This window comes from Pinus tabuliformis, chromosome 3_2, assembly GCF_031772625.1.
Source record: "Pinus tabuliformis cultivar Carrire ecotype Pingquan chromosome 3_2, CPIR1, whole genome shotgun sequence".
Lineage (NCBI taxonomy): Eukaryota > Viridiplantae > Streptophyta > Pinopsida > Pinales > Pinaceae > Pinus > Pinus tabuliformis.
The window spans coordinates 1,023,413,037-1,023,701,394 of NC_142302.1; the positions used below are offsets into that span (position 1 = coordinate 1,023,413,037).

The 288,358-nt window shown below is 39.7% G+C and overlaps 1 protein-coding gene and 1 pseudogene across 1 annotated transcript; one reads left to right on the top strand and one right to left on the bottom strand.

Annotated features, from left to right (window-relative positions):
- Window positions 1–26,564: 26,564 nt before the first annotated feature.
- On the top strand, window positions 26,565–168,097 carry LOC149184069 (uncharacterized). The gene is made up of 6 exons (XM_089418834.1): window positions 26,565–27,162; window positions 50,492–50,637; window positions 166,465–166,633; window positions 167,095–167,193; window positions 167,520–167,602; window positions 167,686–168,097. Exons 1-6 carry the CDS (start codon window positions 26,794–26,796, stop codon window positions 167,804–167,806), a joined length of 987 nt encoding a protein of 328 aa, XP_089274960.1. The 5' UTR covers window positions 26,565–26,793; the 3' UTR covers window positions 167,807–168,097.
- Window positions 168,098–169,917: 1,820 nt separating this feature from the next.
- On the bottom strand, window positions 169,918–194,963 carry LOC149184070 (G2/mitotic-specific cyclin S13-7 pseudogene; annotated as a pseudogene).
- Window positions 194,964–288,358: the final 93,395 nt, after the last annotated feature.

Here is a 288,358-nt window from a genome sequence, read left to right on the forward strand (position 1 = left end):
GCTAAGACTGGGTGAGGAATCTGCTCTCAAGCCTCCACCACAACAGATCATGTACTTAATAAAATTTGAACCGCGGACTTTTGTTGAAATTTTTTTTATTAAATAGTTGGTGAAATATTTTTCCGTTTGTTCTTACGATCTTCTTCTATGTATTAATAGACGCTTCTAATAAATGACTGGCATGATAGATTATCACTCTTGACATAGGACTCTAATGAGCAGAGAGATTTGAGTACCCTTGTCAGATGCGATGAATTCTCCATTCAACGACTACTTTCTTTTTAGGGAATACTTCAATTGAAGCAAGTAGTTTCAAGGATGTTAGAGGAAAAATATATGAATATAAAAAAGCTGGAAATATTTTTTTTTTTATATAAATTAAAATGTATATAGATATTATATAAAAGTAATGCACATATCAACCAATAATGGGCATTGAAACAATCATACAAGTATTCGATTGTTTATTATTTTAAGAAATATCTATTTTAGCTTTAGTCACAAAGGAAAATGTATTTTTGTATTTGTTACTTGTTTATTGGTAAGTATAATAAAATTATTAGTTATTAATAGTTAATGCGAGTTAACTCTGTTAACTGACACAACTGACTCATCACTCTATACCGTTCATGTTTCGATAGGAAGGAGTTGAATAAATTATGTATGCTCTATAAATGGAAAAGAGTAATATGTGAAATAAGATTAATCCAATGTAATTAAAAAATTTGTCCAGAGCATAACTTTCCCTTAGCTGTAGCGAGTTAAATAAAACAAAGTAATCACACACTTGAGCAGTCCAGCAATGGCAATGCCAACGGTCCCTAAAAGTGGTGACTTTCTGATGTAGCGGCAGGCTTATCTATATTTTTAACACTTCTTCATTTTTGCTACTCTTATTTAAATCAATAACAATTTAAACTGTCATTAATTTGACTTTGTTTCAATCATCATGATTGAAATTTTGAATATAACATTTTTATCAATTATAATGTTTTATGATTGAAATTACGATTTAGTGTGGGGAAGATTTTATTCTATTTAAATTTTGTAATTTAGTATTTTAAATATAGTAAATTTTATTTTTTTTAATAAAATTAAACATAATAAAAAAATAATAAAGTTTAGAATACCTATTCAAATTATATTATAATATTATTATTTAATTATATTTATAATGGTTATATACAATTCTAATATGGACATGGTATAGTTTTAAAAAATCTTGTTGCATTCTAATTCTGTAATTTAACATCTTAATATAAAAAAAAAATTAGCTTTAAAATAATAGAAAAAAAAATAGCCTCAAGAGTTAGCTCAATCGGTCAAATCAAGTGCTCCCCCAATGGGAGGTCACAGGGTCGAATCCCGAAAGCTCTTGGGGTTAGGTCAGTAAATAGGCCGAGGGGTGTTGAGCCTAGGGGTGTTGATGCCTTCGGGTGCGTCCACTCAGTGTTGAAAAACCCTGGATGTAGTGGCTACCCATTGACCCTGAACCAGAAAGTATTAAGAGCAATGGATCTTGAAACAATTATACAAATATTTGGTTGTTTATTAAATTGTTTTTAAGTAATGATAATTTTATATTTAATCATAGAGGAAGATGTATTTAATATTTGTTAGTTGTTTATTGGTAGTTATCATTAATTGTTAATAGTTAACGTTAGTTGACTGTGTTAACTAATAGTTCATGTTCATTGATAAGAAGGAGTTGAATAAATTATGTATTAAGAGCAATGGATCTTGAAACAATTATACAAATATTTGGTTGTTTATTAAATTGTTTTTAAGTAATGATAATTTTATATTTAATCATAGAGGAAGATGTATTTAATATTTGTTAGTTGTTTATTGGTAGTTATCATTAATTGTTAATAGTTAACGTTAGTTGACTGTGTTAACTAATAGTTCATGTTCATTGATAAGAAGGAGTTGAATAAATTATGTATGCTGTGTAAATGGGAAAGAGTTACTCCACATATTAAATGTATAATAAAACATAAATTTATTTAATGTTAAATAAGGATATCCTTATGCTAGACTAAGAATCTAAACAACATAAAAGTTACACATGGATATCATAGTGGAAGACAAAAACCTTGGAAAAAACTAACAATTTTTATCTCCTCAAGTTGTGGTGGACTTGGCTTCTCCAGAAAAGGGGCAATGGTTGGTTTTGTAGCGAGTGTTGTTGTTGTTCTTAGGTGTGTGTTGGATTGTAATGATGAATAAATTTCATTGTTGTTGTTGTTTTTAGGTGTGTGTTGGATTGCGACAATGAATAAATTTATTTGATGCAACCTTCATGGGAAACTAAAGTAAGAAGGTGATAACGTCTTTATAATTTGATGAAACCTTTGTTGAAAACTAGAGTAAGAAGGTGTCATTGTCTTTGCTCTATTTTTATTAATATATATGCATTTATTAAGTATAAAAGCTAGATTTAATGGTGAAAAATGAGGAGCTTCTTTAGTATTGGACAACGTTAAATTATTATGAAGGTTGTTTATTCTAAAAGGTATGAGATTCATTAAGATAATGATTGAACGTGTGGTGACATCAAAAGAAATTATATTAATGGTCTTGTGACCCATATACACATAAGTGGATCAAATTCCATCATCATGTCATTTTAAAACATCAAGGGTTCATATCTCGGGTGGTAGGGTGGATGATTTGTTCTCCCCCACTCAAATTCAATTCCCACAAATTACATGTTGGCTTATTGTGATAAAGCTAGAAGGGTAGATACCCCTTGTGAGTGGGATCCCCCTTGTAGGTGTGTTTATAGATGTCTTAACTCTTGCTAAGTCATAAGTTCCCCACTACATGTTGACTTATGAACTATTGGTAGCAGTCTAAAAGTTATAGTTACAAATAGTTGGTTTTGAACCTAAACTTAGCTCAAATAACCTTAGTATATTACCAATTCCTTAGCTTCTATTCCTTCGATGTACCTTTACACCTTTAGGGGCAATTGCTAGTTATATGTTTAATATCTATAAAATATTTATAAAGAGTTTGGATGTTTTTAGGTGTAAATGAATATTTAATATTTTTAAAATATTTATATAAAATTTGGAATTTTGTTAAAAGTAATAATATTTATATAATTTGTTTATTGTTTTGATGCATGTGTTATTTATAAAATTGAATGTTTGTGGTTTATTATTGTAATATATAGTATCAAAATATATAAATCATTGTATAAGGGTTATTGTATAGTATTATTTTTTAAAATAATTAGCAGTTTTATTAATGAAAGTTTTACTAGTTGGGGACTTATATAATAATGACATTATCCTTAGAAGATTTAAAAAAAAAATTAACAATATTTTTTCTTTTATCTTTAATCAAAATGAGAGATTCAAGATTTTTAGCTTTCCATCAAAGATTCTTTGTTTATAATGACAAACTGAGTATATAATTACAAATTGGCTTGTGAGCCTTTTCAGTTTTGTTTCTAGTTATGTGAGTCCATTCCTTGGGTTTACCCTAAAATGAATTTGCTAGTGCATGTGAGGGGGATACTTTTTCTTCAATCCTTGTTGAAATGAACTTATTGAGGCCAAAGGATCCTTTTGCTAGTTCTACCTTCGCTACAACATTTTTTTTATCATTGTTTTCATCTCTATCAATAATAACATTGTCAAGGTTTCTGGGTTAGTAAGATAGGTGGGAGTGCATGTCTCCTCTACCACCTTTACTTTCTCTTCTCCTAAGCCAAGCATAGTGAATCTTAATGATTACTTCCTAAAATCCTACAATTGATCATAAAAAAGTGCTCTTTTGGCTCCATTCCCTTCATGCTTTGATGTCAAAGATTAATGTGATGGTGAAAGAGTTTCTTTCTTATGATGCTTGAATCACTAGTGCTCTTTAGAGAGATGTCCATTTATAGGTTAGGTATCTCTTTAAAAGGAATATCCATCTCTACAATGTGGTGTTGTTTCATGGTGTCATTCCTCCAAGTATGCCTTTTATTGCATTATTTTGTCCTAAGGACCATCAATGTTTCAAAGCTTAAGGCATTGTGATTTTGCATGCCATTCTTCAAAGCATATTTTGACCCAAAAGTTGCTTTACCCACACCCATGCTTTTGATTGCAAGTATAGCTCTTACATTTTAATATAATCTCTTTTGGTAGATCTTAAGATAAGTCTATATCTACACATATTTGAGTGTTTAAGAGTTATATGCATTTCAAGTGTTTCTAAGCATTGAAAGTGGAACTTGTTGTTATGAACCAGCTCACAAAAAGATAGAAAAGATAGATCAACGACTTCAAAATCAAAGTCTTCGAGGGGGAAACCTCCTTTACATTACAGAAATGAAAAATTCTTGGATGAGACAAATGACTAAACCTCCTTTCTATATATAGGAGTCTAAGGGCTCACAATATAATCAAAGTCCACCTAACAATAATAATATAAGGGCACAACAATAACAATAGTGGGCTTCTATGGGGCACACTAATAACAATATGGGGACAATAGGGGCACAATAATAACAATAAGGGCTACAATGACAATAGTAATGGGGGAATCACTAGTAGTATATGGACCTAACATGCCCATCTCCTTCAAAAAAGTGTTGTCCTCAACGCTTGAGTAGTTTTGGACGCTTCTGTATAAAATTCTCATCCTCCCATATGGAATCTTTAGCAGGTAAGTTCTTCCACTTGATGAGATACTCCAGAATTGATCGATTTCCTAGCTGTCGAGTTCTTGTTTTTGTGGCTACTTCAAGTTCCAATATGATTTTTCCTTCCTTGTCAAGTTTTGGCAATATTGTTTGAACTGGGATCTTGTCACCTATAACCTTCTTTAAACATGAAACATGGAAAACTAGGTGCACTCGAGAAGATGCAAGAAGCTCCAATTTGTATCCCATAGTACCAATCTTTTGCAACACCTTGTATGGACCATAATACTTGGTGATAATTTATTATCCTTCTTAGCTTGCTCGAGGGACATTTGTTTATATGGTTGTAGCCGTAGGAATACCTAATCACCTACATCAAAATTTCTTTCGTTGCGATGTTGATCTGCCTGTTGTTTCATTCTATTATGCGCTAAAGTGAGGTTATCCTTTAAGAGTTGGAGAAATTGTTGGTGATGCTCGATGTGATCTTCCACTGCTTGAACCTTAGAATTTTCTCTTAAATATGATGTGATGGATGGTGGATGATATCCATAAAGTGTCATAAATGGGTTCATTTTTTCTGCAGTATGGAAGGAAGTGTAAGACCACCATTCAGCCAGAGGTAACCATTTGACCCATTGTGTATGTTTAACAAAGACAAAACAACGGAGATATCCTTCCAAACATTTGTTTAGTATCTCAGTTTGCCCATCAGATTGAGGATGATAAGATGAGCTATGAGTTAACTGAGTACCAAGACAAGAAAATAATTTTGTCCAAAAATTTCTAGTGAAAATGGGATCTCTGTCGCTTACAATAATCTTTAGGTTCCCATGTAGCTTTTTAATTGTTTCCATAAATGCAGTAGAAACTATATTAGCTTTAAATGGATGAGATAATGCACAAAAGTGTGCATACTTGGTAAGTTTGTCAACTACCATCGTGATGACACTCTTTCCTTCGGACTTGGGTAAACCTTAGATAAAATCCATTGAAACCTCCTCCCAATGTTGGCTTGGAATGGATAAAGGTTGTAATAGACCTGGGGTCTTAATTGTTTCAACTTTATTTTGTTGGAAAACCTAACATTCTGCCACAAACTTTTGGATATCTGATTTAAGGCCATCCCAAAAAAAATTCCTTCTTAACCCTATGGTAAGTTTTTAAAAATCCTAAGTGCCCTCCTAAGGGAGAAGTGTGCAATTCCATAAGAATATTTTGTTTGAGTTGGGAATTCTTACATAGGTATAAGCAATCTGTGTACCATAACGAGTCATTTTTCCAGCTAAATGAATCAGATGTACTGGGATCTTGTTGTAACTTTTGAAAGAGTGCCCACATTTCTTCTTCATTCTTCCATTCATCCCTTGCTTTGTTTATCCAATCTGGTTGGATAATAGAAATGGCACAAAGAAATGCTTCCACATCCTCATCCTTTCTTGAGATTGCATCTGCCACAACATTTTGCTTCCCTTTTTTGTAGATGATTTCAAAGTCATAACCCAACATCATTGTGACCCATTTTTGCTGCTCTTCTGAAGATAATCTTTGTTCTAAAAAGTATTTAAGACTATCATTATCCCTTTTTACCTTGAAGTGTCTTCCCAATAGGTAGGGTCACCATTTCTTAAGTGCATGTAGTATTGACAACATTTCCTTCTCATAAATAGCTTTGTGTAAATACTTTCCTTTGATTGGGCGACTTTCGAAAGCAATGGGTCTTTCTTCTTGCATTAAAACAACACCAATTCCATTTCTGAGGCATCACATTCCACAATAAAGGTTTTTGTGAAGTCTAGCGTAGTTAAGACCGGTGCTTGGCACATTGCCTCTTTAAGATGTTCAAAGGCCTTTGTTGCTTCTGGAGTCCATGAAAATGCATCTCTCTTCAATAATGTTGTTAGAGGTGCTACTATTATCCCATAATTCTTAACAAATTGGTGATAATACCCAGTCAACCCGAGAAATCCTCGCAGATGCTTTATGGATGTGGGGATTTTCCATTCCTTAATGGCTTTAATTTTGCTAGGGTCTACCTTAACACCTTCATGAGATATAATATGACCAAGATATTCCACCTCTTATACTCCAAAGAAACATTTGGAGCTTTTTGCATATAACTGTTTCTCCTCCAATAGTTTGAGCACCCTGTCAACATGTTGAACATGATCCTTTCAATACTTGTTGTAAATTAGTATATCATCAAAAAATACTAACACAAATTTTCTAAGGATGGGTTTGAAAATGGAATTCATCAAACCTTGAAATGTAGAAGGTGCATTGGTAAGGCCAAAAGGCATGACCAAAAATTCATAATGACCCTCATTAGTTCTAAATGTTGTTTTCAGAATGTCTTCAGCCTTCATTCTGATTTGATGATATCCTGAACGAAGATCCAACTTGGTGAAGTAAATTGATCCAGGCAATTCATCCAATAATTCATCAATGACAGGAATGGGAAATTTATCTTTAATATTGAGCTTGTTGAGCTCCCTATAATCTGGACACATGCGCCATGATCCATCCTTCTTGTGCACCAATACTACTAGAGCAGAGAAATAAATTTTACTAGGTTGAATTATACCAACCTCTAGCATTTCTACTACCATATGTTCAATTTCACTCTTTTGGGCATAGGGATATCTATAAGGCCTGATGTTTGGAGGAACACTTCCTAGAATCAAATGAATAGCATGATCATGATCACGAATAGGTGGGAGGCCTTTGAGAGTCTCAAATATCTTGGAATGATTGCCCAAGACTATTTGGAGATCTAGAGAAATAGATGATTTCGATGTGGGAACCTATAGCAAACATAATTGTGCAATTACACCTCATTGTTCTTTCTTTAGAAGCTTTTTCATTCCGTTAGAGATGATTATCTTTCTTGGTTTGCTTGCGATACCCCTTAATTCAACTCCCTTTCCTTCCGAACAAAATTTCATGAAAAGTTCTTGAAAATTAAAAGCTAGTGTACCCAAGGATTGTAGCCATTGGACTCCTAGTACAACATGAGCACCACCCATTGGAATGGAAAGCATTGGGCTATTCAATAGATATTCTCCCATGGATAGCTTGATATTATGGCACTTTCCGGAAAAATTTATGGTTCCTCCACTTGCAACAATCACTTGACACTCTAGTGTTGGATATAGGAAGCAATTCAATTCCTTGGCTATCTTACAATGCATAAAATTATGGGTATTTCCATAATCAATCAATACTATTACCTTTTTCTTCTTGATATGTCCTTCTATCTTGATAGTTTGATGAGTGGTAATTCCAGCCGATGCATTACAAGATATGGTTGGATTCATTTCTTCTTTCTCTAGGGTTTGTTCCTGGTGTATATCCTCTTCTTTTGACGTTTCTTGTTCCTTTTCTTCCTCCTCTTCACAATCTATGTAAAATAATTTCTTCTTAGCACACTTATGACCTTTAGTGTATTTTCTATCACAACTGTAATTAAGCCCCTTTTCTCTTTTTTCTTCCAATTTTTGCGGTGTCAACCTTGTAGGTTGTGGAAGGCTAGGGGCAACAACACTTCCATCTTTATAGTTGTGAGTGGTAGGCTTCTTGCCATATTTTTCTTTCCATTTTTCTTGCCAACCTGAATGCCTTCTCCAATGAATCAGGTTCCCAAAGGCGAACCTCATGTTGGATGTTATCCTTTAAAGTCCTTATGAACACATTAATCCTATGCTCCTTTGGAATATCTTTTACCCTTATATTCAATATTTGGAAGTCATCAATGTGCTCCATCATTGAACTATTTTATTTGAGATTTATCGATTGGCTAAAAAAGGTGTTGCTTTTTGTATCCTCATAATGTGTTATCATTTCTTCCGTAAAAATTGCCCAATTGACAATTTGTTTATGAGAGAAAATTCATCGATACCATACAAACTGATTTGGTTCCAAATATAAAGTTGCAATGCATACCTTTTGTGTGTTTTTCACATTATGGAGATCGGAATATTGCTCCATCTGTAGTATCCATGTTACGGGATCTTTACCAACAAACTTCCTCATATCGATCTTTGGAACATGGTGGGTCTTCAAACCAATGTTAGAGTCTATGAAATCATGATTAACATTTCTTTTGTTCTCATCATGAGTTTCCTTTACTACCCTTTCACCATTAGTAAACATTTCTTGTAGCAACTTTGTCAAATCTGTCTTCAAATCTTCCATTTTGCCTTCCATCTTAGCTTCCATGTCATTCATATTAGCTTCCACACCTTTCTTTGAACCATCCATATTATCTTTCATGCCATCCATCTTAGCTTCCACGCCTTTATTTAAACCATCCTTCTTAGCTTATGTTACTTTTTGTGAGAGTGAAATTTGTTGCACTTGGTCTCGTAATTTTGATATATCATGTTGCATTTCTTCCTCTTCTTCATGAGTCATGCTAGAGATTTCAGGTTGCTTACTAGGTGTTTCCATTTTCTTTCTTCGAGGCATCAATTAATGATAATTATGCTTCACTATGCCCTTTTAATTCCTTCAAACTAATTTTTCAAACCAAACTTATGCAAAATTTTAAAAACACTACACACCTTTTTTCACTTTGTAGGAGCTCAATATTGAATCTGATGTATCTTTGAAATTTCGGATCTCCAAGGTCTAAAACGTGAAATGTGGTAACCCTCTGAGTCCTATTTCCAACTCCACCAGTTTGATCGAAATTGGATTCTCCAAGAAGGAGTTATGCCCAGTCTCCCAAGATGACCTGATTATACACTCTTTTAGTAGAGCGAAATTATACGAAGTTCCACGTGTCACTGTTTCAACCTTCAGACCTGAAAATGATGCACAAAAAACTACTGTCCATCCTCTTTCTATAAATTCTTATGAAATTTCAATATGATACTTAGAGATAAAGTTATGCCAATTTTCCCAAGGTCACCTGTTTGGGATGTAATTTGGCAGCCTGCAGAAACCCTAACTTCCTTAGATCATATCTCCTAAAATATAGAGAGACCAGATTTGAAATTTGGACCCAGGGATCATCGAGATTTCGGCTCAATTGGTTTTTTTTTTTAGATTCTGAAACATTGCAGAAAAAGTTACAACGAAAATGCCACGATGACCTGTTTGGAGCAGCGAAACCCTAAAATCCAAGCTCCGATACCAAACGTTATGAACCAGCTCACAAAAACATAGAAAAGATTGATCAACAACTTCAAAATCAGCCTCTTCGAGGTGGGAACCTCCTTTACATTAGACAAATGAACAATTCTTGGATGATACAAATGACTAAACCTCCTTTCTATATATAGGAGTCTAAGGGGTCACAATATAATCAAAGTCAACATAACAATAATAATATAAGGGCACAACAATAACAATAGTGGGCTTCTATGGTCACACTAATAACAATATGGGGACAATAGGGGCACAATAATAACAATAAGGGATACAATGACAATAGTAATGGGGGAACCACTAGTATTATAGGGACCTAGCACTTGTTGATTCCATTCCCAACAACAACAAGGGATTTGTAAGACCATAATTGGATAGGAAGATTAGGAATTCAAAATTGCATTGGAATTATATAGTGAGAATCTAATAAAGGATTGAAAATATAAAACCAAGGTATCATGAAAACCAACAAACTCTAGAATCAAGGACTAGAGTTTAGTATGATGTCCCAGTTGGAGGAAAAGTTAAACTCCACTACAGAGAAATCATTTACACATGGGTAGGTCAAAGATTTCTTTCTTGAGTTAATGTTTTAGTAAGAGATAAATCCACCAACGAAGATTTAAAACCCCATCACAATATCCATTGAAGCAAAACATTAGATTATGTTGGATCTAGCACTTCTTCCATTAAAGGGATTTCTTGTTTATGGGGATATAAGGGATGAAATTGACCTTTTCCATGTTGAAATGACCCTAAGGATGACACCCAAAATATAATTGATTTCTTGACATATTAGAAGAGGTGAAAGAATCCTTGAAAGATTTTGAAGGCCTTGTTGGAGTCCTTGTGTGAGCATAACCCAACTCTGGAACATGGTTCTTGAGGATTGTATTCAAGGTAGGGCCTAATTGAATCAAGAGAAATGGAGGAGAAACCACCAAGGAGCTAAATTTTTTAGTTGTGTAAGTCATAGTGGCCTTAAGAGAGTGCAAAATAATGAGGGAATCTCTACACCTTTGGACCATAATCTTAACAAATAAGGACATCACTAATGAATTGGAATGATGTATTGCAAGGCGAATGAACTTGTACCAATAGTAAGAATTGAATTTAAATATATTCATATATATGTAGATGAGCAAAAATACAAATCCATAAATATTTTTGCAATCTATTTTAATATTATATTTAAATAAATTGAAATGAAATTATTTTAATGTCAATTGCTAATTAACCAACGTAAAAAAATGTCTAGATCGTAAAGTAGCAAGATAAGAAAAGCATAATGCACCACAAAATCTAAGCAAATCCAATGAAATAATTAAATGAAAAAACAAAAATAAAAATCAATAAAAGAAAGGATATACAAAAAAAATATGTTTTTTTGTACTTGCTAACTTGAGAAAACAAATACTAGCTAAGTGACTATGACTGGGGAAATCTAAAATGCATAAATTTTCTATGGATTACACCTAGCCCTATCTACATAAGACAACCCCTTGTAAAGACAAATTGGCTTACAAAAGGAAAATATGTCTTAATAATTGATTCTAGGTAAGATGAATAAGAATACTCTACATTAACCACCCACTTAAACACATAGTGACAGATATTAATAAAGCATTAAAGAAAAATAAAAACATATCGAAAAATAAATATTTTGATCAATATGTAATGCCTTTGATCTAAATAAAGTTTTTGTTGATTGTGATTTTTTTTAATAAACAAAATTTTGTATTAAAAATTGGTTGTAATAGTGTTATACAACAAATTAATACAAAGTAGAGTTATCAAGTTTAGAGTTAGACCCTTAAGAAGTCACAAAAAGCCAAAAGTGTCATCCAATAGCTAAGCAATTGTTATCGTAAAAATATATACCTATTGATTGGTCTTATATATTGCTTAACAAATTGTGCTAGCAAAAAGAACTTTACAACAAATTGAAAATCTTGAAATTAATTGAAATCATGCCCATTGAGGGCTTTGTGTTTGATGTTGGCCTATAGATTGGATTCCAATTTTGTTATTGATACCTCCACATCATCCTATTCTTGTTGAGTAGTCTCATCCTCTTTTACTTCAAGCCAAACAAAAATAGTGGAGGCATTTGGAGGAGGAGCTAAGGAATGTGAGGATTCTCCATGAAAGCACAAACTCCTATCTTAGCATGAGACCAATTAATAAATAAAAGTGAGATTCACTTCTAGTTCCTCAATCCTTTTGCTTTGGTTGTCCATGTTCTCTAGCCCTCTAAGCTTCAATTTGATGGGATGTGCAAATGATGTGTTTGGTATGAACTCGTGATTCCACATTTCCCTATTTTCCAAGTCATCTTTCCACCCATTCAACTTTATATTGGAGACGGAATGAGCTTCTTGAGTTTCAATTACTTGATACTCACACCTACATTTACCTATTCACAAACCAATGTTATTCATATAAACAATATCAATTAGATTGGCAATGGTAGCCAACAATTATCTTACCACACAAAAATCCTCGCTCCCTTGTCAAAGCATCAACTCCTCCCAATTCAGAGTTAACCAAGACCTAAGTCAACAATGTTGATAATGGTGAAACTAAACCACCAAGATTCTAAGGAGGTTTCAAACGTTAGCCAAGGAAAAAATCACTAAAGATGACTCCCCTACTACTATCCTCAAGCATGTTTTAAAGAACGAACAACAAATCAATATAATCCATAACAAAATACAACAAATCAAACATCAATGCATCCAGAAGGAGGGAGTAATACAACTCAATGAAACTAATAATGAATATGGTGGTATCCCTACATGTGGAGGCCTTAATGTCATTATTTCACCCTTCTTGTGCACTACCAATGGTCCCTCATCCAGTATTGCATTGAATGCAATGTTTTAGTGTACTTGTCATGGGATGTGGGACAATATTAATCCCATTGAATTTTTTTCTAAGAATTTTAACCGATAGTCCATTTGTCTCATTTTCTTTTGCACCAACTTGGAATTGTAGAATTTCATTGATTTCAAAATTCTTCATTATTACCATTGTTCTTTGAACCATATGACCTAAATGAATGTGTTGCCTATTCAATTGATATACATTAATTCAATAATAATTGATGAATCACCTATAATCACATTTCTTATAATACCATTTTCTTTGAGTGAAAGAAATTTATGAATCCCTAATCCCTAAACAAAAATTCTCTCCTCATTTTTTTTCTCATTGTAATTTCTTAGTAAATTATATATCTAAAATTAACTTATTACAAGGAAACATTTTTCTCATCAAAATACTAGACCTAAAAAATAATATTAAAAATTGTAAATAGTTATGAAATTTCAAACTTAAAAGTATAATGGAAAATGTGCAAATATTTATCCTTTGATAAAGGACTAGCTTAAAAAAATTAACTAATAATGTAATGGATTTTGTAACGGAGTTAAATCACAAAAACTTCATGTATGAAACTGGTCTCAAATGAGGGAAAAAAAAAAACTTGTCTCAAATTTAATAATATCATTTAAATTTAAAAATATTTTCATAAACTTTTTTATATTAAGCTCATACCAAATTACATAATATTAAAATCCTTGTTCCATGATATGTAAAATTGGAAATCATATCAAAGACAAAAGTTAATGTCTATTGTCTCAAATGTCCATATATTAATTCGATACATAGAAGACTAATACTTTAATATGCAAGACATGATACTAAGTGAAATAGAAAATCTATAAATTAACTTAAACCATTTAGAGGACGTAGAAATATCAATCATGTCCAAAATGGTTGGTTCGACTCTGAGTCCAAAATTTGGATTGTTGCAGAGCTCCTCAATGCAAGTCATTTCTTCATGTTCTTCCACTCCAACAAAGTTATTCAATTATTATATTGAAAAATTTAAACATTTATATTTAAATAGGGATAATCGAATTTTCTAAAGTATAAAATTTTTATGTAGATAGAAAAATGGAGTAGTCTTTAGGTGTGACTTTTTGGAGTTTCCAGCGTATTTCTAGCTAGAACTCGATGAAAAAAATTGTGGCGAAATCTTGATTTGTGTTGTTTAAACTGGTTTTTTAACTACATATGTGGATTCAACACTCAAAAACCCCTGGGGCACTTCGATTGTGAAGAGTTCACCTGTCAAACTTGTGATTTCAATGAATCCATGCTGGATTCTAGACAAATTAGATCCGAAAATAAGTTGGAAAACCTTTCAAAAAGTCAAACTTAAAGACTACTAGTAAAAAAATTATGTTATTTAACTATTATATTTTCATTTTTCTAACATTATTTAAATAATGCTATAAATTTAAATAAATTAATTTTAAAGATAATTATATAAAATATTTATAAACATTAAAATATAATAATATAATAATTTATAATAATTAAACATTTGAAATTAAATAAATTAGTTATGATGAATTTACATGTTTTATTTTTACTATAATTGATTTCCTGACATATTAGAAGAGATGAAAGAATCTTTGAAATATTTTGAAGGCTTTGTTGGAGTACTTGTGTGAGCATAACTTAACTCTGGAACATGGTTCTTGAGGATTGTAGGCAAGGTAGGGCCTAATTGAATCAAGAGAAACAGAAATGGAGGAGAAATCACCACGTAATTCATTTTTTTAGTTGTGTAAGTCATAGTGGCCTTAAGAGAGTGCAAAATAATGAGGGAAACTCTACACGTTTTGGACAATAATCTTAACAAATAAGGACATCACTAATGAATTGGAATGATGTATTGCAAGGTGAATGAACTTGTATCAATAATAAGATTTGAATTTAAATATCTTCATATAAACGTAGATGAGCCAAAATACAAATTTATAAATACTTTTGCAATTTATTTTAATATTATATTTTAATGAATTGAAATACAATTAATGTCAACTATCAATTAATCAGTATAAAAAACGTCTAGTTCGTAAAGTAGCAAGATAAGAAATGCATAATGCACCAAGAAATCTAAGCAAATCCAATGAAATAATTAAATAAAAAAATAAAAAATAAAAATCAATAAAAAGAAGGATATACAAAAAAAAATATGTTTTTTTTGTACTTGCTAACTTGAGAAAACAAATTCTAGCTAAGTGACTATGATTGGGGAAATCTAATATGAATAATTTTTCAATGGATTACACATAGCCCTATCTACATAAGGCAACCCCTTGCAAAGACAAATTAGTTTACAAAATGAAAATATGTCATAAGTAATAATTAAGCCTAGGTAAGATGAATAAGAATACTCTATATTAACCACCCGCTTAAAACATAGTGACAAATATTAAAAAACATCAAAGAAATATGTAATGTCTTTGATCTAATTTTTTTTTGCTCATTGTAATTTTTTTTAATAAACAAAATTTTGTATTAAAAAATGGTTGTAGTAGTGTTATACAACAAATTAATACAAAGTAGATTTATCAAGTTTAGAGTTAGACCTTTAAGAAGTCACAAAAAGCCAAAAGTGTCATCCAATAGCTTAACTATTCCTATCGTACAAATATATACCTATTGATTGGACATGTATATTGCTTAACAAATTGTTCTAGGAAAAAGAACTTTACAATAAATTGAAAATCTTGAAATTAAGTGAAATCATGCCCACTGAGGGCTTCGTGTTTGATGTTAGCCTATAGGTTGGATTCCAATTTTGTTATTGCTACCTCCACGGCATCTTGTTGTTGTTGAGTAGTCTCATCCTCTTCTACTTCAAGCCAAACAAAACTAGTGGAGGCATGTGGAGGAGGAGCTAAGGAATGTGAGGACTCTCCATGAAAGAACAACTCCTTTCTAGCATGAGACCAATTCATTAATAAAATTGAGAATCACTTCAAGTTCCTCAATCCTTTTTCTTTGGATGTCCATGTTCTTTAGTCCTGTAAGCTTCAATTTGATGGGATATGCAATTGATGTGTTTGGTATGAACCTGCGATTCCACATTTGCCCTATTTTCCAAGTCCTCTTTCCACCCATTCAACTTTATATTGGAGAGGGAAAGAGATTCTTGAATTTCAATTACTTGATACTCACACTTGTATTTACATATTCACAAACCAATGCTATTCATATAAACAATATCAATTAGATTGGCAATGGTAGCCAACAATTGTCTTACCACACAAAAATCCTTGCTCCCTTGTCAAAGCATCAACTCGTCCTAATTCAGACTTAACTAGGTCCTAAGTCAACAAATTTGATCATGGTGAAGCTAAACCACCAATATTCTAAGGAGGTTTCAAATGTTAGCCAAGGAAAAATCACTAAAGATGACTCCTCTATTGCTATCCTCAAGCATGTTGTAAAGAACCAATTACAAATCGATAGAATCCATAACAAAATACAACAAATCCAACATCAATGCCGCCAAAAGGAGGGAGTAATATAACTGAATGAAACTAATAATGAATATGGTGGTATGCCTACATGTGGAGGCCTTAATGTCATCATTTCACCCTTCTTGTGCACTACCAATTCTCCCTCGTCCATTATTGCATTGAATTGCAAATTTTTAGAGTAATTTTCATGGAATGTGGGACAGTATTAATCCCATTGAATTTTTTTCTAAGAATTTCAACCAACACTCCATTTGTCTCATTTTCTTTTGCATCTACTCGGAATTATAGATTTTCAATGATTTCAAAATTCGTCATTATTACCATTGCTCTTTGAACCATATGACCTAAATGTCTGTCTTACATATTCAAATGCTATACATTAATTGAATAATTATTGATGAATCACCTATAATCACATTTCTTATAATCCCATTTTCTTTAAACAAAAGAAGTTTATGCTGCAAAATCAAAAACTTTGTAATAATCCCTAATCCCTAAATATAATTTTTCCCCTCATTTCTTTTCTCATTGTAATTTTTTAGTAAATTATATATCTAAAATTAACTTATTACAAGGAAACACTTTTCTCATCTTAAAGCTAGACCTATAAAATAATATTGAAAATTGTAAAATGTTAAAAAGTCAATAAAAACAATAGTTATGAAATTTCAAACTTAAAAGTATAATGGAAAATGTGAAAATATTTATTCTTTGATAAATGATAAAAAAATAATAATATAATGGATTTTGTAACATATTTCAAATCACAAAAACTTTATTTATGAAACTTGTCTCAAATTTAATAATATCATTTAAATTTAAAAATATTTAAAGCTCATACCAAATTACATAATATTAAAATCATTTTTCTATGATATGTAAGATTGGAAATCATATTAAAGACAAAAGTTAACGTCTTTTGTCTCAAATGTCCATATAAAAACTCGATGCATAGAAGAGCAATACTTTATTATGAAAGACATGATACTAGGTGAACTAGAAAATCCATAAATTAGCTGAAACCAATTAGAGAGGACGTGGAAATATCAATCATGTCCAAAATGGCATGTCCAAAATGGCTAGATGACTATAGGTGCAGGATTTGGATTGTTGCATAGCTCCTCAATGCAAGCCATTTCTTTATGTTCTTCCACTCCAATAAGGTTATTTAATTATTATATTGAAAAATATAAATATTTATATTTAAATAGGGATAATCAATTTTTCTAAAATATATATTTTTTATGTAAATGGAGTGGTCTTTAGGTGAGACTTTTTAGAGTTTCTAGTGGATTTCTAGCTAGAATCTGATGAATTTTTTGTGGCCAAATCTTGATTTTTGTTGTTTAAACTAGTTTTTTAATTGCATATATGGATTCAACACCCTCAAAAACCCCTGGGGCACTTTGATTGTGAATAGTTCACCTGTCAAACTTGTGAACTCAATGAATCCATGCAGGATTCTAGACAAATTAGATCATAAAATAAGCTAGAAAACTTTCCAAAAATAATCTATAATATTTAAACATTTGAAATTAAATAAATCAGTTATGACGAATATGAATATATATCTATATATATATAGATAGATAGATAGATAATGGTGTGAGTCTCAGATGATTGCATTCAAAATCATGTCAGGTTGTGAGCCTAGGCCACACCAACCCTTGATATGGCTATATTTTTGCCCATGGAGTTTCCAACAGGTGACCTTCACATCATGGAGTCCCTTAGCAATACACCATCACCATCTATTCTACATCTTGAAAGCTATTTTTTATATTATATATTTAATTTTTTAAATTAATAATTATAAATATTTTTAATAAATTCATTATAAAAATATATATTGCTTTATTATTGTTGTTATTTCCTATGATTTTTTATTTTTTTTTTAAATGTGTTAGAAAACTGGAAAGAAAAACATGAATTGAATTAACTAGCAGCTCACAAGTGAGCAAGCTGCACTTGGAGACTGCACAAAGTAGATCGTACACTCTCATATTCAATTAATCAAAGATGAGACAATAAATACATCTCAAAAGAATAGGGAGGTGAGAACAAACTCCTACAACCTAGGAACTAATCCTAACTTATGGAGTTACGTTACGACCATGTAACCATTTCTCCATTAATACAATATAGTATTAATTATTTTCAATATCCCCCCTTAACGGAGAAAGGATCATCCTGAAGTCCTAACACCCCCCTAAATAATTCAAACTTCACTTTCCCAAGAGGCTTTGTAAAAATACCAGCCATATTGTCACATGTTTTATAGTATTCAATAAAATTTTCTTTTGACTGGACTTTTTCTCTAACAAAGTGAAATTGAGTATCTATGTGTTTCGTGTTCTTATGAAACATTGAATTGTTCGTCAGCTTAATGGAACTTTAGTTGTCACAATTGATGATGGTCGCTTATTTCTGCTCTTCTCCTGCATCATGGAGAAGCCTCCTCAACCAGATAAATTCACATGTTGTTGCGCATACTGCTTGGTACTTGGCTTCAGCTGAAGATAAAGACACAGTGCTCTGCTTTTTACTGCTCCATGCTATTACCCCAGATCCAATACTGAATTCATAACCCATGATAGATCGTCGATCATCCAGGTTACCTGCCCAATCAGAGTCTGAAAAACCTGCTAAAGTAACATTAGATGTATTAGTGTATAAAATACCATAATCACAAGTACCATGAAGATACCTCAATACACTTTTTGCTGCAACCCAATGAATTTCAAGAGGTTTAGACATAAACTGACTCAGCAAACTAACAGAATATGCTAAGTCTGGTCTAGTTGTAGTCAAATATATCAGACTACCAATTAGTTGCCTATACAAAGTAGCAGGCACCTCCTTAGAGCCATTGTCTCTACACAATTTCAGGTTCTGTTGCAAAGGTACTGATGTTGTCTTACACTGTTCCATTCTGAACTTTTTGAGCAACCCTCTAACATACTTCCCTTGAGTAAGGAAAGTCTGCCTAGAGTCTCTCCACACTTCCAGACCTAGACAGTAATGTAAACTTCCAAGGTCTTTCATCTCAAAAACCCGTGACATCTGCAATTTGATTTCTTTGATTAATGCATCTGCATTACCTGTTATAATCATGTCATCCATATACAAGGAAATCAAAATTATATATTCGTGTTCATCATACATGGTATATAGATTTGGATCATTCTTACTCCTATGAAAACCATGTTGTAAGAAAAATGAATCAATCTTCTCGTACCAAGACCTGGGTGCCTGTTTTAAACCATAAAGGGCCTTTTTCAATCTACAAACCAAATGCTCTTGCCCTTGTTTAACAAACCCTTCAAGCTGCATTAAATAAACCTCTTCCTTTAAATCACCATTTAAAAATGTAGACTTAACATCTAACTGGTGTAGCTTCCACTGATGTTTTGTAGCTACAACAATTAACATTCTAATAGTATTCAGTTTGGCTACAAGAGCAAAGGTTTCTTCATAGTCAATTCCCTCTTTCTGTGAATAACCCTTTGCTACTAGTCTAGCTTTAAACTTTTCTATACTCCCATCTGCATTAAATTTAGGTTTGTAAAGCCATTTGCAACCTATGGGTATTTTTCCTTCAGGCAATTCAACTAGTTCCCAAGTATTATTTCTGATAATAGATTCAAATTCTTCATTCATTGCGACCCTCCACTCATGAGATTGACTAGATTCTTTATAATTTGTGGGTTCTATAACATCTAAAATGTTTGACATTAAAGCATAGTCTTTCAATCTGGCTGGTAGTTGAGTCTACCTACCTAATCTTCTCGGTAATGGACTCACCTCAAATCTGTCTGCTTCAGACCTTAGCGGGCTCGACTTACTGATTGCATCACCTGCCTCTTCCTCTTTCTGTTGCTGTTGTTGTTGCTGCTGCTACATGTCCTCACTGTTTTCTTCCATCAACAATGGACTGTGCCACTCTTCAAGGTTGTTCTCCTTATTTCCTTCCTCAGTCTGCTCATGAAATAACTGCTCATGAAATAACACATCTTGACTCTCAAAAACTTTATGAGTCAAAGGATTAAACAATTTATAAGTTTTAAACTCAGTGCAGTATCCTACAAAGATGCATTTCGTGGCCTTAGGATCTAACTTCTTCCTATCATCCTTAGGAATATGGGAAAAGGCTTTTGACCCAAAAACCCTTAAATGATTCACTGTAGGCTTATATCCATAAAGTGCTTTAAAAGGAGTTTTAAAATTGGGACATTTAGTTGGACTCCTATTTTTCAAGTATATTGTAGTGTTAATGGCTTCAACCCAAAAACCATTAGATAGAACCTTACCTTGAAGCATACTTCGTGCGCACTCCACAAGGGTTCCGTTCTTTTGTTCAACAACTCCATTCTGTTGCGGAGTGTGAGGTACTGTGTACTATTTCCCATGATTCCTGCAAAATTTCATGAACTCTCCCAGTTTGTATTCTCCCCCTTGATCAGAGCGGAGAATCTTAATGAATTTCCCTATCTGCTTTTCCACCATATTCTTGAATTCTTTAATGCATTGAAATGTCTGACTCTTCTTTCTAATAAAATATACCCAAGAGAATCTAGTGCAATCATCAGTAAAGAGTAGAAAATAATATGCACCACCTAGCGACTTAGTCTGCATATGTTTGCATATATCTCTATGCACAAGCTCCAGAATATCTCTTTTCTTCCTATCAACATTCAAAGGAAACTCTTCTCTATGCATTTTCCTTGATGCACATCCATCACAATCTAAATGAATATTCTGAAAAGTAAGTAATCCATCAACCATACATTTTATTTGTAGCAACATGAGATCTTATAGATTAAGATGACCGAATATTTAATGCTAGAGATTCTCGATTGTCAGTCCCGTTGAAGCTAGAGCTTGGTGTGGCATGCTCTTGATGTTCAACCTACACAGGCCTCCCACACGCACTCCTAATGCAACTAGTTCCTTCTTGCTGTCCTTTATGACACAATATGATTTGAAGAATTCGACTTGCAAGTCTTGATCTACCATCATTGAAACAGAGATCAAGTTCTTCTTGATCCCGGGTATATACATCACATTTTTAATATATCTGATATTACCATCAGGCAACATCACTGAAATATCACCATACCCCTTGATCTGATAACCTTTGTCATCACCTAAATATATGTTAGCTCCACAAGCAGTTTCTTCAAAATTTTCAAACCAATGTCTATTACCTGTCATATGTGAAGATGCGCTTGAATCTACAAACCATATTTCAGACTCATCCTCCTTAATAACTGAAAGAGCATAATCAGCTACAAATAATTGAAGATCATGACTGTGAGTTTCATCAGCAAAGTGCCCTGTGTGCTTTCTCTATTTATTTCTAGCCCCATCTTCCTATTTCTTAAAGCAAAACTTAGCTAAATGTTAGGTCCCTATACTACTAGTGTAACCCCTTATTTTTATTAGTACAACCCCCTTATTATATTGTTGTGCCCATGTAGTCCCCATATTGTTATTATTGTGCCCCATAGAAGCCCACTATTGTTATTATTGTGCCCTTACATTATTATTGTTATGTGGGCTCTGATTATATTATGACCCCTTAGACTCCTATTTATAGAAATGAGGTCTTATCATTTGTAATCATCGAATAATTGTTCATTTGTGTAATGTAAAGGAGGTTACCCCCCCAAAGAGGCTTATTTTGAAGCGTTTATCTATCTTTTCTATTTTTTTGTGAGCTAGTTTCATAACATTTGGTACCAGAGCTTTGGATTCTAGGGTTTCACTGCTCCAAACAGGTCATCATGGAATTTTCACTATAACTTTTTCACTACGAAGTTTCAGAAGCTAAAACAAAAACCCATTTGACCCAAAATCGTTCTGAACCTTGAGTCCAAATTTCAGATCTTCACTTGTTATGTTTTTGGAGATATGATCTAAGGAAGTTAAGGTTTTTGAAAATTCCAGAATTCCATCTCAAACAGGTGATCGTGGAATTTTTGCTATAAATGTTTTTCTGCGAAGTTTCAGACTCTGAAATTAAAACCCATTTGAGCCACAATTTTGATGAAGCTTAGGCCCGAATTTTAGATCTTGGTTCGCTATATTTTCGGCGATATAGTCCAAGACATTTAGGGTTTCTGTAGGCTCCCAAATTACATCCTAAACATGTGACCTTGGGAAAATCGTCATAACTTTCTCTCTAAGAATCAAATTGAAATTTCGTAAGAAGTTGCAGAGAGATGACAAACTATAGTTTTTTGTGTTTCAGTTTCAGGTCCTAAGGTTAACACAGTGACACGTGGCACTTCGTACAAGTTCTCTCTACTGAACTAGTGTATAATCAGGTCATCATGGGAGATTTAACATAACTCTTCCTTGCAGAATCCAATCTTGATCAGACTTGTGGGGTTAGAAAGAGGACTCAGAGGGCTACTGCAAGACGCAATTTCAGAACTTAGAGATCTGAAATTACAGAGTTACAATTGTTTCAAGATCGAGCTCCTAAAATCAAGAAAAGGCGATATGAGGAAGTTTGATGGCAAGGATCTGGTAAATTGGATACTATAGATGGAGCAATATTTTGATCTACATGAGGTGCAACTGTTACAAAAGGTACGTATTGCATCTTCATATTTAGAACTAGATCAATTTTTATGGTATAAAGGGCTTTGTTCTCGTAAACCACTTGTTACATGGTCAATTTTCATGGAGGAAATGGTAGCACATTATGAGGATACAAAGAGCAACACCTTCTTTAGCCAATTGATAAATCTAAAACAAAAGTGGTCAATGGCAGAGCCTATTGAGGACTTTCAAAAATTGAATATAAGGGAAAATGATATTCCAGAGAAGCAGAGGATTGATGTCTCCATAGGGACTTTAAAGGATAACATTCAACATGAGGTTCGTCTTTGGGAACCTAATTCATTGGAGAAGGCATTTAGGTTGGCAAGAATAGTAGAAAGCAAAATTATGGCAACAAGGAAGTCTACCTCTCACAACTATAAAGATGGAAGTGTTATTTCTCCTAGCCTTCCACAACCTACAAGGTTGACACCACAACAATTGGAAGAAAAAAGAGCAAAAGGGCTTTGTTACAATTGTGATAACAAATATATTAAAGGTCATAAGTGTGCTGAGAAGAAATTATTTTACATTGATTGTGGAGAGGAGGAAGAAAAGGATCAAGAAACATCAAAAGAAGAGGATATACACCAGGAACCAACCCTAGAGAAAGAAGAAATGAATCCAACCATATCTTGTAAAGCATTGGCAAGAATTACCACTCCTCAAACTCTCAAGATAGAAGGACATATCAAGAAGAAAAATGTTCAAGAAGTGAAAGATCACATCGAGCATCAAGAAATGAATCTGACCATATCTTGTAATGCATTGGCAGAAATTACCATTCCTCAAACTCTCAAGATAGAAGGACATATCAAGAAGAAAAATGTTCAAAAAGTGAAAGATCACATCGAGCATCAAGAAATGAATCCGACCATATCTTGTAATGCATTGGAAGAAATTACCACTCCTCAAACTCTCAATATAGAAGGACATATCAAGAAGAAAAATATTCAATCAATGAAAGATCACATCGAGCATCAATAACAAGTTCTCCAACTTTTAAAGGATAACGCCACTTTGGTGCAGAATCGAATGAAACAATAGGCAGATCAACATCGCAGTGAAAGAAGTTTTGATGTAGGTGATTGGGTATTTTTACGGCTACATCTCAAGCAAGCTATTTATGAGAATGAAATGTTGGCAATACTACATGCACTTAAGAAATAACGACCTTACCTAATGGGAAGACACTTCAAGGTAAAAATGGATCATGATAGTCTTAAATACTTTTTAGAACAAAGATTATCTTTAGAAGAACAGAAAAAATGGGTCACAAATATGTTGGGTTATGACTTTGAAACCATCTACAAAAAATGGAAGCAAAACGTTGTTGCAGATGCACTCTCAAGAAAGGATGAGGATGTGGAAGCATTGTTTTGTGCTATTTCTATTATCCAACTAGATTGGATAAACGAAGCAAGGGATGAATGGAAGAAGGATGAAGAAGTGTGGCCACTCATTCAAAAGTTGCAGAATATCCCAGTTCAAACAATATTGCCAGAACTTGACAAGGAAGGAAAAATCACATTGGAACCTGGAGCAGTGACAGAAACAAGAACCCGATAGCTACGAAATCAATCAATTTCAGAGCATCTCATCAAGTGGAAGAACTTACCTGCTGAAGATTCCACATGGGAGGGCAAGAATTTTATACAGAAGCATGAAGACTACTCAAGCGTTGAGGACAACACTTTTGAAGGAGAGGGGCATGTTAAGTCCCTATACTACTAGTGTAACCCCTTATTTTTATTAGTACAACCCCCTTATTATATTGTTGGGCCCATGTAGTCCCCATATTGTTATTGTTGTGCCCCATAGAAGCCCACTATTGTTATTATTGTGCCCTTACATTATTATTGTTATGTTGGCTCTGATTATATTATGACCCCTTAGACTCCTATATATAGAAATGAGGTCTTGTAATTTGTAATCATCGAAGAATTGTTCATTTGTGTAATGTAAAGGAGGTTTCCCCCTCGAAGAGGCTTATTTTGAAGGTGTTTAACTATCTTTTCTATCTTTTTGTGAGCTGGTTTCATAACACTAAATGACCGGTTTTCCCACAGTAAAAGCATTTAGTGACATATTTATTTGGAGACATACATCTAAATGGTCTCTTCTGAAAAATGGCACCACCTTTCTGTCCCTGTGGTTGTTTCCCTTTGTATGGCTTCTTCTTTGCCATCAGAGCAAGATCGAAACTCTGTGGTCTCAAATTTTGCCACCGCTCTTCTTCCTGTATCAAGATTCCTGTTAGCTCTTCAAATGCAGGGGTTTCCTTCCTTGCGGACAAGCCTGTGATGAACATATGATATTCATACATCATCTTGTTCAATGTAGTTGTGACAAGATCAGAATCAGACACCTTCTCCCTGATGTCTCCCAATCTGTCCTTCTAGTCCTTGACCCATGCAATGAATCCGACAACAGATTCATTCTCCTCCATCCTCATGGAAAACAACTTGCCTTTGAGCGACAAGATGTGATTGGTATTCTGTGTTTGGTAGTGGTTCTTGAGTGTAGTCCATATGTCCCCTTTATCTCAATTCTGCATTAGTGTTGCCATGCTTTGCTTCTGCTCATCGCCGCTAACGACTGACTAAGCACTTGATCCCTCAAGCACGTTTGTAGCTTGATTTTGCAATTGGTATAATTTGTCCCATCGAGTTTATTAGACTCGTTGAGATAAGCTTTTGTAAAATTGTTCATTTTCAACTGACCAAAATCTCAATCCCTCGATCTACAGTCGATTCTCAACAAGTGAACAATTACAAGCTACAAAAAAAATAATCTCAAAGCATACCAGAACCTCTGAATCGTTTGCAGATCTGCCACCAAACTGTCAATCTGCCACAAATCTACCATGATCTCTGTGCCTGCAACTCAAATTCGCCACCAAACTACCAGATCTAAAGCTCAGAACCATAAAAAACATGCCATCACTCTTTTAGATTGAAAAACAACGATGATTTAAAATCCCTCTAAGGAGAGGTCGATCATCGTGGGTTTGACCCTGAGATCCACGATGATCATCGCTTCTGTCAGGCCGAAAAGCGTGATGACCGCTTTGTGCTCAGTTGGAGATATGTTGAGACTTGTGAGAAAATAAATTTCTCCTATGAGTAAGGTACGTCACTCCTGACCACCTAGACTCCGAAAATGTGAGCACTGAGGCTCCTATGTTGCCACTGGGGCACTGTAGCCATGAAGGCTCTGTAGCCACTAGGGCTCTAATGTAACCAATAAGGCTCTGCAAGTAAATCAGGCTCACCAGATCTGAGCTCTAATACCATGTTAGAAAACTGGAAAGAAAAACATGAATCAAATTAACTAGCAGCTTACAAGTGAGCAAGCTGCACCTGGACACTGCACAAACTGGAGCGTACACTCTCATATTCAATTAATCAAAGATGAGACAATAAATACATCTCAAAAGAATAGGGAGGCGAGAACAAACTCCTACAACCTAAGAACTAATCATAACTTAAAGAGTTACATTACAACCATATAACTATTTCTCCATTAATACAATATAATATTAGCTATTTCAACTAAATAAATCGTAGATTTGTAAGCGATATCTCTAATAAATTTATTGAGATATATGATATATCTTTTATGAAAATTCAAGCCAATATCCATAATATAAAATGAATTAAATATAAAAAAACATTAACAATAACCTATTAATTTTAATATGATTAAAATATATTGAGTATCACAATAAAACATCTCTTGAAGTGAGTGTTTATTTATTTAAAACCATTAGCATTTACATCTTGGAACACAAATACGAAAACAATTAAACTTTGGAGGAGGGATTAACAATTCATGCAGGGATTAACAATTTAGTAGCAAATACTCCGATATCTGTAACATTTTTGGATTTGTGATTAGCTCAAGTCGATGGATTTGAACTTGCCAACGTCGTGATAAGCTTTGGGGACTCCGCAGCTTATCTTCATTAGTCACCTGTGCGTGTGTGCGTGCGAGATGAACCCAAGTAATCCAGTCGTATGATAGTATTACTGAAGCCCTTCTCCAATGGAATCCATAACATCTCGCTGCCTGCCCTCAAAGCCCATATCAGCTATCAGTAATCAATTTGGGCGTATCCACTCCAAATCTGCAATTTCGTATTGTAATAAACTTCTTTTGCACAAATATTCTTCAAGCGCATTCACCTTGGCCTTCAACCATTGCCTTCCAGTCCAGAGAAGTTTCAGGTCTCATCCTCTGACTGCTCTCACCACAGGGCGGAAACAACCTGTGAGTGTATGCCGAAGTGGTTCTGACGATCTCAATGTCAACAAAAATGGAAATGGGAGTGAATGGATAACCTCCATTCTTCTGTTCGGACTGTGGGCAGCTCTTCTTTACTACGTATTTGTGCTTTCACCCAATCAGACGCCGGCATGTTCCCTGAACCTTCTGCTTTGTAATGCATATTACTAGAATCAGCAGTAGACTTTTGCTAAGTTTAAAAGCATGTTTGCTTTATGGGATTGATGAATGGGCTTAGTTTTGACATTTATATGATTATAATGCCTGAAAATTTTAACAGTGAGCTATGGACCCAATACCAACTCTGGACTTTTTGTGCTGGCCCTGGCCCTTACTGATAGTCCCTAGACCAAGTAGCCTTTTTGTTACATAGTATTTATTTGTGGCTTGATACCAGTAGGTAAAGCACCGATAGGTACATTTACAACAGTGTTCGATAGCTGATAGTTGGTGCATAGGTATTGCAGCAAGAGCATAGTTGTCACTACATAATGAATTCTCCTTTTGCCATCAGACCACAAGCTCATGTGCCTCATTTAGACCAAGTAATTTAAGTAGGACGAGTATAGCACGCAGGAATGTGATTTAGTGGCTAACCTAACCTAGGTAGGATGGGTATAGCTCACAGGAGTGTTGTATAGTGGCAAGCAATGAGGTAATTGTGTTTGAATTAACGTGAAGGTCTGGGTTCATATCCCCTGGAATGAGTGTGCATGAAGCCAGGTGCAAGCCCTTGGTGACTTTGAAGTTTGGTCAGATTAATATGCCTCTCTTATCATATGAAAATTCCCTCACAAAGACAAGCCCAACAACTTCACATAAGATAAAGAGCAGCTACATCAGCTTCATGAATGAAAATATTCCATATACAATTTAATGAGACAGAAATTTCAAATAAGCATGAAAAGGTACTCAGAAGTATAGCGAAAATTATTCCAATCATCAAGATGCAAAGAAATCAAAGCTCCAAGACAAGAAATTAATCTTTTCCAAACTTCGAAATGCATTAGATCTCCAATTCATCCATCAAAGAGGCTAGCCGAAATTCTCAAGAAGAGATAGTCCAATCCAAAAATGTGATGAGAGAAATGAATGAGCCTCTCATCTATTTATATAATCCATAAGCGGGTTCAAATAGCCTATAGGCTATTAGCCTAATAATGCCCCTTTAATAATAAAATAATGTACGATAATGACATGACTTGGTGACAAGCCCACCAAGATAGCTTCATAACACAAAGATAAGCCTCTCAAGAGGAAAAAGTAGTAGATACAATGAGTTGTTGGGTCCTTGGAGAGGCCTAGTGGAGTCCAAAGTGTGTCAAGGTGAGAAAATAGGCTCCAAACATAGTGATCAAGGGGGTGGCCCCTCGATATCCAAGCAACTCAAATGTGGTGTCCCCAAGTGGGTGTGGGGGCACAATGACATCCTCATGGGTTTCCAAGTGGATCGATACCATCCGTAGGGCTAGAATGATGACATAAGACCTCCCTCCGTCTCCCATGGTGAGACACATCCTCATCTGGGACCTGGAACATCTGCCAAGTGTGTGGTGCAAGTGTGAAGCTGACTAGGCATGGTGGTCCAAGTGCATCATCCTCATCCAAAAGTTGGAACACGAGCAATCAATGAATGGTGTTGATGGATCCATGAAGTGGTAATCTGCGCTCTGTTACAGTGGAGGCCCATGGCTCTCAACGCTCACCCTACAAGTGCCAATGTGACCCTCTGGAGCGCTTGGACCCCATATAGGGAGACCAAACCTCAAATGGAGACCCACCTGCAATCTTGTATAAGATCCAATGCGTCCCCTTGTCTTCCAGTACAACAAATCATTAGAGTAATCGAGTAAAAGAGGTTACAAATCATAGAATCAAATGGACACTTAATAGTGGCATGCCCTTCCATAGTGGGCTTTAGCATGTACAGGTGTCTCCAAGTTCAATAAAGGGGGTTAACCAAGGACCCTATTAAGTGGTTTCTACCTTTAAAGGGGGTGACATGCCCATGGTACATCTAACAAGCGGTAGGTGGCATGTGATATAATGGTGGAATGGAATGGGGCATCAGGGGAAGACACCAAGCCACATGCCACAGTACAAGGGTAGCTACAATAGGGGAAGCCCACACTTGGGTATATGAATGTAGGAGGGAGAAACGTGGTACATGAATTACCTCGACCTTTGTTTTTCCACCCTTCTTCATATGCCTTTTGCCTTTGATTGATTTTTCTTCATAACTGCTCGGGGCTTCAGGGGATGAGAGCATGATGTGTAGGATATAGCAGTGATTACCCCCTTAAGGTGGGGCAGTTCATTTCCCACCAGGGGTTGGGACAATCATGGGTTCCTTAATGATGAAAGGGGTCAATATGAGGGACCCTAGGAACCAGGGTGATGGCCATAATGATAGGGGTAGAGCTCATGTTTAGCTTTTTCCCATGTGCTAAATGTGTATGTCTTGACCATCTTTTGCATTTTATGGTACATTTCCTGTTGAGAGTGGCCAAATTATGCTTTTTCCTTTTCTTTTAGCTACATCAACCTCCAGGGCATCGTTCCAGGCTCGACCCAGAGTGTGGACAAGGGGAGGGGGAAGCTAACTCCTTGTGGAACCAGATGGGAAAAGTGATGAATGGGGTTAAAATGAGCGGAGGGGAGTGATGTATATGGTGTCGGGAAGCGGGACCACACAACCAAAATCAGGATTTCCCATGTAGTGCCAGCCCTAAAGCTAGTAGCCAGTAAAGGAGATCCCATGGGACTAGGATACAAGGTTAACCATCAAATCAGGCAGAGGAGACAAGAGCATAGACCTAGCCCACTCTTTCCGCCGAATCCCCCCACTAATCCATGCCCAAAAGTGTCCATGATAAGTAACCAAAGTTACCCAACCACACAATAAAAAGCCATACCTTCGGGTTTGGGAGGCCCTCCTTCAAACATATGATCATAACAGATGGGACTCCCGTAGCAAGGAATCGATCCAAGAGGTGGACTCCTCAAGGATCCTTCCCACATGTAGTCCTCCCGACTATAGCTCAATATCGGTCCATCTCCCTCCTAGAGATGCATGGGCACTCATGGCAAACTCATCCTCGTTAATCTTTACTGAAGTAGCCTTAGGATCATGCTTCTCATCCTTGTCCTTTTTCTTTAAAAGACACTGGGATGCATAGTGGCCCAACTCGCCACAATTGAATCATCTCACCTTTGAAATGTCCTTCTTTCGCTTCGGCTTCTGCTGTCCCTTCGATGCCAGTGCTGAGTTTTCCTCCTCCTCCTTCGTCTTTGAGCCACTCCCACTATTGCCACTGAGGTTGACCTTCACTAGGTCCCTCCTTAACTCCTCCTGTTGAAGAGCCGCCCACATCTCCTCCCATGAAGGTAGTTTTTCTCTGCCCAATATGCTTTGGACGAAAACTTTCCATTCATCCGAGACTCCATTCAGGGCTATCCTCACCATCGCGGTTGGTTGAGGAGTGGACCCCACTGCAGCAAGCTAGTCTCTAGTGTCCTAAAGACGTTGAAGATAGAGGTTCACCCCTTCTCCTTTCTGCATCAAAGTCCGCTACAACTTCTGCTCCAAATACATCTTCCGCTGTTCGGAAGAGCCTTCATACAGAGAAGACAAGGCTTCCCACATCTCTCGGGCTGTATCCTTGCCCTGCAAGTGTGAGACCACATGATCTCAAACTCCATCGAGAATGAGCCTCTTTGCCTTCCCTTGCTCAGCCTTGTATTTCTTCTTTTGATTGTTGTCAACAGGAACAACTACAACACTATTGACGTAGGTCTCGAGATCATGTTCCTCCATAACAACTATGATTCTAGTCTTCAATATGACATAGTTGGAAGCTCCTTCCAACCTGTGCTGATCTTTGAGCCCATGCGATGCCATCTTACCCAACTATTGAACTAACTCCTCTAGTCACTGCTTAGCATTGCTCAACTGCTCAGCAAGTGAGAAATTCAAACTTTCTGGCGGAAAGTTCTATGAGGAGAAAATTCCCCTTCTACATGTCTTCGTTCTTTTCCAACAGATTTCTGTCCCGGTAGAAACTGCACCCTTCAAGCGCTGCGTTGAGGCTCTGCGTCACTCCCTCTGCCTCTGCAAACTCACGAACTGGAAATCGTACATCTTTGTCGTCTCACTCAGAGAGATATTTCCTCGGATCTGCTTCCGGGCAAGGACTACGCAATCCCTTCAAGGGGATTCAAATTTCTACCAAGTGCAGCTTTCAGCGTCACTGCTCAGTATTGGATCTGCTCTTTCTGTTTCAAAATCAATGCTCTGATACCATGTGAAAATTCCTAATCCTCAAGGAACCCCTACTGCAACAAATCTGAATCTACTTCACCTACTTGATTTTTTAACTAACCAAGTTATTCTTCTGAATACTGAAGCAAATTACTTCTACATCCTACACTAATTAAATATTTGATTTGCATGAAACAGGAAACAGAGCAAAGAACAAGATACATAGGACACACTTATTTTTGGACACAATAGTCTCCGGAAAAACCCAATGCGGGAAACCGGTGCAACAGTTCTAAGGGTTTATTATTATGCAGGAGAAATATCTGAATACAAATCTCGGATGCTCATCTAGCATCCTTTACAGAGAAAATACTGGCGGAAAATCTGAGTGAGTTTTACCTCACGTCACTCGGCAGAATTCCGGCTGATCCGACACAAGACTAGCTAACCCCGACTATTTTTGCGCTAGCCCTGCGTAGGCCTTGTGTCAGCCTTTCCGGCTCTGCGTTAGCCCTACATCACCTCTTCTGCCCTCTGCATCAGCTATCCCAGCTGTTCCGGCTGTTCCCGACAGTTTCGGTTGTTCCCGACAGTTCCATCTTCTGGGTGACAGACAATTTTTCTGCGCTACGTTGGACCTTCTGGCTCTGCGTTAGGACTGCGTGGGTCCAAACTGGCCCAGCATCAACCTTTCCCGGCTATTGCGCTGCCTCTCTGCAAGTTCTCTCCGCCTCTCTGTTAGTATTCTCCGGAAAGTCCTCCTCCTGGATTCCCACTGCCCCTCTGCTGCTGAATGATCACTTAGTTCTACTTTCTCAGCTTCGTAGCCCTAGAAATCGAACTCTAGATCAATTTGTTTTCTCCGTGTGTGTTTTCCAAATGAACCCCAAGCCTCCATTTTATACTTTTCCTGTTGAGTCTTCAACGACCGAGATTAAGTCTCTAATCAACGGCTAAGATTAAAACATGACTTGATCGACCTTCTAGATCATTCTCACCCATATTTTGATTAACACCCATGAATATTTTAATTTCCCTAAGTTTAGACTTAGGGACCCCATTAAAAATATTAATTATTTTAATAAAATACAATCCGGGTGGAATTTCACCAAATGGTTTCTGGGTTCTTTAGAACTCATGTGCCTTAGCCTCTCCACAAACTTTCAAGGCTAGAGCACTTCCGATGTTACCAAAAACTAACAATAACCACATTATCACATGCACTTTTTTTATTGATGGGTCTTCTTGTGACATGTCACTCCCCTTGGGGGATGGAAACACTTGATAGGGTTGTTGACCTAATTATTCCTAACATAAGTGGGGTAACTTGCTTACAAATGTTGAGCTTGAAAGACATTTGAAGGTAATTCTTGTGTGAAGTATTCTTGTGCCCCTAGCATTAGATATGACCCACTATGATGCTTTCATGGTTTTTGTCCCTAATGATGTTAATCTCACTTGATCTTGAGAGGGTTGTTTCATATGGTTTTCACATGTAGTAGAGATCCCTTGAGGGATGGGCTTGTCCCCCCTTCAACACATTCCAGAGGATGTTTTGCCCCATTTTGAGAGCAAATGCGACCTTGTGTCTTGAATGTTTCCCCTCCAGAGATGAGCATTGGGCCTTGAGAAACTTCTACACGATTCTACACCTTTTGGTGTACCTCTAGACGCTGAAATGTTGAGCTTGAGAGTTTGGGCATTGGTTTACCTGATGATGTGCCCAAATGGACGTAGGTCGCCTCCAAGCTGGCCTTTACCTTGTTTTATAGACTATGCCTTGTTTTGGATCCCAGATGAGGATCGGTGTCATCGAGATGACTTGGGAAGGCTAGCACATTCTCCCTTGGTGCCATCGCTTGCTTTAGATCGTGCCACGCCTTTCCTACATGGCCTGGAAGGGTGACATAGGCCTCTTTATGGATGATGTCATGGTTGGAGGAGGTGCCTTTTAGATATGTACCTGTTGAGCCTCGAATATGTCTATTTTTCCATCTCATAGTACCACTATTCATAACCTACATTCCAATATTTTTAACTCATTTCATACTATAATTTCTCAACTTGTTGCCAAATCACATCTTACACCTTGTGGTTGATTATCATTAGCTTTTGTTAAAATTGACAACTAGGGCCAAACTCCATGTGGGTCACCTTATTTATGGCTGTTGATATTTTTTCTAGATTCCTCTCGTCGAGAGGTGTAGGATTGATCTAAAGATCATCCGATTCCGATAAGTATTTACGGAGATATGAATTTATTTTGATTATGGACAAATTGTCTAAGGTCAGCCAGCAAACTTATGTAGGCTTAGAAGCCCAACAGCCACGTCTATTCATTCTCAACGTTTTCATATAAATACTAGGTGCCTCCTCCTCATTTGTACACTTCATTCACTCATCATCTCTCTCTCTCTCCTATGCGTAAAAGGAGCCTCTCTCTCTCTCACACGTGTGGCTGAAAGGAAGATGTCCTAGGGCAAGGAAGACGCAGAAAGAAGGACGCTAGGGCAGCAGGTCATCTCTTTGACCAACGTTGACCAAGCGTTGACCATCCAGAGGTGCGGATTGGGTGTCGCTGCCTCTCCTAGGCAGGCCGCAAATTTTGGCACGAGGTGATCTGACCTCTGGTTTGATCGGTGTTGATTGCCCTAGTTTAGGGCTGCAAGTTGACTTCAAAAATCTGCAAATTGACTGTACTTTTGGGGCTTTTCAAGGGCTGTTTCTTCAGGCTGTTCGAGGACAAGTTGACCGGAAATTGACCAAGCATTTTAGAGGTCAATTTCTACTAGTTTGACTTTGCTGATCTAGGGTTTCCTACTGCTGATATAAAATTACAGAATTCAGATTTTGTACTATTTCTCTCTGCTGAACTATTGAAGATAAAAGAAGATTTGATCAAAGGGTTTCCCCGCATTGGGGTTTGTCCCTGGCTAGCCGCCACATTTTGTGTCTCTTGTCTTGGCTTGTTTTCTGTTGATCATTTAATGTTCTATCTGCACTTTACTTAATGTATATGTGATTGCTAATCTGTGACTAATAAGAAGAAAAATAAGTAAACTGCTCTAAGCATAGAACATACCATAATTTAACATGGTATTGGAGTTGAGGTGAAGACAAAGCCCAAGCAAGAGCAAGAGCAAGAGCAATCACCGAAGAGAAGGATTGGCAGGCAATCTTAAAATCATGGGGTCCTCAACACACTTCCCTGCTGAAGACAAACTCCGTGAGAAGTCTGACTATCACGGATGGAAGATGTCTCTCGATCTAACATTAGAAGAGCAGGAAGTGTTGGACCATGTGAGAGGCGGAATTGTTGAGCCTCCATCAAATGCATCCGCTGCTGCTAAGAACAAATGGACCAAGGGAGAAGTCAAAGCAAGGAAGATCATCCGGACTCTATCGACAAGCGCTTGGTGGCCTATGTTTCCGAGCTGAACACCTCCAAGGAAATCTATGATACACTGGCGAGTTTATTTAAATTTAATGATGCAAATCAAGTCTTGTTTCTTAGAAATAAGCTGAAGGAAATTAAGAAGGGCAAAGATGAGAGTATGCAAGCATATTTCTTAAGGATCACCGAGATCAAGAACGATCTCCTATCTATTGGGGAAGTAATTCCTGACAGGGAAATGACACTCACAACTCTTGGAGGACTGCCATCTGAATGGTATATATTCAGGACTACTCTTCTCAACAATAACGTAATTCCTGGATTTGAGGAATTAATGGCTAGATGCATTCAAGAAGAAACAAGGATGGAAGAGCAAGAAATGCCCATACTTAAAGGTCATCCCTCTGCCTTTTCTTCTCATGCTAAAAGAAGAAACAATTCTGGGGCTAAATTCAAAGGAAACGCTGGACCAAAGGGTGGAAGAAAAGGACGATGTTACAATTGCAATAAAACAGGTCAATATGCAAGGGAGTGCCCTGATAAAAGGAACGCACACTGAGACGATAATCAAAATCCCTCTCAAGGCAATCAAAGGAATGACAGGTCAAATGGCAAAGGTAAAAGAAATGTCGGAAATCAAGGAAGAGGACAACCATTCAAGAAGGCAAGAAATTCCAGGTATGAATCTAACACTGTTAACAATAAGCAAGATGAATATTATCTACTAGCAGCTCTATCTACTACTACTCCCCCAGACTCACTGGAAAATTGGCTTATTGATAGTGGTGCCTCAAGGCACTTCACTGGTTACAAAGAAGCTCTCTATAATCTGATAGAGAAGGAAACCAACCTGGAAATTGTTCTTGGAGATAATTCAAAATATCCCGTGAAAGGCGTAGGAAATGTCACTCTTCAATTGAATCAGGGTAATACAATCCACTTACAAGATGTATTATATGTACTTGATCTCAAAAAGAACCTGGTGTCCATTTCGGCAATGGAAGACAAAGGCTACAAGGTGGCCTTCAACGATGGCAAGGTACGTGTATGGAAAAAGAACTTTAAAGATGCTTTTACTCTTGGGTTTCGAGTTGATTCATTATATCAGGTCGGAGGAAGTATGCTGGGTGTCATGTCTTGTGACACATCTCTGGGTGTCATGTCTTGTGACACATCTCTTCAGTCCGAACTATGGCATCGGAGGTTTGCTCACCTTCATTATAAAGCTCTACCTGATGTGAGAAAAATGGTGATCGGGATGCCCGAGTTCAGATTAGAGCAAGAAGGTGTATGTCTAGGATGTGTCGAAGGAAAGCTCAAAAGGGGACCATTCCCCTCAAGCCAAAGCAAGACCTCCGATATATTGCATTTGGTTCACTCAGACATATCTGGTATGATACCTGTGAACTCCTTGGGAGGATATTTATATTACCTCACTTTTACATATGATTATTCTCGCAAGACTTGGATATACTTCTTGAAAAAGAAGGATGAAGTGTTCTCCTGGTTTCGGCACTTCAAAGCCTTGATCGAGAATCAAACCGAAAAGAAGATCAAGATCTTAAGGATTGATAATGGGACTGAATATTAATCCAATGAGTTTCATGACTTTTGCAAAGTGGCTGGCATTAAGAGGGAGACTACTACACCATATACTCCTAAGCAGAATGGTGTGGTAGAAAGGAAGAATCGTACAATTGTGGAAGCTGTCTGTGCTATGCTCCATGATCAAAGACTTATGAAGTTTCTATGGGCCGAAGTTGCAAATATCGCCGTATATGTACAAAACCAATGCCCTCATCAAGCATTGGGTTCCAAGACTCCTGAATAAATGTTCACCGATAAGAAACTTGACGTATCTCATTTTAGAATTTTTGGAAGCCTTGTATGTTTTCATGTGCCAAAAGAGAAAAGGAATAAATTGGGTGCATCTAGAAAGAAAGGAATCTTCGTGGGCTATAGGGGAAATATTAAGGGCTATAGAATCTATGTAGCTGGTCAAAGGGAAGTCGAGATTAGTCATGATGTCACCTTTGACGAAGATATGGCTCTTAGCAAAGTAGACCATCTTCCTACTTTAAGGGGATCTAAAGAAGCTGACACCGGGGAATCGAAGGAAAAGGAAGATGAGACGATGCTCGATGTGGAAGAACCTATGGATCTTATTGATCCTCCTCCGCAAGAGCCTTCCTCTTCTAGGAAGAGGCCTTCATGGCTTAGGGGGACACTTGATGATGCTGAAGGACACATTACAGCCAGAGGAACCTTCCGTGAAAGTAAGAAGCCGAACAGGTATCAAGGATACCTGACCATCATGAGCACGATCATCCAAAATGAGCCTTCGTCATTCACAGATGTTGTCAATCATCAAGTATGGAAGGATGCTATGACCGAGGAATATGAGTCCATTATGAAAAACGATGTTTGGGATGTGGTCCCCAGACCCCAGGACAAAGCAGTTGCCACTTCAAAATGGCTTTACAAGATAAAGCATGCAATTGATGGAAGTGCGGAAAAATATAAGGCTCGTTTTGTTGCTCGTGGCTTTTCCCAAAAGGAAGGTATAGACTATGACGAGATATTTGCACCTGTTGCTTGATATACCACCATCCGCTCGATAATAGCCCTTGCTACTTCGCAAGGATGGAACATACATCAGATGGATGTCACGACTACGTTCTTACATGGTTCGATCAAAGAGGAGGTCTATGTGGAGCAACCCGAAGGATTTGAGATTTATGATCGAGAATCTCATGTGTGCAAGTTGAAAAAAACCCTCTATGGGGTAAAGCAAGCACCCCGAGTGTGGTATGAGAGGATCGATAGCTACTTGATGAAGCTGGGATTCACTAGGAGTGAAGCCGACCCTAACCTTTACTTTAAGGTTATAGATGACAAGCCTCTCATACTGGTGCTATATGTTGACGACCTCTTTCTAACAAGTGCAGACCCTCTCATTCACAAATGTAAGAGGGAGTTGGCTTCTGAGTTCGAGATGAAAGACCTAGGACTTATGCACTACTTCCTAGGACTGGAAGTCTGGCAGAAACCAGGGGAGATTTTCCTATCTCAAGGAAAATATGTGGTGAAGATATTGGAGAGATTCGGCATGGTGGACTGCAAGCCTGTAACTACCCCGATGGAGCTTGACTTCAAGAAGTTAAGCGGTAGTGCTGCCGGACCTGTTTTACAAAATGCTACCGAGTATCGTCAACTCGTCGGAGCATTGATGTTCTTGGTGAACTCCCGTTCGGATATATGCTTTGCAGTCAACACATTGAGTCAACATATGGTTGAGCCTCACCACTCACATTGGATTGGTGCCAAGAATCTGTTGAGATATCTTTGTGGCATAGTCACTCATGGCTTGAGATACACTGCCGGAGATGTGAGACTACTTGGGTCTACTAATGCTGATTGGGCAGGCAGTGTGGTGGACCAAAAGAGCACCTCCGAGTGCTGTTTCTCTTTGGGATCTGCCTCGATATCCTGGATGAGCAGGAAGCAGCAGTCGGTGGCTTTGAGCACCGCCGAGGCAGAGTACATTGCTGCTATCATGGCCTCCTGTGAGGCAGTCTGGTTGCGAAAGCTGTTCAATAAGCTATTTGATTTACATTGGATACCATCGTGATTCTGTGTGACAACCAGAGCGGGATCCGTTTATCATAGAATCTCGTATTTCATGATCGCTCCAAGCATATCGATATCAGGTACCACTATATTCGAGATATGGTGCAGCGAGGAGCAATAAGGCTCCAACGTATCGGTACAGATGAACAGGTCGCTGACATTTTGACAAAGCCCCTGGGAAAGGTTAAACTCCCGACTTTTCGAGAATGACTTGGTGTCGTTCAGAGACCCTCTTATGAGGGTCGAGTATGATGTATTGAGCTCTGGGAGCTCTAGGGGGGTGCGGGGTACTTCTTGGAGCGACATGTGACCACAGGGTGACTCACCATCCCCTGGTGGAGCACTATGTACAGGGTAAAAGGTTCAACCTTCCCCTATGACACCTCGTGGCAACTGTGGAACAGGATGATTAGTTCTCCTGTGGGCCAGGATGATTTGTTCTCTGTGGCGACTGTGGAACAGGATGATTAGTTCTCCTGTAGGCCAGGATGATTAGTTCTCTGTGGCATCCACTGGACAGGATGATTCGTTCTCTTGTGGATAGGATGATTAGTTCTCCTGTCGAGGCATCCTACCCATGCAGTCTGGGACTCATGGGAAGTACCTCTCATTTGATCAATGAGCAGGGAAATGAGGATAGGGACCATAGTAGTACTATCGATGGACGCATCGTTGTATCTACCGTACTCCCTATGCTAGGATGACCTCCATTGATCTGGGATCAATGACACTGATCTGGGATCAATGACACTGATCTGGGATCAGTGACAGTGGTACACACTCTGAGACTGACTTCGGGTTAGTGGAGGATGGCATGATACATCCTCGATCATTTCTTTTTCTTCATAGTTAGAACTTAGAACAGAGCAGCGCATAGCTTAGCAGGACAGAGCAGAGTGAGGTCAGGCTGTGCAGGACAGTGCATTTGATGGATGGATAGTAGCGACGGTCAGACAGATTGCAGATGGAGTTCTTCCTAGTTGAGAGGGAGTGTTAAAATTGACAACTAGGGCCAAACTCCATGTGGGTCACCTTATTTATGGCTGCTGATATTTTTCCTATATTCCTCTCGTCGAGAGGTGTAGGATTGATCTAAAGATCATCCGATTCCGATAAGTATTTATGGAGATATGAATTTATTTTGATTATGGACAAATTGTCAAGGTCGACTAGCAAACTTATGTAGGTTCAGAAGCCCAGCAATCATGTCTATTCATCCTCAACGTTTTCATATAAATACTAGGTGCCTCCTCCTCATTTGTACACTTCATTCACTCATCATCTCTCTCTCTCTCACACGTGTGGCTGAAAGGAAGACGTCCTAGGGCAAGGAAGACGCAGAAAGAAGGATGCTAGGGCAGTAGGTCAGTTATTTGACCAACATTGACCAAGCGTTGACCATCCAGAGGTGTGGATTGGGTGTGGCTGCCTCTCCTAGGCAGGCCGCAAATTTTGGCACAAAAACCGAGGTGATCTGACCTTTGGTTTGACCGGTGTTGACTGCCCTAGTTTAGGGCTGCAAGTTGACTTCAGAAATCTGCAAATTGACTATACTTTTGGCGCTGTTTAAGGGCTGTTTCTTCAGGCTGTTCGAGGACAAGTTGACCGGAAATCGACCAAGCATTTTAGAGGTCAATTTCAACTAGTTTGACCAAGTTTAACTTTGCAGATCTAGGGTTTGCTGCTGTTGATATAAAATTACAGAATTCAGATTTTGTACTATTTCTCTCTGCTAAACTATTGAAGATAAAAGAAGATTTGATCAAAGGGTTTCCCCCATTGGGGTTTGTCCCTGGCTAGCCGCCACATCTTGTGTCTCTTGTCTTGGCTTGTTTTCTGTTGACCATTTAATGTTCTATCTGCACTTTACTTAATGTACATGTGATTGCTAATCTGTGACTAATAAGAAGAAAAATAAGTAAACTACTCTAAGCATAGAACATACCATAATTTAACAGTTTTCTTAGCTTTTCTATGATTAGAGATGATTTAGTCATGATTTACTAATGACGTTATTTTGCTAAGTTCATTTGCCGCAAGGTTCCATTTCCAAAATTCTTCACAAGCCAATTAAACTAGTTGCTACAGGTTGAGTATGGAATAAATTCCTGTAGGTGAAAATATCCAATTTGGAGCTTCGACATCTTGGCACGCTTCTGGGGAAAACCGAGGAAGGTTATTGTCCAAAATGATGTTCTAACACCTTCCCATGAGTTGGATTGCACCCAGGTCGCACATGTGGGTCTCTAGAAGAAAATCAACAAATTTGCTCAAAATCCGCAGAATTTTCAAAATGCCAAGTTTGACCTCGATTTGCGTGCAACTGGAGGCGAATCTCGAAAATATGAGCAAATGGGGTTTTTTACCAATATAAAAAATTATCTATAACCAAAACCATTTCTCAATATTTGCTTTGGTTCAAAAGTTATACACGGGTCTTTGAGGCAGTTTTATAAAAAAAATGTTTTTCCAGAATTCTAGAATCTTGCCCAAATTTGCAAAAAGAGCCAAACATCCAACTTCGGGCACGCTTTCCGAGGAAATGGAGTTGAATGAGAAAAATCCAAGAGAGGTTTTTGTTGCAAATATGACAAATTAGGTTCCCTCCAAACAGTTTTCCAAAATTCGCCATGGTTAGGAAGATATGCAAATATCTTTGAGGCCAATTTGTTAAAAATATGCAATTTTCCAGAATTAAGGAAAATGACTGTTAGAGTCAAAATTCGCCTTGTAAATTTTATAAATGGCTTAGCCATGGCTTGTGTGGAGGAAGAAAAGGATAGATCAAAAGGATTGATGTAATAAGTTTTGCTTTGCCTCAGAAGGACTGAAAGAATGTATGCATATAAACTTATGTTTTGAATTTTAATACAACTCTGATTCTGCACTCAATTTGCTATAAGTATTAATGTGTTTTTGATTTTTAAAGAGAGTATTGCGTTAATTTAGACTTGCTCTGGGAGTGGCAAGGGCCCACCACCGCCTAGAAGCAAGTTTTGTAAAACATCATAGGATAGATCTAGACGTAGGGATTTTATTTTGAAAACATTTGTTAATTAGATCTCATAATTCCGATTTTGTACTGAAGGTTGTAATTTGTTTTCTTGAAATTAAATAGACATATCATCTCCAAGTCGTTGCAAGCTAATGAATGGCATTGATCAATGATTGGTTTGCATAAATAATCCCTTGTTACATGTTTACGATTGAAATACTCAAAGGTGCTTCTTAATTGGATAAACAAGAGATCGATAACTCTATTTCTTTTAAATATGAATTAAAATTGATTCCGTACCTTACTGATTCACTATAATTTCTTGTAACATTGTGTTTTGGCAATCAAGTATTTGAAATCAATGCAACGAGACCATTAAATCATTGTTTGGAGTTGTAGTTTAGTTTTGAGATGCATTATAATTGTAATTAGTTATTGATAGAATTGTTGGTTAATGCGCTTATGTTTGAATGATTTCTTGAGTTTGATTAAAGTAATCTAAGGATAAAATAGTTTCTTATTTTGTAGTCTTTTAAATATGAAAGCATGTCAATTAGAATCTTGGTTTACTTAGTTTCTTTTGAAGCAATTGCAGAGTGATGTTAGAGGTTAAAGTTTGAATGCTTATTGATTTGTGTGATCCCGGGAATTAGATTAGTTGAAGTCCTGTTTGACCATTGCCTTAGTTTAAGATTGTTTGAATGAGAGTGAATTTTATTGGAATTAAGATTTAGCATAAGTTTGGTATCATTTTAAATTAATCTTGATTGATTTAATATTCTTGTACTTAGATTAAATAGATCTTATTATTTAGATTGAGATTTCCATTTAGATTAAAATCATTTGAATAGTAATTTGTATTGCTTGGTTTATGATTAATTAGAGTTAGTTTCGTTTGCACAGTGATTAGAATTTCTTATTCGTATTGTTTGAGCATGTTTTCCTCAATTGATTAGTTTCAAACTATAAATAGCAATTATGTACTTAAACAGTAAATTGATTTCTCACTCTAGTTTAGGTTAGATGTTCTGATCCTGCGTTACCTGCGCTTGTGCCTCTAAGTCTTACGACCCCGGATTGATAATTTAATGTTGGAATTATAACACATATAATTTCCCCAACATTTTTGGCGCCGTTGTCGGGGAGGTGCAAAAAGGATTAGAGCATAGTTTCTTTCACAAGTTTTCTGTGTGATCTTAGTTGCAGGGCAACTAGAGGGCAGAGATGACGGTAAGACGTGAGTGAAGAGCCACGCATCTGCTTTGGTTTGGGGTCACTCCAAAGTCTAGCTGTCCAAGTAAGCGAGGAGTTCAAGTTTGGTAAGTTTTATTGCAATTAGCAATTTTAATTCATTTAGATTAAAAATTCAAGCTCTTTAAAGACAAAACATTTTTGGGGTGTTGTAATAACCCCTTTGTACTAATCCATGTTGCGAGACAAAGATCATCAACTAGTAGGAGAAATTTGAGAATGATTGAGAAGCTTAAAGAATGTCTCTCGAAGCACTTTCTCAAATCCTAGCAGTAGTTGGGGTATTTGCCTCTCAGGAAGAGTTCATCCTGACTGCATTCAGGAAATTATCTATCTCTCCACAACCAGAAAAGGATTTGGAAGTCTCCCTTGATTCCTCTTGCCTATCTACTAAGGAGATCGAGCAATCATGTACCAAATATGATGGGGAGCATCCAGCTGAACCTGAGTTCGAAGAACTTTCACCATGCCCTACAAGCCTTGTATGCATTCCGTAGACCAATTATTCAAGTTTGCCTGGCATGACCGAGGAGGGATTTCAGAGTGGTCCAAATGAAGAAATGAGCCAATACCACTAGGATTACATCGAGCATTGGTTCTAAATCACAATCCAGTCAAAGTACCACTCTCATCTTCAAATACTCTTTGTATCACATCTTTCAAAACTGTTGATTTTTCATGCTCATGTATATTCTAAATTTTATATGTTAAATCTGGGCATGAATATATCTTTGTACCTAATCCGCACATGGCTTCATTGGAAGTTCTCTTTCACTTGAAGGAGGACATATTTTCTCCAGTATAGTAGGAAAGTTAGTATTGTAAATAAATAAATGAAAATAGTAAAGAGAAAAATAAGTCCTTTTGTGAAAACCAGTTTGTTTGGTGCAACTGGGCAGGGACTTTCTTGAAAACCAGGTAATTGGCGGGCAAGGTTCCTAATAAAGTTTGTAAATTTGTATGAGTTCTTCAAATCATGTATCTTTCAAGTCATTATGTTTGTACTCGAGTTGGTTGATGTGGGATCCCTTAAGGCCCACCTGCCAACAAGCCTTGTCCCATCGACATCAACAAATTATCTGGGACCAAGGTTAGGGTTAGATAAGGTACCTGGGAGCCTGCATGCCTTAATGGCAGGTATCCTTGTCATCTACTAAGGAAATACATCAATGTTTCTTGGTGGATGAATTCTGCAGTCCATTCAACTTTGACAAATCCATTCATGGCTAGTAGAATGTACCTAGTGCCTTGATTCCCATTGACATCAAAGGTGGGATATCTCGCATTGGTTAACGACATCCTCAATGGTCGGTAATCCAATGATTCTTGCTTATGTTCGACATCAACACCATTTATTCACATATGCAAGATTGCACACGGGTGTGTAGCAGTTGAAGACTATATGGTTTTGAGATCTCAACACAAGTTTGCAGCAGTTTGGATTTTTGTATCAACATTCCCATTGTCATTTGCAACAGCAATCACCTTTCCTCAGTTGTTTGGGGACATAAGATATAGCAGTGAATACCCCCTTTTAAGGTAGGGCAGTTCATTACCCACCAGGGGTTGGGACAATCATGGGTTCCTATATGATGAAGGAGGCTCATAGAACCTGTAGGAACTAGGGCGATGGCCATGATGATGGGGTAGAGCTCATGTATTGGTTTTTGTTCACGTGCTAAATGTGTTTGTCCTGACCATTTTTTGCATTTTGTGGTACATTTTCCTATTGAATGTGGCCAAATATGCTTTTGTCTTTCTTTTTAGCTGCATCAACCTCCGGGTATCATTCCAGGCTTGACCCAAGGTGTGGGCAAGGGGAAGGGTCAAGCTAATCCTATGTGGAGCCAAGTGGGAGAAATGATGAATGGGGTAGTAATGAGTCGAAAGGGGGGAACAATGTTGCTTGGGAGCGGGAGCGACCATTTTCAGAAGCTCCCGGTTTGGGAGCGAATCCGGGAGCGATTTTTTAAAAATATATATATATATTTTTAATTTTTTAATTTTTGATACATATATGTCAACAAAAACATGTAGAATGATGAATTAAACATAAAAAACATAAAAAAACATAGATTGATCATTGAACCATATCACATCAATCATCTAGAAATTATAATCGTCATCAACCATGTCCACAAGTTAGTAAAATACATATTACAACTGCAACATATTGAGTCTCATGAATCATGATTCATCAAATTCAATCTTAAAGTTTCAACTTCAAGCTTTCAAAATTGAAAATTCAATAACATTTATCATCATTGATCACCAAAGTTGTACTTGTAAGCTAAGTTTAACCATTACAAGAAGTAATATCTAAGATATTTCTAAGTCCTAACTTCTAACTGTTAACATGATATGAAATGTTATAAATTTATAAAATGAAACATGAATAATGAAATGAAATGAAACAACTTTAGTCTTTCACGAAGCATCATATTCATAATTCACATCATTACCAATGAGTTATAATTGCCAAGGCCCAACTTCAAACTTCATATTTTCATTGTCACAGTGATATATTGTTTACAAAAAATATCATTATGATATGAAAGAGTCAAGTGTCAAGAGTCAAGGACTCAAAACTCAACAGTTATGAAAACTAAAGTCTAATAGAAACTAAAAAAGACAAGTAAACTGTAAATCTACATGTGGCCCTTGCCACGAGAGTCTCCAGGAGTATAAGCAGGTCGTGGTGGTCTTCTAGGAGTCTCCCGCATAGACCGACGACCAGAACTAGAACCTCCACGTGAGGGTGTAGATGGAGGTGGCGACAACAAAGGAACAAGACTTGGACCTCGAGCACTGCTACTGGATGGTGGAGGTGGAGGTGGAGGTGGCATGGCTGCTGCAGCTGCTTCATCTTCATCCCTTACAAGTTCCTTTTCCAGTTCTTCAATATGTACAATGCCATCCTCCAAATTGTCATCCTCTGGGTGATTGTCCCAAATTTTATATGTGGGATCCTCATAAGCCCGATCACAGCAATGACTCAACAACCTCAAGTTGTAGTGCACATAAACCAAGCTTTCTGCTCGGCTTTCATTGAGTCTGTTTCTTTTCACATTATGTATGTAGCTGTAGGTGCTCCAACACCTCTCTGCAGAAGAAGTATTTACAACCTGTGAAAGAACTTTTTTTGCCAATTTTGGCAAAAGTCTGTGGCCGCCATATGTTTCCCACCATGTGAGAGTATCAAACCTATCTTTGTCGTCCATTGCATGGAAGTTTCCATACAAACCAGTGCCACTGAAGTATCTGCCTATTTCAAAGCGCACAGCTGCACATTCCTCCCTGTCAGGTGTCAACTTTTCTAATGCTTCCAAATATCCTTTAGTTACCTCTGGATCTAAATGGGGTTTGGTCCTAACCCCACCCCCTGCTGCAGGTTGGCCCAACCAAGATGTAGAGTAGTATTTTGGCGTAAGGATATACGCCAAGCAATGTAGTGGAAGATTAAGTCTATTCCACCGTTCACACACACAATCATGAATCAGTTTGTACAAGTTGGGATCTCTGTTATGAACAATATCTTTTATTTCCCCCAACATGGTATCCATCTGCTCATACACCTCGCCAATCACTGGTTTGTCTGTATCTGCAAACCAAATCATGTGATAAATGGGCTTGGTGAAATCCAATACTTGCCTCACACTTGTCCAAAACTGACCATCAAGAGCGGCCTCCACCATTTCAAAACCTCCCATGTTAGCTGCATTTGTAGCCCTTTCCTTTAATACCTGCCAATGTGGACTTGATACCATGCTAGCCAATGCCTCTCTTACCTTCAAAAGGCGCCTGAAGGTGAGGTAATAGCTACCAAATCTGGTCTTCGCAATCTTCAACAACTCCAATCTCGAGTGACTGCGGAAAAGGCCATGGGTATTGCTATGATTTGTAATAAATTTTATCATTTGTTTGCCTTTCTTGTACAAATCACCAATCCATTGGTATTGTTCATTTTTGTTCTTGACAATATCATGCAATAGAAGGTTCAATGTGTGAACCAAACATCCAGACCAAAATATGTTGGGGTATTTATCCTCAATAATTGCTCCCGCTGCCTTACAATTAGGAGCATTATCAGTGATGACTTGGATGACATTGTATGGCCCAATACGCTCAATTGTTTCAAGTAATGCTTCTGCAATGTTGATGGCGGTCTTGAACTTGTCTGAGTAATCATGTGCAGTTAGAAAGATGGGACCACTAACAGACACAACAAGAACACTTATCAATGGCTTGCCTTTTACATTTGTCCATCCATCAGATACAATGGACACCCCGTGGTCAGTCCAAGAACTTGTCATTCTATTCAAAGAATGTGATATTTTTGCTTTTTCATGATCAAGGCCAATGGTTCTTGCCTTGTCATACCCAGGGCTCTTGTATCCTTTAGGGGCATCATTTATGGCAGAAACCATTTCATGCCAATAAGGTGAGCGAAGAACATTGAATGGTATCCCACATGCATAGAGAAACCTGTAAACCTTTGAATCCACATCATTCCTACACCCCTCATCAAGGAAATCTGATATGGTTCTACGCCTTAAAGATGATGACCCTGTGCCTCCATATCCACTGCCTTGGGAGGATGCTGAAGGAGTTCTTTGTGATTGTGAGCTTGGTTCAAAGAAACCCCTTGATTTTTTTGATTTGTATTGGGCTTCCTCCTCTTCCCTTATGTATTTGGCTCTATCCGCTGCTGACACCGCTGTACAAGTTTTGATTCCTATTTGTTTGTCTCCATCCCATGGCCTTTTCCCGCAGAGGTGTCTTCTAGCACGGGTGTATGAACTTGTGTAATCAATGTTGCAATGGGGGCAATGAAATTTAGTGGTTCCACCCCCTCTCCCTGTTTCAGCCCTGTTAACATATTTCCACAATGGAGTTTGGTCTTGTTTAGTTTTTTGAGGGTCATGTTCACCCTCCTCCAGCTCCTCCTCACCGGGGTTTTCACTAATTTGACTTTCTCCAGCTTCTTCATACCCCTCTTCAGTTTGGCCCCTCCGTTTCCTACTCTCCAGCACCATAATAACCATAAAAGGGACCAAGAAGAGGAAAATGCCAAGAAATATAGCCAGGTCCATGGTGTTTGATGTTTGTAGGGTTTTGATTCTTGAATCTGCAAATTAATTTAATTTATTGGGATTAATTAATTTAATTTATTAATTTAATTTAAATTCATGATTTTTAAACTCAATAAACTAAATTAAATTAACTAAATTACTACCTAACTAAATTAAACTAACTAAATTACTAAGTTACTTACCTCTGCAGGCTTGCTCCTCGCTCCTCGGCACTTGCTCCTCGCTCCTCAGCACTTGCTCTCCAACAAATTCAACTCAATGAAGTGATACTGAAGTTTTTTTAGGCCCATTGGGCTTTTAAAACAAAAGAAAAATTTTAAAATTGGATTTTTTTTTGGAGTCTGCGGATTTTTTTCCGCCGGATCGCTCTCGGCGCCCGTCGAATTGCTCCTGGAGCGATTTTTTAATGCCCGGGAGCGATCGGGAGCAATTGCTCCCTGATCGCTCCCGGGATTAAAAAATCGCTCCGAGAGCGACCGCTCCCTACAACGCTCCTGAAAAAGGTAGGGAGTGCAAATTTTTTTTCGGAAGCGCGCTCCCGCTCGGAGCGCGATTCGGGAGCGGGTTCGAGGGGGGGGCACTCCCCCACAACTATGGGGGGGAATATAAGTGGATAAGGGAGCAGGACCACGCAACCAAAATCGGAGTTTCCTGTGAAATACCATCCCTAAAGCCAAATGGTTAGTAAAAGAGATCCCACGAGACTAGAATCCAAGGTTAATATCCAAAAGGGGTCTAGGGGACAAGAGCACAGACCTAACCCATTCTTTCCGCCGAATCCCCCCATTAATCCATACCCAGAAGTGTCCATGATAAACAAACTACAATACTCAATTACCAAATGACAAGGCATACCTTTAGGTTTGGGAGGCCCATCTTCAAACATACGATCATAACAAATGGGCGAGGGACCACATGGCTGGCTCAGGCGACGGAGAAATGACACAATGAGCTAGCTAGTGGTTGCAAGGGGCTGCTGGCTGTCGGCTGAGGATCGTCTTGGAGAAAATAATCTCCTAGGGATATCACCCACAAAATGGTGGGTAATAAGAACTACTTAGGAGGAGATTCCTTTTCTTTTGGTTCTTCAGAGCTTGTTGAGGGGTTCTTATCATTCTTTCTCGAGTATTGGACCCCTTTGAATCTCCCACTATCATCAGCTTTGAGGATAGGCTCATCCTTTTCGTCTTTAAGTGTCACTTCACTAATTAGAGGATGAGTGAATGTGTCACCTAATATGATGTTGAAGGCACTGGTTTCAACTATATTCGTTTGCTCACCACCCTCCTCATCTTCACTTTCTTCATCATCACTTTGTTCATCTTCGGAAGATGATTCTTGTTCCACAACATTAGTTGGGGCTAAAGTGTTAGGAACTTGGGGTGGACCTTGCTTGCCTTCATCATTAGCTTTCTTGCCAAAAGGCTTGTTCTTGGGAATAAAACTTGATTTTTGAGCCTTTTCAAGAGCGGTGAACTTATTCATATAATTAATATCCCTAGATTTCATGTTGAATAATTTATCTAGTTTCTTGAGGGCCATGACAAGGGCTTCCTCAACCTGGTCCTTGGATTTAATCTTTTTGGCTTCAACCTTAGCTCTAGGATGTTCAAACATCTCCATCTTGGAAATATTCAGGTTTTGCTCAACTTCCATGACAATTTCCTTGGCCTCAGAAAGACTCTTGGGCATTTTATCCTTTAATGAATATGTTAGATGTCCTCCTACAGCCTTAGTGAATTTGTCAAGAATGAGTGCGTCGGGGAGTCTAAAGTGATCAGGAATGTCCCTAACAATCTTGTCAAAATTTTGGATAAACTCCCTAATATCTTACCTTAACTATGTGGTAAAACTTTTCAAGATTGAAGGCCCCTTTGTCGTCAGATGACCATATTTTTACAAAGATATATTCAAATTTATCATGGTCATCTATACTACCAGGAGGGAGACAAAGATACCATTCTCTTACTTGCCCCTCAAAGGATAAAACAAATAGCATCATAATCACATTATCATCCTGAAACATATGATCATAACAGATGGGTGAGGGCACACAATGGCTGGCTCAAGTGGCAGAGAATGGTGGCACATTGAGCTATCTAGTGGCTGCAAAGGGCTGCCGGCTGAAGACAAATTTAGGAGAAAAGTTCTCCTGTGGGGGTCACCCACTAGTGGTGGGTAACAGGCGCATAACCCCTCCTTCGAGAAGGTGCCCTACCTACTTGGGTGGTATAAATACACCACTCAAGCTTCATATTTATTATCATTGCCTCTCTTAGTAAAGTGTTTAACCCTATGGGCATCCATATCTATTGTAGGTGCACTCTTGTTCATTAGCTGTTTTTTTCTCACTTACACTCTTTACCTTTATCCTTCTAGCACATTAATGGACAGCTCCAGCTCACTGTTTTAGTGCTGTTTTTCTCTTTTATTAGCATGTTTTTGGGTTAGCTGTTTAGTTCCATTCAATCCCCTAAGTCTTTTGTGATCTCAACATCTGTGGAACTGGGGTTTCCAGATCTGATCTCACAACAGGACTCTAGCCCAGTCATTGCTGAATCTGAGTTCTACAACACTGCTGTGTACATGTTATTTGTAGAAGACAAGCTCAATAGATTTGACATCAATCAGTGACTTACGTAATAAGTAGCCTTGTCGAGGAACATAGTTTGAATGATTCAACTTGCATTTTTCTGAAAGAAAGCATAGTATCTGAAATCAAATAGTGGCTATTCATTGAATTATAAAACAACTCAAGGCAGAAAGATGTCATAGCATAGGAACCTCTTGTTTTCCTTCTTTGTTTCTTATTTCTTGAATTTTCAAAATTGCAGAACAGGGATTTCTATTTCTTAAGAAAGCTGCTGAATCTAGAAGGAGATGATGGTTTTCAAATGAACCCAGTCTTGGTGAGCCTTTGGTATATTATGGGATTATGGCCTTTGGTCTACTGTATGTTACTGCTACCAACTGGCCGAAGGTTATTTCTGTGACATTCAACTTGCTTTCTTGTTGTTTAGAGTTGTGTATTACTCATTTTTGTTTCCTCTTATATGCACATATAGAAAAAGGAGAGAGAAATGAAAGCTAGTTCAAAAAGACAGTAGGCATGCAAATTTACAAAGGATTAATGTGAAAAAGGAGTGATTTGCTTTATGAATGAATATATGCAGCATTTAGAAAAAAAGGAAGTGCCAGAAAATGAATCAAAATATTTGCATAAACTAATACAAATTAGAGGGGAGAACTGAAATAATAAGTGATGAATGATTTATATTAATATGACAAATGGTTTCTTTTGAATGTTCATAAAATGAAAAGTTGTACTAATCAATAAGAGCCCTGGATATCTACCAGAATTGAAATCAAGAATAACCAAACACCTCTCAAAACGTACAACCATTAAGTCCTATATAGACCCAAGAATAGTGACTTTGAGGATTCTGAGTTGGCCTCCCTGTGACAGGCCTTTTCATTCATGCATGGTGCACCCTACCATTTTCAAAGCCTTGTAAATTCTAATGCGATTTTACATTTCTGAAGATGTCCCAAAATGACATATAAGATCTACATGGTACTACCAAGAAAATTTGGAACGATTCCAATTTTGTTATTCAATACCGCAGGCCATCAAAATAAAACTGTACTTCTGAAAACCAACAATGAGTGCATTTGACTGACAATCTCTTATATATTTGAAGTTCCAAATGATAAACCTTGTTAACTCAGATTTTTCTCAAGGTTTGGATTAACAATTATATGTGGTGTGCGCTGTTTCCCCCGTTTTTCCGAAAGCAAAATGGTAAGGCTTCTGGAGGTAACATTTAGAAAGAAGCATAGCATCATAATGGAAATAACAGTAAGGGTGATCATGCTGACCTCTCTGGCATTTGAGAGAGGTTGATTGACAGCAATGGGGGCTGTCATCAAAGAGATGACAGTCCAAGTAAAATGGATGCAATAGGAGCACACATGATTGACTCATTGATGTGGAAGATTATGCATCACGTCTTTGATCTAATGGAGATAGGCTCATCTTCAATACAAAGAACAGGAGGGCAATGCATAAGGAAACTTGGCCAGGGGTAAAATCTACTTGGTTCCAAGGGAGGAGACCTTAGTCTCATGTCACCACTGGAGCAGGCTGCTGAGATACTTCGTAAAATCTGATTATGGGAGAGCTAATTTTGATGGTGAAATTGACCATGTAAAGAGGGACATGTATGCAACAATGTGTAGAAGCTTTTGTATAGATTATGTTAAGCCCTATATAAGCCCCATGCTAACCCAAAAACCCCTTATTAAGCCCTAGATATTGAGTGATTACATTTCTATTGTTATATTGTTATGTAGGCTAGAACCTCTCATGGTCCCCTTTTTTTATAGTTGTACCCTTTGTCTCCTATATATATATATATGGAGACCTAGTCTTAGAATCATTAAATATTGTCTCGTTCATTGTATTTAGTGTAAAATGAGGTTTTCTCCTCAAAGATGATTGTAATTATTAGTTTCTTATTATTTTTAAGGTGCAAGGGTCATAACATTTGGTTTTGAGTTTTTGATTCTAGAGTTTTGCTGCTTCAAACAGGTCGTTGTGACATTTTCGCTATAACTTTTTGCTAGTAGTTTTCAGATGGTGAAACTTGGAGAAGATTGAGAGGACATCTTGGGCAATCTCTGTTTCAGGTTTTAGATCTTGGTTGGCTATATTTTCAAAGACATGATCCAAGGAAGTTAGGGTTTGTGAATGCTTCTAAATTTTGTCTCAAATAGATCAATTTGGCATTTTCACTTTAACTTTTTTTTTCTGTGAGGCTTCAGACCATGAAACTGTGACCATGTTGAGACGAAATTATGGTGAATATTTGGTTCAAGTTACAAATCTTGGTTCACTATATTTTTGGAGATATGGTCCAATGAAGTTAGGGTTTTGGTATGCTCCAAAAATCATTCTTAAATAGGTCAGTTCAGCATTTGCACTTTAATTTTTTTTTTGTAAGGCTTCATAAAGTGAAACTTGGACCATATTGAGGAGAAATATTGGGGAATAACTAGTTCTATTTTCAGAATTTAGTTCACTATACTTTCAGAGTTATACCCTATTGAAGTTAGGGTTGACGAACAATCATGAAATAAGTTTTAAACATGTCAACTTAGTATTTTTGCTATATCATCTTGTCTGAAAATTTTCAAAAATGAAATATTCAGGAATTTCAGGAGACATAGAAGTACTTCAGGTACAAGTTCCAAATTATATTTCAAGAGTTGGACATGTGGCACGCTATACAAGTTTGTTCATGGGAAGAGGCCAAAAAATCAACAAATTTTGGGAAAGTTACTATAACTTTTAGTTGGAACATTAGATTCAGCTCACACCTGTGGAATTGCAAACTGCATATTAGAGTATTACAGAACAAATTTTCAAATCCAGAAGGCCTCCAATCTCATAGATATATCAATAAAGCTTCAAACATTCTAATATTCTCTAAATTAAGGTATGTAATTTACTTATGACCAAACTATTGATTAGAAGATCCCTTTTTTGGTTGTAATAAATAGGAGTGCAATTATTGTTTTCCAACATACCTCCTAAGAAAGCTGCTACACCAATTAAATTCATTGAAGGCCCATCCTTGACTCATGAAGAAAGTGAAGACTTGGAATTTAGGTTATCTCAATTAGAGAAGAAAGTTAATGGAATGGATGGTAGTATTGATCCGGATTGGATCATTATATTGTTTGTAATTCATATCATTGCATTTGGAGTGGAAAAAGGGGAGGAATTCGCTCATAGGACCGTTTTTATCGGTGGGACCTAGTTTGGCAAAACGGGGTTTGAAACTTTTTGGAAGCGTTTTCAGGGATCAAATGACGTTTTTTGGGGGTAAAACTTATTTGCTACTTTAGTGCAACACCATTTCATGTTATTCTACATACAAAGATCTTTCCAATGACGCAAGAAGCATGTCAATTAGAGTCCGTATGCAAAAGTTATGCCACTCAGAAGTTGACCTCCCTGTTTTCATGGCTATAGTTTGGGAGGATGTTGCGGCAACCCCCATTATTCATGGAAAATGTGCTGATTTGTGGTAGCATCGGATGTTCTCTAGCCATGAAAATTGGTGGAGAGGCTAAGGCACATAAGATCTCCAACACCAGAAATGGTTTGGGGAAATTCCACCCGGTTGGAGAGATATTAAAATAATTAATATTTTTAATGGGGTTCTTAAGTCTAAACTTAAGAAAATTAAAATATTAATGGGTATTAATATAAAAATGGGTGAGAATGTTCTAAATGACATGGATCAAGCCAAATCTAATCTTAGCCGTTGATTAGGGACTTAATCTCGGTCGTTGAAGACTCAACAGGAAAAGTATAAGAGGAGGCTTGAGGGTCAGTTGGAGATACACCAAATTGATCAGTCAGTTCGATTTTCTGGAGCGAGGTTTGCTGAGAGAATCGAACCAGTGATCTGTTGTAGCGAGGGGCAGTTCGGCACGAGGCCGAGAATACATAACAGAGAGGCAGAGATAGTGCCAGAGAGACAGCGCAGAGCTTGGAGAGGCTGACGCAGAGGCAGCTGGGAGCTACGCAGAGGCTGAAGAGGCCAGCGTGGGTGACACAGAGGGTTTGAGAGTTGACGCAGAGGCTAGTAGAGCTGACACAGGGCCAAGAGGCAGTGCCAGAAGAATTTTTGTGGGGCAGACTAAGTGCTGGTGAGTCGGGAAGGGTGACGCAGAGTAGCGGAGATGCTTGGAGCAACTTTTGTTGTCCAGCTAAGGAGCTGCCATTGTTGTTGTGGGATCGTTCATTCGGTGTTTGATCATCCGGAATGTTTGTCTCCGAGGAGAGGTATTACTGCCGAGGACATTCTCTGCTTGGGTGAGCCATTTTTGGCACCCTAGATGTATTAAAAAACTGCATAATAATAAAACCCTCATATTTGCTACACCACTTTTCCTACATTGGGTTTTTCCTGGCACAATTGTCAAAAATAACGGTTTCCCTTGTGTGATTGTCTCAGTTATTTCAGTTGCTTATCTGTATATGTGTTAAGGCTGCATTTGTGTTTATTTTCGGTATTTATATCTATAAATAACTTGTTAATAAAAAGAACAAGTAGGAGAAAATAAACCAGATAATGCAGTAGGGATTTCTGATGTGTCAGACTTAGAAATTTCAACATGGTATCAGAGGATTGCAGATCACAGGAGAACTGAAGGCACCAGCAGTAATCTGAAGAATTTGCAGCAGTAGCAGCGGTCCCGAGAGACAACGTTGTTCTAGAGCAGAAGCAGCTAGAGAGGAAGTGACGCAGAGCTTGCGTCATCATTTCGAGCCAGGAGGAGGGTCAGTGCAGAGGCAGAGAGGGGCAGATCAGACCTACGCAGTGCCCGATCATCTTTCTCAGCTAGGAAGGATATGATGCTGTGGCCAGGAGGTGCAAATTCAGCCGTTGCCGGGATTGCGCAGAGCCTGAAAGGCTCAGTTTCTTTGGTTGTTGGGCTTGGGGAGTTGTGGGCAGATTGTGATTTAAGGAGCTGGTGGGACGCCATTTCTGTCAAAGCAAAACAGTGTCTATGGAGACAGAACCAAGGTAGAAGGAGTCGCTACCTTGACGGATTTCCAGCCAAGAAATCCAAATCCGAGTTGCAGCGGCAAAGGAGGATTGGAGAGGAGTGATTCGACATTTGGTGGGAGGATTTCCGCAAAGGAAATCAGGGCTCAGAGGGAGTCTAGAGGAGCTTGTTCCTTAGAGGGTTTCTTGCGCCAAAGAAATCCAGATCTAAGTTTTGCTGGGGCAGCAACGAAAGAGGGAGAAGGGAACCAATTCAACATTTATTTGGTAGAGATGGAAGCCACATCTCTAGGAAGGAGGTGGGGTGATTTAGAGTTGTAGTTCGAAAGAACTACAAAGGGGCATGATCCTTGAGGTCAATGTTCCACCAAGGTTCCGGGATGAGGGGGCGAGGGAGCGAGGGGGCGCGGGAGCGGCCTATGCAAAAGCTCCCTACCATTTTTTAGGAAACGTGGGGGAGCATCAGGGTCTTAAAAATTTATAAATATAAAATATAATTTATTAATTAATGATTGAGTCCACTATAAAAGGTACACTTTTTTTTTTTTTTTTTTTTTAAATTTCATCAAGATTGAAGATGCATATATAACATTGAATAGACATGAGAATAGTAACAACATCATAAAATTCTAATTCAATTTTTTAAAATAAATAAAAATAAAATATTATCAATTAAATAATATTATGATTTCAATAAAATTTTAAATTAATTTTTTTTTATTAAAAACAAAATAAATTTATTTACTCATTAAATCATATTTTAAAATATTCCAACCATTATTATATAAATTCACTTAACGTAAATACAAACATAAATGTGTAACTTAACAAAACATTAACCTTAATATAAACCTATATCAATCATATCAACCTAACAAATTAGTATAAGAATGGCTTTCGAAAATCAAAATCTAAACCATTTTATTTTCTGGATCATCCTTAGAGAACAAACCGCCATTAACCATAGAAATGACTTGAAAAAAAAACCATTCTCTCAACTATTATTTTATAACTATTTTAATAATGCATATAATAATTCAGCAGGTGGTTGACATACGTCCAATAGCTTTGAGTGACACCAAGTTCCATTCAAAAGATGGTTTCCGACCCGTCAAACTTTTGAGAGAAGGTGAGTGAGCACCGTGGCTTCCTTAGCGTATGCAGGTCTATAGATTTGCAGCTTATATATATATATTGCGGTTACATATCACTTGTAGCATATATATATATATACTGCGGTTACATATCACTCTCTCTGCTCAGTCCAATTTCATGCTCGCAGAGGTCAGGGTATCAAATGATGCTGCCTATATATTTGGCAATGACAAGCATGGATTGGGGAATCAAATCCTGCCCATATATTTGTGTCTTAATGAGTTCGGACTTGATAGCGGAACACTATGGATGAGTAAGGAGGCGTGGGGAAGGGCATAATAATGAAGACGTGCTGTTGCAATTTTCCTCAAGTAGAAAGTACAAATTTATAAAATTTTCACAGTATATATATAATATTTTTTTGACTATTTGAACTTTCGAATTGTAACTGGTTGCTATTGACGCCAGGTGTGGGAATTTATATAAAATTTGAACGAAACTATGGATGAGTTTACATAAATTGAATCTACAGACAACGTCATACGTGAATGTAATTCTGTCCCCGGTTCTGCAACCGTAAATTGAATCTACAAACAACGTCATACATGAATGTAATTTTGTCCCCTTAATTAAAGATTAAGTTCAGCGTTTAGTTAATTAAAAATTTAAAATGGTTTTTAATGCATTAAAGGTGTGCCACGTCCCCCCTCGTCCCCCCACGCCCCCTCTCGCCCCCCCCGTCCCCTCTTGTCCCCCCACGCCCCCCCACGCCCCCCTTTTTGGAAACGCCCCCTCAGGGAAGGGAAACGTTTCCCTGGCACATCCCCCTGAGTTTCCTCCATTTTGGGAGCGTGGGGAAACGTCCCCTACTCGTCCCCAAGTCCCCGGAGCGCGGGGGAGCGAGGAAATTAGACCCCTAGGGGGGGGGTCCCCGTGGAACACTGCTTGAGGTACCCAAACTCTTGGATCACATCCGGCTACGGGAGCCCTTAATGATAGTAGCATGATGACAGATGTCGGGTGGAGCAAAGTGTAGTGGAGCAACAAGGCAGTGCTTGGGTGCAGAATTCTGAGGCAACGCAGTGGAGGTTGCAGCAGTGCGAGAGGCACAGAGGTGTATGCAGCAGCGCAGTGGCAGTAGAGGGAGCACAGGATAGCAGTAGAGGCAACTTCAGTTTCACGAGGCTTCCAGACTAACTGGGATGTCAGTATTTGGGAGAAGTCAGTTACCTACTTCTCGGTAACTGAGTTGCAGTGCAACAGTTAGCAGTGACAGTGCTAGAGGCAGCATGGGCAGCATGTTGAGAGGGAGTTGCAGTACAGATGTAGCAGTGGCAGTGGCAGTGTCATGGGCAGCAATACAGGAAGCAATAGTGCAGATGATGTGAGGCAGTAGACCAAGCATCAACACAGGTACCGGTGTGGAGAATCAGTGTGATGTTTCAGTGATGGAGCATTACTAGAACACATTCGTCACTAAGAGGGAGTGTCGATTTGTGGTAGCATCGGATGTGCTCTAGCCATGAAAATTGGTGGAGAGGCTAAGGCACATAAGGTCTCCAACACCAGAAATGGTTTGGGGAAATTCCATCCGGTTGGAGAGATAGTAAAATAATTAATATTTTTAATGGGGTTCCTAAGTCTAAACTTAGGAAAATTAAAATATTAATGGGTATTAATATAAAATTGGGTGAGAATGTTCTAAATGACATGGATCAAGCCAAATCTAATCTCGGCCGTTGATTAGGGACTTAATCTCGGCCGTTGAAGACTCAACAGGAAAAGTATAAGAGGAAGCTTGAGGGTCAGTTGGAGATACACCAAATTGATCAGTCAATTTGATTTTCTAGAGCAGGGTTTGTTGACAGAATCGAACAAGTGATCTATGGTAGCGAGGGGCAGTTCGGCACGAGGCCGAGAATACATAACAGAGAGGCAGAGATAGTGCCAGAGAGACAGCGCAGAGCCTGGAGAGGCTGACACAGAGGCTGAAGAGGCCAGCGTGGTTGACGCAGAGGGTCTGAGAGCTGACGCAGAGGCTTCAGTAGCTGTGCAGAGGCTAGCAGAGCTGACGTAGGGCCAAGAGGCAGTGCCAGAAGAATTTTCGTGGGGAAGACTGAGTGCTGGTGAGCCAGGATGGTTGATGCAGAGCAATAGAGAAGCTTGGAGCAACTTTTGTTGTCCCGCTAAGGCGTTGCCATTGTTGTTGTGGGATCGTTCATCTGGTGTTTGATCAGCTAGAATATCTGTCTCCGAGGAGAGGTACTATTGCCGAGGACATTCTCTACTTGGGTGAGCCATTTCTGGCACCCTAGATGTATTAAAAAACTGCATAATAATAAAACCCTCATATCTGTTGCACCGATTTTCCCGCATTGGGTTTTTCCGGGGATGATTGTCCAAAAATAACGGTGCCCCTTGTGTGATTGTCTCAGTTATTTCAGTTGCTGATCTGTATATGTGTTAAGGCTGCATTTGTGTTTATTTTCGGTATTTATATCTATAAATAACTTGTTAATAAAAAGAACAAGTAGGAGAAAATAAACTAGATAATGCAGTAGGGATTTCTGATGTGTTAGACTTAGAAATTTCAACAAAATAGGCTAGCCACGTGATTATGATGTAAAAGACTCTAGAAGAGTCTATATTGTAACTCTAGTTAAGAGTTGATGTTGTCAAAATTAACCACTAGTAGGTTATCGGGCTATGTTATAACCAGGCCATTGGGAGGAAGAGGCATTCCATTCTTTCGAGAGCATTTTGTTCCATAGCTGAGCAAAGATAGCCAGGAGCGATAGGAGGTAGAGAAAACAGAGAGGATTTGTGCACTGTAGCAATCCACAGGCCACAAACATTACTTCTTTGTACTTGCAGCCATATTTCCAGACAGAGAAAGAGAGCGAAGCGACCTCACCTTCTAGCTGGGTTTTCTCTCGAAAGGGTTTCCCAGAGAGCATATCTTGTGTCTTATGTGTGTGTGAGCTTATTTTGTCGTTCTCTACTTTTCTGCATAATTTCCATTCGCATGCATGCACTAATTACAATTAAATCTACATATCTTAAAGTTTAATAAAACTGTAATAGTGTAGAATCTCAGATTTTTAATATAATATTATCAGATCTGTTGTGACAAACTGTCTAGTGGAATATCCATGACAGTTTATGGATCATTTGGTATCAGAGCGGGTTTCTTTGGTATTTTGTGGAGAATTGCAGGGATCTAGATTGGCGGGGCCAAAAATCATAAAACCCTAATCATGGCCGACAAATCTGTAAATGAACCTTGTGATCTTGCAGAGGTGAGGTTTACGTGGTTGGAACAACAAGTCGTAGATATCAACCGCAATGTAAGCCTCCTCATGGTGGCCTTGAATAGCAAGCTGGGGATATTTGGAGAAGATGGGGGTTTGAATGCAGAGGACAAATCAGAACGAGGATCAAAAGATCGAGGAGAAATGGAGAACCAGTCGAAGAAAGGACGTGAAAAAGATCAACCCAGTTTGAGTGTCGTGAACCAATCAGAGTCCTTGTTTAAAATGGAAGCAAAAGTTGATATCAAGTCGTACCATGGCGTGATTGACGCTTTGAAGCTAAACCACTGGTTGCAGCAACTGGAAGTTTATTTCAGTGTCCATGAGATTGAGGAAGGGAAAAAGATCTCATTCGCGTGGCTGAAATTAGAGGGCCATGCACTGACTTGGTGGGAGAGCCACACGGAAACCCTGAGGTTGGAGGGAGAACCTCTAGTGACTAAGTGGGAGGATTTCAAAACCCTCTTTAAATCAGTTTTGTTCCATTGGGTACGTGGAGGACCAGTGGATCTGGTGGCATTACTTTAGTGAAAAGCCAGGCCAAAGCATGCAAGAGTACACTGCGAAATTCAGGAAGACAACTATAATGTTGGGTATCTCTCCAAAGAACCCAGATGTACTCATCAAGTATTTGCAGGGTTTGCACCATTATCGGTGTGAGCAAGTGATGTTGTTCAAGCCCAAATCGGTGGACAAGGTTTGTGTACAGGCATAGTACCTGGAGAACACAGGCCTAAAGAGAGCGCAATCAAGTGGATCGAAGAAGAAGGAGCAACAAGAAGCTTCTAAGGAGGGGAAGAAGAAGCAAAAAGGGGGAAAAGATAAGAAGACAACAACCACAACACACCAGTGCAAAGATCCTAGCAACCACTGTAACCACTGCAACATTGATGGCCATACAGAGGAAAAATGTTGGAAGTTGCATCTAGAGCTAAACTCGAAGAACAAGAAGAAAAATCTCATGGCCATTGATTCGAGCAACCAATTTGAAACCAACTTCGAGGTGGATGAGAAGATCGTCTGTACGTCAGTACAGAAGGAGGTGAATTTGAGTAGCCTTCAGCAACAAGAAGAGAAAGAAATGACCAAATTATTCCATATAAAGATACAGGTCAAGAAGACAAAGGTTGAAGCTCTATTTGACTCAAGATTGCAGGCGAATCTCATTGCAGAAGAGCTGGTCAAGAAGTTCGTGATCATCCAAACCCATATTCATTGGGATGGGTAAATAAGGACGCAGAGTTGAAGGTAACAAAACAGTGTAAAATTAGGTTGGCTATCAATGTTGATTTCATTGATGAAGTAGACGTAGATGTGGTTCCCCTTGATGTAGTGGAGTTGTGTTTGGGAGTCCGTACATGTGCATGCGTGATGCAATATTCATGAGGAGAGCCAACTAGTATCGGCTCATCAAGGATGGAAAATCGTTCTTCATCAACACGCACAAAGGCAAGTCGAAAATATCACTGGTAAGTGCCAACCAAGCCAAGAAATTGATCAGTTTGAGCAAGAAGTATGTTTTATTGTTTTTAAGAGAAAGTTAGTCTGAAGAGGAGTCAATAAGAGGCAAGGCATCCCTGGAGGGGTGTACTAAGAAACATAAACAATTGGAGTTGTTACAGACATACAAGGATGTGTTTTGAGAGCCTAAAGGGTTACCACCTACGAGAGAAGTGGAGCATGAGAACTAGCTATTACCAGACTCTCATTGCCAAAGATTGGGTTGTACAGACACTCTGTTATAGAAGCAAGTGAGGTGAAGAAACAATTGCAATAGCTGCTGGAACATGGTGTCATTCGATCGAGTACGTCACCATGTCGGTCACTCATAATCATTGTGCCAAAGAAGGATGGGACTTGGTTGATGTGTACAGATTATAGGGCGTTGAACAAAATCATGCTCAAGAACAAATACCCCTTGCCTAGGCTAGATGATCTACTAGATTAGTTGTAGCAAGCAAAGTACTTCACCAATTTGGACTTGAAGTATAGATATCACCAGGTTCGAGTCAAAGAAGAAGATACATGGAAGACTGCCTTCATAACCAGGCAAGGTTTATATGAGTGGTTAGTCATGCCATTTGGCTTATGTAATGCACTAACTACATTTATGAGATTAATGAATGATGTGCTGCGCCCTTTTATAGATTCATTTGTTATTGTCTATTTGGATGATATACTGGTATATAGTGCTACCTGGGAGGAGCATATGTCACATTTGACGTAAGTGCTGGAAACATTGAAGAAGCACAGACTGCTAGCAAATCTCAAGAAGTGCGAGTTTGCGCAACAGTCTTTGGTGTATCTGGGGTATGTGATCGATGGAAGAGAACTGAACATAGATCCTTCCAAGATGGATGCCATCATGAAATGGCCGATACCTACTAATGTTTCTGAGGTCAGGAGTTTCATTGGGACAACACAGTACCTAAGGAAGTTCATAGCCTCATTTTCAGCAGTAGTAGCACCGCTCCACACCATAACAAGTGGCAAGATTTTCCATGGAACGGGGAAACGGGTATGAGTTTCTGAAACGGGAAGCGATACGAAACGTGACCTCCCCAAATTTTGGAAATGGGGAAACGCGAATATATATATATATATATATATATATATATATATATATATGCAATCATAAAGCATAAATGATACATTATAATTTATTACATTTAAACATTAAGATTAAATTTACATCACATTTACTCATGAATGATCACATAATGAAAATAAAAATATCGGAATATCCAAAAGCAACCTTTATTATATATCCAATCTCAAAATCAACCTTTATTTATATTAAGATATGAGGTTGCAAGTACAATAAAGACTATAAGGCTGCAAGAACTATAGAGACAAAAGTCTAATCCTCATCATAACAATCCTCATAAAAAATAGAAGCAGTACAATGCTCAACAGTGGATGGTGGTGTTGAAGAAGATGATGCGCCAATTCCACTTCTAGACTCGGCCTCAATATTCAGGGCAGCAAGAGAGAGATCCAAATCAGGTTTTCTGCATCCACATCCCATTCTTTAGAAGGACCATTGTTGTATTCTGGACCCCTACGAGATGCAAGGCGAAGGTTGGAGTGCACATAAACAAGATCCTCTGCCTTCTGTGAGCCCAACCTATTGTGCTTCATAGAATGAATAAAACCATAAGTGCTCCAATTCCTTTCTGCTGATGAAGAGCTTGCCACTTGTAAAAGAATACGAATGGTAAGGTTTTGCAAATGTACACCATTTGCTCCATGACAAACCCACCACCTAACTGGATTCATGGTGCTTCTTTCCTCCAAAGCTGATATATCTGCATAATCATCTATTCCTGCAGCAAAACTAGCAAATTCCTCCTTTACCTCCCTGTGTAGATGAGAAGGAAGCATTCTCATAAGGGCTTTTTTCACCCGATTAGCCACCTCTCTATCCTTATGGGGTGCCTTCCTCTTCCCATTGCTTTGAGCAATAAGCTCCTCATCATAAAATTTGGGGTTCAAAGCATGTGCTAAAGTGTGCAATGGAGTGTTGAAATTGTTCCACCTATCAACAATGATTTTCTTGACCAAACTAGCGAAATGATCATCAACAAACAAAAGTTGTGGAGACTCTTGCGAAATGATATCCATAGTTTTCTCAACCATGGAATCCATGCCATCATATACCTCTCCTAAGAAAGGTTGGTCAGTGTCAGCACTCCGGAGAAGCTCAAATGCAGGGGTTGTGAATTTTAGCAAGAAATCTACCTTACTCCACCAATCCTCATCAAGGCACAATCTACGCACCATAGATCCCCGCTCTGAATGTGCTTGTCTCCACTCAATCCAAAGTTGACTCACCACCATAGAAACTAATGCATGCTTAACCTCAACAAGGCGGTGCAACATCAGGAAGTTTGAGGCATATCTTGTCTCAACAACTTTTAACAACTTCAATTTGGAGTACTCTCAAAATATGGCCTAATATTGGTGGTGGTTGGTGATGAATTTGACAATCTCCCTTGCTTCCCCTGTGAGTTCCTTTATCCAGGAAACTTTGTTGTCGATTTCCTCTAAGATCAGATTCAGATTATGGACAATGCATGGTGTCCAAAAGACGTGGTCATACCTCCCCTCAATAATTAAACTTGTAGCTTTGCAAACTGGTGCATTATCCGTGATAACTTGCACCACCCTGTTAGGCCCTATTTGTTCAATAGCTTTTATAATAACATAAACAATGAACTGTGCATCTTTCACCTCTCCTGAGCAGTCTTCTGCCTTGATAAACATTGCTCCTTTGGGGGAAGTGGGAATGATATTTATCAATGGTCTGTGCCTTGTATCTGTCCATCCATCTGAGACTATGGTTACCCCAGAGCTACTCCAGGAAGAACGAATTGGAGCTAAAATATCCTCCACAAGCTCCTTCTCATTTTTGAGAAGCTGGGTTCTGACTTTCTCATAGTTGGGCCCCTTGTACCCTTGAGGAGCTTTGTTAATTGCCCTTATCATATCTTGCGAATAAGGAGAGCGAACAACATTGAATGAGATACCACATGCATAAATGCACCTAGCCACTCTGGAATCAATTTCTCCTGTTGCTTGCACATTCACCAATTTAGCAATTCTGCTATCCTGAACTGAAGGGGATACCCCTCTGGTATTTTTGGGTGGTGGTTGTTCATGTTGTTGAGTGGGACTGACTCTCCTCTTTCTTGCTTCAGCTACAATCGTTGGCTCAATGTTAGATGGAGCTTGAGTAAGGTCATCATGCCTTCTCTTAGTACCATCCGCCTCATCTTGCTCTCTTTGATATGCCCTCCTTGCCAATGGATCTGTTGTTATTGTGGAACCTGCAATCCCCTGCCCTCCTCCATGCAAAAGATGTGCCTTCACTCTTGGGTAGGAGCCCTTGTACGAATTATTGCAAAGATTGCATCGCCATTCCCATGAGCCACCACCTGCACATCTTTGAAGCTTCGTCACATGCCTCCAAAGAGGATAATATTCAGCCCTTGGGTTGGCCCTAGGGCTTGAACTTGCAGCTGCACTTTGGTTGGAAGCCATTGCTGCAAAAATAAATTAAAAAAACAAATCTGTAAATAAAAAACGTTTTTCATATTTTTGGCAGCATAAACCCTAGAAAAATTGAAGAAATAGTAGAAAAAAACTAACAAAATGAATGTTGCTTACCCAAATTAATTTTTTGTAGCTGAAGCTACCCCAAAATGCCAGAAAAGAGAAGAGAAATATGGTTGTAGCTAAGCCAAAAAGCCAAGAATGTCGTAGCCGGAAACTTTGCACTCCAAATCTGCTGCTGAAATCTCTTTCTCTTGCTGCTGAAATCTCTTGCTCTTGCTGCTGAAATCTACTTTGCTCACTGCTCAAAACACCCTAGCTGAAACAACTGCTCTCTTCCTCTCTTCTCCTTTGCTAAAATCACCAGTCTCCAAGAGAAACGACTTGCTGAATAGTGTGATGAGAGAATGAGACAAAGTTCACTTTTATAACTTTAGACAGGCATCTAGAAGCAACTAGAAGTCATTAGGAAAACCTAATAATAAATTAGAAAACAAATTAAAAAAAAACACAAGTTAAAGCTGAAACGTGCGTCGTACGGCCGTGAAACGTGTTTCCGGCCATACTGGGCACGTTTTCGTATTGTGAAACGTGCCAATACGGCTGGAAACGCTTTTCATGGCCGTACCACACGCGTTTTAGCATTTCGTACTCGTTGCTGTACGGAAACGACCTCCTACCCTACCTTTCCTGCAACTTAGGGAAAAGGTTAACAAAGGGCTTTTGAAGAGCTAAAGAAGAGGATCAGCTAAGCACCGATTCTGACATTACCAAACTTGCAACAACCCTTTGAAGTGGAGACAAATGCAAGTGGGTATGCTATGGGAGCTGTCTTGATGCAGGGAGGAAGGCTTGTATGCTACCATTTTGAAGTATTTCATGGGGTAGTCCTTAACTACCCTACCTATGACAAGGAGCTCTATGCCATGGTGCAAGCTATGAAGAAGTGGAAGCACTATCTGATGGGAAAGGAAACAGTAATCCACACAGATCACCAGCCGTTACAGTACTTGCAGGCCCAAAGTAAGCTACAACAAACCAGGCATTACAAGTGGATGGGGTTTTTACAACAGTTTCATTTGGTGATCAAGTATAAGAAGGGAAGCACAAACAAGTTGGCCGACATGCTTTCAAGACCACCCACATTGAAGATCACAACTTTGGGGACTCTTATGCACATGGAGAGATTCACCCATGATGCATACCGAGAGACATATTCAGAAGATGAGGACTTCAAGAAGGTGTATCAATAGTAGCAGAGTCAGAGTCATGTGCATGATGGCGATAACACGGTTGACTAACATCTTGAGGATGGGTTACTCTACAAACTAGATAAGATATGTGTTCCTAAAGGTGAGCGATTGCAGCTGATCAGGGTGTGAAAATTTGGAAGCCCCAAATTTCTACTACAACGACTGATTAAGCTCCTTCTATCTGTTAATTACTGAACAAATTATTTACTGTTTCCTACAATAAACACCAAAACTAATACACTGCAACCTTCACCATTTGAATAAAAATGCGGAAACAAGAAATTGAGCAAGAAAGAAATACAACACATCTACACAGTGATTTTTGGACAAATGTCCCCGGAAAAACCCAATGACAGAAAACCAGTGCAACAGCTGAGGGTTTGTATTATTAAGCAGTAGTTTTCTGAATACAATCTATGGATGCCTTGCTGGCTATCCAGTATAGAGAAAAACTAGACAAAACAAGTAGTGAGATGCTCTCACCCTGTCACTGATCTCGCTGGAAAGAGGCTTTGCATCCCTTCTGTGTCAGCCTCTACGCCAGTGTTACTTGGGAGCGGGAGCGGGAGCGGGGAGCGGGAGCGGAAGCGGGAGCGGGAGCGACCATTTTCAGAAGCTCCCGGTTTGGGAGCGAATCCCGGAGCGATTTTTTAAAAATATATATATTTTTTATATTTTTTAATTTTTGATACATATATGTCAACAAAAACATGTAGAATGATGAAATAGACATAAAAAACATAAAAAAACATAAATTGATCATTGAACCATATCACATCAATCATCTAGAAATTATAATCGTCATCAACCTTAGTAAAATAATAAATTAAAATAACATTCAATTCAATAACATTTATCATCATTGATCACCAAAGTAACAAGTTGTACTTGTAAGCCAAGTTTAACCATTACAAGAAGTAATATCGAAGATATTTCTAAGTCCTAACTTCTAACTGTTAACATGATATGAAATGTTAAAAATTTATAAAATGAAACATGAATAATGAGATGAAATGAAACAACTTTAGTCTTTCACAAAGCATCATATTCAATGTTCATAATTCACAATCATTACCAATGAGTTATAATTGCCAAGGCCCAACTTCAAACTTCAAATTTTCATTGTCACAGTGATATAATGTTTACAAAAAATATCATAATGTCATAATGATATGAAAGAGTCAAGAGTCAAGAGTCAAGGACTCAAAACTCAACACTGAACAGTTATGAAAACTAAAGTGACAAGTCTAATAGAAACTAAAAAAGACAAGTAAACTGTAAATCTACAAGTGGCCCTTGCCACGAGAGTCTCCAGGAGTATAAGTAGGTCTTGGCGGTCTTCTAGGAGTCTCCCTCCCAGACCGACGACCAGAACTAGAGCCTCCACGCGAGGGTGTCGATGGAGGTGGCGACAGCAATGGAACAAGACTCGGGCCCCGAGAACTGCTACTGGATGGTGGAGGTGGAGGTGGCATGGCTGCTGCAGCTGCTTCAGCTGCATCCCGTACAAGCTCATCTTCTAGTTCTTCCATATGTACAATGCCATCCTCTAAATTGTCGTCCTCAGGGTGACTGTCCCAAGTTTTATATGTGGGATCTTCATTGGCCCGATCACAGTAATGGCTCAACAACCTCAAATTGTAGTGCACATAAACCAAGCTTTCTGCTCGGTTTTCGTTGAGCCTGTTTCTTTTCACATTATGTATATAACTGTAGGTGCTCCAACACCTCTCTGCAGAAGAAGAATTTACAACCTGTGCAAGAACTTTCAATGCCAATTTTCGCAAAAGTCCGTCGCCGCCATATGTTTCCCACCATGTGAGAGAATCAAATTTATCTTTGTCGTCCATTGCATGGAAGTTACCATACAAACCACTGCCAGTGAAGTATCTGCCTATTTCAAGGCGCACAGCTGCACATTCCTCCCTGTCAGGCACCAACTTTTCTAATGCATCCAGATATCCTTTAGTTACCTCTCGATCTAAATGGGGTTTGGTCCTAACACCACCCCCTGCTGCAGGTTTGCCCAACCAAGAATCTGAGTAGTATTTTGGCGTAAGGATATACGCCAAGCAATGTAGTGGAAGGTTAAGCTTTTTCCACCGTTCACACACACAATCGTGAATCAGATTGTACAAGTCGGGATCTTTGTTATTAACAATGTCTTTTATTTCCCCCAACATGGTATCCATTTGCTCATACACCTCGCCAATCACCGGTTTGTCTGTATCTGCAAACCGAATCATGTTATAAATTGGCTTGGTGAAATCCAATACCTGTCTCACAGCTGTCCAAAACTGCCCATCAAGAGCGGCCTCCTCCACCGTATCAAAACCTGCAATGTCAGCTACATTTGTAGCCCTTTCCTTTAACACCTGCCAATTTGGACTTGATACCATGCTAGCTAAACCCTCTCTTACCTTCAAAAGGCGCCTGAAGGTGAGGTAATAGCTACCAAATCTAGTCCTCGCAATCTTCAGCAACTCCAATCTCGAGTGACTGCGGAAAAGGCCATGGGTATTGCTATGATTTGTAATAAATTTTATCATTTTTTTTCCTCTCTTGTACAAATCCCCAATCCATTGGTATTGTTCATTTTTGTTTTTGACAATATCATGCAACAGAAGGTTCAATGTGTGAACCAAACATCCAGACCAAAATATGTTCGGGTATCTATCCTCAATAATTGCTCCCGCTGCCTTACAATTAGGAGCATTATCAGTGATGACTTGGATGACATTGTATGGGCCAATACGCTCAATTGTTTCAAGCAATGCTTCTGCAATGTTGATAGCGGTCTTGAACTTGTCTGAGTAATCATGTGCAGCTAGAAAAATGGGACCACTTCGGGACACAGCAAGAACACTTATCAATGGCTTGCCTTTTACATTTGTCCATCCATCAGATACAATGGACACCCCATTGTCAGTCCAAGAACTTGTCATTTTATTCAAAGAATGTGATATTTTTGCTTTTTCATGATCAAGGCCAACTGTTCTTGCCTTGTCATACCCAGGGCTCTTGTATCCTTTAGGGGCATCATTTATGGCAGAAACCATTTCGTGCCAATAAGGTGAGCGTAGAACATTGAATGGTATCCCATTTGCATAGAGGAACCTGTAAATTTTTGAATCCACATCATTCCTACACCCCTCATCAAGGAAATCTGATATGGTTCTACGGCGTAAAGATGATGACCCTGAGCCTCCATGTCCATATCCACTGCCTTGGGAGGATGCTGAAGGAGTTCTTTGTGAGCTTGGTTCAAAGAAACCCCTTGATCTTTTTGCTTTGTATTGGGCGTCCTCCTCTTCCTTTATGTATTTGGCTCTATCAACTGTTGACACCCCGTTGCAAGTTCTGATTCCTATTTGTTTCTCTCCATCCCATGCCCTTTTCCCGCAAAGGTGTCTTCTCAAACGGGTGTATGAGCCTGTGAAATCAGTGTTGCAATGGGGGCAATGAAATTTAGTGGTTCCACCCCCTCTCCCTGTTTCAGGCCTCTGAACATATTTCCATAATGGAGTTTGGTCTTGTTTAGTTTTTTCACCCTCATGTTCACCCTCCACATCCTCCTCACTGGGGTTTTCACCTATTTGACTTCCTCCGGCTTCTTCATCCACCTCTTCAGGGTCAGGCCCCCTCCGTTTCCTACTCTCCACCACCATAATAACCAGAAAGGGGACCAGGAAGAGGAAAATGCCAATAAAAATGCTCAGGTCCATCGTGTTTGATGTTTGTAGGGTTTGAGTCTTGAATCTGCAAATTAATTTAGTTTATTGGGATTAATTCATTTAATTTATTAATTTAATTTAAATTAATGATCTTTAAACTCAAACAGGTAAATGAAACTAACCAAATTAACTACCTAACCAACTAAACTAACTAAATGATTAAGTTACATACCTCTGCAAGCTTGCTCCTCGCTCCTTGGCACTTGCTCCTCGCTCCTCAGCTCTGGCTCCTTGCTCCTCAGCTCTTGCTCCAGCTCTCAATCTCTTGCTCAAGCTCTCAATCACTTGCTCAACAAAGTTGTAATGACAAGTTTTTGGCCCATTGGGCTTATAAAACAAAAAAAATTAGCTAAATTTTTTTAATTTTTCGGGTCCGGCGGAATTTTTTTCCGCCGAACCGCTCCCGGCCGGTTAAAAATCGCTCCCGGAGCGTTTTTTAATGCCCGGGAGCGATTAGGGAGCGATCGGGGAGCGATCGCTCCCGGGCATTAAAAAACGCTCCGGGAGCTCGGGAGCGATCGCTCCCTGAAACGCTCCCTATCAGAGCAGGGAGCGTAAATTTTTTTAAGGGAGCGCGCTCCCGAAAATCGCTCCCGTCCGGGAGCGATTTTGGGAGCGCGCTCCCGAGCCGCTCCCGCCCGGAGCGCGCTTCGGGAGCGGGTTCGAAGGGGGGGGGGGGGCGCTCCCCCGCAACACTGCTCTACGCAGAACTGTGTCAACCCTACACAGTCTCTGCGTCACCTTTGCCGGGGACTGCGCTGCTCTTCCTCCTGATACTCTGTTGCCAAGAAACTTTGATTTCCAGCCTCCTGGTCTCACACCTTGGCTCCTAGCTTCTGAAACTCGATTTCCTCAGCAGGAAATTTGATCTCCCTCTAGGCTCTGCGCTGCCACTGCGTGGGCCAGCGTTAGCCTCTCTCTGGACGTCGTTTTATCCTCTCTGCCTTGTACTCTCTGGCCCAGGAAAAGACTCCTCACCAGACACTATCCCTGCCCCTCTCTGCAAAAGATCACTATCGAAAATCTCTTTGGCAGCTGCTCTGTTTTAGAAATCGAACTTCTAATCTTCTCTCTGTCTTTTCCAAATGCCCATGAAGCCTCTTCTTATAATCCTTATGTTGAGAACCAACGGTCCAGATTAGATTCTAATCAATGGCTCAGATCATTTTGGCTTGATCCTCGTCTTCTTCTAGAAGTTTCACCCACAATTAGATTAATACCCTTTAATTATTTTAGTTCCCTAAGTTAAGACTTAGGCACCCATTAAAAATAATTAATTATTTTAATAAAACTGATTCCGAGTGGAATTTCACAAAACGATTTCTGGGTATTGTGGAATAGATGCGTCCAAGCGTCCCTACAAATTTTGAGGCTTAGAGCACATTTGATGCTATCAGAAATCAACATAGAGAGGCTCAAACCTCCAAGATTGTAGGGCACTTTGGTGTAGGGAAGATCGTGGCTAACTTGTAGAGGGATGTGTATTGGCCCAAGATGCAAGAGCAGGTAGCTAGGTTCATAAGAAGATGCATGCTTTATTGTACCAGCAAGCCTAACAACAGGAAACATGGTTTATATCATCCCTTAACTGTACCTACTCGTCCTTGGGAAAGCATTTCCATGGACTTTTCACATCGAAATATAAGTTGCAAGGTTGCTTCTTTTTGACCTAAAAGACAAGCAAAATGATCTTGAGGCCTCCTTGACTGGGAACCAAGAAATCCTACTCATATTCATAGACTCCATTCTCCCAAAGATTAAGGCGTTGATCTACCAAGGGTGGTCACTAAAACTCATATCCCTTCATCTCCTTCCAGGTCTAGCCATGTTGGGGTAGCTAGGGCATCAATTTCCCGACAAGCTAGCCATAAAAAAATTTCGATCTCCTAGGGTCTCCTATGTTGGCCTTTCCTCAAGCTCTCCTCCAATTTTGAAGCCATTCCGATGGTGGAGTTGGGAGAAAAGCCAAGCCCTAGCTCCGGGATCAAAACTTGCCCTACCATCCCCAAGGCTAGTACCTCATAGGGTCAAAACAACACCTTCAAGTGCAAATTATTTCTTTGATCCTTTCCCCTCCTTGTCTAGGGTAAGAATATCATTGGTTGCTACATTCTTCCCTCATACCCTAGACTGGGTCCACTTGGCCCTGTGTGGTCCCACTCCTTTGAAAGATCATTCTTCAAGAACCATCCGGGATACCAATTCCAACAAGGATTTTAGGGATTGGGGAATTCCTTCACAAGTCTTATCCCATAAACCTAATCCTCAAATCCTTTCTTCCTTTCCCTAGAATACATAGTACCTTGCTTAGAAAGCAAGCAAGCTCCATCCTTCAAAATCTTCTGGGAAAGGGTTTATTTGGGTCACTCACATCCACTGACTTATTCTTCATTGGTGACTCCATACATACCAGGTCTTCCCCCATTGGTGAAAGTCTGTAAATAGAAGGGAGCCTTAGCTGAAGTGACAATGGGCTAAGTCTCCATTTGTTGCCCTTGTCCTAGCATTTGCCATTTAGGGATCCCCCTTAGGTCCCTTGCTAGTTTGAGCAGTAACATTTTGGCGTCGTTGTCGGGGACGCGAAACGTGTGCTTTGTTCCCATATGACATATTGACATATCATTATTGGTGACTCCATTGGAAGAAGGAAGCCCTAGTTCTTCATTGAACTTTAAGGTCAATGCTTGTAGGGTGAAGCAAGCATTTTTCTAGGCATCTTTAATTTCACTTTGGTGACTCCTACACATTTTTCATGTATACCTCAAATAGGTTGTCTTTCTTTAATAAATTTCCTGCTTTGGACATTGCTAGCATCCTTGGGCATCCTAATCATGTCGTGGGAAGGATGGTACGTGGGGTGCCCGTGTTTGATGGTGATCCACTCTCTATAATTGACCACGTAGAAAGATTTGATGCATGGTTCAAGCGAGAAGGTTGTTCACTAAGATGTCCTTATGTTATTGTTCATGGGATCTCTCGGTGGTGATAACTCATGGTTGCATGATGATGAACCTAGGAGTATCTCATCTATTGATGAGTTCGTTGATGGCTTTCTTAGACATTTTCAAGTACACCCTACATTAAGCATCCAAGAGGAAGCCTTCATTGAGCATCATCAAGGCATTAAGAATCTAGATAATGAGCAACAAAATGAGTCCTCCTTGGGTCCACATGATGAAAATAATGATTTTGAGGACACGTGTTGGGAAGGATGAGTTTATGGAAAGTGAAATTGAAACCAACCTTACCTTTCTCAAGGATGTTACTCCCGATGAATCCTATTTTTAAAACCTGAGAAAGATTATCCCATTAGCCCCTTGGAAGATGACATTGAAGATTATTTCCACATTTAAAAGGAGAAATGGGAAATTGCTGGTGCTCAATTTGATTATGCTTCCATTTACGACATTGACAAGGAGGGTGAGGATGAGATTGCTCTTCCCTTCCCCTCAGGTACTATTTATGATGACATACCCATTGATACCCTTGGGAAGGAGAATCTTCATTTGCCTTTGCATAAAGAGGGGTAGTTGGAAGTGATCAATTTTCCTTTTAGGAGAGACCCAATCTTTGATACTAAGGAAATTGATAAGGCTCCCACTTCTCCTGAGTATGATTCTATGTTCAAATCACTTGAGCCTTTAGATTATGATTTTGGGAAAGAAAAACCCGTTGAATACAATACTTCTTTCTCCCTTTTTCCTATTGGTCATCATCTTGGGTCTTCATCAAGTGATTCCCTCACCCTTGGTCATATGATCTCAAGTAATTGTGAGCCCTTTCCCCCTCCCGAGTATAGTGTCAAGGAAAAGCCCATCATTGATTATACTTTTCCTCCTTGGACACACCCTCAGGGTTTTGATCACTCCATAGTCTCCCCTCTCCAGTGTAATCATCATGTGCAACCTACTTGTGTTTCTCCATCTCGTCGACCTCCCTTTCTTGCTAATCATAACCCGATGAAGGCCATAAGCCATGACGTAAATAATAAGGACAATGATGGAAGTGATATGCCGGAGGTCGCCATCCATTGAAAGTTTATGAGATTGGTTGTTGACATCTCTATATTTTGGGTGCTAGAGAAGATCTCATGGACTAGATTACATCCTTTTCTTACCTCTTCTCACATAATCATCCATATGTGGGCATCATATTTTCCCACCTCCCGCCCACAACATCCTCCATGTGTTTGGGTTTGCATTTGCTTTAGGACTTGCTGCATGAGTAATCATATAGGTAGGCATATTTATATTGACTTGATGATATGTTGGTTGCATTGGCTTTATGATTACACTTAATAATAGCTTCGTCATATGCATGTTAGGGTAGGATGCATTGCATGCTCATTTCCGCATTAGAATTAACGTCATATGATATTTCTCATGGTAGATAGATTCATACTTCCCTATATTATTTTTTGTTGGTTTTATGGCCTAACATATAGCATGTGCGATCATGAGACCCCGCAAAAGCATGCAACCCTGTGTTTTTCATCTATCATATGTGCAGGTGACAGGTCTACGATAACCAAGAGATTGTTGGAGTTCTCGTGACCTTTCGTTTGGGTAGCTTCGCCCACTTCTTCGAGAGATCACGTCCCAGTTGGAGCTAGATGTTACCCACCATTTTGTGGGTGATATCCTTAGGAGGTTTTTTTTCTCCAAGATGGTCCTCCAGAAGCCAGCATCCCCTTGTAGCCACCAGCTAGATCATTATTCCATTTCTCCGCCACCTGAGTGAGCCATGTGGTCCCTCGCCTATCTACCATGATCGTATGTTTGAAGGTGGGCCTCCCGAACCTAAAGGTATGCCTTGTCATTTGGTAATTGAGTATTGTAGTTTGCTTATCATGGACACTTCTGGGCATAGATCAATGGCGAGATTCGGCGGAAAGAATGGGCTGGGTCTGTGCTCTTGTCCCCTAGACCTATTTTGGATATTAACCTCGGATTCTAATCCTGTGGGATGGTATTTCATGGGAAACCTTGATTTTGGTTGCGTGGTCCCACTCCCTTATCGCTTATGTTACCCTCTTTCCATTCATTATTACCCCATTCAACATTTCCCCCACCTGGGTCCACATTTCTCTACTGGGTCCACATAGGGTTAGCTCGCCCCTTTCCCTTGCCCTCACCTTGGGTGAGGCTTGGAATGATTCCCCATAGGTTGATGCAGCTAAAAAGAACGATAAAAGCATATTTTTCCACATTCAATAGGAAAATGTACCACAAAATGCAAAATATGGCCGAGACAAACACATTTAGCACGTGGGAAAAAGCCAATACATGAGCTCTACCCCATTATCATGGCCATGACCCTGGTTCCTACAGGTTCTATGAACCTTCCTCATCATATAGGAACCCATGATTGCCCCAACCTCTTGTGGGCAATGAACCGCCCTACCATTAAAGGAGGTATTCACTGCTATATCTCATGCATCATGCAATTAATCAATGAAAATCATAAAAAGGCAAAAGACATATAAAGAAGGGTGGAAAAATCAAGGCCGGGGCACCTCATGTACCATGATTGCTCCCTCCTACGCATTATAAACCCAAGTGTGGGCTTCCCTCTTATTAGCTACCCTTGTACCCTAGCATGTGACCCAGGGCTGCCCCTTTTTGTCCCCTACTTCTTTCACTTATCTGTCACATGCCACCACCTTTTTGAAGGATGTACGTTGACTATATTATCCCTTTTAAAAGTAGAGACCACCTAATAGGATTATTGGTTAACCCTATTTGGAGTTTAGGAGACATTGGCACATTCCGAAGCCCATTATGGAAGGACAGACCATTATGAAGTCCCCACCTGTGATCCATGAATAGGTAAGCTCATTTACTCGATTTCTCTAATGACTTGTTATATTGGAAGGCTAGGGGATGTATCTTGCAGAATTGCAGATGGTCTCCATCTTGGGTTTGGTCGCCCTATACGGGGTCCTAATCCTCCAATGGGCTAGATTGGCACATGTAAGGTATGTGTTGAGAGCCATGGGCCTCCACAACAGCATATAGCACTCCATGGGTCACCACAACCATTCAAAGATTGCTCATGGTTCACTTATTGGACGAGGAAGATGCACCTGATCCATCATGCCTAGCTGGCCCTAGATTTGCACCATACACTTGGCAGATGATCCAGGACTTGCACGATGATGTGGCATCACCTACACCATCATCCTAGCCCTTGCAGACGATCTACATGCATCTTCGATTTGTTTGGAGACCCATGAGGACACTTGTGTGCCCCCACATGTCATTTGGAGCACCACAGGTTATTACAAGGGGCCAACCCCTTGTCCACTGCTTTTGAGGGTCCTATTCTTCATTGTGGCACCCATGGACCTCATTAGGCCTCTTAGAGGGCCCTATGACATGCATAGATTATTATTTGACCTCTTAAGAGGCTTACTTTTTCATTTATGAGCTAGTTTGGTGGGCTTGTCACCAAAAGTTGAATTATTAGAACATTATTTTATTTTTGGGGCTTATGTAGGCCAAGGAGGCTAATTCGAACTCCTAAGTTGTGTATAAATACAAGTGAGATGAGTTCATTTCTCATCATCACTTTGGATTGGATCTCTTCTCTCTCTTGAGAATTTCGCACTTTTTCTTGGAGGATGAATTGGAGCTTTATGGATGAATTTTGATGTGTGGATATTGGTTTATCTTCTCTTGGAGCTTCTCTATTGTCAATTGTGAATGGTTGGATATACTCTGTTACATGTAAGTACATGCTTTTTAATGTTATTCCTGTTTACTTTTGTCATATACGTTGAACTGGTATTTTCGTTGTTCTAGGGTTAATTGCTGCATGCATTTACTACTTAAATTTGTGGAATTTATCTCTATTATAGCATCTCTCAATGTATGGGCCATGTAATATGAGCGAAATATCCTAGGGGTAATTCTACCAAAGAATTTGACCTTGATAAGCCATCCCTTTTGCACATCGAGGTATAAAATCTGCAAGGTTGCTTCTTCTTGACCTAGAAGGCAAGCGGAGTGTCTTGAGGCCTCCTTGGCTGGGAACCAAGAAATCCTACTCATATTCATCATAGACTCCATTCTCTCAAAGATTAAGGCACTGATCTACCAAGGGTGGTCACTAAAACTCTTATTCCTTCACATCCTTCCAGGTCTAGCCAAGTTGGGGTAGCTAGGGTATCAATTTCCTGACAAGCTAGCCATAAAAAATGATCTCCTAGGGTCTCCTGCACTGGCCTTTCCTCAAGCTCTCCAATTTTGAAGCCATTCTGACGGTGGAGTTGGGAGAAAAGCCAAGCCCTAGCTCCGGGATCAAAACTTGCCTTGCCATCCCCAAGGCTAGTACCTCATAGGGTCAAAACAACACCTTCAAGTGCAAATTAATTCTTTGATCCTTTGCCCTCTTTGTCTAGGGTAAGAATATCATTGGTTGCTACATTCTTCCTTCATACCCTAGACTGAGTCCATTTGGCCCTGTGTAGTCCCGCTCCTTTGAAAGATCATTCTTCAAGAACGATCTGGGATACCAATTCCAACAAGGATTTTAGGGATTTTGGAACTCGTTCACAAGTCTTATCCCATAAACCTAACTGTCAAACCCTTTCTTCCTTTCCCTAGAATACATAGTACTTTGCTTAGAATGCAAGCAAGCTCTATTCTTCAAACTCTTCTAGGAGAGGGTTTATTTGGGTCACTCACATCCACTGACTTATCCTTCATTCGTGATTCCATACATACCGGGTCTCCTCTCATCGATGAAAGTCTGTAAATAGAAGGAAGCCTTAGCTGAGGTGATAGTGGGCTAAGTCTCCGTTTGTTGCCCTTGGCCTAGCATTTGCCCTTTAGGGATCTCCCTTAGATCCCATGCTAGTTTCAGCAGTAACATTCTGGTGCCGTTGCTGGGGACGCGAAACATGTGTTTTGTTCCCATATGACATATTGACATATCATTATTGGCGACTCCATTGGAAGAACGAAGCCCTAGTTCTTCATTGAACTTTAAGGTTGATGCTTGTAGGGTGAAGCAAGCATTTTTCTAGGCATCTTTAATTTCACCCTGGCGACTCCTACATATTTTTCATGTATACCTCAAATAGGTTGTCTTTCTTTGATAAATTTCCCGCTTTGGACATTGCTAGCATCCCTGGGCATCCTAATCATGTTGCGGGAAGGATGGTACGTGGGGTGCCCGTGTTTGATGGTGATCCACTCTCCACAATTGACCACATAGAAAGATTTAATGCACATGCTTCAAGAGAGAAGGTTGTTCACCAAGATGTCCTTATGTTATTGTTCATGGGATCTCTCGGTGGTCATAACTCATGGTTGCATGATCATGAACCTAGGAGTATCTCATCTATTGAAGAGTTCGTTGATGGCTTTCTTAGACATTTTCAAGTACACCCTGCATTAAGCATCCAAGAGGAAGCCTTCATCAAGCATCATCAAGACATTAAGAATCCAGGTAATGAACAAGAAGACAAGTCCTCCTTGGGTCCACATGAGGAAAATGATGATATTGAGGACACATATGTTGGTAAGGATGAGTTTATGGAAAGTGAAATTGAGACCAACCTTACCTTTCTCAAGGATATTACTCTGGATGAATCCTATTTTGAAAACCCTGAGAAAGATGATCCCATTAGCCCCTTGGAAGATGACATTGAAGATTATTTCCACATTGAAAAGGAGAAATGGGAAATTACTGGTGCTCAATTTGATTATGCTCCCATTTACGACACCAACAAGGAGGGTGAGGATGAGATTGCTCTTCCCTTCCCCTCATGTACTATTTATGATGACCTACACATTAATACCCTTGGGAAGGAGAATATTCATTTGCCTTTGCATAAAGAGGGGCAGTTGGAAGTGATCAATTTTCCTTTTAGGAGGGACCCAACCTTTGATACTAAGGAAACTGATAAGGCTCCCACTTCTCTTGAGTACGATTTTATCTTCAAATCACTTGAGCCTTTAGATTATGATTTTGGGAAAGCAAAACCCGTTGAATACAATACTTCTTCTCACTTTTTCCTATTGGTCATCATCTTGTGGCTTCAACAAGCAATTCCCTCACCCCTGGTCATATCTCAAGCAATTGTGAGCCCTTTCCTCCTCTCGAGTATAGTTGCAAGGAAAAGCCCATCATTGATTATACTTTTCCTCCTTGGGCACACCCTTAGGGTTTTGATCACTTCATAGTCTCCCCTCTCTAGTGTAATCATCATGTGCAACTGACTTGTGTTTCTCCATTTGGTCGACATCCCTTTCTTGCTAATCATAACCCAATGAAGGCCATAAGCCATGATGTAAATAATAAGGACAATGGTGGAAGTGATATGCTGGAGGTTGCCATCCATTGAAAGTTTATGAGCTTGGTTGTTGACATCTCTATATTTTGGCCGCAAGAGAAGATCTCATAGACTAGATTACATCCTTTTCTTACCTCTTCTCACATAATCATCCATATTTGGGCATCATATTTTCCCACCTCCTGCCCACAACATCCTCCATGTGTTTGGGTTTGCATTCGCTTTGGGACTTGTTGCATGAGTAATCATATAGGCAGGCATATTTATATTGACACTATGATATGTTGATTGTATTGGTTTTATGATTACACTTAATAATAGTTTCGTCACATGCATGTTAGGGTAGGATGCATTGCATGCTCATTTCCGCATTAGAATTAACGTCATATGATATTTCTCATGGTAGATAGATGCATATTTGCATATTTTATTTTATGTTGATTTTATGGCCTAACATATAGCATGTGCGATCATGAGACGCCGCGAAAGCATGCTGCCCCATGTTTTTCATCTATCATATGTGCAGGTGACAGATCTACGATAACCAAGAGATTGCTGGAGTTCTTGTGACCTCCCATTTGGGTAGCTTCGCCCACTTCTTCGAGAGATGACTGTTAGCTCTGCTATAAGCTGCAACGTTTAAAGGTCGAATCAAGGTCTGACGGTTGGTTTTCTGTGCCGAAAGGATGCTTGAAGCAGTTCTTCTCTTCCTTCCCTCTTCCCCACATTTTCCTCATATCCTCTCAACTCCTGTTTAGTCCTTTAAAATCCAGTGTAAACCCATGTTTTGCTTAACCCCCAAGCGCTAAGCTTTAGCTCATATAACCCTCTCTCAATCTGCACCGTCGATCGCCCACGATCTAACGGTCAATGTTCTTTTGCCCGTGTGTTAAACTTCGTGCGCGTTCCCTGTCCTTTGGCTGTCCATCGCGCGATTGGACGGCAGTCGCAAGCCGCGATCGCGTGACTTGCGCGCCCGTTAGCTTGCGGGGCCGGCGGTTTTTGGGGGCCACGCGTCGTTGTTTGGTTGGATCGCGACCTGCGTGTCGGAATCTGCTCGCAGCCCAAAGGTGGTGCGGGGAACCCGCCTTCCCACCATACCACTGTTCTCTCACCGTTTAAACACCATGCTTCTCCCGTGTGCGATCACCGTTGGATCTGTGGACGGTGATCCAGTGGTCCTTATCCACTCTGCCTGCGCATCTTCCCGATGACTTCCTCCTTGTAATCTTGGCCGTTTGTTCCCTTGATCCGACGATTGAAATTCATTCCTATGGTCCAAGTCCGTTCCCGCAATGCTGTTCTCGCCCGTAGCTTGTGTTATTCGCCCGAAGGACGATGAGGATGATCTACCTGCTCCCTGCACAATTAAAGCTTCGCCAACTGCAATAAATCAAGAGCATGGCCGAGAAGGAAAAAGGAAGACCTTCAGCAGTAAAGAGCATTTATCAAGCATGGAACTTAACTCATAATTCACTCCAGCTGCCAGAGAAGGACTTCAAAACATCAGAAAAGGCTGATTTTGTCCATTAAAGCTCTGAGAATTGCAGCAGAGGCCTTTCATATTGTAAATGTGGTTGGTGGTCATTTATTGACACCTTCACGCATAGCTTAGCAGAGCAATTTTGTAACTAGATTCTATATATACCCAGACACACGATGTAATAGTTTGATGAGTGTTGGATGAATGCTAGGGTGTTGTAAGGTTCAACTTCTGGAGACTGTAACTACTTTGTAACTTGCAGCGTCTGGTCTTCATTTCCAATCAATACAAGCTTCTTTTGCTGTCAATTGTGCACTTTCCACTTCTTCTTCTTGTTCCAGGCTGTGCTTTGCTTTACATTTGTTCATGTGCTGTGAATGTTTAGCATCAGGAGGGCTGTTGTCCCACCTTTGTGTTAGAATTTAGCTGTATCATTGAACATGTACGCAAGTTTCTGTTGTTTTAATGCATAGAGAGTTGTCATCATGTCTGTGTGTTAGGTAACAGAATTACAGACCTTTTAAACTGGTTGCAGCCGGCCATCACAGGGTCCTGTGCATTTGTTGGTGTGGTTAGTCTTCTCCATTACACCTTATCCTCAAACTGTGAGTAGTTGGTGGTTAAAAGCCTTGTAGTCTGGGGGTGTTCACCCATGTCTGGGGTCAGTCATAGTAGAAGTGGTTATCTGGCTTGAATATGCAGCATTTGCTTCATTCATCCATCATTTTATCCAACATTTTGTTGAATTTGTAATGTTCCCGAGCATCACTGATGTACAACCTAGGTGAGTTTCTTGGGGTGATAACAATGACATCCCATTTGGAGCCAAATGTTACCCACCATTTTGTGGGTGATGTCCCTAGGATAATTTTTTTTCTCCAAGACGGTCCTCAGTCAGTGGCCAACAACCCCTTGCAACCACCAACTAGCTCATTGTGCCATTTCTCCGTCACCTGAGCGAGCCATGTGGTCCCTCACCCATCTGCCATGATCGCATGTTTGAAGGTGGGTCTCCCGAAACTATAGGTATGCCTTGTCATTTGGTAATTCAATATTGTAGTTTGCTTATCATGGACACTTCTGGGCATGGATTAATGGGGGGATTTGGCGGAAAGAATGGGTTGGGTCTGTGCTCTTGTCCTTTAGACCCCTTTTGGATATTAACCTCGGATTCTAATCCTGTGGGATCTCTTTTACTGACCATTTGGTGTTAGGGATGGTATTTCATGGGAAACCCCGATTTTGGTTGTGTGGTCGCGCTCCCTTATCTGCTTATATTACCCTCTTTCCATTCATTATTACCCCATTCATCATTTATCCCACCCGGGTTCACCTTCCTCCACTGGGTTGACATAGGGTTAGCTTGCCCCTTTCCCTTGCCCTCACCTTGGGTTAGGCCTGGAATGATGCCCCAGATTTTGATGCAGCTGAAAAGAAAGATAAAAACATATTTGGCCACATTCAACAGGAAAATTTACCACAAAATGCAAAAGATGGCCGAGACAAACACATTTAGCACGTGGGCAAAAGCAAATACATGAGCTCTACCCCATCATCATGGCCATCACCCTGGTTCCTACAGGTTCTATGAACCTCCCTCATCATATAGGAACCCATGATTGTCCCAACCCCTGGTGGGCAATGAACCGCCCTACCATTAAAGGGGGGTATTCACTGCTATATCTTATGCATCATGCTCTTACCGCTTGAGCCCCGAGTAGTTAATCAAAGAAAATCATAAAAAGGCAAAATGCATATAAAGAAGGGTGGAAAAATCAAGGTCGGGGCACCTCATGTACCACGATTGCTCCATCTTACACATTGTAAACCCAAATGTGGGCTTCCCTCTTATTATCTATTCTTGTACCCCAACATGTGACCCAGGGTTGCCCCTTTTCATCTCCTACTTCATTCACCTATCTATCACATGCCACCACCTTTTGAAAGATGTACCTTGACTATATTATCCCCTTTAGAAGTAGAAACCACCTAAAGGATTATTGGTTAACCCCATTTGGAGTTTAGGAGACATTGGCACATTCTGAAGCTCATTATGGAAGGGCAGACCATTATGAAGTCCCCACTTGTGGTCCATGATTAGGTAAGCTCATTTACTTGATTTCTCTAATGACTTGTTGTACTGGAAGGCTAGGGGATGCATCTTGCAGGATTGCAGATGGTCTCCATCTTGGGTTTGGTCTCCTTATACGGGGTCCTAATCCACCAGAGGGCTACATTGGCAGATGTAGGGTGTGGGTTGAGAGCCATGGGCCTCCACAGCAGCATATAGCACTCCATGGATCCCCAAAGCCATTCAAAGATTGCTTGTGGTTCACTTATTGGATGAGGAAGATGCACTTGATCCATCATGCCCAGTTGGCCCCAGATTTGCACCATACACTTGGTAGATGATCCAGGAGTTGCACGATGATATGACATCACCTACACCATCATCCTAGCTCTTGCAGGCGATTTACAAACATATTCGATTTGTTTGGAGACCCATGAGGACACTTGTGTGCCCTCGCATGTCATTTGGAGCACCACAGGTTATTACAAGGGGCCAACCCCTTGTCCACTGCTTTTGAGGGTCCTATTCTTCATTGTGGCACCCATGGACCTCATTAAGTCTCTTAGAGGATCCTACGCCATGCATAGATTATTATTTGACCTCTTAAGAGGCTTACTTTTTCATTTATGAGCTAGTTTGGTGGGCTTGTCACCAAAAGTTGAATTATTAGAACATTATTTTATTTTTGGGGCTTATGTAGGCCAAGGAGGCTAATTCGAACTTCTAAATTATGTATAAATACAAGTGAGATGAGTTCATTTCTCATCATCACTTTGGATTGGATCTCTTCTCTCTCTTGAGAATTTCGCACTCTTTCTTGGAGGATGAATTGGAGCTTTATGGATGAATTTTGATTCTATCTTCTCTTGGAGCTTCTCTATTGTCAATTGTGAATGGTTGGATATACTCTGTTACATGTAAGTACATGTTTTTTAATGTTATTCTTGTTTACTTTTGTCATATACGTTGGACTGGGATTTTCACTGTTCTAGGGCTAATTGTTGCATGCATTTACTGCTTAAATTTGTGGAATTTGTCTCTATTATAGCATCTCTCAATGTATGGGCCATGTAATATGAGCAAAATCTCCTAAGGGTAATTCTACCAAAGAATTTGACCTTGATAAGCCATCCCTTTTGCACATCGGAGTATAAATGCGGCATGGTTGCTTCTTCTTGACCTAGAAGACAAACGAAGTGATCTTGAGACCTCCTTGACTGGGAACCAAGCAATCCTACACATATTCATCATAGACTCCATTCTCCCAAAGATTAAGGCACTGATCTACCAAGGATGGTCACTAAAACTCATATTCCTTCACCTCCTTCCAGGTCTAGCCAAGTTGGGGTAGCTAGGGCATCAATTTCTCGACAAGCTAGCCATTAAAAAAATCTGATCTCCTAGGATCTCTTGCGCTAACCTTTCCTCAAGCTCTCCTCCAATTTTGAAGCCATCCCGATGGTGGAGTTGGGAAAAAAGCAAAGCTCTAGCTCTAGGATCAAAACTTGCCCTGCCATCCCCAAGGCTAGTACCTCATAGGGTCAAAACAACACCTTCAAGTGCAAATTCTTTCTTTGATCCTTTCCCCTCCTTGTCTAGGGTAAGAATATCATTGGTTGCTACATTCTTCCCTCATACCCTAGACTAGGTCCACTTGGCCCCGTGTGGTCCCGCTCCTTTGAAAGATCATTCTTCAAGAACCATCCAGGATACCAATTCTAACAAGGATTTTAGGGATTGGGGAACTCCTTCACAAGTCTTATCCCATAAACCTAACCCTCAAATCCTCTCTTCCTTTCCCTAGAATACATAGTACCTTGCTTAGAAAGCAAGCAAGCTCCATCCTTCAAACTCTTATGGGAAAGGGTTTATTTGGGTCACTCATATCCATTGACTTATCCTTCATTGGTGACTCCATACATATCGGGTCTCCCTCCATCGGTGAAAGTCCATAAGTAGAAGTGAGCATTAGCTGAGGTGACAGTGGGTTAAGTCTCCCTTTGTTGCCTTTGGCCTAACATTTGGCCTTTAGGGATCCCCCTTAGGTCCCCTGCTAGTTTGAGTGGTAGCACCTTCCATGCTAGATCAGGAAGAGGAACAGGTCCTACCTTCTGTGGAGGTTTTGGCACGAGATGGTTAGGCATAGTTGACAGAAGATACAATTTTGCAGAAGAGGTCTAGAACTAGAAGATAGGGGCAACATGACCTTTGGTAGATTGGATTGAAAGGACAACTTCCAGGCAAAGCTAAATGGTATACCAGAGAGGTGGAGGAAAAATTATTCAGTAGAAGCTTTTGGGGACCAAAAGCCTCCCAAATTGGGGAGGTGTGATCTGTATTGGATCCTTATATTGTTTGTCATTCCATCTCGATGCATTTGGAGTGGAAAAAGTGGAGGAATCAGCCCACGAGACCATTTTTATCAGTGGGACCCAGTTTGGCAAAACAGGGTCTGAAACTTTTTGGGAGCGTTTTGAGGCATCAAACGACGTTTTTTGGGGTAAAACTTTGCCACCCTAGCGCCGCACTATTTCATGCTATTCTACACAAGGATCTTTCCAACGACGCAAGATGTGTGTCAATCGGAGTCCGTATGCAAAAGTTATGCCATTCAGAAGTTGACCTTCCTATTTTCACACCTATAGTTCGGGAGGATGCTGTTGCGGCCCCCATTATTCATGGAAAAAGGTCTAGCCACGTGATTAGGATGTAAAAGACTCTAAAAGAGTCTATATTGTAACTCTAGTTAAAAATTGATGTAGTCAAAATTAACCACTAGTAGGCTGTTACGAATATAAATTATATAAAATAAAATGAATATAAATAAAAATAAATAATAAATAATCAAATGATGATTATCTTAAATAGTCATTAGTTAAGTGAAAAGGCATGTCTAAAAGACATGCCCAATCATGAAAGGACACCTACCTATGTATATAAGCAAGGCCTCATTACAATATTCAAACATCCTTGTAAATTTCATATTATTTATAAATACATATGTGTATTTTAACATTTAAAGTCAATAAGCTATAGATTTGTTGCTTCATGAAATCTGTGAACAAATAGATATCAAGATGGTGTTGGAGATATTGCATGTGAACATTGCAAATGCGAAGAGTAGTATTGCAGAATGGATATGGATTATTGTTAAGAAGCATAAAGATGGTAACAATTAAGAACACGTTCTGCGATCTATTGTCCAACCTCTACTCTCCATGGTGATTATGTTCAATATTTATCCCTTCACTAATGCTCAACTTGAAAGGGTGGTGGAGGAGCTGGTTCAAACATCACCCAAGGAGATATATTCCCGCGTGTATAACGAGGAGGGTCCCCTTGTATTGACATTGATTCCTACATTTAGCTGTGAGCATTGCTACGACCGTGGCTTTGCATGGTGCTGTAGCAGTCCCTTCGAAGGGTGTCACTTTGATTCCCATTTTCACCTTACTTGTGCTTGAAGTATCAAAGAGAGGCCAGACAAGACAGATGCCGCATGCGTTATCTATGATGGAGATATGCGATGTAACCATCGAAATGTACAAGCCATTTGGCACACGTCCAATGGGTAGTAATTTAGGAAATAAAATAAACATAACTCTAAATTAGTAAAAGAACATAAATATTAATTATAAAGTTACTTTACAAATGTTATTAAAGTTACTTTATAATTTTTTTTTTGTAAGTCAATGTTCTATTCATATAGGAAAAAAGGAGTACATTCGATGGTTCAGAAAATAGGTGGTCTCACCCCGACCGGGTTTGTTGACCAAAATTTGCACCAGATGACAAAAATACAAAAGGGAAACTAGGGACATTGTCCATAAATGGTAGGGCCAAAGGCACCAAAATACAGATAAAACATAAAAAACACTAGAGAGCATACTAGTTGTTCGACTTAATGGAGACAAGGTTGTCTGGGGCTATTCCCGAAGGAGGTGGAGGACGGAAGTCACACTAAACGTGCCCTTCAAAGTGCGCTAGCCAAGTCTCCAACTTTTCTACTTTCTCGGTTGATTTTGGCCTCGCCAAATCACCACCAGTCTCTCCTGGACTTGGCACTGAAAATAGTGCATTTGGTCCAACGTTGCCATCTGCTGTGCATGCTCCTCGCGACAAACTCTCTCAACTGTGTCCACTCTTTCCATTGGGCTATTGATAAGTGCTTGACAGTTCTCCAAGCAGCAATGTTGGATACCCTGCCCTTCATTCGCTTCGGCTCGATCAGGCCCACGATTCCCCTTGCCACATTGGGTTCCTCCAACCCGACGAATCGACTTCTGAACCCGCGTACCACCACCCTTACTGGCACCTCGTTAACCTCCTCCACGGCCTCCACACGCTCCCACACTAGCTAGCCGTGCACGTCCAACGGTCTCGCCACCCCGGCAGGGAGCCCTAGTGGAGTCTGCCACACCCACAGGGCTAGACTCTCCACCAGAGACACCAAACACCACCGTTAGAGGAACCAAATGCCACCACCCACCACACGAGAGAAACACAATACCATCGCCCACTACCTGAAAAAGACCACCACCACCAGAGAAACCAAATACCGTCGCCCACCACACCAGCACAGACAATTGAAAGAAAGACGAAGACAAAGTAGTCAGCGCCTGAGCGCAGCTTCCCCCAGGGCGACGACCAACCTCCGAATTTTCCTCGCAGAGACCACCCACCAATCCGCCAAACACCGTCGCGCCCACGCTAGAGGTCACGAAATTGGAAATTGAAACTAGTTTTTCGCCACCACCCACGGAGTTTCCTATACTGCTGGTTCCAGCTTCCACTTCTAGCCTGAGCAAACAGGCTTACCATAAGCCAAGAGGAAATGGAATGGAAGAGGTCTCGTCCCGCCGACTTCCCATCCTTACGCATGCAGACAATAACAAAGAGGCTTTGTAACAGGGTCCAACTTGACACACTGCTCCAGCAAATGCCCAAGACGAGTACACACAGACCACTCCTACCAAATAACCTCCTGCGACGCTTTCATTTTCTCCCCGGAGGCCACCACGAGGTCCAACACCAGACCAGAGCACGGATATGAATGTCGGGCTCCCTCATCTTCCCACGCCTTAACTGTTTACCACCCCCAAACTCCAACGCGATGTTAATACTCACACGAGTTGCCAACCTGCTGATATTACTCCTCCCATTACATGTGATTTGGTGAAGGGACTAGAAGGACTGCCCCTCACCCCCACTCCACTTGTATTCACACATGAGGCTCCTCCTCCATGTGTTGCAAGGACCTCATGACCATCAGGGAAGTTACTTTTTACGGTCTTGTCATTTGGTATCAGAGGGCGGTTTAAACCCTTTCGACCTCACAGACCCTATGCATCATGTAATTCTTTGTTGAATTTTAATTCTGTTGAATTTTCTGTTGAAAGTGCTGCGTAGAGAAACATATCAAGGGCCTTGCTAATTAAACCAGCCTGAGAATATGCACAGTGGGATTCCAACCCTGGTTTTTTATGTTTTCAAGAATAAGCTCTGCGTCACTGAATATTTTGTCAGTGGCTAGCATACTGAGCATTGCAGAAAATAGATGGCGGTTATGACTAAAACCCTTCTACTGTCAAACCCAATTGAAAAACATGAATTATAAGTCTATATTCTGAAGGTGTTTGAGAACAAGAATTATATCGTTCGGTCTAATGGAAGCCGAGGCAATTCGTAGCTTCAATGTCCCCTGCCATTGTTGTTGGTTTTCACAATTTCGCAGACTTCATCCACCAATGCCCATTCTCTCGTATAACCTAAACATGGGCAGTTCACATACTGATGAAAAAAAAAATACAGTCAAAGATCACACTGAAAACATATACAGTATACTAGAGCATGAAAATCATGAAACAGATTAGTAGCACACCGTATTTCTTAAACACAACTCTAACTTTTTCAAAGCTTTCATCAATTTTAGGGAACTTCATGATAACACTGTTGAATGTTTTCACGGTGCAATTTCCAGAGATTGCTCTCTTCTTCAGAGCCTCGACCATCTTAAGTTCTAGGTTTGAGGGTTTGCTCTGTGGCATAAAGAAATTTAAAATACTTGTAATGCACCCATTTCCTTTGTATAAAAGAACTTCCACAACTAGATCAGCACAGGACCAGTTATGTAAGATGAAAAGCAAGGCCAGAGGCAAATTTCTACCCAAAACAGAGTATAGTGCGCCCAACCAAATGAAATAACATTGTCGTCGGATAGAAAACTACTGCATTGAAGCAGACGCAGCACGAATCTGTGCTTGTCATAATAGCATAGGCATATTCCACAGGTTTTGTTTGAATTAATGTTATCGCCAATACTACGTTTTGAGGTGCATGTTGCCCCTTTAATGGGGTCAATGCTTGATTTTTGTGATTGCAGTACAGCTAGAATATGCCGATTCATCCCAGGCCAAAGCCTCATTTCAATTCTGGAAGGAGGTAAAATTGCCGGCCCAATTCTCTTTTGGGTTTTTGAATTCTATAAGGCACAAATGGGTCGATGGACTCTGCCAGGCTTCTAGGGCTGGAGCTATGTATTTAACCCGCATTGGTATTGTCTGTTATTCAAAATCGGTGAGCCTTTGATGATTCCTGAAACCCTATTCTTAGCCTCCCCCTGCAGATATAGAAAAGCCCTGGAAGAAAGCAAGGGTGCGAATCCTCCACGCGATACTGTCCTGGTGATGTTTCTTTTCACCGATCGCTTCCAGCTGGAGTGGGAGGAGAAGGGATCCCCGCCACGAGTTTCGAACCTGTGACCTCGCGTGTCGGCATGGTTCCACCTTTCGGTTGGTCGAACGTCGGGTGTCGGCGTCTTAGTTGCCAGTGTTATCGTGTCAATATTATCGCTATAATCGTGCCTGTGTAATATTTGATTAATATGGGTGTGTAAATGTAATATTATTTCATTTAATCTTATAAAAAATTCCTGAACAACTTTTTTTTTTTTTTTACAAATAATAATAATTATAAATTATTTACAAATAGGATGGCCTTATACTTTATTCATGGACTCAGACGCACAGATATCAACGTCATTATCGAACTGAAACTGTGGAGACAACTTGAAAACTCCGTTTCATGCAATATCTCATCACCGCCCACCTGAATACCTGGTCGCGGACGCTGGATGCCTAGCTTACGTGTTCTCTTTCGCCGGCGCAGTCATGCGTCATAGTTATAGTTATAGTTATAATAATTCGAAACTCTAATTAAAATGATATGCTGATCTGCTGATACATATGGTGGACGTAATTGAATTTGTGACATAAGAAATACAATCATGGGATATACATTTAGAAGGAAATATCACAATTACCCCGTGTGAGTTTCCAAACATATAATAGTGCGTTTGAAACTATGGGTCGAAAATCCGAAGTAACCACATGAATGAATAAGAAGGTTAGATTAAAAAAAATAAAAAATAATAATGTTACAAATTATTTAATCAATTATAATTCAAAATTTGATAGAAGAATAAGATAATGTAAATATTATGTTGGACAAATAGAAATGATATTTAGATTGTTTAATCGGTATCATCTAAGTTACTTGGTTCTACTAGAATTTGACCCTTATATTTAGTTTATAGAAATATATAAACTACCAGCCTACCATAATCTTTATGAAAATAATTTAAATTTCTTTTATGAAATTGCAATGAATATATTATAGTTATAATTGATATTCTGATAGTATACATCTAAGTAACATATTCAACATTATAGCTATGTGTGCCCTTCTTTAGAAGTAATAGTCAGTTTGAGGTATGATGGGTATGTTGCTGATGTTCATTATAACGAGGCATTCAATATTTTAATTTTGTGAATGTTGCTTAGTAATTAATTTTGGATGATCTACCTTAGGAATTAATAACCATACGCTTCTGCATTATTTCATATTAGGATAGAATACCCTGCATTAGGACAAGGAGGTCGCGAGACCACCCTCCTTGACCTCGGTACCAGTAAGATCTGCCTAGCAGATAAAAATAGCAAAAAAAAACTATACCCGTTTATAAATGTGAAATTGCAAAAAAAAAAGAGAAAGAAACTGTATGTTAAAACCGAATGTCTACCTCAAATTTTTACAAAATTTTATTATGTGCACAGGAAACATTACAATGGTAAGGACATATGAGCGACGCCGACGTGATCGGGCAGCATCACCGTCATTAATACCACCACCGTTGTCATCATCATCCCCATCGCCACCACCATCATCATCGTCTCCACCGAGACCATTATCAACACCAATCGCGCCAGCACCGGAGTTGACCGTAATAATGAACTCATTGGAAGCCTTATTGGAAACATTAAAAGAATCAACTAGGGCTAAGACCAAAGAAGAACTTCAACCCTTAGCTACCAGTTCAGCGGAACCAAAGAATTTTGAGCACAAAAGATCAAAAGAAGATATTTCTAGGGAGCTTTAGAAAATTAAACTCCCAGAATTTTTAGGAGGTCTAGCAGGGGAACGCTCTGAGGCATGGTTAGAAGGCATGAACAGATGCTTTAGATTAAGAGAATATTCTTCTTCTGCAAAACAAAAATTGTTGTATTTCAATTAAAGGAAAGTGCCTTGATTTGGTGGGGAAATCTGGAAAAACAACTGCACCTTACATCGGATAATGTCCCTTGGGAATTGTTTGAGGAAAGATTTTGCGCAAAGTATTTACCTCCATACTTTCAACAACAGCAAGTTAGAGCCTTCCATACATTAATTCAAGGTAATAAAACAGTGGAAGAATATGAGATAAGATTTATGGAGCTTGTAAAATAGATTCACTACTTAGATTCTGATGAACGTCAAGCTGAACGCTTCATATTTGGGTTCAATCCTCGCATTAGGGCCTTGGTGAGCATGTGGAAACCATCATCAGTAGCTGAAGCGGTGGAATGTGGTCGTTATGCAGAAGAGCATCTAGGAATCAAAAAATATGTAGGGCCAGCAAAACCTTTACAATTAGGATTTCCAGGAAAGACCCCCCGAAATTTTTTCAGAGGAGGTAGCTCAAGACCACCTTATGGTAATAGATTTACCCCAAGAAATGTAGGAACAAGAGCTCCCATGGCAGTTAACACTATAGCCTCTGAATCATCAAACACCAGCCCATGGAAATCTCGTGGAACTGCTAATAGAGAAAGAAATTCGAGAGGAAGCAACATGAGAGGACGAAGCTCTTTATTTAGAGATTCATGTCTTGATTCAAGAGGACCAACATAAGTTAATTGTTGGGATGTGGAGGACCGCATTTTCAACGTGATTGCCCTGAAACTTCATCAAATATGTTGCATAGGACTGGAAAGGAACCACCATCAAACAACCAAGGCAATCATAGAATTCATGCGTTAGTCAACAACGACCAAGCAACACATCAATCCCTTGTAGTGGAATCTTCAGGTATTATTAATGGTATAAAACTCAAAATCTTATTTGATACTGGTGCCACAGATAGTTTCATTTTGTCATATGCATTAAACAAATGTGGGTTGGCAGCTCGCAAACAAAATGATTTCGGACAGGTAGAAATGGCCTCAGGAGAACTCCAATCCGTAGACTTAAGTGTGGATCAACGCAAAATTGACCTAGGGGTTTGTACAACTAAACTGAAAGTTTATGTCACAGCCTTAGGAACTTATGATCTTGTCATAGGTATGGATTGGCTAGAAGCTCATCAAGCTTGGGTAGACTGTTATGGGAAAAGAATTCTAGGTATACATGATGAAGGAGAAGTGATCCAAATTCAAGGAATTAAAAGAAAAATATCTTTATGTTACATATCCACAATGAAAATGAAGTGTTGCTTAAAAAAAGATTGTCAGGCATATGTGATTCAAGAAGTAAGTAAAGAAAAAGCGCCATCCTTAGAACAATATCCGGTGTTAACCGAATTTCCAGATGTATTTCCAAAGGAACTACCAGGTTTACCCCCTGTAAGAGAGCTGGATCTCACTATTGAATTGAAACCTGGTACTCAACCAATCTCTAAAACGCCTTATAGAATGACAGCTCCAGAACTTCAAGAATTGCAAATTCAATTGAAGGAACTACTGGATATAGGACATATTCAACCCAGTATATCACCTTGGGGCGCTCTTGTAATTTTTGTTAAGAAGAAAGATGGATCCTTAAGATTATGCATAGATTATCGAGACTTGAATCAAGCTACAGTAAAGAATCGATATCCTATGCCTCGAATCGATGATCTTTTTGATCAAATGAAAGGAGCTGCTGTCTTTTCAAAAATTGATCTTCGATCAGGCTATCATCAGCTAAGGATTTCTGAAAACGATATTTCTAAGACTGCATTCCGGACATGTTTTGGACATTATGAATTTACTGTGGTACCATTTGGATTAACAAATGCACCAGCAGTATTCATGAATCTTATGAATAGTGTTTTCTACGAATATCTTGATCAATTTGTACAAGTCTTTTTAGATGATATTCTCATCTATTCCAAGAATAAGAAAGAGCATGAAGATCATTTACGGATAGTATTGTCCTGCTTTAGAAACCATCAGTGGTATGGAAAATTATCCAAGTGTTCATTCTTTCAGGAAAAGATTCATTACTTAGGTCATATCATATCAGGTGAAGGGATTTCAGTAGACCCTGAGAAGGTAAAAGCAATCATGGAATGGCCAATACCGAAAAACGCACATGAAGTATGAAGCTTTATGGGTTTAGCCGGTTACTACCAAAGATTTGTGGAGGGATTCTCCAAAATTGCAAAGCCGATTACAACCCTTCAGCGTAAAGGTGTTAAGTATGAATGGACTGAGGAATGTAATAAATCATTCTCTGAACTCAAAAGACTACTCACCAGTGCACCAATCCTAAGAGTCCTTGATATGGACAAAGATTTTACGGTATGTACTGATGCATCCAAACAAGGGCTGGGTGCAGTATTGATGCAGGATAGAGGAGTGATAGCATATGCCTCCAGAAAGTTAAAACCTCATGAAGAACTCTATGCTACTCACGATTTAGAGTTAGCCGCTGTAGTACTAGCTTTAAAGATCTGGAGACATTATCTAGTGGGACGAAGTTTTACACTTAAAAGCGACCATCAAAGTCTACAATATTTGTTCACCCAAAGAGACTTAAATGCCAGACAAAGACGATGGAGTGAATTCCTAAGTGAATATGACTTTGGAATATCATATATTAAGGGAAAAGAAAATGTAGTAGCAGATGCTTTAAGCAGAAGACCTCGAATATTCTCTCTCATACCTATCAAAGTAGACTTAAGGCAATGAGTACTGGAATATCTCATAAAAGATAACTGGTATTTAAAGGTGAGATCTAGTCTTGAGGGTAAAAAGCCAAAAGAATCTAAGTTGGAAGGATATGAACTAGAAGATGATGGAATCTTATGATTCCAGGGAATGATGTATATTCCTAATAATAAGGATCTTCGAGACACTATCCTTAAGGAAGTCCACAGAGTAGTATATTGTGCACATCTTGGAGTAAAGAAAATGTATACCGATACTAAGAAACTCTTCTTCTGATCGGGAATGAAACATGATATCATTCAATTTGTTGCAAAATGTTTGGAATGTCAACAAGTAAAAGCAGATCATTGTCATTCAGCGTGTCTCTTGCAACCTCACGACATTCCTATGACCAAATGGGAGATTATTTCTATGGATTTTATCACTGGGCTACCTCTTACTTCTCAAAGACACAATGCCATTCTGGTAGTAGTGGATAAATTAACAAAAAACGCCCATTTCATTCCCGTAAGAGATACTTATGAAGTTGCTGACATAGCACGAGTATTCATAAATGAAATTATCAGATCTCATGGAGTACCTAAGAAGATTATATTCGATAGAGATTCACGATTCACTTCAAGATTTTGGACTTGCATGCAGTCAGCCTTAGGAACTCAACTAAATTTAAGGACTGCCTACCATCCTGAGACTGATGGGCAAACAGAAAGGGTAAATCAAGTACTTGAAGACATGTTGAGAATGTATGTTATGGATCAGCAATCACACTGGGAAAAGTACTTACCCTTAGTCGAATTTGCATACAATAATAGTTACCACAGTTCGATTGGAATGCCTCCATTTGAAGCATTATACGGCAGACCTTGCAAAACACCGTTAAGTTGGGACAGGTTAGAAGATCGAGTGATAATAGGACCAGAATTAATCTAAGAAATGGAAGAGCAGGTAAGACAAATTAGACAACGATTAAAGGAAGCACATGATAGACAAAAGAGTTATGCTGATGCTCACAGAACTGATAGGAAGTATGAAGTAGGGGATCGGGTTTTCATCCGCATCAAACCGAATAAAAGTACTATTCGATTTGAAAAAGGGACAAAGTTGTCACCCCGGTTTATTGGACCATTTAAAGTCATAGAAAGAGTTGGACCTGTCGCCTATTGTCTTACACTGCCACCTCACTTGCATAAAATTCATAATGTATTTCATGTATCTGTATTAAGACATTATATTGCTGATCAATCTCAACCTTCAATGGGAAGAACTGCAGGTATTGGACGAGGGAATCATATCGGTCGAATTATTACGTATACTGGAACGTAGGGTTCGACAGCTTAGGAATCGTCTGGTAGACCAAGTTAAAGTCCAGTGGGACAAGTATAGTCCTGGATCAGCTACTTGGAAAGATACAAAGGACATATGTCAAAAATACCCTAATCTATGTCAATTTTGAAGAACTTTAAACTATGTTTATTTACTTTACTACAAATCAGAGACTCAAAACCATTTTAAATGATCATATATAAACGTGAATTTTTTATGACATAATATCTGTTTAAATTCTGCTGGTACATGGATACCAAGATGGAATATGTTATTGATCTTACTAAATTAAAGTTGTCAAAGTAAAGTTTAAGACATTTAAATGATTTTACTTCTGATGGGAATTAAGATATTATAATTCTGTTTTATTTATGCGTACCAATATGATTGATGGGATAGAAATCAAAGAATAATTACATTTTAAATGAAAGTCAATGACATGAATAGAATATGGCAAAATATGTTATACTGTAGTTGACATATGTGAATTATACGTAAGTTATTTTGAATATGTTAATGCACATTTTATAAATGCATGGACAAGTGTATGATTGCAGATAATATCCGTTACCAAAATGACCACGTGATGACAGAACCTCAGAACAATTAAGGCTCGAAGAGATTCTATGATAGGGTATTAACCCTAATTCTATTGGGAGGGGTGGAGGTGTTGCCCACCGTTTATCCTCCGAACCCTGGAGTCATGGGAGGACTGTGTGAATCACGCTTCTCTAGGCGTGTGATGATCACTGCCAGATGCCTAATGGGAATCAGGTCGGTATAACCGACACTGTCATCCTTAGAGTTTATGAATGGTTAGGTCAATAAAATTGATGCCATGGCATACTCCAGTAGAGGACGGATAGGATGGGAGCGGAAGAGATTAGGAAGGATAGGGTGATTTTGTAATAGCTTGGGAACTTGATTGAAGTAAGACATGTTCATTAAAGTTGTAAACCTAAAAGTATTCAAAAAAAAAAAAGACATAGAAGAAGAAGGAAGGAAGGAGGAGGGAACTGAAATAGAGGAGGAGAAGGCTGAAGAAACAGAGCAAAAAGAGATAGAAAAAGAGACAGAAGAAGGAGAAAAAGAGGCAAAAAAGGCAGAACAAGGAGAAGGGTCCCCTGAGACTCTGGAAAGGGAGGCAGCAGCTGCCCTCACTGCCCTCAGTACACCAATCAAGCCAAAGCAAAAGAGGAAAAGACAGGTCTCCATGTATTTCAGGGCTAGGAAGGGCACAAGAATCAAAACAGGCAAATCTCAACCCTCTTCAAAAATGCCAATTACAATTGAAGATTCACCCTCTGCCAAGGGAAAAGAATCCCCTTCCAAGACACCTATCAAATATGAAAGGGGGACTCCTAGATCTTCTAGATGGAAGGAAAAGGTAGTACTACAAGACCCAAAAACAGTCCTACAGGAGGCTCAGACAGTTCTACAGGAGACATTGTCAAAACTACAAGAGACCCAAAAGCTTGAGAAAAGGATGGAAGGACAGCCACAGGTAAAGGAGGAAGCAATAGAGCTACAAGAACCTGATCCCCAGCCTAGTATTGCCTCCTATTACAATCTACTTGAGGGAGGAAGGATAATCCCACAAAAATTTGCAATTCCACTATTCTTTGAATTAGAGAAAGAAAGAATAAGAACACATAGGTGGATGCAAATAGCCAAATCCAAAGGAGTTGAGGATATTGGCCATATGGAAAACAAACTCAGAGAAATGGGCAGAGAGTTGAGTGCTCTCAGAGACAGGGAAGCAATTACAAGAAGCCACCTTGAAACTGAAAATGAATTGTTAAGGAGGCAGCTGCAAGAGAAAGAGACTCAGCTGGCATGCATGGCCAGCTTATCCATGGAGGCATTGCAATGTAGAACACCAGCAAAATCCTATGGCCTCTATCTCAAGGACCAATGGTTACAATTCCAGATAAAGACTCTGGCACAAAGAGGCACAATGCCTTTCCAAGATTACAGGCAGTTTATGGATCTGTGTGACCAAAGCACATCAGAGGATAAGGCAAAGATGGCAGAATTCTACCTACATAACATGGCCCTCACAAACATGAATGTGTGGGACCCCAATGCCAAGCTAGGGGACCTGCAACTAATGGCCATGGCCTCATGGATGAACCATGAAGAATTGAGGGCAGCAGAAATAAAAAGATTGATGATAAAAGAGCAAAATGAGCCATTAATGATAAGAGCTGAGCCATCAGATCCCATGGCACTCATCAGCACACACAACCTGCTTGCCAATGATCCTCAGATTGCCCCTAGATATCTAGACAATCAGGCACAAGCCATTGCACACTTTGAGGATATGCAAAGGCTACTTGGGGATGACTGTATGCATGCATGCATGAGGAGATGGAACACCTTACCACACAGTCTGCAGATCAGGGAATATCATTCTCCCATGAGGCTGAAGGAGGCATTAAAAAGAGTGCCAATGTACAAGCGCTCCATGCAGAGGCTGAAGGTCAACTGGATTGGCCTCAAACTGAGTCTCCCACTGTTGTTAGGCAGAAGAGAAGAAGAAGAGGAGGAGCAGTGGGAAGAGATAGACAGGAAGGCAGGATTCTATGGCAAAGAAGAGCAGACCACATCAGAAGCCTGGGATGCTAGGGAGGCCACCAGGGCCATAAATGATGAGGAGATGGACTAAGTTGCTCAGAGGATGAGCATCACCTTTAGTAGGGGGTGATGATGAGCCTCATAAATGGGTAATTATATGGACTCATTTTACCTCCTAACCTAGTCAAATCAACGATTCTCTTAGCTTATTGTATGATTTTCTGATTATATTTATGCTTATGGAGTGAGTTGAGTTAGTTATGATGTCATGTGGTCTAACATGTGTTTAATGCAGATTATTAATGAATTTCGAGGTCAAAGGCAAGGATCCAGTGGACAAATGGCAGCAATAACTCGAAGTGGACAAAAGAGAGGACTTATAGGAGAGAATCCTCCTCATTTATTACTCCTCACTTCGAATTCCCCTTCATATAGCTCGGAGTACAAGCAGCTGAATCATGCACTAGAAGGCAGCCGAGCAAGTGGAGGATGACAGATGATTATCTCGAGTTTTGGGAGCCAAGCCTCCCTGATTTTAAGGACGTTGTTGGTAGCTTCATTTGTATAAGTAGAGAGGCCTAGGGACTCACTAAGGTCAGATTTTTGTTGGATTTTTGCTTATGTAAACTCTTCTCCAACTTCGAGCTTATTATTTTTGTGACAGTTTCATGTAATATTGCTATTGTAATGATAATAAAGACGGAGTCCTTTTTGAGCTAGCACTGAGTTACCTCAGAGGGCTGAAGCTCTTGGGTTAGGGCCCAATCCAAGCAGCCAAGCTCCTCTTTACTTGTATTTGTATGTTTTATTTCAGTTTGTAGATTAGGTTGCTGTTAAATGTATTTCTTTTATGGTTAAGAATATGTTGCTTTTGATGATTTAGTAGTTTGCTTCCATTTGTGCTTTCTGTAGCAGGTCAAACAGTGATAAAGAGAAGATTCAAAAGGCTAGCAACAATTCCTTGACCTCTCTTCCTCCCTTTGGGACCATGATGTGAGGCAAAGGCCCTCTTGCTGCCCCAAAAACACAGATTTTCCTCATTCATAGGACTTCTAGTGTTTGCAGATTTTTAGTAGGTTAATAGTCCAGTTTTGCTTTGCTTCAGGTCTTCTTCATCATGTTCACTTCCTGATTTGCAATAGTCTTCTTTCATGCTTTATTTTCCTACAACATTTCTCAGCATTTCCTTTCATAGATCATAGTTTAGACTATTTTTATGCAAAACTCTGTTTTTCTAGATGCATTCATTTCATTGCTTGCTTGATCTTAATGGTTGACTGTCAGTTCCTTTGCAGCGACTTTCTTCTAGCAGTAGGCCAGCCTATCAACCATTCCATCCTCCATCTGATCTATGCCCTACAGGTCACCCAAATCTCACCTCCATTCTACCTTAGTTTCCTGCATTTTCCATAGAACTTCCTCCTCTCTCCTTGAGCAAACCCAATCATCTTCCTCTCTCCCCGTGATTCATGGTAGACCATAGGCGCCCTAACACCTCATTCCAACCTTCATCCACCTTTTTCCACCCGCTCTCACACCCTCAAAACAGTGAAAACTACTCTTGGCCTCCTCTTGTAGGCCTCCTATAGTTGCCCTATTTTCCTCATGTAGATTTGCCTGTAGGCTTTCTTTTGAAGGCCGAGTGTGGGAAAAGCCTCCAGAAGGCCACCTGAGACCTCCTAGGACCCATCCACACCATCCTACATCCTGTCAAGTCCCAAAACCACCCGCCAACGCCACCTATTCGCTGCCACATTCACACACAATAAATTACATGTATGTCAAATTCACATAAAAATACATAAAAATCCAAAAACATGTTTTTTGCTTATTTACTTCTAGAAATAGCTTAGCTAGATGTTGTTTACTTCCTTGAGTAGGTAATGGCATTCTTTTCATGGTTTTCATAATGCTTTTTGCAAAGGTAGAATTAGTTGGTTAATTAGGGTTTACTAGGTTTGCTTTACATTTCAGTCTTTCTCCTTTTTGTAGTTAGAGTAGCATCTGTAGAGTAATCTTTCTCTCCTTTCATCACATATAGAGCTTCTTCTGGAATCCATAGAAGTTGGCTTGAGCTCCTAGTGATCTTGCGCCGGCTGATCAAGTGACAACCTGTAGTAAAAACTAGTACTTGTGCATACAACACCGACGCTTCCAAGTTTGTTACGAACTATCGGGTTGATAAGAGTAAAGTAGGCAGCCAAAGAGTTGCAACATTATTGCTGCAATACTGGTGCTTGTCACCCACTAAGGGGCCTCATACTCATTGTAAAAAGCTAATAAAATATCTATTTTTCTTGTGGAAGCTTGGGTTTTACCCATGGCATCCCTTTTCTCCATTTAGGGAGAAAAACGAGAAACATGTGGGTGGATTAGCTTTTGCATTTTCTTGGTTTTCTTTTTAATTGAATGGCTAAAATTTACACAACCTCACTCATCACATTTTAATTTTATTTTGATAAGTTTGCTACAATTCAAGTTAAGGCTTTGCATTCTCTATTTTATATATTGCTTTGAGCTACGAGCACTTTGAGCAATATACTCTTTACATGCAAGCATTTCAAATTCTAACAAACTTTAATTCTGTTTGCTAATTCATTTCCATTTAGTGTAACAAACTGTTTCATGTATACTTGAGTTCATGCTTCATTTCTAAATGCTACATTGTTATCTTGAGTATTGGAGCATTCTATTGTCTACTTGAAACAACTTTGTTTCTCAAGCAATTAATTGCATCATTCTAATTTACTTACAAGCTAATCTCCATTTGAAAGTTATATTTGCAATATATTGTTGAGCACCATTTCCTTACTTTGAAGCATTGCAAATTTAATATTTCTTTGGGAGAACGAACTTGCATTTCATTTAAGCATTTTAGATTAGCTTGCATTTCTAATTTACCTCCAAGCATAAGCTTGGTTGATAGACATTATAAGGAAAAGACTTTCTTGGAAAATTCTTCCAACTGGTACGAAGTAAGGTAAAGAGTGTGTGACCCTGTAGTTATGGAGGTGGCTTGTCCCCTTGTAGGAATGAAGACACATGCTGGCTCGTAAGATTGAGGGGAAGGGTATCATTATCGATACAACCATGTCCTCAACCCCTATTTTTTATAATCACCCCAATTTTTAGCCTTTGACAAGAGGTGAAGAGGAAGATCTCTCACCTAGACTAGGCATTTAGCTTAAAATTAACCAAGATAGCTGCATCTAACCTTAGTTAAGTGCATTTCATATTAACACACTTTACTTTTCAAGCTATTTTACTTGCAAATTATTTATATACTTGTCATGATGAAAATGTTTTGAATTGATTATCTCACTTGGGCAAGTACCATATTGTTTATTTTGCAAAGTGAAGTTTTAGCTTGTTTCATGATTTTATTTGCCTCCTTACATGCTCTAGTATTGTGAATGATTATATTTTAAAATCATTTCTTTGGAAGCAATTTTAAATCTTGCTAACATCTTCTTGATTGACAAGGTTACTTGTGTTTCACTTTGAAACATTTCATTTTAGAGCAAGTGTTATTTATTTTAAAACAATATTGAAGGCACTGGTCTTATATGCTCATTTTTTATTTATGTATTGATGGTTATTTCATTTCATATTGCTCATCATATTTGCTCCTAATCTCAACTAATCCAAATTAACTTTGACATCTCCTAGAAACCTTACATTATCTTTTTAACTTAGCTTTTCATTTAGGGACCACCCCCCTTAGCTTTCCTAGGAGAAAGCTTAAATAGAGAGTTAAGGGCTTTTCTCACTAACTTAGGTGTCTGTGTCAGGTGTTAAAATATGCAACTGCGGTCAAATTCCACTTTGGACAACTCATTTGATGGTGATAATGTTTGCATTGAATTCCTATTTTCGAGAGGAACAAAATCGACCTAAAGATCACTCAAATCGAATAAGGGAAAGTGTACCTATGAAGAAAATCCCTCATGTGCATATTTAATAAGGTCGACCCTAAGGCAAGTTGGACACCCTTGGAAGGTTATAAATACAAGTGACCTCTACCTCATTTGGACATCATCATGAGACACTCTTCTATCTTGGTTTATGGCTCGCATAGGTCTGAGGCTTGTCCGTGGAGGAATAGGTTTGCTCTAAGGTGAAATTGCAGGGTTCGAAGCTCACATCTAAGTTTTAAGGTTTTGGGCCTGTTACCGATCAAACTAGCAAGGGACCAAAAGGGTGATCCGTAAAGGGTAAATGCTAGGCCAAGGGCAACAAATGGAGACTTAGCTCACTGTCATCTCAGCCAAGGCTCCTTTCTATTTACGGACTTTCACCGATGGGAGGAGACCCAGTATATTGTGGAGTCACCGATGAACGATAAGTCAATGAAATGATGTGACCCTAATAATCCCTTTCCTGAAAAGAGTCAGAAGGATAAGGCTTGCTTGCTTTCTAAGCAAGATACAATTGTCTTCTAGGGAAAGGAAGTGAGGATTAAAGAGTTAGGTTTATGGGATATGACTTATGAAAGAACTTCCCAATCCCTAAAATCCTTGTTAGAATTGGTATCCCAGATGGTTCTTAAAGGGTTATCTTTTCAAAGGAATGGGACCACATGGGATCACGTGGACTTGGTCTAGGATAGGGGGAATGAGTATAGCAACCAATGATGTTCTTACCCTAGACAAGGTGGGAAAATGATGAAAGAAAGAATTTTCACTTGAAGGTGTTGATTTGACCCTTTGAGTTACTTGCCTTGGGGATGCTAAGGCAAAATTTGATCCCGGAATTAGGGCTTGGCTTTTCTCCCAACTCCACCGTCGGAGTGGCTTCAAAATTGGAGGAGAGCTTAAGGAAAGACCAACACAGGAGACCCTAGGAGATTGAACTTTTTGGAGTGCTAGCTTGTCGGGAAATTGATGCCCTAGGTACCCCAACTTGGCTAGACCTGGAAGGAGGTGAAAGAATGTGGTTTTTGGCGACCACCTTTTGGTAGATCAATGCCTTAATCTTTGGGAGAATAGAATCTATGATATGAGTAGGATTTCTTGGTTCCCAGTCAAGGAGGCCTCAAGACCACTTCGTTAGCCTTCTAGGTCAAGGAGAAACAATCTTGCATATACTTCGATGCACAAAGGGAATGGATTATCAAGGTCAAATTATTTGATAGAATTGCCCATAGGAGATTTCATTCATATTACATGGCCCATACATTGAGAGATGCTATAATAGAGACAAAATTCCACAATTTTAAGTAGTAAATGCATGCAACAATTAGCCCTAGAACAATGAAAATCCCAGTCCAATGTATATGACAAAATAAAACAAGAATAACATTAAAAGCATGTACTTACATGTAATAGAATATATCCAACCATTCACAATTGACAAGAGAGAAGCTCCAAGAGAAGATAGACCAATATCCACACATCAAAATTCATCCATAAAGCTCCAATTCATCCTCTAGAAAAAGTGCGAAAATCTCAAGAGAGAGAAAAGATCCAATCCAAAGTGATGATGAGAAATGAACTCATCTCACTTGTATTTATACACAACTTAGGAGTTCGAATTAGCCTCCTTGGCCTACATAAGCCCCAAAAATAAAATAATGTTCTAATAATTCAACTTTTGGTGACAAGCCCACCAAACTAGCTCATAAATGAAAAATTAAGTCTCTCAAGAGGTCAAATAATAATCTATGCATGTCGTAGGGCCCTCTAAGAGGCCTAATGAAGTCCATGGGTGCCACAATGAAGAGTAGGACCCTCAAAAGCAGTGGACAAGGGGTTGGCCCCTTGTAGTAACCTGTGGTGCTCCAAATGACATGTGGGGGCACACAAGTGTCCTCATGGGTTTCCAAACAAATCGAAGATGCCTATAGATCACATACAAGGGCTAGGATGATGGTGTAGGTGATGCCACATCATCGTGCAAGTCCTGGATCATCTGCCAAGTGTATGGTGCAACCTGGTGCCAGCTAGAGATGATGGATCAGGTGCATCTTCCTCGTCCAATAAGTGAATCACGATCAATCTCTGAATGGCTGTGGGGATACATGGAGTGCCGTTTGTTGCTATGGAGGTCCATGGCTCTCAACGCGCACCCTACATTTGCCAATGTAGCCCTCTGGAAGATTAGGATCCCGTATAGGGAGACCAAACCCAAGATGGAGACCATCTACAATCCTGCATAAGATCTAATTTGTCCCCTAACCTTCTTTTACAACAAGTCATTAGAAATATCGAGTAAATGAGCTTACAAATCCTGGACCATAGGTGGGGACTTCATACCCTGCCCTTCCATAATGGGCTTCGGGATGTGCCAATGTTTCCTAAACTCCAAATAGGGTTAACCAATAATCCTATTAGGTGGTTTCTACTTCTAAAGGGGATAATATAGTCAAGGGACATCCTTCAAAAGGTGGTGGCATGTGACAAATAGGTGAATGAACTAGGGAATGAGAAGGGGCAACCCTGGGTCATATGGTGGGGTACAAGGGCAACTAATAAGATGGAAGCCCATGCTTGGGTTTATAATGTACAGGAGGGAGCAATCGTGGTACATGAGGTGTCCTAGCCTTGATTTTTCCACGCTTCCTTATATTCCTTCTGCCTTTTTATGATTTTATTTCATTAACTGTTCGGGGCTCAAAGGGGTAAGAGCATGATGTATAAGATATAACAATGAATATCCCCCTTTAAGGTGGGGTAGTTCATTGCCCACCAGGGGTTGGGACAATCATGGGTTCCTATATGATAAAGGAGGCTCATAAAGCCTGTAGGAACCAGGGTGATAGCCATGATGATGAGGTAGAGCTCATGTATTTGATTTTTCCCACGTGCTAAATGTGTTTGTCCCGACCATATTTTACATTTTGTGGTACATTTTTCTGTTGAATGTGGCCATATATGCTTTTATATTTCTTTTTAGCTGCATCAACCTCCAGGCTTCATTTCAGGCCATGACCCAAGGTGTGGGAAAGGGGAAGGGGCAGGCTAACCCTATGTGGACCCAGTGGAGGAATGTGGACCCAGGGGTGAGAAATGATGAATGGGGTAATAATTGTTGATTTTTGAGTAGCATCGGATGTGCTCTAGCTTCGAAAATTTGTGGAGGGGCTAGAACACATGAGATCTCCAAGAACCAGAAATCGTTTGGAGAAATTCCACCCGGATTGAGAGTTATTAAAATAATTAATATTTTTAATGGGGTTTCTAAGTCTAAACTTAGGAAAATAAAAATATTAATGGGTATTAATAAAAATATGGGTGAGAAGCTTCTAAGAGGCGTGGATCAAGTCTGTTTTAATCTCAGCCGTTGATTATGGACTTAATCTCGACCGTTGATTCATCAACGGGAAAAGTATAAGAGGAGGCTTGAGGGTCAGTTGGAGACACACCAAATTGATCAATCAGTTTGATTTTTCCAGGGCATGGTCTGCTGAGAAAATTGAACAGGTGATCTGAGTTGCAGTAGAGGGGCAGGGATAGTTGGGGTTGGAGGATCTTCTCCAGGATCCCGAATACTCAGCAGAGTGAGGCAAAGATACACCAGAGTAGGTAGCGCAGACCAAGGGAGGCTTATGCTGGGCCAGGAGGGACCACACATTGCTTGAGGCAGTGCCAACACATGGGAAGAGCTGCCCTCCTGCATAAGTCCTAATTCAGCCGGGGAGCAACAGGATCAGTCGAGAAGGCTGACGTCAGAGCTCCAAGAGGCAAAGGAAGCAGCGTAGAGCTAACGCAGTGTCTCAGAGTGCTCTACACAGGCCCACACACCTACTGCGAAGGGGCAACGTAGTTGTAGCTAGGGATAATCAGTCCAGTTGCCACATTGGAGGGATTTTGTTGGGTGAAGTGAGGTAATCTCACTTAGGTTTTTGCCAGTATATTTTATCTCTATAACTGGATAGATGAGAGAACATCTAGAGTTATATTCAGAACTACTGCTTAATAATAGAAAACCCCTAGAGCTGCTGCACTGGTTTTCCCACATTGCCTTTTTCCGGGATGTTTGTCCAAAAATAACGGTGCCCCTTGTGTGTTTGTCTCGTGTCTATTTTCAATTTATGATTTGCATGTCAGTGTAGTCTGTAGAAGTGTTTTTCATCACTGTTTATAAATTAAATAACTTGTTGAATGTAATAACAAGTAGGAGATGATAAACCAATGATTGCAGTAGGATTTCTGATGTGTAGATTTAGAAATTTTCACATGGTATCAGAGTGTTGCAGATCATAGGACACTGAAGACATCAACTGGGAGATCCAGTGAATTTGCTTCAGAGAAGCAGCTGTCCCGAGTGACAACGCTGTTTCAGAGGTGGAGGAGCAGCTGAAGGAGTGATGCAGAGGCTCACGCAGTGCCTGCATCAGCATTTCGAGCCTATAGAGGGTGACACAATACTCGAGAGGAGCTCACGCAGTGACTGTGTCAGCTCTCTAGGCCAGTGCAGAGCCTGAGAGGCTCAAATTAGTTAGTTGTCGGGGCTAGAGGAGCAAAGCAGATTCAATCAGTGGCGCTGGTTGGATGCTGTCGCTGTTGGTGCAGAACAGTGTCTGTGGAGACAAAGCCAAGGTAGAGGGAGTCACTGCCTTGACAGATTTCTAGCCAAATAAATCTAGATCCGGGTTGCAGCAACAAAGGAGGATTGGAGAGGAGTGATTCGACATTTGGCGGGAGGATTTCTGTGAAGGAAATTAGGACTCAGAGGGAGTCTAGAGGAGCTTGTTCCTTAGAGGATTTCTAGCACCGAAGAAATCCAGATCCGAGTCTTGCTGGAGTAGCAGCGAGAGAGGGAGAAGAGAACCTGTTCTATACTTGTTTGAACAGAGATGGCAGTAAATGGACTAAGGGATCAGGATAGATTGGATGGAGCATCTAATTTTGTCATCTGGAAGGCCAGGATCCTGACAATCCTAGACAAGAATTGCATCAAGGACTATCCCTTGAAGGTAGTTGCTGTTCTGGTCGACATTGATCCGCTGAAGAAGTACGAGGAGGCCCAGGCAAAGGCTAAATGCATGATTCTAGACGGGGTCAAAGATCATGGGGTCCCACACATTGCTGAGAAGGAAACATCAAGGGAGATGTGGGAGACGCTAACCACCTTGTACTAGGGGACTTAGTTCAACGGAAGATGCTATTGGAGAATTAGCCGAGATAGTAGCAGATGCAGAAGGGAGAAGAGATCGATCCCTTCCTTCTTAGGTTGCAAGGGATTCGAGACTAGCTGACTTCCGTGAGGTCTACACCAGACCCTAAGTTCATGGTTAGGACTGCCCTGAATGCAGTCATCGAAGACTGGGAGACATTTGTCCAGAGTATCTTGGGCAGAGCTTCTCTCCCCAGTTGGGAGGAAATGTGGGTAGCTCTTTGACAGGAAGAGATCAGGAGGCTGACCAAGGCAAGGAGTAGCGGCAGAGGAGCTCGGGTTAAGGAGGAGGAGGAAGAGGATGTATCTCTCGCATCATTGGGACAACAAGGGCAACATAAAAGGAAGAGGAAAAAGAAAGACATAACCAAAGTCAGATGCTTCAGGTGTCGGGAACTGGGAAATTTCGCCACTTAGTGCCCTTGGAAGAAGGGCAAGGAAGAGAAGTCTGATTCGAAGGCTGCTCCAGCGAAAGTTGACAAGGAGGATGATGATGAGGATTGTGCCATGAGTGCTCATGCACCTCTGGAGAAGAGGTGGGGCGACATCGAGTTGTAGTCGGGAGGACTACACCAAGGGCAGGATCCTTGAGGTGCCCAAACTCTTGGATCACATACGGCTATGGGAACTCTTAACGACAGTAGCAAATTGACGGGTTTCAGTTGGTGCGAGGGATGATGGAGCAATAGTGGCAGAGTTGAAGTGCCAGAGTCTGAAGCAGCGCAGTGGAGGTTGCAACAATGTGAGAGGCACATAGCAGATTGTAGCAACACAATAGTAGCAGAGGGCCAGCACAGATTAGCAGCAAAGGTAGCTTTAGCATCATGAGGCATCCATACTGACCAGCATGTCAGTTTTTTGGGTGGCTTTTCAGTTTTTTACTTCTTAGCAAATGAGTTGCAGTGCAGCAGTTAGCAGTGGCAGTGCTATGGGCAGCGTGATGCAACATTTTGAGAGGCGGCTGTAGTACAGATGTAGCAATGGCAGTGGCAGAGTCATGGGCAACAGTACAGGATGCAACATTGCAGTGGATGAAGGGCAGCAGGCCAACCATCAGCAGCACAGATGATCGATGCAGTGGATCAGTGTGATGCTTCCATTGGGAAGTATTGCTAGAGCACATTCCTTGCTAAGAGGGAGTGTTGATTTTGGGTAGCATCGGATGTGCTCTAGCTCCAAAATTTTGTGGAGGGGCTACAACCCATGAGATATTCAAGACCCAGAAATTGTTTGGAGAAATTACACCCGGATTGGGAATTATTAAAATAATTAATATTTTTAATGGGTTCCTAAGTCTAAACTTAGGGAAATAAAAATATTAATGGGTATTAATAAAAATATGGGTGAGAAGCTTCTAAGAGGTAAGGATTAAGTCTGTTTTAATCTTAGCCGTTGATTAGGGACTTAATCTTGGCCATTGCTTCATCAACATGAAAAGTATAAGAGGAGGCTTGAGGGTCAGTTGGAGACACACCAAATTGATCAGTCAGTTTGATTTTTCTGGGGCGTGATTTGTTGAGAAAATTGAACAGGTGATCTGAGTTGCAATAGAGGGGCAGGGATAGTTGGGGTTGGAGGATCTTCTCCGGGACCCCGAATACTCAGCAGAGAGAGGCAAAGATACACCAGAGGAGGTAGCGCAGACCAAGGGAGGTTGACGCTGGGCCAGGAGGGCCCACACATTGCTTGACATAGTGCTAGCGCAGGGGAAGAGCTGCCCTCCTGCAGAAGTCCGAATTCAGCCGAGGAGCAGCAGGATCAGCCTAAAAGGCTGACATTAGAGCTCCAGGAGGCATAGGAAGCAGTGCAGAGCTGACGCAGTGTCTCAGAGTGCTCCACGCAGGCCCACGCAGCTACTGCGAAGGGGTAGCGCAGTTGTAGCTAGGGATAGTCAGTCCAATTGCCGAATCAGAGGGATTTTGCTGGGTGAAATGAGTTAATCTCACTTAGGTTTTTGCGAGTATATTTTATCTCTATATCTGGATAGCCGAGAGAGCATCCAAAGTTGTATTTAGAACTACTGCTTAATAATAGAAAACCCTCAAAGCTGCTGCACTGGTTTTCCCACATTGGGTTTTTCCGGGGACATTTGTCCAAAAATAATGGTGTCCCTTGTGTGTTTGTCTTGTATCTATTTTTAGTTTATGATTTGCATGTCAGTGTAGTCTGCAGTAGTGTTTTTCATCACTGTTTATAAATTAAATAACTCATTGAATGTAATAACAAGTAGGAGATGATAAACCAGTGTTTGCAGTAGGATTTTTGATGTGTAGATTCAGAAATTTTCACAATAATGAGTGGAAGGAGGGTAATATAAGAGAATAGGGAGCGGGAGCTCACAACCAATATCGGGGCTTCCCATGAAATGCCATCCTTAAAGCCAAATGGCTAGTAAAAGAGATCCCACTGGACTAGGATGCAAGGTTAATATCCAAAAGGGGGCTAGGGGACAAGGGCACAAACCTGACCTATTCTTTCTATCGAATCCCCCCAACAATCCATGCCCAAAAATGTCCATGATAAGCAAACTGCAATACTCAATTACCAAATGACAAGGCATACCTTTAAGTTTGGAAGGCCCACGTTCAAACATACGATCATGGCATATGGGAGAGGGACCACATGGCTGGCTCAAGTGGCGGAGAAAAGGCATAATGAGCTAGCTGGTGGCTGCAAGGGGTTGTTGGCTGTCAACTGAGGACCATTTTACAGAATTTTTTTTCTCCTAGGATATCTCCCACAAAATGGTGGGTAGAAGGGCCTCAGTCACTTGCACAACACAAGGAAGAAGTCGACTAGTCGACAGAGCATCCAGAGTTGTATTCAGAACTACTACTTAATAATAGAAAATCTTCAGAGTTGTTGCACCAGTTTTCCCGCATTGGGTTTTTACGGGGATGTTTGTCCAAAAATAACGGTGTCCCTTGTGTGTTTGTCTCGTATCTATTTTCAGTTTATGGTCTACATGTTAGTGTAGTCTGCAGTGGTGTTTTTCATCACTGTTTATAAATTAAATAACTTGTTGAATGTAATAACAATTAGGAGATGATAAACCACAGCTTGCAGTAGGATTTTTGATGTGTAGATTTAGAAATTTTCACAATAATGAGAGGAAGGAGGGTAATATAAGCGGATAGGGAGCGGGAGCACGCAACCAAAATCGGGGCTTCCCATGAAATACCATCCCTAAAGCCAAATGGTCAATAAAAGAGATCCCACGAGACTAGGATGCAAGATTAATATCCAAAAGGGGGCTAGGCGACAAGGGCACAAACCTAACCCATTCTTTCAATTGAATCCCCCCATTAATCCATGCCTAAAAGTGTCCATGATAAGCAAACTACAATACTCAATTACCAAATGACAAGGCATACATTTAGGTTTGGGAGGCCCACCTTCAAACATACGATCATGGCAGATGGGAGAGGGACCACTTGGCTGGCTCAGGTGGCAGAGAAAAGGCATAATGAGCTAGCTAGTGGCTGCTGGCTGCCAACTAAGGACCATTTTGGAGAATTTTTTTTCTCCTAGGGATATCTCCCACAAAATGGTGGGTAAAAGGGCCTCAGTCACTGGCACAACACAGGAAGAAGTCAACTAGCCGAGAGAGCATCCAGAGTTGTATTCAGAACTACTGCTTAATAATAGAAAACCCTCAAAGTTGCTGCACCGGTTTTCCCACATTGGGTTTTTCCGGAGACGTTTGTCCAAAAATAACGATGTCCCTTGTGTGTTTGTCTTATATCTATTTTCAGTTTATGATCTGCATGTTTGTGTAGTCTGCAGTAGTGTTTTTGATCACTGTTTATAAATTAAATAATTTGTTGAATGTAATAACAAGTAGGAGATGATAAACCAGTGCTTGCAGTGGGATTTCTGATTTGTAGATTCAGAAATTTTCACAATAATGAGTGGTGGGAGGGTAATATAAGTGGATAGGGAGTGGGAGCACGCAACCAAAATAGGTGCTTCCCATGAAATACCATCCTTAAAGCCAAATGGTCAGTAAAAGAGATCCCATGAGACTAGGATGCAAGGTTAATATCCAAAAGGGGGCTAGGGGACAAGGGCACAAACCTAACCCGTTTTTTCCACCGAATCCCCCATTAATCCATGCCTAAAAGTGTCCATGATAAGCAAACTACAATACTCAATTACCAAATGACAAGGCATACCTTTAGGTTCGGGAGGCCCACCTTCAAACATAAGATCATGGCAGATGGGAGAGGGACCACATGGCTGGCTCAGGTGGCGGAGAAAAGTCATAATGAGCTAGTTGGTGGCTGCAAGGGGTTGCTGGCTACCGACTGAGGACCATTTTGGAGATTTTTTTTCTCTTAGGGATATCTCCCACAAAATGGTGGGTAAAAGGGCCTCAGTCACTGGCACAACACATGAAGAATTCGACCGCAGTCGCTCGCACAGAAGCTCATCTGTGCGACTGGAGCCTTCCAATTGCACGAACAACTCTCCATCCATGCGACTGGGAGTTAGGGTTTCAGAATCGCAGTTTCTACTTGCCATAGTCTAGATCCAACCCCAGTCGCTTGCATGCTAGGCTTAATGGACCGACTGGGCGACTACAGTCGCTCATATAACTCCTCTTTCGTGTGACTAAGACTTAAATGATGGAATTTTAGTTGTTCGAAGATTTCACTAAGTGACCGCAGTGTTCGGTAGTTTACCGTTGACAAGGACAATTCATTACAGGTTTCAAAATTAGGATTTTGAGTATAAGCATTGTTGGGTTCATTTCATGGAGTTTGTAGTTGTTTTTGATGGATAGTTGTTGCATAGATGAAGATATGGATCATTGTACTCTCTTTTGCTGAATCATTAAATGACGATCTAAGAAGAAGAAGAATTTGAAAGGGTTTTCTCCGTAGTGGGATTTGCCCTAGTCTCCAACCAATCCAGGTGTTTCTATGTGTGAATTATTTTCTTCTATTATTCCTTTATGTTCCGCTACATTGATGATGATGATATTGTTCTTTCTATATAGTTGCATATGTTGCTGAATAATGATGTAAATTTGAATAATGTTATGATGTTATGGGGTGAACTTAATGTGTTAATGAAGAAATGCAATTATCAAAGTAAAGAACAATATAGCCCTAAGAAAAATTAACATGGTATCAGAGCTGGGATGAAGAAAAGTCATGGAGATCACCCCTATGATGACACCATTTATGGATGCAAGAAGAGGATGGTGGAGACCTAAAAGAACTCTAGGGTTTGAAGGAAACCCTAGGCAATTTGTGTATTAAGATTTGATGGATATTATGAGGTTAGGGTTTGAGAGAAACCCTGGTTTATGGCAAATATATGAGATATGCAATCTAGAAACCCTAGGATGGTCAAAGTGAAGTTGTTCAAGCACTTGCGTCAAATTTGATGAAGCCCTAGATGGGATAATTGTTGATTTGGGGTAGCATTGGATGTGCCCTAGGCCTCAAATTTTGTAGGGAGGCTTGGGCACATGTATTCCAAATAACCCAGAGAGTGTTTTGGGAAATGCCACCTAGAAATGATTTTATTAAAATAATTAATGTTTTTAATGGAGTTCCTAAGTCTAAACTTAGGAAAATTAAAATATTAATGGGTATTAATCTAATTGTGGGTGTAACTTTTAGAAGAAGACGAAAATCAAGCCAAAATGATATGAGCCTTTGATTAGGAGTTAATCTAGGTTGTTGGTTGTCCAACAAAAAGATATAAGAAGGGGTTTGAGGTTCATTTGGAAGACACACCGAGAGATTAAGAGATCGAATTTCTGAAGTGAGAAGTTCTCAGGAAGAAATTCTGATCTAGGAGATTTCTTGCAATTGAGGGGTAGGGATAGCATCCGGAGAGAGATTTTTTGACCTGGAGAATCATCAGCAGAGAGAGGCAGAGAGTGATGTAGTAGCCTAGACGTAGAGGATGATGCAGTGCCACGAAGGGACACGCAGAGGCAGCGCAGAGGGTGAGAGAGAGTCTGAGATTTTGCTGGGGAGAGTCGGTTTCAGAAGCTGGGAGTCAGGGTGTGAGACCGGGAGGCTGAGAGCAGAGACTCTGGGCAACAAATCGGTCAGCAGACTGGGTGACGCAGTGCCTAGAGAGATTGAAGCAGGGACTGCGTGTGGATTGCGCAGAGGCAGCAAAGGGCCTGCCAAAGGCACTTCATTCAGTATCCAGATTAGTCGGGATTTTCGAATTTCTGGAGTGAGAAGTTCTAAGGAGGAAATTTTGATTAAGGAGATTTCTTGCAGTTGAGGGGTAGGGATAACATCTGGAGAGAGATTTTCTCACCTGGAGAATCATCAGCAGAGAGAGGCAGAGAGTGATCCAATAGCCCAGACGCAAAGGCTGATGCAATGCCATGAAGGGCCACGCAGAGGCAGCGCAGAGGGTGAGAGAGAGTCCGCGATTTTGCTGGGGAGAGTTGGTTTCAGAAGCTGGGAGCTGGGGTGTGAGATGTTGAAGTTTCTAAGTCTAACAGTTAGAAACCCTCCATGCACTTTACTGATTTATTCCTACCTACTTGTTCTGTTAATTAACAAGTTATTTACCATGTAAATACTGAAAATAAATACAAGTGCATGCTCAACACATTACAGATCATCAACTGAAGGAAACATAAACAAGCACACAAATGACACCGTTATTTTTGGACTAATGTCCTCGGAAAAACCCAATGCGGGAAAATCGGTGCAGCTATCTGAGGGTTTTATTATTAAGCAGTTCTTTTCTGAGTACACTGGGTGCCAAACTGGCTAACCCAACAGAGATAAAAAATCTGGCAGCAATACCTCTCTTCGGAAACAGGTATTCAGAAAGCTTGCTCCATGAAATCCCTCTCTAGCACAATTCGAAACTCAGCGTCAGCTCTGCTGGCCTCTACATCATCTTGAAACCCTCTACGTCAGCCTATTGAGGCTCTGCGCAGCCTCTCTAGCTCTCTGCGTCACTCCTGTAGCCTCTGCGTGGATGACGCAGGCCCTTTTGGCTCTGCGCAGTCTCTGTTGCCTCTGCGTGGCTCCCTCTGGCTCTGCGTCTGCCTCTCTCTGCTTCTGCGCTGGTCTCTCGGCACTGTCCCTGCCTCTCTGCCTCGTACTCACTGCCCCTCACTGCAACTGATCACTGATTCTATCTCTCTTAGCAAACCCCGCTCTAGAGAATAGAATGACTGATCACTCTGGTGTGTTCTCCAAGTGACCCTCAAGCCTCCTCTTATACTTTTCTCGTTGACAAATCAATGGCCGAGATTAAGTCCCTAATCAACGGCTAAGATTAGATCTGGCTTGATCCATGACTTTTGGACCATTCTAACATAGTTTTATATTAATTCACATTAATATTTTAATTTCCCTAAGTTTAGACTTAGGGACTCCATTAAAAATATTAATTATTTTAATATCTCCCAAACTGTTTAGAATCTGCCCAAACCCTTTCTGGGTATTGGAGATCTCATGTGCCCTAACCTCTCCACCAAATTTCGTGGCTAGAGCACATCCGATGCTACCCAAAATCAACATGAGACCGGGAGGTTGAAAGCAGAGACTCCGGGCAACAAATCCATCAACAAACTAGGTGACGCAGTGCCTAGAGAGGTTGATGCAGGGATTGCGTGTGGACTGTGCAGAGGCAGCGTAGGGCCTACCAGAGGCACTTCATTTAGTATCTGGATTAGTCGGGATTTTCTTAGTGATTGTGTGAGGTAATCTCACAAATCTTTCTGCCAGTATTTCTCTCTGTAATTGAATAACCCGTGAGGTATTCAAAATTTGCTACTGCTTAATAATAATAAACCCTTAGAGTTGCTGCACCGGTTTTTCCGCATTGGGTTTTTCCAGGGACATTTGTCCAAAAATAACGGTGTCTATTGTGTTGTGTTTTATTTCTTGCTCAATATCTTGTTTCCGCATAATATTTAATTAAGTGAAAGCTATAGTGTATGCATTACAATATTTTCCGTAGGAAACAACAAGTAATTTGTTTAAAGGAATTTAACAAATAGGAGCAATATCGTAAGTTGCTGTAGTAGAGATTTCGATTGAGGAATTTTCACATGGTATCAGAGTTGTAGGTGAAACAAGAAGAGCAGAGCCGGTAGATCCAGTGCTGAGCAGAAGAGGGAGTTCGAAAAAGCTGCAAGAGGCAGTAGTTCGAAACCCTACAGGGTTGACGCAGTTCCAAGCCAGGAGGGCAGATTTTCGAGGCAGTCTCTCTCCGAGTGAGACGACGGAGACAAGGACTTCCAGTTCAAATTTTTGCCGAGGAAGAGGGAGTAACACTAAAGGCTCAGTGTGAGAGAGCTGGTGGAACGCAATTTTTTCAATAGGCAGATCGCTGCGCTGAAAAACGTCAGAAGAGAGAAAAGAAACACCTTGAGGGAATTTTTTCCTCAGTAGACTTCCTGCCTAGAAGTCCGTTTTCTCTTTGGCTGAGCAGCAACAATGAGAAGCAGAGAGGGGATTTTCGACATTTTTGGCAGATATGGAAAACAGTGGCTTGAAGGATCAGGACAAGTTGGACAGAGCATCCAACTACGTCATCTAAAAGGCAAGAATGTTGTTCCTTCTAGATGAGAATGCCCTCAAGACATACATTGATAGTGTGGTGGCTGTCCCTGTAGATGCAAATCCATTGAAGAAGTACAAAGCTGAGATGGCGAAGGCCAAGAGGATGATCCTGGATGGAGTCAAGGATCACGTGGTGTGTCACATTGCTAGCAAAGGGACTGCTAAGGAGATGTGGGATGCCTTGGCCATGTTATATCAAGGATCTTCCGAGCAGCGGAAGATGTACTTGGAGCAGAAGTTGAGATCTACTCAGATGCAGAAGGGAGAGTGTGTGGATCCATTCCTCACGAAGCTGAAAGAAACTTGTGATGAGTTGTCTGCTGTGAGGCATACACCTCAAGATTCAGAGTTGGTTAGACTGACCCTCAGTTCTGTCTCAGATGAGTGGCAAGTCTTTGTCCAGAGTATCCTAGGCAGAGCAACATTGCTGAATTGGGATGAGATGTGGGCAACTCTAAAACAAGAGGAGCTGAGGAGAGACTTAGTCAAGGTCAAACTTGACAGAAGTAGCAGCAACAGTGGGTCAAAGCCCAAGGAGGAGGAGGATAATGCAACCCTTGCATCGAAGGGACAACAGGAGCAACAGAGATGTAAGAAGGATGTCTTGAAGATCAAGTGTTTCAAGTGTGGTGAAATGGGTCACTACACTACTCAGTGTCCTCTCAGGAAGAAGGACAAGGATGAGAAACATGATCCGAAGGCTACACCCGCTAAGATCGAAGAGGAGTTCGCTATGACAACCATGATACCTCCAGGAGGGAGGTGGGCTGATTTGGAACTGTAGTTTGAAAGAGCTATAGATGGGTAGGATCTTTGAGGAGTCCACCTCTTGGATCAATACCTTGCTACGGGAGCCCAGATCAAGAGTAGCAGGATGGACTAGTGTCAGATGGTGCTAAGGAGTGTCAGAGAGACAGTTGTAGTGGTTAGAAGCGCCAGAGACTGAACAACGCAGATAAGAGTTGGCAGCAGTGTAGATGGCACAGAGTAGAGGTCAGCAGCAACGCAATAGATTCAAAGAGTCAGTGCAGAGACTAGCAACAGTAAGGCTTCAACATTCACGTGGTATCATACTGAACACAGTTAGTTCAGTAATTTTGGATGTTTTTCATTTGCTTCTCTCAGCAACTGAGTTGCAGTACGGATGCAGTGTTAGCAGTGGTAGTGCTAGTAGCATAACAGATGCAACATTTGAGAGGGAGCTGTAGTACAGATGTAGCATTGGCAGTGGCAGTGCTAGCAGCATAGCAGATGCAACATTTGAGAGGGAGCTGTAGTACAGATGTAGCATTGGTAGTGGCAGTGTCAAAGGCAGCAGTACAGTTGCAACAACAGCGTAGTGGTTGGTGGACAACATGTCAGAGATCAACAGTGCAGAGGACGATGCTTCAGAGTCAGAGCAGTATGCAGTAGCGTATATTGCTAGAGCATATTCCTTGCTAAGAGGGAGTTTTGATTTGGGGTAGCATCGGATGTGCTCTAGCCCTCAAATTTTGCAGGGAGGCTTGGGCACATGTATTCCAAAGAATCCAAAAAGCGTTTTGGGAATTCCACCCAGAAATGATTTTATTAAAATAATTATTATTTTTAATGGAGTTCCTAAGTGTAAACTTAGGAAAATTAAAATATTAACGAGTATTAATTTAATTGTGGGTGTAACTTCTAGAAGAAGACGAAGATCAAGCCAAAATGATCTGAGCCTTTGATTAGGAGTTAATCTAGGCCATTGGTTGTCCAACAGAAAGATATAAGAAGGGGCTTGAGGGTCATTTGGAAAACACACCGAGAGATCAAGAGATCGAATTTTTGAAGTGAGAAGTTCTCAAGAGGAAATTTTGATCGAAGAGATTTCTTGCAGTTGAGGGGCAGGGATAGCATCCAGAGAGAGAGAGAGATTTTCTCAGCCAAAGAATCATCAGCAGAGAGGCAGAGAGTGATCCAGCAGCCCAGACGTAGAGGTTGATGCAAGGTCACACAGAGGGTGAGAGAGAGTCCAAGATTTTGCTGGGGAGAGTCAGTTTCAGAAGTCGAGAGCTGGGGTGTGAGACCAGGAGGCTAAGAGCAAAGACTCTGAGTAGCAAATCGATCAGTAGACTGGGTGATACAATGCCTAGAGAGGTTGACGTAGGGACTGCGTGTGGACTGTGCAGAGGCAGCGTAGGGCCTGCCAGAGGCACTTCATTTAGTATCCAAATCAGCTGGGGTTTTCTTAGTGATTGTGTGAGGTAATCTGACAAATCTTTCTGCCAGTATTTCTCTCTGTAACTGAATAACCCGTGAGGTATTCAAAGATGTATTCAAAATTTGCTACTGCTTAATAATAATAAACCCTCAGAGCTGTTGCACCGGTTTTCCCGCATTGGATTTTTTCGGGACATTTGTCCAAAAATAACGGTGTCTATTGTGGTGTATTTTATTTCTTGCTCAGTATTTTGTTTCTGCATAATATTTAATTAAGTGAAGGCTGCAATGTTTGTATTACGATATTTGCCATAGGAAACAACGAGTAATTTGTTTAAAGGAATTTAACAAATATGAGTAATATCATTAGTTGCTGCAGTAGAGATTCCAGTTGAGAAATTTTCACACTAGTCTCTATTAGGCTTGGTTGCTGATAGAGTTGGTTGAAATATTGAAGGCAACATTGTTATATGGACAATGGACAGTGATGGCTCTTGAAGGCTGGTTCAAGAGGGAGATGATCACCTCTCATTGAAGATAAGTACTTTCCGACTTATGATGCTCCTTATCTTTACTTTTGACTCATGGATCTAATTATTGTTTGATTATTACTTATGCTTCCTACATGTATATTTGGATGCTTCTAACTTCTTGATGGGACATGATAAGTGGATCCTTCTTGACGATCACGGCTAGTGCAGGAAGAGGGATCTGATGAAAAGGTGACAAAGTGCTACAAGCTTCCTATGTAAAATAAGAAGGTGCACAGGTATTTGAATACTACAAGGTATGCATGGTATATTGTTTCAATGTTATGTTTCAGCTGTAATATTGGATGGCAAGGTAAGCCCTAAGGTATGATGAGAATGTCTCCTTCACAAATGGCGCATGCATATGAAAATGATTTGGATTCATGATTCTTATGATGAAATGGTGCACTTGATACTGAACAAGTAATCTTACTTCTTAGACATGATGAAGCTACTTAATATTGATCTTTTGGTATACTTGATGTTTGGCTAACACTTATCATTTTGGATACCTTGATTCCAAAAAGAAGGTTAGCACCTTGATTCTAGTAGATGGTAACTTGATACTATTGATATTGTTCGTGAGAAGCATGGTAGTCATGATGATAGAAGTGTAACAATGAGATTGATATTCATGAACTTTTGTTGGCTGTGGTTATGTTTTGATGTGCGTAGCAATTATAACATATGATAAAATTGAATGCCCTAATTGAGTTATGTGATAAAGAAGTAATGTTGTGATCATGATTCTTGAAGTATACTCTTATTAGCTATTTGACACTAACCCTTGATGAAAGATTGATGTCATGATGTAATGGTGAAGTAGCTAATGCTAACTTATATGACCATGATGAATATGTGATATACTCTGACTTTATGATCTAACAGATCTACTCATGCATGATAGCATTATAGTCAGGTTGATCGATTGAATGAAGATGATTGAAGTGGATTCCCATTCAGAGGGAGAATCTCTCCATAAGATCCTTACTCCTATTATCATTTGCATTATATGTATATTATTTACTGTTGAAATATGATTTATGGGCATGAATAGACAAATATCTGACATTGTTGGTCTGCAACAAAGTTCTGACCTGAGAAGAGAGAGTTTTCCCTTACTCTAAGCCTCAGTCGCACAGAGACAATTTACAGGTGCGACTGTAGCCTCTCAGCCGCATGGAAGTAAGGTCAAGGGTGCGACTGTAGTCTCCTAACCGCTCGTAGGAAGGCCTATGGGTGTGACTATTCCTATAAGCATGAAGCTTTGTGCATAAAATCAAAAGTACACCTGAAGGATGCCAGTGCTACAGACATGAAACAGACAACAGAAAGTTCTATGAGTAGGGAAGTTTGAATGTTTGACTTACTACAATGTGAATATGTAGATTGAACTTGTGTTTGCAGGGGATCAGGATATGCATATAGATATGTCATTATGATTGAAGTTTGTGTTGCAAGATTTGGCTGATTGATATAGATGAGCAGTGTTTGGAGTTTTGACATGATAATGATTTAAAACTTTGACTTGAGGGAGGTGGCTTCTGAAGGTCGAAATAATGAATCATGGCATGATGAAAAGAAAATCTACATTGCAAAGCTATTGATGAAGTTTTTGGAAAGTGAAAATGCAAATCCTTGGACACTCTGATTGAATTTCAAGCTATGAAGAGATAGTATTGAACTTGACTTGGCAACCGACAGTTGATAGAAGCATTGATGTTCTGTTTTGAACATCCGTTCGTATATATATAATGTACATAGAACCTAAGTGAATTCATGATTGAGCTGCTTTATACACATTGAGTTGCCGCCAAGCACCCTTCGAGATATTTCCATGGGACGATCTATTTTTTGGTCTGTTCTTGTGATATGTGACTGGATAGATGTATTGATGATGTTTGAGATCGTTATTGATGAGCGCATCTGGGTGCTGCCTTAGTATAATATCTGCCATGATATTTTTGGATGAGAGGTCCATAACTTTAAGCGCGACCGAGGTTGAGTACGATGTTGCTAGCATGGCTAACTATGAGGCATGATGAAGAAGACTTTTGGAGACGTTGTCGCACATAATGTCTAGGCATCGCGACAACGCTTAGATCGGGGGCTGTCATCCTGATCCCCAATCTCTCCGTTTAAGATGTCTCCCTACAGCAGGCTAAGGGGGGTAGACCCTATGGAAAAATGGAATGAAGAAGAACAAGTTGGGAACCAACCAGTTCGGGAGACACAGCAAGGCGATCAAGTACTTGATTAAGATTTAGCAAGACTTAGGATTAAACTAGATTTTAAACGATTAATACCAGTGCCTTGTGGAGTCAACGATCTTGCTAGGGAAATGAAGACCAAATAATCGATTAGCAACTACTGCTTAGGAAACAGAAATATGCAATCTATTATAATTCCACGACAAAATTCTTTAACAATCGCTTGAAAATATTTGCAAAATGTCTAACATGTAATGAGCATTAAATAATTCAAGCAATGACGATAGATTTTAATAGACGCAAGATATTCAACAGATGCACAATGTTCTAGCAACTAAATTTCAAGAGATTCAAATACTTTAAACAACCACGAAATTTAAATGTTCATCAATTTCGATCCTCGAATTGAGAGATTTATGCTTCATGACCCAAATATAAGAAAATTTACCACTTCTTTATAGTTAATCTTTAGATATAAAAATTCAAGCACATTTAACTATAGAGAAAAAAAAATCTTGATACTACAAAAATTCTCCTTTAGATTTTATCTTTGACAAATTTGATTGGTCCTTAGGAAAACTTTTTTAAATATGCTAAGCAAGACTTAATGTGGTAAGTGATTTAATCAATATTTTCTCTTAATGTGACCAAAGTAAATAAAAAATAATAATTATTAATTTTTTAATGGGCCAGAGGCCACATAAAAAATTTAAAATCTTTTAACTCTAAAAGTTTACTTTTGATTTAAAAAATTAGGATGTTTCAAAGTCACATAAAATAAAATTAATTTGAAACCCTTTTTAGATTTTTTAGTTTTTATTTATACTTTTTAGGGTTTTTAGATTATTTATATCTTTTAAATTTTTTTGAATTTTAACAAATAAAAAAAATAAAAAATAAAATAAAATAAAATAAATCAAACTCAAAGCAAATAAAAAACAAAAGTGAATTCGAACCCAAAAAAAAGAAGAAAAAATCGAAAAAAAAAAAAACAATTCGAATTTCAAAATTTGATTTGCTTGTTTTGTTTTAAAATATATATATATATATATATATATATATATATATATATATATATATATCAAAATGAATCAGAAAAAAAAAATTCATAAAATGAAACCCAAGCCTACCTATCTAAACCAACCGACACACCAAATAAAAAAAATGAAAATCGAATCTATCCTTATGGAATACTCAAAGTAAAAAAAGGAAAAAAAAAAAGAAGGAAATCGTAAAGCTGGCAAGCCCGAAATTTCTCGACGGCGGGAGATAAGGGAAGCTTGTGGATAGCAGAGATATGGATTCGATGAAGGGTTTAGCAAGTTAAGAGGACCACGTGAGGAGGGCAAGGGAGAAACAATGGGCAGTAAGCAGGACGAGGCATGATGGAGGCAATGAGGATGCAGGTTCTGGAGGCTGCGGTGGGAAGCTGCATTTGTTGCAGGTTTGGCAGCGACGGAGAAAGCCACGGGTGCATGTCGAATGATGAAGGGAGCCAAGCGATAGGTACACAGATTTATTAGATTGAAGGACGCAGCGACAAGAGCAACGATGACAACGTATGGATTGATGGGAATGGAGAGTGCAGGGAGAGCACGCTGATAGTAGCGTGGGCGGATGGCGAGGAAAAAAAATGCGTGGACAGGGATGGAGAGGCGATGGAAGCTGCGTTTGATGGTTTGCTTGCAGGTATGCGGGAGGCTTGGACAGTGGTTGGAGGAGCTGCAACAAGCAATGAAAATAGAAGGACGTGGGGATGAGTACCTACACGACAGCAGCGAGGAGAGGGTGTGGAATGGCTAGCGTGAGCAAACAGCGAGGTGAAAATAGAAGGACGTGGGGATGAGTACCTACACGACAGCGGCGAGGAGAGGGTGTGGAATGGCCAGCGTGAGCAAACAGCAAGGACTGTGTGAGGTCTAGATGCTAGCAGCAAATGAACGTGGAGGGAGAAGCCACGATGGGATGGAGGAAATGTGGCTGAAGGAAGACAGCGGGTTTCGAAAGAGGGAAAGGATAGCTGCAGGGAGTGAGGTGGTCAATGGATTAAGGGATGGACGCAAATGGCAGAAATGGGCAGTGTACAGTATGAGAATAAGCTGTGGAAAGAGAGAATTTCACGCGGGTTTTGGCAGGCAGTAAAGATTTTTTTTTTTTTTTTCAAAAATCTCCTAGAGAAAAGAAAAACACGCAGCAAGAGAGGAATAAACCCCAGCCAGCAAACAAATCCGAAAATCTTCTGTTGAAAACCCCAAGCAGCAGAAACGATTTCGAAAAGCCTCAGGAAGACAACCCAATAAAACCCAGAGATTTTTAGATTAACTTGATATGTTTTGATTTCAGATTTATAAGCAAGAGAGGAATAAACCCCAGCTAGCAAACAAATCCGAAAATCTTCTGTTGAAAACCCCAGGCAGCAGAAACGATTTTGAAAAGCCTTAGGAAGACAACCCAATAAAACTCAGAGATTTCTAGATTAACTTGATATGTTTTGATTTCAGATTTATAATCGAAGCCCCCATATTTAAATTTTTTTAAGAAACCCTTGGATTGCGAATAATGCCCTTGCAAACGCTGGTTTTGAGGCCAAATCTTACCCTCCAGGCCCTAGATCTGGCTTCAAAATCAAACTTCACCTTCAAATCTGCAACCTGTTCCTGAAAACACAAACACCCAGAACCTGGATATACAAAATGAATGAAACCCCAGAAACCCAAGTCAAAAGAACCAAAACATTTACAGATCTATGCATAGGAATAGCAGATCTACCAGATTTGGCAAGTGTGAATCCAACTCAGCTCTCAGATCTAATAATCTAGGGCTCTTAAAAGCCAGATTTATCAATTTAGCACAGAAAATTTTTGAAATTTTAAATTTAAAAGGAGGTGCTTCACCCAAATCCCTTCATGTATCACCAATAAAATTTCTTAGGATAAGCCCGGGATCAATCAAGATGGGCTCTTCAGAAAATACTAATCTTGAGTTTGCTGGTCCAACTGAAAACTTCTCCGAACGCCCAATGATCTAAAAAAAATTAAGAATTTTCTGACAACTCAGTTCAACCATCAACATAGGGCGAAGAAACGATAATAAAATTCAGATTTAATAGAGATATTTGCTATTATATTCAAAATTTAAATTACCATTCAAACCCCAGTGATTGAGCAAGATACCTGTGCTCAAATCACTCTTCAGAAAGCTATCATCAATGGCTAAAAGGAAATCTATGCATGAAAATAACACATCTTACAGCATTTCCACGAAGAGTAACACCAGCAGAAATTAACCCCAAAGTCTTTCTTTATTGCTCATAAAAAAGATTACAAGAGAGCTTTCACTTAGCACACGACTCAAAGATCGAATCATCTCAACTGACAACTGACCTCCTATTTAAAGATAAATCTTCCAACGGCTAGTTTGAGTGATCCTTGTCAAAGTAATCTCGACCGTTGATGAGGATCAAAATTTCTTTTAATCTCATCTGTCGAAATTTTAATTATTGAGGAAATTTCGAATTTTTCAATTAAATGCATTTTAATTAATTCAAAAATTAAATTTTTGAATTAATTTCCTCAAAATTTTGACTTTGACTTAACCCCAAGGACCAAAGGCCTAAAATTTAGCAAAATAATCAATTTACCTTAGTCCCTGGGCCTTTTAAAATTTGAATTTTAAGGACCCACGAATTTTGCCTTTGGAAAATTTAAATTTACCTAGGACTTATAATTAATTAAATTTCTGGCTTAGGATTTTAATTAATTTTGGCCAGAAAATTTAATTAATTAACCTATGAGGGGATAAATTATTTTTCCAACCCTCAAGACACTTTACATCATTATTTTCATATCTTTTACATCACAAGGGGGAAAACCCATCTGAAATAGACCCTCACAGACTACCCATTTCTGCGACACAAATATAATCCAGCAGACTAAGCAATTTGTAATAAAATAACCTAACCAAATAGTTAGGATTATTCCCAAATCACTTTTACACAGACTCGATCTATAACACTAGGACTTGCCTAAGATCTTGGTGACAAAATTCATTCCGGCTTTGGGGTAAGGCTGAAGGAAAACTCTGTCGACCATCCGAGAATGGATCGGTGAGACAAAAAACCTCCCGGAATGTAGATCGTTACCAGAAAAATAGGTTTACCTAGGCAATTACATACATGACACATATCTGCTGAGACTATTTACATCATATACATGCAAAATGGGTTTACATTATAACATGACAACCAAGCTGATGATGATTGGAAGGCGCGGACACATCGATCAGGTGCTATCCCTTTTGCGAAAAAAGGGGGTGTACTACTATGGGTCGTTGACACGTAGTGGTCAACAGGAGAGATGTTTGAGAAAGTTCTGGATATGACATAGATACATTGCGATGACAAAGCGTGGGATCTGATTGGCAGAGAATCCCATATATAGTTGAAATACCTTCATATATTGAGACAATGCTACTGTACGAGACAAGCTTAGGCTTGTGGTTGGCACCTCCTTAAGAGGGAGGATGATTATGGTATCCTTTTGTGATATATATATATATATATATTTGTTCTAATATGATATTTGATTTGATGTCTTGTATGAACAGGAGGCAGCTTCTATTGAGACATGATATGAGCACGACGATATGTTGCTGATATACAAAGAGCATCACTAATTGAGGACACTGAGCCAACTCTTCCTCTCCTGTTTGAGCTCCCAGGGTGTGGAATTGAGATAGAGGGCTCCTGGGGTTGAGGGAACTCTAGACAATAGGGTATCACCCCTATCTGTTACCCATAGGGTTGGAGTAGTAGCTCACCCTATCTTGGTCTTTGCAAAGTATACCCTAGTTGGCATCATACCCACAAGCTAGGCTTGTTGGGATTGTCCCTCCCCATCTGGCCAATGGGTTGAGGAGGCTTGGAGGCGTGTGATCCTTACCTCTTGGTAAGTCGAGTATCTCGTCCAAGCTCGGATTATGATGCAGGTGTTCTACCACATGACTATTGAGGGTCATTGCTGGGAAGATCGGTAGGCAATAGGATGGGTTGAGTAGTAGCTCCCCTATATCACCTATTGCTCGATATGGGGTTGTAGTAGTATCTCCCCCATGAGATTCCGGGTTGAGATATGCTCCTCGATATGGTTCCAGGTTGAAGTGTGCTCCTTGATGATATGCTCTCTGATGTTGATGCGGGTCGTAGATTTGACTCCCTGCCGATATTCTTAGGTAGTAGCCCGCTGGCAAAGATTCTAGGTAGTAACCCGCTGATAAAGATTCCGGGTAGTAGCCCATTGGCAAGAGATTCCGGGTAGTAGCCCGATGAATAGAGGGTGGTAGCTTAGGCTCCCCTCCGATGACAAATTATTCTTCTTTTAGATTTGAGAATATTTAGCATATAAGCAGGGACAATCAAGAGATAAGCAGGAATAAGCAAGAGATGAATCGAGATGAACAATGATGATACAAGATGATGAGATATTTGAGATTGGATATGATCTGATGTTAGGATACACATGACATGATGCAGGTGGAATTCTTCTTAGTTGAGAGGGAGTGTTAAAATATGCAACTGCAGTCAAATTCCACTTTAGACAGCTCATTTGATGGAGATAATGATTGCATTGAATTCCTCTTTTCGAGAGGACCAAAATCGACCTAAAGATCACTCAACGAATAAGCGAAAGTGTATCTATGAAGAAAAGCCCTCATGTGCATATTTAATAAGGTCGACCCTAAAGCAAATTGGACACCCTTGGAAGGCTATAAATACAAGTGACCTCTACTTCATTTGGACATCATCATGAGACACTCTTCTATCTTGGTTTATGGTTTGCACAGGTCTGAGGCTCGTCGGCAGAGGAACAGGTTCGCTGTAAGGTGAAATTGCAGGGTTCAAAGCTCGCATCTCAGTTTTAGTTTTGTGGGCCTTAGTCGTTGGCACAACACAGGAATAAGTCGACCGTAGTCGCTCACACAGAAGCTCATCCATACGACTGGAGCCTTCTAGTCACACAGACAACTCTCCATCCATGCGACTGGGAGTTAGGGTTTTAGAATCTCAGTCGCTCGCTTGCCACAATCCAGATCTGACCCAAGTCGCTCGCATGCCAGGTTTAAGGGAGCGACTGGGTGACTACGGTCGCTCACATAACTCCTCTTCCATGCTACTGAGAATTAAATGATGGAATTTCAGTTGTTCGAAGATTTTGCTCAGTGACCACAGTGTTCGGTAGTTGACCATAGACAGGGACAATTCATTACAGGGTTCAGAATCAAGATTTTGAGTATAAGCATTGTTGGGTTCATTTCATGGATGTTGTAGTTGTTTTTGTTGGATAGTTTCATAAATAAGATATGGATCATTGTACTCTCTCTTGCTGAATCATTCAATGACGATCTAATAAGAAGAAGAATTTGAAAGGGTTTTGCCCTAGTCTCTGACCAATTCTAGTGTCTCTATGTAGGAATGCTTTTCATCTATTGTTCCTTTATGTTTCACTGCATTGATGATGATGATATTGTTCTTTCTATATAGTTGCATATGCTGCTGAATAATGATGTAAATCTGAATAATGTTATGATGTTATGGGGTGAACTTAATGTGTTAATGAAGAAATGCAATTATCAAAGCAAAGAACAATATATGCCTAAGAAAAATTAACATCAAGCGGCAACAACAGGGTCTGCATTTCATGAGTGGCAAAGTGATTGGTTTGGACTGCCTTCTAACCTCCCATTGGCTGCCATCATTTGCATTTTCCCCTTGCATTCATAAGCGTTCCTCACTGTTTGCATTTATGTGAAGTGCTCTCATTTAAACAAAGAAAAAGAGATAAGCAATTTGGGATTGTTTGACACATTTGGCATAAGAATAACTCAATGTTAGCTTGCTGCTGTCATAAAATTTACTTGTTTTGATGGAAGTAACATAAAGCTCTTGATTATCCTCTATTGATAATAATAGCATTATTATGGAAAGGATAGCTAGCATTGAAGTGAATTTATTGTTGGGCTAGTTGCTATATTGCTTCTATTATTTCAAGAGCACTAACATATTGTTGTCTTGTGTGATTTTCATAAGTTCCAAATTTGCACTTAATAAGCTCACTCACACATTAATCTCATAATCCAATAATCTTGTTGAATGGTTGCTTAAGTGAATAAATCTAAGAATCTATTGGATATTGGTGTCTCTTGCTCTCTTACACATTGGCATTAAAGATCTAAGTGTTCTTAGCTTGAGGACTTGCTAATTTAATTGAATATCTCTTGAATAATTGGCATTGAGGAATCTAATTACAATATTGACATTATCTTGTTGACAAGTGCTTGGAAGACTTCTAATTGTCCAAAGAGCATTGATAATCTTATTGTCTCTTTTGAGTAATTATCATTGGCATCTTGTATTGTCTACAAATAATCATTGGCTAATTGTTCTAAGTAGATAAGTGCTCTAATTGTCATTAGATTTATGGTTCATGTTCAAAGTGGATATCTATTGTGAACTCTATTTTGGTAAATCATTGTGAAGAGCGTCTATCTTGTTGTTTAATACTTGGGCAATTATATCTTGCTCATCTCTTGTATCTTTTCGACACTTGTAAAATTGGCGCGTACTCTTTTGGTTGAGATTGTCTTTTATTTACCGTTGTTAAGTACTTATTGTCATAACTTAAGATTCAATCATAACTAAGTACTTAAAGGAACATCAAACAATCTCACTGTAAGAAGCACTCAACTCATCTTTGCATTCTAGAACTAGTCTTGCATTAATAATTTACCTCCAAGTGTAAGCTTGGTTGATAGAAAGATAGGAACACCCTTTCATCTTTGCTTGAGAAGTCTAGCCCCTCTAGTATTTAAAACAGTGACCTTGTAGTTGTCAGAGTCATAGTCACTGTAGCGTCGGAGGAACTGGGTACGCTAGATTTCAAGGAGAGGGATCGTTAACCAAGTCTTTGCTTGCTTCACCTCGAGTTCTCTCTGCCACTTACTTTAGAGACTAGGCTCAATATAGATAAAGATCAAGGGATACATTTAGTTAGACATATAATTAAAATAAACCAAGATTCCTGCATTTCACCTAGTTTGTAGGATTCACATCTCATCTAGGATAGTCAAGCATTCTCTAAGCAACGATTGTTCATATGGTCACTTGGTCCTTAATTGATATAAAGCAAGTAGTTGACTCCATAAGGCACCGTTCTCATATATAAATCTAATCGAATCTTTAAAACTTGCTAAAATCAACCAAGTGGCTAGGCCATTCAATCGTGTCTCCCGGACTTGTTGGTTACCAATAAGTCTTGCATTTCCATATTACATAGGGACTACCCCTCATAGGCTGCTGTTGGGAGACAACTAGAACAAAGAGGTCGGCGATCGGAGTGACAACCCCCAACCTGAGTCGTTGTCGCACCATGCCTGTACAATCTGATTGACAACAAGTGCTTCAAGCAACAACATGGCCTCTACCTTGTTGTTAGCACTTTGTCTAGATTTTGTTTTGTAGGGTTTCCCTCTCCAAGGCCTGCTAGATTTTGTGGTAACAAGATGCAAAAATGATTGTTGTACCTAATGATGAAAGTTGCAGCACTGAATATTGTGTGTAATTGTTAGGTGGTTTCACATTATGGCCTAGGCAACTTAACTAGGGTCTAGGTCCTTCAGAGGAATATATTAACACCCACAAGTGAAGTGCTAAGAGCTATGGGACTCCAAGCAGCAGTAGAGCATCATACACATCCTTGGGCACCTCCAATACCCACAGCGTTTCAACACTTTCCCTTCATTGATGATTTTTGGGGATGATGCACTTGGACCAAATTTCCCCTAGCGGACTTAACATTATTAAAGGGATGGCAGTTGATCCAAGGCCCAGCGGAGGATGGTCTCACACCTTAAGGCATGGGAGGGCTAGCAGCACGTTAAAGGTCCCCAAAATTGGAGCAAAGATAGGCATTTTGACCACCAAGAGACCCATGGGACCACTTTTGTGCCCCAAGATGAAAATTGGGGTCCATAGAGGAAGATTCACAGACACCTGAGGGCCAACCCTTAGGAGATGATTTTAAAGGGCTTTTACTCACATCATTGCACCCTTAGCCCTCAATGCTAGCCCTAGAAGGGCTCACAAATGGATGATGTCAACATTCTTTCTCTTGCGGCTCACACATGTGGGCAAATCTATGTGATTTTCATTGGCTATTAGGTTGACTTGTGAACTAACTTGTTACTAGCATTATAGCATATTATTTTATTGTTTTAAGGGCTAGTAGGCTAAAATAGGGACTCGACCTGCTCATGTAAATAGAGGAGAGTTCATTTGTATTGAATCATCATCATCACTTTAACATTTCGGCCTTCTTGAGTAATTCAACCTTCTTTTCTTGGGAGAATTCAGATCTATTGATGCATTTTGACATTTGGAGCTATTCTTTGGATCAATAGATGGACTCTTTTGCATGTTATCTTGTAAGTGTACTTCTTGTTGAATATTTACTTTTCTACATGTCTAATGTATGTAATAATGTTGAATCTAGGTCTTGCTATTATGCCCTAATTTATTGAATGCTATCTAGAGGATCTATTGCATGCATTACTCATAATAACATGTGAATTGATTCAATTGAATGTCCTAGTGGTGAACTTTGATTAAGCTCTCCCATGAAAATTCCATCATCCTTGGTGTAGATAATTGCTTGAATTTTGGTGCTAGGGCATCTGTTGAAGTTTGTAAGTCTACCAGTTAGAAACCCTCCATGCACTTTACTGATTTATTCCTACCTACTTGTTCCATTACTTAACAAGTTATTTACAATGTAAGTATTGAAAATAAACACTAGTGCATGCTCAACATATTACAGATCATCAACTTAAGGAAACATAAACAAGCACACAAAATGACACCGTTATTTTTGGACCAATGTCCGTGGAAAAACCCAATGCGGGAAAACCGGTGCAACTATCTGAGGGTTTTCTTATTAAGAAATTTCAAGAGTACAATCTGGGTGCCAAATCCGGTTTACCCAACAGAGAATGCCCTTGACAGTAGTACCTCTCAATCTGAGACAAATGTCCCGGCTGAAACCCCGGATAAACCCTCCAACAGCTCCTCAGCCCCAATCTGCCCCAAAAACCCCAGCGTCTGCCTTTCTGGACTGCGTCAGCCTCTCTTTGCCCAGCGCTGGCCCTGCATCACCCTGAATGGGCCTGCGTCAGCCTCAGGAGGCCCTGCGTCAGTCTTTGGGCCCTTTGCGTCAGCAATGCTAGCCTCTTTGAAGCATTGCGCAACTCCTCGCTGCCTCTGTGTGGCCCTGCGTGAGCCCTGGCTGCTACTACGTCACTCTCTCTGGCTCCTGTGCTGAGTTCCCGTTACTATCTCCACCTCTCTGTCTCTCTGTACTCACTGCCCCTCAGCTACAACTCCGATCACCGATTCTATCTCTCTTAGCAAACCCCGCTCCAGAGAATAGAATGACTGATCATCTGGTGTCTCTCCAAGTGACCCTCAAGCCTCCTCTTATACTTTTCTCGTTGACATATCAACGACTGATATTAAGTCCCTAATCAACGGCTAAGAGTAGATCTGGCTTGATCCATGTCTTTTAGACCATTCTAACACAGTTTTATATTAATCCACATTAATATTTTAATTTCCCTAAGTTTAGACTTAGGGATTCCATTAAAAATATTAATTATTTTAATATCTTCCAAATTGTATAGAATCTGCCCAAACCCTTTCTGGATATTGGAGATCTCATGTGCCCCAACCTCTCCACCAAATTTCGTGGCTAGAGCACATCCGATGCTACCCCAAATCAACACTCCCTCTTAGCGAGGAGTGTGCTCTAGTAATACTCCTCACTGAGTATCACCCTGATCATCTGGCATCGGTCCCTGTGCTGATGCTAGGCCTGTTGCCCATCATCCTCTGCACTGCTGCATCTTGTACTGCTACCCATGGCTCTGCCACTGCCACTGCTGCATCCGTACTGCAACTCCCTCTGCATCCGTGCTGCTGCCCATGGCTCTGCCACTGCCACTACTGCATCTGCACTGCATCTCCTCTCATCATGCTACATCGTGCTGCCCACTGCTGCATTGCAACTCAATTACTGAGAAGTAAGTAATTGATCTCCCAACTCTGACCTCTCTATTGGGCTAGAGACCCTCATTGATGTTGAAGCTCCCGTTGCCGCTGACAAGTGCTCCCTCTCTGACCTCGCGCTGCTGTAACAAATCCCTGCATCTCGCACCGTTACACACCTCTCTGTGCCATCCTACATTGGTGCAACACTCCCGTGCCTCTCGCACTGCTACAGCCTGGTAGCCTCGCGCTGTCCTGGGAATTCTGCATTGTAGCTCTCTTTATTGCTCCTTCCGCATCCATCTCTACCCACATCAGCCAGTCCTGCTACTCCTCTTTGGGGCTCCCGTAGCAAGGTCTAATCCAAGAGGCTAGGTACCTCGACGATTCTGCCCCTCATCGCCTGTAGTCCGCCTGACTACAACTCTATGTCTCCCCACTTCCTCTCAAGTGGTGCGTGTGCACTCATGGCACAATCATCGTCTGTCTCCACTTCCTTCTCTGCCCTTGCTGGCGTTGCCTTAATCTCGGAGGACTCTCCTTTACTCTTCTTCCTTGGACACTGGGTCGCATAATGACCCAGCTCCCCACAGTGGAAGCACCTGATCTTGGAGAGATCCTTCTTCATCTGTTTTTCTTGCTTTCCCTTAGATGCTAGGGCAACATCTTCCTCCTCCTCCTTTTTGACTTTGATCCCCTTACTGCTGCTTCCCGCCTTGGTCTGTCGTTTGATCTCTTCTTTGCGAAGAGCCGCCCACATCTCCTCCCAAGGTGGAAGTGTCCCTCTGCCCAGTATACTCTGGACAAATACCTCCCAGTCTTCTGAGACTGCATTCAGGACTGTCCTCACCATCAATTCCTGATCCGACGTGGCTCCTATGGAAGTCAATTGATTTCGAATCTCATTCAGTCCTCCGAGGAAGGTGTCGATCAGTTCTCCCTTCTTCATCTGATATGACCTCATCTGATTTTCTAGTAACATCCTTCTTTGCACAGAAGTATGCTGGTACAATTTCTTTAGGGCCTCTCACATCTCATTTGCCATTTCCTTCTCGACAATGTTTGGTACTACATGGTTGTTGACCCTGTCAAGGATGATGCTCTTGGCCCTTGCCATTGCCTCCTCGTACTTGTTGTTATCAGCTGGGTCAACTAGCATTGCTATCATCCTCAAGGCAAAGTGCTTGACACGATTTCTGTCAAGTACGGATAAGATTTTGGCCTTCCAGACTACGAATTTTGAGGCTTCGTCTAGTCTGTCCTGGTCTCTTACTCCGTGTAGTGCCATGTTGCTCTTCTACTTCCCTCCTAGAAGTTCTCGATGTGACTCCCTTTGAGTCTCGATTTCCCTCTTGGAAATCCTTCTGTCGATGTCGAGATGCCCCCTACTCTGATCGTCTATGCAACTGCACCACTGATCCGGATTTCTCAGCTAGAAACCCTCGGTAGCAACTCCCTCCTCCTTGCCCTGTTAGGTACTGTTCTGACTACAGTACCCCACCAGCTCCACTCTGCAACTTTCCCACAGCCTCCTAAACCCCAGCAACCTGAAGGTGAGAGCTCCTAGGCTCTGCGCAATCCTGGCACCAGCAACTCGGCCTCCTCAGCCAACTGCGTCAGCCCTCCTAGCTTCTGCGTGGCTCTGCGTGAGTCTCCCTTTGCCTCCCTTAGCCTCTGCACTACCTCTTCCTGGCTCACCCTTGATGACGCAGGCACTGCGTCACCCTTCCCTTGTTGCTGCTCTGCTAGAAACAACTTCTGTCACTTGGGACAACTATTTTTTGCTGCTATTGCTCCACTCGGCTGATGTCCTCAGTTCTCTTGTGATCTGCAACCATGCTCTGATACCATGTTGAAGTTTCTAAGTCTACCAGTTAGAAACCCTCCATGCACTTTACTGATTTATTCCTACCTACTTGTTCTGTTACTTAACAAGTTATTTACAATGTAAATACTGAAAATAAACACTAGTGCATGCTCAACATATTACAGATCATCAACTTAAGGAAACAGAAACAAGCACACAAGATGACACTATTATTTTTGGACCAATGTCCTTGGAAAAACCTAATCCGGGAAAACCGATGCAACTAACTAAGGGTTTTCTTATTAAGCAATATCAGAGTACAATCTGGGTGCCAAATCCGACTTACCCAACAGAGAATGCCCTTGGTAGTAGTACCTCTCAGTCTGAGACAAATGTCTCGGCTGAAATCCCCGATAAACCCTCCGGCAACTCCTCAGCCCCAATCTGCCCCAGAAACCCCAGTGTCTGCCTTTCTGGACTGCGTCAGCCTCTCTCTGCCAGCACTGTCCCTACGTCACCTTGAATGGGCTTGCGTCAGCCTCAGGAGGCCCTGTGTCAGCCTTCTGGCCCTCTGCGTCAGCAACGATGGCCTCTCTGAAGCACTGTGCAGCTCCTCGCTGCCTCTGCGTGGCCTTGTGTGAGCCTTGGCTGCTACTGCATCACTCTCTCTAGCTCCTGCACTGATCTCCCGACACTATCTTTGCCTCTCTGTCTCTCTGTACTCATTGCCCGTCAGCTGCAACTCCGATCACTGATTCTATCTCTTTTAGCAAACCTTGCTCTAGAGAATAGAATGACTAATCATCTGGTGTCTCTCCAAGTGACCTTCAAGCCTCTTCTTATACTTTTCTCGTTGACATATCAACGGCCGAGATTAAGTCCCTAATCAATGGCTAAGATTAGATCTGGGTTGATCCATGTCTTTTGGACCATTGTAACACAATTTTATATTAATCCACATTAATATTTTAATTTCCCTAAATTTAGACTTAGGGACTCCATTAAAATTATTAATTATTTTAATATCTCCCAAACTGTTTAGAATCTGCCCAAACCCTTTCTGGGTATTGGAGATCTCATGTGCCCCAACCTCTCCACCAAATTTAGTGGTTAGAGCACATCTGATGCTACCCCAAATCAACAACATAAATATATTGGCCTCCCTAGAAAACCGTTGGCTGATCTAATGCATCATAGATTCCATAATCACAAGGAACAAGGCACTAGTCTACTTTGTTCGTGATAAAAACCTAGTTTTGGTTGCTTCAACTCAGAGGCTTGCTTGGGGATTTCATGCCCCTTAGTTTCATTGAAAATCATTATTGAAACCCTTTCCTTGCATCTTAGCCCTGGGTCTTGTTACCCACCACCTGTGGGTAGTATCCATAGGATAAAATTTTTCTCCTAGATGATCCACAACCAGCAGCCAACAACCCCTTGCAACGACCAGATAGCTCGATGTGCCACTATCTCCGTCACCTGAGCCAACCATATGCTCCCTCGGCTATCTATTATGATCGTATGTTTGAAGGTGGGTCTTCCAACCCTGAAGGTATGGCTTCTTATTGTGTAGTTGGGTACTTTTGTTTACTTATCATGGACACTTTTGGGCATGGATTAGTGGGGGGATTCGGCGAAAAGAGTGGGCTTGGTTTGTACTCTTGTCTCCTCTGTCCAATTTGATGGTTAACCTTGTATCCTAGTCCCGTGGGATCTCCTTTATTGGCTACTAGCTTTAGGGGTGGCACTACATGAGAAACCCCGATTTTGGTTGCATGGTCCCACTTCTTGATACCATATACATCACTCCCCTCCACTCATTATAACCCCATTCACCATATTTCCCATCCGAGTCCACATTTGTACATTGGGTCCACAAGGAGTTAGCTTCCCCCTCCCCTTGTCCACAACTTGGGTTAGCCCTGGAACAATGCCTCGAAGGTTGATGCAACTAAAAAGAAAAGAAAAAGCATAATTTGGCCACTTTCTACAGGAAATGTACCATAAAATGCAAAAGATGTTCGGGACTTACAAATTTAGCACGTGGGTAGAAGCCAAACATGAGCTCTACGCTCATCATTATGGCCATCACCTTGGTTCCTAGGGCCCCTCATATCAACCCCTTATATCATTAAAGAATCCATTATTGCCCCAATCCCTGGTGGGCGATGAACTGTCCCACCTTAAGGGGGTATTTACTACTATATCTTACATATCATGCTCTCATCCCTTGGAGCCCCGAGCAGCTATAAAAGAAAAATCAATAAAAGGCAAAAGGCATATGAAGAAGGGTGGAAAAACAAAGGTCAGGGTAACTCATGTACCACAATTGCTCCCTCCTACATTCATATACCCAAGTGTGGGCTTCCCTTATTATAGCTACCCTTGTACTGTGGCATGTGGCTTGGATCCTTCCCCTGATGCCCCACTCCATTCCATCATTATATCACATGCCACTTGCCATTTGATAGATGTACCATGGGCATGTCACCCACTTAAAGGCTGAAACCACCTAATAAGGTCCTTGGTTAACCTTCTTCTTGAATTTGGAGACACTTGTATGTTCTAAAGCCCACTATGGAAGGGCATGCCACTACGAAGTGTCCACTTGGATCCATGATTTGTAAACTCATTTACTCCATTGCACTGATGTTTAGTTGTACTGGAAGGTGAGGGGACACATTGGATCTTATACAGGATTGCAGGTGGGTCTTCATCTAGGGTTTGGTCTCCCTATACGTGGTCTAAGCCCTCTAGGGGGTCATATTGGCACTTATAGGGTGAGCGTTGAGAGCCATGGGCCTACACCATAGCAAAGAGCATATTGTCACTTCATGGGATCTTTCAACACTTTCCATTTCTTTCTTGTGTTCCATTTATTCGATGTTGATGTTGCACCTAGACCACCTTGCCCAACCGGCTACACTCTTGCACCACAAACTTGGTAGCTGATCCTGGGCCTAGATGAAGATGTGTCTCTCCATGGGAGACAACGGGAGTGCTTGCATCATTCTTCCAGCCCTTACAGATGGGATACAGGCTTGTTCGATTCATTTGGAAAACATGAGGATGTTATTATGCCCCCACAACCACTTGGGGGCACCACAGGTCATTTTCTTAGATATTAAGGGCTCACCCCCTTGATCACTATGTTTAGAGCCCATCCTTTCACTTTGGTACACATTGGACTCCACTAGGCCTCTTCAATGGCCCTTCAACCTATTGTACTTATCATTTTTCCCTCTTGAGAGGCTTATTTTTGTATTATGGAGCTATCTTGGTGGGCATGTCACCAAGTTATGTTATTTTTGCACATTATTTTATTAGTTGGGGCATTATTAGGCCTAATTAGACAAATCGAACCCCCGAGGGAGGATATATATTGATGTGATGATCGTTTCATTGATCATCAATTGGATTTGGACTTGCATCTCTTCTTGAGAATTTCACTAGCCTTATTGATGCACGAAATGAATTCTTGATGCAATTCGATGTTTGGAAGAGCTTATCTTTAATCTTGGAGCTTTGATTTTCTTGTATATTAATGATTGGAAGATTTAGCTATACTTGTAAGTGTATTTTCATGGTATATTTCTCATGTTTTCTCACTTGTGCAATGTATGAAAATTTTCGCTCATGAAGCTGGTGTAGTTGCCTAAATGAAATGTGAATTTTGTCTCTCTTATCTTTGGGAGGGTTTCTCATATGTTACACGCAAAAGTATGGTGAATTATTGTCCTAGGGGTATATGATTCTCATAATTACCTTGATAAGTCATCAATTGCAACATCAAAGAAGTATAAATTTTCCTCGTGAACTAGTCGCTACCTTTAGGGCCATGCGAAGTCGCTGGGGAACTCCTTGATTGGGCATAAGGATCTCTAAACACTGAAATTTCATTGACTCCATTCTCCCAATAAGCTAGGCACTGGTCTAGTCCTAGGGGTTCACATAACGAAAATTATTCTCACCTCCCTTTTCTCTTTCTAAGCCCTAACCCTAGTAGGCTTCTAGGGCATCACACAAATTTTATTGTAGCCATCCAAAGTTGATGAAAATTGGTCAAGAACTGCGCTGGTGTGTCCTTGAGAGGTCCTCCAAATTTGAAGACAATCCGATGGTGGAATCTCAAGATATTCCAAGCCCTAGCTCGAGAACCATTCTCCCTAGCTTGCCTTTGGTTAGTGGCTTCATTAAGGATCATTGCTTTAAACATTAAGGTTAAATCTCATCTCTTTGGTGCTTTCTTCTCCCTCACTTGGTCAAGACCCCTTATTTGAAGCTTCATTCTGAATCGTTGACCTGGTCTGGGTCCACTAGGGATTCTTTGTGGTCCCACAACCTTGGCACTCCAATTTCACAAGGATTACATAGAACCCTATTCTTCTAGGATTCTTTGGTCTAGGGCTCTTCTTACCAAGAGATACTCCTCAACCCTAAGTCTAGGTCTCCTTCTAAGTCCTTCTTGGAGATCCATTCATCTTGCTTCTAAAGCAAGCAATCCTTATCATTAGAGTCTCTCCTTTGAATAGGCTTTTGAAAGCACTGCCTACACACTATTGATATATTTCTCCTAGTGATTTCTCTAATACCGGGACTCCTCCCATCAGTGAAATTCTGTGAAGAGCAGGGGGCTTTAGTTGAGGTGACAGTGAGCTATTGCTCCATTGTTGCCACTTGACCTAGTAGTTGCTCTATAGGAATCCCTCCTAGGACCCTTGCTAGTTTGAGCGGTAACAAGTCTCTCCAACACTCAACCAATTAATCAAACCCTAGGTCATAGATTGCCCTCTCTAGGTCTCCACTAAGAAAGCGAATTGCCTCTAATTGAGGTCTTAAGCCTATATTATGCCTTGCTTGTAGAGAACCTATTTAAGTCACTTTGTACCTTAGAAATCAAAATATCTATCTTGGGTGACCTTCTCACATATTGGGACTCCTCCCATCAGTGAAAATTCGTAAAGAGCAGGGGATAGTAGCCGTGGTGACAATGTGCTCCTATCCCATTTTTTTCACTTGGTCTAGTGTTAGCCTTGTAGGGTGCCCCTCTTCAAGGCTTGCTAGATTTTGCGGCAATAGGTTGCATCCAATCAAGCCACATATTGGCCTCTAGAGATGTCAATGTGGCACCAAGTCAAGGTTATCACCATAACACTAACAAAAGGAGCATGTCAAGGCTTGCATTATGTCTTCTTCAAGTGATGTTAGTGATGACGTGCCTTCTTTTGTGATTTAATTTCGATCTTTACATTGGTAATCTTACTCCAATGAGGAAATGTTAAGGGTGTTCATTTTTCTTCGTATATGAGTGAACAATCCTCCAACAAACTTTAATTACAATATCTCATCTAGGTCACATACCTAGAGCTTAATGTATAACTTGTTGACCGATATATGCTGCTAGATAGTTTGACTAGTTGTCTGAAAAAGGCGCAACCATTGCTTAGTTATCCCCTAAGATACCAAGGTGATAAAATCTTACCCTAGTAATTATTTTAAATAGATCTCACAGATCTCACACTGGATTTGGTGTTGATTGGTAATAGAGCGAGTCACATGACACAAAGATATATGAGTTGTTTATTCGATATGTGATATGTAGATCCCTTGAAATAGGATACATATGATAACATAATATAGTATAACTTAATATTATATAAAATTTAAAAATGTTATAGAAATAAAATATAGAAATAGAGATGTATTTTTTTGAATATCTAGAAAACATAAATACATAAAATGATAAATGTTGAATGATTTACCAGTGCAAAATAGGCTTTGTAACACCGAAACCCTAATTTCTTAAAGTGCATTGTTTTAGTGCCGCACATGTTGGACAAGTGGGAACACACTAGTTTTGCATGTTCAACACATGTGAGATACATGTTTGGTGCAAGACACATATCCCATGCATGTTGAACACATAAGACCCACATATTCTGCACATGGACACATGGATATGGTATACAAGTGGTGGGATCTAAGACATGTCCTATTTCGTAGGTGGTAAGTAGGTAGGGAAAATGGATTGACCACTACGTTAAGGCTCTGTTGTCCATGCGGAACTCAACAATCATGATCTTTTAAGGGTTTATCTAATTCTATTGAATTTTATGTTATGCTTCCAGATAACTTATCCATGTGTTAATTTTTTCGCATTATGCAAACTTTCATAGTAGGGAATGCTAATGTTATATTGAGCTTGAATGAGGGTTACTTGATGGGAACAAATCTGAGGATTGTAGAATTGTTATTATGTTATTAATTTAGTTATTGTTGATATTCTTTCCCTCTTAGATGTTGCACATTCCATGAATGGGTGAGAAATTGGACAAGAATATGCCATTGGCATGTTCTCTCAAGTTTCAGGAGCTATGTTTGTGAGGCATTGTCTTTGTATTATGAATGTGGTACGCTGCAACATTTGGTCTCTATTAACCACTAAATCCCCCCCTTTGCAAATTTAGAGGGTTAAAGACCAACATATTTCATAAGGTTGGAGGTTTAGAGATAGAGTTTGGCTTGAGTTGGGTTGGTTCCTAGGTAGACTAGTTGTAGGATGGATTCAATGATGTTATGGTTATCCAAACATATTTTTTGCATAGATTTGAGAGAGTTGCTACTTTTAGCAGGGCCCTTATTGTTTACGAGACACAGTATTAGGGCTTGCATGGTAGTATTGTTTACATATTCAGAGTGTTAAATTTCCTTGAAGCCAACAACTTGACAATTTACTACTTAGCAGATTATTACAAATCTACTGAATAAAAGGCACGATTGGGATCTTAACAAAACTTAAACAATGGAAGCAAAATAAACAACCAATCTCAATCACATAAGCACACCCAATTTTTTGTCCAATCAAATGGTTCTTCATTCGAATATGTTCAAAATCTACTCGAGCTCCCTTACTGGGAAAATGATCCTCTAAGGAAATTACATGTACAACAATACCTTGGATTTGATCCAGTGGATGAAATTTTAGATATGTCCTTGTGAAAATTCCTAATCCTCAAGGAACCCCTACTACAACAAAATTGAATCTACTTCACCTCTTTGATTTTAATAATCATTCATCAAGTTATTCTCTGAATACTGAAGCAAATTACTTTTGCAACCTACACTACTTTAATATTTGATTAGATGAAACAAAAAACTGAGCAAAGAACAAGATACATAGGACACAATTATTTTTGGACAAAATAGTCCTCGGGATAAACCAATGCAGGAAAATGGGTGTAGCAACTCTGAGGGTTTTCTATTATTAAGTAGTAATTCTGAATACAAATGCTGGTTGCCCTTCTGACAAACCAGTGACAGAAATATAATGGCGGAAAATCTGAGTGAGTTTTACGTCACTTTACCCGACAAATTCCAGTTGATCCGGCAACAAAACTGGCTAACCCCGGCTACTTTTGCGTTGGCCCTGTGTTAGCCCTATAGGCTCTGCGTCAGCTCTACGCTGTCTCTTTAGCTCACTGGATCATCTTTCTCGGTTGTTCCGGTAGTTCCCCGACAATTTCGGCTTTCTGCGTGGAAGGCAGCTTTCTCCCCTGCACTAGCCCTTCTGGCTCTGCGTCAAGGTTGCGTGGGCCCATGCTGGCCCAACGTCAGTCCTCTTATCTGCTTGCTACCTCCATTGGCCTCTCTCCGCCTCTCTATCAGTACTCCCGAACTATCCCTGCTCCTCTGCTGTAAGATCTCCCCAATCGATTTTCCTCCTGAGAACTTCTCACCTTAGAAAATTGATTTCCTCAATCTCTGTGTGTGTGTTTCTAAATGAACCCCAAGCCTCCTTCTTATACTTTTCTCGTTGAGACTTCAACGACCAAGATTAAGTCTCTAATCAACGGCTAAGATTAAAACTTGACTTGATCCGCCTTTTAGATCATTCTCACCCATATTTTGATTAATACCCATTAATACTTTAATTTTCCTAAGTTTAGATTTAGGAAGGCCATTAGAAATATTAATTATTTTAATAAAATACAATCTGGGTGGAATTTCACTAAACGGTTTCTAGGTTCTTTAGAACTCATGTGCCTTAGCCTCTCCACCAATTTTCATGGCTAGAGCACTTTTGGTACTACCAAAAACTAATACTCCCTCTTAGCGAGGAATGTGCTCTAGCAACAATGTCCAACCACATGCTGCTCTGTCTCTGAAGCACCTCCTTTCTACACTGTCGCTGCCACCAACACTGTGCTGCTACTGCTACTGTACTACTGCCCATGACACTGCCACTGCCACTGTTGCATTTGTACTACAACTCCCTCTCAAATGCTGCATCTGCTATGCTGCTAGTGCTGCCACTACTAACACTGCATTCGTATTGCAACTTAGTTGTTGAGAGAAGCAACTGAAAAACATCGAAAATTACTGAACTTAATTGTGTTCAGCATAATACCATGAATGTTGGAATTTGACTGCTACGAGTCTCTGACCCTCTGAATCTTCTGCGCTGTTGCTGACTCCTGCACTGTGCCAACTACACTGCTGCCAACCTTGCGTTGCGCTGATTAGTCCATGGTCTCAAGCTACTGCATCTGTCTCTCCAAACAATCCACTGCATCATCTGACACTAAGTCCATCTTGCTACTGCTGATTCTCGGGCTCCCGTAGCAAGGAATTAATCCAAGAGGTGGGTTCCTCAAGGATCCTGCCCACACGTAGTCCTCCCAACTACAGTTCTATATCGCCCCATTTCCCTCCTGGAGATGCATGGGCACTCATGGAAAACTCATCTTCGTCAATCTTTGTTGGAGCAGCCTTAGGATCATGTTTCTCATCCTTATCCTTTTGCTTCAAAGGACACTGGGATGCAAAGTGGCCCATCTCGCCACATCTGAAACATTTCACCTTCAAAATGTCCTTCCGCTTCTGCTTCTGCTATCCCTTTGATGCTAGAGCTGTGTTTTCCTCCTCCTCCTTGGTCTTTGTGCCACTCCCACTGCTGCCATTGAGGTTGACCTTTACCAGGTCCCTCCTTAATTCCTCTTGTTGAAGGGCTGCCCACATCTCCTCCCATGAAGGTAGTCTTTCCCTGCCCAATATACTTTGGACGAAGACTTGCCATTCATCCGAGACTCCATTCAGGGCTGTCCTTACCATCGCGGTAGACTGAGGAGTAGACCCCACTGCAGCAAGCTGGTCTCTGGTGTCCTGAAGACGTTGAAGATAGGAGTTAACTCCTTCTCCCTTTTGCATCAATGTCCACTGCAACTTTTGTTCTAAGTACATCTTCCGCTGTTCGGAAGAACCTTCATACAGTGAAGACAAAGCTTCCCACATCTCTCGGGCTGTATCTTTGCCCTGCAAGTGTGAGACCACATGATCTCGAACTCCATCGAGTATGAACCTCTTCGCCTTCCCCTGCTCGACCTTGTACTTCTTCTTTTGATCATTGTCAACAGGAACAACCACAACACTCTTGACGTAGGCTTTGAGATTGTATTAGTGCCTTGTCCGTTGGGCATATGTAGTCTTAGGAAGCTTAAGTTGAGCTAAATCATCTCTAAGGAGGCTTAAAATTGATGCCTTAGGTACCAAGTTTAAGCATTTACCCACTTTTGGAGATAATGGAGTTTCATGGAGAGTTGAAAGTTTTTCCTCCACTAGGAACATTCATTACATGCCATACATTGAATAACATATGCAATACTCAACTATAAAGCCTTCCAAAATTAATTTTCAATAATTAGGGCAGAATTACCACATTCTAGATGCGACAATTCCAAACATTAAACAAATTCAAGAGAAAAATTCCATAAACATAAGGCACTTACAAGATGACATGCAATATATCCATCCAAGATCCAAGTGATATCTCCAAAGAAGAAATGCGAATTAGCTCCAAATGTCAAAATGCATAAAAAAGATTCCCCAATAGCCAAAGAAACAAGTGCGAGTTCTTCTCAAGAGATTGAATCCTATTGTGATGATGATGAGAAGTTCAAATGAGCTCTCATCTATTTATACATGATCTATCAAGTCTAATTGTAGCCTAGAATCCCCTCGTAGTTATCAAATGGAGGGAAAAACTAATTGTGGCTACAAGCCAACCACATAGCCAATGAAAAATGATAAAGATAAACCCACAAGAGGGCTGAAATGTTGACATCATCATTGCGTGGGCCTCTTGGAGGCATGCATTGAGCTCTTTGTGTGTCAAAGTGAGTCAAGAGGGCTCCATAAATCATTTACTAGGGGTTGGCACCTAGATATCCATGCAAATTGTCACCATGGTGTTAAAGTTGGAAACTAGGGCCAAATTCCACTTTGGACAGCTCATTTGATGGAGATAATTATTGCATTCAATTCCTCTTTTCGAGATGACCAAAATCGACCTAAAGATTACCCAAATTGGACAAGGAGAACTATGTTTTTGAAGTGAAGCCCACACGTGTAAATTGTCAAGGTCGGCCACACCATCATGTAGGCTCATGAAGCCCAAGCAACATGTCTTTTGACCCTCAATGACTTGTATAAATAAGGATGACCTCAAACCTCATTTGGCACCTCATCAACTCACACATTCTTCTCTCTCCTCATCTGATTGGTTCGTACACCTCATTGGGCAGCTGATCTTCTCACACGTGTGGCAGAAAGGAGGATGAATTTCAGATTTGTTGCAGGGTTTGACCATGTTGACCAAGGGCCATTTGACCTCCTTTGGCTGCATTTTTCAGGGAGGATTTCTGTTTGGGCAAGTTGAGTTTTTGGGCACAGTTTCCGAGGCAAAAGGAGCACTTTGACCTGCGTTGACTGCAAAAGTTGACTGAGTTTGACAGTTGATCTGTTGACTGTTTTGGGCTGAATTTGACTTGCAAGAGAGGCCGAGTTCCTCTCTCCTTTGACTGAGCTCTTTTGGAGAAGTTTGACCAGACTTTGACTGTCGTTGACTTTCTGGTTAGGGCTGATTTGACTGCTGTTGACTGAGGGCAGAATTGCAGATTTGACAGGGCTGTTTTGGACAGTGGTTTTGATCATCTATTGGCAAGTCAATTTTGACTTTATTGTACTCTCTCTACTGAACATTTGATATAATAATAAGAAGAATTGATCAAAGGGTTTTCCCCATCTTGGGGTTTTTCCCTGACATTTGCCAAATACTAGTGTTCTCTTGTCTTGGCTTGTCTTCTGCATTTATTGTTTATGTTCTATCTACAGTTACTGTCAATGTGATTAATGGTTAATGTGATTGCTATTGGTAATTAAGTGGAAATTGTCATTGGGCTGATAAAAGGACATTGAAGTAATTGTTGCAAGCATAGAACATACCATTGTTATCTAAAATTAACATGGTATCAGAGCCAGGTGAAGACAAAGCCCAAGCAAGAGAGAAAAGCAATCACTAAGAGATATGTTGGACAAAGATTATTGGACAAGTCTCAATGGCCTCTACATCTTACTTCAAGACTGAGGACAAGCTCAATGACAAATTTGACTATCATGCATGGAAGATGACTTTGGACCTGACTTTGGAGGAGCATGAAGTATTGGACTATGTGCAGGGAAAAGTGGTGGAGCCTCCTTCAAATGCATCAGCTGCTGCTAAGACAAAGTATAGAAAAGGTGAGGTCAAAGCAAAGAAAATTTTGATTGACTCCATTCAAAAGCATTTGGTTGCCTATATTTCTGATTTGGGAATTTCCAAGGAAATATATCATAAGCTGGTTGGGATGTTTAAAGTGAACAATGCAAATCAAATCCTCTTTCTGAAAAACAAATTGAAGGATATCAATATGGATAAAGGAGTCTATCCAATCCCATTTCATGAGAATAATGCAAATAAAAAAAGACCGGCTAACTATTGGAGAAGTTATTGCTCACAGGGAGCTCACTCTCATTGCACTTGGAGATCTTTCAAGACCACGGGATGTATTTACCACCACCATTATTAACAATGACAGGATACCTGGTTTCAATGAGTTATTGGCTAGATGCACTCAAGAGGAGACTAGGATGATGGAGAGATATAACCCTTCCAATGGAAATGAGCCTAGTCCCTTCTCCACTCATGCAAAAAGGAAGAATAATTTTGGTCCAAGGAGACAGGGTCAAGGATCTAAGAAGGGATTCAAAGAAGGAAGAAAAGGAAGGTGTTATAATTGCAACAGGTTCAACCACTATGCTAGAGAATGTCCTCACAAGAAGAATTCTCCAAGGGATGATGACAACAACAATAACAATTTCAAAGGCAATGGCAATCAAAGGAACAACAGGTTCAACAACAAAAGAAAGAGGAATGTTCCCGCTGCTCGAAATGGAAATTGTTGACCTCCCAAAAGGATAAGAAATTCCAGGTATGATGAAAGTAATGTTGTAGAAAAACAAGATGACTTTTATCTTATATCATCTCTATCTACTGCTTTGTATCTTTATACTTTGGATCATTGGTTGATTGATAGTGGAGCCTCAAGGCACTTCACTGGATACAAGGAGGCCCTCTCAAATTTGGTTGAAAAGAAAACTAATTTAAAAATCTACTTGGAGATAATGCCACATACCTCGTGAAAGGGATAGGTACTGTCACTCTTCACTTGAATCAAGATCAAACCATACATCTACAAAAAGTATCGTATGTGCCCGATTTGAAGAAGAACTTGGTGTCTATTTTCGTGATGGAAGATAAAGGCTTCATGGTAGCATTCATTGATGCGAATGAACGTATTTGGCATAGAAACCCTAAAGATGCATTTACTCTTGTATTTAGGGTTGATGGTCTCTATCAAGTTGAAGGAAGCCCTTTGGGAGCTTTGGCGAGTGATACTTCTCTTCAAGTGAATTATGACACCGAAGATTTGCTCACTTGCATTACAAAGCCTTACCTGGGGTAAGGAAGATGGTCACAGGTACGCCTAAATTTAACATGAACCATGAAGGTGTTTGTCAGGGTTGTGCAACTGGGAAACATACGAAGGGAACATTCCTTTCTAGTGAAAGCAAGACTATCAATATTCTTCTATTGGTCCATTATGACCTGTCTGGTATCTTGCCCGTAACGTCATTAGGAGGATACTCATATTATGCAATCTTTGTCGACGACTACTTGCGCAAAACATGGATCTATTTCTTAAAGAGAAAGGATGAAGTGTTCGAATGGTTCCAATCTTTTAAAGCATTGGTGGAGAATCAAACAGGGAAGAAGATCAAGATGTTAAGGACCAACAATGGAACCAAATATGAATCAAATGAATTCAACAACTTTTGCAGAGAGGCTAGCATTAAGAGGGAGACAACTGTTACATACACTCTGAGTAGATGGCATCGTTGAAAGGGAGATCGAACAATCATGGAAGCCACCTGTGCCATGATCTATGATCAAGGTCTACCAAAGTTCTTATGGGGAGAAGTTGCCAACACTGTTGTATATGTTCAAAATAGGAGCTCGCATCAAGCCTTGGATTTCAAGACACCTGAGGAAGTTTTCACTGGTAAGAAACTTGATGTTTCTCATTTTAGAATCTTTGGTTGTCCGGTATATTTTCATGTGCCTAAAGAGAAAAGGAATAAGATGGAAGCTTCTAAGAAGAAAGGTATATTTGTCGGCTACAACGAAATTCAAAGGCATATATGTTAATTTTAGGTATGTTCTATGCTTAGAGCAATTTATTTCAATTTTCACTGTTAGCTCAATATCTTTTCTAGATTAGCAATCACATCAACATTAAAGTAAACTGCAGATAGAACATAAACATAAATCACAGAAGACAAGCCAAGACAAGAGGACACAAGATGTGGCGCTAGCCAGGGACAAACCCCAATGTGGGGAAACCCTTGATCAATTCTTCTTATATGTTCTTCAATAGTTCAATAGAGAGAGAGAGAGATAGTACATTTACAACGGAAGTCAACACTTTGACTTATCTAGATAAGAGCATAGATCATCTCTAAGAAGATGATACATGAGATCAGTTGAAGACATGCTGCTTCAACTAATTCTCCAAGGTGACTCCACCTATCGTTGTGCTGCATTTCATCATCATGCTGCACCTCACCGTGCTGCACCATGCTGCACCCATCATCACTATGCTGCATCTCACCATGCTTCATTAATCATGACTGTACCCATCACTGTACTGCATTATGTGCCATTGCTGCATCATGTTGCCATGCTGACCTATGTGCCGGCTGCATCTTGCTTGCTTGTTGTCCTTTGCATGCTAGCTGTAACATTGCATGCTTGGTGTATTTGCTGCTAAGTACCATACAACTGTCCCAATGTTAGTTAGTTGTCCCTTGCATGCTGCTCTCCTTTGGAGACAGATGCTCTGGCTGTTCCCGGCAGTTCCGGCAGTTTCGGCAATTTCGGCTATTCCCGGCAGTTCCGACAATTCTGGCAATTCCGGCTATTACCGTCAGTTCCGGCAATTCCGGCAGTTCTTGCAATTCCGGCTATTACCGGCAGTTCCGGCAATTTCGGCTATTCTCGGTAGTTCTGGCAGTTCCCGACAGTTCCGGCTTTTCCCAACAATTCTAGCAGTTCCTGGCAGTTCCGGCTTTTCCCGGTAGTTCCAGCTTTTCTCGGCAGTTCCAACTTTTCTCAGCAGTTCTGGCAGTTCCGACAATTCCGATTATTCTCGATAGTTCCGGCTTCTGCCCTCTGCGTCAGCTTTCCCGGTAGTTCAGGCTGTTCCCAACAGTTCTTGCTATTCCTGGCAGTTCTGACAGTTCCAGCTATTCCCGGCAGTTCCGGCTTTTCCAGATTTCCTCGGCAGTTTCGGCTTCTGTCTTCTGCGTCAGCTTTCCCGCCTGTTCCGACAGTTCCCAGCAGTTCCGGCAGTTCCGACAATTCCGGCTGTTCCCGGCAATTCTGGCAGTTCCGGCTATTCCTGGCAGTTCTGGCTTTTCCAGCTTTTCTCAGCATTTCCGGCTTCTGCCCTCTGGATTAGGGCAGCGCTATCCCTTAGGATCTCTCGTCCTACTAAAACCCAAAGACAAGTAGAGAGGGAGGGATCCCAAGTGTGTTGAAATGACTTGAAGGCCACCTCTATTTATACTAAAACGTTGAGCACAAGTGGGGTTTATTTGGTTGCTGGCCGACCTTGACGAATTGTCCCATAACACAAATAAATTCATATCTCCATGAATACTTATCAGAATCGGATGATCTTTAGATCAATCCTACACCTCTCGATGAGAGGGATCCAAGAAAAATATCAGCTTCCATTAATAAGATGACCCACATGGAGTTTGGCCCTAGTTGCCAATTTTAACACTCCCTCTCAACTAGGGAGAACTCCATCCGCTGATCCATATGTCCGACTGTACTATCTCTGCCATCAATGCCTTGCACTACTCTGCTTTGCTCTGCTTTGCTGAACCATGAAGAAGAAGAATTGATCGAGAATGTCTCATACCATTCTCTACTGACCCGAAGTCAGTTTCATCTGAAGAGAGTGTGTCACATCACTCTTACTGGCCCGAAGTCAGTTTTATTGATCCCAGATCAATATCACAAGAGAGTGTCTCAAACCACTCATACTGATCCCAGATCAATGGAGGTCATCCTAGCATAGGGAGTACGGTAGATACATCGATGCGTCCATCGATAGTACTACTATGGTCCCTAACCCCATTTCCCTACTCATTGATCAAATGAGAGGTACTTCCCATGAGTCCCAGATTGCATGGGTAGGATGCCTCGACAGGAGAACTAATCATCCTGTCCACAGGAGAACGAATCATCTTGCCCCACAGTCGCCACGGGAGAACTAATCATCTCGGCCCACAAGAGAACTAATCATCCTGTTCCATAGTTGTCACGGAGAACTAATCTTCCCGGCCCACAGGAGAACTAATCATCCTGTTCCACAGTTTCCACAGGAGAACTAATCATCCCGGCCCACAGGAGAACTAATCATCCTGTTCCACAGTTGCCACGGGAGAACTAATCATCCCGGTCCACAAGAGAACTAATCATCCTGTTCCACAGTTGCCACGGGAGAACTAATCATCCCGTCCACAGGAGAACTAATCATCCTGTTCCACAGTTGCCACGGGAGAACTAATCATCCCAACCCACAGGAGAACTAATCATTCTGTTCCACAGTTGCCACGCGAGAACCAATCATCTCGGCCCACAAGAGAACTAATCATTTTGTTCCACAATTGCCACGGGAGAACCAATCATCCCGACCCACAGGAGAACTAATCATCCTGTTCCATAGTTTCCACGGGAGAACCAATCATCCTGGCCCACAGGAGAACTAATCATCTTGTTCCACAGTTGCCACGGGAGAACTAATCATCCCGGCCCACAGGAGAACTAATCATCCTGTTCCATAGTTGCCACGGGAGAACTAATCATCATGTTCCACAGTCGCGACGGGGTATCACACGGGAATGTTGAACCTGTCATCTTGTACATAGCTCACCACCAGGGGAGGGTGAGTCTCCCTGTGGTCGTATGTTGCTCTAGTAAGTACCCCAAGCCCCCCAGAGCTCCCAGAGCTCAATCCATGCAACATGCAAGACCCTTATAAGAAGGTCTCTCAACGACTCCAAGTCATTCGGGAAAGTCACAGATTTGACCTTTCTTTGGGGCTTTGACAAAATATCTGCGACATGTACATCAGTCTCAATGCGATGGAGCCTCCTTGCTCATCGACTTACCATATCCCAGATAAGGCAGTATCTGATGTCTATTTGTTGGAGCAATCATCGAATACGGGATTTCTCAATAATTGAATCCCCCCTCTGGTTGTCACAGAGAATCACAGTGGTATTCATCATGTGTACAAACAACTCACTTAAGAGCTTCTGCAACCATGCAGCGTCACACGAGATCATACTCGTAGCTATGTATTCGGTTTTGGCGGTGCTTATAGCAACCAACTTCTGCTTCCTACTCATCCATGATATTGAAGCAGAATCCAAAGAGAACTAGCACCGAGAAGAGCTCTAGTGATCCTCCACACTGCCTGCCCAGTCAGCATTCAAATAATCATCCAGTGTCATATTTCCGGCAGTGTATCTCAATCCATGAGAGATTGTGCCCCGAAGATATCTCAGAAGATTCTTGGCACCAATCTAGTGAGGCTCAACCAAATATGAGCTCACCATGCTAACTGAAAAACATATATCCGGATGGAAGTTCACCAAGAACATCAACGCGAATGAGTTTATGAAACTCAGAGGCATTTCCCAAATCTGGTTCGACATCACTACCATATAACTTCTTAAAGTTAAGATCCTTGAGGTAGTCACAAGCTTGCAGTTTATCATTCCACATCCGGAATCCAACTCCCTCTTACTTCTGCAAATGAGAGGGTCTGCACCTGTCAGAAATAGGTCGTCCTCATAAGGTGCTGGTATGAGAGGTCTATCATCCACAACCTTCAAACAATGGTTTGGATCGACTTCACTCTTAGTGAATCTCAGCTTCATCTGACAGCTATCAATCCTCTCATACTACGCCCAAGGAGTTTTGCTTCAAGCCATAGAGGGCTTTCTTCCACCTGCATACGTGAGATTCTTGATCATCAATCTCAAACCCCTCGGGTTGTTCCAAACCTATGGACCTGCTACATGAGGGGAATGGTCCCCTTGTAAGATTTTCCTTGGTACATCTCAGACATGTACTTTCATGCTCTTTTTGAATTCAGGCATCCCTATCACCATCTGACTCACAGACCTCCAGTGCTATGTGTCAATGGACATGGTCCCCAGTGGACTTCCTGCAACTTGATACAACCCTGAACTCAAAAACATCTTTGAAAATTCTATTTTCAAACACGTACCTTTGCATCAATGAGTGCCACCTCGTAACCTTTGACTTCCATTGCTGAAATGGACACCAGGTTCTTCTTGCGATCAGGTACATAAAAGAGATTCTGTAAATGAATCGAGTTACCCTCATTCAATTGAGGGGTAACATTCCCTACACCCTTTCCGGGATATGTGGCATCAGCTCAAAGTATAATCCCACGATTGTTTCCATCTCTACCAAATTAGAGAGTGCACCCTTCTATCCGATGAAGTGCCTTGAAGCACTGGGGTTCCTTGCTTTCTTTGAAGAGTCAGCCATTTCCTTGATGACCTGTATTACCTGTCATTCCTTTGATCATTGAAGATGTCCCTGGAATAATTGTTATCTTCATTAAGAGATGTGTCTCTGCCATTCGGACACTCTGCATAATGGCCGAACTTATTACAACCAAGGCATCTGCCTTTCCTTCCACCCTTAGATCCGGACTTCCCATTGAAGTGATCTTTAGGTAGGCCATTAGAAACTTCTGCTGCACCATTCTGATAATATTCTCTGCTTTGACTTCACCCTTGGTGAATTTGAAGAGGGATGAGGAATCCACTGATCCTTTTGTCCTTTCCCAACTATCTTCGGTGATTGCTCTTTCACTCTTGCTTGGGCATTGTCTTCACCTCACCTCTGATACCATGTTAATTTTAGGTATGTTATATGCTTAGAGCAATTTATTTCAATTTTCACAGTTAGCTCAATAACTTTTCCAAATTAGCAATCACATCAGCATTAAAGTAAACTGCAGATAGAACATAAACATAAATCACAGAAGACAAGCCAAGACAAGAGGACACAAGATGTAGCGCTAGCCAGGGACAAAACCCATTGTGGGGAAACCCTTGATCAATTCTTCTTATATGTTCTTCAATAGTTCAGCAGAGAGAGAGAGAGAGATAGTACGTTTACAACGGAAGTCAACACTTTGACTTATCTAGATAAGAGCATAGATCATCTCTAAGAAGATGATACATGAGATCAGTTGAAGACATGCTGCTTCAACTGATTCTCCAAGGTGACTCCTTCACCTATCGTTGTGCTGCATTTCGTCATCATGCTGCACCTCACCGTGCTACACCATGCTGCACCCATCATCACTACGCTGCATCTCACCATGCTTCATTAATCATGACTATACCCATCACTGTATTGCATTATGTGCCATTGCTGCATCATGTTGCCATACTGATCTATGTGCTGACTGCATCTTGCTTGCTTGTTGTCCCTAGCATGCTTGCTGTTGCATGCTAGCTGTCCCTTGCATGCTAGTTGTAACATTGCATGCTTGGTGTATTTGTTGCTAAGTACCATACAACTGTCCCAACGTTAGTTAGTTGTCCCTTGCATGCTGCTCTCCTTCGGAGGTAGATGCTCTGGCTGTTCCCGACAGTTCCGGCAGTTTCGGCAGTTTCGGCAATTTTGGCTGTTCCCAGCAGTTTCGGCAATTTCCGCTGTTCCCAGCAGTTTGGCAGTTTGGGCAATTTCGGCTGTTCCCGGCAGTTTCGGCAGTTCTGGCAATTCCGACTATTCCCGGCAATTCCGGCAATTCCGGCTATTTCCAGTAGTTCCATCAATTTTCGACAGTTCTGGCTTTTCACGGCAGTTTCAGCAGTTCCCGGCAGTTCCGGCTTTTCTCGGTAGTTCCAACTTTTCTCGGCAGTTTCGGCTTTTCCCGGCAGTTCCGGCTTTTCCCGGCAGTTTCGGCAATTCCAACTATTCCCGGTAGTTCCGTCTTCTGCCCTTTGCGTCAGCGTTCCCGACAGTTCCGGCTGTTCTCGACAGTTCCGGCTATTCCCTGCAGTTTTGACAGTTCCGGCTATTCCCGGCAGTTCCGACTTTTTCGGCTTTTCCGGCTTTTCTCAGCAGTTTCGGCTTCTGCCCTCTGCATCAGCTTTCCCGCCTGTTCCGACAGTTCCCAGCAGTTCTGGCAGTTCCGGATGTTCCTAGTAGTTCCGGCAGTTCCGTCTATTCCCAACAATTCCAGCTTTTCGAGCTTTTCTTGGCAGTTCCAGCTTCTACCCTCTGGATTAGGGCAGCGTTATCCCTTAGGATCTCTCCTCCTACTAAAACCCAAAGACAAGTAGCGAGGAAGAGACCCCAAGTGTGTTGAAATGACTTGAAGGCCACCTCTATTTATACTAAAACGTTGAGCACAAGTGGGGTTTATTTGGTTGCTGGCCGACGTTGACAAATTGTCTCATAACACAAATAAATTCATATCTCCATGAATACTTATCGGAATCGGATGATCTTTACATCAATCCTACACCTCTCGATGAGAGGGATCCAAGAAAAATATCAGCTTCCATTAATAAGATGACCCACATGGAGTTTGGCCCTAGTTGCCAATTTTAACAATATAGAATCTATGTCCTTGGTCAAAGAGATTTGGATGTAAGCCTGGACATTACCTTTGATGAAGACACTGCCCTTGGGAAAGCCAGAGATCTCCCTATCCCACGAAAGGACGATGATGATGCTGCCGAAAAACAAGATGAAACTTCGATAGATGGATCGATGCCCGATGTTGATGGTCCGATGGATCCTATTGATCCACCTCCTGGTGATCCCTCTACCTCAAGGAAAAGACTTCTATGGCTTAAAGATACTCTCAAAGATGCTGAAAAACATACTGCTCCAAGAGGGACATTTCATGAAAGTAAGAAGCCGAACAGGTATCAAGGTTACTTGGTTGCCATGAGTACTATTGTTCAAGTTGAATGATGCATGTTCAAAGAAGCTGTAAAGCACCAAGTATGGAAGGATGCGATGAATGAGGACTATGAATCTATCATGACGAATGATGTCTGGGACTTGGTGCCTAGACCTAAGGACAAGTCTGTGGTCACTGGTCACCTCAAAATGGCTTTTCAAAATTAAACATGGAGCTGATGGAAGTACTTAAAAATTCAAGGCCAGGTTTGTTACTCATGGCTTCTCTCAATGTTAAAATATGCAACTGCGGTCAAATTCCTCTTTGGACAATTCATTTGATGGAGATGATGATTGCATTGAATTCCTCTTTTTGAGAGGACCAAAATCGACCTAAAGATCACTCAAATCGGATAAGGGAAAGTGTACTTATGAAGAAAAGCCCACATGTGCATATTTGATAAGGTCGACCCTTAAGCAAATTGGACACTCTTGGAAGGCTATAAATACAAGTGACCTCTACTTCATTTGGATATCATCATGAGACACTCTTTTATCTTGGTTTTTGGCTTGCACAGGTCTAAGGCAGGTCCGGGGAGGAATGGGTTCACTCTAAGGTGAAATTGCAGGGTCTGAAGCTCGAATCTCAGTTTTAAGGTTTTGAGCCACAGTCGCTGGCACAACATAGGAAGAAGTCAACCGCAGTAGCTTGCACAAAAGCTCATCCGTGCGACTGGAGCCTTCCAGTCGCACAGACAACTCTCCATCCATGCAACTGGGAGTTAGGGTTTCAGAATCTCAATCGCTCGCTTGCCACAGTACAAATTCGACCCTAGTCACTCGCTCGCCAAGCTTAAGGGAGCGACTGGGCTGCTACAGTTGCACACATGACTCCTCCTCCGTGCAATCAAGACCTAAATGATGGAATTTTAGTTGTTCGAAGATTTCGCTCAGTGACCGTGGTATTCGACAGTTGACCGCAGACAGGGACCATTCATTATAGGCTTCAGAATCAGAATTTTGATTATAAGCATTGATGGGTTCATTTTATGGATATTGTTTAGTTGATTATTGCTGGATAGGTTTATGATTGAGGACATAAATTATTTTACTCTCATTTACTGAATCATTCAATGACGATCTAATAAGAAGAAGAATTTGAAAGTGTTTTCCCCATAGTGGGTTTTGCCCTAGTCTCCGACCAATCCTGGTGTCTATATGTGTGAATGCTTTTCTTCTATTGTTCCTTTATGTTCCGCTGCATTGATGATGATGATGATATTGTTCTTTCTACATAGTTGCATTTGTTATTGTATAATGATGTAAGTCTGAATAATGTTATGATGTCATGGGGTGAAAATAATATGGAAATGAAAAAACATGCAATTATCAAAGCGAAGACCAATATAGCCCTAAGAAAAATTAACATGGTTTCAGAGCTGGGCTGAAGAAAAATCATGGAGATCACCCCTTGAATGACACCATTGAAGGATGCAAGAAAGGATGGAGGAGACCTAAAAGAATTCTAGGGTTTGAAGGAAACCCTAGGCAATTTGGTTATTAGGGTTTGATGGATATTATGAGGTTAAGGTTTGAGAGAAACCCTGGTCTATGGCAAATATATGATATATGAAATCTAGAAACCCTAACATGGTCAAAGTGAAGATGTTCAAGCACTTGTGTCAAATTTGATGAAGCCATAGATGGGATAGTCTCTATTAGGCCTGGTTGCTGATAGAGTTGGTTGAAATATTGAAGGCAACATTGTTATATGGACAATGGACAATGATGGCTCTTGAAGGCTAGTTCAAGAGAGAGATGATCACCTCTCATTGAAGATAAATACTTTTCAATTTATGGTACTTCTTTAAGTCTTTACTTTTGTTTAGACTTATGGATCTGATTATTGTTTTGATTATTAGTTATGCTTCCTGCATATATATTTGGATGCTTCTAACTTCTTGATGAGTTGTGATAAGTGGATCCTTTTTGAGGATCATGGCTAGTTCAGGAAGAGGGATCTGATGAAAAGGTGACAAAGCACTACAAGCTGCCTATGTAAAATAAGAGGTGCACAAGTATTTGAATACAACAAGGTATGCATGGTATATTGTTTCAGTTGTAATATTGGATGGCAAGGTAAGCCCTAAGGTATGATGAGAATGTCTCCTTCACAAATGGCTCATGCATATGAAAATGATTTGGATTCATGGCTCTTATGATGAAATGATGCTTGATAATGACTTAGAACTTTGACTCGATGCTAAGATATGTTTTGGGCTATGATGACTAATGATTTGATTTGACGACTGATAATTTGCCTTGACAACAATGATATATGAGCATAGTGACTTCCAATGACTTATATTGGTATTTTGTGTTGAAATCTTTAGCTTTGACACATTGGTTGAAGTGTAAACAATTGTGATTCAGTATGAAGCTATCTCTCAATGAGTGGATGGAACCTGCATAACTTATCCTTGGTGCATGCATTTGCATCTAGTGACAAAAATGATTTATATTATGAGGATGACTTAATAAAGTTTGGTTTGATATTGCTTAATAATCGACAATTTGTTGATAGATGAAATCATAACTTGATGTTTCGATATGAGCTCTAATGGTCTAAAGAATTTAATACAAATGATATTGATGAGTTTGATATTAGTTTTGATCTGACAACATTGGTTCATGTAAGGCTAAGCATATTGCTTTGGTAAAGTGTTATGTTTGCAGAAAGCATTGTATGAAGCAAGCTCCCGAAGCCGGGTATGTCTGTATTGACAGTTACTTGGTGAAGCCAAGAAGATGTGTCGATCCAAACCTCTACTTCAAAAGTGTTCCAAAGTATGACTTTGATTTTCTGTTTTATATACTGATGGTCTACTCTTGACAGGTAATGAGCCTCTGATGATCAAAGTAAGAGGGAGATGGCTTTTGAAGCTCGAAATAATGAATCATGGCATGATGAATCAATTTCTGAAGTTTGAAAAAGAAAATCTATATTGAAGCTATTGAAGAATTGTTGGAAAGTGGAAATGAAAATCCTTGTAAACTCCGATTGAATTTCAAGAAGTTGTGAAGAGATATTATTGAACTTGACTTGGAAATTGCTAGTTGATTAAAGCATTGATGTTATGTTTTGAACACCAGTTCATATATATATGATATACACTGAGCCTGAGGGAATTCATGATTGAGCAACTTCATAGACATTGAGTTGCCGCCAAACACCCTTCGAGATACTTGCATGGGGCAATCTATTTTTTATCTGAGATTTTATGTGATATATGACTGCATGGATGTACTGATGATGATTGGGATCGTTAGTAATGAGATGAGCACATCTGAGTGCTGCCTTAGTATAAGATCTTCCATGATGTTTTGGATGAGAAGTCCGTAGCTTTAAGCACGTCCGAGGTGGGGTACGATGGTGCTAGCATGGTTAGCTATGAGGCAGGACGAAGAAGCTTTTTGGAGAGATGTTTGAGAAAGTTTTGGATATGACATGAATACATTGCATTGACATTGAGTGGATCTGATTGGCAGAGAATCCCATATATAGTTGGGACTGAGATACCTTCATATATTAAGACAATGCTGTTGTACGAGACAAGCTTAGGCTTGTGGTTGGCACCTCCTTGAGAGGGAGGATGACTATGGTATCCTTTTTGTGATATATATATATATATATATATATATATATATTTTGTTCTAATATGATATTTGATTTGATGTCATGTATGAACAAGAGACAACTGCTATTAAGACATGATGATTACCAGATATGAGTACGATGATATGTTGTTGATCTATAGAAAGCATCGCTGATCGAGGACAATGAGCCAACTCTTCCTCCCTTGTTTGAGCTCCTAGGGTGTGAAATTGAGATGGAGGGCTCCTGGGGTTGAGGGAACTCTAGGCAATAGGGTATCATCCCTATTTTCATAGGGTCGGAGATGTTGCTCCCCTCTCTTGGTCTTTGCAAAGTATAGCTCAGTTGGCATCATACCCACAAGCAGGGCTTGTTGGGAATACCGCTCCCCGTCTAGCCAACGGGTTGAGAGTGTACTTGGGGTGTACAACCCAAGTTGATTATGATGCAGGTGTTCTATCGCATGACTATTACGGGTCATTGATGGGAAGATCAGTAGGCAGTATGATGGGTTGAGTAGTAGCTTCCCTACATCACGTATTGCTCAATATGGGGTCGTAGACGTTTCACTCCCCCATGAGATTCTGGGTTGAGATTGAGTTCCCCGATGTGGTTCCAAGTTGATATGTGCTTTTGTTGACATGCTCTCCGATGATGATGCGGGTCATAGATTTAGCTCCCGGCCGATATCCCCGGGTAGTAGCCCGTTGGCAAAGATTTTGGGTAGTAGCCGATGGATAGAGGGTGGTAGATTGAGCTCCGCTTTGATGTCAAAATTCTTCTTTTAGATTCGAGAATGTTCAACACATGAGCATGCACAATCAAGAGATAAGCAGGAATAAGCAAGAGATGAATCAAGATGATCAATGACAGTACGTGATGATGAGATACTTGAAATTGGATATGATTTGTTGATAGGATACGCATGTCATGATTTAGGTGGAATTCTCCCTAGTTGAGAGGGAGTGTTAAAATATGCAATTGCGGTCAAATTCCACTTTGGACAACTCATTTGATGGATATGATGATTGCATTGAATTCCTCTTTTCGAGAGGACCAAAATCAACCTAAAGATCATTCAAATCGGATAAGGGAAAGGGTATTTATGAAGAAAAACCCACATGCATATTTGATAAGGTCGGCCCTAAAGCAAATTGGACACTCTTGGAAGGCTATAAATACAAGTGACCTCTACTTCATTTGGATATCATCATGAGACACTCTTCTGTCTTGGTTTTGGCTTGCACAGGTCTAAGGCAAGTCTGCGGAGGAATGGGTTTGCTCTAAGGTGAAATTGCAAGGTCCAAAGCTCGCATCTTAATTTTAGGGTTTTGGGCCTCAGTCGCTAGCACAACATAGGAAGAAGTCAACCACAATCGCTTGCACAGAAGCTCATCCGTGCGACTGGAAGGCTCCATCCATGAGATTGGGAGTTAGGGTTTCAAAATCTCAGTCGCTCGCTTGCCACAGTCCAGATCCGACCCCAATCGTTCACTCGCTAGGCTTAAGGGGGTGATTGGGCTGCTACAGTCACACACATGACTCCTCCGTGCGACCGGGACCTAAATGATGGAATTTCAGTTGTTCGAAGATTTCGCTCAACGACCGCAGTATTCGATAGTTGATCACAGACAGGGACAGTTCATTATAGGGTTCAGAATCAGAATTTTCAGTATAAGCATTGATGGGTTCATTTTATGGATATTGTTTAGTTGATTATTGTTGGATAGGTTTATGATTGAAGATATGGATTATTGTACTCTCATTTATTGAATCATTCAATGACGATCTAATAAGAAGAAGAATTTGAAAGGGTTTTCCCCATAGTGGGTTTTGCCCTAGTCTTCAACCAATCCTAGTGTCTCTATGTGTGAATGCTTTTCTTCTATTGTTCCTTTATGTTCCGCTGCATTGATGATGATGATATTGTTTTTTCTACATAGTTGCATATGTTGTTGAATAATGATGTAAATCTGAATAATGTTATGATGTCATGGGGTGAAAATAATATGGAAATGAAAAAAAATGCAATTATTAAAGCAAAGAACAATATAGCCCTAAGAAAAATTAACACTCAAAAGGAAGGAGTGGACCATGACGAATTATTTGTATTAATCGCCCGATATACCACTATCCGATCTATTATTGCTCTCGCTGCAAATCAATGATGGAGCCTACATCAAATGGACGCTAAGACTACTTTCTTGCATGGCTCGCTTAAGGAGGAAGTCTACTTGGAACAACCGCAGGGGTTTGAAGTACAAGATAGAATGACAAATGTCTGCTGGCTAAAGAAAGCCCTCTATGGGTTAAAGCAAGCCCCCAGGGCTTGGTATGAGAGGATTGATAGCTATCTTATGAAGCTGGGATTTACAAGGAGCTATATAATCCAAGGAGCCATACTTCAAGGTTGAAAAGGACATGCCTCTTATTTTGGTCCTTTATGTTGACGATCTCTTTCTGATTGGTTTAGACACTCTCATTTATCAATGCAAGAGGGAGTTGACTTCCGAGTTCGAGATGAAGGACCTAGGACTGATGCATTACTTCCTAGGCCTGGAGGTCTGGCAAAAGCTAGGCGAGATTTTCCTTTCTCAAGGAAAATACATTGTGAAGCTACTAGAGAGATGTGGGATGATCGAATGCGAGTCTGTGTCTACTCCGATGAAACTTAACTTCAAGAAGCTATGTGGAAGTGCTGCTGGGCCCGAATTGGCAAACCCTTTTGAATATAGACAACTTGTGGGGGCCCTGATGTTCTTGGTAAACTCTCGATCGGACATATGCTTCGCTATAAATACTGAGTCAATTTATGGTTGAGCCTCATCACATACATTGGATTGTTACTAAGAATCTCTTGAGATATATCCGTGACACAATCAATTATGGGCTAAAATACACTGCCGGGAATTTGAGGCTACATGGATATTCTAATGCTGATGGGGCTGGCAGTGTGGTGGATAGAAAGAGAATGTTAGAATGTTGTTTCTAATTGGGATCTGCTTTGATTTCTTGGATGAGCAGGAAGCAGAAATCAGTCGCTGTAAGCACTACGAGGCCGAATACATTACAGCTAATATGACCTATTGTGAAGCTGTTTGGTTGAGGAAGCTCTTCAGTGAGCTATCTAAGCACGTGCTGGATACCATTGTTATCTATTGCGATAACCAGAGTGGGATTCGCCTTTCAGAGAATCCTGTGTTCCACGACCACTCCAAGCACATTGATATCAGGTACCACTTTATCCGAGATATGGTACAACGGGGAGCAATAAGGCTCCAACACATCAGGACTGATGAGCAGGTTGCTGACATCCTCACAAAGCCCTTGGGGAAGGTCAAGTTCTTAACCTTCCGAGAGAGACTTGGAGTCGTGGGAGGACCCTCCCTTGAGGGTCCCGCTTGAGTTGGACATTGAGCTCTGGGAGCTCCTGGGGGCTTGGGGTACTTCTGGAGCTATGTGAGACCGTAGGGTGAGTGGTTGACCTTCTCCTATAGGTACGCTGTGGGTGAGTGGTTCACCTTCCCCTGTGATACCCCATGGTTATATATGAGAGCATAGGGTGAGTGGTTCACCTTCCCCTATGGCTGATGATATATGTATAGGATGAGTGATTCACCTTCTCTAATGGCATATGAGCAGGATGAGTGGTTCACCATCTCTTGCGGATGCCCAAACATACATCCTACCCATGTAGTCTGGGACTCTTGGGAAGTACCTCTCATTTGGCCAAAGAGTTGGGAAAAGAGGATAGGGACCATAGCACTACAGATGGACACATCGTGTATTGCCACACTCCCTATGTCTAGGATTCATGATGTTCAACAACTTGATCATTCAGGATCAAGTCTGATTGGGGTTCTACCCCTGGTTATGTGGATTGACTTTAGTCAGTGGAGAGTGGCAAGGTCTTGTGACTCACTCTCAATCGATTCTTCTTCATTATCTATATTAGTGTTCAACAAAGTTGAGACGAGATGCAGAGATGGTTCATGATGATAGGATGGCATGATGATCGATGGTCTGATATTGGCAAGTGGAATTATCCCTAGTTGAGAGGGAGTGTTAAAATTTGCAACTAGGGTCAGATTCCACTTTGGACAGATCATTTGATGGAGATAGTTATTGCATCTAATTCCTCTTTTCGAGAGGGCCAAAATCGACCTAAAGTCACCCAAATCGGACAAGGAGAAATGTGTTTTTGAAGTGAATCCCACACTTGTGTAAATTGTCGAGGTCTACCACACATCATGTAGGCTCATGAAGCTCAAGCAACATGTCTTTTGACCCTCAACGACTTGTATAATAAGGATGACCTCAAACCTCATTTGGCACTTGATCTTCTCACACGTGTGGCAGAAAGGAGGATGAATTTCAAGAGGCCGAATTTCAGATCTGTTGCAGGGTTTGACTAGTGTTGACCAAGGGCCATTTGACCTCCTTTGACTGTTTTTTTCTGGGAGAATTTTTGTTTGGGCAGGCCAAGTTTTTGGGCACACAAATAGAGGCAAAAGGAGCACTTTAACGTGCGTTGACAGCAAAAGTTGACTACAGGTCGACCGATTTTGACAACTGATTTGTTGATTGTTTTGGGCTGACTTTGATCTGCAAGAGAGGACGAGTTCTTCTCTCCTTTGACCAAGCTCTTATGGAGAAGTTTGACCAGACTTTGACTACCATTGATTTTCTGGTTAGGGCTGATTTGACTGTTGTTGACTGAGGGAAAAATTGTAGATTTGACAAGGCTGTTTTGGACAGTGTTTTTGATCATCTATTGGCAAGTCAATTTTGACTTTATTGTACTCTCTCTCTCTACTGAACATTTGATATAATAATAAGAAGAATTGATCAAAGGGTTTTCCCCATCTTGGGGTTTTTCCTTGGTATTCGCCAAATACTAGTGTTCTCTTGCCTTGGCTTTTCTTCTACATCTATTGTTTATGTTCTATCTATAGTTACTGTCAATGTAATTAATGGTTAATGTGATTGCTATTGGTAATTAAGTGAAAATTGTCATTGGGTTGATAAAAGGACATTGGAGTATTTGTTGCAAGCATAAATCATACCATTGTTAACTAAAATTAACACGTGGACCCCAGTTTTGTGTTTGGGGTACAAAGTTGGTCTCATGGGTCTCTTGGTGGTAGACTGTATAATAATTTGTATCTGCTCCATTGTTGAGGGCTTGGAGAATGGTGCTAGCCCTCCCACGTCTCAAGGGTGAGACAAACTTCATGTGGGTCTCAGATCAACTGCCAACCCTTGTGTATACTGCTAAGCTGACTGGGGCATGCTGGTCCAAGTGCATCATCTCGTGAATAATAGGTGGCAAGGTGCAGACGATGGTGCTGTAGGTGCCCATGGAGTGAAGTAATGATGCTCTACAAGTAGAGGAGTCCCATGGCTCTGAACGCTTTACTTGAAGGATGTCATATACTCCTCTAGTGGACTTAGGCCCTAGTTAAGTTGCCCAACCCATGATGAAACCACCTACCAATCACATATAATGTCTAGTGCTGCATCCTCACCATTAGGTACAATAATTCATTAGTGCATCTAAGTGAACCAAGCTTGTTAATCAAGGGCACATTAAGACTTCATATGGGACTTCTCTTCCAAATTTGGGGCTTTAATCTTGTAATAGTGTTACCTCCCTAGGTAGGAGTGGTTAATAGACGACCCTATTAGGTGTTCCTAGCCCCTAAGGGGAAAGATAGGTCCCAGGTACATCCTTCAATTAATAGGTGGCATGTGAATGATGATGAAATGGATGGGGACACGGGGATCTCAAGGCCAAATGCCATGGGTACAAGGATAGCAATGATGAGGGATGTCCACATATTGGGTATATAGATGTAGGAGGGAGCAATTGTGGATACATGAGTTACCTCGACTTTTATTTTTTTTCACCCCTCTATATGTGCCTTTCTCCTTGTCTTGATTTTTCCTTTGTATTACTGCTCGGGGCTCCAAGAAATGAGAGCATGCTGTGAATGATGTAGAGCAGTTATTACCCCCTTAAGGTGGGGCAATTCATCGCCCACTAGGGGTTGGGATGTGCATGGGTTCCTTAATGATGTGAGGGGCACTCATGGGCCCTAAGAACCAGGGTGATGACCATGATAAGGGGTAGAGCTCATGTTTGGCTTTTGCCCATGTGCTATATTAAATGTCCTGACCATCTTTTGCATTTTATAATATTCTTTTTCTTTTGTTTCTTGCTTGTGGCCATGATATGCTTTTAACTTTCTTTTAGCTACATCAACCTCTAGGGCAACATTTCTAGGTTCAACCTAGATATGTGGAGAAGGGGAGGGGGTGTGCCAATGCCTTGTGGACCTAGTGGTCATGTGGACCCAGAGAAGGAATATGATAAAATAGGGCTTGTAATGTACAGAGAGGAGTGAAAAATGTGGAACGAGAAAACATGCCCATGCTACCAAAATCTGGGTTTCCCAAGTAGTGCCCTTACTAGAGCCATAGGCCAATAGGGGAGGTCCCATGGGACTAGGATTGAGGATTAACCTCCCATTTTAGGTGAGGGAACAAAACCATGGTTAAAGCCCTTCCTTTTTCCAAGTTACCCAATTATCCATGCCCAATGAAAAATAAGCAGAAGCACCCGATTTCACATTGAAAAACATACCTTTGGGTTGGATTGCCCACCTTCTAACATATGCTCTTAATAGATAGGTGAGGAAACATATAACTAATGCAGGGAGCAAAGATAAAGTGGCACATCACATTGGCTATAGGTGGCTCTCAGGGGTTGCTCGCTGCTGGCTGAAGAAGATGACTAGGAAAGAAGCTCTCCTAGGGGTCCCCAATTTTGGTGGGTAACAAGTCCTTTTCCACCCAATCATTGAGATGTCTTCTCAATGCCTTGTGCATTATGTGTCTTCTCCTTTAGCCTAGTCTTTCTTTTATAAGCTTTAGTTGTTGACCAAATCCACAACTCTAATCTCCAAAGTGATTGACATTTGAGATTAGATCTCAACATCACTTGAGATCGATAGTTGAGATTCATCTAATTCATTAATGCAAAAACCTTTGCATTTTATTATTAACTCATGTTTGTCTTATAAACGAAATTACTTTAATCACTAAAGTAATTGCTAAGGTTAAGGGTGTATTAAGTGAGTTCCACATGCCTAGATACTTAGGCCTATGCAGAAGTACCTGTTTGAGCTATAGGCATCAACATGGAGTCCTCATGAACTCAGGGTTCTAGTGAGACTTCTCTGAGTGACATGTGAGCACTTTCTATTTTGACCAATACTTGCATGTCAATTTTGATTGCAGATTCAGATTCCTTGCTGAAAGACAGAATCCAATGAGTATGGTTTCATGAGAATCCAGACATTTCTATTTTTAGTAGTGGCTGCATGTTAGATCTAGTTGTCTTTGGATTCCCTACTAAAAATTGAGTTTGATGTTTTCGTTATAAGCCAAGACATTTCTATTTTTAGTAATCTTTACTTGGTAGCGTTGACAGCATATTTGGACTCCCCATGGGATTTTGAGTTTGATAAGTATAATGTTATGGACATGCAGACAATTTTCTATTTTTAATGGTGCCTATTTTTAGGGGTGCTATATTTGGTAGGGTACCCCTATATGTTTCAGACATTTTCTATTTTTCCTATTTTTTAGGGGGCTGTTTTTTTTGGCATGTATATTTATAGTAGGGTGACATATGGCTGTCTGAGAGGTTGAAACATGGCAATTTCTGGAGTGGACAAGTGGCAACGAGTCATCAATGATGTGGCAAAGTGCATGAATAATTTGCATGATTGGAGGGAGGTATGATGTGGCATTGTTAGCAATTTATTTTTCCTCCAATCTATTTCCTCTCTCCTAATGCGCTTTACCCCAAAATTATGCCAGGATATTTTTAATCCAGTAGAATAAGCCAAAATTGCCTAAGGATATTTTTAGCCTAGTTTGAATTAACTAAGGATATGTTTATCAAGTTGACTTTGCTAAAATTACTTCAGAGATATTTTCGGTCCAATTTGAAAATGCCAAAATTATGTAAGGATATTTTTATCTCAGGTCGAATTTACTCAAAATACTCAAGGATACTTTTTACCCAAGTTGAATTTGCTAAATTTGTGCTCAAGGATATTTTTATCTCATGACAACTCAGAACTACTTCAACTGAACTCAAGCATGTGCCATTTCAGTCAGTTTTTTCCTCCAATTTAGTTCAATTAGATGGTACAAGGATATTTTTATCTCATGACAACTCAGAACTACTTCAACTGAACTCAAGCATGTGCCATTTCAGTCAGTTTTTTCCTCCAATTTAGTTCAATTAGATGGTGAGTTGATTCTACCTCAGTGATTCAGTGGCACCTTTGATTTGAGTTGTCCCTTACAAATGCTTGGTCATAACAATCTTCTAAGATATATTTTAAGAAAAAAAAGGAACAAGAAAATTCCCTGAAAGGTTTCTCAGTCTTATTAAGCAACCCCTTTACGAATTAAAAGTAATTTAGAAAAATGGGCAAAAATTAAAAGGTATATGTTGGAGAATATATCAACTTTGATCCCTTGTATGTCAGCATTATTGTAGTCTAAGTTAAAAGAATGGATTTTCTGCTGATGTTCACCATCTTGCTCCATTAGAGCAATATCAGACCTTTTTGTTACTCTGTTTTTCATGGAATTCCTCATGGTGTGTCTACTGTGACAAAAAAAATTGCCCAATTGAACTTGTGCATGATTATTATTGTTAATTAATTATCATTCTCACCCTTCAAGCTGCAAATCTTATTGGATGTCTTTCTTTTGGTTTGCCGTCCCATGTAATCACATAATTTGAATTTGTCATGCATTTGTTATTTTCTAGCAGTACTTTGTTTGCAAGTAATTTCCTGTGATTAGCTTTTAAATGTTCAACTTATTAACCAGAATTTAAAACTAGTACTACTCTTACATCATTAGATTAATGAATTGCAAAATGACAATTTAGTTCAACAACCTTTGTTAGTTAGTGCAACACATATAGATGAACTTTTAAATAAGACTAAGAAGGCTTGTTTGGATCTTGTGTAGACCTTGCATGTAATTTATTTTACTCTAAAGAGTGTTAACATACTCTTATGTGAAGCAAACCATCTTCTTATCTTAATTTACATGTCTCTGATAACTGTCTCAAGGCCAATTCTTGAAACTTTGTGTTTGACTATCTGTTTAAGCAGTTCTAAGAACAAAGTTCCTGTTTGGCCATTCCTTGTAATGTCATTCTTTGGCGGTGCATATGCTCTCATACCATATTTTGTATTATGGCGGCCACCACCTCCCATTGCAGACAAAGAGGAAACCGAGCGCTGGCCACTAAAAATTCTTGAGTCCAAAATAACTGCAGTGGTAAGTTCAATGATAACTCTATCATTTTGTTTGAAGTTCAGTACTGACCAACTTTCTTTCCTTCGAATTAACCACTTGTACTAATATGATATAAGTTACTTAACATAAATACAGCTCTTAAATGAGAAATAAGGCCTTTATTTATGATTCATGATCTTACAGTATGATATGAGGCCTCTATATATGTTTTACATGTGTTTTTTGTGCTTTTAAGAGAGGAGATGCTCCTTTTCTATACAGTCGAGTCTCATTGGCTTATTTTTGGTCATTAGTGGTCCTTAATATAATTTTTTTTCACAAACTATCTTCATGAAAGTGGTCATTTAAATTTTATACATTGATGTGCTTTACGGCCATATTCATCTTTAAACACTCTAATGTCTGATTTCAAGTTTATATACTCTAATGTTGGTTTCTCCTTTTGCTTTGAAACTACACATGAATGAATTCCACATGCTCAGACATTGATTTTGGGAGGAGTGGTCTTGACCATCAATGCTGGACTGGCGGGAGAAGGTGCATGGAAGGAGTTCTTTCAGTACTTTAGAGAGAGCAAATTTGTAGGTTTTCCTCCTTGCCTCTATTCTCATTAGTAGCTATACAAGACTGAATGCTTAGACAAGGTGATGTCATTGACCAAGACTGCTTTGAATGCGAGAGAGATTTTATATACCCTTGACATCATAGCTCTGCTTTCCTACTTAGTGACATATAATTGTGCATCTTAGTCTGGTCTTTTGGGAATCTGGAATGAATATTTATTTTTTCCTGTGTGCAAGTCATATTCCTATGGCTACCTTATTAGTTGGAAATTTAATGGATCAAGTTTACTTAGACGATACGTCTTTGCCTAAATTTTCTATACTGACCAAATCAGTCTGTGCAGATACATGCTACCTGTATTGATTTTTTGACACTGTCAACATTGTCTCCTTTTTGGGTCTACAACGATATGACTGTTCGAAACTGGTAAGATTTTTTTGGACTGACCACCTACACATGTTTTTGTTTCAATTTGGGATGATTTAATATTAGTACTCTCTCTTTCACAGGTTTAATAAAGGATATTGGTTATTGCCATTAACATTGGTTCCATATCTTGGACCTACAATATACCTAGCATTACGCCCACCTCTTCCATCTGCCATGGTTACGGATGAGAAGAATATATGACTGCAATTCTCAGCTAAAGGGGAAGTCTGTCTCAATTCTACTCATTTTGTATTGGCAGGCAAGACAAAATCTTATTATAATCATTGTCTTGATTCAAAGCATAGCTTTTGTAGTTGAAAACATCAGACTATAGGAATTCATTGTATCTTCAGTTGTAACATTTATTGGCATGTGAATTTGCAAAGTTTGTCTAGTGGTCAACTATTTCTGCTATATGAGAATCTGTAAAATGTAGAGGAGCAAAAAAGAGAAAACAATAACAATGTACGGCACAGTGGAATGATACAACAATGACTCCCTCTCTCTCATTAATGCTCTTATTAAATACATGTAGGATCTTGTAAAACTGCTTCACATAATATAATCAGTTACAGAAATGAAAATGACTTTTTAAACTAAGTTATCGATGTGAAAGAAAGTCTATAAATGGACATTTGTGAAACCATATGTAAAACCTCTTAATGACCATTTTTGTGGCTTACAAACATAAGTGATCTGAACTTTTCAAGCTTGTCTTTGGAGAGTACCTTAGTGAGAATTTCTGTAACCTGCTCCAAAGTGGGACAATAAATTAAAATTGTACAATCTTTTCCTATTTGTTGAATATAATGGTGATGCACTTCGCATGGCTTGGTATGAGCATGATAAACAGGATTCTTTGTCATTTTTAATGCACTATGGATTCAATTTTCAAATCACCAAGTAACCTCAAACATACTGCTTCTCTCAATGCTCTGGACGCTGCTTTGTACTCTGCCTTTGTAGAAGATGTGAAAATTCTATCACTGCAACAATTGATTTATTTTACCTATTTATTTTCCAATAAGTTATTTATGAAAATCCTTTAGTAAACATTAAAATAAATTCTGCTGCAGATATCACACCATAATACAGAAACAAACACATGCACAAGAATCAACACATCGACACAGATATTTTGGACAACAGTCCCCGGAAAAACCCAATGTGGGAAAACCGGTGTAGCAAGGGAGGATTTTATTATTCAACAATTCTTCAGTACAACTGGGTGCCAAATTGGCTTACCTGTTGGACACCTAATCCTCAATGGGTTAGTGTGGAAGCCGAATGGACAAAAGGAGTCCAAGAGACCTTGGGATGTGAAACCCAACAGTCACATAATGTACTATAAATGTATATCTCTTGTTAATAAAAATTGTACTCTCATGATTTATCATTCAGATTATTTTTGCTTCCATGTGTGTTTAACATGGTATCAGAGCAGGCGAATTCTGGCCCTGCTCATATTTGAGTCACTGTTTGCTTGTGGCCTTTTGTTGTGTTTCTCTCACTGGACCTATGCATTGACCATTAATGTTATGTGGGTCGTGAACTCTTGGTGATATTGCTGGTTGATTAATTCATGTGCTGGTGTTGAATTCGTTGTATATATTTGTGTTGGCATATGTATAATTTTTGGTGCGTTGAATGAATACCACAATGTGTGTGTTAAAAGTCCTAGAGCGTTGGCTCTGCCATCCCCGACATTCCTGACCTCTGAATTCCTGACCTCTGAAATCCGCAGGTCTCTATTTCTGGTCTCTCGCTGACCCGTCTGTCCATAAACGTTTGCTGTTCATAAACGTCTGCCAGAAGGCGACTGTTTGCTGCTCCTCTCTGCCATATGGTATTTTTAATCATTGTCTGCACTCTGCGCTCACTGAGTTGAACAATTGCCTGACTGCATTTTCTCTTCGCTCCTAACAGTTGGCACGCCCGTTAGTGGTTTGGAATTTCTGACCAAATATGGGTATCGAAGTATAGATTTTTAAAACGTTTGGTATCCTAGACTCCACTATAAACGTTGTCTCCACTCCAAACGCTGTCTCAGTACGTTAGTGTCCAAACTGTTTTGTTGGGGTAAGGGTTCAGTTATGATTCAATGGCCACGGTCCAGACATATGAAAATATACAGTGTGAAATGCATTAAATTCTTATGCAAAAGTTGTTCTGCGGGATACCTTGTTGCATTGATTCAAGCTAGCTCCTGAAATTAGTCTTTATGTAACTCCTTCTGTGGTAGTGTCATATATGCGTTTCTCTGACAAGTCTGCACCTTCTGTCTAGACTGCGCCCTCTGTCAGATGCATTTTTTAAGTGAACGTTGTGGTATGAATGCTGAACGTTATGAACGCTGTGGTGGAGTAGCTACAGGAGCAGCGTAGCAAAAGGAACAGCTTGTCAGGCTTGATAAGTGCCACGGATTTGTAGTCGGGCTTTGAGTACTTCGTAAAGGCTGCATCCACTTTGCATTCTACTGAATTCCGATGGAATTCGACCATCAGTGTTACACATTCCTTGAGGTCTGTTTCAGAGTAGCCTGAATGGCTTTTAAGTACATCATTCCAGAGCGGCTTCCTTTCCAAAGTGCATTGAGTAGTGTAGATTGCAGCAGCAGCAAGCATTGTTGGGGGGAACTTTATCATCACATATTCCATCAAGCTCAGTTCCATAAAGAAGAATACCAAATTTTCCATCTCTCCGTCAAAGTCTGCAACCTTGAGGAATCAGACAAGGAATACATATGGGGTTGGGACTGTGAGGTGAAATTTCAGTTTGTTGAGCATTGTCTTTTCCATAAGCAGTACATGTTTCCTCTCAAAATTTGTTTCTAAGATTGCGAGAAATTCATCTATATCCGGAGCCCAAATTTCCTCGTACTTGGAAGCTAGAAGCAGTGCAGTAGCACCTACTAATTGACAATTTCTCCTTGATATATATTGAATAGAAAGATATCTATGAAGAATATTTGTAGTTAGATACAAAGTCTCTGGCATTAACCCAAACTTGTGATGTAGCTCAATCAACCAATTTATCAAGAGTGTTCTCATTTTTCCATTAATTTCTCGTTGACTGGGCATATAATCTGGCACGCAGCTCATGTGCTCTGTTCTGTGATAGAACTTATATATATCCTCAACATATTCAACCACCGCCAATTGATTATCAAGGTCTCCTTCATCAATGTTTGGCAAGGGATTCTCCTCCGCCTCAGCCATTTCTTCATCAAATGCAAAATCATCTCCGGCATTGCGATCTTACACTCAGAGCGCTGCCCATATATATATTTATATGTGTTCTTTAACGCTGATCAATTTTGAGTATTACGTTGAATGAAACGTTGAATGTGTTGAATGCCTGTCTAACATGGCAGCTTGAAAGCTCGAGCGGGAATCTCACACTGTTTGGTAGCTCAACAACACTTACAGAGCCTTGGCTTGGGCTCCCACCTTGCTTGTCTCATATTGATTGCAGAATTTGACAGTAAAACTAGCAGATGCCCTGGCACATCTGGCCACTTGCCCTCTTTGTAGGTTGTCAATTTTATTAGATGAAAGAGCCATGAAAATGGAGTAGCAACTGACAAAGGAACTTTTGCTCTGGTTCCGCTGAAGAGGAGCTGGTTTTTTTGGGTGAAATAGTGAGGATCCAGAAATATTGTACTTACTTTTGCTGAATTTTTGTATACGAGAGGATATCATATAGGGTAGTCCATTCATGATCCATTTACAGAATTACAAGTCTATATTAATCTCTACGGACTGTTTCATGTCTCACCATGGTTTTCAGTGATTGATCAGTATAACTGTTAAATTTAGCTAAATAATATTTTGTTGAACATATAGTTCTTTTGTGTTCAATCAGAGTTGTGCAGCGGAAGCGTAGTTTTCACTGTCGAGTTACTCTCTGAAACCCTTGGAAAATTTTATGGGATCTGAACTACTTTCTTGTAGAAGAAGTGGAACTATTGTGGGTTAAGGACTATTGATGAAGTCCTCAATAGAAAGAAACTGTGAAATATAGAATAGTGGCAGAGGTTTTCTGATTCAAAAGGGAAGGAGTATTTGAAGGATCCAAGCAAGTTTGCAGTTGCTGCTGCCCCAGTTGTGGTATTAAAACCCATTATAGTTTCTATCTACATATATATGCATTGATTCCCTGATTCATTTGCTGCACATTTATACAAGATATTGCTGTGTACTGTGAGTGGATATTACTTTTCTGCATTAAGTAATAATTGCGATCAATTTTTAAGGTGTAAATCTGACATTGAAGAAAAATGGCCAGAATCAATGAAGTATTAGAGTTCATGAAAACTCTTATACAATCCACTGTTGATGACACATTACAAATCAGCATAGGATATCTCTCAGAAATTCAGACATGTCTACAAAATGCACAGGAAAAGATTGATTTTTTGTAGCTTGAATCTCAGCTACAACAAGAAGAATTACAGCAGTGGAGTCATCATTTTGAATCTGTTTCTGTTCAGAACATTGAGACAACCACACATAAACATCAAGACAATAATGTTACAGTTCATTCAGATTTAGTACCCCATAAAGCAGCAGTTGTACATGCAAATGCAGAAATTCAGTCTGCGATTCCCAAGCCCATCATCAGACCTTGGGAACAACTTGTTCACAACAAGCACATAACTGGTCTTGGATATGACAAGGACTTGTCCTTTCATATTCCAGACTATGCCAAACCCATTCAGTTTCAAAGTGCTGGATTCATTCATGACAGTTCACCTGCTCCTCATGACAGTTCGCCTCCAACTGTTCCATATTCTATCCTTCTTCCACAGCAACAACAACAACAACAACATCAGATTGTGAAATGCCAACACTGTGACCGAGTTGGCCATTTGAAAGATCACTGTTTTGATCTTCATCCATGTAAGCATTGTCATAAAACCAGTCATTCTTCACATAGATGCTTCAAAAACAAACGCCCTGCAAGAACAAAGATTCATCTTGGATGGATCGCTTCTTGGCAATAGGCATCAACAACCAAGAAGATATTCCAAACACATGTCAGTACTTGTTCCAGTTGAGTTTTCTCCATCATCTCACCTTGTATCTGACAGGGGGGGGAAATGATGGTCATCTGCAAGCTTCAAAGCCACATCAAGCAACCCTGAGCCACAACCTGCCACACCAGTTTCAGAGTTGTAGCCAGAAACAAAGATGCCTGTAAACATGCCTTCAGTTGGCAATCTGGGACACTTCCTCTAGCAGAAGACTTCAGCTTCTTGCCAGCTTTGGAAGAATTCCAGGAACAAAAGTGGGGACACTTCCTCTAGCAGGAGACTTCAGCTTCTTGCCAGTTTTGGAAGAGTTCTAGGAATTGCATTAAGCATTCCAGAGTTGTTGGTCATCCTTAAACCATCACAGGTTGAGACTTCCCTTTATTGGTTGAAGGTTTCCCTCTTCAAAACAATAGGAGCACTTCCTCTAGCAGAAGACTTCAGCGTCTTGCCAGTTTTGGAAGAGTTCCAGGAATTGCATTAAGCATTCCAGAGTTGTTGGTCATCCTTAAACCATCACAGGTTGAGACTTCCCTTTTTAGGTTGAAGTTTTCCCTTTTATGCGGGGTGAGACCTCCCTTTATTGGTTGAAGGTTTCCCTCTTCAAAACAATAGGAGCACTTCCTCTAGCAGAAGACTTCAGCTTCTTGCCAGTTTTGGAAGAGTTCCGGGAACTGCACTAAGCATTCCAGTGTTGGTGGTCATCCTTAAACCACTGCCCTTTATACCAACATTTCAGAGAGCACATTCAGCCTAGTGCTGCCATGCATTTTTTGCACATTTTGTATTACAGCTCTCTTCTTGGACTCATACATAACCCTTCAGATTAGGGGGGGAATGTTGGACACCTAATCCTCAATGGGTTAGTGTGGAAGCTGAATGGACAAAAAAAGTCCAAGAGACCTTGGGATGTGAAACCCAACGGTCACATAATGTACTATAAATGTATATCTATTGTTAATAAAAATTGTACTCATGATTTATCATTCAAATTATTCTTGCTTCCATGTGTGTTTAACATTACCCAACAGAGAGAAAATTCTCCAGCACTTCTCCCAGTCTCAGCGTTAGCCTGGTTGACCTCTGCGTAGCTTCCAGACCCTCTGCGTTAGCTCCTGCCTCTCTGCGTCAGCACTGGGCCTCTCTGCGTCACCCACGCAAGCCCTCTAGTGACTGCGTAGTCTGCTGCCTCTGCGTCTGCCTGAGAGGCTCTGCGTCTGCCTTTCCAACCTCTGCGCTGGTCTTCTGGTGCTGATCTCGACTCTCTGTTATGTACTAGCTGCCTCCTACTGCTCTCCAGACCACTAGTTCAAATTTCTCAGCTAATCCCGCTCCAAAAATCGAACTGACTGGTCTCCCTCAGTGTATTCTCCAACTGACCCTAAGCCTCTTCTTATACTTTTCTCATTGGTCCATCAACGACTGAGATTAAATCTCTAATCAACGGCTAAGATTGGATATGGCTTGATCCATGATTTTTGGAACTTTCTAACCCAGTTTTATATTAATACTCATTAATATTTTATTTTTCCTAAGTTTAAACTTAGGAACTCCATTAAAAATATTAATTATTTTAATATCTCCCAGACCGGGTACAATCTGTCCAAACCATTTCTGGGCCTTGGAGATCTCATGTGCTTTAGCCTCTCCACCATTTTGTATGGCTAGAGAACATCCGATGCTACCCCAAATCAACACTCCCTCTTAGCGAGGACTGTGCTCTAGCAATACTCCTCACTGAGCATCACTTTGATTATCCGGCATCGGTACCTGTGCTGATGCTAGGCCTCCCCACCTAACATCCTTTGCACTGCTGCCCATGACTCTGCTTCTGCCACTGCTCCATTCGTATGGTAGCTCCCTCTGCATTCGTGCTGCTGCTGGTCCTTTCTCCCAACACTGCATCTGCACTGCAACTCCCTCTGCATTCGTGCTGCTGCTGGTCCTTCTTCCCAACACTGCATCTGCATTGCATCCTCTTCTCATCATGCTGCATCGTGCTACTGCTGACTGCTACTACACGGCAACATCACCCCCATTTCTGCTACTGAAATGGATTCTTTATCATCCCCATCTTTTCCTTGAAGTAATCAAACTTTGTTCTTCCAAGGGCCTTGGTGAGGATGTTTGCCACCTGTTCTCCTATAGGAGTGTAACTTAACTCCACAGCTCCTCGTTGGACATAGTCTCTAACAAAGTGACACCAAATATCAATATGCTTTGACCGATCATGAAACACTGGATTCTCAGAGAGCTTGATGCAACTCTGATTATCGCACATGATCCTGGTCGCCTCCATCTTTCTTCTGAATAGGTTCACAAGCAATTTTCTAAGCCATATGGCCTCACACGAAGCTGTGCTCGCAACCATATATTCTGCCTCAGCTGAGCTCAGAGCCATGGATTTCTGTTTCCTACTACACCAGGAGGTCATTCCTGATCCAATGTTGAAACAATACCCAGAGGTACTTTTCTGATCCACTGAACTTCTTGCCCAATCTGCATTAGTAAATCCACTCAATCTGATATCCTTACTCCTGGTGTACAAGAGTCCATAATCGATTGTTCCCTATAAATACCTAAGAACATGTTTGGCAGCTGCCCAGTGCACCCTCTTCGGCTCCACCATGAATTGACTGAGAGTGTTGACAGCGTAGCAAATGTCTAGCCTGCTATTGACTAGATATATCAGGGACCCTATGAGCTGCCTGTTTAAGGTGGGATCAACATCCTTGTCTTCTAATGCATCAATCTTCTTCCAGTTGGTTATCATTGGAGTAGCCATGGGTCTATAGTCCTCCATCCTGAATCTCTTCAAGATTTCTGTATCATATCTCCCTTGCCCAAGGAAGATCTCCCCCTTTTGCTGCCAAACTTCCAACCCCGGGAAATAATGCATTCGTCCCAAATCCTTCATGTCGAATTCTGTGGCTAGATTCTTCTTGCAGTACCCTGAGCCTGGTGATCTTGTCAGGGAGAGATCATCCACATATAATACTAAGATTAGAGGCTCATTCTCTACAACCAGATAGTAGAGATTTGGATCTGCGTCACTCTTGAAAAATCCCATTTTCTGCAAGTAGCCATTGATTTGAGCATACCATGCTCTAGGTCCCTGTTTCAGCCCATACAAGGCTTTCTTCAATCTACATACATAAGACTTCTTCTCATGTGTCTCAAAACCCTCTGGTTGTTCAATGTATATCTCTTCTTCTATCACTCCGTTCATAAATTCCATTTTGACATCCATTTGATGAATTTCCCACCCCATCTGTGCTGCAAGAGATATCATGGTTCTAATAGATGTATACCTGGCTACCGTGGTGAAGGTCTATTCATAGTCAATTCCTTCCTTCTGAGCTTACCCCTTAGCCACAAACCTAGCTTTGTATTTCTCAACACTGCCATTTGCAGTGTATTTGATCTTGAAGATCCATCTCGAACCTACAATTGATTTGTCTTGAGGCCTTGGCACTACCTCCCAGACATCGTTCACCATTATGGAGTTGTATTCCTCTACCATCGCATCCAGCCAAACTTGATGTTGAGTTGCCTCCTGAAAACCGGCAGGCTCCCCATCCTGAGCTACTAATGCCTGATATCTATTTGGCTGTTTTCGCTCCCTCTTATTGTTCCTTGGCGCACCGATGAAGTCCTCTGCATCTCGCAGAATCTGACGAAGTTCCCTGCTTGTTCTTCCTTTGCCAGCAGGTGCTTTTGTTAGCTCCTCTTCATCTTGTGATTCTTCCTGACCCAAGGAAGAATTCTTTTCTTCCGTTGGTTGAAGAGGTTTGACCAATAGTTCCTCTTTTGACTGCTCCTCGGAAGGCATTTCTCAAGATTTTCTGAAAGCCCTGTCCTCCATGAACTTCACATCTCGTCGAACTACTACCTTCCTGCTCCCTGGAAGATAGATTCTGTATGCCTTAGCGTTCTTGCTATATCCCACTAGATATCCTTTCTCTGCAGTTTGATCCAGCTTCTTCCTCTTTTCCTTAGGTATGCGGCAATATGCTAAGCTCCCAAATATCCTGAAATGAATGACTTCAGGTGTCTTCCTTGTGAAGACTTTATCTGGAGTAATCTTGCTCAATGCTCGATGAAGAGTTATATTCTGAACATAGACTGTTGTGTTACATGCTTCTGCCCACAAGAATTTTGGCATATCCTGATCATACATCATGGCCCTAGCTGCTTCTACAATAGCCCTGTTCTTTCTTTCTGCTACTCCATTATGCTCCGGACTGTAAGGAGTTGTCCACTCTCTTCTGATGCCCTCCTTAGTGCAAAATTCAGTGAAGTCCTTATCGACATAATCTCCACCATTGTCTGAGTGCAAAACTTTTATTTTCTTCCCAGATTCTCGACCAGAGCCTTGAACTCTTTGAATCGACAGAAAACCTCGTCCTTGGTTTTCAGAAAATAAATCCAAGTTTTCCTTGAGTGGTCATCAATGAAGGTGAGGAAGTACTCAACACCACTAAGAGATTTAGTGGATATGGGTTCGCATATATTTGTGTGTATCAATCTTAGTACACTCTTGGCCCTGTTTTTATTTCTAGGAAATGCTGCTTTGGCATACTTTCATAGAGCACATCCTCTGCATACATCATCTCATTCTGTACTAAGATCCGTAACTCCTGTTATAGTGCTTCTGAGAATTCTCAGAGCCCCATGGTGAAAATGTCCCATTCTTCTGTGCCATAGTTCGTTCAAATCCTTGTCTCCATCACTACCTATTAGTGCCATTGGTGATTCCTTGTCTCCATCACTGCCTATTAGTGCCATTGGTGATTCTAGTTGTAGTATGTACAACCTGTTACTTTTGATCCCGATCGACACTTTCTTTTTCTAGCTCGGGTGTTTGACGTATACTTTCTCCTTGATCATAGCCTTTGCCTTGAAGTTGCGACACAGAAAGGAAGTTCATCCCCAATCTTGGTACATGCAACACACTGGTAGCACGAAACCTCTCTCCCGTTTCTATTTGAAAAACTATGGTACCCCTCCCTACCGGAGTACACTTTGCTTTGTTCTCCATGGTGATCTGAAAGTTCATCTTCTCCTCCTGATAATCTAATAAACATTCCCGGATTCCCGTCATATGCCAAGAGGCTCCACTGTCTATATACCACACCTCTGATGATGAGAGATAGTCACACAAGCCACTTCTTCTTCCAACGTGGAAGCCAACATAGAGAAATCGAAATTACTTTCTATTGTGCAATTTTCTGAAAGTCTATGCGAGTTTTATAACATAGATGCCTCTGCATGATGGTCTTGACCCATAATTGATTTTCCCTTCTTGTCTCTGATTACTTGCTCTGATACCATGTGAAAATTCTATCACTGCAACAACTGATTTATTTTACCTACTTATTTTCCAATAAGTTATTTACGAAAATCCTTCAGTAAACATTAAAATAAATTTTGTTGCGGATATCACACCATAATACAGAAACAAACACATGCACAAGATCAACACATCGACACAGATATTTTGGACAATAGTCCCCGCAAAAACTCAATGTGGGAAAACCGGTGCAACAAGGGAGGATTTTATTATTCAGCAATTCTTCAATACAACTAGGTGCCAAACTGGCTTACCCAACAGAGAAAAAACTCCAACACTTCTCCCAGTCTCAGCGTCAGCCTAGCTGACCTCTGCGTAGCTCCCAGATCCTCTGCGTCAGCTCCTGCCTCTCTGCGTCAGCACTGGGCCTCTCTGCGTCACCCACGCAGGCCCTCCAGTGACTGTGCAATCTGCTGCCTCTACATCTGCCTGAGAGGCTCTGCGTTTACCTCTCCAACCTCTGCGCTGGTCTTTTGGTGGTGTTCCCAACTCTCTGTTACGTACTCGCTGCCTCCTGCTACTTTCCAGACCACTAGTTCGAATTTCTCATCTAACCCCACTCTAGAAATCGAACTGATTGGTCTCCCTTAGTGTATTCTCCAATTGACCCTCAAGCCTCTTCTTATACTTTTCTCGTTGGTGTTGAAGTTTCTAAGTCTACAAGTTAGAAACCCTCCATGCACTTTATCTTATTTATTCCTACCTACTTGTTCTGTTACTTAACAAGTTATTTACAATGTAAATACTGAAAATAAACACTAGTGCATGCTCAACATATTACAGATCAACAATTGAAGGAAACATAAACAATCACACAAAATGACACTATAATTTTTGGACCAATGTCCCCAGAAAAGCTCAATGTGGGAAAACCGGTGCAACTATCTGAGGGTTTTCTTATTAAGCAATATCCGAGTACAATTTGGGTGCCAAATCTGGCTTACCCAACAAAGAATTTCCTTGGCAGTAATACCTCTCAGTTTGAGACAAATGTCTTGACTAAAACCCTGGATAAACCTTCCGGCAGCTCCTCAGCACCAATCTGCCCTAGAAACCCCAACATCTGCCTTTCTAGACTGCGTCAGCCCCTCTCTGCCCAACGCTGGCCCTACGTCACCCTGAATGGGTCTGCGTCAGCCTTAGGAGGCCATGCGTCAACCTTCTGGTCCTCTGCGTCAGTAAAGTTGGCCTCTCTAAGGCTCTGCGCAGCTCTTGGCTACCTCTGCATGGCCCTGGCTGCTACTGCATCACTCTCTCTGGCTACTGCGCTGTTCTTCTGACACTATCTTTGCCTCTCTGTCTCTCCATACTCAATGCCCCTCAACTACAACTCTGATCACTGATTCCATCTCTCTTAGCAAACCCTGCTCTAGAGAATAAAATGACTGATCGCTCGGGTGTATTCTCCAAATGACCCTCAAGCCTCCTCTTATACTTTTCTCGTTGACATATCAATGGCCGAGATTAAGTCCCTAATCAACAGCTAAGATTAGATCTGGCTTGATCCATGTCTTTTGGACCATTCTAACATAGTTTTATATTAATCCACATTAATATTTTAATTTCCCTAAGTTTAGACTTAGGGACTCCATTAAAAATATTAATTATTTTAATATCTCATGAACTGTTTAGAATCTGCCCAAACCCTTTCTGGATATTGGAGATCTCATGTGCTCCAACCTCTCCACCAAATTTCGTGGCTAGAGCACATCTGATGCTACCACAAATCAACACTCCCTCTTAGCGAGGACTGTGCTCTAGCAATACTCCTCACTGAGTATTACTCTGATCATCTGACATTGGTCCCTGTGCTGATGCTAGGCTTGCTGCCCACCATCCTTTGCACTGCTGTATCCTATACTGCTGCCCATGGTTTTGCTATTACCACTGCTGCATTTATACGACAACTCCCTCTACATCCGTGCTGCTACTGGTCCTTTCTCCCAACACTGCATCCGCACTGCAACTCCTCTCATCATGCTGCATCGTGCTGCCCACTACTGCACTATAACTCAGTTACTGAGAAGTAAGTAACTGATCTCCCAACTCAGACATCTCTGTTGGGCTAGAGACCCTCTTGATGCTGAAGCTCCCTCTGCTGCTGACAAGTGCTTCCTCTCTGACCTCTGCGCTGCTGCAACAACTCCTTGCATCTCGCACCGTTGGACCCCTCTCTGTGCCATCCTGCATTAGTGCAATACTCTCGTGACTCTCGCACTACTACAGCCTGCTAGCCTCGCACTGTCTCGAGAATTCTGCACTATAGCTCTCTCTGTCGCTTCATCAACATCCATCTCTACCCACATCTTCCAGTCCTGCTACTCCTCTTCGAGGCTCCCATAGTAAGGTCTAATTCAAGAGGCTGGGTACCTCGAGGATCCTGCCCCTCATCACCTGTAGTCCTCCTGACTACGGCTCGATGTCTCCCCACATCCGCTCAAGTGGTGCGTATGCACTCATGGCATAGTCATCGTCTATCAACACTTCCTTCTTTGCCCTAGCTGGCGTTGCCTTAGTCTCGGAATACTCTCCCTTACTCTTCTTCCTTGGACACTGGGTCGCATAATGACCCAGCTCCCCACAGTGGAAACACTTTATCTTCAAGGAGAGATCCTTGTTTTTTCGCTTTTCCTGCTTTCCCTCAGATGCTAGGGCAACATCTTCCTCCTCCTTCTTGACTTTGATCCTCTTACTACTGCTTCTCGCCTTTGAATATCGTCCGATCTCTTCCTGGTGAAGAGTCGCCCACATCTCATCCTAAGGTGGAAGTGTCCCTCTGCCGAGTATACTTTGGACAAATACCTCCCAGTCTTCTGAGACAACATTCAGGGCTGTCCTCACCATCAATTCCTGATCCGACGTGGCTTTTATAGCAATCAACTGATCTTGGATCTCATTCAGTCCTCCGAGGAAGGTGTTAATTAGTTCTCCCTTCTTCATCTGATACGATCACAGCTGATTCTCAAGTAACAACCTTCTCTGCACAGGAGTATGTTGGTACAATTTCTTTAGGGCCTCCCACATCTCATATGCCGTTTCCTTCTCGGCAATGTGTGGTACTACATGGTCCTTGACCCCGTCAAGGATGATGCTTTTGGCCCGTGCCATTGCCTCTTCATACCTATCATTCTCAACTGGGTCGACCGGGATAGCTATCGTCTTCAAGGCGAAGTGCTTGACACAATTTCTGTCAAGTATGGATAAGATTCCGGCCTTCCAGACTGCGAAGTTCGACGCCCCGTCCAGTCTGTCCTGGTCTCTTGCTCTGTGTAGTACCATGATGCTCTTCTACTTCCCTCCTGGAAGTTCTCGATCTGACTCCCTCTGAGTCTCAATTTCCCTCCTGGAAATCCTTCTGCCGATGTCGAGATGCCCCCTGCTCTGATCGTCTGTGCAACCGCACCATTGATCCGGGTTTCTCGGCTAGAAATCCTCGGTAGCAACTCCCTCCTCTTGACCTTGCCCTGTCAGGTTTATGTTCTGACTATAGTACCTCACCATCTCCACTCTGCAATGTTCCCACAACCTTCTAAACCCCAGCAACCTGAAGGTGAGAGCTCCTAGGCTCTGTGCAATCCTGACACCAGCAACCTAACCTCCTCAGCCAACTGCGTCAGCCCTCCTAGCTTCTGTGTGGCTCTGCGTGAGGCTCCCTTTGCCTTCCTTAGCCTCTGCGCTGCCTCTTCTTGGCTCACCCTTGATGACACAGGCACTGCATCACCCTTCCCTTGTTGTTGCTCTGCTAGAAACATCTTCTGTCACCTCGGGACAACTATTTTCTGCTGCTATTGCTCCGCTCGACTGATGTCCTCAGTTCTCCTATGATCTGCAATCACGCTCTGATACCATGTTGAAGTTTCTAAGTCTACTAGTTAGAAACCCTCCATGCACTTTATTTGATTTATTCCTACCTACTTGTTCCATTACTTAACAAGTTATTTACAATGTAAATATTGAAAATAAATACTAGTGCATGCTCAACATATTACAGATCAACAACTGAAGGAAACAAAAACAATCACACCAAATGACACGGTTATTTTTGGACCAATGTCTCCGGAAAAACCCAATGTGGGAAAATTGGTGCAACTATTTGAGGGTTTTCTTATTAAGCAATATCAGAGTACAAACTGGGTGCCAAATTCGACTTACCCAAGGGAGAATTTCCTTGGTAGTAATACCTCTCAGTTTGAGACAAATGTCTTAGCTGAAACCCTGGATAAACCTTCCCGCAGCTCCTCAGCACCTATCTACCCCAGAAACCCCAACGTCTGCCTTTCTAGACTGCGTCAGCCCCTCTCTACCCAGTGCTGGCCTTGCGTCACACTGAATGGATCTACGTTAGCCTTATGAGGCCTTGCGTCAGCCTTCTGGCCCTTTGCGTCAGCAACGTTGGCCTCTCTTAGGCTCTGCGTAGCTCCTGGCTGCCTTTGCGTGAGCCCTGACTGCTACTGCGTCACTCTCTCTAGCTACTGTGCTGCTCTTTCGGCACTATCTTTGCCTCTCTGTCTCTCTATACTCAATGCCCCTCAACTGCAACTCCAATAATTGATTCTATCTCTCTTAGCAAACCCTTCTCTAGAGAATAGAATGACTGATCACTCTGGTGTATTCTCCAAATGACCCTTAAGCCTCTTCTTATATTTTTCTCGCTGACATATCAACGGTCGAGATTAAGTCACTAATCAACGGCTAAGATTAGATCTGGTTTGATCCATGTCTTTTGGACCATTCTAACACAGTTTTATATTAATCCACATTAATATGCTGATTTCTCTAAGTTTAGACTTAGGGACTCCATTAAAATATTAATTATTTTAATATCTCCTGAACTATTTAGAATCTGCCCAAACCTTTTCTGGGTATTGGAAATCTCATGTGCCCCAACCTCTCCACCAAATTTCGTGGCTAGAACACATCCGACGCTACTCCAAATCAACAGTTGGTCCATCAATGTCGAGATTAAATCTCTAATCAACGACTAAGATTAGATTTGGCTTGATCCATGACTTTTGGAACCTTTTAACCTAGTTTTATATTAATACCCATTAATATTTTATTTTTCCTAAGTTTAGACATAGGGACTCCATTAAAAATATTAATTATTTTAATATCTCCCAAACTGGGTACAATCTGTCCAAACCATTTCTGGGTCTTGGAGATCTCATGTGCTTTAGCCTCTCCACCAATTTTGATGGCTAGAGCACATCCGATGCTACCCCAAATCAACATAAGACAATGTAACAATGGCTTGTTTTGTACCATTCTGAGAAATTGGAATTTCACAAAGGATGAACATATACTCAGAATTAAATTTGCTATCATCTACACTTCCTGCCCAATTGGAATCAGTGAAGTCCACTAGCTGATATTTCTCATTTTGATTAAATTTGAGACCAAACTTAAAAGTCCCCTTCACATAGCTTAGGACTTCACAACTTTCAGATGATTCTTCTTAGGTGCAGTGATGAACTAAACTACTAATACAATTGCAAAACTTAACTCAGGTTTGTTATTAGCAAGATATATAAGGCTGCCAACCAATTGTCGAGAAAGGGTCTGTCAACAGATCTTGAACAATTTTCATTTGATATTTTGAAGCCCACTTCAAGAGGGAAGCATGATTCTAATCAGCCATATGAAATCTATCCAACAATTCCCTTGCATACTTGGTCTATGACATGAAAGTGTTAACATTTCTTAGGGATATATTGTTCTTTGCTTTAGATAATTGTTCTTCAAATACATATTAAATTCACCACATAACATCATAACATTATTCAGATTAACCACATTATTCATCAACATATGCAATTATATAGAAAGAACAATATTAGCGGAACATAAATGAACAATAGAAGAAAAACATTCACACATAGAGACACCAAGATTAGTCGGAGACTAGGGCAAAACACACTACAGGAAAACCCTTTCAAATTATTCTTCTTATTAGTTGTCATTGAATATTTCAACAAAGAGAGAGTACAATGATCCATATCTTCAACCACAAAACTATCCAGCAAAATCAACTAATCAACATCCAAGAGATGAACCCAACAATACTAATAATCAAAACCTTGATTCAGAAACCTGCGATCCACTGTCACTGTCTGCGGTCAACTGTCGAAATCTGTGGTCAACTATAAAATTCAAACCCTAGCTTCCAACCACACACAAGGAGTGATGTGTGTGCGGCTGAAACCCTCCAACTGCACACATGAGCCTGTGAACCTGCAGTTGCAACTGAAATTTTCTTGAAGCATGCCTATGACTATAAACCAAAACATTAAACACACGTGCGAGCTTCAGACCCTACAATCTCATACCTATGTGAGCAAACTTTTGTGAACCATCTCAGACCTGTGTGAGTCAAACCAAAGAAATAAGAATGATCATGATGATGTCCAAATGAGGGTCATTTGACTTGTATTTATAGCCATCTCAAAGTGTGCAATTTCTCTTTTGGGCCGACTTGTCCTTTTGTGCACATGTGGGCGTTTCTTCAAATATACACTTTCCCTTGTCCAAATTGAGCGCTTCAATAATTAAAATTGGTCCTCTCGTAAAGAGGAATCTAGTCCCATGATTGGAATTTGTCTAAGCTGCCAAAAAGTACCATCCCCTTGCTGGCAAACTTCCAAGCCAAGACAACAATGAAATAAACCTAGCTCTGTAATATAAAATGCACTATGCAATCATTCTTTTACTTGTTAAAAATGACAACAATTAAAGGTTTATGTAAATGTATTTTTTTACCTATGTAAGTCTTGTTTTACCGATTAGGCAGTTGTGTAATGATATATAGTTTGTAACGATGGCTATTGATTAAAATGTTGTAGCCTAAGAGGAAAATTGTGTTGGAGAGTCGTTACTTGACCTTGATTAATAAAAGTATTCCAATCCCTTGCCCTGTGGAGGTTTCCTTGACACACTGTCAAGTTTTTACTATGTTTTGTTTATGAAATTAAGTTTTCCTTCTTTGACATAAACACCAACAATCACTATCTCACCATTTTCATGCTTCAAGTTGGATTTGAAGGGCTGTGCTTGAAACCTCTTGATCAAAGATGTCGATTAATATTTATCTACTAAGCTTGTAGAGCTTGCTTTTGCCCATACAATGCCCTAAAAAGTCTACACACCAAATGTTCTTTTCCTTTCTCCATGAACCCTTTTGGTTGTTGCAAATACACCTCCTCTACTATATGTGAAAATTCCTTGAACTACATTCATTGGATATTATTCTTTTAATTGAAAATAATCTATTTGTATTATGTTAAGTTGTTAATGAAAAATAACGAATAAACCACATTGCAAATTTTCACAATAAAAAGTCCACTGCAGGAATAAAAATGCGGAACTGAGAAGTAGATGCACACACACAAAATAATGACACTATTGTTTTTGGACAATAGTCCCCTAAAAAATCCTGAAGGGAAAAGTGGTGTAGAAAATGGGGGATTTATTATTATGCAACAATTTGAGAGAATGATTACAATTGGTTTCTTAACTGGAAAACCCCCAGATATCTACTAGCAAAATAATTCGGAGACACCTTTGTCTCCCTCTACAACTGATCTAGCCTCTATCTCGACAACTCCAACTGTGAAAATTTCTAAATTGAAATTCTATCACTGGAACAACTGATTTATTTCACCTACTTATTATTCTATTTACGAAATTCCTTTAGCAAATATTAAAATAAATTCTACTGCAGTTATCACACAATTATGCAGAGAAAAAATTACATGCACGAGAATCAATCACATCGACATAGTTATTTTTGGACAATTGTCCCTGAAAAAACTCAATGCGGGAAAACCGATGCAACAGATGAGGCTTTATTAATCTTCAGCAACAATTGCTTTTACAAGGAATGATTTTACAGAGAAACTGAAAGAAAACACCTGAGATTTTCCCTCTGAGACCATCTGACACTTTGGAGACCCTGCTCCCACTTCTGCGTCACTTTGATTGATCCAATGTGGTTCTGAGTGGCTCTGCATCCCTCTCCGTTAGCCTGCGTAAGCTCTACGTCTCTCCTCTAGACTGTGTCTCTCTTTTTGCGTTGTCTTCCACTGCCCCTGCATCACCTCCTCCTCGATCACTGTTTACTGCTGAAGCCCTCCTCTTCCTCCACCCTGCAACTCCCTCTGAAATTGATCTCCTCTTCCTTAAGAATCAAATTTCCTTGAGATATTGAATATCTGTCGTTGTCTCTCCAAATGACCCTCAAGTCTTCTCTTATATTTTTCATGTTGATGAATCAACGACCGAGATTAAGTCCCTAATCAACGACTAAAATTAAAACAGACTTGATTCTCGTCTCTTAGAAGCTTCTCATCCTTATCTTTATTAATACCCATTAACATTTTTATTTTACTAAGTTTAGACTTAGGAACCCATTAAAAATATTAATTATTTTAATAACTCCTCACTCGGATGGAATTTCTCAAAACGATTTCCGGGTCTTGGAGATTGCATGTGCCTTAGCCTCTCCTCAAACTTTCAAGGCTAGAGCACATCTGATGCTACTAAAAATCAACATTCCCTCTTAGCGAGGAATGTGCTCTAGCAATGTTTCACTATAGAACCATCACACTGATCTTCCGCATTGGTACTTGTGCTGTTGCTAGGCTTGCTACCTCACATCCCATGCACTGCTGCTTCCTGTACTGCTGCCCATAACATTGCCACTGCCACTGCTGCTCCTTTACTGCGGCTCCCTCTCAACCTACAACATCATGTTGCCCATAGCACTGCCACTGCTAACTAGTGCACTGCAACTTCTGATACTTATCCATTATTGAAATGAATTCTTTACCATCCCCATCTTCTCCCTGAAATGAACAAACTTTGTTCTTCCTAGAGCCTTGGTGAGGATGTCTGCCACCTGTTCTCCCGTAGGAGTGTACCTCAACTGTACTTCCCCTCGTTGGACATAGTTTGTGACAAAGTGACACCTGATATCAATGTGCTTCGACCGATCATGAAATACTGGATTCTCAGAGAGCTTGATGCGACTCTGATTATCACACATGATCCTAGTCGCTTCCATCCTTCTCTTGAATAGATTCACAAGCAATTTCCTAAGCCATATGGCTTCGCACGAAGCTGTGCTAGCTGCCATATATTCTACTCTTGCTGAGCTTAGAGCCACAAATTTCTGTTTCCTACTGCACCAGGAGGTCATTCCCAATCCAATGTTGAAATAATACCCAATTGTACTTTTCTGATTTACTGAAATTCCAACCCAATTTGCGTCAGTGAACCCACTCAGCCTGATGTCATTACCTCTGGTGTACAATATTGCATGCCCGATTGTTCGTTGTATATACCTAAGAACTTGTTTGGCTGTTGCCTAGTGTGCCCTCTTAGGTTCTACCATGAATTGACTGAGGGTGTTGACAATGTAACAAATGTCTGGCCTAGTATTGACCAGATACATCAGGGACCCTATGAGCGGCCTGTAAAAGGTGGGATCAACATCTTTATCTTCTAATGCATCAGTCTTCTTCAGTTGGTGATTATTGGAGTTGTTAGTTCCATTCTTCGCAGCCTGTCACCAGGGATCAAAATGGGCTCTTACTATGTATGGTTTTCAGAGATGTTTTACACATGAGTTTCAGTGCAAATCATGTCCTAAATATGTTCATTAGAAGCATCTCGGAAATATCTTTCCAACGGTATATTGCACGCCCGAAATCGGTTCCTGGATCAGAAGATATGATTGAAATGAATGATTGGTTCTTGGTTATGCATGTTTTGAGGTCATTTGTTGCACACAGAGACAAGTTTACTACAAAATCAGTTTCTGAAGTAATGGACATGAATTTTACAAAAGTGAAAGAGGTTTTTGTCAATCACATACCAAATAACAAAAACCTCCTTTAGTTTATGCATAGGTGTTACTATGTGGGAGATATGCAGTGATATTTGAAGCCTACATTAAAACAAAACAAATTTTGCATTTGTTTTACTGTTTTAGTCATTATAGTGCGACGCCATTTTACAACAGATGGAAAGTAATTTTGAGAAATCCAAGGAGGTTTTTGTCAACCACGAGCCATATAACAAAAACCTCTTTCAGTTTATTCACAGGTGTCGTGAATTGGAATATTTGACTAGATCTTTACAGCCTATTTTTACAGATTTAAATATTTAATGATTTCCTGTTTTAGAGATTATTTTGTGGCACAGATTCCGAGCAACTGGAAACGAATTTCCAAAATTTGAGAGAGGTTTTTCTCAAACATGACCTTATCTAAAAAAAACCTCTTTCAGTTTTGTAATAGGTGTTATGGTTCAAGAGATACGAGTTCATATTTGACCCCTATTTTCAGAAATTCGGTCCAAATTTAATGTAACTGTTTCTATCTTTAGGGAGATGGTTGAGCTCAACTCCCTTAGTACAGGGATGAGATAATTGTATATATTTTATGAATTTCAGAGTGTAAAGGGTTCGAATTTTTCAGCAGAGGAAAGCTGCTTTGGACTGTGTAAAGTTATTTTTGAATATTATTTTTAATAGAGCAGTTTCTGCCCTTTAGATTTGGGATCCATCACGATGTTTAATGTGCAGCATGTTTTTCTTGTAAATTCATTTCCATGATTTGTTTTTTCTGCTAATTTCATTACAGCATTCTCTAAGGGAAGTGTTAGGAATCCAAACATGCACAATGCTCCTTTCACAATGATTATGTTGTTTAATGTAGTGGTTATCTTTTCAGAATCCATTCTCTGTTGGATGCTCTGTTGAGTAACCCTGTGCTTCTCTTTCTTCTAAGGTTGCCACTGTAGATCCATCCCCTGATTAACGTCTGCAGGGCAACGATCTTTTTCCTCTTTTCTTCTCCCATTATATCTTTAATCTGGCTGAATATTGCGCTTACTTTTCCCCTAGTTTGTCGGCAGAAAGTAGCCTTGATTCCATAGCCCAATGATCCTTTCTCTTGCTGTTTTCAACCCACGACTTTCAATCAAATCCCCGTACTTCATAGCTAGCCTAAGATTCAGTTATCGCAGCCACGTTTTTTTGGCAAAGAGAGAGCCCTCTTTGGTTTGGCAGGGCTAGATGCCAGATCAAAAACTTGGTCTGTGGCTACCTTGGAATTGCCTCTTCTCAGCCTTGAGGTTCATTCTGAGTGCTAATAGGAGTAGCCATAGGTCTACGGCCTTGCATCCTGAATCTCTTCAAGATTTCTGTAGCATATCTCCCTTGTCCCAGGAAGATCTCACCCTTCTGCTGCCAAACTTTCAACCCCAGAAAATAGTGCATCTGTCCCAAATCCTTCATGTCAAACTATGTGGCTAGGTTCTTCTTGCAGTCTTTGATGAGCTTGGATGATCTTGTGAGGAAGAGATCATCCACATATAACACTAGGATTAGAGGCTCATTCTCTATAACCAAATAGTATAGATTAGGGTTTGTGTCACTCTTAACGAACACCCATCTTCTGCAAGTAGCCATCAATTCAACCGTACCATGCCCTAGGTGTCTGTTTCAACCCAGACAAGGCTTTTTTTAATCTGCATACATGAGATTTCTTCTCATGTGTCTCGAAACTTTCTGGCTGTTCGATGTATACTTCCTCTTCTATTACCCCGTTCAAGAATGTCATCTTGACATCCATCTGATGAATCTCCCACCCCATATGCGCTGCAAGAGATATCACGGTCCTAATAGAAGTATACCTGGTTACTGTGGCGAAGGTTTCTTCGTAGTCTATCCCTTCCTTATGAGCATACTCCTTAGCCATGAACCTGACTTTGTATTTCTCCACACTGTCGTTTGCAACATATTTGACCTTATATATCTGTCTCGAACCTACCACTGATCTGTCCCGAGGCCTAGGTACCACTTCCCAGACATCATTGACCATTATAGAGCTGTATTCCTCCACCATAGCATATACCCATACTTGATGCTGAACGACCTCTTGAAAACTAGAAGGTTCCCCAACCTGAGCTACTAAGGCTTGGTATCCGTCTAGCTATCTTCGCTCCCTTTTACCATTCTTGGGTGCACCAATGAAGTCTTCTGCATCCCGTAGAATCTGTCGGAGTTCCTGGCTCGTTCTTCCATTAGTAGTAGGTACATCTATCAACTCCTCTTCTTCCTAAGATTCCTCTTGTTTTAAAGCATTGTCTTTAGGAAGATTTCTGGTACCAGTTTCTGCTGGTTGAAGTGGTTTGACCAATGGATCGTCTTTCGACCCTCGAATGACATTTCTCAGGATTTTCTGAAATCTCTATGCTCCATGAACTTTACATCTCGTTGAACTACTACCTTCCTGCTTCGTGGAAGATAAAATCTATATGCCTTAGCATTCTCGCTATATCCCACAAGATATCCTTTCTCAATAGTTTGATCTAATTTCTTTCTCTTCTCTTCGGGTATACAACAATATGCTAAACTCCCAAATATCCTGAAATGAATGACTTCAGGTGTCTTCCCAGTGAAGACCTTCTCCAGAGTGATTTTGCCCAATGCCCTTTGAAAAGTCCTGTTCTGGACATAAACTGCCGTGCTGCATGCTTCTACCCACAGGAATTTAGGCATATCCTGATCATACAACATTGCCCTAGCTGCTTCCACAATAGTCTTGTTTTTCCTTTCTACTACTCCATTCTGCTATGGATTGTAGGGAGCTATCCACTCTCTTCTGATGTCTTCCTTAGCGCAAAAATCGGTGAAGTCCTTGTCAACATGCTCTCCACCATTGTTTGAGTGCAACACTTTTATCTTCTTTCATGTCAGATTCTCCACTAGAGCCTTGAACTCTTTGAATCGATCAAAAACCTCATCCTTCGTTTTCAGAAAGTAGATCCAAGTCTTCCTGGAATGGTCATCGATGAAGGTGACGAAGTATTCAACACTACTAAGAGATTTTGTGGACATTGGTTCATAGATGTATGAGTGTATCAATCCTAGCACACTCTTCGCCCTATTGTTACTTCTAGAAAATGCAGGTTAGGCATACTTGCCCATAATGCACCCTCTGCATACATCATCCCGTTCAGTACTTTGTTCTAGAACTCCTAATACTATTTTCTTGAGAATTCTCAGAGCCCCATGGTGTAAGTGTCCCATCCTCCTGTGCCATATCTCATTCAAGTCTTTGTCTCCATTACTGCCTATTAGTGCCATTGGTGATTTTAGCTGTAACATGTACAACCTGTTACTTCTGATTCAAATCTAAGCCTTCTTTTTCCAACTTGGGTGTTTGAAATATACTTTCTCCTTAATGAAGGAAACATCATATCCCTTGTTTTGAAGTTGATAGACAGAAAGTAATTCATCCCCAATCCCAACACATGTAGCACATTGGTTGCCCGAAGTCGTTCTCCTGCTTCGGGTTGAAAAACTATGGTACCTCTTCCTACTAAAGTGCACTTTTCCTTATTCCCCATGGTGATCTGAAAATTCATTCTTTCTTCCTGATAATCTGAAAAACATTCTCGGATTCTTGTCATATGCTAGGAAGCTCCACCTCCAAGGAGGCAGAGCTTGCAAGGTGTTGAAGCCTCGAAAATTGTTGCTACAACATGGGGGAAAACTAGTTAGTCCGAACCTTGGTTGGTAGCTCCTTTTCCATTTGGTGTAGTGGCTCCGACTGGGGATAATGAGACCAGTTTCCCAAAAGAGATTTTGATAGTGTTGATGGGGTGATATATGGTGAGATGGGGGGAATGATTAAGCTAAGTGTAATCTAATCTAAACTATTTGAACACATTCATATATCCTAGTTTAAACACTATTTAACTGTAACTATACCCGAGAATAAAGTAAAGTATGTGATCTACAATAATGTCCTATAGCAATTGGTAACAAAGATCATTCAACTGCAATAAGAAGTGAAATCATTTAACAATAATTGTTTTGGATAAATAGTTAGCCAAAATGATTGTAAAAGATATATCACATATAGAATCGTTCATGTATTCAACATAAAGTTTAAGCCAACACCATACAAAAGTGAAATAATGCTAACCGAGATTCAAACTTTCATACATAAAACAATTTGAAGAAAAGTTATTTCCAGATACATAAATAAAACAAAATCACAAGATAAAATTACCATGTTTGATAAGTTCTGCTCATGTGTTTCAGTAATATCGACCTAATTCCAATCAATCCAACACCATTTAAGAGTACAAAAGTGCAATTTTAGTAGAACATTTCAGATATAAAAAGAAAATAGATCATGTTCCATTCATTCCATTAGAACCTCCTCAAAGGTACATAAGTGCATGTTTTGAAGAATGTTTCTGATAAAATTTCTGGACCCCTCTCTAAATGCGTGAGAGGGGTTTAAATACTAAACTATAGGTCCTAAAATAGATTATTACAAAAAAATTTGAGGAGGTTTAAACGACCTTCCTTAGATTATGCGAAATGAAACTAAAATAGAAATAAAACAAAGTGACTAACCCCTTTGCATTTGATCCTTAAGATCACAAATATCTGTCATTGGTTTGAGTTGTGTCGGTTGGCCGATCATAGATTTCAACTGCCTAGTAAATATAGCGTCCGTGAGTGCTGACACCGTTTTTTGTGGAGTTGGTTAGGCATCGCAAGGTCATCCACTGGTTGTATGGTTTGACTAAGTATTGCCAGTGTGCTTCCCAATTCAGCTTGCTCATTTGCCTGATTTCCTCCCTTTCGTTTTTCGTCTGTCTCCACTGTTGCTCTAGTTGTTTGGCATTTGGAAGAAATACTGGTATGGATTCTGCAACCAGGTTGATGCCATGTAGATTTTAATTGATGGTTTCAATGGCGCCGTTTGCTGCTCCTGCCGCGACAGCCTGTGCTCTTTCTGCTTGCTTGAGTCGAGAATCCCAGTTTGCAAATATAATTTCTTTACGAGATTCCTCCAGTTTTGGAAAATCAGCCTTCCTCCCATCTTCTGATTCCTTCTAGGCGATAAAGTCATAAATCTTTTTTGAGATTTCGTCATACTCAAGCCTCATGTCAACGATTTGGCTTATTAACTTATCACTGATCTCATAATAAGGACTTATCTGCGAGATTTTTTGGCATAGAACTTCCTTTTGGTGCATTAATTGGGAGTTAAGGCTGAGTGCTTCTGTTATAAACTGATCGATTTGCGGATTGTCCTTATACTTATCTGTCATCGCTTGTATCCGCACATCTCTCTCTGCTAGGCTAGCCTGATGTTGTATTTGCATCTGTTCAAATTCCTGCTGGAGTTGGCTACTTGCAACTTTGCTTGTTGGTTAGATTTTCCTGCTCTAATTGTTGTTCTAACAACATAATTTTATGTTCCTTTCCTCTACGCAGCATTTGGACCTCTGTTGCTTTATCAATAGTTATCATGGCATAAGCTTCTACAAATTGCGACAGTCTCGTAAGGTTTTCAGATGGGTCCATGGGCGAATCTTTCTAGACAATGTCCATTGGTTCATTGTCAAGAGTGGTAATAGATGCAACATCTAAATTTATTTTCTTCCTCTGCCTCATGATGACAACTTTGTGGGTAGGGCTATAAAACACATCTAAGGGAGGAATTTCATCAATTCTCAAAAACAATTTCAGAAGTGGGGGTGGCAGGAATGAGTTCCACATCTTGAGTGCCTACAATTTTCTCCAAAATAACTTCTTGAGTTGATCTGTGCTATGGAGTCTGTACCTCAGATGTTTGTTCTTCTATATGGAGCTTCTTATTAAAATGCTCCCATTCTTTTTCTAAATCAATAACTAGGGGTTTTGCCGACTGAGTGGAAGTAGAGTGAATTTCATCCTGTTTCTTCGCTGAGATTTGCTCGGCTGCTTTCTCTGTAGTTCCGATTGTGTCCCTTTCAGACTCTTTGTTTTTACTGCCCCCATTTTGGGACTGCTCTTCTGAGTGCTCTGACTCACGAGTAGACTTCTCCTAGGACTCTTCTTCGAAATTTTCTTTGGAATTTTCTTTGGAGCTTTCCTCTAAGCTTACACTGGGAGTTGGCTCCCTTATTGGTTCAATTTGTAAGAGGTCCAATGGGACCTTTAATGATCTCCTCTCTCTACATTCACGGAAGGCCTCAAGATCATCTTGGGCAAAAAGTAGTGATGCCATATACTTCACTTCTGAAAATGTCTCTTTTTGTAGGAAGAGGTCATCGAAGAAATCTTTCACATGGGTGAATAGTTTCACTTTCACCATAGTAGTGAAGTTTTTGACAGTGCCGTTTGGGTCATACTGTTTTCCTACGATTGTAGGTAGCTTCAGAGACTTCATAATCTTTTCTTCTTTACATACATGTCCAAAATCGTGTAGTGCAATCGTACCACACTGCAACGGAAATGTAGGCCAAATGGCCTTTTTCTGATCCTTCAATGCTTTGCTCAACCCACATTCCCCTGTTGTTTGCTAGGCTATCTCCCTAGCCATTAACTTGTCGGGGACATAGTATGGGAGGACATGCGGTGAATAAATACTTCCAAATACTTTGATATATGTAAATGTCTCCTCCCCAAACCATCTAGCTACAGGTAGGATATGTACTTCAACTTCTTTAGAAAACCTAGGGGCATTTCTGTTATAGACTTGTTTATAGATAGGAAACATAACTCCATAATTTTTTTTGTAAAAATGGGCGTGAAATTGAGACTCCCACATACTCTTATGATATATATGGATAGGAAGCGGGTCTTGCACAGTCCACTTCCATCCCATGATATGAACTTTGGAGCCAAAAAATATTGTGTCCATTACATAGGAACTCATGAAAAATGGAGGGTAAAACCTTGAGGAGATACTCCTCTTTCTCCTATACTCCATAATAGCTTTCGCCAAATTATCAGACAAAATTTGGCCCCAATTCATTATTGTTGTGTTTACGACTACATCTATTAATGGCAGCTATTCTGGGGAAAATTTAGTACTATCGGGCTTGCTGAACATTCTACATAGCGTGGCTGCTATAAAACTATGAGGGGGAGAAATAGATGCTGTAGAATACATACCCATTTTATCCCTTTTGATCTTTCCTTCATTTTGTGTCGAGTTCCGCGTGCCGTCTGTTGGTCTTTATTCTCCTTAGGAATTTCTCGAGGAACTATTTATTGTAGAGCTTTTGTGGCTCTAACAGATTGTACATAAGCTGCAGGTTGTCTGGTGAAAAAGATCCCATAACCTCTTACCTGTTATTCTTGAATTCTCTGTCTGATACATCCACCTGATCAATTATCCACTTGTAAATATCTGTATATGGAATTATCTTTGCTCTTGCGGCTATGCGATGCAGAAATGAGCACGCTGTCTCGAAGATGTAGGCATTGAAGGAAACATGAGCATTAGCTGTGGCCTTTATTACCAGAGGTCTTGGTTTCTCTTCTTCTAATAAATCATATATGGCCTCCCACGTTGAAGTTCCTCCGTCTCTGCTACACGTAGTATTAGAGAATAGAGGGGTCATTTTTGATTTCTCAGACGCGGCTACCTTTCTCATCTTTGCCATTGCTTCCAACGACTCTTGCTATGGATTTTTCCTGAAAATGGAGCAAATCAAAAGCTATCGGATAGACAGAAATAAGAATGAATAATACAAATAACTTTGAAAAGGTGACAAGAAATGAGTTTTTATTAAACACAGGTGAGAAGATATTGTATCACGTCGAAATGCTTTTCAAACATAAATGCCATTAACCATTACTAAATGCCCACTAATGGTTCTTTATCCCTAGCTTTATTGCTCATTAATGTTTTGCATCGTAAGTCGGGAAGAAAACTTTTTAGGGTGGCGAGCTTTTAATTGCGAAAATGCCGATTTTGCAATTGCGATGCAATATTGTAAATCGCATTATCATATTGCGTTTATGCTCTTTCTTTAATGTTCCTTTGGTTTTGGCGGGATGCGAAATGTGGCCTCTTCTTTATTGTTTTTGAAGCATAGCTTATTTGATAGGATTTTCTTTGTAAATCCCCTTTTATTGTGCTGTGGACTTGAGTGTTCTTTATAACATAGTCGGCAATCGGGTTCGGGCTTCAATCTCATTTCGTAATATCGCATGGTTGGTAAGGTTTCGGGTCTCTCTTAAGTGTTCACAATGCGATGCAATAAGGGAGATCATGTCATAGCAATATTGCATATCACACGGTTGAAGATATTTTGTGAAGGTGCGCCCTTTGTAAGTGGCGATATGCGATGCATGAATTATTTTAATAAGAAATGCCTTAGGACTTAGTTCAAATGAAAAAATCTAATAGTTTTGAGGTTAAGCGCGGTAATTAGTTCAAATGAAAAAATCTAATAGTTTTGAGGTTAAGCACGGTAATCTCATTTGATTGATTTTCGCTATTTTTGGTGGTTAGAAAGGCTTTTGACATGCTTGATCATGCGATATCCGAAAAGACGAACATTTGCTAGTTTTTTAAAGGGTTTCATTTTGATATCTTGCTTTATTAAAAAAATTAACAAGAAAATTGGCTAAATGCTAAACTTATTTTTTGAGGGATTTTAAAAGGGTCCCCATTTATTATTAGAATATTAGCTATTATATTAACAAATGGGGGGATTGTTAAATAACACAACAATTGACAATTTACTTGGAAGAACCAGTTATCTCTGACAGTTTTTTGAAATTTCTAAAAACTTCCAAAATAAAGGTGGTTTAGAAAATGAAAATACATGAAATATAAGATAAGTAACATTTCTCTGAATAATAAAAACAACATCTACCTAACTATCATCCTTTTCAATATGAAAGTTTCTTTGTCTACATCAATCATTACTTGGTTTTAAAGATAAAAACAGGGGGACTTTCAAAAATCAGTTTTTTGGTGTACTCACGTGTCATAGGTAGAGTCTCTGCTGCCAGCAGGCATCCATAGCCTCGACAGGGTTACCTTTTAACCAACAATGATTCAATATCCCATCTAGATAAGAATGTTTTCTTTAGAAATAAGTTCAGATTTACATACTTGTTGTCCTTTTTATTCTTTTCTAAACAATTCTCTTTTCTTAATTTTTTTTCATTTTATTCCTTAAAGGCCATTGTCTTGGTTTGGTGACCAAAATTAACAATGCCATTCACTTGGTTGTAACTTAACTGAACAAGCTAACTCTTGAGGAGACCCCTTGTCTTTTGATTGATACAATCTCAAGTCATTACCCTGTTTTGATATGCAGTATTGGTAATGTCAGCTAGTTATGTCCCTATGATCATGGTAAGCCGTCTCTTGATGAGACCTCTTATCCTTTAAGTTTAAGCATATTTTAGAATTACACTTTAAAAAATGAAAGCTCACTAGATGGGGAGAATCATTGACTTATTAAGAGTTTTTGGATGACAATTATAGAGTTTAAATATGCTTCTCTGTAGAGAGACTTTGTTTTGTTATAGATACTTTTCTTGACTGATGGTAGAGCAAAGGTTTCTTTATAAAGTCAAGGTTTTAGCAAAGGACAAATAATTTCAATAGAGAACAAGCAATTTCAGAGTAATAGAACTTAACCCATGTTTCAAATGCAAAAATCATCTTCTTAACAATCTCTACTTATACAAGCGAAAAGTCAAAATATAAAAGAGACTATTATTTGTAAAGCCAAAAGTAAATGCTACTCAACTTTTATTTTTCTAAAAAGTAAAGGAAATAATATACAAGGAATAGAAGAGGTTATCTTCTATGAAAAATATTTCTTTAGGATCTGCCCATTAACAGGTAGAGATTCTCTCTTGCCTGATAAATCTTGCAATAAAAAGGTTGATGGGCCTATTTGTTCCACAATCTGAAACGGGCCAAGCCACATTCGTTGGAACTTGGTATGCTTACCTTTTTCCTCGTGTGCTTTATCCCATTTCAATACCAGGTCTCCGAGCTGAAAGGATTTTGAACTTACAGAATTTGCATCAAAGGAAGCTTTGACTAACTGTTGATGATGTGCGTGTGTAATTTTGGCCTTTTCCCTTTCTTCTTCGAGCTTAAGGATTTGTAATTGTCTCACTTGCATAGAAGAGGAAGGAGTTTCTTTAATAAATTGAACTAGGGCTAGAGAGGGAATAGCTACATTTGTAGGGAGGACAACTTCTTTCCCATAGGCCAAATTAAAAGGAGAAGTGTCTATTGAGGGCTTCTGAGTTAATCGATCTGCCCATAGAGAAAATATTAAAGATTTATCTTAATTTTTTTGACTTCGATCAACGGTTCGTTTAATAATCCTTATGAGGTTTTTGTTTGTATATTTAGCTAAGCCATTTCCTTGTGGATAAAAGTTAGCAGAGTATTTAAGTTTAAAACCTCTTTTAAGAGAAATTTTTTTCATATTATTGCATGAAAAATAAGATGCATTATCAAACATAAGGGCAGATGACAGACCAAATCTGGTAATAATAAATTGATCGATTAATTCAATGATGTTTTTAGAATTGGCTATCTTAAGTGGAATGAATTCCACCCATTTTGTGAAGTAATCAGTTGCTGTAAGGATATATCTATGCTGCTTAGAGGAATGAGGAACAATCTCACCTATTATATCCAGTTCCCATTGTTCAAATGGATGTTCAATATTGATTGGCTGCAATGGTAATGCGGGTTTCCTCTGTATCGCAACAGTTGTTTGACAAACTTTACATTTCCTTACATAAGTGTGTGTATCATTGAATAAGTTTGGCCAATAATAGCCAACATGGATGATTTTATGTGTGGTTGTGTCCCCTCCAAAATGTCTACCAGCTGGTCCATCATAGAGTTCCTGGAAAACCTTTTCTGCCTCAGATTTTTCAAGACATCTAAGTAAAATAGAATCATAATTTATTCTAAACAACACATTATTGATGATTTGGTATTGTCTAGGTTTTGGCCTTAAAGCCCTTTTCCTCTTGTAACTTAGTTGTGTAGTGGCATACCCATTTCTTAAATAAAAGATGATATCAACATATCTGGATTCAGTGTCACTAAGACTTACCTCGTAGACTTGTATATCATCACCTGAGTCTTGTAGCGTTGATAAGTTGGATGCTCCTGCTAACATTATGCAAAAACCTTGACCTTTTACAATTTTAGCTGGTCTGATTTCAATGTCATATTCTTGTAATGTTGTTACCCAATTTGCTCTCTTCTCACCTACATCCCTTTGTATTAATATATTTCTCATTGTTGAGAATGGAACTACTAATTTGGTGTGGGTTTTGAGGAGAAAATGTCTGAAATGTTTTATTGATTTGAAGACAACAAAAGCTTGTTTTTCAACATCTGAATAGTTCAATTCAACCCCTTGGGGCTTCGGCTTTGTCATCATTGACCTGTGTTAATATAGCTGCATATGATTTCTCGGAAGCAAAAGTATATAAAATGAAATGATTAGAAAAATTCAGAGTTGCTAAAGAGGGAGCATTTATGATTGCTTGTTTAATCAGATTAAAGGCTTCATGCTCTGTATGTCCCCATTTAAAAAGAGAATTTTTCTTAATCATGGATTGAAGAGGTAAAACAATTCGTGAAAAGTCAGGGACAAATATTTTGACAAAATTTATCTGACCTAGGAAAGATTGCATAGATTTTTTGTTATGAGGTAAAGGAATTTAAGAAATTTCTCTTATTCTATCAGGGTCAATGTGAATCCCTTCTTTGGATACAATGAATCCAAGGAGTTTTCCTTCACTTAACGCAAAGAAATATTTCTTAGGATTAAGAGAAATTCCATACCTTTGACAACGCTCAAAGATTTGTTTTAAATCTTTTAGATGATTACTACGCTTTTTGGAGTATATAATTATATCATTTAAATAGGTTACTACTGATTTGTTTACTAAACCTTTGGAAGCTATGTCCATGGCTCTTTGAAACGTTGCACCAACATTGATTAATCCAAGTGGCATCTTTTGATAAGCGTAGGTGCTCCATTTGGTTATGAATGTAGTTTTTAGCTGGTCATCTGGAAGTACTAGAATCTGATTATAACCTGAAAATCCATCTAGGAAAGACATTAGTTATGAGCGTGCAACTGTTTGCAATATTTGTTCCACAGGAGGCAATGGAAAGTTGTCCTTCTGACAAGATTTGTTGAGATTGCGAAAGCCTATACATATTCGAATATCACCATTCTTTTTTCTCACTGGGATAAGGTTGGAGACCCACTTGGAATGTTTGACAGGGAAAATAATTTTGGCTTTCAACAGTTTGTTTAATTCAGATTTAATTTGATTTTCTATATTGGGATGGATCTTTCTCAATTTCTGTTGCACAGGCTTTTCATCAGATGTCATGGGGATGGTATGTTGAATTATAGAAGTGTCATATGTTTTAAGATCTTCATAGTTCCATGCAAAGACATTCTTATATTTCTTCAACAAATGTATGAAGGCTGATTTTTCATCTGACGTAAGACCAAGGCCTATATTGATATTTTGAGGTTTAAGATCAGTTCCAAGATTAACTAATTCAAACCTCAAAGTTGAACTCTGAAGTTTTGAGTTGGTGGGTCTTTTGAATCTGTCCTTAAGGTCATATAAATCTTCCAACTTAACCACAGACTTAGGTATGGCATTCATAGTTGCTTCTTGCTTAAGCTGGCTGTCATGTTGATCTTCATCAATTATCTGGTCATCATAAGAGCCTTCTGATGTCAAAAAGCTTATGATATCTGGATCGTTATTAAAGACTCGCCAATTGGTGACATTGTCGGGAATAGAAGGCCTAAAAATCAATTCAATAGAAAAACGACCGAGATTGTAATATCTTGGTGGAATGAGCTTGGAAGCCACATTAGCCAAAAGGTCGGCGCTTGCGTTTTAGAGTCTTGGGATAGTTGAAATATTTAACGCTATAAAGTGATAAGTAAGGTCTTGGACTAACGATTGATAATGTTTCAAATGTCCAGACAAACAATGTATAGTATTTCTTACCTGTTTTATCACAATTTCCGAATCTCCAAACACTTGAAGGTGTTTGATATTAAGGTTGATGGTTTTATACAAGCCTTGAACTAACGCTTCATATTCAGCAGTGTTGTTTGTGCAATCAAATTCAAGTCTACATGCTAACATAGTTTTTTCCTCTTCTGGGCTAACTAATATGCATCCTTCTCCTGCTCCATCGTTGGATTTAGATCCGTCAAAAAATAATTTCCAAAATAAAGAGCTAACTATAGGTTTATCTACAAAATTTATACACTTAGAAGTATCTGTTTGAGAAAAGTTTTCAACTTGTGATACAACAAAATTCTCGAAGAAAGGTGAAATTTGCATTAAAATTTCCTTGAAATGATTCGACTAAGTAGTTTCCGATGATATTGTTGCTATACGCGACTGGTTCATTCTCTCCTTCTAGTTCTGTAACGATATACTTCTGGTTTTTTTCGCGATCAACCTTTAGTTGATTTGGCTTACCATTATAGGGAAGCCACATGTGAGACCAGTCAGTTGCAAAAACACCATGGAGATTTTCTGACCAATCTCTACTAAGGATTAAGCCGTAGAACTCAGGAATATAAGCTAGAATAATGTCAATGACTTGACACACTTTAGGGTTTGATGAAAGTCTAATGGTAACTTGATTAAGTTCCCCTATAACTTCGACTTGGGATCGGTCTAACTGTACGATGCGCACAACAAATTTTTGAGGTTGAACATTCAATTTCGCACAAACTTTTCTTTGTAAAATGTTAGATGAGGCTCGAGAATCAACTAAACAGTTGTGTAATCTTTTATTGAAAATTTCGTAAGTTAACAGAAATGGAGGAGTATGGGATTTAGATCTTCCTTCGATTAAAGCAATATCGATAAGATCAACTCTGTCTAATGAAGTGTTAGGGGGCCTTCCCATTTCTTGGGCAACTTGTGAGATTACAATGACAAGAAGAGGCGAAGTAGGGACTACTTTGAGTTCCTTGAGCAATAGCTTCTGTTGATGTTTCAACTTTCTAAGCTCATGAAAGGTAATGTTCACCATAGTCTTTTTCATATCATCAACAATGTTATATTCCATTTCATCGGATACTATCAAGGTTTTATCTGGAGGTGAATAATTTGATTGAGAAGGAGTATTTTGAGTAGATTTAGATGGAGATTTCTTACCTGTTGTTTTTTCCTTGGGAGCTGGAGTTGATGCCTTTTGTTTTGAATTTGTTTGTGGCAAATCAACAGGGCCTCTACTTCGGGTTGCAACAGGCAGTGCTTCTTGTGTTTCTTAATTGGGAAGGATAAAATCCCACATCCCTTGTAATTCAACCACTTCTTCATCATCTATTTTTTCTTCAATTGTTGAGACTTCATCTTCCTCTACATCCAATTCAACATTTGATATAACGTTTTGAGGCTTAGGATTAGCGGAATAATTTCTTTTATATGGCCATAAATATTTCTTTGAGGAAGCCTCTGCTACTTGTTTCTTGATATCAACCATTTCATTGGACATGGTTTTGAGGACTTTCTGTAAACCTTCAAAATCAAAAGAATCTTTAGGTGGTTTTTTCTTGGATTCATTCCTAAAAGTCACTTTCTTGGATATTCGCTCTTATAATGCGTTTTTCTTATCTAAGGATAGAATTCGTTTTTCTATAGCTATTGCTTCTTTCACGTTTTCTGCGAAAGTTGGTTTGGTAGCTCTATCGACGAAAATAGCTGTGTTTGAAGGGATAGCATAAATGTACCATTCATTTTGGACTTCATCGCTGGGCTTGGGTACTACTGGTATTTTATTCAATAATTTATTGAAACGAGAATTGAAGTATTTGATTTGCTCTCTAGGTTCAGATTTCAAATTGGAGAGATCATTGATTAGGGTAGCCGTGGATCTGTCATCTCCAAATTTGGATAAGAACTATTCTTGAAAGGCATCCCAACTATTAATAGAACCTGATGGTAATGAAAAGTACCATGATCCTGTTGATGTAGGTTTTAACCCTGTACAGAAATTACCTGCATACGAATTCTAAAACACAGAAAATAAACAATGCGAGAGCATAACACATAAAACACATATACACAAAGATTCTCCCCTAGATCCCAAAACCGGGACTACCAGTTTGATTTTTCATTATGTTCCTTTCAATGTTACAATACATATTTATACATGCTGAAGCATCCAATACCATGGATCGAAAACCATCGCGACCAAAACCATGGACCGAAAACCATCGCGACCAAAACCATGGACCGAAAACCATCGCGTCCAAAACCATGTGCGAAAAACCATGCATAAAACCATAGGTAGGTCCGCCCAACCTAATATAGGGTCCAAAAAACTTTTCCTCGGGGCACTGCCCTGTACCCCGTAGAGGGGGGCTACTTGCCCCCTCAAACCCCCTGGACAGGGGGGGCTACCGCACCCCCTGTGAGCCCCCCACTGCGCAATCGACACAACGAAGGGGGGGCTTCAACCCCCCTTTAACCCCCCAGTTAACTAGGGAGGCTAGTCGTGGAAAGAATATAACACAACCCAACAGTTGATTCTTGTAAGGTATAAGGAAATAATCTTACAACTGCAACTTCTTTTACTACTTCGTTTAGGTTAATGGACAACATAAAAATGTTTATGTGTTCCTCAACTAGTAGGCCATTATCAGGATTGAACTTTGGTAGCCACTTTTCAGGATAGGCTGGGAATCGATGTAAAGGCCCTACCATCTGTACAACTCCTGGATTTGTCCATGGCTTTGGAGGGTTTTGAGCCATCGTTGGTATCTACATAGAGGAAGATGTTCCAGTGGTTAGAGGAGGGTTATGCTTTAGTACCTGTGTAAATCAGGATCTGGAGTTTTGAGGTGGGTGATTGATCTTGTGATGAAATGGATGGAATGGATGAGGATGATTGAGGTGATGATGAGAGAACCTCACTATGAGATTTAGATGGTGTCTTATTAGCTCTCTTATGGTTTGGTAGAGGGAATACGAATCGGAAAATCCCAAACTTTTCACTCTATGCTCTAGTTAACCTTTGAGATGGGGGAAATTGAGAAGTAACACTAGCTTGGGATAACTCAGATTCTTCTTGAGATATCGAAATCCCCTATAAATTATGAATCAAAGATTGGACTTCAGGGGTTTCTATAGAAGAGGAATGATTTGGCTTCTTTGGGATTTCAGTAGTGGGTTCTAAAGGTTTCTTTACAACTTCTTGCTTGGGATTGGGAGATTTGGAATGTGATCAAGAAGTTGGAGGTGAGGGTGAGGAAGTTTTACTCTTATAATGACATGTTGGTTTGAATTTACTTGCAATTCATAGTTAGGCCCTCGTTCTATCACCAAAATGTTGAAGCCTCGAAAATCATTGCTACAACGTGGGGGAAAACCACCCGGTCCGGACCTTGGTTGATAGTTCCTTTTCCGTTTGGTGTAGTGGCTCCGAATGGGGATAATGGGACCAGTTTCCCAAAAGAGATTTTGATAGTGTTGATGGGGTGATATATGGTGTGATGGGGGGAACGATTAAGCTAAGTGTAATCTAATCTAAACTATTTGAACACATGCATATATCCTAGTTTAAACACTATTTAACTGTAACTATACCTGGGAATAAAGTAAAGTATGTGATCTACAATAATGTCCTATAGCAATTGGTAATAAAGATCATTCAACTACAATAAGAAGTGAAATTGTTTAAAAATAATAGTTTTGGATAAATAGTTAGCCAAAATGATTGTGAAAGATATATCACATATAGAATCGTTCATGTATTCAGCATAAAGTTTAAGCCAACACCATACAAAAGTGCAATAATGCTAACCGAGATTCAAACTTTCATACATAAAGCAATTTGAAGAAAAGTTATTGCTTGATACATAAATAAAACAAAATCACAAGATAAAAGTACCATGCGTGATAAGTTATTCTCATGTGTTTTAGCAATATCGACCTAATTCCAATCAATCCAACACCATCTAAGAGTAAAAAAGTGCAATTTCAGTAGAACATGATAGATATTGAAAAGAAAATAGATCTTGTTCCATTCATTCCATCAGAACCTCCTTAAAGGTACAAAAGTGCATTTTTTGAAGAATGTTTCTGATAAATTTTCCGGACCTCTCTCTAAATGCTTGAGAGTGGTTTAAATACTAAACTATATGTCCTAAAATAGATTATTACAAAAAAATATGGGGAGGTTTAAACGACCTTCCTCAGATTATGCAAAATGAAACTAAAATACAAATAAAACAAAGTGACTAACTCCTTTGCATTTAATCTTTAAGATCACATATATCTGTCATTGGTTTGAGATGTGTTGGTTGACTGATCGCAGATTTCAACTGCCCAGTAAATATAACGTCTGTGAGTGCTGCAAAAATTTTTGTGTGGAGGTGGTTAGGCATCGCAAGGTCATCCACTGGCTGCATGGTTTGAAAAAGTTTTGCTAGTATGCTTGCCAGTTCAACTTGCTCATTTGCCTGATTACCTCCTCCCTTTCATTTGTCGTTTGTCTCCACTACTGCTCTAGTTGTTTGGCATTTGGAAGAAATCCTGGTATGGATTCTGCAACTAGGTTGGCGCCATGTAGATTTTCGTTGATGGTTTCAATGACGCTATTTGCTGATGCTTCCACGATCTCCGTTTCCCTTTCTACTTGCTTGAGCCAAGAATCCCAGTGTGCAAATAGAATTTCTTTATGCGATTCCTCCAGTTTTGTCAAATCAACGTTCTTCCCATCGTCCGATTCTTGCCAGGTGATAAAGTCAGAAATACCTTTTGAGATTTCATCATACTCAAGCCTCATGTCGACGACTTGGCTTGCTAGCTTATCACTGATCTCTCAATAAGGACTTATCTGCAATATTTTCTGGCATAGAACTTCTTTTTGGTGCATTAATTCAGAGTTAAAGCTGACTGTTTCTGTTATAAACTGATCGATTTTCAGATTGTCCTTATAATTATCTGTCATGGCTTGTATCCGCGCATCTTTTTCTGCTAGGTTAGCCTGATGTTGTATTTGCATCTGTTCAAATTCCTGTTGGAGCTTGGCTACTTGCAACTCTACTTGTTGGTTATATTTTTCCTGCTATAATTGTTGTTCTAACAACAGAATTTTATGTTCCTTTTCTCTAAGCAGCATTTGAACCTCTGTCGCTTTATCAATAGTTTTCGTGGCATAGGCTTCTGCAAATTGCGACAATCTCGTAAGGTTTTTAGATGGGTCCATGGGCGAATCTTTCCAAATAATGTCCATTGGTTCATTGTCGGGAGTGGTAATAGCTACAACATCTAACTTTCTTTTCTTTCTCTACCTCTTGACAACAACTTTTTGGGTAGGGCTATAAAACACATCTAAGGGAGGAATTTTCTCAATTCTCAAAACAATTTCAGAAGTGGGGGTGGCAGGAATGAGCTCCACATCTTGAGTGCCTATAGTTTTCTCCACTGTAACTTCTTGAGTTGATCTGTGTTGTGGAGTCTATACCTAAGATGTTTGTTCTTTTGTATGGAGCTTCTTATTAAAATGGTCCCATTCGTTTTTCTAAATCAATAGCTGGGGGTTTTGCCGACTGAGTGGAAGTAGAGTGAATTTTAACCTGTTTCTTCGCTGAAGTTTTCTCGGCTGCTTTCTCTGTAGTGTCGGTTGTGTCCCTTTTGGACTCTTTGTTTTTACTGCCCCCATTTTGGGACCGCTGCTCTGAGTGCTTTGACTCACGAGTAGACTTCTCTTGGGACTCTGCTTTGGAATTTTCTCTGGAGCTTTCCTCTAAGCTTACACTGGGAGTTGTCTCCCTTATTGGTTCAATTTGTAAGAGGTTTAGTGGGACCTTTAATAATATCCTCTCTCTATATTCACGGAAGGCCTCAAGATCATCTGGAGCAAAAAGTAGTGATGCCATATACTTCACTTCTAAAAATGTCTCTTTTTGTAGGAAGAGGTCATTGAAGGCATATTCCTCATGGGTGAATGGTTTCACTTTCACCATAGTAGTGAAGTCTTTGGCAGTGCCGTTTGGGTTGTATTTTCTTCTTGGGAATGTAGGTAGCTTCAGAGAATTCATAATCTTTGCTTCTTTGCATGCATGTCCAAAATCATGTAGTGCAAACGCACCACACTGTAATGGAAATGTAGGCCAAATGGCCTTTTTCTGATCCTTCAATCCTTTGCTCAGTCCACCTTCCCCTGTTGTTTGGTAGGCTATCTCCCTAGCCATTAAATTGTCAGTGACATAGTATGAGAGGACATGCAGTGAAGAAATGCTCTCAAATACTCTGATATATGTAAATGTCTCCTCCCCAAACCATTTGGTTACAGGTAGGATATCTACTTCAACTTCTCTAGAAAACCTAGGGTCATTTTTGTTGTAGACTTGTTTATGGATAGGCAGCATAACTCCATAACAAATTTTGTAAAAATGGGGGTGAAAATGAGACTCCCACATAGTCTTATGATATATATGGATAGGAATAAGGTTTTACATAGTCCACTTCCATCCCATGATAGGAAATTTGGAGCCAAAACAGATTGCATCCATTACATAGGCACTCATGAAAAATGGAGGGTAAACCCTTGAAGAGATACTCCTCTTTCTCCTATACTCCATAATATCTTTCGCCAAATTATCAAAAAAAATTTAGGCCCAATTCATTATTGTTGAGTTTATGGCTGCATCTATTAATGGCAACCATTTTGGGGAAAATTTGGTACTATCAGGCTTGCCGAACATTTTACATAGCATGGCTGCTGCAAAACTATGAGGGGGAGAAATATATGCTGTAGAATACATACCTGTTTTATCCTTTTTGATCTTGCCTTCATTTTGTGTCTAGGTCCATGTGACGTCTGCTGGGTCTTCATTCTCCTTAGCGAATTTCTCAAGGAACTATTTATTGTAGAGCTTCTGTGGCTCTGGCAGATTGTACATAAGCTGCAGGTTGCCTGGTGAAAAAGATCCCATAACCTGTTAAACACACACATGGCAGAGACAAAATAGGAAAGATAAACATGAGATTATATTTATTATTGACAATGATATACATTTATAGTACATTCGTGTGGTCGTTGGGTTCCATATCCCAAGGTCTCCTGGACTCTCATGGCTGTTCACATTCTACACCAACCCATAGAGGATTAGGTGTCCAACATTCCCCCCTTAATCTGAAGGGTTATGTATGAGTCCAAGAAGAGCGCTGTAATACAAAATGTGCAAAAAAGCATGGCAGCACTATGCTGAATGCGCTCTCTGAAATGTTGGTATAAAGGGTGGTGGTTTAAGGATGACCACCAACACTAGAACCCTTAATGCAATTCCCAGAACTCTTCCAAGTCTGGCATGAAGGTCACGTCTTCTGCTAGAGGAAGTGCTCCCGATGTTTTGAAGAGGGAAACCTTCAACCATGAAAGGGAGGTCTCACCTCGCATAAAAGGGAGAACCTCAACTTGAAAAGGGAGGTCTCCACCTGTGATGGTTTAAGGATGACCAACAAATCTGGAATTCTTAATGCAATTCCTGGAACTCTTCCAAAACTGGCAAGAAGTTGAAGTCTTCTGCTAGAGGAAGTGTCCCCAAATCTTTGAAGAGGTAGCATTGACTGAAGGCATGCTCAGGGGCATCTTTGTCTCTGGCTACAACTCTGAATCTGGTATGGCAGGTTGTGGCTCAGGCTCGCTTGATGTGGCTTTGAAGCTTGTAGATGACCATCATTTACCCCCTGTCAGATACAAGGTGAGATGTTGGAGAAAACTCAACTGAAAGACTTTTCAATACTCTAGAACAAGTTTTGACATATGATTGGAATATCTTCTTGGCTATTAATGCCTATTTCCAAGAAGCGATCCATCCAAGATGAATCTTTTTTCTTGTAGGAAGTTTGTTTTTGAAGCATCTGTTTGAAGAATGGTTGGTTTTATGACAGTGCTTACATGGATGAAGATCAAAACAATGATCTTTCAAATTGCCAACTCGATCATAGTGTTGGCATTTCACAATATGTTGTTGTTGTTGTGGAAGAGGATCAAAATCTGGAACAGGTGAAGTTGAACTGTCATGAAGGAATTCAACACTTTGAAACTGAATGGGCTTTGAGTAATTTGGAATATGAAAGGACACTGTTGGGTGCTAAAAGGTGTCTTTGAAAACTCCTAATTGCCTCACATTAATTATCAACCTGGGTAAGTCTTTTTGTTTAAAGAGTGTACACAAAATGTGCAAGCTATAAATTTAGAGAGTAATGCTTTTTAAGTTGAACTATAAAACTTGATACAAGAGTAATTGGATGCAATCATAAATCTCAAGCTATAACTTTTAAAGGAAATAATACATCTAAGCATTAGGACTTAATCTCAAGCAAAACTATAATCAAATCTGAAGCAAGCAATTCAATTGAAAATAGCATCAACCGAGAGCATAGTAGCATTAACCAATCTCTTCTAGCTGTTTCTATCTAAATCGCACTCAATCTCAATTAAGCAATTCAAATGGAAATGATGTCAATCGAGAGTTCAGTAGCATTAACCAATCTCTTTTAGCTGATTCTATAATAACCACACTCTCACGTATGCCCTATTCTGCAATGCTGTAAACGAAAGAAAATGAAATCAATGCTCTAATCCATGCCTTATCCACACCTGCATGTGTAAAAATAACTCATGCTTATGCTAGAAATTAAACACTCTGTAATGAAATTAACACATGCTCTGCAATGAAATTAACACTCACAACCTACAAAATTGATAGAATTGAAATGCAACCGGTAATGGAAATCTACAGCGCTGGTGCTAATCTAGCTAGATCTCCCAGTTGTGGCGGGCCCTTGCCACTTCTAGGAGGAAAGAACTTACAGTAACCGGAGAATTAAAAACCACTCAGGCTTAATCAACATGTCTCATTCGATTCGATCTGCATGCGTCTAGGGAAATCAAAAGACTCTTTCATTGAATGAAAATAATATAACATAGTCTGCCTGTAATTCAACAGTGATTACATGTATATATCAAAATCTCTCCATTATCCCCTCTCCTCCTATCCTATCCTATCCTATCTCTAATGATCCATCATGAATCCCCTTCTTTGATCTCTGTTTTCATTTAAATACACAGAGAGCAGGGAGAAGTTACAACAAATATGATTACAAAATGATTCCCATAACAAAATTGGATTGTTCACAACAAATTGATCAGCAAGATCATGTCTAAAATATCTTTCCATTAGCATTCAACAGGAATAGGTCGAATTTGGTATTGCAACTGAGATAATTTGGAAACCAGCCGCAACAACGAATATGGAAAAACGTCTTCAGAGAACCTTCCATTTCTCTTAATACGGACCGAATTTGGGAAAACTGCTCATTACAAAACTAATTCGGTCTGTTCTGAACAAAACCCATGTTTCGGATTTTCCAGATTCTTCTCCATTTGCCCGAAACGTCCAATGCAAAACTGTCACTTCTTATTCCAACGAATTTCTGAGTTGGAATATTTAATGATGAGCTAGAGATCAAATCTGCAATCTAGAAAATATCTTGGAGGCTAAAATGGTGAGTGATGTTACAACAAATTTATTAATAAACCATCATTGGTAAAATCATGCATAATAATCATCAATTTATTAAAAATAAAGGAGAAGAAATAATATTTATCCATAAGAGCATAAATAATTATAAAATGGAATTATATGATAAATCATGATAAATGACGTGATAAAGAAGGGTAAAACTGAATGAAATAGGTGTTAAAAAGTGATAATAATAATGAAATATTAGTGGCCCAACACACCCCCAAACTGAATATATTGCATGTCCTCATGCAACCCAAAGCCTCTATATTAACCAAGCTATATAAAAAAAATGTTCATCCCAAGTCATGAAATTGATGGAACAAATGACTTCTTCCTCAAATAATGAATATTCAGTTTTAGCAATGTTGATGACGTTCAACTATATGTATATGAAGTTGCAACAAAATATGATATAAGTAAAAACAAACTTCATTAACCATTTTCTCAAAAAAATACAAACCAGATTTTCCTGAAATTTTGCAAGTAGATTTCTATTATATTAATACTTCTTTAATCCAAAAATCAGATCGTTTTGATGCAGGGATCATGAGATATAAGCAAAATGGCTGTAGGTGACAATGCATGATTTCTGAAATTTGACAAACTAATTTAACTTGAAATTTTCTGGGTTTGTGTATTTTAATGGTACCTCTTTGTTTTCCAGAAATCAAAAGAATTCAGTTCATAGTTTTAAAGATATACGCAAATCAATTTCTGTACTGTATAAAAATGAAATTGTATGCCTTAAATGAGAAAGAAAGTAGAAAACATCCATCATATGTAGCAATTCCTCTCCCAAACTAGAGAATTAGCATGTCCTCATGCAATGCTAGAAAACAAATTGAGATGGTTGCTACAATCTGTTGAAATCTATGCTTGGTGTAAAACAACATGGAATAAAGGAGGTGTTGAGAATGAATAAGAAGATCAATGGATGATAAGAATATTGCATGGTCATAAGAAAGAAATGAATGAAAGTAACACTCCCTCAAACTGAAAGATAATATGACTTTGAAAAATGGGAAGTGGTAAAGATGTGGAATGAATGATGATAAATAATGCTCAATGGATTTTCATGAAAGTCTCTTAAATTTTCAATAAATCAGAAACTTATGTTATGTTACCTCAAGTTTTACCTCCGAAAATAAATGTGGAATGACATGTATGGACTGGCATTTGTTGAAGCTGATGTAGGCTGAGTTGATGCTAAAAGTGACGCAAAAGGTGGAATCCAGGCAAACACATCATGTCTGAACAATTGTTCGCGTTTGCAAGTTTCTTGAGCCTCTTCTGTTAGTTGCAATAGTGTGGCCTCGCTGTGAATAGAGTTTCCCCCCATATTTTTTGTTTTTCTATAAACAAATCACTACGCTGCATGCAAATTTCTTGAATCCACAGTTTTAGTTTTGAATAGCAATAGATAAGCCGCATGCAAAAATTTCAATCAGAAAAAACTTTTGAATAACCTTCCCCCTCCAATTGGAAAAGGGCGTGCATGACCGTAAAGCATAGGAAAAGTGTTGTTCTGACGGCAAAGTACAAGGGTGAAAGATATGACAGGAAATGAGATAGAGTATGTATATTAATGAAAGGACAGCAAGAGATATGGTTATAATGAGAGCAGAGTGTGTAAAGATAGTTATGAATAAGAGATAGGACGCTTTGGATTGATGATAAATTATGCGAAAAAGAAAAGGACAACAATATGCCAAAAAGATGCTTTGCTGACGGTATTCTAGTCGAAAATGATGTGATTGATCGAAAATCAATTTCTCATGCATAAAGGTTCAAAACATGGAAAAATTAAGGAAATAACTTCTCCAATAAAAAGAGAGAATAAGAAAAGGGTATTATATTAATAATTGATGATAAGATATAACTTCAATACCATAAGCAGAGCCTCTGCTGCCAGCAGGCATACATAGCCTCGACAGGGTTGCTTTTTAACCCATATGAGTGAGGATCCTCAATTTATAAATGGAGAGTTCTAGTGTTGTTCTACATAAGAGATCAGTGTGCTGGCGTGGTAACTAGATAACCACACTGCCATTCACTGGGATCTAGCAAAAGTGATCAGTCCGGCTCGTGATGAGACCTCTTGTTCCAAGAATATTTTGGCTATCCAATGGATCATAACCCTGGTGTTGTGGCCATAATGGAAATGTCACTTTGTTACAGCCTTATGAACATGGTAGGTGTTGAGCTATGGAAAAGGTATGTATATCTTACTTATTTCATCATCCTTTTCTTTAGTTATATTCCTTTTATATCCTAAAATGATAATATATCAAAGGATTATGGTGAAAACGAGGAAATTATCTATTATCACAAATTAGCTGATTGCTGTCCTTCTTCATGCAGGAAAAAGAAGAAATGGAACAACTATCATCCCTAACCAAGGAAAGGAAAAAGAAAAAATGAAACAACTATTGTTCCCTAGCCAGGAAACAACGTACAAGCAGCAAGCCAAGGATAGGAGCGCGCAGTTATGGATAAGAACAAAGGAGATCATAACATCAATGCAAGGAAAAGAAAGTTAACTGAAGATGGAAGATTGCGTGAATCCCTCAGGATCTCTTTATCCTGAGGGATCGCTGTTACTATTTTACCCTTCTTATCGCTTGGCCATTATAAATGGCAGTGATTGTAAAGAGAACGGGGATGGGAGATTATTAAAAAATTACTCTTGTATTTTTACTTTGATCATCGACTCTCGTTGTTGAAACAGAGTACGAAATGGCTGTAACTATTTTGCAAATGATTAATATCTAGTACTGTTGCTGTTCCTTCTCTCATACTGAAGTAATCCGGCAGTGTTCACTGGCGGCTAAGGGACCGGCCTTGGTGGATTCACTCGCTGTTCCTGTATCATTATTTTACAATTTCTACCGTTTTATGGTTTGGTTTGGTTTCCATTTATTGTAATCGCATTTCTTTGCTATTTCGTATTCTCAAACTTACTCTGTTTTACATGCTGCAAAAGTATTGGTTCAAGTTGTTATTCAATTACCTGTTTTAGTATTCCCTTATTATGATTTCAGATTTAGTCGTTTGAGTTCAACATTCTATTTCCAATTTAGTAATTTAGTTCAGCGTGCTATCTTGAAATTCTCCACTGTAAAGAGCATTGACTACTGCTGTCTATGCTCTTACACCTAGATCCCTGCTGTTCAGATTAGAAAATACTTTTGGAATATCAATCAGTTAAAAGAGAAATGAGTTATTGTTACTGTATTCTTGAGTGATACTTGGATGAATGTTTCATTTGGTTTCATTAGCAAGTTAAGCTTTCTTTTAATTGTAATTTGAGTTCACTAGCTACATCCATTTACTCTTGTATTTGAGAGCACTGTACTACAATTTAGAAACATTACTTTTGAGTAAATAGCCACCACAAACTGTGTACACTCTTGAAATAGAAAGTATTGCCCGAATTGTTAGTTAATGTGAAGGTAATTAGGAGTTAGAAAGACACCTTTTATACCTCAACATTTTGGCACCATTGCTGGGGAGAGTGTAGCCATTTCTAAAGAGTAGTGTGCATCTGATGAGTGCTTGTTAGGAGAGAATTGGGTATTAAAAACAGAAGGTAAGAACCTGCGTATGGAGCATGTAAAAGCCCTGCTCCTCGCCTGCTTTCCAGCAGAATTGTTAAGAACTTAGGGTAGAAGTAAATATTTGAGTTGTGTGTATGACTAAGAAGAAAAAACCTGAAAACAATCCAAATCCACTACCTAAATCCGACAAAGCTAAGGGACTGGTGACCCTTGGTCGATCAACCTTCATAGACAATATCATTAAGAAAGCTGAATCTCAGCCATCAGTAAGCCCTAGGAAAGTTGCTTCCAGACAACCTATTGGCTCCCTTCGAGCCACATGATCACCATCTGTAGCTTTCACTGAGGTACACAACAAAACAGAAGAGACTGAGCAGAGTTTTCAAGAAATTGAAAATTCTTGCCCAATTTCTTTACAAGAAGGGAATTCTAGTAATCTCCATGAAGGAGGAGGAGAAACAGGGGAAACAGAGGAGCCAAGATCCCCTCAGGTAATAATTCAACCAGGAACACTCAGCACCCTAGATAAAGGGAGTGCCGTTAAGTTCATTCAAGAAGAAACCGGGAAACTGAGGAGCCAAGATCTCCCCAGATAGTAGTTCAGCAAGGAACACTCATTGTCCTAGACCAGGGAAGTGCTGTTAAGCTCATTCCCATCCCTTCTAGCCATCCTAGGAACAACTCTCTGGAAATCCTAGAAGGGTATTGGCACATATTTGATCAAATGGCCCAGAACCAACAAACACCTCAGACCTCCACACTACAGTATCCCATCGTGGACACAGTAGTTAATGCACCTATGAAAGCTATTCCTCTCCAGAATATTCCTACCTTTCATGGGCTGACATCAGAGGATCCAAATGCATTTCTGTTTGAGTTTGACGTATTGTACCGAGGGTATGACTATACCACCATTCCCCAAAAACTAAAGCTATTTCCCTCCACGTTGAAAGGGGCAACCTTACGATGGTTTATGGGATTAGGTGGGGGCACTATGAATGACTGGGATCAGATGAAAACTACTTTCCTAAATAAATATCAGGACTATTGCAGATCCATGGAATTAATGGATGATATATTTCAAATGATAGCAAGACCTAGCGAAACACTAGAGGAATATGTAGAACGCTTTCAATACAATCTCTAAAGATCTCCCTATGCATCTTTGCCCTTGCCTGATAATGTGTTAAAAACTACACTAATTAAAGGGATGAAAGAACAATGGATTGAAACATTAAACATTATGGGTAAAGGTGACATATATCAGGAAAACTTTGCTGACATCATTAATTTGTGCATCAGGTGTTCAAGAGGCAGCACAAGACTGAAGCCAGCAGAGCGCGACATGATCACAAGGGATAATAAAGTCTCTGGTGGAGGAATAACTCACACAGAAATTGGCAATCTGTTAGAGGATTTCAAAACTGATATCCTAGGGACTCTGACAACGCAGTTAGAAATTATGCAGGCCAAACAAAAGCAAGCAGAAGTAGAACAAAACTTGGTGATATTCTGTCCTAGATGCAGAAAGAAGCATAGCCACAAAGAGTGCCCGCTGGATACGGTCCAAATTTGTGCCATCTATACGAAATATCACTCAACAAAAAGTTGCCCATCACTCCGAGGACTGAAAGAAGTCTACAAAGAAGCAGAAGAAGAAACAGAACTGGTTTACCTCCTTAATCAGCACCACCAATGGAAATCGCGACAAACAGGTATGCCCGTTGATCCATCCTCTTCTTTTCAGCCTCCGCGGTATAATGCTCAACAATATAATGGAATGTGGCAGAATCAGCCACCTGTCCCCAGCTGGTCATTGTAGCCATTCCCCATGTCACCATTGCCAAATCAAACCAATTGGCTGAACTTTCCTTACTGCCCACCATTCTGGCAAAATAATGCATATTCATCACAATAGTCACCCTCCACCTCATAGAGTCAAAACTGGCAGTCGAATTGGCAAAGACCCACAAATCAGCTAGCAGGAACGATCCCCCTATCTCAACTCACACTGCCAGCACCTTACACATTGCAACAGAACCCCCAGACCAACTTAAGACCGCAGCTCCCAACCCAACCCAACCCGAACCCCAACAATAGACCGATTCAATCTGTGCAAATTATTGAAGTACCAGAACCCGAAACTGAGTTAAGGGAGTGCAACGACCTTGAATTAAGATCTGGGTGTATAATATAAACAAAGGGGGATAAAAATGTTCAAATTGAAAATCCACTACATATAAAACAAACACCACAAGAAGAGAATTTGGTTAGACAGAAAACTCATGAACAAGCAACCACCTCTTCTCCACCATTCCCAGAATGACTAATCATACCTCGCCCAATAGAACACCCTGATTTTGATCTTTTGGGAGAATTGAAAAATTTATGTATAAAAATACCACTCCTCCAGGCTATTTAAGATATCCAAATTTATGTAAAAACTATTAAAGAATTATGTATGAAAAATCCAAAGAGGAAAATAACAACAAATCCAACTGTCCATGTAGTCGGTACCTTATCCGATTTACTATCAGGAAGAGAAGCGCTTGTAAAATATGAGGACCCAGGCAATCCAATAGTTACTGTGCAAATAAACGGCTACTCCTTTCCTAATGTACTAGTCGACTTAGGAGCAACAATCAATATTCTTACCACAACAACTTGCCAAAAGCTCGACATTACATCCCTAGACCCAACCACAACCTTGCTGGAATTGGCTGACCGCTCAGTAGTCAAACCAGAAGGCACATTACAGGATGTAATGGTGTCAGTAGATTCCTGGGAATACCCAGTAGACTTCCTCATCATCAATCCCAGAAACCGATTAGAGGGACACCCACTCATTTTAGGTAGACCTTCGCTGGCGACTGCGGATGCCTATATCAGCTGCCGAACAGGTAGCATGACCATAACAAGAGGAACCAATGTCAAGAATTTAGCCTTATATCCTCCTGCCCAACCAAGTTTAACAATAATCAAAACCATAAAACAACCTGTATCATATCTAACTGAAAACATTAGATCACCCCTAACCATAGAAGATGCTCTCGAATTTAAAGATCAAACAGAAGATGACATCATCAACACCTACATTAACCAACCAAAAGCCAGATCCCATCTCAAATGTCACATGATCGAAGCAGCATTCGAGAATGAAGTAGAAGAAGATCCCCTAAAAGATACTAATGATCAATCAATACCAACCACCTCTGTTTATAATAGCAAAACCATAGAAATTGAGCCAGGAAAAACTTTGAACATTAACAAAAACCTGACTGCTGACCAAGAGCAAAAGCTGGTTCAACTCCTGAGAAAATATAAAGAAGCCTTTGCATGGGATTACCTAGACATGAAAGGAATTGATCCCCAGTTGTGTACGCACCACATTTATACAGAAAAGGATGCTAGACCCGTTCACCAACCCCAACAGAGATTAAATCCTCATCTTAATGATATTGTGCAAGTTGAATTGCAAAAACTTTTAGATGTAAACTTTATCTACCCAATATCTGACAATAAGTGGGTCTCTCCATTAGTAGTGGTGCCGAAAAAGAATGGAAAACGGCAGATATGTGTTGACTATAGAGAACTAAATAAAGCAACCCAGAAAGACCACTTTCCCCTTCCATTCATTGACTAGGTCTTGGACACACTTGCAGGGAAGAAATTCTTTTCTTTCCTAGATGGCTTCAGTGGATACAATCAGATTCAGTTTTCCCCTGAATATTAGGATAAAACTACCTTTACCTGCCCTTGGGGAACATTTGATTACAGAGTCTTACCCTTTGGGCTGTGCAATGCACTTGCCACATTTCAGAGGGCTGTACTTAACATTTTTTCAGATTTGATAAATAAAGGGCTTAAAGTGTATATGGATGACTTCACACCTTATGGGGATGACTTTGAGCCAACATTACAAACATTAGAAAAAGTGTTGCAAAGATGCATTGCCACCAAGCTCTGTTTAAGCCATGAAAAGTGTCATATGATGATGACTGAGGGACTCATATTAGGTCATTATATCTCAGCAGCTGGAATATAGGTAGATTCGGCTAAAATTCAGATAATTCTGTTAATACCTACCCCTACCACACAAACAGAGGTACACAGTTTTTTGGGATTTTCTGGTTATTATAAAAGATTTATAATTTTTTTTTCTCAGATTGCTGCATCATTATATGCACTAACAAGAAATATTGATTTCATTTGGACAGATAAATGTGACAGTGCTTTCGAGGATTTAAAAAGGCTTGTATCAACAACCTCAGTGCTAAGGGGCCAAAACTGGGATTTGCCATTCCAGATTTCATCTGATGCTTCAGACACAACAATCGGAGCAGTTCTTGGACATGAAGAAGATAAAAAGCCATATGCAATATATTATATTAGAAAAAATATATCTCCTGCTGAATTAAACTATACTGTGACTGAAAAAGAATTTTTAGCTGTAATATATGTTGTAAATAAATTTAGATATTATATAACTGGATATCCTGTAGTTTTATATACATATCACTCTGCCATTAAATATCTAGCAAATAAACCTGTTACAAATGGAAGAGTGACAAGATGGTTGATTCTCTTGCAGGAATTTGACATCACAATTAAGGATCGACCTGGAAAAGAGAACCCTGTAGCTGATTTTCTCTCACGAATGCCAAAGCCAGCTGACGCAACAGTAGTTTAGGATCAATTTCCTAATGAAAATTTATTTGTTGTTACTGTCATAACACCATGGTATGCAGACGTTGCAAATTACTTGGCAGTAGGCAAATTACCCAAGCACCTAATGCCTAATGAAAGAAAACGAATAATGTAGCACAGTACCCGATTCTCTTGGATCGGGGGCTACTTATTCCACATGGGTAGATATGCACATTAGAAGATGAGTCCGGGAAGATGAAGTGTTTGACATTCTAAAAGCATGCCACGATGGGCTGTGTGATGGACATTTTGCAGACCACAGAACGGGTCACAAAGTATTACAAACAGGCTATTACTGGCCCACTATCTTTAAAGATGCTAAAAAGTTTGTTCAAGCTTGTGATAGTTGCCAGAGGGCGGGATGCCCTGGACAATCTGACGAGATGCCTCTAAATCCGCAATTAGTAATCGAGCCATTGAGCGGTGGGTGCTAGATTTAATTGGTCCTATTAACCCATCATCCAATCAAAAAACATACATATTGGTCGCAACAGAATATGTTACTAAATGGGTTGAGGCAGAGGCGCTACCAAGAGCTACTGAGGATTCAGTGATACATTTTCTTTTCCAATTATTTGTGCGATATGGCTTGCCGAGAGACATAATTACAGATGGAGGACCGCAATTCGTAGGTAACAAGATTGCTGCAACATTGAAGAATTACCATATTCTCCACAAAATTACAACTCCATACCACCCACAGGCAAATGGCCAAGTAGAAAGTACTAATAAGGTAATTGAGGCAATACTTACAAAGGCAGTTGCATCACACAGACGTGACTGGGCTTCCAGATTTCCAGAAGCCTTATGGGCATACCGCACAACATGGAGAAATACCACGGGATATTCGCCATACCAATTATTATCTAGTAAAGAACCCATCTTCCCAATCGAATTCGAGATACAAACATTAAGAACAACACAGGAAGTGGGTTTGAATTTAAATGAAGCTCAGACCAATGGATTACAGCAAATCAATGAATTAGATGAAATCAGGCTATTTGCTCTTCAACGCACTGCACTAATCCAACAATAGAGAGCGAAATGGCATGACGCCCTTATTAAAAAGATCTTCCACGAAGGAGATTGGGTACTCCTATATGATTCTAGGTTCCAGGATTTCCCCGGAAAACTCCAGACCAGATGGTTAGGACCTTATGAGATACAAAAAGTGCATGATAATGGCACCATTACATTGGCAACCATTGATGGATCTGGCTATTCTTTTAAAGCGAATGGTCATCGAGTGTGACTGTATCGCAAACTGCTTACCAGGGAGTCCTTTTGCCAACAGTTACGAGAAGATTCCACCATGCAAATTCTCACTGAAGAGGATAACTTGTCCTTAGCATCAATCCAATAAACAACTCATTTGTTTTTTTGAATTTTGTATATAGACTTTTCTTTCTATTTTTCTTGTATAAACTGTATTTTTTTGTACAGATTTTCGTGCTATTCCATTTAAGGAACAGTTGTTGTTCCTCTTAAAGAACAACAACCATTCCATTTAAGGAACAACCGTTTTTTCTTTATTTAATTTTTGTGCTGTTCCATTTAAGGAACAACGGCTTTTCCTTCTAAGGAACCGTTGCCATTCCATTTACGGAACAACAATTTTGCGGATGTTTTCTTATTACTGTTCCATTTAAGGAATAACTGCTGTCCCTCTTAAGGAACAACAGCCGTTCCATTTAAGGAACAACAGTTCCGCGTGTGTTTTCTTTGCGTTGTTATATTTAAGGAATAGTTGTTGTTCCTCTTAAGGAACAACAACTGTTCCATTTAAGGAACAACAGTTTTGCGGATGTTTTATTTTTGCTGTTCCATTTAAGGAAAAGCTATTGTCCCTCTTAAGGAACTACAACCATTCCATTTAAGGAACAACAGATTTGTGTGTGTTGTTTTGTTTAAGGAACAACAATCTCGAGTGTTTATATTTTTGCTGTTCCATTTAAGGAACAACAATCTTGTGTGCTTGTATTTTTGTTGTTCCGTTTAAGGAACAACAGTCGTTCCATTTAAGGAACAACAGTTGCGCGTGCGTTTCTTCCTGCTATTCCATTTAAGGAACAACTGCTGTTCCCTCTAAGGAACAACAGCTGTTCCATTTAAGGAACAATAGTTCCGTGTGCATTTGTTTTCGCTGTTCCGTTTAAGGAACAGTTGCTGTTCCCTTTAAAAGGAAAAACAATCATTCCATCTAAGGAACAACAGTTTGGTATGCGAGTGCTTTACGTTGTTCCATTTAAGGAACAATTGTTGTTCCTCCTAAGGAACAACTGTCGTTCCTTCTAAGGAACAATGGTTTCATCATTTTTTGCTTGTTGTTGTTCCTTCTAAGGAACAACAGTTTCGCTTGCGTCTGTTTTCCTACTGTCCCTCTTAAGGAACAGTAGTTTCGTGTGCCATTTTTTGTCTTTCTACTGTTCCTATTAAGGAACAATAGTTTTGTGTGCGAGTGTCTTTTTGCTGTTCCTCCTAAGGAACAACGGCGATTCCTTTTAAGGAACAACACCCTTTTTTGTGTACATTTTTTTGTTGTTCCTCCTAAAGAACAACACACTTTTTGAGAAGTTTTTCTTGTGAATATTGTTTTACTCTTCATGATCCTTTGAAGGCAAGAATACAAACATATATGCAAGGACACAAAATTTAAAGGTTACTAGAATAAGAAAATCAAAGAGAAATTATCATGGATTTAAGACATCTGTGGTATATATCTTTAGACGTAGTTACCAGAGAATCCACAGTAAAAACCATTTTTCGTCAATGTTTCAAATCCAAATTGGGATCCATCATCAGGACTTTCTTGAATGTTGATAGTAGAAGAGCTTAATTGAGGGTATCTTAAGAAAATGAAGGTCTGCAGATCTTCTTGCTATCTTCACTCTAAATTTTTCGAGTAAAATAATTTCACTCCATGTATCCCCTCTGTATAGGAAAATGATTCTGGATTTAAGACATCTATGGTATATATCTTTAGACTCCAGAGTAAAAACAATTTTTCGTCAACGTTTCAAATCCCAACTGGGATCCATCATCAGGACTTTCTTGAATGTTGATAGTAGAAGAGTAGAAAAATGGTTTTTACTATGGATTCTCCGATAACTAAGTCTAAAGAAATTATCATCTTTAATGAGATTTCTTTGTATTGATTAGAAAAAGGGAGGACACAACTATCTATATCACTTTACTGTCCTTATTTTCACTATAACTCAAAATCGATTGATTACTTGTACCATGCTGGTTCTTCCCTAATTCTCATAATTCTCTTTACTTATTATCATTGAATAAGGGAATATTTTATTCTATTGATATGTTCAGATTTTTTCCACCATCCCTACTCTTAAGGAGTGTTGAGCCATATTCTATATATAAATAGGAAGTGCCATATAAAAGAAAAGAAAAAATAAGGAAATAAGATATATATATATATATATACACACACACTAACAATTCTATGATTTGTCAGATGGAGAATAGGGGGTATCATCATGAGCCAACCTACCATGATCATAAGGAAGCAGTGAAGTGGCATTCCCACTATGGCCACCACACCAGGGATATGATCCAATGGACACATCAGAAAAACAAAAGTCCTTGGAACAGGAGGTCTCATCACGAGCCAGCCTGCCCACTTTTCACTCCTTCCTAGTGAATGGAATTGTGATCCATCTGGTTACCAAGCCAACACAATGGCCTCCACTCTGACATCACAAGGCACTTTCCTAAGTATACATAAAGGACCATGGTTCCAAAGGGTGAAAAAGCAACTCTGTCAAGGTTATAAACACCTGTGGGCAATAGAGCTCTGTTGATGGTATTGGAGTCATATTTTTCAACATCAATAGTATTTATAACACCTTTTCTTATTTCTTTATCTTTATTTCAAAAGTGATTATGTTCCCAATTCCTTTTGAACCTTTATGCATGAAATATCGTTTAAAAAGTCAATCATAACAGTTTAAGTGGAATAAAGACCGCATAGCATTTTACCCACATCAGATGTCCTTTCCCATTTTCAAATTACTCCATGGCATCTCTATATTTATTCGTAATTCTCATGCTATGCATCGATTTCAGCAACTCGATATTTTTTGTGATCTTGTCATAAATATGTACAACTTACCATTTTTACCACTATACAATTGCCGTCAGTATGTCGTTCCTACATTTAACCGGTCAAAGGCGACCTATCATTTTTCAGGGGGGCGCAGGTGACTTCCAAAGCACTTTTGTATACGTGTTAGTCTTTTATTTGGTTGTACCGGGCTACATGATATCCCATAATAGCAAGTTCTTAATGGTATCTATGTTAAAAAAGTATTATCTGAATTTAACAATTTGCTGTTCCATTGCTAGCTCTGTGTATTGTTGTGTTACCTGTGTTAAAGCTAACAATGTACATAATTTAGAAAAAATGGGAGGATGATCAATACGCAGCGAGCCACAGACATTAGCTGTTTCCGATGTCGCCCGAGAAATTTTAGTACGAGCCGGATGGGTCGCATATTTTACACGACTGTAACAACCCAATGAAACTATGGCTATCGAATTTTTACAAAATTTGCAGGATGATCATTCTATAATAAGAGGAAGGTGAATGACAGTAACAGATGCAGTAATAGCGGAGGTGTCTGGATTACCAGCAGTCGGACCCATATGGACGCATAAAAAATTGAGGCTACAAGACACCATTGTCGCCTTTCGGGATGAGGGACAGAACCTGATTGTCAAAGGAAAAGGAGTTCAACCTTCATCTCTGGGAGAACCATGGACAGAGCTGGCTAGAATCGTTCAGAGCTATATCACATGCGACAGAAGAAAAGATGTGGTAAGACCATGCCACCTCAAATTATTAGCAGTTTTAAAACATAAATGTTCTGTAAACTTGCCTGCATATTTGAAATTCTTGTTGCATGACGCTGCTCAAAGCATAAAGAAATCCCAGCATATAGAGACTGTTGTAAGTCATCATTGTTTAATTAGGTTGATAGTAAGCTACAATCTAGCCCAACAACAAACCAATTGGGAAGAATTAGTGTTTACTATAGGGGGGGTTAGCCTTACCTGCCCCAAAAAGGAAAAGGACTACCAACACAACAAATAGGCCACAAAAACAAGGACAATATGCCAAGACAAGTTAGGGAACAACTGAAAACATTCTGGGTAGCAGCAACCAACTCTTAGAATTATCTAGCCCTGAAAATGAGCAACCTTTACAGCTGGAAGGAAGAGATAACCTAGAGTTAGAACTTGAGGAGGAAATAGAGCATACTAGTGAAGAAGAGAGTGATGAAATGGAACTTCCCTTAACTCCCAACACATGTCCACCACAAGATTTACTTCACGATGTTGAATTGGCTCGGATTTTGACCAATATGAGTGAATATATATAGCCTAAAAGTCCACTTAACCTCAATATTGAAGCATCACAATCGAAGTATACCAGAAGAAATAATTAGTGAAGCAAAAACAGGGGCAAAAGCCACCCAGGAAGAGGCGTACCAAACTAGGGATACCCCTCCAGAAGAACCTATTCAAGTCAATTTAAACACAAAAGATGTGGGCCAAACAGAGGAAATAGAAAATAGTCAGGGTAAAGACACAGCCCTTGGAAAACAAAACCCAAATGAGCAACCGAGCTCGATAAGAGCAGAAACGGTTAGTGAAATAGCTGTTCCTCCCAGAAAGAAGAAAAGCAAAATTAAGAGCTTGGGAAAGGAATAACAGAAGTTGCAGAATTTAGTGAAAAAACTCAGACAAAAGATAAGGACATTAAAAAGGGGGAAAATTTCAAACAGAACCCTGAAAACGGTGAATGCAGCCATTCAAACTGAATCCCAAGATACAAGGGTTACTGGGACTCAAACCGAGCCCATATTCATTCAAATTGATAAGGAACAACATGCAACAGTTACAGAAGCAGCTACCCAAACAGAGAATGTACATTTTTGTAATATAGCTGTTCAAATGGAGGCAATATCCTCCAACAGTGTGGCCACCCAGACAAAAAGACTGATTGTCCATAATAAAAGAATGCAGACTTTAAGCATTCCATCCCATGATAAGAGTATTCAGACTACAGGTCCTCAGTCTCATAATAAGAACACCCAGACAGATATCCAAGCCAAAGATGTTTTGATAGGCAGCGATCCTGGTATAACAAATCTCCAAGAGAATCTGGCACAGGCTCGGCTAACCATAGAAAGACTTGAGGAAGAAACTGTTCCCCAACAAAGGTACCAAGAATTACATAGGCAATTGCGGGATATCAACGTGTCAGAAAGTGAGGCCTTCGAGAAATGTCAGAGGGCAAAGGAAAGAAATGAGAAAATAAAGAACAGACTGGAGGCAGTCATGCATCAAAGGGATACCCTCTATTCCCTATACACAGATGTTTTATCATGCAAGTCCCCTGCCAAGAACTATGCTTTATTTTTGATAGAAAGGTATTTATAGTTGAAAATTAAGGCTGTCCAGGCAGGGAAATCCATAGAATTGAAAACTGTGGAAGATTTCATAAATTTTTGTAAACACCATGGAGTGAAAACTTAATGATTACTCTGTGAGTTTTATTTGCATAATTTTGTATTGGAAGAAGAAATGGAGAAGAATCCCAACCCTTTTGTCGGGGATATACAATTTCAAGCTTTCATTTCGTTTGTTGTTAACCAATTGAAATGGTTCAAAGCCTATAATACTTTCTACAGGTAGGAAAATGGGTTGGACCTTTGGGTTAGGGGTGAACCGAAAGATCCACTGCAAATGCTAGCCCAACACAGAAGTTTGATGCGAAAGGAAGGAGTAATCCAGGTACTGGGGCCCATGCACAACGAAATTGTCCAGTAGGAGGTAGAGTATTTTCTCTCTATCAAAGACAACTCCTTGGCAACAACTAAATTCAGATGGAAAGTTTCCAATTGTAATGTTCAGGACAAAGAATCATTTAACTATAAAAACTTTAAATTGGCCGCAGATCGCTTTGTTACTTATAGCAACCTCATCTTGAGGGAAGGCCCATATTGGCTAGGCTGTCGATTTCATAGTCCTATTGTCTGGTATCCTGTAGAAGACTATAAAGCTATATATAAATTACCTGAAGGACAGACAGTACACATTTTTGAAACCTTGGCTAAAAATCATGGTTTCAGACCACTTCATGATATTCCTTCCCCAGCCTATTCCTTGACTGCTTTGCATACAAATAACATGGTTTTCATGAGGGCATGAAAAAGGGTAAGCAGGGGAATGTGTTGAGCTATGGAAAAGGTATGTATATCTTACTTATTTCATCATCCTTTTTTTAAGTTATATTCCTTTTATATCCTAAAATGATAATATATCAAAGGAATATGGTGAAAATGAGGAAATTATCTATTATCACAAATTAGCTAATTTCTGTCCTTCTTCATGCAGGGAAAAGACGAAATGGAACAACTGCTGTTCCCTAGCCAGGAAACAGCGTACAAGCAGCAAGCCAAGGATAGGAGCACGCAGTTATGGATAAGAACAAAGGAGATCACAGCATCAGCGCAAGGAAAATAAAGTTAATTAAAGATGGAAGATTATATGAATCCCTCAGGATCTCTTGATCCTGAGGGATCGCTATTACTATTTTACCCTTCTTATCACTTGGCCATTATAAAAGGCAGCGATTGTAAAGAGAATGGGGATTGGAGATTATTCAGAAATTACTCTTGTATTTTTACTTTGATCATCGACTCTCATTGTTGAAACAGAGTACGAACTGGCTGTAACTATTTTGCAAATGATTAATATATAATACAGTTGTTGTTCCTTCTCTCATATTGAAGTAATTTGGCGGTGTTCACTGGCAGCTAAGGGCCTGGCCCTGGTGGATTCACTTGCTGTTCTTGTATCATTCTTTTACAATTTCTACCATGTGATGGTTTGGTTTGATTTCCATTTATTGTAATCGCATTGCTTTGCTATTTCGTATTCTCAGACTTACTCTGTTTTACATGCTGTAGAAGTATTGGTTCAAGTTGTTATTCAATTACCTATTTTAGTATTCCCTTATTATGATTTCAGATTTAGTCATTTAAGTTCAGCGTTCTATTTCCAATCTAGTAATTTAGTTCAGCGTGCTATCTTGACATTCTCCATTGTAAAGAGCATTGACTACTACTGTCTATGCTCTCAGACCGAGATCCCTGCTTTTCAAATTAGAAAATACTTTTGGAATATCAATCAGTTAAAAGAGAAATCAGTTATTGTTACTGTATTCTTGACTGATACTTGGATGAATGTTTGGTTTCGTTTTGTTAGCAAGTTAAGCTTTCTTTTAATTGTAATTTGAGCTCACTAGCTACATCCATTTACTCTTGTATTTGAGAGCACTATACTGCAATTTAGAAACATTGCTCTTGAGTAAATAGCTGCCAAAAACTGTGTACTCTCTTGAAATAGAAATACTTGCCCGGATTGATAACTAATGTGAAGATAATTAGGAGTTAGAAAGACACCTTTTATACCTCAACAATAGGCTGGCTCTTAATGAGACCCCCTATCCTCTATCTACAAACAAAATTTTGTTGTTATTACACATTTTTATGATAAATAAAGGGAGGCTCAGTACTCCTTAAGAGCAGGGATGGTGGAAGAAGTTGAACATGTCAATAGAAAAAAAATATACCCATAATCTCATTTGTTACAGACAGATAATATTATAACCAGGAAGGGTGGAACCAGCATGGTATTAAGATGATCAATCAGTATCATGTACAACAGAAAATGATGCAGTAAAGTAGTATATAAATAATTGTGTCCCTTTTGAAAAGAATCTATCATCAAGGAGATGTCCTGTTAAAGATCATAACGTGAATGATATTAACTTGCTTCAATAGAATCCATAATTCTTGTCCTCATAAAAGTAGTGTACTTCATGCCACAAAAGGGAATCAGTAAAATGTGGTTGAGATGAATTAGGAATAATCCCACAAGAGGAAGGAGGTGCTATTCACAACACCCAAAATTCCACAAGAAGCAAAAACGCTGTTCTGAAACGGGAACAACAAAATCACTCTAAAAGTGTTGTTCCCTTGAGGGAATATCAAAAACTCAAAAGACACTAAAAAAAAGAGCTGTTCCCTAGAGGGAACAACAAAAACTCTAAAAATGTTGTTCCCTGGAGGGAACAACAAAACTCTAAAAATTGTTGTTTCCTTGAGGGAACAGCAAAAAAAAACACTCAAAAAAAGTAAAACTCGAAAAGTGTTGTTCCCTAGAGGGAACATCAGCTATTCTCTGTAGCGAACAGAAAAGAAAAACACACGCGAAAAGTGTTGTTCCCTATAGGGAACAACACTTTTCATGTGTGTTTTGATGTTGCCTCTAGGGAACAACACTTTTCACGTGTGTTTTTCTTTGTTGTTCCCTATAGGGAACAACACTTTTCACATGTGTTTTTCTTTGTTGTTCCCTATAGGGAACAACACTTTTCATGTGTGTTTTTCTTTGTTGTTCCCTATAAGGAACAACACTTTTCGCGTGTGTTTTTCTTTGCTGTTCCCTACAGGGAACAACTGTTGTTCCCTATAGGGAACAACACTTTTCACGTGTGTTTTTCTTTGTTTTTTCTTACAGGGAACAACTGCTCTTCCCCGGAAACGACACCAAAATGTCGGGTGCTAAAAGTTATCTTTTAAAACTTCTAATTGCCTCACATTAATTATCAACCTGGGTAAGTCTTTTTGTTTCAAGAGTGTACACAATATATGCAAGCTATAAATCCAAAGAGTAATGCTTTTTAAGTTGAACTATAAAACTTGATACAAGAGTAACTGAATGTAATCATAAATCTCAAGCTGTAAATTTAAAGGAAACAATACATCTAAGCATTAGGACTTAATCTCAAGCAAAACCATAATCAAATCTGAAGTAAGAAATTCAATTAAAATAGCATCAACCGAGAGCATAGTAGCATTAACTAATCTCTTCTAGCTGATTCTATCTAAATCACATTCAATCTCAATTAAGCAATTCAAATGGAAATGATGTCAACCGAGAGTTCAGTAGCATTAACCAATCTCTTTCAGCTGATTCTATAATAACCACACTCTCACGTATGCCCTATTCTACATTGCTGTAAATGAAAGAAAATGAAATCGATGCTCTAATCCACGCCTTATCCACGCCTACCTATGTAAAAATAACTCACGCTTATGCTAGAAATTAAACACTCTGTAATGAAATTAACACATGCTCTACAATGAAATTAACACTCACAACCTACAGAATTGACAGAATTGAAATGCAATCGGTAATGGAAATCTACAGCGCTGGTGCTAATCTAGCTAGATCTCCTAGTTGTGGTGGACCCTTGCCACTTCTGGGAGGAAAGAACTTACAGTAACCAGAGAATTAAAAACCACTCAGGCTTAATCAACACATCTCATTCGATTTGATCTGCACGCGTCAAGGGAAATCAATAGACTCTTTCATTGAATGAAAATAATATAACATAGTCTGCCTGTAATTCAACAGTGATTACATGTATATATCAAAATCTCTCCATTATCCCCTCTCCTCCTATCCTATCTTATCCTATCTCTAATGATCCATCATGAATCCCCTTCTTTGATCTCTGTTTTCATTTAAATACATAGAGAGCAGGGAGAAGTTACAACAGAGATGATTAAAAAATGATTCCCATAACAAAATTTTATTGTTCACAACAAATTGATCAGCAAGATCATGTCTAAAATATCTTTCCATCAACATTCAACAGAAATAGGTCGAATTTGGTATTGCAACTGAGATAATTTGGAAACCAGTCGCAACAACGAATCTGAGAAAAACGTCTTCAAAGAACCTTCCGTTTTTCTTAATATGGACCGAATTTGGAAAAACAGATCATTACAAAACTAATTCGGTCTGTTCTAAACAAAACCCATGTTTCGGATTTTCCAAATTCTTCTCCATTTGCCTGAAACGTCCAATGAAAAACTGTCACTTCTTATTCCAGCAAATTTTTGAGTTGGAATATTTAATGATGAGCTGGAGATCAAATCTGCAATCTTGAAAATATCTTGGAGGCTAAAATGGTGAGTGATGTTACAACAAATTTATTAATAAACCATCATTGGTAAAATCATGCATAATAATCATCAATTTTTTAAAAATGAAAGAGAAGAAATAATATTTATCCATAAGAGCATAAATAATTATAAAATGGAATTATATGATAAATCATGATAAATGACGTGATAAAGAAGGGTAAAAATGGATGAAATAGGTGTTAAAAAGTGATAATAATAATGACATATAAGCGGCCCAACAAACACGTCCTTGTCATATCCAAGACCAGTTATGTGCTTGTTGTGGACAAGCTCTTCCCAAGGTCTGATGATGGGCTTGGGAAGTGAAAACTGAACTTCTGCATCTGCATGTAACTCTGCTGCTTTATTGGGCACTAGATCTGCCTTATTGACTTGCTGCTGATGGGTGGTTGTGTCAATGTTCTGAACAAAAACAGGTTCAGAATGATGTCTATTTTGATGTAGCTCTTCTTGCTATAGCTGTGATTCAAGCTGCAAAAAATCAATTTTGTCTTGTACATTTTGCAAGCAAGTTTGAATGTTAAAAAGAGTTTCCTTACTGACTTTTACCATCCCATCAACAGTGGAATAGATTAGACTATTCAATAATTGTAATGCATCATCAATTTGCTCAATTTCATGACAATGTTGCACGGATATCTCACACAATGCCAAATAGCCGCAACTTTAAAGAATATAAACAACCCCAATGCTGGACATAATTATATATAGCATGGATCACAAAACCTACAGATGGGCTGACAGACAGTTTACCTTCTAGGTTCTCGCCTCAATTTCAATTCCAGAAATTTCACACGCTCTAACAAACTTGGTTTGCTAGTGGCCACTATTTATTTCAATGCTCAGAAGGAGCCAACAACTTATCTATCAAAATAAAATCGTTATCCTCATCAGAGACCTCAAGGTCGATCTGAGTGAGTTCAAGTCCGTGGCAGGAGCATCGTTCTATAGTCCATAAGGGTCGTAGAACCGACTTTGCAATGAAAATATCTGTTGTTCAGATTTACGAGGCGGCCGTGGTGCTGGCTTGGCTTTAGTCCTGATTTTTCTTAATCGGTAAGTGTATCCAACGTGGCCCTTAGCTGGATATATAAAATTTGCAAAGATGAGGTCTTCTTGTTGTGTGGCCGCAAGGCCACAGGGTTCAAGGTTGGATAAGGATGGACGGTTGGCTACACTGCCAGAGATTCTTTCATCTCACCATGAGTATAAATCACAGGTCGAAGATGTCACAGGCCCGGGAAATTGCATGCAATTTCAAAGGACCCTTTCATCGAGCAGCAGAGGAAGCCGAGCTGCGAGCTTTCGTCATACGAACCATCAAAGCAATTTTTCTGGAAATGGTTCGGTTGATTCAAGCCCCTTGTCGGCCAGTTTTCGCGAGCCACAGTGGTTGAGCCCTCCCTTTCTACCTGATCATGATGGAAACTCTGTTAATACTCCCTCAGATTCAGGTTTGAGCCCGTATATAACAGAAGCATCCTCCAAAGAGGAATACCCCTCAGCTGCCCCTTACTTCAATCCAAAGACATCGGAATCCTTTACACTCCCAATAAATACAGAGGACTGTTTCCAAAGACAATATAAAAGTCAGCCTGATCTGCCACAATGCTCAAACAACCAGCTAGCTTCATCAAGGCGCCCATTAATGGAGTTCGATCTCATGGCTATTCACATTCTACACCAACCCATAGAGGATTCAGGCCGACTTTTATGTTTCCTCCGATGCCTCCATCTTCAAGACAACATGCTCATTTCTGCACCACATAGCCGCAAGACCAAAGGTAATTCCATATACAGATTTGGTCAAGTGGATAATTGATCAGGTAGATGTCTCAGACAAAGAATTCAAGAATAGTAGGTAGGAGATATGCGAAAAGATGAACATTTGACACGCTTGATCGTGCGATATGCGAAAAGATGAACATTTTCTAGTTTTTTAAAGGGTTTCATTTTGATATCTTGCTTTATTCCAAAAATTAACAAGAAAATGCCTAAATGCTAAACTTATTTTTGAAAGGATTTTAAAAGGGTCCCCATTTATTAATAGAATATTAGCTATTATATTAACAAATGGGGGGATTTTTGAATAGCACAACACAAGGAAAGCGACTTCTTCTTCCAAACTCAAAGCTAACATCAAATATTCATCCCTTGTGCATTTTTCTGGAAATCTGCGCGAGTCCCCTTGAGTGGATGCCTCTGCAACATGATCTTGACCAATAATCGATTTTCCTTTCTTGTTGTCGGATATCTGCTCTGATACCATGTGAAAATTTCTAAACTGAAATTCTATCACTGCAGTAACTGATTTATTTCACCTACTTATTATTCCCAATAAGTTATTTACAAAATTCCTTCAGCAAATATTATAATAAATTCTACTGCAGTTATCACACCATTACCCAGAGAAAAAATTACATGCACAAGAATCAATCACATCGACACAATTATTTTTGGACAATTGTGCCCGGAAAAACCCAATGTGGGAAAACCGGTGCAGCAGATGAGGGCTTTATTAATCTTCAGCAGCAATTTCTTTTATAAGGAATGATTTTACAGAGAAACTGAAAGAAAGCATCTGATACTTTCCCTTTGAGACCATCTGACACTTTGGAGACCCTACTCTCACTTTTTCATCACCCCTGTGTCACTTTGATTGACCCAACGTGGCTCTACGTGGCTTTGCGTCCCTCTGGGTCAGCTTGCGTAGGCCCTGTGTCTCTCCTTTGGACCACGTCTCTCTTTCTACGCTGTATTCCATTGCCCCTACGTCACCTCCTCCTCGATCACTGCCTACTGCTGAAGCCCTCCTCTTCCTCCACCCTGCAACTCCCTCTGAAATCGATCTCCTCTTCCTTGAGAATCGAATTTCCTTGAGATACTGAGTATCTGTCAGTGTGTCTCCAAATGACCCTCAAGTCTTCTCTTATACTTTTCCTGTTGATGAATCAACAACCGAGATTAAGTCCCTAATCAATGGCTAAGATTAAAATAGATTTGATCGTCGTCTCTTAGAAGCTTCTCATCCTTATCTTTATTAATACCCATTAATATTTTTATTTTACTAAGTTTAGACTTAGGAGCCCATTAAAAATATTAATTATTTTAATAACTCATCATCCGGATGGAATTTATCAAAACGATTTCTGGGTCTTGGAGATCTCATGTGCGTTATCCTCTCCTCCAAATTTCAAGGCTAGAGCACATCCCATGCTAGAAAAAACCAACACGCACTTCCTTCAGAAATGTGCATTGATGCCAAAAATAAATTTGCACAACCCCGAAACTACCTCTAATTGAGACATCCTACCTCCCTCTGCCTCTGGAAAGAATTCACTTTTCCTTTGGGACACTGATTCAACACTTGGCTACTCAAGTGAGTTTCTTCCAACAACTCACACTGAGGTTTTTGGCTATTCGCACTAGCTGTAACAACACTTTCTACATATAATTCAACCTCCCTTCTCCTGTTCCTTTGACATTGGAAATTCATTGGGAATCTCTTTGGATTACTACTACTCCCAAATTTCTACTGCTCCCACTCTCTAGTGCTCTTCCCTGGATCAAATTGTGCCTTCACTAAATATTGTGAACTATGGAATTCGAACTACCTTGCTCACCAACTGTAAACTGTGTCTTCTCCAAGCCCCTTCGACTTGCTCTTTCAATCTTGTTACCCACCACTTGTGGGTAGTGTATATGGGAGAATATTTTTCTCTTAGATGGTTCGAAATTGGTAGCCAGTAGCCCTTTGCAACCCCCAGATAGCTTGATGTGCCATCTCCGCCACCTGAGCCAACCATGATGTCCCTCACCCATCTGTTATGAATGTATGTTTAAAGGTGGGCCTTCACCTTGAAGGTACAAATTTTCATTAGTATAGTTGATTAGTGTTCCTTACTTTTCATGAGCACTTTTGGTCATGAATTAGTGGGAGGATTCAACAGAAAGAGTGGGTTAGTTTGCATTCTTGTCTCCATTGCCCGATTTCGTGGTTACGCTTGTATCCTAGTCCCGTGGGATCTCCTTTACTGGCCATTAGATTTAGGGATGACACTAAATGAGAGATCTCGATTTTGGTTACGTGGCCCCACTTCCTAATACCACCTGCATTGCTCCCTTTCCACTCATTTTAGCCCCATTCATCTCTTTTCCTATTCGGGTCCACATAGAGTTAGCCTCCCCCTCCCGTTGTCCACACCTTGGGTCGGGTCTCGAATGATGCTCCAGAGGTTGATGTAGCTAAAAAGAAAAGAGAAAACATAATTTGGCCACTCTCAATAGGAAATTTACCACAAAATGTAAAATATGGTCGAGACATAAAAATTTAGCACGTGGGCAAAAGCCAAACAAGAGCTCTACCCCTTATTCATGGCCATCACCCTGGTTCCTATGTGCTCTAGATGAGCCTCCTCCATTATTAAAGAATGAATAATTGTCCCAACCCATGGTGGGCGATGAACTGCCCCACCTCAAGGGGGTATCCACTGCTACATGTTACACATCATGCTCTCCATCCCCTGAAGCCCTAAGCAGTTATGAAGAAAAATCAATCAAAGGCAAAAGGCATATGAAGAAGGGTGGAAAAAAAAAGGCTGGAGCAACTCATGTACCACGATTTTCTCCCTTGTACATTCATATACCCAGGTGTGGACTTCCCTTATTATAGCTACCTTCACACCTTGACATGTGGTCTTGATGATTCCCTTGATCCCCACTCCATTCCATTATTATATCATTTGCCACCTACCTCTTAAATTATGTACCATGGACATGCCACCCCTTTTAAAGGTCAAAACCACTTAATAGGGTCCTAGGTTAACCCCCTATTGAGCTTGAAGACACTTGTACATGCCAAAGCCCATTATGGAAGGGCATGCCACCATGAAGTGCCCCATTGATCCCATGATTTGTAAGAATTATTACTTGATTATTCTAATGATTTGTTGTATTGGAGGGCAAGGGGATGCATTGGATCTTATCCAGGATTTTAGGTGGGTCTTTATTTGGGACTTGGTCTCCGTATACGGGGTCCTAGCCCTCCAGAGGGCCACATTGACACTTGTAGGGTGAGCATTAAGAGCCATGGGCCTCTGCCATAGCAGATATTACTTCATGGATCCCCAACACCGAAAATTGATTTCTCATGTTCCACCTTTTTGGATGAGGATGATGCACCCGGTTCACCATGCCCAATAGGATCCACACTTGCACCATACACTTGGCAGATGTTCCAGGGTCTAGAGGATGTCTCCCGCTGCAGAGGGAGGGCTTACATCACCATCCTAACCCTTAAAATGGTCTACAATCATTTTCGATCCACTTGGAGACCCATGAGGGTGTCCTTGTGCCCCCACACCCAACTAGGAGCACCACAGGTTCTTGCTTGGAAAACAAGGGCCCAACCCCCTTTCCCCTATGTTGGGTGTCCATTTCTACATCATGGCACCCCTTGGACATCATTAGGCCTCCTCAAAGGCTCAATGACTCACTTTTTTGATCATTCGACCCTCTTGAGAGGTTTATCTTTACATTATTGAGCTAGTTGGTGGGCTTGTCACCAAAATTTTTGTTATTATGCACATTATTTTATTTTAAGGGCTAAATTAGGCCTAATTAGCTAAATCAAATTAATTTGGAAGTGTATAAATACAAGTGTGATGAATCATTTTGATCATCGCCACTTGGAATTTCTCTCTTGTGAGATTTTCGCTATCTCTCTTGGTGGACGAAATCTGATGAATGGATGAATTTTGATGTTTGGATCTATTCATTTTTTTCTTGGAAATTTGCTATTGGCATATGATGATGACTGGATATAGTTTTTTTTATATGCAAGTAATATTTTAATGCTATTTTGTTATTTTATTATGCCACATGCATGTTGCTGGAGATTTTCTCTATAATAGGTTGAAATTTATTGCTTTTATTTTGCAAAATTGTGGAAATTTTCCTTTTATAGCGTTGCATCATGTCATGGGCCATGTATGAATAAGAGAATATTCCTAGAGATATATTGTTGAAGTTTTATCTTGATAAGTCATCACATATTGCAAATCGAAGTGTAAATACCTTGAAGCAATTGTTCACATGCCCTAATTACCATGTAAAATTGTTTTAGAGGCCCCCTTGACTAAGTGAATCCACCGAAGCTTGGAATCTCCTTGACTCCATTTCTCCCAAATGATTATGAAATGATCCTCCACTGGTGATGACTCTAAAACATATCTTTCTCACGTTATCCCTTTCTTTCTAGGCCTAGGCCCAATAGATGACCTAGGGCATCAATTTTCTCACATTTTACACATCAAAAAAATTTGATCTCTTACCCTCTATTGCGTTGCGGTGTCTCCTAGGAGTCCTCCAAATTTGAGGCAATTCCGACAATGGGATCTTGAGATATTCTAAGCCCTATCTCTGAGATTGTTTCTTGCCCTTGGTTTCCCTTGGCTAGTGATCTCATTGGGATCATTGCATCAAAATTAGTGAAAATTTCCCCTTTGATCCCCTTCTCTCCCTCAATTAGGTCAAGTACACCCTTGATTGATCAACTCCACCCCTTTGACCTAATTCTGGGTCCACTTGGTCTCATGTGGTCCCACAAATTATTGAAGATAATTTCATAAAGAGCATTTGGAAACCAAGTGTTCACAAGGGTTTCTAGGACTAGGTCCCTCCTTTACAAGTCTTATTTGCAAACCCTAGCCCTCGAATGTTAGGTCCCTATAATACTAGTAATTCCCCCTTATTATTGTCATTGTAGCCCTTATTGTTATTATTGTGCCCTTATTGTCCCCATATTGTTATTAGTGTGCCCCATAGAAGCCAAATATTATTATTGTTGTACCCTTATATTATTATTGTTATCTCAGCTTTGATTATATTGTTACCCCTTAGACTCCTATATATAGAAAGGAGGTTTAGTAATTTGTATCATCCAAGAATTATTCATTTGTGTAATGTAAAGGAGGTTTCCCCATCAAAGAGACTGATTTTGAAGTCGTTGATCTATCTTTTTGTGAGCTAGTTCATAACATTTGGTATCGGAGCTTTGGATTCTAGGGTTTTGCTGCTCCAAACAGGTCATCATGGCATTTTCACTATAACTATTTTTATGCGACGTTCAGAAGCTAAAAACAAACCCATTTTAGCCGAAATCTTGATGGTCTTGCGGTCCTAATTTTAGATCTTGTCTTGCTATATTTTAGGAGATATGATCTAAGGAAGTTAAGGTTTTTGTAGACTCTTGAATTAAATACCAAACATGTGACCCTGGGAAAATCGGCATAATTTTGTCTCTGAATATCAGATTGAAATTTCGTAAGAAGTTATAGAAAGAGGTCGGACTATAGTTTTTTGTGCATCGTTTTTAGGTCTAAAGGTTGAAACGATGACTTCGCTCTACTGAAAAAGTGTATAATCAGTTCATCTTGGGAGATTGGACATAACACTTTCTTAGAGAATCCAATTTTGATCAGACTGGTGGCGTTGGAAAGAGGACTTATAGGAATACCGTAGTTCGTAATTTCAGACCTTGGAGATCTGAAATTTCAGAGATACATTAGATTCAATATCGAGCTCCTACAAAGTGAAAAAAGGTGTGTAGTTTTTTATTTATTTTTTATTTTTTCCTAAGTTTGGTTTGAAAAATTAGTTTGAAGGAATTCAAAGGGCACAGTGAAGCATAATTATCATTAATTAATGCCTCGAAGAAAGAAAATGGAAACACCTAGTAAAAAACCTGAAAGCTCTAGCATGACTCATGAAGAAGAGGAAGAAATGCAACCTGATATATCAAAATTACGAGACCAAGTGCAACAAAATTTACTCTCACAAAAAGTAACAGAAGCTAAGATGGATAGTTTAAATAAATGCGTGGAAGCTAAGATGGATGGTTTAAAGAAAGGCATGGAAGCTAAGATGAATGACATGGAAGCTAAGATGAATGGTTTAAAGAAATGTGTGGAAGCTAAGATGGAAGGAAAAATGGAAGATTTGAAGACATATTTGACAAAGTTGCTACAAGAAATGTTTACTAATGGTGAAAGGGTAGTAAAGGAAACTCATGATGAGAACAAAATAAATGTTAATCATGATTTCATAGACTCTAACGTTGGATTGAAGACCCACCATGTTCCAAACATCGATATGAGGAAGTTTGATGACAAGGATCCCATAACATGGATACTACAGATGGAGTAATATTTCGATCTCCATAATGTGCAAAATACACAAAAGGTAGGGATTGCAACTTTATATTTGGAACCAAATCAGTTTGTATGGTATCGATGGCTTTGCTCTCATAAACAAATTGCCACTTGGGCAATTTTTATGAAAGAAATGATAGCACGTTATGATGATACAAAAAGAAACATCTTTTTTAGCCAATTGATAAATCTCAAACAAAAGGGTTCAATGATGGAGCACATTGAGGACTTCCAAAAATTGAAGATAAGGGTAAAGATATTCCAGAGAAGCATATGATTGATGTGTTCATAGGGAATTTAAAGGATAATATCCAACATGAAGTTTGCATTTGGGAACCTGATTCATTAGAGAAGGCATTCAGGTTGGCAAGAAAAATGGAAAGAAAAATTATGGAAACCAAGAAGCCTACCACTCACGACTATAAATATGGAAGTGTTGTTGCCCCTAGCCTTCCACAACCTACAAGGTTGACACTACAACAATTGGAAGAAAAAAGAGCAAAAGGGCTTTGTTACAGTTGTGGTAGAAAATACACTAAAGGTCATAAGTGTGCTGAGAAGAAATGATTTTACATAGATTGTGAAGAGGAGGAAGAAAAGGAACAAGAAACATCAAAAGAAGAGGATATACACCATGCCCACACCGTAGAGAAAGAAGAAATGAATCCAACCTTATCTTGTAATGCATTGGCTGGAATTACCACTCCTCAAACTATCAAGATAGAATGACATATCAAGAAGAAAAAGGTAATAGTGTTGATTGATTCAGGTAGTACCCATAATTCTATTCATTGTAAGATAGCCAAGGAATTGAATTTCTTCCTATGTCCATCACCAGAGTGTCAAGTGATGGTTGCAAGTGGAGGAATGATAAATTGCTCTAGAGAGTGCAATAATATCAAGCTATTCATAGGAGAATATGTATTGAATAGCCCAATTCTTTCCATTCCAATGGGTGGTGTTGACGTTGTACCAAGAGTCCAATGGCTACAATCCTTGGGTACAATAGCTTTTAATTTTCAAGAACTTTTCATGAATTTTTTTTTGGAAGGAAATGAAGTTGAATTAGGGGGTATTGTAGGGAAACTAGGAAAGATAATCAACTCCGAAGGAATGAAAAAGCTTCTAAAGAAATAACAACGAGGCGTAATTTCACAATTATGTTAACTAGATGTTCCCACATCGAAATGATGTATTTCTCCAGATCTCCAAAAATTATTAGACAATCATTCCAAGGTATTTTAGACTCCCAAAGGCCTCCCACCTATTCGTGATCATGATCATGCTATTCATTTGATTCCAGGAAGTGTTCCTCCAAACATCAGGCCTTACAGATATCCCTATGCCCAAAAGAGTGAAATTGAACGTATGGTTGTAGAAATGCTAGAGGCTGGTATAATTCAGCCTAGTCAAAGTTCTTTCTTTGCTCTAGTAGTATTGGTGCACAAGAAGGATGGATCATGGCGCATGTTTTTGGATTATAAGGAGCTCAACAAAATAAATATTAAAGATAAATTTCCCATTCCTGTCATTGATGAATTATTGGATGAATTGCATGGATCAATTTACTTCACCAAGTTGGATCTTCATTCAGGATATCATCGAATCAGAATGAAGACTGAAGACATTCAAAAAACAACATTTAGAACTCATGAGGGTAATTATGAATTTTTGGTCATGACTTTTGGCCTTACCAATTCACCTTCTACATTCAAGGTTTGATGAATTCCATTTTCAAACCCTTCCTTAGAAAATTTGTGTTGGTATTTTTTGATGATATAATAATCTACAACAAGTCTTGGAAGGATCATGTTCAACATGTTGACAAGGTGCTCAAAGTATTGGAGGAGAAACAATTATATGCAAAAAGCTCCAAATGTTTCTTTCGAGTACAAGAGGTGGAATATTTGGGTCATATTGTATATCATGAAGGTGTTAAGGTAGACCCTAGTAAGATTAAATCCATTAAGGAATGGAATATCCCCACATCCATAAAACATCTATGAGGATTTCTCAGGTTGACAAGGTATTATCGCAAGTTTGTTAAGAATTATGAGAGAATAGCAGCACCTCTAACAACATTATAGAAGAAAGATGCATTTTCATGGACTCCAGAAGCAATAAAGGCCTTTGAACATCTTAAAGAGGCAATGTGCCAAACACCGGTCTTAGCTACGCCAGACTTCACATAAATCTTTATTATGGAACGTGATGCCTCAGGAAATGGAATTGGTGCTGTTTTAATGCAAGAAGAAAGACCCATTGCTTTCGAAAGTCGTCCAATCAAAGGAAAGCACTTACACAAAGCTATTTATGAGAAGGAAACGTTGGCAATACTACATGCACTTAAGAAATAGCGACCCTACCTAATGGGAAGACACTTCAAGGTAAAAACAAATCATGATAGTCTTAAATGCTTTTTAGAACAAAGATTATCTTCAGAAGAGTAGAAAAAATGGGTCACAAAGATGTTGGGTTGTGACTTTGAAATCATCTACAAAAAATGGAAGCAAAATGTTGTGGCAGATGCACTCTCAAGAAAGGATGAGGATGTGGAAGCATTTCTTTGTGCCATTTCTATTATCAAACCAGATTGTATAAATGAAGCAAGGAATGAATGGAAAAATGACGAAGATGTGTGGGCACCCATTCAAAAGTTACAACAAGATCCCAGTACATCTGATACATTTAGCTGGAAAAATGCTTCATTATGGTACAAAGATCACTTATACCTATGTAAGAATTCCCAACTCAAACAAAATATTCTTATGGAATTGCACACTTCTCCCTTAGGAGGGCACTCAGGATTTAAAAAAAAACTTACCACAGGGTTAAGAAGGAATTTTTTGGGATGGCCTTGAATTGGATATTCAAAATTTTGTGGTGGAATGTTTGTTTTGCCAACAAAATAAAGTTGAAACAATTAAGACCCCAGGTCTATTAAAACCTTTATCCATACCAAGCCAACGTTGGGAGGAGGTTTCAATGGATTTTATCACAGGTTTACCCAAGTCCGAAGGAAAGAGTGTCATCACGACGGTAGTTGACAAAAGTATGCACACTTTTGTGCATTATCTTATCCATTTAAAGCCAATACAATTTCTATTGCATTTATGGAAACAATTCAAAAGCTACATGGAAACCCAAAGATTATTGTAAGCGACAGAGATCCCATTTTCACTAGAAATTTTTGGACAAAATTATTTTCTTGTCTCAGTACTCAGTTAGCTCATAGCTCATCTTATCATCCTCAATTTGATTGGCAAACTAAGATAGTAAACAAATGTTTGGAAGGATATCTTTGTTGCTTTGTCTTTGACAAACAGACGGAATGAGTCAAATGGTTGCCTTTGGATGAATGGTGGTATAACACTTCCTTCCATACAGCAACAAAAATGACCCCATTTATTACACTTTATGGATATCATCCACCATCCATCACATCATATTTAAGAGAAAATTCTAAGGTTCAACTAGTGGAAGATCACATCGAGCATCAACAACAAGTTCTCCAACTCTTAAAGGATAACCTCACTTTGGCACAGAATAGAATGAAACAACAAGAAGATCAACATCACATTGAAATAAGTTTTGATGTAGGTGACTGGGTATTCCTACGATTATAACCATATAAAAAAATATCCCTCAAGAAAGCTAAGAAGGATAATACATTATCACCAAAGTATTATGGTCCATACAAGGTGTTGCAAAAGATTGGTACTATGGAATACAAATTGGAGCTTCTTGCAGCTTCCCGAGTGCACCCAATTTTCCATGTTTCATGTTTAAAGAAGGTTATAGGTGACAAGCTCCCAGTTCAAACAATATTGCCAGAACTTGACGAGGAAGGAAAATTCATATTGGAACCTGAAGAAGTCACAAAAACAAGAATTTGACAGCTACGAAATCGATCAATTTCATATTATCTCATCAAGTGGAAGAATTGACCCGATAAAGATTCCACATGGGAGGATGAGAATTTTATACAGAAGAATCTAGAACTACTCAATCATTGAGGACAGAATTTTTTTGAAGGAGAAAGGCATGTTAGGTCCCTATAGTACTAGTGATTCCCCCGTTACTATTGTCATTGTAGCCCTTATTGTTATTATTGTGCCCCTATTGTCCCCATATTATTATTAGTGTGCCCCATAGAAGGCCACTATTATTATTTTTGTACCCTTATATTATTATTGTTATGTCAGCTTTGATTATATTGTGACCCTTAGACTCCTATATATAGAAAGGAGGTTTAGTCATTTGTATCATCCAATAAGTATTCGTTTGTGTAATGTAAAGGAGGTTTCCCCCTCGAAGAGGCTGATTTTGAAGTCGTTGATCTATCCTTCCTTGGCACTTATTAGAGAGCCTTACACCTTGCTTCTCAAGCAAGTAAACCATACAATTGAGTCTCTCTTTTGAATAGGCCTTAGGAATCACTCCTTATCCTTTCATCGACCAATTCATCTAGTGATTCCCTCTAAACCAGGTATCCTCCCATTGGTGAAAGTCTGTAAAGAGTAGGGAGACTTAGTTGAGGTGACAGTGGGCTATCACTCCATTGTTTCCCTTGATCTGGTATTTGTCCCTTTAGGATCCCCTCCTAGGACCCCTGCTAGTTTGAGCAATAACATTTTTTGGCACCATTTCCGAGGAGGAAGCAGGTCTACCTCCCTAGTGAATCATTGAGAAATTGATTCATTAACAACATTTCTAATTTTCCTCTGGCGACTCCATTCATTGTCCAAACCCCTAGTTTTCTTGAAGGTGACAATATTGATGCTTTAACTAGGGTTGTTGTAAGAAGGGGAGATCGAACTCCATCAACCGTTAGGTCCACCCTTCTCCCCGAATTTTAAAAGGTCAGTGATCCTACCCCAAAAACGGAAACTAGTTCTAAAATTGACCCAAAATAAGACCAAACCAAGATGACCAAAAGTGAAAGGAATTTGGTTAGTGTCTTTTCCCCTTTGAAGTTGAGTGATTATCCCAAACCATTAGTTGAAAAATACAATATATGGTTTCCAAAATTCAATGGCGATGCTACCATAAGTGCCCATGTTTTTGTTGAAGAGTTCTAATGGCACATGTCACCTAGGATGATTTTTTATGAGGATAGGCGTAGGATGCTTTTTTATTTTCCTCTTGAAGGACAGGCAAGAGAATGGTACCCTAGTCTTTCCCCAGCATGCATAGATGACTTTGACCAATTTGAAGACATGTTCATGAGAAGATGGTCATGTAATGCACAAGGAACTTTCAACATTGAATTTTTTTATCAAATAACTAGGGGAAGAGAAGATATCTGAGAATTCATCCAAAAAATTGATAGGGTAGTCAGGGATATCCCTGACCATTTGAAGCCCCCCGATGCTAACATCCTTGACAAATTCATCAAAGCTATGGGTGGCCACCTGACATATGCATTGGGACAAAAGACCTTTAACGTTAGCTAAGGCCAAAGAGATAGCAATGGAAGTTGAGGAAAACTTACGAATCTCTAGAATGGATGTTAATACCACCGCAAGGATAAAGTAGAGGTCAAAAGGGAAAAATCCAAAGATCAACATGAAGAAACCCTTCTGACCATCCTCAGGAAGATGGTAAAGCTCAATGAAGAAGTGAACCCACGAGATAGGCTCTACATGAACAAAATCACTGCCTTAGAAAGGGCCCAAAAGTCTAGTTACATCCCAAAGGGGAAACCCTTTCCTAGAAAGAAAAATGAAGAAGACAAGTCGAGGTCATCTCAAGTCCCAAACACTTTGGCTCCAACTAATGTAGTTGAGCAAGATTCGTCTTCTGGGGAGGAGAAAAGTGATGAGGATGAGAATGATGAGGAAGAAGCAGATGAACAGGCTAACCTTGTAGAATCTGACATTTTCAACATTTTTCTAGGAGGTTCATATACTCATCCTCCCATTAGTGATGTCACCTTCAAAGAAGAAAAGCAAGAGACAATCCTTAATGCTGAAGAAGGTGGAAGATTCAAAGGGGTCCAATATTCACAAAAGGACAACAATAAGGACCCCGCAACCTCTAAGGAACCTAACAAAGATGACTCAATTCCCAAATAGGTCTCTCCCAAGCAGCCTCTCCTTAAAGATACTCATAAAAAGGATCCCCAAAAGAAGTCTAATACCAAAAAATATCATCAAAAGAAAGAAACAGTCAAGAAACAGGAAAAGGGCAAAGGGGTTGGACTTAACATTGACTTAGAGACTACTATAGGGAACATGACTGTGCCAGTTCCATTAAAGCAGCTTGAAAAACTTCCCAAACAACAATGGCAAAGAGGTTGGACTTAACATATGATATTTCTCATGGTAGATTGTTGCATTTAGATTAAATTTGCATATTTTTACTTTTTTGTTGATTTTACGGCCCAACACTAAGCATGGGTGATCATAAGACACTACAAAAAAATGATGCCCCGTGTGCTTGGTCTTTGATATGTGTAGGTAATAGGTCTATGATAACCAAGAGATTGTTGATGTTCTCATGATCTCCCGTTTGAGTAGCTTCACACACTTTTCTAAGATCTCATGTCCCAGTTGGGGCCAGATGTTACCCACCACTTATGGGTAGTGTATATGGGAGAATTTTTTCTCCTAGATGGTCCTCAACTAGTAGCCAACATCCTCTTCTAGCCCCTAGATAGCTTGATGTGCCATTTTCTCCACCACTTGAGTCAACCATGTGGTCCCTCACCCATTTTTTATGAATGTATGTTTGAAGGTGGGCCTTCCGACTCTGAAGGTATGACTTTTCATTGGTATAGTTGAGTAGATTTCCTTACTTATCATGAAAATTTTTGGGCATGAATTGGTGGGGGGATTTGGCAGAAAGAGTGGGTTAGGTTTGTATTCTTGTCTCCATTGCCTGGTTTCATGGTTACCCTTGTATCCTAGTTCTCCGTGGGATCTCCTTTACTGGCTATTAGTTTTAGGGATGGCACTACATGGGAAATCCCGATTTTGGTTGCATGGTCCCGCTTCCCAATACCACCTACATTTCTCCCCTTCCACTCATTTTAGCCCCATTCATCTCTTTTCCCATCTGGGTCCACATGTGTCCATTGGGTGCACTTAGGGTTAGCCTCCCCCTCCCCTTGTCCACACCTTGGGTCGGGCCTGGAATGATGCCTCAAAGGTTGATGAAACTAAAAAGAAAAGAAAAAGCATAATTTCGCCACTCTTAACAAGAAATGTACCACAAAATGAAAAACATGGTTGGGACATACAAATTTAGCATGTGGTAAAAGGCCAAACATGAGCTCTACTCCTTATTCATGGCCATCTCCCTGGTTCCAATGGGCCCTAGATGAACCCCCTCCACCATTAAGGAACCCATGATTGTCCCAAAACCTGGTGGGCGATGAACTGCCCCACCTTAAGGGGGTATCCACCGTTACATGTTACACATCATGCTCTCCATCCCTTGGAGCCCTGAGCAATTATGAAGAAAAATCAATGAAAGGAAAAAAGAATATGAAGGAGGGTGGAAAAACAAAGGTCGAGATAACTCATGTACCACGATTTTCTCCCTCCTACACTCATATACCCAGGTGTGGGCTTCCCTTATTATAGCTACCCTTGCACCTTGACATGTGGTCTGGATGATTCCCCATGATCCCCACTCCATTCCATTATTATATAATTTGTCACCTACCTCTTAAAGTATGTACCATGGGAAAGCCACCCCCTTAAAGGTTGAAACCACCTAATAGGGTCCTTGGTTAACCCCCTATTGAGCTTGAAGACACTTGTACATGCCAAAGCTCACTATGGAAGGGCATGCCACCATGAAGTGCCCCATTGATACCATGATTTATAAGCATTATTACTTGATTATTCTAATGTTTTGTTGTATTAGAAGGTAAGGGGACGCATTGGATCTTATGGAGGATTGCAGGTGGGTCTTCATTTGGGGTTTGGTCTCCCTATACAGGGTCCTAGCCCTCCAGAGGGCCACATTGACACTTGTAGGGTGAGCGTTGAGAGCCACGGACCTCAAACATAGTAGATATTACTTCATGGATCCCAAACACTGATCATTGATTGGTCCCGTTCCACCTTTTTGTTTGAGGATGATGCATCTAGTTCACCATGCCCGGTCGACTCCACACTTGCACCATACACCCTGCAGTGTTCCAGGGTCTAAAGGATGTCTCCAGCTGCAGAGGGAGAGTTTACATAACCATCCTAGCCATTAAAAATGGTCTGTAGGCATTTTCTATCCACTTGGAGACCCATGAGGATGTCCTTGTGCCCCCACCCACCTGAGAGCACCACAGGTTCTTGCTTGGAAAACAAGGGGCCAACCCCTTGTCCACTATGTTGGAAATTCCATTTCTACATTATGTTACCCCTTGGACTTCATTAGGTCTCCTCAAAAGCCCAAAGACTCACTTTGTTGATCATTCAACTCTCTTGAGAGGCTTATTTTTACATTATTGAGCTATTTGGTGGGCTCGTTACCAAAAAAATTGTTAGTATGAATATTATTTTATTTTAGGGGCTAAATTACGCATAATTAGCTAAATAAAATTAATTAGGAAGTGTATAAATACAAGTGTGATGAATCATTTTGATCATCATCACTTGGATTTGATCTTTCTCTCTTGTGAGATTTTTTGCTATCTCTCTTGGCAAACTAAATTGGATGAATGGATGAATTTTGATGTTTGGATCTCTTCATTTCTGTCTTGGAGCTTTTCTATTGGCATATGATGATGATTGGTTATACGTTTTATTACATGTAAGTACTCTTTTAATGCTATTTTGTTATTTTATAATTCCACATGCATGTTGTTGGGGATTTTCGCTATACTAGGCTGAAATTTATTGCTTTTCTTATGCGAAATTGTGTAAATTTGTCTTTTTATAGTGTTGCATCATGTCATTGGGCATGTATGAATAAGTGAATATTCCCAGAGATATCTTGTCGAAGTTTTATCTTGATAAGTCATCACGTATGACAGATCAAAGTTTGAATACCTTGAAGCAATTGTTCACATACCCTAATTGCCATGTGAAATTATTTTAGAGGCCTCCTTGACTAAGTGAATCCACCCATGAATTGGAATCTCCTTGACTCCATTTCTCCCAAAGGATTAGGCACTGATCCTCCACTGGTGATCACTCTAAAGAATATATTTCTCACCTTATCCCTTTCTTTCTAGGCCTAGCCCTAATAGGTGACCTAAGGCATCCCTTTTATCACATTTTACCCATAAAAAAATTCGATCTCTTATCCTCTATTGCGTTGTTGTGTCTCCTAGGATCCCTTTAAATTTGAGGCAATTCCAACTGTGCGATCTCGAGATATTCCAAGCCCTAGATTTGAGATCAATTCTTGCCCTTGATTTCCCTTGGTTAGTGACCTCATTAGGATCATTGCATCAAAATTAGTGAGAATTTCCCCTTTTATCACCTTCTCTCCCTCAATTAGGTAAAGTAAACCCTTGATTTATCAACTGCACCCCCTTCACCTAATTCTGGTATCACTTGGTCTTGTGTGGTCCCACAACTTACTGACGATAATTTCACAAATACCATTTGGAAACCAAGTTTTCACAAGGGTTTCTAGGGATAGGTTCCTCCTTTACAAGTCTTATTTGCAAACCTTAGCCCTTGAAATCCCCTTGGCCCTTCTTAGAGAGCCTTACACCTTGCTTCTCAAGCAAGTAAACCATACAATTGAGTCTCTCTTCTGAATAGGCCTTAGTAATCACTCCTTATCCTTTCATAAACCAATTCATCTAGTGATTCCCTCTATACCAGATATCCTCCCATCGATGAAACTCTGTAAACAATAGTTTCCCTTGACCTAGTAGTTGTCCCTTTACGATCCCCTTCTAGGACCCTTGTTAGTTTGAGCAGTAACAAATATCTCGCTGGAGCATCAACGACGAAATTTAATCTCCATTAACGACTAAGATCAATTAGACTTCATCAATAGAAGTATCTAGAGAAATATTGAACATCCTTAGTTACTTAACTTTAATTTACCACTTTTCCTAAGTTAGACTTAAGAAATATTTTAATTATGGTAAATTAATTTAGTTAAGGTGTTTCCCAAACTTATCTCGCGAAACCTTTTTTGGGTTTTGGAAATCTAGTGTTCCTTAGCATCATATGAGACTAGAACACCTATCCGATGCTACCATATCCATCAAAACTAACACTCCCCCTTAACGAGGAAGGTGTTCTCCACTATACCCATATGTTATTTGAAATAGACAAACTTAGATCTCCCTAAAGCTTTTGTAAGTATATCATCTACTTGTTGGTCTATGGGAACATGCTGTAGCTATTGGAAATACTGAGAGGGGGGTGAATCAACATTTCTTTTAAATTGTTATGTTTACAGTTAAGATTTGTCACAATTATAATAAAAAAATAAATAATAAGGATTTTATTATAAACAAGTGAGGACACCAATCATCTTTTACAAAAGATTGAGTACAAGGATGTTTGAGGGCACCAAACCTTCAATCTTCCAGGCTCCAACCTATTGCCAAGCACCAACTCAAACTTTTGTGAGGCTCCAACCTCTATGGTTCCAACCCTATCCTTCTAAAGGCTCCAACCTTGCTTTTAGAGGCTTCGACCTCTAGGGCACCAACCCTCCAATTTTCAACAAACATAATATATGAATGACTTACTTTCAAAAACTTCAGGACTTCCTTCAATAGTCAAATAGTCGCTCCACAAGATTGCCACAGACTCCTAATTTTTCCACTGTCCAAGATCCAAATAGGAGTGTTCTTCACTATCCAAAGCTTCAAGTTCTTCACTGTTCAATCCTTCAAGTTCAACATTGTTCTAGGCTCCAAGTTCTTCACTGTTCAATCCTCCAAATTCATCACTGTTCAAGCCTTCAAAATTTTCACTGTTCAAGGCCACGAGTTCTTCACTATTCAAGAGTGCACAGAGGTTTCAAGTCTGACATGTCACACATAAGTCTGTTACAGGTCTGAGCTATAATTGGTCCAAACCTCCACCGATCGAGTCACCACAGTTCCGAGCTTATGTGTGCCACAGTTCCACAGGTCCGAACTGTGTAAGCCACTAATTTGAACACTATGCAAGATGCAAATCCGTACTGTAAGGAACAGGTGATTGTCCTTAAAGTAATCATGGATCCAATGTGTAGTTCGAGCTCTACAGGTGACTATGACTCCGAGCCTTTAAGCTATAGGTTTGAGCCTTTCAAAGTCTGAGCTTCCATAGATAACTATCCACACACCTGTTCGCAGGTCTGATCCCTCCATTTGAGGCTGTCCATAGGTCCGAGATATAGTTTCAACAATTTTTAACCCAATCAAAATTTTCTTCCTCTTCTCAGCCTTTAGCTTCTTTTCCTCGGTGCTGTAAATTTCACGAGTTGTGAACTATGTCTTTACATCTGTGATAGATCACCGAAATTGGATGATTGTGAAATGAAGATCCGAGTTCATATATATATGGATTTCACCTTGAAGTGAAGAGACATGACCTATGGAGGAAGTCGACTTGAGAGATAGAGTATAAGTTGGTTAGGCGTCAAAGAATATTTTTTTTTTGTATGTGTATCAGAGGTTTTTATCGGAAGCTTTAACATGACGTGGCATGCAAAACTTGCGATATAGGAAAGTTCCAATGAGCCAGACATGATATTATATTAAAATCGTTATGATAAAACCAATCGGGTCTGTATCCATATAGACAATTACAGATTAGGCCTTATCGGAGGTGCCATTCAAAAGTTCCAATAAAGTGGTGGGTGCGATTTGATAATTAAATCGTTATTAAGTCAAGTTGGGTCCGCATATCGGAAATCGGAGATCGAAAGTCCATATCACATATCAGAGATCAAAGGTCCATATTGTTGATTTCCGGTAGCACCAGATGTTCTCTAAGTCTCAAATTTTGTAGGGAGGCTTAGGCACATGTATTCCAAAGAACCCTGAAAGAGTTTTGGGAAATTCCACCCAGAAACAGTTTTATTAAAATAATTAATTATTTTTAAAGGGGCCCTAAGTCTAAACTTAGGAAAATAAAATAATTAAAGGGTATTAATATAAACCGTGGGTGTAACTTCTAGAAGAAGACGAGGATCAAGCAGAAATGATCTTAGTCATTGATTTGATTCTAATCTAGGCTATTGAATGTCAATGAGGAGATTATTTAAGGAGACTTGAGGGTCACTTGGAAAAACACACATAGAGTTTAGAGAATCGATTTCTGAAGCAGAGCAGAGGAACTGCCGAGAGAATTTCGATAGTGAGCTGTTGCAGTGAGGGGCAGGGATAGTTGGGTTGGAGTATCTTCTCCAGGACCTAGGATACACAACAAAGAGAAGCAGAGAGACACCAGAAGGATTGAAGCTGGTCTAGAAGGGCCCACACGAAGCTTGATGCTGAACCAAAGAGGCTCACACAGAGACAACACAATCATCAGAGTAGAAGTCTGAGTTTTGTAGAGGATTTGACATTTCTGAGCCGGGAGGGATGGAAACTGCTCCAGAAGGCAATACGTTTCCCAGTTGAGCTGATGCATAGCCTTTTGAGGTTGACCCTGGCCTACACAGATCCAATGCAGAGATAGCTGGGGATAGTTGGTTCAGCTGCTGGAACAACTAGGAATTGCTGGGTAGAGTGAGGTAATCTCACTAAGTTTTTCTGCTAGTTTATTTTCTCTGTAACTGGATTGCCAGAAGGGCATCTAGAGTTGTATTCAGAAACTACTGCTTAATAATATAAAACCCTCAGAGCTGCTGCACTGGTTTTCCTGCATTGGGTTTTTTCGGGGACATTTGTCCAAAAAATACTGTCACTTGTGTGGATTTTTCTCTATTGTTCTATTCTTGTTTTGGGAAAATTAATTAATTAAGTGAAGGTTGCAATTGTATTAGCTTCGATATTTGCTGTAGGAAGCAGTAGATAATTTGTTCTATTAATTAACAAATAGGAGAAGTTTAATAAGTTGCTACAGTAGTAGATTCAGGTGGGATTCTCGATTTTTCACATGGTATCGGAGCAGTGTAGGTGAAGCGAGAAGAACAGTGCCAGAGAACCTAGTGCTGAGCAAAAGAGGGAGATTGAAGAAGATGCGGGAGGCAACAGTTCGAAACCCTAGAGGGTTTGTGCAATCCTATATGGAGGGCTGAATTTTGAGGCAGTCTCTCTCTGAGTGAGTCAACAAAGAGAAGGGCTACCAGATCGAGATATTGTCGTGGCAGAGGGAGCAGCGCTGAAGCCTTAGTGTGAGGAGAAGTTGGTGGGATGAAATATTTTCTGCAGGTTGTTTTTTGTGTGTGTAGAAAGACGTTAGAAGAGAAGGAAAAAGCATAGTTGAGGGGATTTCTTCCTCAAAGAACTTCCAGCCTGTTAGCGCTTGAGATTTCACCCTAGGCTGAGGAAGGTAAACCTTCAAGGCAACATCAAACCATTTCACCTCGTAGCTAGCCCTACGGGGTATGAGAAGGCTCTCTCCGGTCTATCTCGGCAAATTTTCAATGGGGTGAGATGACCAATCAAAGGTAGCACTGATATTAGGCTAGTAAACTGATTAAAAGGTTGATTTGGGGGTTTTTGGGGTTTTTTGGTGGCAATTGGAGGGAGTGCAATTCAGGGTGCGGGGATTGAGCTCAGGTTTTGCAGGTGGGTCTTTGGGGCAAGGTAGGAGTTTGTGCTGATGTCTTTAGCTGAGATGGATGATCAAGGAAGAAAAAAGAGAAGCTAAAGAGGGCAAACAATGACTTTGAATCCTCTCTAGACAGTGGAAAACATAAACATAAACAAATTTGAAAGCTGAGCATGGCAAGCATGAATTCAAACTTTATCACTTCATTTGTTTAATAAGCTGCAGTAAAGAAGGAGATGGAACACATAAACACACTTACAATTACAATAAGAGAACACACCATCAACACAAGAGTCCACAAGAATCCCAATGATGTCTGCAAAACCCTGGTCTTCCTTTTCCTCAAATTGCAGAGATACAAGTAAAATATACAATAGGAGCTTCTCCCTCAAGAGTCCAACCATGAAAATGAGCAAGAGAAGGCATAATATAGATGATCTAACTCCTTTCCCCACCTCTAGGGGTCGAGCTCAGCTTCCTAGGAGCTGTTTCAACTAATTCTAAACTGAGCACTAGATAATAGGCAGTCAAAACAACTTGCCTCTAAAACTTAGGAAACCTATCCATGCATTAAATATTTACCATTTACATCAAAGAATCTTCTAGAAGTGATGAAGGAGAGTAAAAGTATCTAAGTGCCATGAAAATTACACAAAAATCCATCATTTACATGCCTCAAAAGTCAACAAAGATGAAAACAGTGTTTTGCTGGCCGAACTGGTCAAAACAGGCAAATTTCCCTGACAGGTCGCGCACATCACTCTGACTGGTCGCGCACATTCACAGCTCTGTTTGGGGGCCTTCCCGGTGTCCAAATTAGGTGCAAGATAGCTCGTTGGAAAGGTATGCGAGTCTACTTTCCAACCCCAATAGAATGTTTGAATTTGGAGTTGATTTGACCCCTCAAAAGTCATTTCTCCCAAGACAGCTTTCTGCAACTCAAAATAAGGGCAGAAAGTCAAAATTTGCATGTATTTTGAGCTTTTGGAAACCCAAATCTCCATAAAATATGAAACCCATCCATAGGAAAGTGTATTTTTGCATGACAATTCCAAAAATGCAAAGTTTTCCCCGTTCTGAGTTTCCCCCATGTATGGTCGCGCGCGGGGTGAGACCAGTCAAATGGCCAAAACCTGTAAAATTCCCAAAAATGCCAAAAATGCCTCAAAACTCTCAAAATTTCTTGGGTTTGCTGCTAGGAGGATGCTAATGAGTATCATGGTGAGTGAGAGAGGCCTCGGCCAAGATACGGAGTGGATTAGTCTTTTTCTTTCTCTTGCGGGCCTCGGACAACCTCCTCTGGAATATCTTCATCTTTGCCTTGCAAACATGCATCCTCGCCCAGTAGTGGTTTTTCATGTTCCTTAGCAGCCTCTTGTCCTGGTTGGCCTTCTCCAACAGCCTCTCCAAGCGAGCATTCTCCTGAATGAGCAAAGACTCTTGGTCAGCCGGCAATGGGTCACCGGGCCTCCTACGGTTGATGACTCGGTCACTTCGAATCCTCCACAGCTCATCAAGCTCCTTTTCATCCTCTGTACCTCAACCTCTGTAGAAGATGAATGGTCATCACTTTGCTCACAGGTTTCGGTGTCTGACATGGTTTAGGAGCAAAGTGGACAAAGTGAACTGCTGTCTCTGCCTGCAAAAATGCTGAACTCTATGTTGTTTCAAGGGGAAAAAGACACGAGGGAAATGTTAGGGGAGGGATTTTTCAATAAGGAAAGGGAAACATATGAAAACAGGGAATTTTCAAGGGACAATTCACAAAGTGCCAAACATATAATCTCATCTTAGTCACCGGGAAATCATTTGCAAAGAGATATTTTTATTAGGGAAACATAAATGATAATAATTAAGGTAAAGGACATACATGTTCAACAGGGGTATGGGACAGCATAGGTCACTTGCTCATTTGATTTTGCCTTTCAATGTACATCATAAGGTAGTCCTCTGTTTTTCAAGGGATTCATGTACACTTTATGCTAAGGGGAACAAGGGATTCATTTACATTTTGTCAAAAGGAAAAAAGGATTTTATTTCAACAAGGGAATTAGGGGATAGAAGGGAAAAGGGAAAATAGAGTTGGTTGTTTTTTTGGGACACACAACAACATTCCTTTTATCACATATACATAGCAATATTTTCTTTGCTTTTGTTTATATACACAGCCACATTTTGTTTATTTTTGTTTTGGCATCTTGTCATCATATTTCTTTTCTTTTTGCATAATCATTTTGTTTTCTTGCATAGCATTTTGTTCTTTTTGCTGTGTGTATTTTTATATCACAATGGGGGTATTAGGGTTTTGTAATATGTTTGAGGGAGGGGTAGGGTTTAGATATTAGGGGATGGGGAAATTTAGATTTCTTTGCAAATAATAAAAGTAGAGACATAGCATGACTTTTGTGAAGAAAAAGGGGAACAAGGGAGGGCATCAAATGGGACCATGAAAACCTTGAAACAAACATCAAACCCTAGAATTCTGCCTACATTTACAAACAGCTACCAATGTCTTCTTTCCTTGCATTCTTGGAGGTATAATCACAAGCATGAGGATCCACAACCACCATCAACCAACAAATCAATTTGTAGAGAGCCTACCTCAACCCAATTTGCAAGTTTGAAGGAGATTTGAGTGAGTTGGAGGTGATTTTGGCACTTACAGCTCAACTGGTCGCGCACCTCCCAACAGGTCGCGCACGTTGTAATTTAACACTGCAGGAGAGCCTCTGACTGGTCGCGCACCACTTGACTGGTCGCGCACATTCACAGCCTTGTTTGAGGGCCTTCTCTGTGTCAGAATCAGGCGCATGATAGCTCGTTGGAAAGGCCTTTGAGTATAATTTCAAACCCAGGTGGAATTTTTCAATTTGGAGTTGATTTGACCTGTCAAAAATCAAATCTCCCAAGACTAGTCAAAAAGTGCCCAATGAGGCTGCCTCAAGGAAGAGTGCTGTTGCAGTCAACTTTTGAATACCTTCCTCAACCCCAAATTGAGCTCATGATATCTCATTGGATAGCTATTTGTGTCTAGTTATCATTTTACCCATCGAGAAAGTCATTTGGTTAACCAAGCTAGGAGAAAACTTGATTTTCACAAGGTCACTTCAGAGGTGCTTTTGATTCTCCTGAGGCAACCGTATTCTTGACATTTCTCTCAAACCATGACACCTGTGCAAAAAGTGAAGGAGGTGTTTCTTCCTTGGAATGTTGTGGACAAAAACCTCTCTCAGGTTTCCAAAATTCATCTTTGATTGCTCAGAAACAGCTTTTGAGTGAAACTTGTCCCGATGTGGGAAACAAGGAATTTTGTCGAAATGAAGCGGAATGAAGGGGATAGAGGGCTTCTAAATTCTTGGGAAAATTTTTGGGAGTGGGGAGGGATGTTAGGAAGTAGGGGAAAGTGGAATCTCAGTGATTGAGTGAGGGGAAGGGGTCCAAAAGGGCAAAACACAGGCCCAACCTAGAAAATTGCCAGGTTGTAGCTAGAAATTAGGGTTTGTGGAAAAATGAGGAATTTGGCGGATCTAAGGGATGGGAAGTGTTTGATAAGGTACTTTAAGGATAGGGGAAGGTGTATGAACATCAGGAAACAAGTTTTGTCGATGATTTGGCCGTCCAAGAGAAATTGGCTTTCAAAACCCTAAGAGAGGGAAATGACCTTGCCTGGGCGCAACTGAAGCATGAACAAGGTGTAACATGACCCAATGGAACCTAATATGATGATGACAACCTTCTGAATCATGATACACTCAGCTGAATGATGACATAGACTGTCATTTTGGCAACTTTGAAAAGAGTGAAAGCAAACCCTAGACCTAATACCTAGTGACCAAATTTTGCTTGAAGACTCACTGAAATGACAAAATTTGACCTTGACACTCTGAGACCACTTTGTAAGAGCATATTTGATCACTGTAGGAAGGCTGGAAAGACTGACACTAACATTGGCTCCAATGGGGATGGTAGCTCCTTGGAGGTGCCAAGAACCTCAGACCTCTGGGAGAGCAGACCAGTGCTTTCAACCATTGGGCAATGGAGTCAAAAACTCAAGCTAAAATGCATGACTGAAAACTGACTCAAACTAACTTAACAACAAGACTAAAAATTGACTCATAAAGGACTCATGACTCAACTAGAAACTGACTCGATACTTAAACACAACCGACAAACTGAAAATGATGCTCAAAGTGGAGCTTATTCATCACAACCTACTCTAACAGTTTCATTCATCACCTGATCAAGTGAAATGAAACAACCAATGCAACCAAGTAAGTATCCCGTCTGTTGTTCGAATTCTCCACAAGTGTTCGCTTATGAACAACAAGAGAGAACTACTGAAAGGCAACTCTGATGGCAACTTAGAAACAGATCCGTTGAATGATACGAACTCTCTATCCGCCTCCAAAAACACTGCATAAGGATCTTGAAATTCAAGCTCACTGGAACTTAGCTCATCCAATGGATTACTTCTCTTTTCCTCATACCATGCATGCAAACTTTGATCTGAGCCTTGTGATGAGACCCCTGCTGAAAATGACGAAGAAACTGGCTGCCAGATCAAATTCATATCAGCACATTTTTCAAGCTCACATGTAGTCAATGGAGATAGATTTTGACTGCAAAACTCATCCAAAACATCAGCTATGGGATCATGAAAAACTTGAAAAGACTGCTGCAATGTATCCATTGAAGATGTATGACATCCTTCTAGCTGTTCATCTTTTTCTTGAGAGATTTTACGAAGATTCTGCCTTATAAACTGAAATGTTTCGAAACAAAATGGAATAGAATCTTCCTGCATCATCAAATCATGTATTTCGGCTGCTATACCTTCATCTGTAATCTGCCCTTCAATTTCATTTGGTGGCTGCAAATCTGATGCTACAGGCTGCTCAAGCATTTTGTTATCTATCTCATCCTCAACATTAAATGATTTACTATGCAATCTACCCTTCAAAAACTGAATTGATTCAAAACAAAATGGTACAGAGTCACCCTGAATCATTAAATCATGTGTGTCCACTTCCAAGTCTTCAGCTGCAACTGGACAATCAATGGCTTTCGGAGGTTGCAAATCTGAATATGAGAAGTCTTGAACCAGGTTTTCATCGCGCTCAAGAGGATCCAATTCAAGACTAGTCAACCACGGATTTGTGATTGCATGGAAGTTGTCTCTGATGAACTGACATGAATCAAAACAAAAAGGCAAAGATCCTTCACTTACTTCAAAATTTGCTGCACTTTCCTCGTCACTGTCATAGCTGATATATGATGGCTGATCATTGTATTCGAGCTGCTGAAAATGAACTTCTTCCTCCCACAAACGAGCTGCTGATTTGTCTGCAAGATTAGCTTCTGTTTGGAGAACATAATCATCATCATACTCATCAAACTGAGGCAAATCATCGGTATAAAACATATCATCAAGCATGCAGGTCATATCAACAGTTCTTTCTTCTCCTAGATGATCTACAAAACAATCACTATGAGTGCTATGACAACTAGGATGGGAAACAAAATGTTTTGGATCAGCAACTTGTTCTTCTTCAATCAGCGAGCCATGAACATCATAATCATTCCTTGCGGTGATCTTGTCCATCATCTCTTCTACTGCACTTACCAAAACGTCAAGCTTTACCTCTAGAGATGCCGATTTTTCCGGATCTATGTTTTTCATTTCTTCTTCCTTCATCCTTGCCCTTCGGATCAACAGATGAGCCTCTACATTTACTGCACTGTTCTGCATCTCATGAAGTGTTGCAATATTCTTTTCTCTCAGCTGAAACTCCATCTCCGGATCAAAGGCACCCGGATAGTGCAAGAGAGCAGATCTAGGAGAAGGTCTTATATCAACTGGCATCGAATAATAAACTTGATTAAATCTGGCCGAAAATTGTTGTACTGTCTCACCTGGCAATCTTTTCAGCTGGTTATACTCTTCTACAATCAAGAAAAGGTTCTGCTCGATCATCCACCTATCGAGAAAAACTTTGACGAACTGCTGGAAATCTGAGATGCTTGCATCAGGCAGGGCTTTGAACCAACTCTTCACTTTGGCTTGCAAAGAAAGAGCAAAAAGCCTTATACTAACATCTTCTTCATCAACTTCAAAACGATCTAGAAAATTCTCAAAATTCTGGACATGTTGCTCAGCGTTGACATTCTTACATTCAACATCAAACATCGGCAAGTATAGATCATAGTTTTTGGGGAAAGCATGAAGAACAGAAGGTAAAACAAGAGGTTTATACCGATCTGGAATTTTACAAGGTGTAGGGGTATGTACAACAGGTATAGGTTCATCACAAAATTCAGAAAAAGGATCTTGATCACGCTTAAAGGCATGCAAAACTTTGGTATTCACAATCTTCAAAGGGAAAGAATCAACGGGAGGCCGAGGATCTTTTCTCAAGCATAATATACTTTGCAAAGCCTTCTTGACATTCTCGGGAAAAGAGAAGAAATAATTTACAACAAAGAACAAAATGTCCTGGATGAAATTCCAACTTGAGTACCTGATCTTGCCATATTCTCCTTTCATGTTTCTGCTGGTCGGGATCATCCTCCAGTGGAGTCTTTGGATCTGATCTCGAAATGATTTAGAGTCGCCAAGTGAATGATTTCAGCCTGTCAAGTGTCTGATCGTTGTTCACCATCAACAATCAGATCTGAACTTGATACATGTACTGGGGTAAAACGCAAATGAAATGTTACATTCATTAGCTCACGGAGGTCGACTGAAGGAGCGTTTATCTACTTACGCTGATGTAAAACAAGAGCGTTTTCGAAGGCTTCCTGGCGTACCTTTAGACTCCATCTAAGCTTATGAATTAAACATACCAATAAGCAAACAATCAATTTGTTCTCCCCAGTATGGTCGCCACTATGTTAGTGCTTGAGATTTCACCCTAGGCTGAGGAAGGTAAACCTTCAAGGCAACATCAAACCATTTCACCTCGTAGCTAGCCCTACGGGGTATGAGAAGGCTCTCTCCGGTCTATCTCGGCAAATTTTCAATGGGGTGAGATGACCAATCAAAGGTAACACTGATATTAGGCTAGTAAACTGATTAAAAGGTTGATTTGGGGGTTTTTGGGGTTTTTTGGTGGCAATTGGAGGGAGTGCAATTCAGGGTGCGGGGATTGAGCTCAGGTTTTGCAGGTGGGTCTTTGGGGCAAGGTAGGAGTTTGTGCTGATGTCTTTAGCTGAGATGGATGATCAAGGAAGAAAAAAGAGAAGCTAAAGAGGGCAAACAATGACTTTGAATCCTCTCTAGACAGTGGAAAACATAAACATTAAACAAATTTGAAAGCTGAGCATGGCAAGCATGAATTCAAACTTTATCACTTCATTTGTTTAATAAGCTGCAGTAAAGAAGGAGATGGAACACATAAACACACTTACAATTACAATAAGAGAACACACCATCAACACAAGAGTCCACAAGAATCCCAATGATGTCTGCAAAACCCTGGTCTTCCTTTTCCTCAAATTGCAGAGATACAAGTAAAATATACAATAGGAGCTTCTCCCTCAAGAGTCCAACCATGAAAATGAGCAAGAGAAGGCATAATATAGATGATCTAACTCCTTTCCCCACCTCTAGGGGTCGAGCTCAGCTTCCTAGGAGCTGTTTCAACTAATTCTAAACTGAGCACTAGATAATAGGCAGTCAAAACAACTTGCCTCTAAAACTTAGGAAACCTATCCATGCATTAAATATTTACCATTTACATCAAAGGATCTTCTAGAAGTGATGAAGGAGAGTAAAAGTATCTAAGTGCCATGAAAATTACACAAAAATCCATCATTTACATACCTCAAAAGTCAACCAAGATGAAAACAGTGTTTTGCTGGCCGAACTGGTCAAAACAGGCAAATTTCCCTGACAGGTCGCGCACATCACTCTGACTAATCGCGCACATTCACAGCTCTGTTTGAGGGCCTTCCCGGTGTCCAAATCAGGTGCAAGATAGCTCGTTGGAAAGGTATGCGAGTCTACTTTCCAACCCCACCGGAATTTTTGAATTTGGAGTTGATTTGACCCCTCAAAAGTCATTTCTCCCAAGACAGCTTTCTGCAACTCAAAATAAGGGCAGAAAGTCAAAATTTGCATGTATTTTGAGCTTTTGGAAACCCAAATCTCCATAAAATCTGAAACCCATACATAGGCAAGTGTATTTTTGCATGAAAATTCCAAAAATGCAAAGTTTTCCCCGTTCTGAGTTGCACCCATGTATGGTCGCGCGCGGGGTGAGACCAGTCAAATGGCCAAAACCTGTAAAATTCCCAAAAATGCCAAAAATGCCTCAAAACTCTCAAAATTTCTTGGGTTTGCTGCTAGGAGGATGCTAATGAGTACCATGGTGAGTGAGATAGGCCTCGGCCAAGATACAGAGTGGATTAGTCTTTTTCTTTCTCTTGCGGGCCTCGGACAACCTCCTCTGGAATATCTTCATCTTTGCCTTGCAAACATGCATCCTCGCCCAGTAGTGGTTTTTCATGTTCCTTAGCAGCCTCTTGTCCTGGTTGGCCTTCTCCAACAGCCTCTCCAAGCGAGCATTCTCCTGAATGAGCAAAGTCTCTTGGTCAGCCGACAATGGGTCACCGGGCCTCCTACGGTTGATGACTCGGTCACTTCGAATCCTCCACAGCTCATCAAGCTCCTTTTCATCCTCTGTACCTCAACCTTTGTAGAAGATGAATGGTCATCACTTTTCTCACAGGTTTCGGTGTCTGACATGGTTTAGGAGCAAAGTGGACAAAGTGAACTGCTGTATCTGCCTGCAAAAATGCTGAACTCTATGTTGTTTCAAGGGGAAAAAGACACGAGGGAAATGTTAGGGGAGGGATTTTTCAATAAGGAAAGGGAAACATATGAAAACAGGGAATTTTCAAGGGACAATTCACAAAGTGCCAAACATATAATCTCATCTTAGTCACCGGGAAATCATTTGCAAAGAGATATTTTTATTAGGGAAACATAAATGATAATAATTAAGGGAAAGGACATACATGTTCAACAGGGGTATGGGACAGCATAGGTCACTTGCTCATTTGATTTTGCCTTTCAATGTACATCATAAGGCAGTCCTCTGTTTTTCAAGGGATTCATGTACACTTTATGCTAAGGGGAACAAGGGATTCATTTACATTTTGTCAAAAGGAAAAAAGGATTTTATTTCAACAAGGGAATTAGGGGATAGAAGGGAAAAGGGAAAACAGAGTTGGTTGTTTTTTTGGGACACACAACAACATTCCTTTTATCACATATACATAGCAATATTTTCTTTGCTTTTGTTTATATACACAGCCACATTTTGTTTATTTTTGTTTTGGCATCTTGTCATCATATTGCTTTTCTTTTTGCATAATCATTTTGTTTTCTTGCATAGCATTTTGTTCTTTTTGCTGTGTGTATTTTTATATCACAATGGGGGTATTAGGGTTTTGTAATATGTTTGAGGGAGGGGTAGGGTTTAGATATTAGGGGATGGGGAAATTTAGATTTCTTTGCAAATAATAAAAGTAGAGACATAGCATGACTTTTGTGAAGAAAAAGGGGAACAAGGGAGGGCATCAAATGGGACCATGAAAACCTTGAAACAAACATCAAACCCTAGCATTCTGCCTACATTTACAAACAGCTACCAATGTCTTCTTTCCTTGCATTCTTGGAGGTATAATCACAAGCATGAGGATCCACAACCACCATCAACCAACAAATCAATTTGTAGAGAGCCTACCTCAACCCAATTTGCAAGTTTGAAGGAGATTTGAGTGAGTTGGAGGTGATTTTGGCACTTACAGCTCAACTGGTCGCGCACCTCCCAACAGGTCGCGCACGTTGTAATTTAACACTGCAGGAGAGCCTCTGACTGGTCGCGCACCACTTGACTGGTCGCGCACATTCACAGCCTTGTTTGAGGGCCTTCCCGGTGTCAGAATCAGGCGCATGATAGCTCGTTGGAAAGGCCTTTGAGTATAATTTCAAACCCAGGTGGAATTTTTCAATTTGGAGTTGATTTGACCTGTCAAAAATCAAATCTCCCAAGACTAGTCAAAAAGTGCCCAATGAGGCTGCCTCAAGGAAGAGTGCTGTTGCAGTCAACTTTTGAATACCTTCCTCAACCCCAAATTGAGCTCATGATATCTCATTGGATATCTCTTTGTGTCTAGTTATCATTTTACCCATCGAGAAAGTCATTTGGTTAACCAAGCTAGGAGAAAACTTGATTTTCACAAGGTCACTTCAGAGGTGCTTTTGATTCTCCTGAGGCAACCGTATTCTTGACATTTCTCTCAAACCATGACACCTGTGAAAAAAGTGAAGGAGGTGTTTGTTCCTTGGCATGGTTTGGACAAAAACCTCTCTCAGTTTTCCAAAATTCATCTTTGATTGCTCAGAAACAGCTTTTGAGTGAAACTTGTCCCGATGTGGGAAACAAGGAATTTTGTCGAAATGAAGCGGAATGAAGGGGATAGAGGGCTTCTAAATTCTTGGGGAAATTTGTGGGAGTGGGGAGGGATGTTAGGAAGTAGGGGAAAGTGGAATCTCAGTGATTGAGTGAGGGGAAGGGGTCCAAAAGGGCAAAACACAGGCCCAACCTAGAAAATTGCCAGGTTGTAGCTTACCTAGGGTTTGTGGAAAAATGAGGAATTTCGCGGATCTAAGGGATGGGAAGTGTTTGATAAGGTAATTTAAGGATAGGGGAAGGTGTATGAACATCAGGAAACAAGTTTTGTCGATGATTTGGCCGTCCAAGAGAAATTGGCTTTCAAAACCCTAAGAGAGGGAAATGACCTTGCCTGGGCGCAACTGAAGCATGAACAAGGTGTAACATGACCCAATGGAACCTAATATGATGATGAAAACCTTCTGAATCATGATACACTCAGCTGAATGATGACATAGACTGTCATTTGGGCAACTTTGAAAAGAGTGAAAGCAAACCCTAGACCTAATACCTAGTGACCAAATTTTGCTTGAAGACTCACTGAAATGACAAAATTTGACCTTGACACTCTGAGACCATTTTGTAAGAGCATATTTGATCACTGTAGGAAGGCTGGAAATACTGACACTAACACAGCCAAGGAGTTCGAATTCTCACTTGTTGAGAAACAATGGAGAGGGGCAGATCTACAAGCTCCAGCAGAGAGTGTGTAGGCCAGTCAGTTCTTGTGGTAGAAATGGAAACTACTGGCTTGAGAGATCAAGATAGGTTGGATAGAGCACCCAACTATGTCATCTGGAAGGCCAAAATATCATTCCTTATAGATGAGCATGACCTCAAGAAATATGTTGACAATGTGGTGGTTGTGCCTGTAGATGTAGATGCGTTGAAGAAGTACCTACATCAGATGGCGAAGGTGAAAAGAATGATCCTCGACTGAGTGAAGGATCATGTGGTTTGTCACATTGCTAGCATAGGGACTGCTAAGGAGATGTGGGATGCATTGTGTACTTTGTATCAGGGATCTTCCGAGCAACGAAAGATGTACTTGGAGCAGAAGCTGAGATTTGCTCAGATGCAAAAGGGGGAGCGTGTGGATCCATTCCTCACAAAGCTTCAGGAGACCCGTGATGAGTTATCTGCTGTGGGGTCTACACCTCAAGACTAAGAGTTGGTTAGAATGGCCCTCAATTCTATCTTAGATGAGTGGCAAGTCTTTGTCCAGAGTATCCTGGGCAGGGCGACTTTGCGAATTGGGATGAGATGTGGGCAACTCTCAAGCAATAGGAGCTTAGGAGGGACTTGGTCAAGTGCAAGCTTGACGGAAGCAACAACAGTGGGTCGAAGCCCAAGGAGGAGGAGGATAATGTAGCCCTAGCATCGAAGGGGCAACATATACATAAGAAGGGCGTATTGAAGATAAAGTGCTTCAGGTGTGGTGAGATGAGTCACTACACAACTCAATGTCCTCTCAGGAAGAAGGAAAAAAGATGAGAAGCACGACCCGAAGGCTGCGCCCACGAAGATCGAGGAAGAGGAGTTCGCCATGACAGCAGAGATACCTCCAGGAGGGAGGTGAGCTGATTTGGAGCTATAGTTTAAAAGAGCTACAGATGGGCAGGATCCTTGAGGAGCCCACCTCTTGGATCAATTCCTTGCTATGGGAGCCCAGATTAGAAGTAGCGGGATGGAATAGTGTCAGATGGTGTTGAGTAGTGTCAGAGAGATAGTTTCCATGGATAGGAGTGCTAGAGAATGAATAATGCAGAGCAGAGTTGGCAGGAGTGCAGATGACAGAGAGAAGAGTTCAGCATCATCGAAGTAGATTCATAGGGTCAAGGTAGAGACTAGCAGCAGTCAGGCTCCAACCTTCACATGGTATCATACTGAACATAGTTAGTTCAGTAATTTGGGATGTTTTTCCGTTATTGATGGAGTAGCAACAACAATTTGCAGTGCAGTGGCAGTGCCAACAGCAGCACAGTTGCATAATTACAAAGGGAGTTGCAGTACGGATGCAATGTTGACAGTGGTAGGGTCAACAATAGTACAGTTGCATCATTTGCGAAGTGGTTGGTGGATAACATGTTAGACATCAGCATCACAAAGGGAGATGTTACAAAACATAGTGATTCTCCAAAAGGGTGCATTACTAGAGCACATTCCTTGCTAAGAGGGAGTGTTGATTTCCAGTAGAATCGGATGTGCTCCAAGTCTCAATTTTTTCAAGGAGGCTTAGGCACATGTATTCCAAAGAACCTGTTTTAACATTATTTGGATTTGATAAGTTAGAATATTAGCCAAAAATAATTTTTAAATGTTAAGTTAGGATATGGATGCAAAAGAAAGAAAAGTTAAAATGTTAGGCCAATTTAATGTTTAATAGGCATCCATATCAATAAAATGATAGGTGTTATCTGCACTAAACAAATAAGGTAAAAGAAAAATAAAATGTTAGGGAAGTAAAAAGAAAAGAATGGCTTCATTTCATATTTTTATAAATGCATAGGCTACTAGTCAAAATGCACCACATTGGGAAAAGTCAAGTATTGTTTTCATGTGCAGAAGAAAAAGGCAAAGGAGCAAAGGTTTTACTCTAAAGAGTTATATATCAATTAATTTTGGTGTATTAATTCCCTATCCCTAAGTTTTAAAAACCCCAAAGTTGCCCCTCCGCTCATACTTTGGTGTATTAATCACTTATTCCTAAGTTTATTACCCCGCCATATACACCAAATATCCCCCCTATGCATTAAATTATTAATTTCCAACCCCACCAAGAGCAACCCGCCACCTCATGATTAACTCTCTGCCACATCTCACTCCATCTCCCAAGATCTGTCGACCCACATGGCATTTCAGCCCCCCCTCACCATCTGAACTTTACCATTGGTGGGGGGGGCGGCGATGGGGTCCGAAATGGGTGGTATTCGAAACTGCACCTGCCCCTACGTGTCAACATCATACCTTTTCATACCCCCCTCAGGAAAAACGCTAACCATTGCCCCCCCCTCGAAAAGCTTTTTCTTCGCCTCCCGATACCACTCTCTTACTCGTTGCGCTCCCGCCACTCACCTTCCGCCACGTCATTTTCCTGTTAACTCCACCAATTACATCCACTCCCTCCAAAATTAAGCCGTTAAGCAGTAAATGGTTTAGCCATTAATCCAACGGACCTGCACCACCTTCAATAGAAAAACTAGACTGATATATAAACCTCCCTTTTACTCATTAACTGGTTACTGAATTCATACACTGTCACTATTATTTCTTTGTTACAGGTTTGTTGGACTAAACTTCGACATTTTCACCCGCCAGTGACACTGTCTGCTCAATCATTTTCAGCCTATTGCCTCTGTTCTTGCCCCCAAAACCTGACTCCTCTCTATGTATTGAAACCTCCAATCCAATTTTCACTACTGTCCTTAGCCTTATCCCAAGATGCCTCCAAAGGACAAGGGACCAGAAGAACCTATCAATCCTCTGATCTATCCTCCCATTAATTTTCACCACATCCCTTTGGTTGATAGAGACCATAAAATCCATGAAACTCTCTGCGAATTTGACCTCTTTGAGATGTATTGCTCGCTCTAAGACAAATACATTAACAAATCCGATGACATTCAGCTGTGGGATTCCAATTTACCCCACTACATTTTTCCTTGTACCCACATCACCCATGAATTTGTTAGGAAGTGTCATGTATCTTATTTGCCAAGCCAAAGGGCCATCATTACCCCCACTGGAGAAATTATGTTTACTATCACTCCTCAAGCCATAAACCAGATGATGCAAGCACCCACAATAGAGAATTCCACCCCCTTTTCCTATGAAGCACTTGTTGAATTGTACCTGAAACTGGACTTTGCCAAGAAGGCCAAAACCCTTGAACTTTTCTTGATAGAAGTTGCCTCATTGCCAAAGAAAAATCCTCCCTATACCTCTTCTATTTTCCCCAAGAGAGCTAAACAAATCATCACAATTGTCTCCTAACTTCTTGGCTACTACTCTGATCAGTGGGTAGATGAGGCCATCATAGGGTTTATGTCCATCCTCTCTGCTGATTCTAAGCCCTCCATCATTTTTAATTTTAGCCAATTTCTTGTAGATTCAATTCATCAATAGCTTATCAAATTCCCAACTGAGGAGGTATTCAAGTATGCTTCTGTATTAGTTTATATGTTCTTATACTTTCAGGGAGACAACATCAACCTTGCTTTACAAAAGCTGGATGAAGAAGGGAACCAATAGTCAATCATCTTTTGGACTACTCTGGTGATGAAGGAACAAAAGGAGTTCACATACAAACAGTTCATAGAGATGTTTGTGCATCCAACAATCAGTCTCCTAAGAAGTAGGATAGAACTAAGGATCAATGAGGAAATTAGAAAGGTGTTACAGTTATTAGACCAAGTTCAGACAGGGGATTGGTATCTCTATCAAAACTATACAGAATTGAGAATATTCAGGTGTGAGCTTGCACCTTACAAGCTGCATAAATTCCTCCCAATGAGGATTTTTTCTCTAGAGTACATAAGGAAGATTCTCAATATGGATGAGATCCACTTTGTAGCTACCAAGAAGTCCCAGCTCAAAATCAAAACACGGATTGGGCCTTTCATTTGTAACAGCAGGGCAGCAGGGGAAGAAGCAGATAAGCTTAAAAGAAATGTAGTTCAGCTAAGCTTCACCTGGTCATATGATCCATTAGGGATCATTTCTAAATTAAGAGTAGAAACCAAATCTACTGCTTATTTTCACACAACCATTCCTACAAAAATATCTTCTACAAAAAGTACAGGGGATGCTATAGAGCAGTTGGAAAATGTAGTACAAAACATATCTCTCTAGACTAAAGAGATCAAAAGATTGCAGGCTCAAGTCAAACTTCTACAGGATCAACAAATAAAGACTGAGACTTTTCATGCAGCAAAGCTACAAAGAGGTTAAAATCAAATAGAGGCATGGAAGAAGTGAACAACTGAATTTTCTATTGGCTACACACTGGCCCATGTTAAAGAAATCATAGGGAACAATATCATTGAAGAAATAGATGAAATCTAGCCATGTATCCAGATTATATTTGAGTAGAAGGAATTGATGGAGAAATCCAAGCAAACTATTTCCACTATCAATGCTCAATTGGGAGAAATGCTTGCTACAACCAACAACATCATAAAGTTCCTCAATTCCAAAAATAGATATGAGATAGATGATCTAGGAGTAGATGAAAAAACATAAACCACTATGGAAGTAAAGAATTTTCTAACAAATAAGAACTTGGTTGTACAACTAACAGATAAGTGTCACACTCTAGAGGTAGAAGTTAACAGGTTTTTCACTAGAATAGATGCATTGAACAAGAAAGGTCTGCCTTCTTTATTTGTGATCAATGACAAATTAATGACCAGGGAAGACTACATGAAGAAGCTTCAAGACATTGCTAAGGATACAACTAAGTCTTCCAACATCAAAGGTTCTATGATAGGGAGAGATTTTTACGAAGCTATCAGCAACATAAGCTTTATCCAACACGAGATAAAACACATTTTTGCAGTAAAACCCACTTTTTCTCTGTATACTGAGGTAGATGAGATCTAACACAAGGTAACAAATATTGTTATTCTAGATGAAGAGCGATGGGATAAGTTGTGTGAATTATAGGATTAAAAATACAGATCAGCTTCATTAGCGCAACACCCGAATAGTGGCCACTCAGCAATAGTCCTCCTCCAAAGCAGGGCTAGATCTCCATATCACTTCACCAGATTCATTCCTTTTGATCGAATTATTTATTTTCTGTTAGTTCTAAGTTAATAATAGAATTCCGTGTCACTCAAGCATTAATTGTAATATTTCTGTAAATTTTGTTTAAATACTTCATTCTATCGAAGTATTAAGGGTTGAACCCTTGAACAAGTTATCAAGCAGATTTGTACTAAGCTGGAGCATTTTTGAGATAATAAAAGATTCTGTATTTGCCTCATATGGTCTGTCTCTTAGTGAGTTGTATTTCATCTTGTTTATTCATTATGCCTTCTTCATATAAATCATGTCTTTTGTAGCTATCCGATTTAAAATTTAATTGAACTTTAGTTTCATTTTGAATCCTGTGTGAAGTTGTAATTTAAATAAGAGATAAATTTACAGAACTATTTGTTATTGTAAATTCCTCTTTGAGCATAAATTGCACTATATCTCCGTGATAGTCTGTTTATATTTTGTTGATTAAGAAAACACAATTTTCTTAATTTCTTCTTGTAAATGGATAAATACTCAGTTTAAATACTAAATCAATTATACTTCTCAATATTCTACTTATCCATCCCACTAAAATCAAAATAACCATGTGTAGTTAAAGAACAAGCTTTTATTTTATTAAGAATTTATCTAAGTTTAAAGCACCTATTTATAAATATTTCACTGGTCATCCAATCATTTAAAACAACATCGGATTGGCGCTGTTGTCGGGGAGCGAAGGATTGAAAGCTAAATTTTACCTAGAACAACAATTCCCCCTTTCCTTTAAGGTGAATAAAGGATAAGGATATAGGTCAAAATTTCACCTGACGATTCCACTGGTCCAAGCTGGCTCCTTTTAAGCATACTAGATTACGTTCTGATTCTGAGATTGTGAACCCTCTACCAGATCTAGAAAGACTTATTAGGGGAGCATCTTCAAGGGGAAGACATAGAACCTCTTCTTCTTCTTCAGATTTAAACCCTGAAGACATCCCATCTGTAGATCCCTTTTCATTTGTGCCATCCCATCTTGATTGGACTGAATTACCTCCTAGGGTTTCTAAACTCCATTCCATAGGAGTAGATCTTCCATCAACCTTTTTAATACAATCACTTGAGTAATATCAAGTCCCATCCATTCCTATCAAATCACCTTCATCTGAGGAATAATTGGGTTTACATTTACCTAAATTCAAGCCCACATACTTCATTTCTCCAACTCCTTATTCTATTCCATCAACCTCCACTAATCTTGAAGAGACATTTTCTATCTATTCAAATCCTTTTTTTGATAATAAGGAATAATTTTCACCAGGAGCTCACAAGTTGGCTATTAAAACCCCTTTGAAATCCTCAAGGAGGCCCCCTCCTTCTTTCTCTCCTCCACATACTAATACCCCTACTGATTCATCTTCACCCCCTTCATCTTCATCATCTTCATCTTCCTCATCATCATCCACTCAGTCACCCCATACTTGTCCTGCTATTATGGCTTTTTGACATATTATGCAAGCAAGGTATGTTTCTCTAGTTCTCCCTGCAAACTTGGCAAATTTTATTGATGGATATCTAGAACATCTACCAAGATTTAATGGAGAAACAGGTCCCTCAGCAGAGGATCATGTATCAACTTTCCTAGATTTTTCTGACAATATGAATATAGAACAAGAAGATGTTTATATGATATTATTTGTGCAATATTTAGAAGGAAATGTTAGGATCTGGTTTAGGTAACTTAGAGATGACTCTATTAGCACATGGAATGAGCTCATAACTATCTTTAAAAATGAATGGGGGGTAAATAAAGATCCTATTTGCTTTCTCACTGAATTTGAAGAATTGAAGAGAAACCATGGTGAACTAGTTGCTGAATTCATCAAAAGATTTAACAAACTCTATCATAAAATTCCTGCTGATTGTAAACCACTAGTAGCAACTGCAAAGGTCAGATTTTCCAAAGCATTTGATGATGACTTTGCAGTCATGCTAAGGGAAAGGGTTTCTAATACATTAGAAGACATGCAGAAAAATGCTATAGAGGTAGAAGCTAATAGGCTAGCTTCTAGAAAACTTAAAGTTAAAGCAGAAAAAGAAGAAAGAAAACTAAAAGCTAGGGTTGATGATTCATCTTCTTCCAAATCTAAACTTGAAGATCAGAAAATTGATGAAATTACATCTTTACTTAGAAACCTTTCTAATAGGATTTCTAAAATTGAAACACAACCTAGAACTACTCAGCAAACTGTTGTCAGACCTCAAGCTCAAACTCAATTCCGAAGAACTCCTCAAATGCAAATTCTTTAGAGACCAGGTTCTGATCAAAACGTTCAACCACCTTTGTTGATTGATGATCAACAACCACATGATACATGCCCTTTAATCACTGAAGATATCAATAATATTGATTCTTCAACAATACAAATGGCAATAGTTCCTTCATCTTCACCTTAGTCTTTTGAACAAGAACAAGGAGATGCTCAACTTTCAAAATACCTAGCATTCTCTGAATTTCTGATTGCAAAATTGAATAAGAGGTATGATCTAAGACCAAGATCAGGTTTAGGTAGACCTTACAAATCTACCACTATAATTGAACCTGCAGTAAAATCCATTCAAACACAAACTCCAACACCTCAGACTACAAAGTAATCCACTGAAACCTTTTCATGTGACAAAACCATTTTGACAACTTTTAATATTGAAAAGGAATTGGAAAGGGTCAATATTCCTATACCTTTAGCTAAACTTTCCAAAAAACCCTGGTTATAAAAATCAAGTGTTTAAATGGATACGGTCCTCTAGTGTAGATGCTGAGGGATATATTATTAGTTTGGAAGATAAAAAGCCCTTAGTAGTGTTTGGCCCTTGTTCTGATATGATTGATGAAATTGTTACACCATTTTATGTAACTTTAAAGGCTTATGACATTATTTTGTATAACTACATGCTAGATTTTGGAGCTTCTCATAACCTTATGCTAAAGGTAATTATGGATCAGCTTTAGTTACAAGTTACCTGTTCTTATGATGATCATTACACCTTTGATTCAAATAAAGTACCATACCTAGGATTGATTAAAGACCTAGTTTTGACCTTAGCTCAAATACCTGTCAAGAGTATAGTTTTAGACATAGTTGTCACTAATATTCTTGCCAAGTTTGACATGCTCCTATATAGATCATGTTGTGCTAAACTTGGAGGATCACTTCAGATGGACATGTCTTTTGCTACTATTCCAGTCTATGGAGGTGAACATTTAAGGTTATATAGGGAATTCAGATTCCTTCATACTGTTTGTAGGTATGATCAAGCAAAAAACCACCCTATCTATGTAGTAGATCGGGATTTTGGTTGCTTCCAGTTCTCTTCAAAAAATTCATAAAACACTCAACTTGCCATTGAAAATATAGTTTCCAAACCTAAAATTATAGAATCAGATATCTGGAAACTTTATTTTGATGGCTCTTGCTCAAAAGGAGTAGGAGTAGGAATTGTTTTAATTTCGCCAAATAAAGAAAACATAACCCAGTCATGTAAACTTGAATTTGAGGTCACCAATAATGTGGCTGAGTATGAGGCTTTTCTTCTTGGTCTTGAGATAGCTAAAAGTCTAAAGGTTCAAAACTTGAGTGTCTTTTCTAATTATGAGCTTATAGTGAAGCAGGGTAGAAATCTGTGTCAAACGGAACACCCAAGGCTTAGGTCCTATAGAAATGAGGCTTGGGATACAATTGAAAATATCTTCCAAGGATTTAACATAACTGATATTCCCAGAGATGAAAATATGCATGTTGAGTCACTAGCTGTCTCAGCAAGCTCTTTCAAACCTTGAGCCAGTATCGTTAGAATACCAAATTCAAGTCAAGTACAAACCATCAATTCCTGATAACCTTGTTGGCCCTTGTTTTTGGTCCAATTTTGCTTAATAAAACACACTTAATTTCTATATTTTCCATCACATACACCCCATTTTGATGTATTTATGCATATTCAAGTATATAAATTTAGTTTTGCAATTTTTAGATGCTTTTATGAAAATTGAATTTTAAGTGCATTTTTGGACAGAACCAGAAATTCCCGTAATGGCTTCATGGATGTCATATTTGCAGGACACTTGGGCATGAGTTGAAAAAATTTATAGAAATCTTGGTAACTAGGATTTAAATAACTCCTATTGGTTCGGTTAAACCAAGCTTCAACAGGCCCGGTCAAAGCTTGTCAAACAGGACTAGTCATTCAGGAAATATGGCAGTTTTATGATTTCATGGGATTTTCCATATTTTCAGTGATAGGATGGATGAGTTCGACTTGGATAGATGGGATATGGATAGATATAGTTGTTAGAGACATTTTAGATCAGTTTGTTTCATAATTTTCTATTTAAGCCAAAACATTGAAGGCTTATGATATGTAGAATTTGTATAATTTTATATTGAGACTTTTGAATACTTTGAGTTAATTTGAGGAACCTGTTCTACCTTCATTTTGATATTAAATGGTGTGGATGATTGACTGAATTTACAGTAGCTGATAATCTCTTCAAGTGTGCAAGGCAATGGTGGAGGGCCCCCACTCCAAGCTAAGTACAGTTCATGGTTAATCTAGCTCGATTTTCATAAACTAGTTTTTCTTCAGATTTGTTTATTTGATTTGATTTATGATGATTTATGTTTGTTGATGAATCCTGATTTATTTATCATCTTTATATGAAGGGAAAACCCAGTGTTCAAGTTGAACCCTCCTTCTATTGGATTAATAAATAAAACTAAAATTCATCTTTCTTTCTTTCAAATGATTTTCTGAATTTCTAATTTTCTAACAATGGCGTTATGATGAATCAATTTGTGATGAAGAACAACAAGGATATCCTTAGTTAGAAGCCTATTTCATTATTTTTTTATGCATCTTAAGTTATTTTCAATTAGTGGTTTTTGATTTCTATTCATGAAGTAATATTTTAGAAGAAGGACAAAACTGGTTCTCCTAAGTTAGGAGCCACTTCATCTCACACATATTACCTAAGTGAATTAGAAATTACTTAATTAGATTTATATTTATAAAATGTATTTCTTCAATTCTTTATATTTAATCTTCTAACCTTGACTACATCTGATATCTATACATTTTGGACATGCTTCTAAGTTCTACAAACCTGGATTGAGAATGAAATACTTGTGTTAATTTATTCAATAAATTAGCCCAACAAACCTTAAACACTGGCAAATTTTTTAAGATGATGAACAATTAAAATCTTTCCTTCAAGTCATCGATGACTTCTCAAATATGCAAATTGAAGAAGATGTGCACCAAAATCCAGAAACTTCATTCAGTCCTAAAATTCTTGATAATGATATCATCCAATTATCTAATAATTTTATTCCTAAAGAATTAGTCCCATTGGAAAAACTATTTCATAATAATGATGTCTCTAAAAACCCCTTGTTTAACTCACTTGAAGAAGAAATCAAAGAATGCAATATTGGGACTTTGAATGATGTGAGAAATGTTAAATTGTCATCAACCATGCCTTTGGATCTAAAAATCAAATACTTGAATCTTCTTAAAAACTAAAAAGATGTTTTTTCCTGGTATTTTAATGAGTTAAAAACTTATGATACATCTTTGATTGAGCATAAGATTCATTTGAAACCAGAAGCAAAACTCTTTCAGCAAAAACTAAGAAGAATCAATCCCATACTACTTCCAACCATTGAGAAAGAACTTAAAAAGCTGCTTGATGCTCATATCATAGTACCTTTAAGGTATTCTGATTGGGTATCCAACCTAGTTCCTGTCAAAAAGAAAAATGGTGAGATTAGGCTATGTGTAGACTTTCGAAATCTAAACAAATCATCTTTAAAGGATAACTATCCATTGCCCAAAATGGATCATCTACTTCAGAAAGTTTCAGGTGAAAATAGGATTTCTATGCTAGATGGATTATCTGGTTATAACCATATTATGGTAAGTCAAGATGACCAAGACAAAATTTCTTTCACCACTCCTTGGGGTACATTCATGTATGCTAGAATGCCATTTGGGTTAATCAATGCTGGAGCCACTTTCCAGAGAGCCATGGATCTAGCATTTGTAGGTAAAACATCTGAATTTACTATAATTTATTTAGATGATTTAACTATTTTTTTCTGATTCTGATGAAAATCATTTAAAACACTTGAGCAAGGTTTTTGATAGGTGCAGGAAATTTGGCATATCCATCAATCCAAAGAAATCTTTATTTGCTGTAAAGGAAGGGAAATTACTAGGGAATATAATCTCCAAGGAGGGAGTTATAATTGACCCAAAGAGAGTTTAAGCTATTCAGACCCTATCTCTACCAAGGAATAAGAAAGAGATACAAAACTTCCTTGGAAAGATCAATTTTCTCATAAGGTTTATCCCTAATTATGTAGAGATAGTTAAGGATATAATTGATATGCTAAAGAAAAACAATGAAGTGAAATGGACAGTTCCTGCTAGATATGCTTTTGATCAGATCAAAAAGGCTATATCTAAGGCCCCTACATTAGCTAGCCCTGATTATTCTTCACCTTTTAGCATATTTTCTTTTTGCATTCGAGACAACCTTAGCTACTGTACTTTTACAGAAGAACACAAATGGTGATGACCAGCCTATAGCCTTCTTTTCCAAAGTTATGAGGGATGCTGAACTTAGGTATGATATTATTGAAAAACAAGCTTATGCCTTAATTCAAGCCCTCAAAGCCTTTAGAACTTATGTCCTGCATTCACACATTACAACTTATGTCCCTAATCATGTTGTTAAAACTGTTTTGACTCAGCCTGATACTGATGGAAGAAGAGGGAGATGGATTGCTAAAATCCTTGAATTTGACCTTGAAATTAAGACCACAAAGCTAGTAAAAGGCCAAGGCCTGGCCAAATTGTTAGCTAAGTCCAACTGCAAAGTATTGGGGATAAATCTAGTTTCTGAAATTTCATTTGGGGAGAATCCACAAGAACCTTCCTTAATATCAGGGGAGAATCCACAAGAACCTTCCTTAATATCTGAGGAGAATCCACAAGAACCTCCTCCTCTTATAGAAGGGGAGAATCCACAAGAACCTCTTTCTTCAAATCAAGCCATTCTTGTTCACATAGATCAGAAATATCTACTCTCTGATTGGTACTCTGATATTGTGTAGTTTCTTAGGGATTTTCAATGTCCAGCTGATCTTAACTTGAAGCAGTGCAAATCCCTGAAGCTTAAAGCAGTAAAATACTGCATTATCAATGCTAATCTATACTGGAAAGACCCTCTTAATATACTTCTTCTCTGTTTAACCGAAAATGAAATAGAAGGAATTATAGATCAGTTCCATGCAAGGTTTTGTTGTGGACACTATGCCTAGAGAGAAACAACCTACAATATTCTAAAAGCAGGTTTTTACTAGTCCACACTTTTTAAAGAAGTTGGAGCAAGAGTAAGTAGTTGCATACCATGCCAATTATTTGCAGGAAAACAGAAATTGTCAGCACTTCCTTTGGTTATAGTATTGGTTCATGCTCCTTTTCTACAATGGGGGTTGGACTTTATAGGGGAAATTCATCCACAATCAAGTAGTCAACACAGATGGATTTTAACTGCTACAAACTATTTTACTAAGTCAGTAGAAGCCATACTTGTTAAAAATACAACTGATACTATTGTGATTAAATTTCTTGAAGCAAACATCCTATCAAGATTTGGATGTCCTCGACAGATTGTTATAGATAATGCAACAACTTTTAGCAGTTTTAAAATGATTGAGTTTTGTCAAAAATATTCAATCCTATTACACCATTCTACACCATACTATCCATAGGATAATGGCCTAGTAGAGTCTTCCAACAAGAGCTTAGTTAAGGTCATTAAGAAGACTCTTGAAGACCATAAAAATATTTGGGACAACCACCTAATATATGCAATTTGGGCAAACAAAGTTTCTCCTAAAAAATCAACATGCAAGTATCCTTTCCAATTAGTGTATGGCAAGGAAGCAATTTTTCCTACTCATTTAGCTTTACTTGTTATGAGATTCCTTCAGGAATCCTATGAAGAAAAAGATGATTTCTCAAGAAGGATTAATCAAATTATTGAGTTGAATGAAGATAGGGATGAAATTCAGTACAAGCTAAGGAAATACCAAAATAAGATGAAGAACTGTTTGACAGAAAGGCTAGAGAAAGAAATTTCAAAAAAGGTGACCTAGTGCTTAGATGGGATAGAAGGAGAGAAGATAAAGGAAAACATGCAAAATTTGAAAACCTTTGGTTTGGTCCATTTAGCATTGCAGAAGTCAAAGGGAAAAATACATTCATCCTATAGAATTTGGAAGGAGAGTATTCCTCATTTCCAGTCAATGGGAAATACTTGAAACATTACATTCAGTATTAATTTTTCATCCATTCATTCATCATCTGTAAATATCCAGAGAGTTCATTTCATTTTGAAAAATTTGCAAGTGAGTATCTGTTTCAGCAAAGACTCCATAGCCCGAGGAGAAGGCACTTGGACCTGCTTGTTCTCTGCATCCCACAGGGGGAAACAATCCTCAGCTGAAGCACATGTTGTAACATTATTTGATTTTCATAAGTTAGTATATTAGCAAAAAATATTTTTAAAATGTTAAGTTAGGATATGGATGCAAAAGAAAGAAAAGTTAAAATGTTAGGCCAATTTAATGTTTTATAGGCATCCATATCAATAAAATGATAGGTGTTAGCTGCCCTAAACAAATAAGGCAAAAGAAAAATAAAATGTTAGGGAAGCAAAAAGAAAAGAATGGCTTCATTTCATATTTTTATAAATGCACAAGCTACTAGTCAAAATGCGCCACATTGGGAAAAGTCAAGTATTGTTTTCATGTGCAGAAGAAAAAGGCAAATGAGCAAAGGTTTTACTCTAAAGAGTTATATATCAATTAATTTTGGCGTATTAATACCCTATCCATAATTTAAAAAACCCTAAAGTCGCTCCTCCGTGCATACTTTGGTGTATTAATCACTTATTCCTAAGTTTATTACCCCACCATATACACCAAATATTCCCCCTATGCATTAAATTATTAATTCCCGACCCCACCAAGAGCAACCCGTCACCTCACGATTAACTCTCCGCCACCTCTCACTCCATCTCTGCCCATCTCCCAAGATTTGATGGCCCACACGGCATTATGACGCTTCCTCACCATCCAAACTTTACCATCGGGGCGGTCCGAAATGGGCGATATTCAAAACCGCTAACCGCTTCCTTCCCCCTCCGAAAATCATTTCTCTCTGCCTCTCGATACCAATCTCTTACCCATTCCACTCTTGCCACTCACCTTCTGCCACATCATTTTCCCATTAACTCCACCAATTACACCTGCTCCCTCCAAAATTAAGTCGTTAAGCACTAAATGGTTTAGTCGTTAATCCAATGGACCCATGCCACCTTCAACGGAAAAACCAGATTGTTATATAAACCTCCCTTTTACTCATTAACTTGTTACTGAATTCATACACTGTCACTGTTATTTCTTTGTTATAGGTTTGCTAGACTAAACTTCAACATTTTTACCCTCTAGTGACACTGTCTGCTCAATTGTTTTCAACCTATTGCCTCTTTTCTTACCCCTAAAACCTGATTCCTCTCTGTGTATTGAAAACTCCAATCCAATTTTCACTACTGTCCTTAGCCTTATCCCAAGATGCCTCCAAAGGACAAGGGAACAAAGGAGCCTGTCAACCCTTTGATTTATCCTCCCATTGATTTTCACCACATCCCTTTGGCTGACAGAGACCATAAAATCCATGAAACTCTCTGCGAATTTGACCTCTTTGAGATGTATTGTTGGCTCGAAGACAAATACATTGACAAATCCAATGACATTCAGCTGTGGGAGTCCAATTTACCCCACTATATTTTTCCTCGTACCCACAACACCCCAGAATTTGTTAGGAAGTGTCATGCATCTTATTTTCCAAGCCAAAGGGCCATCATTACCCCCACTGGAGAAATTCTGTTTACTATCACTCCTCAAGCCATAGACCAGATGATGCAAGCCCCCACAGTAGAGAATGCCACCCCCTTTTCCTATGAAGCACTTGTTGAATTGTACCAGAAATTGGACTTTGCCAAGAGGGCCAAAACCATTGAACTTTTCTTGATAGAAGATGCCTCATTGCCAAAGAAAATCCTCCCTATCCCTCTTCTATTTTCCCTGAGAGAGAAAAAAAAATCATCACAATTTTATCCTACCTTCTTGGCTACCACTCTGATTAGTGGGTAGATGTGGCCATATTGGATTTTTATCCATCTTCTATGTTGATTCTAAGCCCTCCATCATGTTTAAGTTTAGCCAATTTATTGCAGATTCAATTCATCAGCAACTTATCAAATTCCCAACTGAGGAGGTATTCAAGTATGCTTCTGTATTAGTTATATGTTCTTATACTTTTAGAGAGACAGCATCAACCTTGCTTTACAAAAGATGGATGAAGAAGGGAAACAACAGTCAGTCATTTGTTGGACTACTCTGGTGATAAAGGAACAAAATGAGTTCACATATAAACAATTCATAGAGATGTTTGTGCATCCAGCAATTAGTCTCCTAAACAGTAATATAGAACCAAGGATCAGTGAGGAAATTAGAAAGGTGTTACAACTATTAGACCAAGTTCAGACAAGGGATTGGTATCTCTATCAAAACTATACAAAATTGAGAATATTTGGGTGTGAGCTTGCACCTTACAAGCTGCCTAAATTCCTCCCAATGAGGATTTTTTCTCTAGAGTACATAAGGCAGATGCTCAATATGGATGATATCCACTTTGTATCTACCAAGAAGAAGTCCCAGTTCAAAATCAAAACACAAATTGGGCCTTTCATTTGTAATAACAGGGGAAGAAGAAGATAAGCTACTAAAAGAAATGCAGTTTAGCCTAAGCTTCACCTGTTCATATGATCCATTAGGGATCATTTCTAAATTAAGAGTAGAAACCAAATCTACTGCTTATTTTCACACTACCATTCCTACATCCATATCTTCTACAAGAAGTACAGGGGATGCTGCAGACTAGTTGGAAAATGCAGTGCAAAACATGTCTCTCCATACTGAAGAGATCAAAATATTGCAGGCTCAAGTCAAACTTCTACAAGATCATCAAACGAAGTTTGAGACTTTTCATGCAGCTGTTATAGCTCCAAATACCACCCTTGGTATTTTTGATGCTTGGTTTATGGCCTAGGGCAACCCCTCCTTCCAGACTTGGTCCAAATATTTTAAAAACAGTGTTTTATTCCTTGTGCACTACTTTGCCCTGAGATAGAAGCATGTACACGTAGGTTAGTCAATACCCAACCCGCGTATATGTGTTAAAACACTTAAATAATTAAATTTCCTTAACTATGGGTGGAGTTCACGTGTTTTACTTGTTGATTACCTCCTAGTGCTCGTGGCCCAAATGTTTCCTAGTTGTTTCCCAACTAAAAAACTAATTGGGAGAAGTTTAAATAGACTTCTATGGGAAGGCCTTAAGGATGAGAAGAGATATAATTACTATACTAAGATTGTCCCTCACTGAGTCTGAAGTATCCCTATGCTTCAAGCACTTCCCCAAGTTTTAGGAAACCCTTGTTTCCTTGAGTGTTGATATTCTCCCACTTGCTTGAGATATCATGGTATTGGTTATGGAAGGAGGTTGTTGAAGACTGAGACTGGATGGATCTGGAGGACGGTTGCTCTTGGAGCCAGAAGAAGAAGACTCAGGTGAATTCTCTCCATGTTGGTTATAGCTTTCTACAATAAAAAGAAACATTGTCTTGTTCCTAAGATTAACTTTGTTTATGCATCAGATACTGTTGTAATTCATGTATGAATGTTATTTTGATGTATAACTAATCATTTTTATTATATGATATAAAGTCAGTTTCATTAAAATGCTTTATCTATATGCTACTATGTATGTTTGAATTGGTTGATTTGCAGATTCGAAGATCATCAGGAGTTGTAGAGGGTCTAAACCCTGCTGGAACTACCCAAATGAAAGACATCTGGGGATGGTCACTATCGCATAGTTTGTTTATATAAGCATGTTTCCTGAGTTGTATAAGTGTTTCTTACTGTAGTTTTCTCTTGCTCTATTGGGGTTTCAACCCAAATCCCTAGGGTACTTATTCCCGTAACAGAATTGGCGACTCCATTGGGGATAACAATCTTGTTATTCTTAGTTTGGGTTGTTCAGTGTCAATCAAGGCTCAGTTCTTGGTTTGCTTGTTGTGACAATATTGTTTGGTCTAGTAGAATCTCAGACCTTAAGTTTGATCTTTTTGATTTGGCTTCATTTTTTATTTTTCTTGCAAATCTTAGTATACGTACTTTTGTCTGTTTACAGTAGCGTACACATGCTTGTTTGTGTGAAGTGAACCCGCGTATATGCAATTTTCCTTTATCAGAAGCGCGTATACACGCCTCTGTGCTTGAACACAGTTGCGTATACCATTTTTTGCATGGTTTTTTCAAATATCTCTGCCAAGAAAGATTTGTTTCTTGAACTGTTTGGTTTTTGAGTGGTCAATTTCTGTCTTTAGAATTTTTTTATTCAATGAGCTTGTTGTTTTTAATTCTCTTCCACTTTGAAAAGTTTTGGCCTATGTATGCTTTTGAGTGAGTTTTATGATTTGTGTTTTGACACACAAGACTTCTTATAGAGGTTCTTGATTGTTCTGGTCCTCTGGAACAACAAATTGTTTTCAATCTTTGTGTCAAGCTTGATTATTGGTCTACTTGCTTTGCTTTCCGTCATTTTGTGGCCTTACACCTTTTCTTGCTTTTTGAAATTTTCTTTTTGACGAATTTGAAAGTGTTTCTTTCCTGACTTCTTGGTTAGTTTCTCAAAGCTCTTTTGCTGCTTTTGGGTCATTTAGTACAAGTTGAAGCCCTTTTTGTTCAAGTTTTCATTCGTTGTCGAATTGGTGACTTGCAAAGTTTCCTTGTGTTCTTCTTTCGATCTTTGAGTCTTCGGTGGAATTTTGAGTGCTTTCGAAAGGTTGTTTTCGTTGATTCTTGAAAAAGAAAAGTCCTTAAAAAACATTTTTTTTGTCTTCTTTTTCCAAGTTTGTTTTTGGTTTTTTATTTTTATTTTTTGAAAGCGAATTGTGATATTTTTGGATTTGTCTTTCTTGTTTGGAAAAGATTTTGCATTCAAAATTTGTATTCTTTTCAAACACTTAAGTTGGCTTATTAAAAAGTTATAAACAATTTCTTTTGTTCTTTTTAGAGTAATCTAGGATCTTGAATTTTCATGTACACCTTGCATTAGGGTAGTTTTGCATTATTAAAGCATCAATAGTATTTTTAGTTTTTGTGAGTGTGAAGTGTGCTTTAAGAAAAGAAAAGAAATTTTTTTTGCTTTATAGAAGTTTCGTAGAACCCAAGTAGAAATTTATTTTCATCGAAGAACAAACGATTGCATTTCATATAAGTTAGTTTTTCATTAATTTATTTTGCGTCATACAAACACCATTGGTTTCATTTCCATTTATCCCTTTGAATTAAAAGAACAACCATTTAAAATCAAGCACTTAATAAAATAAACTATAACTTTTGTATTGTCATCAGAATACACCAAAAAGTTTAGGTTTATTTAGGGCCTTGGATTAGGCGAGAGGAGAGTAAAATCTCCAAGGCCACTCTAAATTGTAAAACATAGAAGTTTGATTAAAGAGTGAAATCCAATAGTGTTAGGGAGACTGGGAAAGCTCTGTGACTGGGAGTTAAGCACGAGGGTTCGTGAAGATAAGGACGAGAGATACCCCCTCTCTTACTTGTCAGATCCTACCTCACGACTGTTCCACCCAGCTTCTGATACGAGTTGGTGTCTTTAGTTGCCTATCCTAGGGATCTACACAGGTGGTTGCGGAGGGGAATCCCGTGGCACCTGAGGTTGACGTTGCATCATGTTCAACAGTACTTCTGGAGGGCACCCTTGCGAAGCTTGGGGGCTTGCACCGGCAAAGGCTGTTGTCTGGAGGTCAGCATAACTACCTCTGATACCTTCGCTAGTAGACCTGTGGCGTAATTACCCTAGCCTATTTTCGGAAGGTCCTTATTACTAACTTTCTTGTATTTTGGTGTCTGGTCCTAATCACCCGAAGCATAAATACTTGGAATTTGTTTGATTGTTGATATCTCTTAGGGACATTTTAGTGAGTTTTCTATGCTCCTAGTCGGCCTAGATTTTAATTTTCTTAAGCCTTTAAGTAGATCTTATAAAAATAATTCAAAGTGGCTGACCGACCATCTCGACGGTCCCAGAGACTTCGTGGGCTTTCACCTACGAGTCCAGAGCCTTCTCCTAGAAGGCGTAGGAGCGATTCTGCCAGTGGTTTTCAACCAGTGGTAGCAGGCGCATCGAAGATTGATCCTCCGCTTGGGGGCATTAGTTCACAAGATAGACCTGGTACTACTACAGAGTTAGAGAGGAACACACCAGTTCTTTCTCGAGTACTCTTCCAGTCAGAAGATAGTATTGAAGTAGAAGAGCTTTCAGAGTCAGTTGCGGCTCCGAATTCTCCTCTCCCTCTTGATCATCCAGACGTTTTGTTATACATTGGAACTCTGACTCACAGGCCTTCGAGCCCAGGTCCACATACATCTATCCCTTTGATGACCACTGCAGGAAGCATGACATCCACCACGAGTGTTGCGAGCATGCAGACTCCAATATCTTTGCAAGGGGGAGGAACTATTTCCATCCCTTCTAACACTCCCAGCACTTCCTTATTTGGGTCTACTTCCATTCCGTCGATGAGTGGAAGTTCTCAATCTAATGCATCCAATTTTGGATTTTTCCCTTTTGGAATGCCCTCTCAAGGTATTCCTTTAATTCCGTTGAATATACCATTAACTGCCTCCACATCCATGATGAGTGGATCGGCTTCTTTTCAGGGTTTCCCATTTCGAAGTGGTCATATACCACATTCCAATCTGATAGTAGGGTCTATGCCTTTTCCTTTCACAAGTCAAAGTAGTAACTCCTTTCAGAGTTGGACAAACCCTGCGATTAGTGGGATAGGAGCTAGGAATTAATTTTTAGCCAACAAGGGAATGTGCCATATTCCTCGGTTAATTCATTTCAAAGTTTTTCACCCTTTGCTAATGCTTGGAACCCTTATCAAGGGCTATCAACTCCTTTCAATACTTCGTTAGGGGGTAACTTCACCGGTTACGGAGGATTTTCAGCAGGAGTTGGTCAAACTCTGAATTTTTCTAGACCACAAGGATCACCCTTTAGTGCAGTAGGTTCTACAAGCTACTTCGGGCAACCTAGTGCCTTTCAAAATCTAGGTCATTCTTTTTAGACCTATGGGAACCCCGCCTAGTTCGGATGGAATTCCCAAGGTCCTCCACGACTTCCTTTTCTGGCCACGCTTAATCTGCCAGACTTGACTAAATTGATGAATGATCCAATTAGGTACAATCTGGCTTGGCCTTCGGTCCCAACTAAACTTCCATCAGATATTCCAAAGTTCGAAGGGAAGAATGGTGAAGACCCAGGAGACCATGTGACCATGTTCCATTTATGGTGTGCATCAAACTCCCTGATCGATGATTCAATCAGGTTGAGGTTATTTCAGCGCACCTTAACAGGGAATGTAGCCAAATGGTATATAGAGTTGCCAAGGGGCACCTTTACCTCTTTCGTCGATTTGGCTAATATTTTCTTGAACCATTTTCAGTTGCCTGTCTGCTATGAAGCCGGAACTGAGCTTCTGGCTAATTTCATCAAGACACGGCAACAAACATTTTGGATCATATCCAGGAATGGAGACAGAGAAAGAGGCTTATCAAAGCTGAAATTCCACCAAAGTTCTATCTCAAATGGTTTCTAAAATATTTACAACCTAAGATCTCCAAGGATGTTTCTCTTTCTGGTGTTTATTCGGAAGAGCAGGCTATTTTTCGAGCACAATAGTTAGAATTGATATATTCTCTGTCTAGGACTCTTCAGAAAATCCTACTTGACGCTCCTAGATCCAAGGTTGATTTAGCCAAACCGAAGCCAAGCCCTCATGTCGATGGCATAGTTGGATCATTTAACACAAATACGTTGAACCTTTTGAACCAATTGCAGCAGTTGTCTCTACAAACTGCTTCTTCTAATAAGGCAACACCGTCTATGCCTTTGCCCTCCCAACCTACCTCCATTAACGTCGTCCAAGTTTCTAACCCCAAAGGAAATCAAAAATCCGATGGGAAGAAGAAGGGACGAGGTAAGAAGAAAAACCAGGAAGGGAAGGGTAATGCGAACAAGCCTAGCAATGGTGCCGGTGAGGGTAGAAAAGAGTCTAAAAAGAAGGTTAAATTTCCATGCAAGTTATGCAATGGAGATCATTTGACTCACCTCTGCCCCAAGATTCAGGATGCTCAGTGCTTGTTAGTGCAGCAAGGGTCCTCTAGCTCCCAAGCTATCCTGACTAACCCTTTTCCCCAAGGGCAGTGATTACTTGTTTGCGCGAACTTGAATGCGGTACCTCCGCAGGGGGCAACCAGGAAGGGGAAAATTCCTCAAATGTGTATATGATGAACTCTCATGTCGACGTTGCCACACGAGCACGCGATTATGGTGAAACAGAAACATCTAAGGCAAAATTTGTTCCCGAAACCATAGACCCACTTCATATTGAGCGACCCTCTGTTAAGTCTATACCTCGGATACCGAAAAGTTCCGTTAAGCGCTCGACGATTAACCCTAATGCTAGGGCAGCCCAGAACTACTCGATTGTAGAAGATCTAGCTCAAAGTCCATGTGATGTGTCTGCATTGGAGGTACTCCAGTCGTGTCCTGCTCAGAGAAGTGCTTTGCTTTTGGCAATCAGGGTAGTAGAGCCAAAACATTCTTTAGTGCTCACTTTTGATATCCTAAATGTCAAAAAGAGACTTCCTCACCATATGGCTTTCCAGATAAATTCTACTTACCGAAAAACCAATATTTATCAAACAGTTATAGATGAGGGAGCTTCCACATGTGTAATGTCTATGTCATGTTGGAAGGCCATTGGATCACCTTCAGCTATTCCTTCATCGACTCTCTTAACAACATTTGATGGTCATTCTCATAGGCCACATAGAATTATCTCGGCTTTTCCTATTTGTGTTGGAGGGAAGGTTGTTAATATTGAAGTAGAAATTGTTGATGCCAACCTGGATTACAACCTCCTCTTAGGAAGGAATTGGATTTATGAGATGGATGCCATAGTTTCATCTCTATTCCATAGCCTTTATTTTCCTCATGAGGGGAGAATTGTTAAAATTTATCAATTAGATTGTTCTCCGGGTGATTCTCGTGCAACTTCTGATTCTACCGTTCCATTGGTGGATAATCCTCGTCAACCTATAGGGAATTTAGGAGATGGGATGTACTCTTCCTTGATGCGTATATTTGATCTTCCCCCTCCTATAGGTAGAATCAATGCAATTTCATCCTCCAAGGGGCCTTCACGGAAAGAGTTATTTCGAAATCATTATTTTTCGAACCCTTGGACCTTACCTTCATCTACGACCACACTAGATGGAGGCCAGGTTAGTGTAATGGCATTCCCCATGTTTGTAGCAAAGCTTAGTTATCAATCTATCATTAACTCTGCAGACAACCATCTCACTCCTTTTTCAGAGGAGGAGTTAGATGGTGATGTGGCCCCAGCTGGGACCCTTGACTCTACTTCTGCTTTGGATTGCTTAGATACAGTTTTACCATCTGACGAAGCAATTTTAGAAGCAATGACATGTGTAGATCGACCTTGGGAAGATTTACATCATTGATCATATTTTCTTCCACCATTACAAGAAGTCGAATCCAGGTTTTCCAATCTACTTACTAGTGATGTTTGTATAGTGTCAAACCCTTTGGCTCCAACACATTTATTTACCGAAGGTAATATGTCGATTATCTCAAAATTTGTACCTATAAACATCTCTAGGAATCCTGACGTTATAGAAAATGTCTTCTTCGGAGCTGATTGTTCCCCTGAAGAGATTCAAATTTACACTGACCTCTTTAAAGAGTTTCGAGATGTATTCGCTTGGTCTTATGAGGAAATCCCTAATATTGATCCATCCATAGTCCAGCATGAGATCAACATGTACGAAACCACCAAGTCGATTCATCAGAAGCTTCGGCCAGTCAATCCTAGGAAATCAGCAGTTATTAAAGCTAAAGTTGAGAAGCTGCTAAAGGCAGGTTTCATTTACCCCGTTCCTCTAACGGAGTGGGTTTCTAATCTAGTCCCGGTGGATAAAAAACAAGGAACAATCCGAGTCTGCATCGAATTTAGGGATTTGAACAAAGCTTTTCCAAAGGACAATTACCCCACATTGTTTATTGATCAGATAGTTGATGAATGTGCGGGTAATGAAATTTTCTCATTCATGGACGGATTCTCTAGTTATAATAAAATATCTATCCGTCTAGAGGACCAGCATAAGACAACTTTTATTTGTCCCTAGGGTACCTTTGCATACAAAAAGATGCCTTTTGGTCTTAAAAATGTTGGTGCTATGTTTCAGCGGGCCATGTCTTACGCTTTCCATGACATCAAGCATGTCATTGAAGCATACTTGGATGATTTAGCTGCTCATTCTTGAAAGAGAATTGATCATCCTAGCCACCTTTGGTTAGTTTTTTAGAGATGTCGATTTTACAAAATTCGGTTGAATCCGAATAAGTGTGTTTTGGCAGTCACATCTGGTCGGTTGTTAGGATTCATCATATCAACTGAAGGGATTCGAGTTGATCCCTTCAAGGTTGAGGAAATAATTTAGTTTCCTCCCCCGTCTTCCATCCGACAACTTCAAAGTCTCCAGGGAAATGAAAATTCTTGAGACAATTTATAGCCAACTACGCTGAGATAACTAAAGGATTTATGCGTTTTCTGAAGAAAGGAGTTCCATTTTTATGGGACGACTTTGCGCAACGATATTTTGATGCCTTGAAGCAGACATTAATCTCTGCCCCATTGTTGAGTCCACCAGATTATGGCAGAGATTTCCTTTTATATCTTGCAACGACAGAATCAGCAATAGGTATGGTTCTGGTTCAGGAGGATGATGCTCTCACCGAGCATGTGATTTACTACTTAAGTTGATGCTTGGTAGGTCCTCAGTAGGCGAGTGATTGGGGGCAAATACAATCGATGGATTGTTATTTTACAAGAATTCGGTCTCGAGTTCTTGTCAGCCAAGTCTAATAAGTCATTGGTTTTTGTGGAATTAATTTCCGAGCTACTTTGTGAAGAAGACATTGTTTATGAGGAAAGTTTCCCAGACGAACATTTATTCCTCATCTCTTCACAAGATCCCTAGTATGGAGATATCATCATATATTTCCAGAATTCAAAGTTCCCACCTGCTTCCTCCAAGGATGTGTTAGTGTCAGTCTTTCCAGCCTTCCTCCAGTGATCAAATGTGCTCTTACAAAGTGATTTTGAAGTGTCAAGGTCAAATTTTGTCATTTCAGTGAGTCTTCAAGCAAAATTTGGTCACTAGGCATTAGGTCTAGGGTTTGCTTTCACACTTTTCAAAGTTGTCCAAATGTCAGTCCATGTTATCATTCAGCTGAGCCTATCATCATTCAGAGGGTTGCTATCATCATATTAGGTTCCATTGGGTCATGTTACACCTTATTCATGCTTCAGTTGTGCCTAGGCAAGGTCATTTCCCTCTCCTAGGGTTTTGAAGGCAATTTCTCTTGGATGGTCAAATCACCGGCAAAACTTGTTTCCTGATGTTCATACACCTTTCCCTATCCTTAAGGTACCTTATCAAACAATTCCCATCCCTTAGATCCACCAAATTCCTCATTTTTGCACAAACCCTAGTTTCTAGCTACAACCTAGCAATTTTCTAGGTTTGGCCTGTGTTTTTCCCTTTGCGACCCCTTCCCCTCACTCAATCTCTGAGATTCCACTTTCCCCTGCTTCCTAACATCCCTCTCCACTCCCAAAAATTTCCCCAAGAATTTAGAAGCCCCCTATCCCTTTCATTTCGCTCCATTTCGACAAAATCCCTTGTTTCACACATCGGGACAAGTTTCACTCAAATGATGTTTCAGAGCAATAAAAGATGAATTTTGGAAAGCCGAGAGAGGTTTTTGTCCATAACATGCCAAAGAAGAAAAACCTCCTTCACTTTTTGCACAGGTGTCATGGTTTTAGAGAAATGCCAAAATTACAATCGCCGGATCCAAGGAGTTTGGCCAAGGCACAAAAAAGGAGAAAGAGGCCCAATCCCCTCCATATCCTGGCTGAGGCTTCACTCAAGGATCATGGCACTCATTAGCCTAGCCACAGCTCAAATCCCAAATTTTTTTGAGAATTTTGGGTAATTTTGGCAATTGTTGGAAATTTACATGTTTTGGCCCCTCAACGGGTCTCACCCCCGGTGAGACCCTTTGTCATGGCAACTCCTTTTTGCAAAAAATTAGCATTTCTATATTTTTCATGCAAATTTACATATTCCTATGGATGGACTTGAGTTTTTATGGAGTTTTGGGCCTCCAAAAGGTCAAAATACATGCAAAATTTGACTT

Coding starts and splice junctions, on each gene's coding strand:
- LOC149184069 (XM_089418834.1), top strand. CDS start 26,794: ATGGAATCCATAACATCTCGCTGCCTGCCCTCAAAGCCCATATCAGCT. Junction 27,163..50,491: donor TTTCACCCAATCAGACGCCG/GCATGTTCCCTG, acceptor TCAAAATTGCAG/AACAGGGATTTCTATTTCTT. Junction 166,634..167,094: donor AGTCCAAAATAACTGCAGTG/GTAAGTTCAATG, acceptor CCACATGCTCAG/ACATTGATTTTGGGAGGAGT.